The sequence below is a fragment of the Oryzias latipes genome, chromosome 21 (genome assembly GCF_053564925.1).
Source record: "Oryzias latipes strain Hd-rR chromosome 21, Olatipes_Hd-rR_3.1".
NCBI classification, from domain to species: Eukaryota; Metazoa; Chordata; class Actinopteri; order Beloniformes; family Adrianichthyidae; genus Oryzias; species Oryzias latipes.
In genome coordinates, this window is record NC_136257.1 from 14,667,296 (window position 1) to 14,955,653 (window position 288,358).

The 288,358-nt window shown below is 40.3% G+C and overlaps 4 protein-coding genes and 5 long non-coding RNA genes across 25 annotated transcripts in view; 5 read left to right on the plus strand and 4 right to left on the minus strand.

The window, feature by feature from the left end:
* The first annotated feature begins 13,042 nt into the window (after positions 1 to 13,042).
* On the plus strand, positions 13,043 to 70,214 carry LOC101160607 (SH3 domain-binding protein 4). Of its 7 annotated transcripts, none has more exons than XM_078939547.1 (8): positions 13,116 to 13,243; positions 14,368 to 14,396; positions 14,515 to 15,031; positions 15,233 to 15,432; positions 33,375 to 33,590; positions 36,721 to 39,080; positions 66,739 to 66,927; positions 68,311 to 70,214. In XM_078939547.1, the coding sequence occupies exons 5-8, from the start codon at positions 33,473 to 33,475 to the stop codon at positions 68,533 to 68,535; spliced, it is 2,892 nt and encodes a 963-aa protein (XP_078795673.1). In that variant the 5' UTR covers positions 13,116 to 13,243; positions 14,368 to 14,396; positions 14,515 to 15,031; positions 15,233 to 15,432; positions 33,375 to 33,472; the 3' UTR covers positions 68,536 to 70,214. The 7 variants fall into 7 exon arrangements, with proteins under 7 accessions (XP_004081657.1, XP_078795674.1, XP_011487806.1 ...); XM_078939549.1 differs by having other exon boundaries at positions 14,548 to 15,031; XM_078939548.1 differs by lacking the exons at positions 14,368 to 14,396; positions 14,515 to 15,031; positions 15,233 to 15,432 and adding exons at positions 27,130 to 27,270; positions 33,028 to 33,186 and having other exon boundaries at positions 13,107 to 13,243.
* LOC144988711 (uncharacterized) lies at positions 52,571 to 53,320 on the minus strand. Its single transcript, XR_013652686.1, has 2 exons — positions 53,018 to 53,320; positions 52,571 to 52,918 (listed from the first exon to the last, which is right to left on the minus strand). It is a non-coding gene; the product is annotated as an uncharacterized LOC144988711 (long non-coding RNA).
* Positions 70,215 to 81,179: 10,965 nt separating the features above from the next.
* On the plus strand, positions 81,180 to 235,854 carry LOC110017416 (uncharacterized). 10 transcript variants are annotated; one of them, XM_078939552.1, is made up of 9 exons: positions 81,180 to 81,400; positions 84,654 to 84,927; positions 85,035 to 85,099; positions 85,539 to 86,072; positions 190,257 to 190,358; positions 195,355 to 195,442; positions 218,393 to 218,688; positions 221,258 to 221,407; positions 233,756 to 235,854. In XM_078939552.1, the coding sequence occupies exons 8-9, from the start codon at positions 221,275 to 221,277 to the stop codon at positions 235,087 to 235,089; spliced, it is 1,467 nt and encodes a 488-aa protein (XP_078795678.1). In that variant the 5' UTR covers positions 81,180 to 81,400; positions 84,654 to 84,927; positions 85,035 to 85,099; positions 85,539 to 86,072; positions 190,257 to 190,358; positions 195,355 to 195,442; positions 218,393 to 218,688; positions 221,258 to 221,274; the 3' UTR covers positions 235,090 to 235,854. The 10 variants fall into 10 exon arrangements, with proteins under 10 accessions (XP_078795678.1, XP_023806254.1, XP_078795681.1 ...); XM_023950486.2 differs by having other exon boundaries at positions 195,355 to 195,400; XM_078939555.1 differs by lacking the exon at positions 190,257 to 190,358.
* LOC105356783 (uncharacterized) lies at positions 84,602 to 85,545 on the minus strand. Its single transcript, XR_910864.4, has 2 exons — positions 85,030 to 85,545; positions 84,602 to 84,951 (listed from the first exon to the last, which is right to left on the minus strand). It is a non-coding gene; the product is annotated as an uncharacterized LOC105356783 (long non-coding RNA).
* LOC101160857 (ADP-ribosylation factor-like protein 4C) lies at positions 96,932 to 98,497 on the plus strand. Its single transcript, XM_004081610.5, has one exon. The coding sequence runs from the start codon at positions 97,345 to 97,347 to the stop codon at positions 97,921 to 97,923; it is 579 nt and encodes a 192-aa protein (XP_004081658.1). The 5' UTR covers positions 96,932 to 97,344; the 3' UTR covers positions 97,924 to 98,497.
* Positions 156,796 to 158,624, minus strand: LOC144988884 (uncharacterized). The gene is made up of 3 exons (XR_013652943.1): positions 158,162 to 158,624; positions 157,941 to 158,065; positions 156,796 to 157,866 (listed from the first exon to the last, which is right to left on the minus strand). It is a non-coding gene; the product is annotated as an uncharacterized LOC144988884 (long non-coding RNA).
* LOC110017415 (uncharacterized) lies at positions 182,388 to 183,691 on the minus strand. 2 transcript variants are annotated; one of them, XR_002292817.3, is made up of 2 exons: positions 183,614 to 183,691; positions 182,388 to 183,513 (listed from the first exon to the last, which is right to left on the minus strand). It is a non-coding gene; the product is annotated as an uncharacterized LOC110017415 (long non-coding RNA). The 2 variants fall into 2 exon arrangements; XR_002292816.3 differs by having other exon boundaries at positions 183,588 to 183,691.
* An 18,605-nt stretch (positions 235,855 to 254,459) lies between the features above and the next one.
* On the plus strand, positions 254,460 to 259,769 carry LOC144988713 (uncharacterized). The gene is made up of 4 exons (XR_013652689.1): positions 254,460 to 256,410; positions 258,104 to 258,214; positions 258,323 to 258,586; positions 259,527 to 259,769. It is a non-coding gene; the product is annotated as an uncharacterized LOC144988713 (long non-coding RNA).
* A 20,404-nt stretch (positions 259,770 to 280,173) lies between these two features.
* Positions 280,174 to 288,358, plus strand: part of LOC111946709 (uncharacterized) — a 19,112-nt gene continuing 10,927 nt past the window's right edge. Inside the window, exon 1 of the mRNA XM_023950488.2 lies at positions 280,174 to 285,868. Coding sequence (XP_023806256.1) covers positions 285,736 to 285,868 — 133 coding nt within the window. The 5' untranslated portion in view covers positions 280,174 to 285,735. The remainder of the gene's footprint in view (positions 285,869 to 288,358) is intronic.

Sequence of the window (288,358 nt, forward strand, 5' to 3'; positions counted from 1 at the left end):
TAGTTTTTGTAGATTTTGTCTTAAGACAAATACATTTAGTTAGAAACTGTATGTTATGGTATTTTGTTTAAGGATTATTTGAAATATGATGGATGGGATGTAACATTTCCTTTAATCCTGGAATGACACTGTTAATGCCTGATACAAAATAAACATCATATTTGGACCAAATCATAAAACTGAATGTATTCAGCAAAGAGTAAGGAAGGGTTCGGTAGTTGATTGACTTTAATTTTGAATCATGAGACAGATATGCTTCCATACACAAACCACATGGCAACAAATGCCGAAACACACTTCAACAGTAGTATACACGTATGACCACTAGAGGTCAGTGCAGGGCAAATATAAATAAAGAAACAACTCGGAGGTAAAAGATATTGCTGCAGGAGTTAATTGTATTCCTTCAAAAAGTCCAAAGAGGAGTAAAGTTTATGAACTGTAGCATAAAATGAATGCTGCAAAAAGTTATTTCCATTATTAGAATGGTCCATGTCAAAGAGTCAGCGAAGGCTGCAGGGCTGACTGCTGCAGTTCTTCTGGGATGGCACCTCCTTCTATGAACAAGGTGTGGCATTTAGAGTCATGCTCCAGAGACTGTGATCAAAATGATAGCATAACACTATCACACCAAAAGGAAAATTTCCTCCATTAAAAATATGCTAGATCTGCTGGAAAGACAATTGTTACATCCAAGATTGAAATTCTTAAACCTCACTCAAATCCATCAGAGGGTATTAAAAAAACAAAAAAACAATAATAAACTAATTTGGCAGTGTGTGTTTTGATGCTACTCCAGACACATAAGTGACCACCAATCAGTTGCGCGGGTTACGCCCAATGCCGGAAAAATATAACTAAACTTTTAATGTGTGTGCAGACTGTTACCCTCATGGTTAAAATGGCGAAATTCTGGTATAAAGATAAACACAGGACGTTCCTGGAAGAATGGGAAGAGTCTTACTTTTTTACTGAACAGAATGGCATCACTATGTTTATTATTATGAGCTTTTGGAAGCAGTAAAAGTTTTCATGGCAGAAAAGAACAAAACGTGTTCCGGGAAAAATGAAAAACTTCCTGATCTGACACAAATTGTCTCCTTTATTAACAAGTTGAAGCTTTTCAAAGTGCAAATGAATAAAGCGCAGAATGTGACACTGGACCAACACTCACGTAAAGGAACTGCTCAGGGAGGCTACAACTGAATATAAACCTGACTAGCAGAGGATTACTAGAAACAAGAGAAATCCCACAGACCAGCCAGGACCAGGCCCATGCATCACCACCCCACCCCTACTAGGTGATGTGACTAATCAGCTGGAACCAGGGAGAGTCTGAAGCAGACAGATTATGTTTGGAGAAAGCTGACACAATCTCTAAAGTAATATGACATGAAATTTCTGTATTGAGACTGTTTTAGTGTCTGGGCTCAGTCCTCGTCTTTTGGGCACATCAAATAACTGGTTTCAGATTCCAGCTTCTCTAGTTTCTTGTGAATGAGTCTCTTAAGAGGTGGAAAAGTAGTAGCATAAACCTAACCCTAAATTTAGCTCAAAATAAATAATACAACCTAACACAGTAACTACTATCAAAGAAAGCTGTGAGAAGGGTCAAGAAGGTGACAGTTTGGACTGGGGTTGATGTAATTCTCAAAGATAGCCAGCAGATGTCCTCCCTCTGCAGTTTTTCTCTCAGTACCAATGAAGCTTGTCAAGGTTCTGGCAGAAAGACTTTCTTTTCATCTCAATCCCTTCTTCACTTGTTCTTTAGCCAATTATCTAGACGCTTTCACAATTTAAATATAATCCTTCTTTTTACAGTTGTTCATTTCTAATTGCAGACGTGTGAAGCAACCTTCCTCCTCTAATCCATCTGCACTCAGAGTTTCAACTCTCATTTCTTCACAATGACTCATCATTAGAGTTGCAGGAATCAAAGGATTTTCTGGCTCATTCAAATCATTCTTCAGCTCTGAATGAGATAGCCACAAAAAAGCAAGACAAGTTTTGTTAATGCAGCAGAGAACAGATGGTTTTAATGTGAATTTAAAAAAAAATGTGTTTCAGGTGATCTAAGGCTTTCTGGGAGACTGTTCAGGATCTGTGGAGCATAAAAGCTGAATGCTGCTTCTCCGTGTTTGGTTCTGGCTTAAGGAACTGACAAAAGACCAGATCCAGATGACGAGATAGGTCTGGTCATGTACTGGGTCAGGTGGTCAGTCATGTATTTTAGTGCTTCACCATTCAAAGCTTTATAACCCTTTTGCTATCCTAGGCACTTTAACACAATGGGAGTTGAGTCATCTAGACCCCACAAGAACCTGTGCTGAACCTTTTTTCTTCAATGATTTGTGATCTTCACTGGTGTCCATGGATTACATGAAATCCGCTTCACCGTTATCCACCTTTGTCATGGTAGGGAGAACACGTCAATGTAGGGGTGGGGTCATAGGATAGCACAAGGGTTAAACCAGCAACAGAACTTTAAAGTCTGTCCTCTGGCAGACCGGCAGCCAGTGTAAAGACCCCAGAACTGGAATGACGTGGTCTACTTTTTTCAGTCCTTGTGAGAACCCCAGCAGCAGAGTTCTGAAGTAACTGCAGTTACCTGACTGATTTTTTGGTAGTCCTGTAAATAAGTTGTCAAGACGACTAAAGATAAACATATGAACTAGTTTCTCCAGGTCCACGTTAGAACTTAGACATAGTGGACGTTAGACATCAAATTTTTAATCCTTTTAATAGTAGGCTGGTTCAACATCTCACTAGTATTATCAGCTACTGTTTTTTAATCTCTTCCTTCAAAACATTTGTGTGTACTGAAATCCTACTCTCAAAGAAAACATGGAGAGAGAAAAAGCAACCTTACATCTATTTTCCAATTTTTTTGCTTGTTTAGTCTCTTCTGATTGAAGTGAACTTTGGGGTGTTTGCTCATGTGAGTTCAAGCGGGACAAAAATGTAGGAATATGAAAGGTATGGAAGAGGAAAAGTACTTCTCTGGTCAAAAACAGCAACAATAAAACTGCTGCTTCTTCTTTTTTTCCATCAGATGTCAGGAATTTCTATAGCATTCAGAGTCATTCAGATACTTTTGTTTTACATTAACGTACAAAAATAGGGAAAAGGAAAAATCAGGAGCGCATAAGAAACTTGTGAGCTCTGGCCAAGTGCATTTTAATTAAGACTGGAAGTTAATTGGTTTGTTTTGCCAACGCACATGCTTGTGTCAGCAACTGAACAGGCTTTGGTTTTGCCAACTTCATTCATTTAAGTGAAGAAAAAAAGACAGTTAGGAATAAAAAATCTTTGATAATTTGGCACTCTTACCTTTAACACATAATTGTTCACTGTGTGGCAATGCATCATGGTAAAAACAATTAGGGATTACAAAACTTTGGGTATGTCAGTCTTAGATGATATCTCAGGTAAACATGTTTGATCAGGACAACCCAAACCTTTGCAAAAAGTAGTATATTTAAGTGTGAATTATGTGTGAATGAGTCTCTCAAGAGGTGGAAAAGTAGTAGCATAACCCTAACCCTCCAGATGCCTCAATACTTAAAAAAACACAAACAGTGCTAAACAAACAAAAAGTGAAGCAGTATACTTAAAGTTTACTTTTAATATACTGTCTATACATTGTAAACTTAAAATGTTCCAATTTAGTCTGAAGAAGTATTTAATATTTTGTATTTACTTCCTATTTCGTATTTACTAATTCTACATGGCCGACAGTATACTTGTGATATTTCTACTCAAGTATACATAATAAAATAAACATCAAGTGTACTACATTTTTCTAAGTTAAAGGAAATTGACATTAGACCAGAGGAACAGAAGGGTTGTTCCTCGTGTGATGTGAGTGGACTTTTCACATGCCAACAATCTCAAAGTAAACTGGTTTCCATCTCACCTTGTCAAACTAAACAAGTGGGCCATCTGGAATGATGAGAAGCAGGTTTTTACACGGACCACCTCCATCTTTCCCACAAGTTTACCATTTTTGGTCATTTTTAATCATTTGCTTTAATGCAAGATCTATATTCAGTGGTTTGAATAAGCAGAATATTAAAAAGGTGGGGAATGGATTAGAAAGTTCTAAGTAAACAACTGTACACGACTCCAAAAAAATTCCAGGATGACAGTCATCGTGACGAGAGACAATGTCTGCATTTGGGCTATCAGTTTATGAGAGTCAACAAGAACACACAAGGGTGGATCAGTGTGGTTAAGACCCTATTTACTCCGACATGAGAGAGACTTTAGGGGCTGAGACACAGTTAAGAGCAAAATGGTTAATGTGTAACATAAGACAATGGAAATATTTTCATCAGAAGAAGAGGAAGGTTAAACCTCCAAATATAAACACTGCAGTTATGTCAGCATTAACAATATTCCAATCTGCCAGATCAACATCACCTTACTGAATAACATGACAATAATTTTTGTTTTATTCTGAAAAACCAACAAACAACCAAATTATTTGTACTTAACTCTTGTCTCTGTTAAAATTGTTCTCATTTTCTAACAAGAGGAAATAGACCATTGCAATTTTTTCCCCCATTTTAAATCAATTTACAAATATAGCAGGAGATTTCTAAATTACTGAGTATTTGTCCATTATTTGAAAGATCAGTGTTTAGTGATGTGATTGAAAGCAACAAACACAGAGTTGAAAAACTGGCTTAAATAAGTCCTACACAAACCATTTGGTCTTGTCCCTCATCCATATCTATTCACGGTCAAGTCCTTTGAGTTTATTGCTGCTCTGTTTATCTGTTTGTGCAGTTGCCTCAAATGTAGAACCTCCACCTGAACCTAAATGTTTCAAAGACCCAATTCCAAACCAAAATGGTGGGGGAAAAATGTACGAATGGGCTACACAACATATACCACAGCGAAAAGATGCTATACTCCAATAACAAAATACTATTAAACCAATGAAGTTCACTCAAATCTGAGGCACCAAGCAGAAAACCAACTTCAGCTTTATTGGTAAAACTTCTAATTTTTTTCATGTTTATATTTTTAATAGAGCATGTATCCCTCAATGTTTTTTTGCAAAACACAATCATAACTTTACAAGTCCATACTGTTTTTCATACACTCTTTATATCTATTATACAAACACCCAATATGTGGCTTTCTAAAAGGAATGCATTAAGGTGTTAATTATCCACAAACACCAAAGATTTTCCTCACTGCTAAATAAAGTAACTTTTGTCTTACATGTGTGCAAATATTATTATTATTTCTCTTTTTTTGAAGAAAATATAAGTTCTCACACTTACTTAAATATTATTAACGATTAAATATGCAATTATTTTTATTTACTCAATATAGTCTACATTTGTGAAGTGAAGATAAAGCTTTGTTGCAATTTCAATTCAGAAGATACTTATCTTCCAGGTACGCTAGGTTGTTGTGCTACACGCTATCATCAATTACACCTTCTCTATAAACCAAAAGCTAAAGCAACAGTATTTTCTTCTCAGCCAATCACACTCCTATTTTGGCCATTCAATTCATGGATGTTGACCTCTCCACTCTTGAGTTTGACCAACCCTGTCCTCCACCCTGTTCTCCACCAGGAATTATGCTTTGGGGTGGTCTACCTCTTAACCAGCATCAGCTTCTAGAGTCTGGGACATTTTTCATCTTTGGTCCAAGTTTATCCCAGTATGCAAGATGTCATCATCCCAGAGCCTAACTTCCAAAGATTATCGACTTAGTTAATGCACATTTTCTGTAACACAAATAAATCTTTGCCCGCACCACCAATATCTCTCTGTATTATTTATCAAATGAATTTGCTTTGACCACTTGACACCTATTGATAGAAAAATAGATTAAACCACATCTGCTGCAAACTTACTTAAATTTTGCATCTACATGAAAGCAAAAAACGTGATTTTTTTAAGTATTGCTGGAAATAAACTCGGGAGAAAAGGGGTTAATCAATCTGTAACATATGTATATTTATTACCTTAATTTAGGTCATATTCCTGCTCACACTTTGATTTTTAAGCAAATGTGAATGTAATGCTTCAGGTAACAGCAGTCATGGAAGATGTTTGTTTCTTAATTTAACTCTTTGACCCTGAAATGAAGCAGCAGCAGTCAGTTCTGTTTTTAAACCTTTTATTACATTCAAGTTTCTCAAAGACAGGAATCTGGATAAAGTTTATGAGAACCCAGTGTGGGATTGCAGCCCAAAGATGAGGTTACAAAATGACACAAAGAAAAAGAAACAAAACCAAACCATCAGGCTCTTAAAGAAGCAGCCACCCGCCGGTCATTTATCATACTGTTCAAATGTGAATAAAGCGTCAGCTTTATTATTGACATTCATTGTTCCTGTTCTTTATTAGAGCTGATGGCATGACTAATGCTGTCAAACTAAGAAGTATAGCGAGGGAAGCTCCCTCTGTGGATCAGGAGTTTGTGAAAAGATAAATGACTTAGAGGAGGCAGAGGGTGAGCAGGCTCCACAGGCCTGAAGCCATTTTCAGTCAGAAGACAAGCTGTAAGGAAGGAAGAGGGGACTTATAAACTTTTACTAAGTACTGATACTTATATTTATGTAAAATGACCAAACTTTTTATTAGACCAGAGTTTCTGTGGGAAAATCAGTCCAAAAGAATTATTAGTCTCCTGAGATTTAATGGGAAAAAAACCTTTCTACTTGTGCACACAAAGAACCCCAAAAAATGTGAATACTCAGAGTAGTATGTAAAATAAAAATGGCCAAGTTTAAAGAAACAAAAAATACATGAATGATATATAATGTATTGAAAGAAGCTGCATGTTTTTATCTAAACGACATACTTATAAATGTCTGAAAGATAAAAACGCATGAAATTATTAGTTCAAGTCATTAAGCTTTAAAAGTGAGTGAATTGTGTGTTTGTTTGTTTTTTTACAATGACTTGACAGTTTTCATTTCTATCACATTGTAAGAACAATGCATTTGTATTTAAACAACAGAGCAGAGTGTGGAGGTTGTGTGCACTTAAAAAGTGAACTTGCCTACTATTCTGCTTCTGACTGTTGGTTGCTGCATTTGGTAAATTAGATGGTAAATGGTGTATACTTAGAAATCAATTTACTCAATGTGGGGTTCAGTGTCTTGCCCAAGAACACTTTGACACAAGGTGGAGGGGGAACCCACTTTGCAATCCTCCGACCAGAGACTGACCCATAGACTGTAAAAACAATGGATTAATCAAGGTGTGATGTCACCCATAAAAAAAGCCTTACCTCCGGCTCTCGCAAAATCAGGCCAAATCCCTCATCGTTGCTTCCTGATAAAGGCGCCGCCATGTTGAAACCACTCAACAGTGATTGGTCCAAGTCACTCTGAGTCTTCGTATCTATGGCAATGGCAATGGCAACAGTAGTTGCCATAGATATGATGACTCAGAGCGACTCGGACCACTCACTGTCGACTGGTTTCAACATGGCGGCGCCCTTATCAGGAAGCAATGTTACCTCCTGTTTGGGAACACGAGAAGGAAGGGGTTGAGCTGTCCATTGTTCTTACAGTCAATGGGCTGACCGCTCTACTTCTGCACCACGACCACGGTGCATGGGCGTGGTGAAGAGGTAGAGGTTAACGATATGGCTAAAGTCTGGAGGAAATAATAATGATAGTTTAACTTTGTATTTGTGCCCAAATCTGCTTGGCTGAACCATTAATGAGCCAGACATCTTTGCAGTCCCCCCCCCTATGTTTACCAGATCAGTCACAACATGAAGAATGCAATGACATTGTGTCGCTGAACCCACATTTGTCACTAGTTCACTCATGTAGCTTTTAAACCGGCACAAACAGAGATGCAAAGCTGATTTTAAATGTGCTCAGAGGGCTTCAAGTCCCGACTGCTTGGTGGCCATTCAACCCTCTCTGATAGACCTTGGCCTGTGGGGGACTGTTGTCAACTCAGAGGATAGAGTTCACCCTCAGAATGTATGAGACTTCTACAGAATGTCATATGTGTGTCTGCAGTGAAATTACCTCCAATTATGAAAAGCCCAGTTTTTTTTTTGTTTTGCCCCAGGTGTCCAACACCCTGATCCTCACGAGCTACTGCCCTGCTTGCTTTGCAGCTAACCCTGCTTCAGTAATTACTGCTCACCTCGATCAGGTGTGACTGGTCAATCAGAAACTCGACTGACTCAATCCAGCTAATCGGCAGTTACTGAAGCGGGGTTAGCGGCAAAACGAGCAGGGCAGTAGCTCACAAGGAACAGAGTTGGAGACGCCTGCCCCAGACCATCACACTGCCCCCACCTGGAAGCAGTGTGGTCCATCCTTCTAGTCCCTTAGGGGACAATCTTGATCTATGCAGCTGGTGCCCACATTTGCTGACAACCAGCTCCCTGGCTGGCATCTGATTTATGTACGAAGCTGCAGCAAAATCAATCCAAGTATCACAACAAAGAAACATAAATTTTGTATCTATTTGCAGATAGTAAATTTTTGTGGCATTTAGAACTTCAAAAATTCATATGATCCTTTTTAATAAATAATCACTCATTTTTTGCCCAAGCATTTAAACATCAACGTTAGAATTGGTCTATCTAAAGTCAAGAGTTGTGGTTGTTCAAAAAAGTGTTAGATGTTTTTTTTCTGTCCCATGACTCATGGACACAGTGTGTTTAAACATTCATTTCGTTTGACTGATCTTTTGTTTAATTTTAAAGCTGTTTTCAACTTATTTCCTTTGATGCAGCAGCTCCTCTTTCACTCACATGAGATTTTCACCAGAGGCTGGGTCACATCCCAGTTTTTACAGTCTTGTTGCCATGTTTCAGTCTGAACTTTATTCTCACTTTGATACAGAATATTTACTTAAACTTCTTTTCTGATTTTTATTTGTAGAAGTGTATTTCACTCCTTGGAAATAAATAATAATCAAACCCATTGTGAATCTCAAACTAGGCAGCAATGAATTACATTCAAATTATTCACAAACCGAGCTTTAGCTCCTTATCTTAGCAATGCTCCATTGGAAATTAAAGAAGAGATGGCCTCACAGGTATATGACAGGCCAACTTCTCAGAAAACATTCTTTTTAGCTTTGTGGGAAATTGAGAGAAACTGAGGGTTTTTCAGATGTCAAAAGCAGTTCAGGAAACGTTGTTCCCTTTCTTTGTTCCACTACTTCCAGCATTTCATCCAAAGGAACAAGTGGAAGTGACATCACCTGCACACTTAGAGCTGGGTCTGACTTTATCAAGCGTTTCTCTGACTGACTGTTTGTTCTGTCACAGAATGTTCACACATTTACCAGTCAGCAGGTTTTTGTTTTTAACAGATAAAGACAGAGTTTCCTTATCTTGTTGTATTTTTAGCTGCAGCGCTCAAGAACAGTCCAGCAGCTGGGCTGCAATGCAGAGTTGAAAAAAGAAAAAAGATTGAAAAGAGGTTTTGCACTAGTGCTTAAACAGCCAGAATTGTTGAAGTTCTTAAATGTATTTTAAAACAAGTTATTTAAAGTTCCACTCTGATCATCTTTTGATCTATTGTAAAATCGTTCACAGTGGTCTTTTAATTATGATTTAGTCATTTTTAGTCAAAATCAAAAATCTGTGTTGTTTTCAATGACATTGTTTCTGTGGAGCAGCAAGAGTTCATCAGAAATTGAAGTGAGTAGTGGGCAGGATCACTGCTGCAAAGCAACCCCGCCTCTTCCTCCCTTCCCCAGTGCTGAGAGCTTTCTGTTTAGTGTATAAGAGGGAGAAAGAAAAAAGAGCAGGAGTGAGTGGCCGCTTATGTTCCAAACAGGAAGTACCTGCTGGTTCCAAGAAGCCAAAATCAAAAAAACTTTTTTTGAGAAACAAAACGCTATTAATTATTCATTCTATTTGTCAGAAAAACCATTCTGAAGATTCCTTTTTTTTTTTTTTACCATGTTCTTGCTAATCCTCTTTGTTTTATGATGTTATTTCTTTATTGTTTATTAAGTTATAAACTGACCAATCAGATGTCTCAATAAAAGCATGTGGTGCCTGCTGGTCCGCACCGTCAATATTCAAAATGTTTGATTGACAATTCTCTTAATCCCACTTTCAATAGAAGCGGTGTGGACTTCCAACAAACTCAACTCCTGATTGGCTCAGACTGATGGGGACTAATCACTGACTGGAACATGTTAAAAACACCAAAAAGTTGGGCTTTAACTGATAGGGTAAAAACACACACATACCGTATTTTCCGGACTATAAGTCGCCCTTTTTTTCATAGTTTGGCAAGGGGTGCGACTTATACTCCGCAGCGACTTATATTAGAAATAAATTGAAATGAATACATTGTTAACCCTCCTGTTATGTTCATTTGTGAGGAACAGAGATGATGTTCCTGGGTCAATTTGATGTATGAGGTATGTTAAGTGTTAAGAGTACGTTAAGTGACTCAGAGAATCAGCAGACTTTTGTTTACAGTAAGATCTTGAAGGCTAACAACATATTATTTTATTTTCCAATGATTTCACAGATTCAGAAATGCAATCAAAATGACAACTGTTTCTACAAAAAACAGGATGAAAACAGAGTATTAGTTGGCCAATGATGCTTCATGAAAGGAATAAATAAATAAGTATAAGAAAGAATTACTGTGAAATTATGAGATAAACAGTCTGCTACAATTGTGTCATATGAGGTTATGAAAGTTATTAGTTCTTGGTCTCAGATTTTGTCAAATAAATTTCCTGTCAAAATGCGACTTATAGTCCAGTGCGACTTATCTGTGTTTTTTGTCTACTTTATAATGCATTTTTGGGCTGGTGCGTCTTATACTCTGGTGCGACTTATACTCCGGAAAATACGGTAATTTCTTTCATTTTAAGTGTTTCTATTTAAGCATGGGCCCCCTATTGAACTTATGACTAGGGAAGAGGCTCCATAAAAAAAGAGGGGGGGGGGGTTGTTTTATTACAGGAGATATTCCAAAAACATTAAAAGCATGATTCAATTTCCTGTCATATGTGTTTAAAGTATTTACTATTTTCATTATGATGAATATATGAAATGTCTGTTCTATTAAGGTTGTTCTTCTATTAAGTGCAGAGAATAAAGGGCATGAATCAGAACTATCCTTTAGTGGATAATTTATGACTGTGATAAACCAAAAGTAAAACCAAAATAAAAGTTGGGTTTTTTAAAAGTGTTTGTATGCTTTGTTCTTTTTGGCTGCTATCAGTGATCTTTCATCACTCAGTGGTCATTCTATCTGTTGAAAAGGGTCAGATTTCAGCTGTCATTCCACAGTGGCCTTTTTGTGTGGCTTGTAGCTGATTATTGCTGATGGGACGGAGGCCTGTGGTGTGTTGCATTCATCCCCCCCTGTTGTCACTAAACCTTTGTGCTTGTAGAAGTGGACTTTGTTTCTTTTATTTATTTATTATATCATATTTATATTAAACTACTTCTTCTTCCACTTTCGGCTTCTCCCATCAGGGGTCGCCACAGCGAACAAGTCGCATGGTAAATTTGGCAATGTTTTACGCCGGATGCCCTTCCTGACGCAACCTTCTCTAACCGGGCTTGGAACCGGCAGAGGTAGAGAAGGGAAATTTATATTAAACTACTAAAGGAATAAATTAAAGGACAGGCAAAAAATAAAGTATTCTGGTACATTGTTGCATGTAGGTACTTAACACATACAAGTTCATAACGTTTCTCCACAAATGAAGAAATACTAGGGGTGGAGCGATTCATTTTAACAATAATTTGATTCAACTCTATGTTTGTGGTTGGCGATTCGATTGAATATCAATTTGGGTTCATTTTGAACGATCTGATTCACTGACCTACAATGGATCCAGGAAATCTTTAGCCAAAACTTCAACTAGTGTGACTCAGAGATAAATAACTGGGTACCGGACAGTGTAGGTGAAGTTTCCCAGATTCCTTGTATTTCTTGCAAGAAAATCAAGTGTAAATGAAACAAACAGTTTAGTAAACAAGAATGAATGTCAAATCCATTCAAATTTTAGTTTCCTAAAGTTCAGCCCACTGTTGTTTTTCCACATCCAAATATTCCCAAGGGAACATTCTTAGAACATTTCACACACTGTAAGGTCACATGTCTTTGCTAAATTCAAAGTGTTTCCACATGTTGGTCTGGAGTGCTGGACTGATCAGTTTTTGCTGACATCACGTGTGTTTTCTGCTGTGATGCACTTGGTCATTTTAATGTTATAATAAAATAAACCTACCGTGTCTCAATCTAAATGGTATTTTGCAATTTTGATTCGATTATCAATTTGTTTTGAAATGATTTTTTTAACGGTTTAGGTCGATTCAATTCTGCGTCAGACAAATCAGTCTGTTTTGATCCTAGGAATAGAAATCGATTTGTTGATTTATCGATTGATGGTTACACCCCTGAAAATTGATTCTATGTTTTCCAAATGACTATTGATCGTTTAGTTAATTGTATAAAAATTGGTCAATTCTAGAAACAGAAATAGGACGACTCAATCTAAAGTTGGAGAAAATAAGTGTGAAGTTAGTCGTTACCGTTGAATTAATGATATGCTGAAAGAAAGACAAGATCTGAAAGTCTGTAAAATGTTATTATATTAAACAAGAAAGAAAATAATCCTGAATATTCACATAATAATTTGAATGGAACCGGTTTAGCTCGTGCTGGTTTACGGCGCCTTCCGTCTGTGCTCCCTAGTTCCCTTCTCTACTTCTGTGCCGGTCCCAAGTCCGGCTAAATTGAGAGGGTTGCGTCGGGAAGGGCATCCGGCGTAAAACATTGCCAAGATCACCATGCGACTCATCCGCATATGTAAGGATGATTCTCTGTGGCGGAACCTGATGGGAAAAAGCCGAAAGAGAAAGAAGATTCACATAATAATTTGAATACCGCCAAACTTCAAGACAAGCATGATGACAAAAGGGGAATATTTGGAAACGAAACCATTTCCAAACAATTATCCGAAAGAGAAAAACTAATCATATCATTTTGGTCAAACGTCTAATTTCACGCCACACTCTACGTGAAATGCTCCCCTCACGCTGTCGTGGAAATGTGTCCCGCTGAGGCCCCTCCCTGTCCCGGTGACATCAGCCGGAGCTCAGCTTCTTTCCTCCGGGAGCCCACGGCGGATCACACGCGCAGCCAGCACCGGGAGAGCTCGACGGAAACGGGGCGGGCTCGTCCGTGCTAGCTCCCTTTCCTTTCATGGGACAAAAACCGAAAAACAGAGACTATCTCCACTGCCAGGTAAGCCGCCGCCTTCCCTTTCCTTCTTAAATGTTTTATGTGGAGGAAAGGCTTCTCCACCTGGGAGCGACGGGAACTTTTCCCAGTGGGGAAATGCAGCGAAAGTCCCGCTGAGGAAAGCAGACGGAACCGAGGTTCGCTGGAGGGAAAAATCCCCGTCCAGCCCGTCAGAAACGGGCCACACATTTGCGACGCTTTTGTGATTAGTTGTGGCTTCTGTCACAAAGGCTTTATAACTACAGCAACGGGTGTTTGCTCTAAAACAAAACTCGAAATTCTTTACCCAACTTCAGCCTCGCGAAGCTGGAATAAAAGCCGCGAACGGAGCCGCTGCCTGCAGCCCGACGGGCTCTGTATGCTAACGGTCGCTCCTCGACCCCACTGGGGAGGGGGGCAGCGGTTGCCATGACACCCAATAAAACACAAGACTTATTTGAAGTGAGGGTTTGACATCATCAGCACCTCCACCTCGCCGTTATCCCCCCGTCTCCGTTCTGCTCTGTGGTTCTTTGGCTTCAGTGATGGGCGTGACTGCTACTGAACATCTGGACCATGTCTGCTGCTGAACATCTGGACCATGTCTGCAGTCAGAACTCTGTTTCTGAAGTTCAGAAACAGCACCTCTCCACTACACCTTAATACGTGTTTCGTTATTAGAATCATTGTGAATCAGGAGCAGATGATAAAATGTAGTTTGAAAGGGTTTGTAGGAGTGACGTAGGAACTATAACGGCCCCCCGCTCCATTCTGATGCATCCGCTTGTAGACGACCATCTTTGTTTTCCTCGTCTGACCTGGCATCTGGCTCTAAACTGTACGGCTGGATAGCTCCATTATTGCTGTTGTTTTTGTTAGGTTGGGGGTGCGAGGAGGTGTAAGCCAGAGGAGGGAGTGTAAACAGAGAGCTCTCAGCAATGCGGAGGGGCTGTTGCTTCTGCTTCAACAGTTCCGCCCACAAGTCAGAGGCAACCTTCTAATGACCTCCTGCTGCTTTGCAAAAAAATGTTCTGGAAAACAACATTTTTCAGCATAACTGTGATTAAAAGACTACTGGGAAGGCTTTTATGATCAAAAGATGAGCAGAGTGGGACTTCCAAACCTTATCTTTTGGTTTGGTTTTGCAGGTGTGTTGTTTAGGAAGCATGCAGCAGAGGTGTGTGTTTACCTTTCTATCAAAATCCTACTTGTTGATTTTGATTTTTCTTCTTTGCTCACTTTACTGATACTTAAATATTAAAAGTTCTTTTTTGTTTGTTTTGCATGTTACATAGACCACTTCAACTGTCGATACCTCACACAATCAGAAAGGAATGCAGACGTCTACATGGAAGCATCAACCTTTTTTGGGAAAAGAAAACAGCTGGACATTCTTTCCAAATATGTGGCTGCTCTTTAAGAGGCTGGTTTTCAGTTTTTTTATGTCTGTTTTTTCCTGTTCTGACTTGTTAAATAACATATTTTGAATACGAATATAGATTTCTTAAAATTATATATATAAAAAAACCTCTTCAGGTAATGATGCTTGGATAAATCCCACTGTAATCAGATTACTTTTTAGCCTTTATGTCTCAAGTACAGAGCTGGATTGATTCAAAATAATGTCTTTTGGTTGAATTTCACCAATTAAAATGACAGGAGCTACATGTCTCTCTGTCAGCATTGGATGATATGGATTGTATGTGAACTTGGTGAGTTGTGCATTGTTTGCTTTGAAGCAGAGCGTTTTGATTGTTCTGGTGGAGCGGCATCTGTCCAAGCAGACTCTTCCTTCTTTCTCTTCGGTTTCAGGTGACTATTCAGCGAGGAGCTTCAGTCCCACGCTCCACTGCAATGTAAATTGGATAACTGCGGCTGACGTGGCTGAAGTGTCGCTGCTGCCTTTAAAGAATATCTGTTTGTTGAAAAGCCTGACCTCATGGAAGGGCCAATATTGTCTTTCGGCTGGACCTGAATGGGGTTCTTTGTGTGTCTGTGGGCATGTGATCCCAGATAAGCAGCCCCCTCCCTCAGCACCTCCTGCCCTCTGGATTGAACGTGCACGTGGTGGAGTCGCTGCTGCTCGGATCCAGCTGATTACAGCACGAGTTACAGCGGCGAGGTCACGGCTGCTGTTGGCAGCTGGTGCCTGCCCCTCCCCACCACCACATGCATGCCCACCCCAAGGAGAGAAATCAGCCACTCTAACCAGAGTGAGTCATCCTTCTTCCAGCAGCTTTCCTTCCCCCCTCTGTTGCTCATCGGTGCCTGAGAGTTACCTGTGAGGACTCCATTCCTCAGTTGATTTGCATACCTGTTTTGAATAGTGCTCCGTGCTTGAGTGGACATTACTTCCCTAAGGTGGTTTCCTTTTTGGATTTTCATTCAAATCCGCCCTTTTGGTTAGGCTGTTCCTCTCAGCCTCCTAGCAATAATATTAAACATGTATACTCCTAAATTTGTGACGCACTAATAAGCCTCAAGTGTTTAGGTTCAGTTCGCAACATTTTTAGGGTCTTTTATTTTTTTGTCTTAAGCTACATTCACACCGAACACGATTTGCACGTTTTTATGGTTATGTCGATGTAAAGATGTGAACAGAGTTCCCACGGCATGATTTGAGTGGCAGACGCTAGTGGTCTACCAGCAGCACATCCAAAGTTAAAATTTGGGAACTTTTGTGTCAAATTCGCTTCAGTTATTCAGCTCTGCCCTGTGATGTGTTGATGACATACATGATCAACAGGTAAAACCACCACAGAAGCTGATCGTTCTCCTGAACTTTATGATTTTTTTCTTATTTGCTTCAAGACAATGGACTAATGTGGGACAGCGAGTCATCAATCTGGGACGCTGTTTGTATCATTCAGACGCAGCTCCTGCAGTAGATGATGAACCTCGCCGTACTGGGAGAATCCCTGAACGATCTCATGAATCCAGACCTAGAGACGTGATTACTGATTCTTTTGTAGAGCTCTTCAAAACAAATAAACCTGATCTCTCAACATCATCCGTGTCTTCCATGCATTGACTGTAAATGAGATTTACAGAAGTATTCTCAATGCTTTCAAGTTGCGATGAGGCTAAAAACTTTGGACAGTAGCTTCTCCCACAAGCGGTGAGGGCGTCAGGTCTATCAACCTATTTCTATACCGGTGTTGAGCAGTGAATTTGATACTTGTCCAAACAGAGGCGGCGGATGGGAATTTGACACGCCAATCGCTTTTGATGTGAACGCAGCAGAAGTTTAAACCTTCATCGAAAAATCAGATCACAATCAAAGATGAATGTAGATTTGACGAAAGGCATTCTACTGCCAATCAGGACAATCGCATTGAAACAGATCAGTGAAACAGGGAAACTACAAAAGGTCACCTGCGACATACCAAGGGAACACTGGATTTCTATTTATTACACTGCTTAGTATTTATGTGACTGTTGGTGTAACCCTTGTGCTATCTTAGATGACCCCACCCTTACATTGACGTTTTCTCCCTACCATGACAAAGGTGGTTAAAGGTTGAAAGATTTCATGTAATCCATGGACACCAGTGAAGATCACAAATCATTAAAGAAAAAAGGTTCAGAGCACTGTCTAGTGGGTCTAAATGACCCAACTCCCAATGTTAAAGTGCCTAGGATAGCACAAGGTTGATCAAAGACTTGATCAAGCTGTTGATTTTTTTTTTTTAAAGCTGTGGTGACTGTTCTGAAGTTTCTAAAGGTTTCTTTAGACTGGACACATTTGGTTCTCTTAAAGTGAACCAAAGTATGTTTCCCTCGATAATCTGGAACAAATTGTCAGTCTGAGACACCGAAGCATACCCTGGTCCAGGACCAGGGACAGCACTCGGACCTATCTTTCGAGGTGGACTCGGTTTGTTTCCAATCGGACTGATTTTCGGTTTGCTCTGAGAACTTCAGTCTGAATACAATCCATCCTCAGAGCAGAAAAACTGAACCAAAACCACCACTGTAGCTGGTGGCCACTTCATGTAAACAGAGTAGGAATAACACAAAGGATCAGATGCGGACAAATGTAAAGCAAAAAAGGATTTTTCCTGTCTGAATACATCCTTACTTTAACTATCATAACTTTAGTTACACCGGTGGAACAAAACAACATTCTGCACCAAATCCAAACTTTCCTCTGTCTTCCCTTTTGCCACCATTGACACAAATCTCTCATGAAATAAATGTATGAAGGACTCACATTTTATTTTTTATTAGAATACTGCAATAAAATGCAAACATTAATTTGACAAAAGTACTAGATATGTCTTTTTCCACAGTAGCTTCTGCTCTGGTCACCTCCTCCTGTGGATCTCCTTTTCTTCATGATGTCTTTGTTTTTCTGTTCCCCAACAGTTTAGCATGTGATGCAAAACAGTGTTTCATGATTTGTGTGATCACCTCAAATTCGTCAGTTCCATAAAAGAGAGGTTTTTTGTGAAGGTAAATTGCACAAATTGATGGTGAGAGACTCTATAAAATATGTTTAAATATTTACCACAAACAGCTGCATCCCCGTGAAACGGCTAAACAATGATTCTGAACCGGATAACTCACTCGTCCACGTTCTCATCATTACTATTGGTCAAATCAGCATCTGCTTAGAGTCCAGAGGTGGGCACTGAGGGCCGCATTCCTGCATGTTTTCCAGCATACCCTGCTCTGGCATGTTCTAATTGGCTGGACACACCTGAACCAGGTAATCAGCCATGAGTAGGGCAAGATTATCTGGAAATCATGCAGACACACCGGCCCTCGAGGCCTGGAATTGCCCACCCCTGGCTTAGACTGAACCCTTTCGTCATATTCCGTCCTTGTGCGTCTGTACCAGTGCTGACCACTTGAAAGTATTTCCTGTGTTTAGCTACTTTTCAGATCCTTTTAGAGATTCTGTTCCCAGAGCGCCATTAGTGACACATCTCTGACTTCCATGCTAGTCTATTCTGAGACTTCTGGTGTGAAGCGTACATTTTTGCTTCTCTTGTCAATACTCTAAGTGAGTTACAGCATGATTTATAGGGAAGTTTAAATATTAGCACAGCACGGTACTCCAGAAAAGTTCAGGTTTTTCTACACTGTCGCTATGAGGAGAAGTTTAAGTCTGAAAAGACATTTTCATTAACCTGCTGAGACCAATCGAGCTGATATACTCTGAAAGTCTCAGTTTAGAATTAAGCTGGCATTACTGCTGTGTGTGGAGAATCTACTGATTGCAGATATTTGTGTCAATCAATCTGGAGTCTGAAGCCAGATCTCAGGGCACAGAAAGCACTAACACAATACATGTTAAAGAACTCCATCAGGACTTGCTGACAGTTGAGAAATTACGTCGTTTTTGAAATGACAGTCAGAAAACTGGGTTTCAGCATCAAGATGCAGGAAGAAAAAAGAACAGAGTTCAGGGAGACACGGAAACTTAAAAGGGTCTATACCATGCTTTTCTTAGGTCTTTCAGAGTAAATTATATCCATATGTAATCATATATCACCTTTGGCACAGTATGAATTATTTTTGCTGTTCGTTTTCTTACACAGAAGTATAACAAAATCTCAATCTCTTTCTCTCCTTGTGTTTGCCACCCGTTTCATGACGTCATCCTGGATTCGGCCTTGTCCGTATTTCGCCCACGAAAACAAACGACATCCAAACATTTGCAAAGATGGAGGTGCATTTTACGCTCAGTGTTTTTGCCCATCCTCGCTAGCTCCACAGAGAAAGTGGGTGTTTGATAGTCTGGGGGCGGTGCTGGGAGCACAGACTCTTCCTGGAAGGGGCTGTTTTCCACTTATCTACGTATGAATGAGAGAAGCCACTCATTTTCAGGGTGTCAGTGGAATACTCAGAAATGTGTGAATGGATAAAAATACCACTTTGGAGTAGTTTTTTTGTGAGGAATGAGCATTATAATACACTTAAAAGCTCAAAATGTTTATGTTACATGATATATGCTCTTTAAAAACCCACTCCGATGAAAATTGTTTTTTTGGTGTTTTTTTTACATGTTCTTACAGCATTTTTCAAATGATGGAGGACATATTGATGGAGGGGAGAATAATAGGCAGTTGTAAAGTACAAACCACAAAAAGCAGACAATCAGCACCCTGCTCTGCTGCGTTCTTATGCATCCACTTGCAGACAAATAGATCCCTGATTGTCTTTGTTGTCTTCCTCTAAGCTGGAATCTGGATCAACACTGTATGGCTTGATAGCTCCAATATAACTCACCATCTTTGTTGCACCGGTAATGTTAGGTTGGGGGGGGGGGGGGGGCTGTAAGCTAGTGGAAGAGCATGTAAACTGAGAGCTCTCAGTTATGGGTGATGGGAAGGGGGGTGGAGATGCTTTGTGTCTGCAAATTTGCCCTCAACTCAGAAGTAAACTTCTGATGAACCACTGCTGCTCCGCAGAAACTATGTCTTAGAACACTTTTAAAATAGATCAAAATTTGATCGGAGGGGGGCTTTACGAGTTGAGAACGAAGTCTTTTGACATTTTCAGGAGATAACATGTTTTTCAGTTCTAGTAAGGATGAACACTCAACAGGTTCCACAGAGGTCCAAAATATGCCATGATCTCAGCCTTATTGCTGTGGTTTGTGGAGACAGTAGCTGTAGACAAACATGGCTGACACACTGAAAAGTCTTCTCCATTGGACTCCTGTCATTTGTCTTAGCTGGGAAATCTGCTATCAAGCCTGATGCTGCTGTCACACTTCTCTCAGATGCCCGTGGGGGTGATTTGAGAGGACTGGAGGCTGCCAGCGGGGCTTCATATAGCAGGTGAGGCAGCAGAAAAGACAGGAGCGTTTGTGGGTGTTTGTAGCAGTTGTGTTCATGTTCGTGACAAGACTAGCAACACTGAGAACAAGCAAATGAATTTCCCGATAGAGAGTGGCAGTTGAATGTGATCCCTCATCTTGTCTTTGTCGCCTAGGGATTGATTAAGTCCTCTTTTTTTTGTCCACCTCCGCCACTTGAGTGATGCAGGACTCCAGTTGAGGCGCTGCATTCCTCACATTCTTTCCCTCTTTATCCCTGCAGCCTTACTTAACCTCGCTGTGTTTACACTGGGAGGTAAACGGATGAGCGATGTCTGCAGCAGAACCGACAGAACCTCTGGTTGCAGATAGAGGAAATATTTGATGTGTGAAAAAAGTTTGGCTGTAAAAAAAAATCAACCAAACTTTGTGTGAAATCTCCTGCAGCAAAGATCTGAACAGAAAAGATACAAATCCCTAAAAAGGTGGCATATAAGAAAACAATATAACCTTCTTCTAACAGAGTCTCCCTGTGTTTGTTCACATCTAGATGAGAAAATCGATAAATGGAAAACCTTTTTACTTTCTACAGATTTTTTGAGACATACAGCTCCAAAGACAAACAGCACCCGTTCCCTCCTCCTACCTTCCTGTCAACATCAATCACCTCTTCTTTGCTCCTGCTCGCCAGATCTTGTTTGTCTTCAGGAATACACAGTACTTCAGATAAACACGGACTTTGGAATTAGTCCAATGCTATTTACCATCTGGAACTTCTGCAGTGCAGGAAACATCTCTTTGTTTCTCACAATACATTTCTAGAGTTTTTCTCCCTCTCAATGGATCACAATAACAACAGAAATGTGAAATAAAATACCAAACACATTTGTAAAAATAAATATGTCCCCCCTTCAAGTAGTTTTAAAAATATAATACAGTGTTCCTTCGTTTATCACGGGCGCTATGTTCTAAAAATAACCTTCGATTGCTGAAATTCATGAAGTAGGGTTAAAGATATTTTAGGACCGTAAAACCCCTCGGTACATAAAGCACACTTTTCTCAGACACTTTTCTTTCTTGTTTAAACTCTCAAAGTTCAAACCATCCTAGAAAAATAAGTCCAGTATTATAGAGTGGAAACCTAGATCTGATCGCAACAAAGATTCATGTAAATTAGTAAATCAGACAAATTCTGACAGATGAATTAAAAGGTCGACAGCCAATCAGGACGTGGTCAAGATGATCTGCTGCAGTAAAACCAAGCATCAGAATGGGGAAGAAGAGTGATTGAAGTGACTTTGAACGTAACATGGTTGTTGGTGCCAGACAGAAAATGCTGATCTACTGGGATTTTCACCCACAACCATCTTTAGGGTTTACAGAAAAAATGGTCCAAAAAAATAGAAAATATCCAGTGAGTGGCGGTTCTGTGGGCAGAAATGCCTTGTTGATGCCAGAGGTCAGAGGAGAATGGCCAGACTGGTTCCAGCTGATAGAAAGACAACAGGAACTCAAAGAGTCACTGGTTACAACCGAGATCTGCAGAAGAGCATCTCTAAATGCTCTTCTTCTAAATGCACAACACGTCCAACATTGAGGCTGATTGACTACGGCAGCAGAAGTCCATACTGGGTACCCCTTCCTGTCAGCTAAGAACAGGAAACTGAGGCTACAATTCACTCAGATTCACCAAAACTGGACAATAGTAGATTGGAAAAACATTGTCTGGTCTGACGAGTCTCCATTTCTGCTTCCACATTCAGATGGTAGGGTCAGATTTTGGTGCCAACAACATAAAAGCATGGATCCATCCTGCCTCATATCAAGGGCTCAGGCTGGTAGTGGTGGTATAATGGTGTGGGGGATCATTTTTTGGTACACTTGGGGCCTCTTAGTACCAATTGAGCATGGATACAACAGCACAGCATACCTGAGAATTGTTGCTGACCATGTCCATCCCTTGATGACTACAGTGTGCCATCTTCTGATGGCTACAGTACTTCCAGCAGGATAAGACACCATGTCACGAAGCTGGAATCATCTCAGACTGGTTTTTTGAAAAATGACAATGAGTTCACTGGACTCAAATGACTTCCACAGCCACCAGATTTCCACCCAAAAGAGAACCTTTGGGATGTGGTGGAGATTGCCGTGGATGTGCATCGGACAAATCTGCAGCAACTGTGTGATGCTATAATGTCAATATGGAGCAAAGTCTCTAAGGAATGTTTCTAGTACCTTGTTGAATCGATGCCACTTAAGATTAAGGCAGTTCTGAAGGAAAAAGGGGGTCCAACCTGGTACTAGCAAGGCATTTTTAAATATATTAATAATTGTTTCTTGATAAAATAATTTTTGTTTTTATAATAGACAAAAAAGATTGAAAGTCGATTGTCTGTCCTGCTGTGAAGGTGCTAAAAAGACCCTGACGTTGAGGTGTGCTCAGTTGCAGGTTGGTCTGATGTTTTTAATGGTCAAGTCTTCAGCCGTGTTGACTCAGTGTCAGTCTTTGTTCTGACGTTTCTGCTGCCAAACATCAAGCCAGAGATTCTTTTTTTGAAGTTTCATTCAAACCTCAGCAGTTGATGGGAAGAGTTTTGCAGTGAAACTAAAAATAACTGATCCAAACACCGAACACAAACCTGTTTATATTGAAGAATCAGACCACAAAATGAAACTGCTTATTTGTTGTTGTTGAGTTGGAGGCATCTTCCTTGAGGAAGCAGATCAGAACAATGCAGGTGGAGTTTTTAAGGAAACACAGCAGGCTGTGCAAAGAACCAGCAGCCTGTCATCACAAAGGCATTTCCTGCTCAGACTCTTCCTGTAGGGAAGCAACCATCCTTAAACTTGCAGCAGAGGCCTGGTCTGCCCTCATGGCTGATATGAGGGCAGTTTGGCTATCAGGAGGCTTTTATTGCTGTTGCCATGGTAGTAACCTTCTACAGAAAGTTAACATTGGCACTGAAATAAATCTGTACAGTTTTTTTTCTGTCACAGATGTGCACACTACTAAACTCAAACTCAAACTCAAACTTTATTTATTTATATAGCGCCTTTCATTTTGGTTAAAAACACAAAGCGCTACACAGTTGATTCAAATGAAAACAGAATGTATAAAAATAAAATATTTACAACTTAACCTAAAGGGAAATACACTTTTTTTTTTTTTACTTTGAGATTTCCTTTTTTGCTAAATTTTGAATTTCGAAATCAACTTTAAAATAGTAAAAAAAAAAACATTTTGGAGGTTCAAAGATGGACAGGCAGTGGTTTGGTTGACCTTCATAGTTTAACGTTTTATATTGAACTGGCTGCATGGTGGAGTGATGGTTAGCATTCTTGCTTCCAGGAAGGACCCTGCTTCAAATCTCTGCAGGGTCCTTTCTGTGTGGAGTTTGGATGTTCTCTTCTGCGTTTTCTCTGGGCACTCCAGTTTCCTCCCACATTCCAAAATCATTTTGCAGAGGTTAATTGATGAATCTAAATTTGTGAGCGTGGTTCTGTGGTCTGTGACAGACTAGTGGTGACCTGTTCAGGGTGTACCCTGCCTTTTCCCTGCAGTACCAGGAAGAGGCTCCAGAAATCCCAAGACCCTGACAGAAAAAAAACAGCTCAGTGGCCTTGTGGGGGAGTGTCCACCCTGTGATTGGAAGGTCGTGAGTTCAAATCCAGGCCGAGTCATACCAAAGACTCTAGAAATGGGACCCAATGCCTCCCTGCTTGACGCTCAGCATTAAGGGGGTTGGATTGGGGGGTTAAACCACCAAATGGTACCACTGCCCCAGGGGATGAGTCAAATGGGGAAAGCAAATTTCACACTTAGATGTGTGACAGATAATGGGACTTGAACTTTTAAGGGATTTGGCAGTTTTAAAAGATGGATGGATGAAAGATATTGAATCTTCATTTAAGTTTTCCTATAGACGGATGTGGATCAATAAGAACTTTGAGGGAAACGCAAATAAAGGCCCGTACACACCGGGACGAATATTCGCCAGGCGTTATTCGCCAGCGTTTTTCGCCACGTTTTTTGTGTTCACACCCAGGCGATTTTCGCTGACGATGAGTGGAGTGAACATGCAATTTCATTCCCTGACATTAGATGGCGCTTAATGTAAAACAGAAATACTCCTGTACACAAGGTGGCGCTGCGCAACTTTACGCTTCTTAAAGTCGCTTTTCACTCAGAAGAAGAGAGCAAGTACTTACACGCTTGTCAGAATCAAACAAAGAAAACATGAATATTTCAAGCACCAGTAGCTCCATCTGGTGCTTGGTTCGGGGATATTTTAGAATGTCCGTCATTATTGCTTCGCGGCTGTGTAGACGCTACTTGGCGTCTATCTTCTTCGCTGGTATGTGTGCTCAGCAAGGCAGTTTTGTGTTTGAGCGCCCCCAAGTTGTGTTTTACTGTAACTTCAGAAGCTCCAGACACGTGAGCAAAAGCGCCATTCTCATTGGTTGAGTAGATTTCGACGCGACGCGTCGAAAAAAAAAAACGAACCCGAGGCGTTTTTTTTTTTTTTGACGCTTTAACGCGTGGCGTTTTTTCGCGTCGGTGTGCACACTCTCGTTGGTGCCCTTTGTTTAGTCACGAGGCGTTAAACGTCGGCGAAAATCGCCGGCGAAATTCGTCCCGGTGTGAACAGGCCTTAAGGTTCATTTTAACAAGTTTGAAGCTTGAACTTTCGGAGCTCCTAACCTTGTTTGATTCAAATGTCATTAAATCTGACAGCACGCCATCAGTTTGATCACTCCTTGTGGAGTGACGTAGTTCTTTTTGTTTTTTCAGCATGCAGCTAAATGATAGGTGGCCGACACCACAATTACATTTGCATTCTCATTCCAGTCTTTGCCCACCACCCGCTCTGAGAAAAGCTCACCTCTCTGTATTTGAAGCAGAGAGGAGAAACATGACTGACACACTCAGTGGAAACATGAGGACATGTTGTAATGTCATCTTTTCCGATCTACATCAGATGTTTCAGTGATTTTAAATCATCCTCATTAGCCTGTCTTGTCATTGCATTTAGATATCTCTTTGTTTGGAGGCAAAAAGTGTGACAACAGTCGTCATTTTAAAAGCTTCATTTCGTGTCTTCATGTCTTTAGTGCTTTGAGACTGCCTCGGTTGTGAATTATCTATATACTGAATTGAAAAACTAAATTGGATATTGGTTTGCTTTTTCAAGGCATCAATAAAGTGGTCCTCTAATTTGCAGTAGCCACAGGGCTACTGTAGAACTACAAAGCAACGATAAAGAAATTCTCATAGTGAAAGCTGGAATTTTTTAAAGAGACTAAATTAATTCCGCAGATTCGTTGAATGGGTAACAAAGAACTAAAACCTCAAGTTTTCTTTAGAATGTGGTGTCTTAGTCATTTAAGGCGAGGTTGAAATACTTGTTAATGTGGGTTTGTTGCATGAAGTCTAATGAGAGCTACCATCTGAATCTCATGTGACTGAAGTTGATCAAATGTTGCTCAACATTATCCTGTTTTTTTGTTTTTGTATTGTTTTTTTTGCTCCAGAGAGGCTTTTGGTTTTAAACCAGACAGTTTGCAGCTTCTTTTGTCTCAAGGATTCTAGACAGGGAAATGAATTATTTAACAGCAGTGCCCTGCTTTAGTAACTTTTCTTCTTTTTATTGTTCTTTAATGCTCAGTGGATTTTACTATTTGCCACATATCCAATACCCAATCCAATACTTTTTTTCTGTGCACTGATTTTTTGCTAGAGATTTCTGTTGAGGGCTGCATGGTGGTGCAGTGCTTCACAGCGAGAAGGCTCTGCTTAGGCCTGCACAATTTATCGCAAATTTATTGTTATCGCGCCATCAAGCTGCGCAATATCCATATCGCAAAATATGGCGAAAATTGCAATAAATAGTTTCCTTAAATGTGCTAAAACAATCTTCTGGCAGCTTGAAGTATTTAACGAATCAAATACATCTATTAATGCATTTGACCTATTGGATGGACGCCTTCACGTTGTTGACCAATCGGATGGAGCCCTTTTATCTTAGATGTTCGTCTCCTATGTCAACGAGGGGTCATTTAGAGTATAATTTAAACTGTTGGAATGAAATGGGAATACTCTTTTTGGTTGTTTTGCTATATATTCATATATCGTGCAGCCGTAGCTCTGCTTCTAATCCTAGCTGGGTTCTTTCTGTGGGGAATTTGCATGTTCTCCTACTGCATGGATGGTCTTTTCCTGGTCCCTCTGGCTCCTTCCACAGTCCAAAAAGATGCTTCATAGGTTCATTGATGTCTCTAAACAGCCCCTAGCTGTACATGTGAGTCTTTGGTCCATAGACAGACTGGTGACCTGTTCAGGGTGTACCCAACATTTGCCCAGCAGGGTTCCAGCAACCCCATGATCCTGAAAGGGATTCAACGGGTTCTGAAACTGGATGGATGGAGATTTCTGTTGAGATCGACAGCTTATTTATCTCAGACCATACTCACGGGTTGTGGCATTATTTGTGGTTGATTTGTGGCTGTGCTGTGTGGACTCTGTGGTCAGTCAGAAAACAGTTCTTGGATTTTCTCAGAGGAATAGACAGATACATTATTTCTGTCTTAAATGTAATCTTAAGCTTTTGCAAAATCAAAAGGTATAGAGATTTGGTTTTATTGATTTTGATCTTTAACTTCTCTAAAGCTTCTCCAATGTTTGTTGTGCAGCATAAGGTTTTGTTCAGAAAGCCTCCTTCTATTCTGGTAGGTTATAAATGTGTGCCTGCCTGGCTGTTATTTTGGTTGTGGAGGCACTAAAATAGTTTGTAGAACACACAGGAGTTTACAGAACACATATGAGCCTTCCAGAAAAGTAAAAGTTAGTAGACTGGAAATAAAAGCTAACTAGCTAGATTGTTGAGATTTGACTTGATTGCAGTCGTCCATGAATAATGGTGGAGGAACACCCATTTTAACTGAGAAACTCTCCCTCGAGTTCAGCTGAAAGATTCCTGTCTTTCAGACACTTTGTTTCTTCCTTGCTATCTAAAATTTCTTATTATTATTTGTCCCTGCATGTCAAATGTGCAACAAAAACCCAACAGTAAAGTTGAAAGATCTTGCTGTCCTGCTGTGCCACACCAGATGTTCAAAAGCACTCATTTCCCTGTTACAGATGCAACAAATCCCATTTAAAACAAGCCCCGTGCTTTAGGGACCCCCACCCCACAGGAAGTGAAGTGCTGAAGAAAAGGAGTGGCATGCATGACCGCCCGGCAGAGGACTTCCTCTGGAGGGACTGTGAAAGAAAGACTCAGTGAGATATACAGTGTTTTTTCTTCTTTTTCATTCTTATTCTTGGCAACGCTGGAATGTTCTGCTATGACTGTTGGAGTGAACTGAAGTGTAGAAATTGTTTAGCGGGGCTTTAACAGGGTTAACACACTTCATGCTGTCAGAAGACAGAGACCACATCAGACCTGGGCAGGAAATGGCATTTAGGTTGAAGGAACAGTAGATTGTGATTGTGTTGGGAGAGTTTTATCAGTCTGATGAGGCTGTTAACTAAAGAGCTTCTTTTTTCTATTCTTCCTTATATTTCTGGATTCAAAGATAAATTTAGATAGATTTCTGTTATTGAAGTAAGTGCCAGTCTACATTTGATTCACATTTCCATCATAAAATTAACCAGCTTGAAAATGTCATTCCTCCCAACACGAGCTGCCTTTCCATTGATTATGAAATTGCACAAATGAGATTTGCAGTAATGGAAACATGACAATTAAAAAACACTGGCATTTATCGAAAAAGGGTTTTGTGCTTGTAGGAGGTGGTTTTTGAGAGGCTATCATAATTGACAAAACTTCACAAACCTGCAATGGAAACAGTTTTTTCAAATGAAATGAGCCACATGTCCAACAACCGGAAACTCTGGCTGCCTTGGGCACTGCACAGCGGGCGCCACAAGAGGTCCCACAGCATCACACAGCTCATCAAAAGTTGAGCGTGTCATGCTGTTGGATCCTCCGTAAAGTCACCAACCACCATTTTCCAACATGGCTTCGTCTGTAGCCCCTCCCACGTGTAAGGAACTCATCGCTCCATGGCCTGAATAAGACGCTGACGTCTCCTTTAAGCGCTTTGAGCGCTAGTGCGGTGGCAGAAATTTGAATCTATCTGCTGTAAATCATTGTTCACATGCGTCACCATGTTTTTGAATGACTTATCACGTGATTTGGTTTGTGTTTATCTGTAGAATTATGATTTAATGGAAACAGTGTCATTGCAAAACTGTTTTTTTCGACATTTCTGGACTTGATAAACTTTTCACATATGTGTAATGTAAACGCAGCTAGTGTCATCGTTTTGTCTGTTTTTGATACGCCTCCAGTCATAACCGCTGAGGAAGATCAGGGAGGATCAGAGGTGGACCATGTTCCTTCATAAAAAGTTGCTTCTTTTAGATAAAACTGACGAATATTGACTCTAAAATTTGCTAGACCCTTTCAAAGCACTTAAAGCAGTTTTAATTCAACAAATGACTGATATTTTGTTCACTTATCGAGCACTAAAACTCTACAAAAATGCTGCTTAAGAAATCAGGAAGGAATGTTTATGACAGAGGAGATAGCACGAGCTGTATGCAGCCTCCAAGCACCACATTATTATGATTTGTACCACAGCCTGTTCTCCCAGTAACAGGCCAGAAGATCCCCTCCCACCATTGTTCTTCATGGCTCCTAAACAGTGCAGGGTGGTCAGGCTGATGTTTTTAGAAATCTCTTTCGAGAGACCACCCAAAGTTTACCATCGGCCTCCTCTCGCCCTGAAACCTCCCCTTCCTCCCCCTCAGCTTCAAAGAAACGGGATCTAGACGTCATGCTGCTGAGCACAGTGTGCCAGCATCAAACTGCGTAACAGAGCCGACCAAAAAAAAAAACTGCTGATAGGTGGACTCAAAAATGACTATTTGTCAGCAGCTTCTGAAGAGCTAAGAACAGTTAGATCAACTTAGTCTGGACCATAAAAGAATAAATTAAAAGCTCTAAAATGAAAAATAAAAATTAAAATGTGCATTCAAATGCCTAACATGCTCAAAGATCAGAGCTTATGGAAAACATGTGCTCCACTGGGAGCTTCCTGCTCTTTTTATGAAGGAAACCACAGACTTGTGCTCAGAACCCAAGGGGCCCTTGTTTTTACATCTTAAAAAAGCCTTAAGATTTGCTTCTTGGTAGAGTTTGTAACTCATTAAAGTCTTAAAGTCCTTTTAAATCAACACATATGCTAACACTTTACTTCTGCATTACAGGCAAAAGCCATAGACATCCCCCTCTGCTTGTCATTGATGCTGGAAATATGATACATGCTTTTTGTTCTGTATGGAAGGACACATCTGCAACGTATTGTCCTGGTTTCATCTCAAATGTTTCTTCGCTGCTCACATGCAGCATTTGAAGGTACCAGTACTTCAAAAAGGTTCTTCTGGAAGAACCAGAAAGCCTGACTTCAGTAACCCACGCAGATGAAAATTGTGTTTTTGGTGTGTTTTTACTATGTTCATGTGGCATTTTTCTCATGATAGAGGACATGTGAGGGGCAGTAAGCCAGCGGGAGAGGGTGTAAACAGAGCTCTCAGCAACTGGTAGGGGAAGAGGGGCGGAGTTGCTCTGTGCCAACAGTTCTGCCCACAAAGTCTAATAAACTTCTGCTGCTTTGCAGACACAGTCTTATGAAAAGACTCTGTTTTTTAAAGTTATCAGAATTGAAAGACTCTCTTATATAATAGATAAGAAGAGGATCAGAGTTTAAGGAAGACACTCCTTTTTGTCCTCTTGAAGTTGTATAATGATTTTAAAAATGTAATTAAAAAGCTTCAATTATTTGTGAACACTTGGCGGATGTTGTACATTTTTATTGTCTTGGCTTTCATAACAGCAGACTTAGCTGAATGGGGAGAATTATCGGAGCTACTAGCTGTCTGTGACTGTTTCAGAACCACTCTGCTTCTGGATCCACAAAGTGCAGATCGGTGTGCTGGAACAGGTTCTGGAATCTCTCCTTGTCTCTGTCTAATTTGAAATGTTTAAAAAATGAACACCACAGCAGTTCACTGGCACATAAACAGAAGAATCATGTGGAAGTCATGACTGTCGCTGCTTATCATTGATAATTTTATTAATCAGTTCAATTTCAACTGAAAACTGTTGTTGTTGCCTTTCAATTTCCTTCAGTGTTTCAATTGAAGCAAGTTTTGCTTGGTAATGAAAATGTTTAATCAATTTTATGTTGTAAATGTATTAAAGGTGAAACTCTGAGTTTTGTTTTAAATCCAAATACTTCTATTGAGAATCACCAACAGTTTTCATATTAGTTTTAGTACAATGGTCTCCAACCTTTTTCAGGCTACAAACCGGTTTAATGTCAGACAATATTTTCATGGATTGGTCTGAATGGTAAAGTGCGTTTACTATTCTTAAGCTTCCGGTTTATGAATAAACAATTGTATCAAATTAAAATGCTACTACAAGAAATTTGATTTGAAAAAAACATCTGAAAACAGTAGATTGTTTTTTTGCAGATGATGAGATTCATTGGAATAGAATAGAAGTTGTTTCTAAATTTGTAAATACTTCACTAAAACCAAACTTCTTTTTTTATATAGAACCCCATCATGACAGTGAGAAGTCAACCCAGTCTCAGATCATCTTTTAGGGCAAAAAAGATGTATCCTCTTTTGTTTTTTTTTTGTTTAATCCTGATTCATTGCATATTTTTTAACACGGAGGAATATTTTCTGTGCTAAAGTTTTTTAACAGATGCCTGTCCAATTCACCCTTGCAGAAGGAAAATTCATAAGTGTCCCTTTTACAAGTTTACACAATTTAGAAACAACTTGATTTGATTAATATTTAATTCTCTGTAAAACGTTTGTAACTGGTATGAACTTAAACTTTGTGTTGAATATTTTTTCTTTAACGTCAAAGTGGAGGCTAACAACCGGACGCTAACTTCAGCCGCGTCCAGCTTTTAAGATGTGACGGATGAATAAAACAAAATAAAACAACACAATCATCGTATAACAGGTATTTTCTAAATCCTGGTACTGTTCTGCAACCCGGGGTTTGGGTTGGGACCACTGTTTTAGAGCATGGATATTTCAGCTCAGCAGTTGCTGATGGCTGATCGTTTGAAATGTTTACATGTTTGACAGCTTTACAGATTGTTCTGTGTCTCTGGGTGATTTCTGTTTACATGTTGGTAGAGCTGTGCAGTATATAGATATTATAAGTATTCTAGTACCTTACCCACTTTTACCTGGCTCTCCTTGGTTTTTATGCTACAGAAGATTCCCTGTTGTTTCTTCTGTCATGTCATAGTTCAGCCTTCAGTCTGGACCGGACTGTGTTTAATCTGACTGCTGTTCAACAGTGTGTACTTGGATACCATATAAAATGCAGCTTGTTAGTTGTAATGTTGATCCTTTTCTGTCATAGAAGATGAAAGTCTAATAGGCTGGACCTCTTTAGTAAAGAAATCACAAAGAAATAGCAGGAGCTCGTTGTTACTTGAGTTATCACTATTTGTATGTAAGTCCTTTTATTTCTTCTCACTGCCCAGTGATCTACGTATATGTTTGATGAACTGCTTACTGGAAAATGACTTTAAGGTTCCACGGAAGTACTGTGTGTCTGGAACATTCTGGCAAATAACAACTCGAGTTCTTCCACACCGCTAAGCAGCAGAAACCATGTCTTAAAGACTAAAAAGCTTTGAAAAAACTTTTATAGGAATAGTGAAAGCTAAGTAAACATTTATTCCCTCCATATTTCTTTGCCAAACCTCAAGTGGATACAGATTTGTCAAGTAGCTGAAACTCTACAATAGTTTTTTTTTTTTTTTTTTGCTGTTGTTCTAATGAGACTGCGTCACTTTGGTAGTTTATGAAGATGCATGAGCAGCGAAGTGGCTGATGCTGCAAGTCTTTCATGCCAAACAAAAACTCTGCCTCGGCTAATGGGCTGTTAAAGTATTAAAAGCACAAGGGGGTGTTTCCCTTAAGGTGATAAGTGTCGCCTTTAGCCAGTGGGAAGTTGTCATTCTGTAGGTTCTTGTTTTCCAACTGAAAAAACACTTTTTAAAGAAGTCCATAAAGCAGGGGCAACCATTAGTTGATCTTTCCTGCTATGTGCATCTGCAAGGAAAAAGGAACAACAGCAATATATGACTGTATACGACTGCAGCATTACTCCATCAAATATTTACACAAACACAAACATGGTGTATACAAATCCTGCATTGCTTTTTCACCTTTTTGACCCACTCCAATGAAAATTTTGAATTTTGTTCTTAGTGTTTTAAGCATATTATTGTAGCATTTTTGATGATGGAGGACATTTACAAAAAAAATTCAGATTTAAATTGCGTTTAAGTCATGGTGAATAAGGAGCAGATAAAAAATGCCATTTGAAAAAGATTTTAGTTTCTACGTAAAAAAAAAAAAACAAGTGGCAGGAGACAAGCTTCATTGTCCGCTCCATTCTGATGCATCCACTTGCAGACAAATAGATCCATGTCGGTCTTTGTCTTCCTCGTCTGAGCTGGAATCTGGACCAAAACTGTGTGGCTGCATAGCTTCCTTTTTGTTGCACCACTGATGTTAACTTGGGGTTTTGAGGGGCTGTAAGCTAATGGCAGAGAGTGTGATCAAAGGGCTAATGGGAAATTCAATTCAGTTCAATTTAAATAGCCCAATATTACAACACAGTTTTCTCACTGCCCAGTGATCTATATGTTTGATGAACTGTTTACTGGAAAATGACTTTGTGGGATTTCACTGTCTTATGTAAAATCTTCTACTAAGTTTTTGCTGTCTATCCAATCCACAACTAGAAACTGTTTTTCATTGCTAATTTGTCTTACTTTGTTAAACGAAAAAGTCTTTTAGTTTCTTATGTGAGCAGTACAAAGAATTAGCCACTCTGGATTATTCTACTTGTATAAAATATAAAATTTGATTAAAAAAAGATACTTGAAAACCAATTAATTCAATTTTCCCCAAACGTTCCTACAGCTTGTCTGAGCTGTCTATTCTGCAGGGTCAAACAGATGCTCCTCAGGCCTCCAATGGTTTCTTCAAAGGCCTCAAAGCTCCAGCACCCGAACAATTTCAGAGCAGGGAGGATTTTCACACAGCTTGGCTTACTCACCGGAAGTTAGCCAAATGATCAGAGTGAGGCTTTAGTCTCAAAGTCTTTACACACCCTTCACCTTTCACACGCACAGTCATGCACTGACAAGATACCGTAGCTGCCATGTCTGGCACTCCACAAGCTTCCTAGAGAAATGTTGGGTGCTTCCCCAAAAAGAATTTGCAAGCAGAGCAGGAACCAGACTTATTTTCTGCTTTTTATTTTTCAGATCTCATGGACAGCTGCTGACATCTGTGTTTGATCCCAAATAAAAGAACCATTCCAGCAGCCCGACCTCAGTCTGCATCGGTCAGAGACTTGGCTAGCATGGCCGCCCATCGGATCAGAGCCACCAACAACACTTCTCTCCCACGCTGCAAATCAGAGGGCACACTAATCGACCTCAGTGAAGGAGTGTCTGAGGCCAGTCTGACTGATGTCAAAGGTCAGCACTCAAGAAACAAGACACTTTCACCCTTTTGTAGAAAAGCAGCGCTGGGATAAATTAAATATATTTTTACTCCTGAATACTACACTGTATATATATATCAAAACCAATAGTATTTTCATCATAGAGTGAAAGGATGAAACCTTCCGGGCTGTGGAAGGATTCTGACCATCAGGGAAAACAAACTATTTTGATATTCCTTCCCAAACCTCAAAAATACAGTATACTAAAGGTTTTTCTTTCTTTTTTTATTTATTTTGCATGTTTTTTAAATAACCCTTTCAAAAACTTTTTTATGATAGTTTATCTGGTTTGTAATTGTAGGTTTGAAGAATGCATAGCATGTATCCAAGAAAAATTTCAAAGTATGCTTGGCTGATAGACTCTTCTCTAATTCAGGGGAAGCAAGTGGTTGTGGAAGCTCATACCTTTTTGAGCAATACTCAAAAAAAACTTACAAAGAAATACAAAACACAAGTTCTTTGCCAGCCATGTGTTTACGGACAAATCAGAATTCTTCCCCTACCCCTACGGCTTCTTCCTACCACTCCAATTGTAGGGGCATTTGGAGGGGTAGGGGTGTCCAATATAGGTTTTTTTAAGGGCTAACCCTTGTGGCGGAGGGCTTGGCATCCCTCCGCCCCGAGAGTGTTCTGCCCCGCGCTGTGCCGCGGAGGAGAAGCGCCTTTCTTCACGTGGGTGTGCTCTGATGCACAGAAATTTACATTTAAATATAACTAATAACTTTTTGTTTTAGCGTGACATTTATACAGTTATCAGTGATGAAAGTCTTCCGGGAATTCCCGGAAATCCGGGTTTTTGAGCAAACCGAACGTACTTTCCGGGAAATAAAGACCTGATCTCTACGGACAAATCGCTTTCCGGATTAAAAAATGGTCTGAAATCAGCTAATTTTAGCTTTATTTTCTATATTTCTCCGCAGATCACTTCCTCTATGGTCGTGGCCATCTCTCGTCTTCCCGGCCTAATTGACCAATGACGGGACGTTTTAGTTGCTTTCGGATGCGTCGACGGGTCTGATTGGCTCTGTCTGCACCACGTGGTCAGCGTGACTCGCTTCCCTAGAGACCAAAACTAGCGGACCCACGCTAAATTTTCACAAACACATCTGAAGAGTTTGCGATCAAATTTGTGTTAAAATAATGGCAGGCATCGTCATTATTGAGCGTGGTCACGACCTCAGTTGTGAGAAGACGATAAAAAACAAATTGAAGTGGTCTTGGCTGGAAAAAAAAGATTTTTAAGGTAGTGTAGGTCAAATACTTTTTTGTGTAAAATAATCTCAAAACCACATTTTGAAATAATTTCAATTTTAGTTTTGAGTTTCAGTTTTTATTTTGAATACATTTCTTTATCTAATTTATTTGTATTTCCTAATTACCATGATTTAGTTCAGTATAGTTGACATTAATTATAAGTATTTGATGGTTTGGACCCGCACTCCCTTAAAAAATAATGTTTACAATGTTTAGTTTAGTTTGTATGTTTGTTTTGATATTTCCCAGATTACTTAGTATTGGTGTTAAAGAATTGATGTATTATGTTATAGAATTATAGTTTAAAGCAGATCCCATATTTTGATGTAATTATAGTTTGAGAAAACAGTGCAAGTGGATGTTGTACATCAGTCATTTCTAAAGCAGAAATAATGTATAAATAACTGAGGTATTTTCATAGAATATCATAGTTACTGGTGTTCTTTTTGCCATTTGGGGCTTTGATGTTACTATATTTTAGCAATTGTATGTTTTGCAGCTTTAAGGAAAAGCGTAGATTGTAGGATTGTGTTACTTTGAGCAATTTTCCAAATTCTTTTTTAGTACCAGCAAGTCCTTAATGGAGAGTCAAACTAGGGGTTTGAATGACAAATCATGATGCTCCAATTAGTCTTAGTTTCTTGATAAAGAAGTGAATAACTAGTTGCCAGAATGCACCAGAATGCATCTAAGACCACGTATTTTTCCAAAATTTCGCTCTGTGCCCGCCATATCGCTCAAAGAAAAGTTCAGGGATTTTTTCCTTGCCTGACTTTCATCACTGAGTTATAAAACTGATGTTGTTATGGATTTCTGAGCACTTGCAGCTAACGTAACTGACCGGCGACTATTGAAGACGTCCAGCACGAGCTATGTCCAAATTAGACACTTTTTTTCTATTACTCTCCGTTTGGAGGACTACATGTAGAGGTGTAGAGCAGCCATAGGGGCAGAGGAAGAATTTGGATTCTGTCTATATGTTGGTTGAGTGAAAACAGCTTTTTTATCCCACCATGCTGTTACATATTTATTTAAAGTTGTCTTCAAATAACTTTAAGATTCTTAGGAATTATACTGTGGGACAAAAAAATATTTGGCAGTCGCCAATTCACTACTTTATTATATCAATAAATTCATAAATCAAACAAGGGAATTTTCTGATTTTTTATTTTTTTACATTTGGGCTCTCAAAGCACAAGTGCATCTATGATAAACATGTTCGTTCTCTCATCTTTTCGAGAGAGAATCTTGTTATAGCCAGTCATTCGTGCACATATCCAACAGTAAAAATAATTCTAAGCCCCTAATAATACACAAATTTAAACTCTTAGAAACTCAAAATGGCCGTTTTAACAAATAAATTAAACAAGTAAATTACTGCATTATGATTAATCTGGAATTATCAAATATTATAAAAACACTGTGGGATAATGTCTGAGGGTCAAAACGTTTTTGATGTTTGTTAGTTTGTTTTCTATTTATGAAAACTGGGGAGTCAGTGCATTTTTCTTGTCAGGAGTTTAGACGTTTAATGCACCTGAAATTTCCGCATATTTTGGGGTGTGTTTTTTCTTCTTTATTTGCAAGTGGTTGTACCCATTGGGGAACCCAAATAGAGCTGTAAACTTTACTTTGTCCCTCCTAATTGTTGCTTTTAAGATGTTGACTTGGGAGAAGTGAAGTCCAGACAATGTACCTTTCCTGTTAAAGCTTTATTTTTGCAGTATAGAATGCAATGGGTGACTTCAGAGGTGATCCTTCTAAGTGGACATGTCTGTTTAAGTCTATATGTTTTTACACACACAAAAGATATGGTTAAAAATATACTTCTCTTTTCTCTTTTTTTGCAGTGCCTTCCCCCAGTGCCTTAAGACTTGATGCCACTGCTTCCTTTGGAACAGCCAGGGAAGTTGTTGCCATTAAAGACTACTGCCCATCCAGCTTTACTACACTGAAGTTTTCAAAAGGCGACCGCCTTTATGTTCTCGATGCATCAGGAGGAGAGTGGTGGTATGCCCATAACAACACAGAGATGGGGTACATTCCTGCTGCATACGTTCAACCCATTAACTATAGAGACTCGTCCTTCAGTGACAGTGGAATGATTGACACTGTGGGAGAGAGTAACGAGGAGGCAGCCAAAGAAATTGACCTCTTAGGAGAATGGTCAGGAGTGATTCTGAAACCAACAACCTTCCAAAATGGAAATCCATTTACAACAAACCATACCTCTACAAACCCTTTTCTAAATGGGAGTCCTCAAAACTCACTTGATCAGAACAGCAGAGAGAAATCTATTGACCTCCTCCTCTTTGATATGGTTTCTCCATCAGTGCCGAACTCCACCAGCAGCACTGCCGACCACAGTTTTGGCAGTGCTGGTTTCCATTTAAACCCTCTCAATCCCACTTTGGACGTGGGGCAGACGTTGCGCAGGGAAAACCCTTTTTTTAGAAGCAAACGTTCCTACAGCTTGTCTGAGCTGTCTATTCTGCAGGCTCAAACAGATGCTCCCCAGGCCTCCAATGGTTTCTTCAAAGGCCTCAAAGCTCCAGCACCAGAACAATTTCAGAGCAGGGAGGATTTTCGCACAGCTTGGCTTAATCACCGGAAGTTAGCCAGGTCTTGCCATGATCTGGATTCACTGGGCCAGAGCCCTGGCTGGGGACAGACACAACCAGTAGAGACCAACATTGTTTGTCGGTTGGATAGCTTAGGAGGTGCCGTCCAACTTCCAGACACTAACATTAGCATCCTCATACCCGAGGGCCACGTGGCACCAGGAGACACCCAACAGATTTCAATTAAAGCCCTTCTTGACCCTCCATTGGAGCTAAACAATGACCGCTGTACCACCGTCAGTCCTGTTGTGGAGATCAAGCTGAGCAACATGGAGTGCAAAACTACCATCACGCTTGAAATGAAAGTGTCAGTAGTTGTAAAAGTGGAGAGCAGAAAGACTACTGAAGTACTGTGTGTAAGAAGTGATTGTAAGGAAGGACCGTACAGCCCCATTCCTCAAGCATACGTATACGGTGACACAGTTCAAGTGTGCCTGGACAACCTTGAGCCATGCATGTATGTGTGTGTAGTGGCCCAGACTCAGTCTATCGCTCCGGACTGCACAGTTTGGGAGAATGTGGTGAAAAAGATCACATTAGGAGTATATGGTCCCAAACACATTCATCCATCCTTCAAGACAGTTGTGGGAATGTTTGGCCATGATTGTGCCCCAAAGACACTGCTGGTGAGTGATGCCAGTAAGCAGGCACAGTCCACACCCCCAGTTGCACTTCAGCTCTGGGGTAAACACCAGTTTGTTTTGTCCAGACCTCAGGATCTCCATGTTGGTGTTTACTCCAACATGGCCAATTATGAAGTAAAAGCTAGTGAACAGGCCAAGGTAGTCCGGGGATTCCAGGTCAAACTCGGAAAAGTAAGCAGGCTGGTCTTTGTAATTTCTTCCCGCGATGCTGAAGATGTTTCTGATTTCACTTTAAGAATACAGGTCAAAGATGATCAAGATTGTATACTGGCTCAATTTTGCGTCCAGACACCAACTCCTCCACCAAAAGCAGGTCCAAAGACATCTGTGCAAAGACGATTCCTCAAAAAGAAGGAAGTAGGAAAGATAGTTTTGTCTCCTCTTGCTGTCGCCACCAAATACCCTGTCTTCCAGGACCGCAAAATAAACAACCTAAAGTTTGGAAAATTAATCAAAACTGTCATTCGACAAACAAAAAATCAGTACTTGCTTGAGTACAAAAAGGGAGATTTTATTGCTCTGTTGAATGAGGAGAAGATTAAGCTGAAAGGTCAGCTGTGGACCAAAGAGTGGTACATTGGATATTATCAGGGTAAAATTGGTCTTGTTCATGTTAGAAATGTGCTAGTGGTTGGGAAAGTTAAACCGATTTACTTCAGCGGGCCTGACCTTACAACATCCCTGTTACTGGAGCAGATTCTCAAACCCTGCAAGTTCCTCACCTACATCTATGCCTCTGTAAGGACTATACTAATGGAGAACATCGGCAGCTGGCGGGCATTTGCAGACGCCCTTGGGTACATCAACTTGCCCTTGACTCATTTTTGTCGGGCAGAGCTGGACAGTGAGCCGGAGAGAGTGGCATCTGTATTGGAGAGGCTGAAAGAGGACTGCAACAACACAGAAAGTAAAGAGAGGAAGTCCTTCCAGAAAGAACTGCTAACGGTAGGATATTGCTTCTTAAACCTTCTGTCTTACAGGAGTTGCTTTCTCTAAGCATTGTTTTTGAAACAAAACCGTTTCTTGCTTATCAGTTGTCTAGTAAACTACCATATTTTACTCGTGTCTCTTCCCTGTAGCTGATTTTTTACTGCTTCAAAATGTTGGGATAACTGATACTCACATAAAAAATAAGTCCAATAGTTTGTATGGCCCTATCACAGTACATATTATGATTGTGCATTGAAATCTTTTTGTTGTCTTTTTGTCTGCATTAAATGTAAAAGCTTTTCATTTTTAGAAAAACCTCAGTCTTTTTTAAGTATTTTTTCATCCTACCCTGTCCTCAGTTGTGTTGTATTTGTCAATTTAAACACAGGGTATATGGGGTATACATAGGGTATACTTTATTTCCTTACGAGTCTGTGTCATTGGTCATAGACATTCCACAGCTGAAGCAACACAAAACTAAAACACTGTAATTCACACACAGCTGTAAACACTGGTTAGTACCTTTTATAGATGGAGAAACTGCAGTGACAAAAGGGATCACAGGAAAAGTTGGCACATGAACATTTTCCCCTTGTGGGAAGTTTTTGTTGGTATTTATATGTACATTGTTCTAAAACTCGGTAGGTCAGAACTTTTTAAAAAGATTCTTGACTCTCTTTTCTAAAACTAAATCTAGGTCCAGCTTGTGTATGCTTTGGCACAGGCTGACATCAATTTGCAAAGAAGAAGTAGCTACATTTAAAAAACTTTGGTCAAAGTAAAGATCCAATCTGTTTAAATGTCTGGTTTGCTTTGTTTTTTAGCTATACAAAGGAACTTCAATCCTACTTGTCCTCCTCTATGTGTAGCTCCATCAAAACAAGGAAATGTAAAAATGAAAATATTTTGGTCTGTCAATAAGGGATTTGTGAGGGATCAGTTAAATTATTTCAAGGTTTTATTTTTTAAATGTGATTGATAATTAAAGCAATACCTTACTCTGAAAAAAATGAAATGCTGGAAAATGATGTTGTCACATCCTAATCAGCTATTTGACTCACAACACATGCAAAAGGTTACTGAGCCTTTCAATGATCTTTCTGTCTGAGTCACTAATTTACATAATCATGGTTTACCATGACTGCTGACAGAACAGACATCCAAAAGAAAAAGTCATTGTCACCCTTGACTAGGACGGCAGAGTTAAAAAATAACAATAATGGATCTGTGAAGAAAAGATAAATATTTTTCTTACATTTGATAAAAATGTCTGATTTATCTCCAAATCTTGGACGAATATTGTGTTACATCATATTTGGTGTTAAACTAGCAAACTGTTGCAGAAAAGGGCCAACAGAGCAACAGTCAAGCTTGGTTGTGATGGCCTTGGATTGCTTGGAAGTGTTTGGAAAAGTTGCATGAAATACTTTTACCCAAACAGTAGCTCCAGTTACATGTGCAAAATGTCTTTGATTGGATCAAAGATCGGATTAAAATTGAACTGTGTACAGGGTTCCAGAAAAACCTCATCCGATTATAACAAATGTTTAAATGTGCCACACTTTCGATCGGAATAACTCATTTTGACATGGGAAGAAATATCTAAGATACTGGAAATGGCCATAGAAAAAGAAATACCGTTGTAAATAAACGAAGCTGCAGCATAGAGCAAGATAATCTTCTAAAAGGGATTTAATTATTGTTTTAATTATTATTAAGTGCCTGTTCACTCACAATTTCTTAAATCCGTGCAGCCAATGGTTTATTCTTGGCAGAACTGACCTGAAAGAAGGATTAGGATTAGGCTAATACGTGCCTAATACATTTAGCTTTGGATGTAGTTAAAATCCATGCGGGCAATGCCACAATGTACCATAATTTCCGGATTATAAGACGCTACTTTTGTCACACGCTTTCAACCCTGCAATTTATTCAATGATGCGGCTAATTTATGCATTTTTTTCTTTTTATGCATTTTTTCTAACTGCTGCTAGGGGCAGAAAGGGTAAGAGTGAGACAGGGGGAATACGGTATATGTGTAGAGGAAGACGCAGTTTTAATGTAAATTCACGCTTTGTGAATGAATAGCACGGACAGACCCTCATCATGGAAAATGCAAGAAGAAATGCATATGACGCAGCTTTCAAGTTAAAAGCAATCGTTAAAAGCAGTGTGAAAAAATCCACCATCACCAACGGGTTTGGAAAAGCCGGTCTGCTGCGTGACGGAGAGGACAGCGCAAGCTCAGGAGTGAATTTGCCTCAGGATGCAACTGACACTGACAGCTACAACAAAGGAGACACTGAGAGAGAGTGTGTGTCGAAGAATGTCTGACGCTATTCCAATCCGACACTGAGGAGGAAGACTTCCGTGGTTTCAGTGCACAGGAGGTGCACACCTATAAGTTACTGCTGCTCTCAGTGACTTTTACCGATATGTTTTTTTAACCAGCCCTGTTAGTGCTGTTACTACCATGTTGCTGCCGTGTTACTGCCACCTCACAGGCACTGTTTGGAATAGAGCTGTGACGGTGTGGGATTTTTGATCACCACTGTGATGAAGCAGCAGAAGTTGCGGTGTTGTGGTTTTCCCCCCAACACAAAATCCCCGGCGGCCGCATTACAAATGAATACCGGTACAAGTAATAATTACAACGCACTATTCTTTATTATCAAATAACAGTAACAACTAACTATTAACTACATGTTTCAATGTGGGCACATGCAACTTATAGACAGGTGCAGCTTATGTGTGTACAAAATGTTTTATCCTTTAAAAATGTAATGGGTGCGGCTTATAATAAGGTGCGCTCTATAGTCTGGAAATTCATTAAATTTTGTCTGGACACGATTAGAAACACAAACTGACATGATTGTTTGCACGATTTCTTAGGACTGTGCAGCACGACATTTCCGCATTCAAAAGCCGCCTATGCCAGCTCACACACCGTCCCAAAGCCGCTCCTCTGCTCGGAGCTAAGTTCTCCTGGAAGACATGGTTCCCTTGAGTCCAGCAGCTCGCTCACGCAGAGTAGCCGGATGGACTGCAGTCCGAAGCCTCCTCCATAGCGCACACTGTAACAAAGCACGCAGACACGAAGCTACGAGTCCGGCTGCTCTGCTCAGAGACATGTTTCATTCGCGCGTAGCAGCCAACCGGTCCAGTTTGCACTCCAAAGTCTCCTCTGGAGTGCCACACCGTCTATGCATGTCGTAATAGGCAGCAGAGTAGTGACCCACAATCAGAACTGTTTATATGAACTACGATTGGATCAACAATTGCCACAAACCACCTATCTTCATCAGAAGGAAATTTTGATCTGAATGAGTCTGATCAGGGCAGAGTAACCCTTGTGCTATCCTAGGGACCTTAACAATGTGAGTTGGGTCATCCAGACCCCACAAGACAGTGCGCTGAACCTTTCTTCTTCAATTATTTGTGATCTTCACTGGTGTCTATGGATTACATGAAATCCTCTTCACCTTTATCCACCCTTGTCATGGTAGGGAGAACACGTCAATGTAGGGGGTGGGGTCAAAGGATAGCAAATGACAAATGGCGTATACTTGTATAGAGCTTTTCTACCTACAAGGACAAAGCGCCTTTACATTCACCGACCCATTCACCCAGTCACACACACATTCACACACTGGTGGCCGCTCCGCTGCCAAACACAGGCGCCCGCCTACCACCAGAGGCAAGGTGGGGTTCAGTGTCTTGCCCAAGGACACTTCGAAGGGAATCGAACCTTCAAATCGAACCATCAACCTTACGATCATGGGTCGACCACCCTACCGCTGCACCACGGCCGCCCACAAGGGGTATTCCAAACGGTGTGTTTACATGACGCATTTTTATTCTGATCAGGCATTTATTCCGTTTACTTTTGTCCTTGTAACTTCATCTACTGAGGAATATAAAATAAAGAACCAGCAAAATTGAGTGGGCCAAATCACAAATTATTATTATGAGTGCTTGACTTCGGCTGTGTTTGTCAAGGCTGGAATGACAGGTATTAGGCAAAGGGACAGACTACTCACCATCTTTACTGAGGTTATTCTGATTAATAGGCAACTTGTTTTGGTTTTCTACACACGTAGATGTCCAAAATGTGAGAAAGGGGTAATAATGGCATTTATTTTCTCACAACAATCAAAAGACTTGAAAGTCAAGTCTTTTTTTAAGCAGCTTATCTCAGTAACACAAGAAGAGCAATAAGACAAACAATAAGATAAAGAATAAAAGTCACATCCTCTTAGAGCCAGACTCATGGAAGTACTATCGACAAAAATGTTAGACATTCCTCTGCAAGCTTCAAAGAGACCAGCTTTTAGGTCAATTTTGTTGGTCTTTTTGCATTTCGCAAAAACTTCATTCATTTTACTCTTAACTTACAGCACATCTCCACAGAAGAAGTCATAACATGTTTAATCAGTTTGCAGGGAATTATAGTCTCACATTCTGTTTCTAGAGTTTTCCAAATGCTGTAGTGTCTGAAGCTGCTGTCAGATTAGATACAGTTTGCAGAATTTGTCATGCGTGGATCTGGTTTATGAAGAGGTTTTGTCTTTGTTGTTGTTAACAGCGGAAGATGGCATGGATCCAGGCTCTGTTGTCTGTTGGATCTCAGGACTGCAGATGTTTCCTGCCTCTTTGTTAAGAGGACTAAATAGAAACTCCAATCTTGGACCTGTAGGCGCCTGTAGTCCTAACCATGTCTTTTGGTCTTCCCGTAGTCCTTGACCCTGACCACCTGCAGTGTGCAGTCAATGAAGCCGTGACAGGTGAACTCTTTTAAGAGCTTGTCGTTTATTTAGTTTAATGTGTCAGCTTATAAAAAAAGTCAATAATCAGACATTTGAACTTAGAAGATCACATTAACTCTTAATCCATGATACATTTTTTAAACCGTTTAGTAAAAATTATTACATTTGGGCACTCCTTAGCATCTGAATAGGTCAGTTGGCTAGGCACGCAGAAAACCAGGATTCTTTTCCCTGGGGGCGCAATGAGCTTCAGTGATCTTCATCTAGTCTTTAGGAAAAACCCTTCATGCTCCTGCATGCCACAAGGGGGGGTCAAATCTGGGTCTCCCAGTGAGACCGATCCCCAGCCCGGTTGTGTCAGCAAGGGCATCGGCAGAAAACTCTCTGCCAAACCATCTGTGGTGACCCCTGACATGATATGCCAAAAAAAGAACAACAAAAGTTCACTCCTTATTTTAAGAAACGTTTTGAGAAACGAGATCGAGAACACAATAGTTCGATCTTTGAAGTCACAGTAGGGATGGGTACCGATCCCCGGTATTGAACGAGCCCCAGGGCAACATTCTTCAAGATCTGACCTCAACGGTTCTGCTATTGGTACTGGAGAAGTCGCTTTTTTTTTTGTGTCCCAGAAGATTTAACGTTATCTGCCATAATTAACTCACCCAGTCAGTTAATTTTCCAGTAATTAATGATGATATTAATTTCGCTATTCTCGCTGAAGAGGAGAGGTCTGTCTGGCTATTTGTGTGCACAAGGGGCGGGGCTGTTTTTCAGACAGTTAAATTATTAAATCTGCGCTAGAGCGCCCCGACTATCGTGTCAACCTGCTGTTATGATGACCGTATTTTGCGCTATTTGTGTAGAATACAGTGGAGGGGCGCGGGAAAAAACAACTCGCTGCTGCAGAGGATATGAACAGGTGAACAGGTAGAGAGGCGGGGGAGGGGCTTTGGCTTCAAACTGTCAGAGAGATGGAAACGCGGGCGTCAGATATAGACGCAGCTTTCACTGCGGGAGTTGGAGCAGAGACTTTCTCTGGGATGATCTTTTGAACTCAAACATTTATTTAATTTGTTTTATATTTACATCATGATTAGTTACTGTATGAATGTATAACTGATGATTGTTTTGTTTTTGTGTATTATTCCTATTTGATTGCTTGAAATAAACCATTTCAAATAAAAAAAATAAAAAAATCATGACAGCAATATGTCAAAACATTGCTGTTTATTTTTCTTTTTCTCCTTCTTTCTTATTTTTTCATGTATTTTACTTTTCAAGTTTGAAAATTTATAAAGTAAAATGTTTTGTTAAAAAAACATTGTTGCATAATGAGGAAATAAAATACTTTAAGTTCTTAATTTGTAATGTATTTATTTATTTATTTTTCGGCCTCAAAAAGTATCGATAAGAGTATTGTTAAAATACCTGATCGATAAGCAGTATCGATAAGAGTAGTAGTACCGTTGAAATCTTAACGATACCCATCCCTAAGTCGCAGTAAGAAAAATTACTTGAAAATATGAATCCATTTGAGTTCAGTGTGTGAATATATGTGTGTTAATGGGTAAATGGGCCTGTGACTGTGAAGCGCTTTGGGCCTTCTAGGAAGGTAGAAAGGCGCTATACAAGTATACGCCATGTACCATTCTGTAACTGCTTTGACATGTGCTGGGTCAGAGGTTGGTTGCTGGGGCCTATCCTAGCCACTTCAGGGGGAAGGTAGAGGACACCCTGGACAGTTAGGAGGTCATCATTTAGAAACAATAAATAAACCTGATCTGTCAACATAATGGAGCCAGTTTAGCTCGTGCTGGTTTGCGGCGCCTTCCGTCCGTGAAACCCGGGTTCGACTCCGGGCTGCTCCCTGTTCCCTTCTCTACCTCTGCCGGTTCCAAGCCCGGTTTGAGAAGGTTGTGTCAGGAAGGGCATCCGGCGTAAAACATTGCCAAATTTACCATGCGACTCGTTCGCTGTGGCGACCCCTGATGGGAGAAGCCAAAAGTGGAAGAAGAAGAAGAATCTGTCAACATAATCCGTGTCTTCCATGCATTTTAAATAAGATATATAGTGAGAGGTGAAAAACTTCAGACAGTAGTTCCTCCTACACATGTCTGGAGAGTCATGGTTATGAGCACATTTTTGTGTTTATATTCTCTAGCAGCAAAAATTGCACATCAAAAGAGAGAGACCTCCAATCCAAATTTTGACACGTGAATTGGGTTTTAAACCTTTTAAGCCGTAAATATTATAAATTATTATTTTTTTGTTAAAGTAAAGTAAAAACAGCAGGTTTTTAAACAGGTAAAGTCTAAAAACTCTGACCAGTTTATCCTGAATTGATATGTCATTTTTGTTTGATTTTAAATAAGCGATTTAGGTGATTTTTTATTTAAGTTTGTGTTTCCATCAGAGATGAATTCCAGTCTTCTGCCAATTTATGAGGTGCCCAATTTAAGAAAGGAATACATTTTCAACAAAAGCGAATATTTCAGCTGGTTGGTAGTGATGTTGGGGATTTTTGGGCATGTCTTTTCATGTAATCTTCATAAGCTAGCTCACCCTGTACATGTCTGTGTGTCTGCTTTTGTCCTGCTGGTGCTCTGATACGTTTGATTTAATCAAGAATGAAACAAAGCGTGCAGCTTGCTGCTTACTCAAACATTTTCATCATCACAGCATCTAGAATTGTAAGAAAGAAAGCACAAAACCTTCATGGACAAGTTTAAACAAATCTTTTAGCAGACATAGTTGTACATGGAAACAATGTGAGTTAGTGAATGAACCCGACTGAAAAAATGAATTGAGCTAACTCTAAAAATGTCAAGCCTGAGTTTTGATGGTGAAAACAGACCAGAAACTCGGTTTCTGGTCTATTAATCCATCCATTCTGTTCTTCATCTTGCTGTACTTCAGACACTTTATTACAACCAGCCTAAATCGGAACCTTAGCCCCCAGACCAGGAAGTCTCTGTTGTGTCTTCACTGGAGGGGGATTTTCATTTTAAAGCCCTCTCTTGGGTTTGCAGCAGAGCCTCTGACCCTTGTGAATTATTGGCAGTGAGATCAGTGTGGCAGATACAGCTTATAACAACATCCTTTATTTCTGAAGGACTCTGGAAACTGCTGCAGCTTTAATCTGCGATCATCTCCCCACTTGGCCATTTTCTTCTCTGGGATTGTCAGCCTCCTCCACTTCCTGTTCACCTCCAGTGGTCTGGTGCCAGGGTTTCCTGCTGTTTGGCTGAAAAACTGATTGCTGATTGCTCGAGGATTCAGGATTGTTTGTTAATTTCAAAGTAGGCAGGTAAAAAGATCAACCTGTCCTGTATGCTCTAACTTAGATACTTCAAGAAAACTACTTTCTTCTGATGAACTGAAGGGAAAAACAACTACCAGGGTAAAATTTCAAATGATTTAGTTGAAAATTATTACGGAAAACTAACTTAACTTTATTACAATTTTTAGAAAAAAACAGCTGCAACTTCCAGCTTTTTCTGCCACAATTATCACAAAAATGCATGTGAGATTGTGGAGGGACTGTACATCAGTACAGACTGTAGAGTTTTCTGTTTTTTAATTTTTGGATGCTGGTGTGTCTCAGGGTTTTTTGTCAAAAATAAAGTGTGCCTTGGTTCAAAAATGGTTGAAAAACACTGGTATATACCCTTTATAGCAGGGCCTGCCTTAGAATCAAGGGTGGCAAATCCAGGCCTCTGGGCACAACACTTCTAGTTTAGCATATTTCTTGAGTTCTTTTTTTGTTGATTACCTACATCAGTTGTGTCCAGCCTGCAATAAGCTGAAAGAGCAGAGTGGTTAACCCTTTAACAATGGAGATGTCGTCGGCGACAGCTAAATTACACACGCTCTTTGAAATGCCTCAACTCTTCGACCATCTATGCCAGTGGCGAACAAGTTTGACATCAAGAGACGAAATGTTTTACTGTGAGAGTCAAAGAGCCACACCATACACTGACCTGCCAAGAAATACACACAAACACGCAATTAAAGCCATATAATTTTCCATAAAACACTCCTCTCCCTACAATAAAACAGCAAGTATTTTACTTGTGTTTATTTCAAGGAAAGTGTCCACCCTCAATACATACATCAAATGCAGCTTAGCCAGAGTTAACACAGCGACCACCCTGGAGGTCAGATACCCCCTCCACATACACAGGCACCTCTCTCTCATCTCATACACACACACACTACAGTCAGTACCATAAATATTTGGACAGAGACACATTCTTTCTAATTTTGTTTCTGTACATTACCACACTCCCCTGTGAACCACCACCTTAACGTGGTGGGGGGGTTTGAGAGCTCGAGTGATCCCAGGAGCTAAGCTGTCTGGGGTTTAAAGACCCTTCCTTTGAAGAAGCAGAGAATAAGGACTTTGGGGTGAGGCTGTCTATTACCCGGGCTGAAGTCACTGATGTAGTCAACGAGCTCCTCAGTGGCAAGGCCCCGGGAGTGGATGAAGTCCGCCCTGAGTACCTCAAGTCTCTGGATGCTGTGGGAGTGTCTTGGCTGACACATCTCTGCAGCATCGTGTGGCAGTCGGGAGCTGTATCACTGGACTGGCCAACAGGGGTGATGGTTCCCCTCTTTAAGAAGGGGGACCGGAGGGTGTGTTCCAACTACAGGGGACTTACACTCCTCAGCCTCCCTGGGAAAGTCTATGCCAGGGCACTGGAGAGGAGAGTCCATCCGATAGTCGAACCTCGGATTCAGGAACAACAGTGCGGTTTCCGTCCTGGTCGTTGAACAGTGGACCAGCTCTACACCCTATCTAGGGTGCTGTAAGGATTGTGGGAGTTCACTCATCCAGTCCATATGTGTTTTGTGGATTTGGAGAAGGCGTTCGACCACGTCTCCCGTGGTATCCAGTGGAGGGTGCTCTGGGAGTATGGGGTCCGGAGAGCCTTACTGAGGGCTGTCTGGTCTCTGTATGACCAGAGTAGGAGCTTGGTTCACATAGCCGGCAGTAAGTCAGACCTGTTCCCAGTCCACGTTTGACTCAAGCAGGGCTGCCCTTTATCACCGGTTCTGTTCATAGTTTTTATGGACAGAATTTCTAGGCGCAGCCAGGGGCCGGAAGGGGTCTGGTTTGGGAACCACAGGATTTCCTCTTGCGGCCGAGTTTGAAGCAGCTGGGACGAGGGTCAGCACCACTAAATCTGAGGCCATGGTTCTCGACCGGAGAAAGGTAGTTTGCCATCTCTCAGTGGGTGGAGTGTCCCTGCCCCAGGTGGAGGAGTTTAAATACCTTGGGGTCTTGTTCACGAGTGAAGGAAGAATGGAGCATGAGATTGACAGGCGGATCGGAGCGGCGTCTGTAGTTATGCGGTCTCTGTATCAGTCCGTTGTGGTGAATTTACCGGTCGATCTTCGTTCCAATACTCACCTATTGCCATGAGCTATGGGTCATGACCGAAAGAACGAGGTCCCGAATACAAGCGGCTGAAATGAGCTTCCTCCCCAGGGTGGCTGGGCACTCCCTTAGAGATAGGGTGAGAAGCTCGGTGACCCACGGAGAGCTCGTAGTAGAACCGCTTGTCCTCCACATCGAAAGGAGCCAGTTGAGGTGGCTCGGGCATCTAGTCCGGATGCCTCCTGGATGCCTCCCTGGAGGGGTGTTCTGGGCATGTCCCGCTGGGCGGAGGCCCCGGGGAAAACCCAGGACACGCTGGAGAGACTACGTCTCTCGGCTGGCCTGGGAACGCCTCGGGGTCCCCCCAGAGGAGCTGGAGAAAGTGGCTGGGGCGAGGGAAGTCTGGGCATCTCTGCTTAGACTGCTGCCCCAGCGACCCGGTCCCAGATAAGCGGAGGAAGATGGATGAATGGATGGATACATTAACACAGTGAATTTTAAATAAAACAACTCAGATGTCATTGAAGTGCAGACTTTCAGCTTTTATTCCATGAGTTGACAAAAAGATTGCATAAAAATGTGAAAAACTAAGGCATTTTTTAAACACAATCCTTTCATTTCATGGACTCGTAAGTAATTGGACAAATGAAATAACTGAAAAAAAAATGGTCATTACTAATATTTGGTTGAAAACCCTTTGTTGGCAATGACAGCCTGAAGTCTTGAACTCATGAACACCACCAGATGCTGGGTTTTCTCCTTCTTAATGCTCTGCCAGGCCTTTACAGCAGCTGCTTTCAGTTTCTGTTTGTCTGTGGGCCTTTCTGTCTCAAGTTTAGTCTTCAACAAGTGAAATGCATTGGGTTAAAATCAGGTGACTCACTTGGCCATTCAAGAATATTCCACTTCTTTGCTTTAATAAACTCCTGAGTTGCTTTGGCTGTATGTTTTGGGTCCTTGTCCATTTGTATTATTAAACGCCACCCAATCAGTTTGGCTGCATTCACCTGGATCTGCGCAGACAGTATGTCTCTGAACACCTCAGAATTCATTGGGCTGCTTCTGTCCTGTGTCACGTCATCAATAAACACTAGTGTCCCAGTGCCACTAGCAGCCATGCACGCCCAGGCCATCACACTGCCTCCACAGTGATTTACTGATGATGTAGTGTGCTTTGGATCATGAGCTTCTCCATACTTTTCTCTTGCCATCATTCTGGTAGAGGTTGATTTTGGTTTCATCTATCCAAAGAATGTTTTTCAAGAACTGTGCTGGCTTTTTTTAGATTCTTTTTAGCAAAGTCCAATCTAGCCTTCCTATTCTTGAGGCTTATGAGTGGCTTGCATCTTGCAGTGTACCCTCTGTATCTACTTTCATGCAGTCTTCTTTTTATGGTAGACTTGGATATTGATACGCCTACCTCCTGGAGAGTGTTGTTCACTTGGTTGGCTGAAAGTCTGCACTTCAATGGCATCTGAGTTGTTTTATTTAAAATTCACTGTGGTAATGTACAGAAATAAAATTAGAAAATGTGTCTGTGTCCAAATATTTATGGTCCTGACTGTATCTCTCTATCTCACTCTTTTCTCTGCCTCTCTCTGACAAACAGAACTACTCAGTGACGTGTGGTAAGCTTCATGGCTGGTGAGGCACTGACTCTTCTGAAGTCAGATTTACTATTATAAAACTGAATATTTCACCATTTATCCTACAGTATTTAACAGGTAATTCTTTATAACTCATCAATATTCCTCTTTAAATGACCCTTACACCAACAAATACCCAATTATCTGGACAGAGCATCCTTCTGGTGTCTGAGTAATTCATATTCACAATAAACACATTAAATGCATTACATTTCAGATGTGTGTAGCATAAATTAAATGTTGACCTTCAGTAAGAATGTTTTACTTTTATAACTTTTCTTTTTCTTTTTTATTTAAAAACTAATGATTGAATTTTTGCATGACAAACTGATAATTGATGGAATATTAAAATATTCACACAAGCATGTTCAATCAGGTGTGTTTTCCAAACTACATCGCAAAATTTCTTACCTTGCTGGAGTGATGGGATCGCTGTGGGATTTCTGGCATCTCTTGTTTCTAATCCTCTGCTAATCAGGTTTATTTTCAGTCGTGGCCCCTCTGAGCAGTTCCTTTACGTGAGCGTCAGTCAGAACGGACCGATGCCTTGATTTCACGTATTTTAAGGTAATAAACAGGGACTCACAGACACATATTGAGGAGAACATCGACAGCAGATTGAGAGCAGCTCTTTTACACACGGTTATTTTTCCGCTGGCACAGTTTTCCAAAACGTAACAGGGCCTTCTTTCAAAAGTGATTTCAGCTTATCTCCAGTTCGCTCGCTGCCTCATCAGTGACAAGCGGGGATGTCAGGCAGTCACTCTCTGCATTAGAAGGATCGATGAGAAAAGTGATCTGCGGTGGTTTCTGCTGCAGGTCCTCAAACCGCAAAGTAAAGTTTCCGTCCAGCAAGCAGCGTCACGTTCTTCGCTTTATTTATTTGGATTCCAGCCTTCTGCTGTGAGCTCCGCAAAGGAGGAACGTGGGATGATTGCCGTTTTGAATGTGCACTTTGAAAAGCTTTAACTTGTTAATAAAGGAGACAATTTGTGTCAGATCAGGAAGTGACTTGCCATTCCATTCAGTAAAAAAGTAAGAATCTTCCCATTCTTCCAGAAACGTCCTGTGTTTATCTTTATACTCTGAATTTCGCCATTTTGACCATGAGGGTAACAGTCTGCATACGACGGAGTTTTAGGGCCACGGGGAGGAAAAAAAATTCTGGCCAACATGACGAGATTAAAGTCGTCATGTCGACTTTAATCTCGTCATGACGAGAAAAAACTCGACACAAGTTTCGAGAAAAAACTCGTCCTGTCGAGATAAAAGTCGATATAAAGTTTCGAGATTAAAGTCGCAATGTTGCGCGCGAGCAGTGAAGCTGAGTCTTTCAGGAATATTCAGTGTTATGGCTAATGTTAGAGAGCTAGTGGCTTCGTATTTAAGAGTTTACGACAGAGTTTTATGGCCACCAAAAAAAAGAAATTTTATTAGGAGATAAAAACTCGTAAATTTACGGGAAAAAAAAGTCATAGATTAACAAGGAGAAAACCCCGAAGTTGTCTGTTTATCGGAGCATCGCTTGAAGATGAACTATGTGGAGCCTTTTGTGAAGCTTTATTTCCGGATTATAGGTTTAAAACAGAGATTCTGAGTCTTTTGGCGACTCAAAATCAGATTATTTTCCGTGTAGTAGTCTTTCCGGGGTTCGGTGTCGGTAAAGCGGAGTTTCATATGTAAAATAAGGAGCTCAGAGACACGTTTGGGTGTAGAGGATCGCTGCAGCCTTTATTCTCCCTTTCATTCACATAACCTGAAGTTCATCTGTCACCTTACGTCATGAACCTGTCATCCGATCACCAATGTGGAAGTAAACAGTGTTACATACGCCCCCTCCTGCAGATGAAGCGACCCGTTTGATCATTAAAAAACAAAGATGAATGAAAATAGTCTGTTATATTAGCATTACAACGTTGAAAAAGGCAAAAAGTGCTTCTCCTCCTCAGATGGAAGCATCACACAAACGTAGAGATCTTGTCTTTGGTGGAGGAAGAAAGGATTCAAGCAAACAGCTGCAGGGACACCCGATGACGGCTTCATCAGGCTGCAGAGATCCTGCAAACCAACCATCAATAAATACAACTTTAATAACTTGTAAATCAAACAAATGAGCTTCCAGACATCTGGGACGTTATCAATTAACATTCAGCTCACCTGTTAACAAAGTTTAGTCGGTCTGCTCTGCTGCTGCGCGGCGTTCACCTGCTGCTCTGCGTGCTGCTCACTTCCACAATAATCTCGTAAATTTATGAGTTTTTTTGCTCGCGCGCAACATTGCGACTTTAATCTCGAAACTTTATTTCGACTTTAATCTCGACAAGACGAGTTTTTTCTCGAAACTTTGTGTCGAGTTTTTTCTCGTCATGACGAGATTAAAGTCGACATGACGACTTTAATCTCGCCACGTTGGCCAGAATTTTTTTTCCTTACCGTGGCCCTAAAACTCCGTCGTACTGCACGCATATGAAATGTTTAGTTATTTTTTCCGGCATTGGGTGTAACCCGTTCAAATGTCTGGCGGTCACCTGTGTATCGGGAGCAGCATCAGAACACACACACTGCCAAATTACTTTTATTATTGTTTATTTTTAATACCCTCTGATGGATTTGAGTGTGGTTTAAGAGGGAAATCACTATGAAATGAGGCGCTTTAAAACTGTGGCAACAAACTGTGGCTACTTGACCTTCAGAACCTTAAGAGACAAACGTGAGGAACAGATTCATTTGTTTCTGTGATCGAAACCAAAATGACTAATAAGTCTTAACTATTTGTCTTATTTTCCTCTTCACATGATTTAAATGTAGAAATTTCATATAAACCTAGATTTAATATTGACATACGTTTTTTTTTCCATTACATATTTATATCTGGTCTAATATGAAATTTACAATTATTTAGGTAAAAATGTATGTAGATATATGTCTGTTTTTTCTGTAGTAATAAAAATTCTCCTTGCAATGAAATTTTCATTAAATAGTTTTCTAAATAGTTTATTTGCATTTGATGTCATTTTAAGGGTTCAAAGAATGCAGGCCGAATGGTTGGCCTTCACAACCCCTGTTGTAAACTGACAAAGTGTTGCTCTAAAATGTAAATGATAATCATATTAGTCTAATGCTAAAATTAATGATTACTTACCTTATTTCCTATTTAAATAATAGAATGTTAATTATGCTTTGTATAGTTTTGTTCTATTTTTGTTAAAGAAATCTGTGGAGGCTCTGTCACCTCTTTTCTTCCACACTGTCAAACTCCCCTTCAATCACATCTATCATCCGTTCCCTGCTTCCTTTGAATCTCATTCCCCGTTCAATCAGCTTTCTTTTCCTGTCCTTTAGATTTGGTCCTGACCTTCTACCCATCAAACCTCTGGATAAACATAATGACTTCTCATGTGCTTTCTCCTTCTACCCCCCCCCCCCCCCCCCCCCATCTCGTTCACGCTGAGGTTGTTATTTTCACACCATGTCATCAGACTGAACACCACCCTCGTTCAGACTTCTTCATCCCTGTCCGTGATCCGTCCTATCATTGCAGTGTCATCAGTAAACTCCAGGATGGTGTTTGTTTTTGTGGTAGGTGACAGTCATGTGTGAGCTGTTTAAAGGAATGAGCTGAGAACACCCCCCTGTTGGGGGCCTGTGTGATCCATGGTGATGGCTAAGGTTTTTTTTAATCCTGTCAGACTAAACCCCACAACCAGGAAGGCACAGGCCTCATTCATGCTGTGCTTTAGAACGTACTAGTGGAACTTCAGAGGTCTCTTTTGGACCCCCCCCCCCCCCCTTTGAAGGTCATTGCATTTTTAATCTCTGTTTTACACATGAATATTTTTTATAATTTAATAACTGAACAAGTGTATTATCCAAAAATAAAAAATAAACAAAGTACAAAACCTTTATCAAAGTGACCTGATTTGGTGGTTGGATGTCCAGATGAAACAGTGATTATAACCCTCTTGTCTTCAATGCTTCTTAAAACTTAAAAATCTGTTGTTGTCTATAGTTTGCTGTGGCCTGTGCAACAGTAGCTTCATTTCAAGCTGGTGTTTTAGACTTTGTTTTACTAACTGCACCTGACTAACTACATAGTTTTTAGGGATCTTTTGGAACGCTGCATCATCTCTTGTTTGACAGAGGTTTAATTGTTGCTTTCACCAGACCAGAAGAAAGAGATGCATATTTGAGATGTTACTCTCAGGCCAGGCAAGCAATCTAGCCACAGGGGTTGAATCTAGCCACAGGGGTTGCAATCTAGCCACAGGGGTTGAATCTAGCCACAGGGGTTGCAAGCCAGTAACTTCTGTGCCGGTCCCAAGCCCGGATAAATAGAGAGGGTTGCGTCAGGAAGGGCATCCGGCGTAAAAATTGCCAAAATAACCATGCGAATCATCCACAACACTTTAGACATACCGGATCGGTCGAGGCCCGGGTTAACAACGACCGCCACCGATGCTGTTAACCTACAGGGTGTCGGTGGAAATTTGACTACTGTTGGTGGAAGAAAGAGGGGAGGCAGAAGGGTCCGTGGCCAGAGAGAGAAGGGGAAAGGCAGGAACATAGGTTTGAGAATAGGGACTCTTAACGTTGGCACAATGACAGGGAAAGGCAGAGAGCTGGCAGACATGATGGAGAGAAGGAAGGTAGATGTACTGTGTGTGCAGGAGACAAGGTGGAAGGGCAGCAAGGCACGTAGTATTGGAGGAGGATACAAACTGTTCTATCATGGTGTTGATAGGAAGAGAAACGGGGTAGGAGTGATTCTGAAGGGGGAGTTTGTGAACAGTGTTCTAGAGGTGAAAAGAGTCTCAGACAGGATGATGAGCCTAAAGTTAGAAATTGAAGGGGTGATGGTGAATGTAGTCAGTGGGTATGCGCCACAGGTTGGCTGTGAGTTAGAAGTGAAGGAGAGATTCTGGAGTGAGTTGGATGAGGTCATAGAGAGTTTTCCCAGAGGAGAGAGAGTTGTTATTGGAGCAGACTTTAATGGGCATGTTGGTGAGGGCAACAGAGGTGATGAGGAGGTGATGGGCAGGTTTGGTGTGAAGGAAAGGAATCTGGAGGGACAGATGGTGGTGGACTTTGCAAAGAGGATGGAAATGGCGGTAGTCAACACTTACTTCCAGAAGAGAGAGGAACAGAGAGTGACATACAGAAGTGGAGGTAGGAGTACTCAGGTGGACTACATCCTATGTAGACGAGGTCATTTGAGAGAGGTTAATGACTGCAAAGTGGTGGTAGGAGAGAGTGTAGCCAGACAGCACCGCATGGTGGTGTGTAAGATGACTCTGGAGGTCAGGAAGAAGAAGATAGGGAAAACAGAAAAGAAGACCAAGTGGTGGAAGCTACAGAATGAAGAAACTTGTGAGGAATTTAGGCAGAAGTTGAGGCAGGTCCTGGGTGGTCAGGATGAGCTTCCAGAGGACTGGAAAACTACAGCAGAGATTATCAGGGAAACAGGTAGGAAGGTGCTAGGTGTGTCATCTGGAAAGAGGAAAGACGGTAAAGAGACTTGGTGGTGGAATGAGGAAGTACAGGAATGCGTCCAGAGGAAGAGGTTGGCTAAAAGGAAGTGGGATGTAGAAAGGACTGAGGAAGGTAGACAGGAGTACAAGGAAGCGCAGCGTAGAGTGAAGAGAGAGGTGGCAAAGGCCAAACAGAAAGCTTACGATGAGCTATATGACAGGTTAGACACAAAGGAAGGAGAGAAGGACTTGTACAGGCTAGCCAGACAGAGAGACAGAGATGGGAAGGACGTGCAACAGATAAGGGTGATTAAGGACAGAGATGGAAAGGTGCTAACAACCCAGGAGAGTGTACAGAAAAGATGGAAGGAGTATTTTGAGGAGCTGATGAACGAGGAAAATGACAGGGAAAGAAGGGAGGAAGATGTGGTTGTTGTGGAGCAGGAAGTAGCAGAGATTGGAAAGGATGAGGTTAGGAAGGCTCTGAAAAGGATGAAGAGCGGAAAGGCCGTTGGTCCTGATGACGTACCTGTGGAGGTATGGAAGTGCTTAGGAGAGACAGCAGTGGAATTTCTAACAAGGTTGTTCAATAGGATTTTAGAGAGTGAGAAGATGCCTGAGGAATGGAGGAGAAGCGTTCTGGTCCCGATCTTTAAGAACAAGGGTGACATGCAGAACTGCAGCAACTATAGAGGAATAAAGTTGATGAGCCACACAATGAAGCTGTGGGAAAGAGTAGTGGAAGCCAGGCTTAGGAAGAAGGTGGAGATCTGTGAGCAGCAGTATGGTTTCATGCCCCGTAAGAGCACCACTGATGCCATTTTTGCTTTGAGAATGTTGATGGAAAAGTACAGAGAAGGTCAGAAGGAGCTGCATTGTGTGTTCGTAGATTTAGAGAAGGCGTATGACAGGGTGCCGAGGGAGGAGCTGTGGTACTGTATGAGGTCGTCTGGAGTGGCAGAGAAGTATGTCAGAGTAGTTCAGGACATGTATGAGAGAAGTATGACGGTGGTGAGATGTGCTGTAGGTCAGACAGAGGAGTTCAAGGTGGAGGTGGGACTACACCAAGGATCAGCTTTGAGTCCTTTTTTGTTTGCTATGCTGATGGACAGGCTGACAGACGAGGTCAGACAGGAATCTCCCTGGACAATGATGTTTGCGGATGACATTGTAATTTGCAGTGAGAGTAGAGAGCAGGTGGAGGAACAGCTAGAGAGGTGGAGGTTTGCTCTGGAAAGAAGAGGTATGAAGGTCAGTCGTAGTAAGACAGAATACATGTGTCTGAACGAGAGGGATCAAGGTAGAAGCGTTAGGTTACAGGGGGCTGAGGTGAAGAAGGTGCAGGAGTTTAAGTACTTGGGGTCAACAGTTCAGTGTGATGGGGATTGTGGAAAAGAGGTGAAGAGGCGAGTGCAGGCAGGTTGGAGCGGTTGGAGGAAAGTGTCAGGAGTGTTGTGTGACAGAAAAGTGCCAGCAAGACTCAAAGGAAAGGTGTACAAGACAGTGGTGAGACCAGCTCTGCTCTATGGGTTAGAGACGGTAGCAGTGAGACAGAGACAAGAGGCTGAGATGGAGGTAGCAGAGATGAAGATGCTGAGGTTCTCCTTAGGAGTGACCAGGTTAGACAGGATAAGGAACGAGTACATCAGAGGGACGGCTCATGTTGCCTGTGTTAGCGACAAAGTCAGAGAAGCCAGACTGAGATGGTTTGGACATGTTCAGAGGAGGGATAGTGGATACATTGGTAGAAGGATGTTGGAGATGGAGCTGCCTGGCCGGAGGGCAAGAGGACGGCCAAAGAGGAGATATATGGATGTCTTAACAGAGGACATGAAGTTGGCTAACGTTAGGGTAGAAGATGTCCATGATAGAGTGAGGTGGAAAAGGATGATTCGCTGTGGCGACCCCTGATGGGAAAAGCCGAAAGAGAAAGAAGACTCTCAGGCCAGGCAAGCGCTTGGAGTCAGGACATGTTTTGAAAAAGCCCCTCGGACTAAAACCTTGGTCACAACTGCTCTTACGTGTGGATCCGGGCTGCACATGAGGAAAAAATATGCACACCTTAATGGGGCATGGCCAGCATGAAGCTGTGGACCGCTCGGTGAGCCGTAAAGAAAAAATGTTCATGTACATTCATTTTCTACAGTAATGCTGAGAGCGGCAGGTCATAGTGAACATAAACACAACACCTAGGGTAAGCAAGGGTGAAATAGCTGAGACTCAGGCCCGTCGTACAGATTTTTTTTTTTTAAGCCCCTCAAATCCTGCGTACTTCACAAGAAGCCAGATAAAGCTGTTCACTTGATAAGTGTGCACTCCTTGTGTGCCGCGTGACTGTTAGAAATGAAGAAACTAGGCGATCATCCTTAGATTATCCTACGGGCACATCCTGTAACAACTACAGTGAGGTGTAAAGACCCTGTACGACAGCAAAAGTACATATAACTTACATTAGCGTTACAAATATGAATGAAAAATCCTACTTTCTATTTTCATGACGTATCTGAAGGTGGCCGCACAAGCCACAGGAGAACTGCGAGACACACCCGCGCTCCCACCCTCCAGGGAGCCGGACAATCCAAAAACCCATAGCAACCGTACAGGTCAACCAACCCCTTGTACAGGTGCATGTGACTTAGGCTTAAGGTTTAAACCAAAGCTTTGACTGGAGAGTTTTCAGACTAGCTACCTTTTGAAAAAGACAATTTGAGGGAGATGGGTCCACTAATCTATTAATAAAACAAAAACGTGGCCCTACTTATGCACACATTTTTAGGCTCCCTCAAATGATATTAAAGGATTTTTTTTTATTCATTGTCATAAACAAAGAAAGTAGAAATTTAAGAAACCAGTTTGAAAGTGTTTAATTCCAAAGTTTTTGTCTGAAGTTGGACTTTTAGCATGGTAGGTGAGAAACATAATCAGGAGCAAGACTTCATAGCAACCATCCCTAAAAAGAATTAGTTCTTTCATTTGTTAGCTAAAAATGTTTTTTTTTTCTAATCCTGCAAATACATGCAAAGCTGTCAGTATTTTGCAACAGTTTGCACTCTGTCTAATTCCTGTCAGCAACAAATTTCATCAATTAGAAAAACAAGTGGACAGATTTTAGATCGCCCTAGTTACTAAAAGTTTAAAAAATCCCTTATCTAAGGCTAAATATTGTAATGCAATCTATGAGATGTAAGTATCTGTCCATCCTGAATATTTTTACTGGTGCATGCTTTTACAATAGAGGACATTTTGGATCATTTTGCAGACCTGAATACATCGAGGGCGGCATTATTGACAATAGGAAGGATACAGGTAGAGCTGAACAATTTTGAAAAGGACCACTGTCTAACAGCCATTGGTGCTCTTGTGAGTGAATTAAGACAAAACGTTTCTAAAAAAGTGTTTTGATATAATTATCATCTGATTTGAATGATTGTTGATCTTGATCTCCTGATCTGAATTTCAGGTGACTCTTGGGAATTCAGATTAAAACCTTGTGATTTTTTAGATTGGCTCTGAAGTTGGAGAACTCAACTCTTCAGGATGAAGTTTAATTGAAATGTGTTAGGGTATAAAAAAATGTAAAACCAATCGGATCCCAACCATCAAAAGATATGTTTTTGACTGCCCCGGACAGGGGTCAAACTGTGAATACACGTGTGTGGAGCAAACAACTGGCTGCAGAGTTTTACATTCTCTAAATGTTTGAAGTATACGAAGTAAGACGATTTCTCAGTGTAGTTCTTTTCATAGTTTCTATATCTATATGTAGTGTAGCTCAAAATAATAGTATACTTAAAGTTTTTGTGTCATTTTCATGTCAAACCATAAGATTAATTGTTTTAGATTGTGGTGTGAGAAGACCTCTGTGCATTTCAGAAGAGGGATATTTGTTTTGCTGCAGCTAACTGTCCACTATCCCATTGCATTTAAATGGGGATCCCTCTTGAAGAAGGATACCTTGAGTTCAGTTGGTCGTCATGTTGTTTTAAAGCCTTGAATGGTGAAAATCTTCTTTTAAGGTTTTGAATTTGAAGCTGCCCCCAACATAAGAGTAAGCCGACCTGGAGGGACATTTAGTGGGAAATGAAATTGCAAAGGGACACAGCAGCTGAGATGCATTACAGAAGCTGCAAATAGAAGAGGTGGAAGGAGTTAGACAGAAAATGAAGATGGCAAAGAGATGAAATAGGAAGGAGATTGAAGTGGGAGATTCTCATTTATGTTGTTCAGAGGAAACTAAAACAAGATGGCCTAAAGAACAAGTCATTTATTTGAATTGTCACCTTAGGTCACAGCAGGGGCTTCAATGAGTCTTTTTCTTTCAACATAAACACACAGAATGATGTGTGAACCGGTGTGTGTGTTTACTTTGTAATGGAAGGTATGATTGAGTGTCTTACTTTCATCCTTGTCCACAGCAAAGCTGGCTCTGAAAATGAGTCTGCAGGAGTTCTCATTTTGACACACAGTAGATTTATGCAGCAGCAGGAGCTGCAGTCAGATGCTGTTTGCCAAAGTAACAAACTCTGTGGCTTTAAACACACACACACCCCCACACACACAGGAATTACATGGTAATATACACCGGCTGACACCGGCTGGTATTTAATTCTCCCAGTTGCAGAGAAAATTGTGAACAGCAGTGGAAGCAGCATGGTCAGCTCCGGATGCCTAAGATTAAGGATGCATGGGAATATCAGAAGGAATGTGCATATTGACAATGTTTATACTATTATTCTGCTGATAAGACACCTCAATAGAATATTTCTCTGCCTACACGGCTTCATTGGTCATGAAAACGTCAATGCGCTTGCACCAGCTTTAAATTTGTTCACCATGTTGTACCATAAGGATACAGCCTTTTTCTGTCCCTGTCTGTTTCACTTCTTTGACATGCCCGGGGCTTAACAGCAGTGCCAGCAATCACTAAATGGCTTTAAAAAAGAGACCATCATAGCTTTTGTTCATAACATCATGATACCCATATTACTCCAGCAATCCATCAAGTCTTTCAGCTTCGTAGTTTATTGCAGTCGCTCAAAAAGATTATGACAGATTTTGAGTGCCATGTACCACAGAAAAGTGGTTCCAGGTCAGTAAACACAACCAGAATTCACACAGAAGGCCCACTGGATCAAAACTGTTTTCGAGAAAATGAAGGGATTTTAAGTTGCATCATCTGAAAAACAGAGACGTGACTAGACGAACCCTGAGCTTTTATTTTGACACGCATGACATTGTACATCGCACACGTGTCACCATCCTCTCCCCTTCCCACACTCATGGTGCAAAAAAGAAGTACTGTCTATTAAATGGAGCTTTCTTTTATTGGAAGTGGAAGGTTCCTCTTCTGTCTCCTGGCTGGTCGTTTTCCCTTTGGCAAAGAAACTTTCCAAAGATGTTTGTTTTTTACTCATTTTGCTAGCTCCTGGGTTTTATTTTAGCGGTAACCTATCACGTGACCGAGAAGAGCACCTTGTCCTGTGTCAAGAGTGATATAGACGGATGTAACAGAGAATCTGGCAGTTTTTCTAAATAAAACATCTTTCAGTTTCTGTAATAAATTACCGGTCCGCGGCTCTGGGGTTGTGGACCGCTGGTGTAAAGCACCACTTTTTAATTATAACTCACTGCATCTCCCAGGGTCAAGGACCACAACCAGTCTGTTACGTCAGTTTATTCTTCTTGAACGTGGAGATAAACTGCTTAGAGAAACAAAAATGTCGAATGACTGAAGTTATGTTCAAAGTGTGCAGGATGTATGTGAATTTACCAAGTGTGTGAATTTACCCTGTGTCAGGTTTTAAAAAGCTAGTCATCGGTTTCTTTAGGTGAAAAATGAGCTCATTTAATGTGATCAGGTAGAAAGGAGAATTTTTTTTCAATGCCACTCAGAGTCATCTTAATAGAACGAACTATCTGTTCATAAAGACATTAAACAAAAACACAAAATATACAATTGAGACAATTATAAAATGTTAATTGATTTTAGGGTTGGGCGACGTCCCTTAAATTGGCCGTTGACGATGTTTGCTGTCAACCATCGGGATGGACGATGACATTGTCGGGGGGGGGGGGGTATTTTTACATTTTTCGTTCTTATATAACTGCTATTCGTTTTTTTGCTTTTTTCATTTTATTTCCCAACTAATGACTAATCCGCGAAGATCCAGTATAAACTGAGGGAAGTGACTTTAACAAAAAAAGTAACAAACAAAATAGAAAAGAAGTAGTCCGCTCCCGCACTTCACTAGTGAAGTGGACCGGCGGAGTGCGGACTTACAGCTTTGTGTTTGAGGGGAAGGGGGGGGGGGGGGGGGTGCTTTGTTACATGAGCGCTATGTGTGGGAGATTTAAGACTGCGATCCGTCCCGCAGCTCTAGGGGTACAAGCAACCGAACTCAGAACCGGGTCTAAAAGTGTGTGTCTGAGCACAGCTCGGATCGTCAGCACACACAGTGGTTTGAGCTTCAAAGCAGAAATGTCGCTCAGTCCTTAGAAAACATTCAAACAATCACGTGGATTTGTGTTTCCAGTCGTGTCCCGACTAAATAAAGGCCGATTTTATTCTTACATGTTTACGTGCAGCCAGGATGCAGCGCCACCCAAAGCTAATGTTGTTAGCCCGAGCTGACATGTCAATGTATATAGCCGCTCGGTGCTGTTTGACATTGTTTTGTATTGAATTCTTACATTCAATAAAGTTTGAAAAAAAAAGCCGCTCGGCGGAATTTATATCCTTCCGGTTTTCAAACCCTACTGCGCATGTGCGAATGATTTATTCTGACGGAAAGTGTGACCTTAGTGAACGTTTTTATATTCTGAAAACATTTTTCTGGGCCCATGTACATGGTTGGATTTTAATCCGACCATTGATCCCATCAAGATATTTTGTACGTGTAACCGCGGCTTATGGTGTCGACTCGCAACGTGGCGGGGGCGTGGCATCACGATGGTGGTCTCTCCATCGGGATGTCAGTCACCCATCACGATGGACGATGATATCGTCCATCGGCACAACCCTAATTGATTTTATTATCAGTCAGAGATACAAGCGTTAGGTCACGGTGAGCTTTCTAACCGGAAACAGCTGTTTACTAATAAAGTCAGTGTTGAACAAGGAATAAATTGTAGACTTTGGAGAAAAATGGAACTAAAGACTAAGTAACTAATGACTAAAAATAGAGACTAAGGCCTATGTGACCCATAGCAAATAAAAAAGAAGCTAAACTGAAACAATATAAACATAAGAAAGAACAAGTGAGACCTCATCGTGCCAACTTTTATTCTCAGGTTAAAACCTAACTTAAGCATGAATATACATATAATGTTTGTCATTTTTATGTAAAATCTTCCATACATGTTGCTATCATTGAACATGAACAAAAAGTTTGCTTTATTAAAACAATCACTATTTAATAGCGAGTTTTATTAACTCTGAGCTTTTCTGAGTTTTTACATAAAATTACACTTTAATAAATGGGAAAAAAAAAATTTTAAAATGTGTCCTTTGTTTTCCTAGAACCTTTGGTTGACAATCATTATTAAAACAAATATCCCAACTTCCAGACAAATCCAAAGCCTCAGTTAGGAAATGTTCACTACAGATGACATTGTGATGCTGTACAGCCAAAACCAGTTTGAAGTTAAATCAGGAGAAAGACTGCACAGCTTCTGGTAACTGTTGCCAAATCAGAATCCTGTGTGGGAACTATCTTAAGACAGATTTTTCTGAGGACACTGCAGGTTCCTTTTTTTATGTGTGTTTAACATCATCCATCCAACTGAGCATAGTAAACATTTTGCACTCTCATAACTTTGTGGCATTTGCATCTATTGATGGAGGTCAGCACAGGAAGTCATGCCCTTAATTTAGGTTGAGAGTTTCTGTTGGGTTATCCAGGGAGGCAGTAGGACTTGGAGAGGGTTTTGCCTTTCCATCCATAAGGACAAACAAACAAATCGTTTACGTCTCTTAAAAAGGAGAACTTGATCTTACTTGTGTCTCTTTTAGCTCTTTGATTTTTGCGTTGATCTGGTGGAAACTCAACTTTCCTGAAAAGGGAAAAGTGGCGTCTGATTGGCCCATAGGTGCTGCTATCGCATCCTCCAAGCTCAACAATGCCTCAATGCCTGCTGGAGCATAGGCTGTGCATTACACCCCCTCCCCCCCCCCCCCCCCCCCACACACACACATCCTGCTGTTCCACACATTCCTTCAACTGAGACACTGAGACTTACATTCTCTTTCCCTCTGTTTAGTTTTTCTTTAGAACATTTACAAAAAAAGTCCCATTTCAGGAAGTGTCTCAGCAGCTTTCCATCCTTCTTTTGAATGTTTTTTATAAAGTTTCTTCACTGGGGCTACATTAGAAATTTTAGCCTTGCTTTAAATTTGAATCATGTTCGTCAGGAATGAACATAAATGTTCAGAATCAGGATCCCCTGTTTTTTTTTTTTTACATGTGAATGACATTTCAAATCCTGTGTGATGCAGCACAGGTCCTCTTTGCAAAAGATGCAGATGGAATCGGAGTGCACGTTTTTTCCCACCATCAGCAGTTGTTTGTGAGAAATTGACAGAGACAGAAAGGTTACAGAGACCGGTGGGGGGCCGGACCTCCGTCCAAAATACTTAAACCACTTTAAAACACTTGCCTTTGGGCAAGTCTGAGGTCAGGTAACCGACCAAGTGTTCACTGTTGACAAACTTGCTCGATTAACCTTTGTGCTATCTTAGATGACCCCACCCTTACATTGACGTGTTCTCCCTACCATGACAAAGGTGGATAAAGGTGGAAAGATTTCATGTAATCCATGGACACCAGTGAAGATCACAAATCATTGCAGAAAAAAGGTTCAGAGCACTGTCTAGTGGGTCTAGATGACCCAACTCCCAATGTTAAAGTGCCTAGGATAGCACTAACTCATTAAACTCATTTTTTCACAGTCTCAGAATATGCTGAATGTTGTGAATATCTTTTTTGCCCCCTGGAATTCATAGGAAAATGTTCTCTTCTTAGTAAGGTGTTCATTTATTTTGTTCCTTTTAAGGCCTTCGTCACAACTGCCTTTAGGGGTAGATATAGGCTGTCTGTGGGAGATAAATGAACAAACAGGGCGCATAGGAAATACCAGCTGTAGACCACTTGGTGAGCCCGTAGAGCAAAAATGTTCATGCACATTTGTTTCTGTTGCAGGCGACATATCATTACAAAACACATAACATGCAAATTTTCAAAATATCAACCCTACCATATTTTGCACACTGGACAAAGGGATCGTTCGTGCTGCTGAAGTGATAAGTTTGTGCCCCCCCTTGCGCCCCCCCTGGTTGACATTAGGGAAATACTTATACATTCACTACCCTGTGTATGTGGCATTTGTGTAGATTCAATAGGGGCCAGTGCGTGCACCTTACTAAAGACTAGAGTGTAAGGACACCCTACAAGCGCATCACCCGTACGTCATACATACGTGTAACTTTCATTAGCCTTACGAATACTTGATGATACACTTGCGGACGATGCATGACAATCATATGATCTATTTTCATGATGTCCCTTAAGGTGGCCGTACAAACCTCAAGGGACCTGCAAGGCACACCTGCGTTCCCCTTAACCCTTGTGCTATCTTAGATGACCCCACCCCTACATTGACGTGTTCTCCCTACCATGACAAAGGTGGATAAAGGTGGAAGGATTTCATGTAATCCATGGACACCAGTGAGGTTCACAAATCATTGAAGAAAAAAGGTTCAGAGCACTGTCTAGTGAGTCTACATGACCCAACTCCCACTGTTAAAGAGCCTAGGATAGCACAAGGGTTACGATGCAGCCACTCCTTTTTACAACTATCCACTGGCCCGTACAACCCAAAAACATGCAGCACCCTTACGGGTCAACCCCCTATAAAGGTGCATGTGACTAAAGCTTCAGGGAGCTCTCATATGGCTCATATCAGAAAAGTTTACCCACCTGTTGTTTTCTAAATCCTACTTTTTAAGGGACATTTCTTTGGTCGTTGCACCCCAGTGATATCCAACAAACAGCATGACAGATTGCCAACAGTGGCAGCGTTTTGGAGATGTGCCTGCATGAAGCAAAAGTGGACACAGATTTGTTGTTACTGTTAGTCACAGGTGTCAAACTGCCGTCCAGGTATTCAATAGCTAGTAGAACAGCAACATGTGACAAACCCGCAGGACAGTAAAGCTGGAGAGCTGGAGTTTGACACCTTGCAAGAAGTGATGGAGGAAATACAGTGAATGTAGACATCCAGTAGATCCTGTAGCTTTGTCCTTCTCTTGACTTCAGCAAGTAGTCGTTCAAAAATGTAGAACAAACGCCATCTTTGTCACTTCTGGATGGATTTTTTGTTTTGTTTTTGACACTTTTTGTCCTCTCCCTGCAGGCTCTGTTGAAAATGGACTGTCAGGGTTTGGTAGCCAGATTGGTCATGGACTTTGTGCTCCTAACCACTGCTGTGGAAATTGCTGGACGATGGAGGGAGCTGGCTGAGAAGCTTGTTAAGATTTCCCGCCAGCAGATGGACGCTTATGAGGCACCGCACCGTGACCGAAACGGAGTGGTAGACAGTGAGGTATACATGTTTCACACCAGATCGCTGCCTACAAAATGCACGTTATATGCAATGTTATAAAAACAAATCTTTATAATGTCGTTTATATTCAACATGCTTTTATTAGTCAACACTGAATCTGCAACTTAAAAGCAGCTTCTGACTCAAAAAAATGTCACTGCAGTGGTGCTGTTCTTTTGACGCGTTTGTGTTGCAATTGCATTCCTACGGTGGCCCTGAAAGTGCAAATCACATCAACAAATCACTTGATAATAATTTAAAAAGCAAAAAATAAATTAAAAAAATTACATTTTAGAAATCCAAACTAAATTCCACAAACCAAAACTCAATTGCAAAAAAAAAAGAAATGCAGTCGCTCCAAAATAAATATATAGCATTACCTGCGATAATGCAAGTGTGAATGCTGTAAGTTGAATGTGTGCTGTGAATCCATTTGTAATGGATTTACCGCATGGAAAGGGAGGGTGTTGCTCTAAACCAATGACCCAAAGATGAATTTCTCATGAATTGCTTCCGCTCTGCAGAAAACTACGTCCTAGAAAGCGACAGTTTTTTTTTTTTTATTTGGCTAAAAATTGCATAATTATAATTGAAAGACCACTGAAAAGGCTTTGAAAAATAGATCAAAAGATGATTGGGGTGGGAGTTTAAGGATGAAATCCACTCACAGGTTCCTGCTGAGTGCAAACTGATGACAGTAACTGCTTGCATCTCTAGCATTTTGTTGCCCATCTCAATACAGAGAACAATCAAAGCTTTTTGTAATCACCAACCTCTCTTTTGGTTTTAGTTATAAATTTATTTTTAGTAAATTCTCAGTTTGTTGTTTGTATATTTTTGGGTTTACTGGCAAACATGCCCAGAATTAAACTGAGATTGTTGCATCACCCAGCCTTTTGCTTCATTGATCAGGAAATAACGTATACTGAAGCTGTAGTTTCATTCCCTTTCATTAACTACAAATCCCAAACAGTGTGTCTTTGTTTTAACAAAGCTAGGCCAAATCCGGATGCTCTGAAGCACAGAGGTTTGCATTTACATGTAAGCTATGACTTATTCTTTCAGCATACATTTTTAAAGTTATAAAACTGATGATGTTATGCATTTCCAAGCACTGGCAGCTATGTGCTAATGTAGCTCACCAGCGATTATTGATGACGTCATTGATGCCGTCCGAATTTGATTAAACTATTTTTCCATATATCTCCGCTTGGAGGGCTTGATGTAGGGATAAGGAGAAGCCGTAGGGGTAGGGGAAGAATTCAGATCCAGCCTTTGCTTTGGTGCATCAGACATGCTGAAGACACAAGCAGTTGAACATATACAGTCGGTATTTTGAGGTAGATCCTGTTCAGTGGTGTAACATCTGATTTGTGTGTGCAGGCCATGTGGAAGCCCGCCTATGACTTCCTGGTCACATGGGCAGCTCAGATCGGCGACAGCTACAGGGACGTGATCCAGGAGCTGCACATGGGTCTGGACAAGATGAAAAGCCCCATCACAAAGCGCTGGAAGCACCTGACTGGCACGCTCATCCTGGTCAACTGTCTGGATGTGCTGCGAAGCTCCGCCTTCAGTCCAGCTGTTCAGGACGACTACGCCATCTGAGGCCCCTCCCATTCCCCACCACACGCTGCAGATTTGCTGTCCACTGTCGTACATGGTGGTTCTGTTACTGCAGCACTGCCTGCAGTTCTTCAAACACAGGGAACTCCAGCAGACTGCACAGCGCTGCGTGGAGCTCTGTGACTCCCAGCTGATCTTGCACTCTTCTATATTTTTTGTACTCTAGTTATGGCACAGCATATTTGTAGAGCGACTCTCTGGACTCTTTGGTTAACAACTGTGGATTTCATGCCAAGAGACACTATTTTTAAGTAAAATGATTTTGTCTTGTATGTATAAATAATACAATTTGTTACCTTATTGCTCCTGTGTCAGACCTGCTATATTTATTTGTTTTTCTCTATCACATAGTCTCTTTTGACATTTTTTACAACCAGCAACAGCAACAAAGCATTTAAAAACATACATTTTCCATAACTTTGGGTACACAACACATCTATGGCGTAACTCAACATAACGAGGAGCAGATTGGGACTGGAGTTTGACTTAATGCATCTTTTTTTGGTTGAAAGTGACTAACATGCAATGCTCACTAAGTGAGACGAAGTTGCTTTACAAAAACGAACTGCAAATGATTCATGCTGCAACTCTCAAATGTATTATTTCAACCAATAGGCTATGGGATAGGTTGACAAAGACATGCAGTTCTTGATAGTACCATACCACTTGATCTGTTTCAGGTAATTTGTGGTCTGAAACATTTCTACTATTTGTCCCTAACACAGAAGGAAATATGACATATTTCTCTGTTTCCCTCTAATTTTCATCCAAAACACTGACTGAAAAAGAACATTTTTCTGAAAAAACACTAAGCTTGCATTAGGGCCTAAAGAGCTGGACAGACAATTCAGGTCTATTAGCTTGATTAGATTTTGTCGGATAAGACAAAATCTCCATTTAAGGTCTGAATTACTGCATTGCTTCTCCCACTGATGCTTTGCCAGATAGTTGTACATGTTTGTGTGTCTGACATTTGAAGAAAAATGCCTTTAAATGCCATTTAGTGAGACTAAACTTCTGTTTACTGGGCTCTGTCTGCTAATGATATATTGTTGTTTGCAGGCCCTCTTTCTGAGGAACGCTGGAATTTTAAAATAACAAATATGATTTCACATAACCTCAAGAAATGTTATGAGTTAAGTTTATTTTAATCAGAAACTGTGTGCAAGGTCAGAATCCCATTAGCTGAAGGTGAGGAAGTGCACGAAAAGAAAAATTTGACTTTTTATGCTGTTAAAAAATAGATACATAATTGTGCCTTTTTGGATTTTAGATGACTTTTTTTTTCTAAATGTAAGCAGGAGTTTGGTGACATTTCTGTTGAGTTTCAGCTAAAACTCCAGCTGGACATTTTTTTAATTAGTTTTGGTATTCTTGTTTTACAATCTTTATTTTTCAAAAAACAGTAAGATGTCAAAGTGGTATATCAATTTAAATGAAGGAATATCAAAGTGCATAACCTGTAAAAGATTCCATGTTTTTTTCTATTTGCTCTAGCAGGAACTTAAAAACATGATTTGTACCCAATGTTTCACATTAATTTAGTATGTAGTAGAATTTAGTTTGTTAAAATACAGAATCTGGAAAATAAAAGATACCAAAACAAAAAATAAATAAATAAACTGCCTGAAGTTCTGTAAATAAAAGATATCAAAACCCTATTTTTTCTCAGCTTGGATAATGAAAGCAGACAGTGGCAGTGTTGCACACGTGTTCTCTTTTGAAACTGGGAATGTGGGCTCATGAATTCATGACCTCCAGCACTGAAAGTTTGTCATTTTTTGCCGTTGTTCCAACAGTTCCTCCTCAGCGGTAGCCTTTACCTTCAGGTTTTAAGTCAACCCATTTATATTTTACTTAAAACAATTATTTTGTGAGTTTCTTTTTTATCAGTTTCTATTTACAAAAGGAGTATCCACTCAAGTGCTTCAGAAAAGTTTGGGTGTCTTCAGACCGGATACATTTGGTCCACTTGAAGTGAACCAGAGTACGTTTGGCCCGATAATCTGGAACACATTTTCAGTCTGAATACACCCAAGCGGACCCTGGTCCGGGACCAGGAACCACTCTCTGACCCATCTTTTGAGGTGTTCTTGGTTCATTTTCAATCCGATTGAGCTTCAGTTCAGTCTGAATACAATCTGGAAGCGGAACAACTGGACCAAAACGGCCACCATAGCCGGTCGTCACATGATGTAATAAAATTAGGGAAGAAGGAACCAACTAACCATGGACAAATGTAAAGCAACAATTATCGTGTTACCAGACAGAAAGAAGGGTCCAACTCCTTACTTGTTGGAACATTTATTTTAACACAGCTGAAAACGCTTCTTACTGGCTTTTCTGGGTATCGTTACGCGGCACGGGCCTGGTGCTGCTGTGACGTCATCCTAAAAGCTACCTTGTAGTTTCTTAACAGAATTCTTTTAATACAATGCCATAACACCACAACGGTGAGACACTGAAACCATTGAAATTTGGACCTTCTTGGCCATCTTCTTGCTATTAACCGCCTTGCAGCAAGCCACTACCTTACCAAAGCAGCAGTAAAGTGTTGTACCCGATTTGGCTACAGACATTTAAAACTGGTCAGCAAAATACAAAGTTTAAAAAAGTGAACTATCCCAACAAGGACTGCAAAGCGTAGGACTTCCATTATTTCTTCCTCTAGTTTGCTCTCCAAATTCCTGGCTAATGACTGAAGAGATCTTTATTCACGTGTTTTTTTTTTGTTTCTTTGTTTTTTACAAGCTTTGGTTTGGAAAGGCCGCTTGATGGCAGCGTGAATACAGACCAAACGCAAGGTTCAGGATCCGATCCGGACCAAATTAGGCGGACTTGGTTCAGACCAACAAACATTTCCAGCCTGAATACATCCTTTGGTTGTTTCTTTTCAAGCACAATTTTTGTCAAGGTATGACAGCCCTTGGTGTTCAGATGAATGGCGATGGGTGACCAAGGGTGAAGGTGGAGCTGGTGGTAATCCCTGAAGAGATAGAATAAAGGCGGATTAGATTTCGGAAAATACGAGGCATTTAGCATGAAACTAGATTTAAGACTTGGCTTAAGGAGTCAGCACTCAACCGCATAAAGCAGACGGACTGACGTCAGCTGAAAGGTGATGGGTCCTTATAAAGGCTGCAGGCTGATTAGACGATGAGTGGCAGGTGGGAGGATGAGCACAGGATCCTAACAAACTGTTTAACCCTTGTGCTATCCTAGGAACTTTAACATTGGGAGTTGGGTCATCTAGACCCACTAGACTGTGCTCTGAACCTTTTTTCTTTTAAAGATTTGTGAACCTCACTGGTGTCCATGGATTACATGAAATCTTTCCACCTTTATCCACCTTTGTCATGGTAGGGAGAACACATCAATGTAAGGGTGGGGTCGTCTAAGACAGCACAAGGGTTACAACGTTTATTATTATGAAGAAATTAATAATTGTAAGTTGTGCCCAACTTGAAATATGACACCAAGTCTTTTATGTATCGGAGCAGAGCTGTAAAAGAAAAAGTCTGGAGGAAAATTAACAAGATTTTTGCCGCTTAAACATTTCACAACAAGCCTCTTACAACTAACTGTACATGCATTTGCTAGTTTCGGGGAGTGATGGTCCAGTGTGAACACCGTAAAGCGTATTAAATTCAGTCCAGCATGTTCTTGAACGCTGAACAAATGCCCTGTATGAACGTAGCGCAACACTTCTAGGAACCCAGAAAGGTCATTATCACCCTTGTGCTATCTTAGATGACCCCACCCTTACTTTGACGTGTTAGTCCTACCATGACAAAGGTGGATAAAGGTGAAAAGATTTTATGTAATCTATGGACACCAGTGAAGATCACAAATCATTGAAGAAAAAAAGTTCAGAGCACTCTCTAGTGTGTCTAGATGACCCAACTCCCAAGGATAAAGTGCTTAGGATAACACAAGGGTTAAGATGAAGAACTGATGGTCATGAGCTAATTAACCGCCCCCCCACCCTAAATAAAATTGGTGCACACTTTCATCCTAATTTAGCAAGCGGAAAAATCATGACAGTCTGTTGCTTTGCTGCATGGTTCTTAGAGACTTGTATACAACAGTCTTTGGGAAGGGGAGGAGAAAATGAGATTTACTGTCCCTCTGTCTTTGCCTCCAACAGTCTGCACTACAGAAACAATTAGAGCTTAATTAAATACACAATTTAATGGAGGAGAAAAAAGGAGCCAAAAGGAGTGGAATTAATTAAAGCAGAGAGCTGCCTGACAGGCTTCAAACCGCAGCCTGCAGTGTCTGTAATGAGCTTCCCCAGGGTGACAAGGCTTACCAAACACCACACGCTTCTGTACACGCTTCAAATTCCAAAATAATATATACATGGAGGGGATGAGGTGGAACCCATTTTACACACCGAGCTTTCAGTTCTAGCGTATCTCCCATATTTGCTGGTTTTAATTTTTAATCAGTGCTGTAAATGGGCTTCTGGCTCTAGTGTGCAAAAATGTCAACTGGTGAGAGACACTGTGTGAGTTAAAGGCCACAAAATGCCTGTAGCATTCACATCATTCACGAAAAGGAGTTAAAAGAAGTCTAAGAAGAGTACCTGGAGTTCTCTTTCTGCACACACATCCGGTCTATACTGCATTGCACTGAAGTATAGACCGCATGGAATAAAGGCTCAAGCCAAAGATGGTCGTGTATTTTTCTGGTCTGTGTTTTGGCTTCAGATCAGCTACAGTAGGTAGCAGATGTACACACACATGCAATCTCACATTTACACAATGATACCGGTTCTGCCATACCAGGCAAGGCCCTAAGATGTTGGCCCTTGAACCAGTGAGGGGTTCCCTGTTTTGCCTTGACTTTCACACATGGGCAGGCAAACCTACAAGTTTCCAATCAGAGGACAACCACTGTGCTTTTACACCACAGCCACCCCCGTGCTTCAACACTGGAGATGTCACAGTGACACCTAAATAGCACACCCTTTGACATACCGCAACTTTGTTTACGCGATCACCCTGAAACAGCTGATTTAGACACAGAGTCAGCAACTTTGCATATCGACTAATGTATAGTGTTGCATAACGGCACAAAGCCGATTTTTACCGTGATAGAATCTTGCTGTAGAGTAACCAACTAACCTATGATGCATGTATTTGGACTGTGGAAGGAAGCTGGAGTGCCCATAGAAAAAACACGCGTGCACAGGGAGAACATAAACTCCATACCGGAGGGTCGCAGTCGGGATTCAAACCAGGGCCTTCTTGCTGCAAGGCCACTGCTCCACTGGGCTAACACATCTCAAAAAATTTTGTGAAATTGGTAAAAAAAAAAAATAATGTCTAAAACAAATCTGAAACATCAAACATATTTATGGCACAGAGGTGTGAGCCAGAACCTGCAAAAACCTGAAAACTGCTTTTTGTTCTGCTTCCTTGCTGATAAAAATCCCTGCTCATTCATGAATAACCATAAGTATCAGAACTGATGAAGAGCAAATGTAGCACCTCAAATTCTGAGTTGGATCAGAATTACTCCAGCTTCAGAGGAGCAGTTGAATAGACTAAAGAATAAGTAACCACAGCAATGATTTTAAACATTTGGCTTATTTATAAGATTATGTTGATTAACTAAAAATACTTTCCAAATGATTTTATAACATGGACAATTAAAACTAAAAACTAAAACAAAATTTGTTCACCATGGCTTTGTCTTTTAGATATAGAAAGAAAATTGGTCAACCCTGGGGTTGGTCAAATTTTAGCTTGCAGGGTTTGATCTGTTAGGTACCGGGGCCAGGGCGGCTTGTTTTGTTTCAGTTCACTTCCGGTTTGATTTTTGACATTTCCGGTTACTGGTTCCTCATCACACTTGTTGTCTTTAAGTTCATTCATTGTTCGCACCTGGTTACGCACCTGTTTCCCATTCAATATTGTGTATATATTCTGTGTGTTGTCCGGCACTTGTCGCCAGATCGTTTTGATTACTACTTCGAATTTGATTATAATGAAATCTTTGGTAAACCTACCTTCTGGCTTCCTGCGCTTGTGTCCAAACACCCACCCTGACATTACGATCCGGCCAACATGGACGCAGCGGACGCAAATCCTCCCCGAGCGGATCTCGGCAACCCGGAGTGGGTCATCCGCCAGCAGGATGAGCAGCATGGTTTCCTGCGTAGTGGCATGCTGGAGATGGCCGATCGCCAGGAGCGACAGCTGACGGAACTCTGCAGCCGCATCGACCGCCTAGCCGAGCAGGTTCAGCAGCCTTCACCATCCCACTCGCTTTTTCCTTCCTCCTCCTGATCGGCTCCGATGTCGTCTGTCCAAACTACTCCAGCTCCTTCTGTGCAGCGTGCCCGACCAGAGAGGTTTTCCGGTGACTTCGGCGATTGCAGAGCTTTCATCACGCAATGCGAGCTGCATTTTGAACAACACGCCTCCGCCTTTCCGACGGATCAATCCAAAGTGACCTTTGTGATCTCGCACCTCACGGACAGAGCAGCAGCATGGGCCACAGCGGAATGGCAACGAGGAGCCCCCGCCTGCGTTTCTCTTCCTGCCTTCCTGGAGGCTTTTACCCAGGTATTCCAACACATGAAGCCAGGGAGAGGGGCGGCCCGAGCGCTTATGCGGCTGAGACAGGGGTCTCGGCGGGTGGTGGATTACACCATCGAATTCCGGACTCTCGGTTCTGAGAGCGAGTGGAACCCCGCTGCTCTTACGGACGCCTTCCTGGAGGGTCTTTCCGAGGAAATGAAGGACCATCTCGCGCCACTGGACATTCCATCGTCCTTGGAACCTCTGATAGCCCTCGCTATCAGAATCGACAACCGCCTGCAGGATCGAAGACGGGGACGGCGGACTGTCTGTCCCCGTTCCGAAGAACGTACCAAGGACTCCTCTTCAAGCTCCCCTCATACTCTTTTTGATACCTCCACAGAACCTCCTGCACCCCCTTCGGAGGAACCTATGATTTTGGGACGTGGGCGTCTATCCCCTTCAGAACACAAACGCCGGATGACGGCAGGTGAGTGCCTGTACTGTGGTCAGCGGGGTCATTTCTGCAAGAATTGCCCAAATGCCTCCGCTCGTCATTAAGAGAGGGCACACTGACGAGTGGAGACCAAGCACCCACTATTTCTAATCCTGCCTCGTGTTTATTGGAGGTCTATGTTGTGTTTAAGACTGGGGGGGTCCCTGTTCGGGCATTGTTAGAATCCGGGGGCAGAGCAGAATCTCATGGATGCCGAGTTAGCCAAACAGGCCGGTTTTTCTACTGAGTTACTTCCCCGTCCGTTACAGGTCAGTTCTCTTAATGGAGAGATTGTCTCCACTGTTAACCGTGCCACTGAGCCAGTCCACCTCATTGTTTCTGGTAATCATCATGAGTTCACCCGGTTTTATTTGTTTAAAACCTTTCTTAGTCCTTTTGTTTTGGGGTTCCCCTGGCTCTTGACACATAACCCCGTCATCGACTGGCCCACTAATCGCATCACTCGTTGGAGTGACTTTTGTCATGAAACCTGTTTGCGCTCAGCTCGGCATCCGGGAGTTGACCCCGCGGTCCCAGTCGGGCAGCCATCCTCACCTGACCTGTCTATGGTGCCCCCCCCCCCGAATATCATGACCTGGGGGAAGTTTTTTTCTAAGGATCAGGATCTCTCGCTCCCACCTCACAGGCCCTATGACTGTGCCATTGAGTTACAGCCCGGAGCTGCGCTCCCTAAGAGTCATCTCTATAGCCTGTCGAAGCCGGAGAGGGAGTCCATGGAGCGGTATGTGGCTGATTCCCTCAGGTCGGGCCTGATCAGACCATCCTCATCGCCTGTGGGGGCGGGTTTCTTTTTTCTGGGGAAGAAGGACGGTTCCTTACGGCCCTGCATTGACTATCGGGGTTTGAATGCCATTATGATCAAGAATCGTTATCCCCTCCCCCTAATGAACTCTGCTTTTGAGTCACTGCAGGAGGCCAGGGTATTCACCAGCTGGACTTACGGAACGCCTATCACTTGGTGCATATCAGGGAAGGTGACGAGTGGAAGACCGCCTTCAACACCCCACTCGAACACTATGAGTACTTGGTGATGCCCTTTGGTCTGTCCAACACCCCTGCAGTGTTCCAGGGACTCATTAACGATGTGCTCCGGGACTTCATTCATCGTTTTGTGTTTGTATACTTAGATGATATTATTATTTTTTATAAGGATCCCAGTGAACATAGGCGGCATGTTCGTCTGGTTCTCCAGCGGCTGCTGGAGAACAAACTGTTTGTTAAGGCTGAAAAATGGGAATTTCACTCCTCTTGTGTTTCTTTTTTGGGGTTTGTCATCGCAGGACGGGAGGTGCGACCCGATCCTGCCAAGGTAACGGCGGTTGTGGATTGGCCCACCCCTACTAACCGAAAATAATTACAACGGTTTTTAGGGTTTGCTAATTTCCTGCGTCGATTTATCCGCAATTTTAGTTCTGTTGCTGCACCTCTCACGAGTTTGACCTCAACTTCCTCTGTGTTTCAGTGGACAGAGGATGCGGAGGCGGCTTTTGTTAAGCTTAAACATTTGTTCACCACCGCGCCTGTCCTGGTCCAACCCGATCCCTCCAACCAGTTTATTGTAGAAGTTGACGCTTCTGATATTGGGGTAGGGGCCGTGTTGTCTCAGCGGTCTAGCACAGATGGAAAACTCCATCCTTGCGCCTTTTTCTCTCAGCGGCTTAACCCAGCTGAGACTAACTATGAAGTCAAAGTCAGGTTTATTTGTCAATTTCTTCACATGTGCTTGACATACAAAGGAATCGAAATTGCGTTTCTCACTGTCCCGTGCGTAGACATAAGCAACAGTAAAGTGCAGATGCACAACAAAGAAACAGGCCTAATCTCTAAGTAATGATAAATAATAAAATGTGAAAACAATAAATATGTAAAAATAAGGTGCAGGTTGTTTAAAGCAACATGAGCCAACAGTGTGCATTTACAGGTAGTGTACTGGGATGTACACTAGTTGTAGGTAAGGTAGTTGGTAGGAATAAATGTTATTTACATGTGCAGGTGCATTATGCAGAGGTAGAGGTTGCATTATGCAGAGGTATAGGTTGGTTTGTCTCAGTTCAGTTTTAAGTGTTTGTCCTTCAAACACTTAGTGGAGGAGGGGTGTTTGTCCTGTTCCGGTGGTCCTGCTGGCTGGCGCTGTGAGTGGGGAGGGGAGTGACTTCAGCAGTCTCACAGCCTGATGGAAAAAGCTGTTGGTGAGTCTGGTAGTGCGGGAGGCTCCTATACCTCTTTCCAGAGGGCAGGAGCCTGAACAGACTGTGTGCAGGGTGGCTTGCTTCATTTGTGATTGTGATGGCTTTGTGGGTGAGGCGGGTGGTGTATATGTCTTGCAGGGAGGGGAGTGGTACACCAATAAACTTCTCAGCTGTTCTCACTGTGCGTTGTAGAGCTTTCCTGTTTTTGTCCGTGCAGCTCCCACCCCACACAGTGATGCAGCCGGAAAGGATGCTCTCGATGGTTCCCCTGTAGAATGTTGTCAGGATGGGTGGTGGAGCACTTGCCCGCTTGAGTTTGCGCATGAAGTAGAGGCGCTGCTGTGCTTTCTTGGCCAGTGATGCTGTGTTGGTTGTCCAGGAGAGGTTCTCGCTGATGTGCACCCCCAGGAACTTCGTGCTGCTCACCCTCTCCACTGCAGCACCTTCGATTGTGAGTGGGGGGTGTTGGGTGTGGCCTCTCTGGAAGTTGACAACAATCTCTTTGGTTTTGCTAACGTTAAGCGAAAGGTTGTTGTCTTTGCACCACATGGTCAGGAGCTCCACCTCTTTTCTGTAGTGGGTCTCCTCGTTTTTGGTGATGAGCCCCACTAGTGTTGTGTCGTCCGCAAACTTCACAAGGTGGTTGGAGCTATAGGTTGGTGTGCAGTCGTGTGTCAGCAGGGTGAACAGCAGGGGACTGAGCACACAGCCTTGAGGGGGCCCCTGTGCTCAGGGTGATGCTGTTGGAGATGTTGTTACCAACACGAACTGCTTGAGGCCTCTGGCTGAGGAAATCCAACAGCCAGTTGCAGAGGGAGGTGCTGAGGCCCAGTCTGTCCAGTTTGCAGATGAGTTGTTGTGGTATTATGGTATTAAATGCTGAAATGAAGTCTATGAACAGCATTCTCACATATGAGTCTTTCTTGTCCGAGTGAGTGAGAACTGGGTGGAGGACAGAGCAGATTGCATCTTCTGTGGATCGTTTTGCTCTATATGCAAAGTGGTATGGGTCCAGGGTGGGGGGCAGGTTAGATTTGATGTGTGACATGACTAGTCGCTCGAAGCACTTCATGATAATTGGTGTCAGTGCCATAGGACGGTAGTCATTGAAGCAGGATGGGGATGATTTATTTGGCACAGGTATGATGGTGGCAGTTTTGAAGATGGATGAGACAATGGCTTGTCTCAGGGAGATGTTAAAGATGTCTGTGAAGACATCCTTCAGTTCCTCCGCACAGTCTTTTAGCACACAGCCAGGGATGTTGTCTGGACCCGCTGCTTTACGGATGTTGATGGTGGAGAGTGTCCTCTTCACGCTGGCAGCAGACAGGCACAGAGGCTGGTCGTGCGGAGGTGGTGTTTTTTTCTGTGGGCAAGTGTGGTTTTTGTGCTTCAAAGCGTGCAAAGAAGCTGTTCAGGTTGTTGAGCAGAGTAGTGTTGCTCTCACAGCTTCGCGGTGTAGGTTTGTAGTCTGTGATGGCCTGGATGCCCTGCCATAGTCTCTGAGCATCCTTGCTATCCCTGAAGTGAGCGGTTATTTTGTGTGTGTAATCTTGTTTGGCTTTCCTGATGCCACGGGACAGGTTGGTTCTCGATGTTCTCAATCTTGATTGATCCCCAGCTCTGAAGGCCTTGTCTCTCGCCCTCAGCAGCCTGTGGACGTCCCCTGTCAGCCATGGCTTTTGGTTAGCTCGAGTGATGACGTTCTTTTTATGGGTCACATCATCAATGCATTTGGTGATGTAGGACGTCACAGTGTCTGTGTACTCCTCGATGTCTGTGGTGTTGTTATGGGTGGCTGCTTCTTTGAACATTTCCCAATTTGTCGTCCCAAAACAGTCCTGGAGAGCAGAAGTGGCCTCCTGTGGGCACACCCTTACTTCTTTTAGAACAGGTTTGGTCACTTTCACTCTCTGTCTGTATCCTGGCGTTAGCATCACAGTGAGGTGATCAGAGGTGCCGATGTGGGGGAGGGGGGAAGTTTTGTATGCTCCTTTGTGCTGAGTGTAAACAAAGTCCAAGATGTTGTCACCCCTCGTTGGAAAATGGACATGCTGGTGAAATTTCGGGAGAACAGTTTTAAGATCAGCATGATTAAAATCTCCTGCGAGGATGATGAAACCGTCTGGGTGTGCTGTCTGTTGTTCACTGATGGCTTGATACAGTTCGTTCAGTGCCACATTTCTGTCGCTGATATTGTTAGTTGGGGGTATATAAGTAGCAACCAGCAGGATCGAACTGAATTCCCTCGGCAAGTAGAAGGGGCGACACTTCACGATCAAAAACTCCGCCAGTGGGGAGCAGTGTTTGCATACTACAGTGGCATCTCGGCACCAAGCGTCCTGGATGTAAACACAGACCCCGCCGCCCCGGGTCTTTCCTCCGTCTACGAGAGCCCTGTCGGCTCTGTAGCATGCTAACTGCTCCAGTTGTATAGCAGAGTCCAGAATGTTGTCATTAAGCCATGTTTCCGTGAATACTAGCACACAACAGTCACTCACTTTTCGAGTCATAAGTCATTCATAAAAACGGATTGATGCTTTGCCTATACCAGACTTCATAAACATGGATTTGAGCAATATTTGGATTCACAGCAGATACTTTCACATTTCTGTCTGTGTGTGTCTCATTACATTGCATGGAAGACACGGATGATGTTTCGAAATCAGATTTATTTATTTTAAAAAGCTCTACTCATCATACTTGTTAGCAGTCACTTTACATCCAAAGACTAGTAGGCTACATGCTGCGTATCCCATCATTCCCATCATTTTTAAATTGTTTTTTGTTCCTGAACAGTTGTTTGTTTTTGTTCTTGGTGTGAACTTCATTAGTTATTTCTGTATTTTGAAAAAATTTGTAATGTTTTTTTTTTTTTTTTTTTTTTTTTTTTACAGTTTACATGTTTTGCAGACCGCATGTTTTTTACACTTTTGCAGCTGTATTTATTTAATATTTATTTCTTTATTTAATAAGAATCTCATTTTTGAAAATAATTTTTCATAATAATTTTAGTAATATTTTTATTATCTCATATAAATGTAATTTGTGATGTCCTTTATTGATGTTATATTATATAGATTATTTCTGAATGTCGTGTTGCTGCCACAGATAAATGAAATTTCCCCATTGTGGGATTAATAAAGTCATCTATCTATCTATCTATCTATCTATCTATCTATCTATCTATCTATCTATCTATCTATCTATCTATCTATCTATCTATCTATCTATCTATCTATCTATCTATCTATCTATCTATCTATCTATCTATCTATCTATCTATCTATCTATCTATCTATCTATCTATCTATCTATCTATCTATCTATCTATCTATCTATCTATGCATCACACGTACCTCATGATGCATCTTGACCAATCACCGTGTCCCTCTAACTGTAGTGTAACAACAGGGCAAACGATTAGCTACGTAGCACATAGCCTACTAGCCTTCGGCTGTAAAGTGACTGAGTATGTTAATAAAAGATAAGTCCTGAATATTATTATTCCTATTTGACCCTAAACTACAACATCCCATACCGCAGCCAGCTGCCCGAAAGCCGGCATCACAAGCAAAAGAGCTCTGCGGCGGAGCTAGGAGCTGTGTCCGGTAGGTGAAGCAGGAAGCTTGGGCATCCAAAATCTTATGATATTTTTCTGATTTACATCGAAACAATAAGGATCGATTATTCTTGTTTTTATTTTTACCCCTATTGAACGAATGTGGGTCACAGGGACATGGAAGTAGCGGTAGAAAGCGGCTCTTGCAGTAGGATGGACGGAGAGCGTTCCAGGATGTGAATGAACCCAGACATGAAAACGTGATTACAGATGCTTTTGTGCTTTTTAAAATAAATAAATCTATTTAATAAATCTAAATAAATGAAATGAGACACACACAGACAGAAATGTGAAAGTATCAGCTGTAAATCCAAATATTGTTCACATCCGTGTTTATGAAGTTAGGAGCTAAGTCCAGTAGGTGAAGCAGCAATCCATATTTATGAATGACTTATGACGTAAATAATTATTTTGTTTGCACAAATTAATTAATTTGTGGGAACAACATATTAACTTGTGGGAACAAGATATATTTTATTTTATCCATGTCATGACACGTGCTCCTTGGGTAATATCTCGAGAGATAACCATTTTATCCAGGAAAAACAGAAAAGAACGGGAAAAACTCGCTCGCGTTCCTTTCCAGCCAACTCCGAGGTCCAGTTCACAATTCAACTATCTCATGTATCCCTCCGCGGACGTTCTTCTGCACTTCAGTACCTACAGCGCCCTCTACAGGAAACCTTCCTCTCTAACAAGTTCTAGTAACCTGAGTTATACAAACATTTGTTTTTGTCTAATCAGGAGAAAATGTTAATATCCAGATTTATTCTAAATCTGTTTTTAGGGAAATATAAACAGAATCGATTTCACTTGTAGGTTTTGCACATCAATCATTAACTTTAAACTGAATATATCTGAGAGAGAAACACGTGAGTTCCTGTGATCTCACTGCAGCCAGAGTTTGTGTCTCTGCTGACAAAAGCAGAACAAGAGTTCGTTTGTTCTCAGCTAAGTGAAGGGAAAGGTGAGTGAGATGGAAACCTGGCAGGGAAGCCTAAGCTCTCCTCCGTACAAGGCGCCTCTCAGCTCCTTCCACAAACACTCCCCTCTGCCCTGTCTCTTCATAAATAACTCCAAGCACTAAACACTCTGTTATTAAAGTCTGAAAGAAGTGAAGAAGTGATACGAATGACATGGCAACATGTAACACCCATTCTTAAAAAGATGATAAATGGAGGCATGTCATCATCCACATACGCTGAAAAAGCATCAGATGATTTGACGCTGCTGGAATGATCTCACATTTTAATTTGAAACCTACAATCCAATTCCTTTTATTCTTTTGAAATGTATTTTTTGCTTGGAAACATATTATTCCAGAAACGCGTTGAACATTTTTTAGATAGTTGTGATTGTCAATAGCAAGTAACCCAGGATCAGAAAACACAAACTTTAACCTCAAAAGTATGAAGTCTTCCTGTCGAAAAGAGTGATTGAATACTTGAAAATACCAGAATAATCTCTTCTATTTCAGGAAAATTTGTTAGCATTCCTTTAAGCAAAGCCCTTCCAAAATATTCCTTATTCAGCAAATGGTAGCTGTGATAATTAATAAAAATACACACAAGCAACATACTGACAGAAAGTAAACCAACATAAAACAGATGGATTTTAATGGAGATTTTTCTATTTTATTTAATCTTTTCTTTGCGTTAATTTGAATTCTGTTTACTATTTACAAAAAAAGATAAGTTTATATTAGTAGAGGGGGGTCCCTGAGGTTCTGTGACATTATAGGTTAAATTAATTCAGGTGATGTAAACAATAAGGCTAGACTACTGAGAACCCACTTTAGGGGAAAAAAGAGAAAATATATTATGGAACTGTGCCCAACTCAAAGGTTTGTGCAGAGTTAAATGACTCATAAATCTTGCTGGCTTAGATGACCAGTCTCATTATTTTCTAATTTATCCATTGCTGGTGGTCATACAACAAAAGCAAACTGTTTTCAGTCTAGGTTACAGACAATGAAGTAAGCTAATGACATACCAAGCTAGCAGCTACTTCAATTTTCTTTTGATTAACTTTTGCAATTAGATGTTTTCAGAGATTTTTAAAGATTAGGAAAGATTTGAACTTTTTTCGAGTTCAGTAAAGTGACTATAAAGAATGTCTAAATGTATAAAACTTCAATTTTCCCTTAATTCATGCTTAGCTTTCAAACTTGCACACTATAATCCAGAGAGAATTCTCAAAATATCTTGAAGTAACAAGTTTCTCCAAGTGCTGTACAGTATTGTAGTTAGCACTCTCGCCTCCTAGAAAGAAAGGTGCTCGTTCAAATCCAAGCTGGATTGTTCTGTGTGGAGTTTCTATGTTCTCCTCAAGCATATGTAGGTTTTTGTCCGACCACTCAGTCTTAAAATATGCTTCATCAATTGGTGTTTCAAAACTGTCCATCAGTCTAAGTGTCTGTCTGTTTCTGTCTCTGTGTCGCCATGCAATGGACTGGAAAAGCTGTCTGCATTTGCTGAACAGTAACTGGGATAGGCACCAGCAACCCTAATGGTATTAGGCAGACTTGGAAGAGGGTTGGATAGAATTTGCCCCTGTTATTACTGGACAGGTTTAGGAGCCAGCAAGTTACTGGTTCACCCAGCATGTTTTTTCACAAAAGCATCTGCTGTATGAACCTGAGAACCAGTTAAAATTTAGCTTAAAAAAAGATTCTGTTTCTCTTGTATGTAGAAAAATCATGTTTTACACAGAAAAACAAACTTATAAAGCATAGTTTTAGTGTTTTATTTAGCAAAGTTTCAAGTCTCCACTTTGGTTTTTAGTTATCACGGTTTTGAATTGCCAGCTTTTGCTCAGAGGACCAAATGAGGCTCCATCAAATTGCATTTCCCCAAAGAACAAAGTACCCACAGGGATAAAAAACAAAAAGACTTGGAGGTTTTGGTTTACTATTCAAGCTGGAAGCATCACTAACTCCACACAATGGTTTGCTACATCAGGGCTTCTCCTCAACCTTTTATAGGTCTTAGGTTACAGAAACAGTCAGGACGACTTCTGACCAATCAATTCAATTTCTTATTTCAAAACTTATTTTTTTTTCTATTTTCCTTACATCCTGTGAAAACAATAGCCACGTTTGAGATAAAATGAGAAGCAAACTGTCATGATTCGAACATGAGTTCAAAAATGACCCAGATGCTGGAACCCGGAAAGAAGCTTGACACAACGGTAAGATTTCAGTGGTTTAATCAGAACCAGAACTTGACAGGACTTCCTTCCAGGAAGAGAGAGCGTGGCCTGGCTGGAGGAACCTTGAACTGGGATCTCCTTGAGGGGGAACAGCGGCGGGAGCGAGGCTGAACCAAGACGAGGCTAGGCGGCTGGCTGGAGGCTACTAGAGACGGCGTAGGCGAAGCTTGAACCAAGACGAGGCTAGGCGGCTGGCTGGAGGCTACTAGAGACGGCGTAGGCGAAGCTTGAACCAAGGCGAGGAGAGACGGCTGGCTGGAGGTTTCTTGAAGCGGCGTGACTGCAGCGTTGGAGAACTGCGACCAGGTGAGGATCCAGAAGGTTTACGTCCTGAGGCAGAGCGAGAAATATCATGAGCTTAAGACAACGAGACTTGAGACAAAAACGTGAGCTGACCAGACTATGCACCATAGGAGGAACAACGAACTGGCACCGGCTGATGATCCTGGAGGAGTTTATGAAGGCAGGTGTAGATGAGGTAAGTGGATCCAGCTGGTCGCGTCAAACACAGGAAGGAGGGGGGGAGGAGGGAGTAGCTGACAGGTCATGACACAAACAAAGGTTTGGGACAAGCCACAAGGGATGTTCATCTGATTTAATGTTCTCTTAACCTAAATGTGTATTCTGCTGGCATGTCTCATTTGTGTGCTACTGCAGATTCACTTTTAATGTTCACAATTGTTTTCTTTGCATAAATGACTTCAAAGAAAAGGCAGATGTTTAATCTAAAAGGAATGCGTCCCTTTCCATCTCTATTCCTTTAATTTACAATGAGCTCTTTGCACTGCAGGGTTGTTTACAGTGGGCACATCATAGATCATTACAATTATACACCATCTTCTGTGTGTGTGTGTGTGTGTGTGTGTGTGTGGGTGTGGGTGTGCGTGTGCGTGTGCGTGTGTGAGCGTCGCCCACAGCCTCTTCCTCCTCAACATCGGTCATGACGATCCTTTTCAAGAGTCTGTTAACATCCAGCAGGAACAAACAAAACAGTTGTCCTCCCTGAGCTTCTGGAGGAGACAGAAGCTCTACGCCAACAAACACGCTCCACTCCAAGCAAACACTGGTGCCATGGTAACGCCCAGAGCACAGTACGCAGGTCTCCATGGCAGCATCTGTGCATTTGTGTCCATGTTTGGAGGATGAAGAAAGAGAGATAGTGCTTAAGACCACTGACAGGTCTCACTTAGGCGCTGGAATCTGAAAATGCAGACAACAAAAAAACAAAGACACTATCTCCTGATGGAAAACAGCTTCAGGGCTCGCACCACCATCTTTTTCTTTCTTATTCTGATTTTTTATTTTTGCTGCAGTCAGATGACAAAGCAAGACAGAAATTTTGTTCAGGATGCTGAGAAAACAAAATAAAGAACGTATCACTGACGGATAGGATGTTAAGTCTGAAGCTGGAAATTGTAATGCTGAATGTCATCAGTGGTTATGCTCCACAGGTAAGATGTGAGCTAGAGAAATTCTGGAGGGAGATGGATAAAAACATTCTGGGTATCTCCAAAGGGAAAGGGGGGTGAGTGGATCAGACTTTAAAAATTCACTCTGATGAAAATTCCGTTTTTTAACTTGTTTTAGTGGTATTTTTTCTGATGATGTAGGACATTTATTTAGAAAATTAAGTTTAAAATTACATTTCTGAGTACCGGTATTTCTTTTTTCAAATCATTGTAAATCTACAAATGAAAAAATACCAAGTAGAAAGACTTGTAGAGGTGACGGGAAACCTACAATCAGGGGGCCACAAGCTCCATGCTCGGATTAATTCTGATGCGTTCACGAAATAGATCCGTGTACGTCTTTGTTTTCCTCGTCTGAGCTGGAATCTGGATCCAAACTGTACGGATGAATAGTTCTAATACTGCTCGCCATTTTTTTAGGTGTTAGGTTGGGGGTGTGAGGGGCTTTATGCTAGCGGGATAAATAAAGGGATGATGGGATATCAGAGCAGGCGTCTGTGTCAACTCAGAAGCAAATTTCTGACGAACTACTGCTACTCTGCAGAAACTATATCCTAGAAAACGACACAGACACTGTAAGTCTCATACAGCTGCTGGTGGCCATGCCACTTTCCTAATTCCTAATCATACCAGTTTATCTCAAACCGTTCAGTTCATTCATGCTCTTTTCTTCTGCCCTTCAGAGCTTACGCGGCTCATGTGTCATGCCAGAACATGGGTTCCTGACTCTTCTTCTTGCAGAAATTGTGCGGCTCACATTTTCAAGCTTAACCCAGTTCTTTGTCTCTTATTTCTGCAGAAATGCATGGGGCACTTTTCATACGTTAACAAAGTGTTTATGCATCACTGTACCCAATTCTGATCTCTAGTACATATGTCTTTATACCGTGGTCCGGGTGAAAACTCAATTCTGATTGGCGGCAGAGTTTCCATTAAAAGTGAAAATGGACATCTTAAGAAAAGATGTTCCAGTCAAACAGCCTAAATGTCCTATATTATTACGCTGGCCTTTACGCCAGTTGGTAACTGCAACAACAGAAACTTGGAAAATAGTTTAATACCTGTCTTTCTGTCTTGCTTACCTGCTAGCAATATTTTCCTCCACTGGTGGTTAAACCTGTAGCAGTTACCATGACAACACATCACAGCGTATTATAAAAAAGTTTAAAACTTAAAAAATAACACAACTGACGAACTAGTAATTAATTTAATAGTTATTTATTTTATTTAATAGTCATTTTTAAATGACTATTTAATAGTCATTTTTTTGTAAATGACCATGGTATAAGCGGGACAGAAATTAATACTTAGTGGAAACAACTGTCCTCCACTTTGCATTAGAATGACGTAGTCGGTCAGTTCTGTTTTGTTTTTTCCTTATCCGTGTCTTTTTCTGTGCCGGTTGGCTGTGGCTTCTCCTGAAAGGATCCGCCCCCCCTCCAGTGAATCTCCATGGACTGACACATAGCTGCCTGCGCTTTAGGTTTATTTGTTTGAGCTGTGGTTTGCTTCTGCCTTCAGTGCCGGAGTGTTGCAGTTGTAGTAGTTTAGTTCTTGGTTCTAAATCTTTTTTGCGCTATTTAGTCATTCTGCTTTTGAGTTCAGTTTTGTTTGTGGATTTTTCCCACCTAAGGTGGGACTTTTTGTTAATTAAAGAATTTTAGTTCCACACTCTAGCTTGCGTCAGCATCTGGGTCATCCTGATATACCGTGACACGGACTGTTCACACGGACTGTTCACACCACCACTAATTTCTGATAACGAACACTTCGTCTGGCATTTTCCTTTAGTTATTTACCATTGCAAAGGGAGTCAAAAAAGTAAACAAATCAGGCATTATTTAATGACTTAATAAATGAACTAAATTGAAAGTGTGCAGCATGTAAGCCAGTACTTGCTCAAGTGGATTGGTTAAGAATCTTCTTGAGTAAAGCTAGCCTTTGACAACGATATATTTGGCTTTTACTTTCCTAAAGCGTGAGTGATTGGTTTCATTACTTCAGCCTCTCAGCTTTTAATCCAAAGCTTAATATTTGTTTTTCTGATTTAACCTTTCACCCTTCAGTTCTATAATCTGTATTTCAAACAAGCCAAAAAAAAAGGATTTTCCCTTTTTATTAATGTACCCACTTTCCTTTAATGCTTTACCTGCTTCCAACTCCCTTGGCTTAAGATATGTTTAGAATGCAGCCTCAAAGTAGTTTTCCCTCATTTAGTAAAGCAGTGCCAAACCCTGTGAAAATCTTCCAATGTTCTAAAGCCATGGTCACAACTCCCCTTTGAGTGGATACAGGCTGTCTGCGGGTGAAAAAGGGGCAAATCAGGCAAACAGGAGATGTCCTCACATTGCCCTTCCCGAGAATTGGTTTCCTGGAGCAGGAGGCACTTCTTCCGTGGGGGACCTGGGTTCAAGCCTGGGGTTGAGGTGGGGAGGTCCTCAGATTTCTTGAGTGGTGAAGGGCTGCTTGTCTGGTGCTGGGGGGGCCTGTGGTGGGCGAGTACAGCCTTGTGGTGGGCCCCCTTGTGCAGCAACAGGAGCTGCTCTCTGACTGGGTAAGGGCTTGTGCTTTCGTGTCCCCCTGCTCTTTGGTGCCAGGGGCCCCTGTGGCGCTCCTGCCGACTCAATAAGCTGTGGTTGTATTGTGTACATGTTGACATGTTTGCATGTGAAGATTTTTGGAGCCAGCAGAGCTTCCAGCAACTCATTTTGTTGTTCTACCCCTCCTATTTTTTAAATATCCAACTTTTTTTGTACCATATCTCTCATCTCTAACATCCACCTCTCTCCCTCTCTCCTCTCTTTTCTGTTCGGTCCAACAAGAAACGCATTAACTTTACAAATGCTTCACGGTACTCTTACCAGTATACGACAACGGGACATTCCATTTTAATGGCAACCCTTAAGGTGGCCACTCAAGCCTCAAAGAAACTGAAAGGAAAATCTGCATTCCCATTAAGATGCGGCAGCTCCTGAATACAGCTCCCTACGGACCCGAACAACTCAAAAAACCCCATCCCCTATAAAGGTCCAAGTGACTGAGGCTTTAAATGTACACAGACCCTGCCGCTGCATCTTTGGTTTATTTTAAAGCCATTAAGGGAGAAAGAGAGCCAAAGAAGACCCCAGCAGCATTATTTGTTTTCCGTTTGGAGGTAGGAGGAACCCACTTTGGCTTTTTTACAGACTTTGATTTCCAAACTCATGTGTGTTGTCACTCTCTGGCTAACATGACTGCAGTCCCGCTCAGATCAGCATATTTGGAACCATAGTCTCAGTGTTTACAAAAAAAAAAAAGTATGCCACTGCACAGAGCAGTACAAAATGTAAACACTATGAGTCAGCATGAATCAGCACTGAGAAAGACAGGGTAACACGTATGGGAGCAGATACATCTGTAGCTTTACAAGGCAACTGCTAGATAACTGCCTGATAAGGATTTTTATTTGAAAGATAAAGGTACATGAAAACAATTCATATTCTTAATGTAGAAATACTAGACATGCACATGGCATAAGAAGAGAAGTCAATTGTTCTATCACCTTATCTTTATTCCTAAGAAACTTCTAAAGTCCAAATTTCCAATCTTGTCAGATTGTCACATGACCTGCCGGAAAAAATGTGCAATATGAACTTTTGTGATTTTTATCTCCAGACCAGACAGAGGAAGTCAGAAGAAGCTCAGCTGTCTGAGCTCGCAGACAAGGCGCACTTCATGGTCAGAATTCTCCAGGCTGCTCAGAGATCCCCTGAAGAAGCAGAGACACATGATTCTGCCTGACATTTCTAGTCTCAGGCAAAAAACTGCCACAATAAGTAAAGGTACTGTGTCTTTGAGTTTCAGAATGCTAACAACAAATGGACTGATAACAACAGAAGCATGGAAACCAGATCTTGGCTGGCAATTAAGCAAACAGGTTAAAACCCTTGTGCTATCTTAGATGACCCCACCCTTGCATTGACGTGTTCTCCCTACCATGACAAAGGTGGATAAAGGTGGAAAAATTTCATGTAATCCATGGACACCAGTGAAGATCACAAATCATTGAAGAAAAAAGGTTCAGAGCACTGTCTAGTGGGTCTAGATGACCCAACTCCCAATGTTAAAGTGCCTAGGATAGCACAAAGGTTACAAGTGGTGAAGCAGAGTTTTGCAGTCAGGGACATGAGTACTTCAGGGTCATCAGGAGCAATTTTTTTGTAACATCATAACACTTTTCTTTATCGACTCTGACTCAACATCTGACATTTTCTCACAGACACAATAGCACTTTCACGGGACAGTATTTGTTTTTCCTTTTGTTTTTTTTTTGTAGCAACACTTTAATGTTTTGAATCAATTGTAAAGAAACAACATTCATATTCTTGGAGGCTCACATGCTAATCCTCAGTGAGATGTAACTTGTGAAAAAAACTGAAATTTACAGAATTCCTCTCACCAACTGAGTTTGCTTTGCAAGAAATGAGATCTAGACATTAGATAAACACAGATCAGAAAAGTAAAACAATATGACTTATGTCAATAACTTGCAACTTTATGGAAGCCATTTAAGTTTAAGGTGTATTCTCTGACTTTTTAAGAATCCTTAGAACTTGTCAATGTTACAGATCTGTCCCATTGATCAGTTTTAAAAAATCTAGTTTTCTAAAACAAAAAAAAAAACATTTTTTGCACAGACATAAAATTAAACACCCAAATAAAACAAATCTAAATAAAAACTAAGATAATCAAAGCACATTTCAACATAGCTCTAATAAACATCCGTCAGCATTAAAAAAATCTTTTGCTCAGTAAACCAAAATAATCTGCAAAGCAGTTAGAAAAAAGTCCATAAAATTGTATTACAAAAATACAAACCTACAGCCTCACATCTCATGAAAACCTCTGAAACAACAATAAAAGAGGAGATAATTGGCCCAGAATATGAGATATTCTACAGCACGTTTCAAACTCAAGGCCCAAAGGGCCAAATGTGGCCTGGCATGTCATTTCATGTGGCCCGCGAGAGCAACAAAGCTTTTGATTTCTTAAAATAAAAAATAAAAATTGGTGTGTATTTATTCATAGGGGGAATTCGACTTGCAATATCGTATCGGGCAACTATACATTAGGACTTAAACACTGTTCATACAATCTAACCTGACAGAATCAAATTTAAAATGATTTATGCTAGAGTAACAAGCAAACGTGTTTTTATGCAACTGTGATTGTTACTTTAAAAAGTCATTATAAATAAATGAGTTATTTAACATTAAGGAATAGTTAACGTTTATTTTTCATTACATTTAGTTACATGTATAAGTTATATCTGACCCTTTGAGGACAACCACTATACTGATGTGGCCCTTGGTAAAAATGATTTAGAGTTTGTATATCAAGCCCGTAAAGGTGTAGGGGTGCTTATTACATCGATCGCGATCGACCAGCCGATCGTCAACGACATGAGGGTAGTTTGCAATCCTCACCGAGAAGTACGTGACTTGATTGACGTGCAGAACGGCGAATCGAACATCTTCTGATACATACTGTATGTCAAATACACTGAGCACAAATTCTGTCTGTCATCAGACAGTCGCTACTTGCCCTGCAGCACGTCAAGTTCCTGGCAGAAGACCACTCCGGCCCACTGGAGTGTTTATTGAGGCCCGGATCGCCCCGCGTGCCTCCGCAGTTCTCGCCCAATGGATCTGACCCCACGGAGGCAGCAGTGTTTTTGACAGCAAAGTGTCATTTTGATCTGTAAATATATGTTTTTGTAAGTTTGATTTCTTGAGGGGCTGCACGGTGGTGCAGTGGTTAGCTCTCTCAGCATGAATGCTCTGGTTTAAATCCCACCCGGGTTCTTTCTGTGTGGAGTTTGCGTGTTCTCCTCATCCAGCTTCCTCCCACAGTCCAAAGACATGCTTCATAGGTCAACTGGTGTCTCTAAATTGACCCTAGGTGTGGATGTGAGTGTGTGTCCCTGCAACAGACTGGTAACCTGTCCAGGGTGTACTCTGCCTTTGCTCAGTCTGTAAAAGGGATTAAGTGGGTTTAGAAGATGGATGGATGGATATTTTGCTGTGACTTAGTTTCTATATTTAAGTTATTATCCCGTCTTTTATGTGGTTTCCTTCTGCTTTCACACCTGCTTGGATTCCTTCATGCCCTCTTCTGCTGCTTTTTTGGATTTTACTGTCTTCTGGTTTTATACTTACCTGGTAAGTAGGCCTGAACGTCTCATGAAGGTCTCTCTTCTAGTTTTGCATTCCGGTGTTCGTTTGTAATTAAACATTTGCCCCAAAAGAGTTTGTGGTTATTTCTTATGTACTTCTTGAAACCTTTTATTTGGAAACATTTTTTAAACCCATAGATCATCTAGTTACGACAAAGTCCTTCTTCAAGCTGTTCAATAGCAAACTTGCTCCTGTTAAATGTTGTGTTGAACCATGAATCCAAAGCTAAACTAGAATTCCTTCACTTCTGATGGCGTGTCTGTTTGATCATGTTCCGCTTTTGTGCCTTGTGAGACTCTTTCTTTCAAGAGGCCTGCAGTTCAGGCCTACAGCGCCCTCCACTGGATCAATTGTGTCATTGTAAGGTTATGGTGAGGGCATGTAAGGCGTAATCTGCATAGTAAAGATACACAGATATCTTCTGTTCTCCTGTGTGATGACTTTCAAGAGGATCTAAAGAAAATGCTAAAAAAAAACAATATAGGTGGTTGCTTTTGGTAACGGAGACACCTGAGAGGATCATGACGGTTCTGTCCTTTTACTGAATCCTACCAAATAAAAGAAAAATGTAAAACTAGAGGCAACTTAAACACAGGAAGCCACACTCCCTTCTCTGTATGATGAAGTTTGATTTGGTCTCTTCGTTCATCTGCTTAGTGATTGCTCTGTAAGGATTTCTTGCATCTTCCCCCAACATCCTCAGCAACTGGTTCCATTGAGCTATCTGTGAATGAAACTAAGACAGCAAAGCTTGAGCTGCTTTGCAGACTGAAACATTAAAATAACACACAAGCGGACACACAACAATAGTTCAGAAGGACAGAAAAACATGAAAACAAAGCCATCCAAAGCACATTTCCTCAATCAGCAGAACATAAATCCTGACTTCTAGTGTCTAATATGAGGGAGTGATAACTTTGGATGTTTCAACAACCCACTCATGACCACAGAGACTCCCATGTTTACCACTCTTGTCAGGGGACCCCCATTTCTCTTTGGCGCCCTCCTCTCAGGCAACGGGGAGTGGCCCCTGCCTCTGTCTAAGCTGGATTCTCCGTTGGGCGGGCGGGTGGTTGTCTAAGGGGGCCCTGGTTCATACCTGGGGTCAGTGTGGGGGATGCTCAGGACTCCTGGGTGGCTGTGGTTTCTTGTCTGGGGCTGGGGGGCTCTCTGGCAGGTAGGGCCTTGAGCTAGACCCCTGGTGCGTCAGGAGGTTTGTTCTGTGGCTGGGCTGGAGCTTGCACTCTCTGCCCCCCTGCTCTCTGGTGCGGGGGCCCCCTGTGGCTCTGGTCTGGCTGGCTGACGTTGAGTTGCCCAGCAGGTGGATCATTTTGATCTGCTATCCTGCGCAGGTGTCTGGGGGGCCCTGGCCAACACTCCTGCTTCGGCGGGGGTCATAATGTGGAGGTGATCGGGCACTCTCCCTCTTTTTATATTCCATCATTCACCACAGTAGAACACAGACACTCACGTGAGCACAGGTCACCTTTTCACAAATTGAACATTTGTTTCAGCATATTATTATTTTGCATATGTACGTATGTGAGACCTGCTCTATGCCTGTATTATGTGCATTTTGATATGCATGTGTGTGATGGATTAATGATGAATAAGGATGAACGTCTAGCAACTTGTCACTTATTTTTGTGGTTCTACCCCCTCCTATTTTTTTAATCATCCTCCAACTTCTTCAACCCCTTTTTTTCCTTTTGTGTACCCTTGCTCCCTGGCTCTAATGTCCCACAAGATCGCTTTTTTTCAGTCCAAAAAGAAATGTATACAAATATAATATAAATAAAGTTTAGCCTAAAATACAAAAGGGGTTTATACAAATATATACCTCGTGTCTGAGAAGATTCATATCCACCTATTGTAACAGTAAAATCTGTCCAACACAAGAGGTCTTCAGCTCTTAACTGTTTTGCCCAGCTGTTAGACAGGACAAGTTGAAAATAACATGTCCGAGCACACACTTCAAGAGGGAAAAAAACTCTGGCAAACTCTACTTTTAGTCAGGTGGCACACTCCATCTTGGAAATATTTTCTGCAAGAAATACAATAATTTACTGTTGACTGAAAAGTTTTCACAAAACTTATGACTGTTGAACATTTAGGATTTCTTGAATAGAAAAATAAAAAATAAACAGTTTGCATAGAATCTGAACTAACTGTATGAGTTGAGAATAAAAAGGACTGCGCTTGGAAGAATCACAGTGGAAGACTGAGGGACTAGGGAATCAAAGTCTGTTTCATTCCTGGCACAGTACTGCGTCATTTAATTAAAAAAAACAACCAGTTGCTAAAAGCTCATTCAAGAACCTGCATTAAGCGCATTCTACATAACAGTAGGTTCTTCTGCAGGGGATCAGGGTCAGTTGACTCTGCCATGACACCAATGCATATTTATTCATTCATCTTCTTAACCGTTTCTTCCCTTTCGGGGTCACGGGGGAGCCTATCCCGGCCACTTGGGCGTAGGCAAGGGATGCCCTGGACTGGTCGCCAGTCTGTCGCAGGGTGGAATATCCTCAATCACACATCCATTCACTCTCACACTCACACCTATGGACAATTTTAGAGATGCCAATCAACCTATGTAGCATGTTTTTGGACGGTCGGAGGAAGCCGGAGATCCCGGAGAAAACCCACGCATGCACGGGGAGAACATGCAAACGCCACACAGAAAGGTCCCCCGTTGATGTTGTGTTTTTTAATGCATATTTAATAAATCTGTATATTGTCTTGGTCAAAAAGAGTTTTGTTGTTTTACCTGTTTGGAAAAAAGCAGCACACTGTATAGTTTTTCTATATGTTGGTACACTTGTCAACACACCAACATGCCTCCGATAGCTCTGCTGCTGCTTCGGCTATCTCTTTGAGTTCATGTCCTGCGGTCTTCTCCTCCTTGAACCTGGGATCCATTACCCGCTCATCTCCAAGTGGGAAGACGAAGAGGTCAAAGGAGGAGAAGACAGCAGAATACGTCCCCCTCTCGGCTGACCTTGCCGACCCACTTCTCCTCTCTGTCTCCTTTTTCCTCTTAAAACAAATGTCCCTCAGGCCACCTTTTTATACACGTATTCTTTGAATAAACGCCAGCGGCAAGTTAGCTTTTGCAGGCTTCCTTATGTTTGGATAGAACTGTACAAACAGCTAAAATCAGGTGAAAGGTTTTACCACTGACCAGACTGTTGGATATCCTCTATTATTAGTTTCCAAGCAAAGTCCTTTTTATTCTTGTTTCCAGACTAAAATGAACAAACATCATAAAGCTTGTGGTGAGCAAACACAGCAACAATGAGCTTCTCTCCCATGTTGGACTCCACCCACTGATCACAACAACTCATCACTACTGAAGCTGAGCATTTGATAGGTTGACACAATGTCAATATTTGCCAAAGTTCAAATTTGCATAACTTTGGAAGATTTTAGCCACGCTGGCCACTTAAATTACACCGCAGGTCATTCAACTGTGTGTTTACCTTAGAGGTAACCCTTGTGCTATCCTAGGCACTTTAACATCGGGAGTTGGGTCATCTAGACCCACTAGACAGTGCGCTGAACATTTTTTCTTCAATGATTTGTGATCTTCACTGGTGTCCATGGATTACATGAAATCTTTCCACCTTTATCCACCTTTGTCATGATAGGTATAACACGTCAAAGTAAGGGTGGGGTCATCTAAGATAGCACAAGCTATTAATGATTAAGAGTAACAATTGATATTTTTTACAAGTGTAAATGTATGGGTATGTATATGTATTTTTCAATCAAAGTTAAGACTAATTTTCTTAAGTTTGATATATGGACGTATATTTCTGCTGTTTGTTTACTTTACTTTTATTTTTGGTTTTATTGTTTGAAATAAACAATTTCCAAATCCAAATCCAACACTATGTCCTAACAATGGAACCGGTTCCTTGTCCATCCATGCAAAATGTGTTCGCTGTAAGGGCAGTATTATTGTGAATATTCCTTTTCATTTATTATTTTTTTCTCATTAATCTTCTGATCCATTTAATCCCTTTTGGGGTCACGAGGCTGCTGGAGCCTATCAAGGCCACTTGCGGGCAGGGGACACCCTGCCATCTTGCTGTGAGGCAAGAGCGCTAACCACTGTGCCACCGTGCATATACCTTATTTAGCCCTTTTGCTATCCTAGGCACTTTGACATTGGGAGTTGGGTCATCTAGACCCACTAGACAGTGTGCTGAACCTTTTTTCTTCAATGATTTGTGATCTTCACTGGTGTCCATGGATTACATGAAATCTTTCCACCTTTATCCACCTTTGTCATGGTAGGGAGAACAAGTCAATGTAAAATAGTAGATTTAAACAAAAAAAGTTTCCAGCTCCTCCTCAGTCTTCAGAACTATTTTACACCACAGGGTGTCGCTGTTGTCCAGGTTAATGTCCCTGAATCTTCCTTGTTTGAACAAAGTACCAAATTTAACTATTGAGCCTTTTTATCAGTAAGTTACGAAAATAAAACCAAATATTAACTGTACTTTTAACTATCATAGATTTTGACGTTTCTATTTCCGCGTTACTATGGGAACCGGATCGGTGCGGCCTCATTGGCTCAGTTGAGAAAGGGGCGGGGCTCAGCAGCGGTTCCTGGTCTGCAGACGTGTTTGTCATCGGCAGAGCACAGCGGCTGCAGACACAGACAGCAGCAGGTGAGACGGAGGCTGCAGGACGGAGCCGCAGAAGGACGGGATGGATGTCCGCCTGCGGGAAGGTGACGCAGCACAGCGGCGTTAGTGCAGGGATTCTGCGCTGCTTCCACAGACAGACAACCATTCTGTGTTCCGGGAGCTGCGGAGCTCCCCTGTCGCCAAATGGACGCGAGTGCGTGAGGGGAATACTAATGAACGGCACGCTGCGTCCTGGCGAGGCGCGCCGCTGACGGTCACAGCAGAGCCGATCAATCATCCGGAGCGCGCCGGGGTCCGCGCGCGGCTCCTGGGGGATTTTTACGCATCCGAGCCTGGAATTAATGAAACAATCGTGAGGCTGTTTTTTTTCTCCCTGCCAAAATGGGCAACAGTTTCTCCAACATCTCTGCCTTCCAGTCGCTTCACATCGTCATGCTGGGTTTGGACTCCGCCGGGAAAACCACGGTTCTCTACAGACTCAAATTCAACGAGTTTGTCAACACGGTACCCACGATCGGCTTCAACACCGAGAAGATCAAGCTGAGCAACGGCACCGCCAAAGGCATCAGCTGTCACTTCTGGGATGTTGGCGGCCAGGAGAAGCTGAGGCCGCTGTGGAAGTCCTACAGCCGCTGCACGGACGGGATAATCTACGTGGTGGACTCGGTGGACGTGGACAGGCTGGAGGAGGCCAAGACGGAGCTGCATAAGGTCACCAAGTTCGCGGAGAACCAGGGCACGCCGCTGCTGGTCATCGCCAACAAGCAGGACCTGCCCAAGTCTCTGCCGGTGGCGGACATCGAGAAGCAGCTGGCCCTGCACGAGCTGACGCCCTCCACCACCTACCACGTCCAGCCCGCCTGCGCCATCATCGGAGAGGGGCTCCACGAGGGCATGGACAAGCTGTACGAGATGATCGTGAAGAGGAGGAAGTCCCTGAAGCAGAAGAAGAAGCGGTAGCAGGCGCTGAGCTGGACTGAAGCGGCCTTTCTCAAACGGGTTTACTTTGCAGTGATCTTCCTCTTCCATCCTCTGGATTGAAGCTCCTGAAGCTGTGAAGCCCTGCTGCAGGAGGGGCTGCAGGACTGAAGAAAACACCAAAAAAAATATTAACACATTGGAGAAGCCTTCAGAGCCACTGAGGCTGATAAACGGGCTGGCCCGCTTTATCTGGATCCTGAAGAAGCTGCGGCTCACTTTGCTCTTCTTTTCAAGACTGTTAGTTTTGGTTTGCATCCACAGGAGGTCTTTGTGGAATCACAAGTTTGATTTTGCACGTAGCTTGGGCCCCCAGCCCCCTGCTCTCCAAACAGACACGTGTAGTATGAGCTGGGTGTCATTCAGACTTTTTGGAGCAATGAAGTAGCCTTCCCTCTGCATGGTGGACAGGGGACCACGTCCACTACTTTGCACTTTTCAGTTGCTTACAGACAGCAGAAACAACATTGTATTAATTAAAGGAGCAGATCCAGGTTGTTTGTGTACCAAGCCAAAACTGAAGTATTTTTTGAATATTAAAAGATTCTAAACCCACTATTCAAGTGACTGGCTCTTATTGAGACGTGAAGTGATGATGATGATGCATCAGGAACGGAAGATAACACATTAAAACTGTTGACTAAATGGTTAATTTAGTGATTTGCCTATGTGGAAGCAGTCAGGGTGATGGTCGAAGGTCACGGGTTCTCATGTGGGAAAGGCCTAGGCACACATCTGTTTCATCGTTTCCACAGGAGCGGAAAGTTCAAAGCGGAGCTGGAACCCATTTGTCAAATTTATGGATCTGCATTGCGGCTGCTGAGTTAACAGCAGCAGTTGGGGCTCTAACAGTTTCCCTCCTGAGTCCTTAAAAACTCTCATCTGCCACTTTAACCGGTGCTGGCCAGGTGCTGAAGCTTCAATGTTTGGATAGATGAGCTGATTTCAGAGAGCTGTCAGATATTCTAAAGTCGCTGTTCTGCATTCCTTTACAACACCTGTTCCTGAAAAAAATCAGCGGAAACAGGGATGTAGGTTTAAAGTGTTGAGAAAAAGAAATAAAGAAACTGCTGCAGGTTTGTTTTTTAAACTAAGATTCACCAGTTGATGGAAGAGTTTATCATTTCTTCAAACTTCTTTCCCTTTTGGATGATCTGACCGGTGGAGCATCCATGGAGCTTTAAATAGAGCTTTTTTTGTTTTTTTAAATCTCACCTGAGTCAAAATGCAGGTTTTTTTTAAATTTCGTTGTGATTCTTCTAAAGTTCATCAGCTTCTCCAGATCGTGCTCTGGTGTTTATACCTCACAAGAGCAGAGAGACCCCACACGGTTCATGAAAACTTAACACCAGAGATGTTTTCAAGGTTTTAAAGGCTTGTATGTACTTTTAACAAAAAATAACCTTTCTTTTTTGTAGTTAGCTTTGGTTAAAAAATCAAGCAATCCAAAGGGCTTTAATTTAAACATGACAAAGAGGCCCAATCAGCTTTAAAATACTGCTTTTCTTTCAGTTCTATTATGTTTCTTTTTAAAATGACATGTATTCATTTTTTAAATGTGAATTAAAAAGAATTGCAATCATAACAAATCACAACCACCAAAAAAAGAACTAAAGAAATGAGAGTAAGCAGTTTTAACCCTGTCATGCCCTTTGTCACTCGCTTGTTATGTATCACTAAATACCCATTCCTATGAAAATTGTGATTTTTTTTTTGGTAACATTTGTGGCATTTTTCTGATGATGGAGGACGTAGAAGACAGAAAATCAAGATTGAAATTGCATTTCTGAGTATTCCTTTATTCAAATCATTGTGAATCCGCAGTAGAAGAAAATAATGCAGTATAAGAAATAAGCTTTTTTTGGTGTAGAAAAAATGCTGTTCAGGCCAAAAGCTTCCTGCTCCGCTCCATTCTGATGACAGGACAAGGACGAATGGATGTAGACAAATGGATCCATGTACGTCTTTATTTTCCTCTTCTAAGCTGAAATCTGGATCAAAACTGTACGGCTGGATAGCTCCAGTATTGCTTGTCGTTTTTGTTGCACCGTTAATGTTAAGTTGAGGGTGTGGGGAATTGGAGGATAGCAGGACAGGACGTAAACAGAGAGCTCGGTTATGGTTGACAGGACAGGGGGTTGTTCCTTTTTTTAATGAACTACTGACGCTCTAGAGAAACTATGTCCTAGAAAATGACAATTTTTTTATTTAGCATAAAAGACCACTAGGAACATTTTTACAGTATATCCAAAGATGATCGGAGTGGAACTTTATATATGTAATTTAGCATCACCTTGAACAGAAAAAAACCTTAAAGACATTTTTTTTGTTTAGTTGGAAATAAAGTCAGGTACGATGTAGTACTAGGGCCATTATAAAAATAAAAAAACAAATACATTTACAAGAAAAAAGTTGTAATTTTATGACAATATACCTGTAAATAAATGTATGAGAAAAAAGTGGTAATTTTGAAAGAGTAAAGTCCTAAAATTCTCAGAATAAAGTTGTAATTTTACAAGGAAAAGCCATGCTTTTTCAAAAACATACGCTAGTTGGTGGTGTAAGCCTTTATCCACATTACGTGCCAACTAAAGCCATTTAGTGCCAAAGTAACTGCTTATAATCCTCTGAAACATGATGTTGGTTTCTTTTTCACATATTGTTTATATTTTCTTAGTAAACAGCTTATTCTCTCAAAGTGTCTTTTTTTAATTGTTTTTTTTTTCCTAACTTGTCCTGTCCAACAGGAAGCAGATCAGAGCTGAAAGTTTCTTGTGTTGGACATATTTTACAGTTACAATAGGGGTTTATGGATCTTCAGGCAAACAGAGTGCATATTTGTGATAAACCCCTTTTGTGTTTGAGGCTAAGCTTTATTTCTAATGATTAGATTAATATGCATTCCTTGTTGACCGGATGGAAGAAAAAAAAGGAGAGAGAGAGTGTGGGGCGGCCATGGTGCAGCGGTAGGGCGGTCGACCCATGATCGTATGATTGCAGGTTCGATTCCCGCCTTGTATGCCCATGAGTCGAAATGTCCTTGGGCAAGACACTGAACCCCACAGAACAGAGAGCATGCAGAGTCAGAGCCCCCGCCAGTGCAGTCCCACCCCAAGGCGCTCCGGTCCCATATCCAATGCCCCTACCACTCGAGACTTACGCCATCACCCATACGAGAGGCACGCCCCCGCCCGGGAGTCCTGAGGCCCCAGTCAACCCCACCCCCAGAACCAGGCCGGGACAATGCATTGTCAGTCCGCAATGCACACCTGTGTAACCTGCCAGCCCCACCAAGGACAAACACCACCTGACTGGGAAGGCAGACACCGGCGACCAGCAGAGGCCCCAGACAGGGCCAGGGGATGGTGAGCCAGAGGACCAGGCTCTAGCTGCTGTGAACAATGATGCAAAAATTGGGGTGACCTGGTGTGCCCAGAAAAGGGGCCCGTACCGGCTTCTCTGGGAATACGGTCCACCCAGCTCAGGTGTTGTGGACTTCCTCACCGCATGGAAAAGAGGTGCATGGTCAGGGGCACAGAAACCCCTGGGATGCCACAAATTCAGAGATGCAATTAAAATTTGACAGACCAGGGCCATGTAGACCCTTCCATTCTTCAAGCCATTGGAGAATGGATGCAGGGCTCTACATCAGAGTGTTTGTATATGCTGGTGTTGAGTCTGTAGTGTGAGCAATTAAAATTGGTGGTTGCTTCCACCAATGATCCCCGTGTGTCTAAAGTGAAAACAGCCTGATGGGGGGGGGGGGTATGTTTATTTTTATTTATTTATTTCTTCTCATATTTGTGTTTATGAAATTATAACTTTATTATTGTAACATATTTAAATTTTTTTTACTCAGAATTCTTTGAGTTTCTGTAAATTTACAACTTTTCTTATAATTTTACAACTTTATTCTGATATATTTATTAACGTGTTTAATTGTACGGTGATCTTATACTCTTTTGTAGTCAGGCATAAAGGGATTAAAATTTTAACCCTATAGAACCCAATCGGTCAAATTTGGCCACAGCTTTTTTTCTTTCATTTTATTTGTATTTTTTCTTATTCTTTGGTCGCAGTTAACTGCCGACACCCCCAACCACTTAACAAACAAAATCAAGAAGAAAATTTATCTTGGGTTCTCCAGGGTTACATGTATAGCTTCTTTCAAAGTGATCCCAATGTCCAACTGTAGCTCTTTGTTATAAAACTGTTGCACAATCTGACCGCTGCACTCACGTCAGTTGACCTAAATTAAAATTACTCAAGTATTTTCTTAAAATAAATTATCATTAAAATCTCTGTCTCTATGGAACTGACTCTGGGTTCAGAAAAGAGAATCTAAAAATACCAAGTTGAACCGACTGGTTTTAGTTCTGAAAGGCCTGTGCAGAGCTTATGGTTCTGAAGCACCTCTGTGTTTTGGAATAAATGAGGAAAAAAAAATCTACAATCATTTAAACTCAAAACAACCAAGCAGACTTTTAAGCTTTTGCGTGTCAAAATGCATAATCTATAAACAAACACCACCTTTTTTCAGCTGGTTTTGATAAAGGTATTAAGAGGAATGTAAACATCTGATTTAATCAGTGCTGAGGTGTTTAGAACCCCCATGTCCTCTCACGTCAACAAAATAAGCTTTTTCTGCTTTTTCCTACAACAAACAGGACGTGAGACCTTTAACTTGTAGTGAATCGAATCGGATTGAATTGTATTTTAATTTAAAACATATAGCCATCAAAATGCTATTTACAGGACCGCTGACATTCATCAGCCTGAAAGGAACCAAGAAACCAAACCAAAACCAAAAAAAAAAAAAAAGAGTTGATGATAAATGGTAAATACTTGTATAGCACCTTTCTTCCTACAAGGACAAAGCGCTTTACAGTCACAGACCCATTCACCCAGTCACACACACATTCACTCACACATTCACACACTGATGGCAGCTCCGCTGCCAAACACAGGCGCCTGCCTACCACCAGAGGCAAGGTGGGGTTCAGTGTCTTGCCCAAGGACACTTCGACTCATGGGCGTGCAAGGCGGGAATCGAACCTGCAATCTTATGATCATGGGTCGACCGCCCTACCGCTGCACCACGGCCGCCCTACAAAACCCTCCTTATCAGGAATGAATCTCAGACTAAACCATTCAGTCATCCAGGAGGTCGGTGAAGAACATTACTCCACTGAGGTGGGATCACCTCAAGGTCATGAAGGGTAGCAGCTGGATGACCTTTAAAACAGGCAGAACCGTAAATTAATGAGTGTAAATCTAAAGCAACAGATACACTGCACATGTGACGCATGTTCAAGAACATGACCATGGTGTTCACACAGGACAAGCAGGGAGGGGCTTCTTCTTTTCCTACTGTTTACCAGCGCATGTCCGCCACCTCCATTTGTAAGAGACTTGGTGCAAAATGTTGAAGCCATGAAAATCTGGTGAATCTTGGTCCAGGCTTTTTCTTTCACAGCTCTATTCTGACATATGAAAGACTTGGTGTCATAGAATTTCAGCCAGACACAAACCACAATTTTTAATTTCTCCTAAGTGTTTAAAAGGTTTTCATTTCCATTAATTAAAAGGCACACCATTCATTCATCACTACCAAATCCAAGACTCTGATTGGTCAAAATTCGACCTGGTTTAACTTGCAACAACCGTTCAATGGCCATGGATTTTGTACGAAGAGCTCGAAAACAATAGTAAAAACTTGCGTAGTGATGCACGAACATGAAAGTTTTAAACGTGGAAGTCTGTAAAAACACTAACGTGCGTTTACATAGACTTTTATTAGAAGTGGCTGCTTGAATGCGTGTCGTAGAGGGCAGTGTGAACGTAGATGAAGAGTCCATTTCTGAATACCCAAAAAACACAAAGCTAGCGTTGGTGAGTTAATGTCTGGACTTCAATAAGATTGAAATCCTTTCTATTAGAGACATGTCTTCCTGTTAAACTTCCTATGTGGCCAAATGTACAAATTAATCATAGTGGGTCTGCCGGGAGCTGGTTTAGCTCGTGCTGGTTTGCGGCACCTTCCGTCCATGAAACCAGCGTTCAAATCCCGGCTGCTCCCTAGTCCCTTTCTCTGCTTCTGTGCCAGTCCCAAGCCCGGCTGAATTGAGAGGGATGCGTCAGGAAGGGGCATCCGGCGTAAAACATTGCCAAGTTACCCATGCGACTCTTCCTCAAAAAGAGAGGTTTTTTTTCGCTGTGGTGACCCCTGATGGGAAAAGCCAAAAGAGAAAGAAGAAGATTCATAGTGGATCTGCATTCTGTCACAGCCAGCAGTTATCACAATGCCTAATGCCAGAGTTAAAAGAACTAGTTATCAGGTTTGAGGGGGTAAATACTTCTCACAAAAAGCCAGAGAGGTTTGGGCATCTCCCCCCTTTTATGTTCATTCAGTTTGTTAGATTTAGGAAAAATGGTTGAATCCATTTCAGATCCTGGATGCCTTTCTATATTATGAATCTTTAACTTCCTGAAAATGCACAGACCTGCATAAATGTCACTGCATGCACTCCATAAAAATGAATTTTTCATTGGGACCGCAATTTATCATCTAAAAGAAATATCAATGTTTAAAATCAAAGCCCTTCAACACGAGAAGTTAAATGTGAAAGTTGATTTAAGTGACGGTCTAAAATAGAAGCAAAAGAGTGAAGACTGAAAAAAAAAATTACTTTGAGGAAATCAGTAAATGATGCGTCTCTGAGAAACACTGTGGTTTTTCAACAAAAACAGCTCTGTCACATTAGGACTTTTGCGTTACCATGGTAACAACACATTGAAACCATTTGTCCTTTTTTTCCGCTTCGCAGTGCAGAAAAAAAAAGATAGTTTCTCGCTCGTCTGTTTCATAGTTAACACCCACTTATGCTCACACAAAATCCCCAAATCCAAGGTAAGTTGATTTGCTTCAGAAATTCCTCCTAAACCCCCTCAGACTTCTGGATGGCTTCAAAAAGATCCCCTTCACTGTTCTGCTTTAAAGTTATACTTTTCTTTACACTGACTGAAATACTCAAATACCTTTCCTTTAGAATTTCTATTATTACACAAACCATTTTTATTCTTTATGCTTTTTAAACCAGCTTCACAGCCGAAAGTTTCATTTAAAATATCCAAGCATGAATTAAAATGATTCAAATCTTCTAATAGAAATGCAGGATCTCAGCCAAAAGACACAGATTTTAAAGAAATAAAAAACAAACAATGAATGTATCAGACATAACGATGTTGGTGCAGTTAAACAGGTATTAACTGTTCAGTTTAGTTAGCTTTTCAAGTTTTTTTATTTATTTTATTTACCAGTGTGTAAGTCGAACATACATGTTTAAGGACTGGGAATCTATTTTGTCCTTTTACAACCACGGTGGCTTGACTTTTTCGGTAAAATGACAGCTGTTCAGGTGAAAGAGCACAATGTACAAAGTGGTTTGCAATCTTTTTCAACATTCAGCGTCAGGTGGACGGGCTCTGTGTATGTTATGCATATACTGAGATCACTGGACTGGTGCTCTATATCAGATGATTTTTTTATGCTAAAAAATAAACACCTAGATAACAATAATGATTATGCAAAAAGTTATTAACCCCTTTAGAATCAAAGTTATTTCATGTTTGACAACGTTTTCAAAGTTTGGATTGTCAGTTTCTCCAGATCTTGTTGGATTGTCTCGGATGACACACCTCTATATTAAGAGGTGCAGAGCCTCTTTCTTAGTCCACCTTTGTAGCTTGTTGTACAACAGTTGGCAATTTATATGACTGATTTTTTTTATAGCTCCTATTATCATAGGTTTAAACTAAAAAAGTAACGCAAAACAGAAACCTTAAGTTTATCAAGTAAATGGCCAAAAATGCAGCAACCTTTAACCCTTTAACACTGTTGACATTCTTTCGACTACGATAACTCTTCAACCGTTTACGGAATTAACGTAATTCCAGCGGAATCTGAAGCAGAGATAGGCAGTCTTGCGCTAATATGTACGGAACCCTCCAGGTGCTAGTGGTTAAAAAGAAAAAAAACAGCAGGGGAGGGGGCTTTGTTACGGTGTGCAAGCAACGGTGGAAGCTTCAGGCCGCAGTCCGTCCGCCTGTTCTGCGCTAACGGGACTCAGAAGAACTGTGTCTCTCTGGAGATTTGTATCTCGGAGCCGACTTTTGAATGAACCGTCCTGAGCAACCATGCAAACAGTCATGTGAAGTTGTGTCACCAGTCGTGTCCAGACAAAATAAAGGCTGATGTTATTCCAGTGTAAGCTCATCCACGGCTAAATGTTGTTAGCACGAATAAACCTAATCCTAACCCTTCTTCCGGGTCAGTTCGGCAAAGTATGAAGCACAGGCGAACATGCACTTAATAACAATCATAACAATAATAAAAGCCTGTTAGAAGATCATTTCTCTCTTTGCTTTCTTTAAACGGGACTCCCAATTTCAATACAGCCAATCAAATAGTGTAACGTCATCATTAGTCGCAGGCCGTGTTCGTGGCTCGATGACGTGTAAGATAGTGATTGGTCTGGATAAATTACGGTACGTCCATAGAAGAAGAAATTGGAAATTCGTAAATTAAACAAACAAAGCTGATAATCTAAGGTGTTGACGCAATTAGTGTCAATCAGCAGATTGTGTCAAGGGGAAAAGCGTCTCTTAATATTGACTTAAATCCATTGTTCTCCAAGTCCGAATAAGCTGATTCATGTTGATCGCTTAAACAATCAAGGAGTTGCAGTTTGTCAAAGAGCGTGTTACTGGCAACATTTCCAGTGTTAAAGGGTTAAATTATCTTCACATTTTGACAGCTACCTTGAAGGATCACTGCAGAAATTCTCCTGCCACCAACTTTGTCCGCAGTATACATTATTAGCCAAATCTCCAAAAAAACATGGAGAGGTGGTATGCTTGTTTAAAATATTTCTTATTGTTTTGGAGACTTTGTTGTGGTGTCACCAGCTGCAGGTAAAAAAAAAAAAAAATCATACAGAGCAGATGACCATCTGGTCAGGCTGTTCTTTTACACCTGAATGGGGAGGAGTCTAAACAGGCAGACAACCTGTGGCAGACCCAGGATGACCTGATGGACTTCTAACTTTAGCTGGGCCTCAGCAGTATTTGTGTTTACCAAGACAACTTCCATGGGAGTTCTGGTCCTCTGTTATTAGGTTGCTTTGACCTGCAGGGAAGAAGGTCAAAGAATGATTAGCCGAAATTCCTAACACAGTATTTTGAAAAGTAAAGTAAAACTGTTGATTTACTTAAAGTAAATTTGGTCAAAGTTTAAAAACAAAAACTGTTGGAATGCCACAACTTACATTAAATCAGGAGTCTTTGCAGTTTTAGTAAATTACATTTCAAATATCTGGAACTGACACCTTAAGGAACTGAAAAATATTGTGAATATTGCATGTTGATGATGCACATGTGGTTTTACTAATATTTGAACAGAATTATTTATGCTGAAGTGGAAGTTTTCTGCCAAAAAAGGGTTGAATTTTCTTTATGGTGAAGCAGAGTCCATTAAACTGTGACATGTTTAAAGAGCGTTACATCAAAGATCCTCCATCTCTGTTGTAAACTGGCTCACTCAGAGCGCCAATCACAGCTGGCTTGAAAACTCAAGAACAAAAAAGTATTTGGAGGACTGATGGTTTGTGCCAGCAGTTATTTATCCAACCTTAAAGGCCCGTACACACCGGGACGAATATTCGCCAGGCGTTATTCGCCAGCGTTTTTCGCCACGTCTTTTGTGTTCACACCCAGGCGATTTTCGCTGACGATGAGTGGAGTGAACATGCAATTTCATTCCCTGACATTAGATGGCGCTTAATGTAAAAAAGAAATACTCCTGTACACAAGGTGGCGCTGCGCAACTTTACGCTTCTTAAAGTCGCTTTTCACTCAGAAGAAGAGAGCAAGTATTTACACGCTTGTCAGAATCATACAAAGAAAACATGAATATTTCAAGCACCAGTAGCTCCAACTGGGAGCCAGTTTAGCTCGTGCTGGTTTGCGGCGCCTTCCGTCCGTGAAACCCAGGTTCAACTCCAGGCTGCTCCCTATTCCCTTCTCTACCTCTGCCGGTTCCAAGCCCAGTTAGAGAAGGTTGCGTCAGGAAGGGCATCCGGCGTAAAACATTGCCAAATTTACCATGCGACTTGTTCGCTGTGGCGACCCCTTATGGGAGGAGCCAAAAGTGGAAGAAGAGTAGCTCCAACTGGTGCTTGGTTCGGGGATGTTTTAGAATGTCCGTCATTATTGCTTCGCGGCTGTGTAGACGCTACTTGGCGTCTATCTTCTTCGCTGGTATGTGTGCTCAGCAAGGCAGTTTTGTGTTTGAGCGCCCTCAAGTTGTGTTTTACTGTAACTTCAGAAGCTCCAGACACGTGAGCAAAAGCGCCGTTCTCATTGGTCGAGTAGATTTCGACGCGACGCGTCGAAAAAAAAAAACGAACCCGAGGCGGTTTTTTTTTTTGACGCTTTAACGCCTGGCGTTTTTTCGCGTTGGTGTGCACACTCTCATTGGGGCCCTTTGTTTAGTCACGAGGCGTTAAACGTCGGCGAAAATCGCCGGTGAAATTCGTCCCGGTGTGAACAGGCCTTAAGGCTGACTGTGAAACCACTCTCCTGCAAACCAACAGCAGTTTTGAAACTCAAACTACACAATAACTACAACATTGTGTGCAGCAAACTTAAAAACAAACCCTCTCCTGTTGTGTTGGTTCAGTATCTGCAGAGCTTCTCATTTGGCCCATTTGTCAGTCTAAATCACACCAAAGCCTTAATTTAAAGACCCTCCAACAGTCACATGAACACATTGATCTACACGGGTGACCTAAAAATGCCTCTGAACAAATGTGACTTTCATTGAATGCTGATATTGGGTCAAAGCTTTGCAGAAACAAGGTCTGACTTCTGTCAACCTTCTGTGAAGGAAAAGAAAAAGAAAACAACAAATTAAGGTGTGTCACTCTATTTTATAGGTGACCTAATAATTTCCTGACCTGATTCTCTCCTCTGCGAGGACAACTTCTTCTATGTATCTTTTAACAGCCAAAATAAACACACATCTTCAACAGTGAGATTGGTTCATAAATTCTTTTAACTAAAATATGAAACTGTGTTTTACTGTTTTAACAGAGCAATGCGAAGCAAAAGAAGGACTGGACAATATCAATAAACAGTATTTCATACTGGATTGTAGGGCACATTAAGTCAAACAAAACAGTCAGATAATGTGGAATGACTACAGTACTCACAATCCCTAGAGGGGTGAAGATGGAGGTGATTGGTCAGAGGAGTTGATGGAATTAGTATGAAACTGTGTTGTTATTCATGTTCACCTCTTTTATCTGTAATAAGCAGCCTTGCAGAGAGTATAGTCAAACTTTACTGACCATAAATCTCAACATTGTTCAGTTTTAAAAAATATATCTTCACTTTTGCACTTCAAGTATTATTGGTATTATTTAATACTGGTTTTAACTGGTCCACATGACCCCAAAGTCATTGCAAATCTCAACCAGAATTTAGGAATTTGCCACAAGTTGGCACAGATCTCATGTTGATGTTTTATTTTTTTATAACTGGGGATCAAGAGCCACCATCTCATATACAGTGTCTTAACTTGAAATATTCTGGATATCTAAACACTTTTTGGTGTTGTACGAACAAAAAACGTCCATCCATCATCATCATCAGCTTGGTTTAGGTCATGGAGGCCAATATTTCAAAAAAGAGTACGTCTTCCAGGGCGTTCCTTGGTCTTCCAGTTGGACCTGACTTTAATGGTAAATGGCTTGGACTTGTATAGTGCTTTTTTAAAACTTTCCTTGAAGGCCTGAAGCGCTTTGCAGTCACAGTCACATTCACAGATTGATGGCGGGTTTGCTGCCAAATGCTGGCGCCAACTTTCCACCAGAGGCAAGGTGGGGTTCAGTGTCTTGCCCACGGAGACTTCGACAAGTGTCCTTGGGCACAAGCGGGCAAGGCAGGAATTGAACATGCAATCATGCAACCACCCTATCCCTTCACCACAGCCTCCCCAGTACAAAACTAGCATTCTTGAGCATCCTCTTGTTGGAAGACAGAACCTCACTGACATCAAAGATTTTAGGAGCTTAGAACTCAATCCATGCCAAAGTCTATTTAATGCCAAAGTGCAGATTTTCTGTTTACTGTGATCCTTCCAGTACTATTCCCAAACAACAAAGGTCTGGCCTGCCAGCAGGGGAGCCCCACCCCACATTCCCTTGACCTGAGAATGATATTGTTGTCTTGTGTCTTCTGTGAGAGAGAACATCGTCTTTTCAATTGTTGGTTCTTATGTTCCTACAAAAAGATAATTTAGAGAATATGAGACTATCCAGATAAATATGTTCCCAACACGACAACAAAGGAGCCTGAAAGGTCCATAACCAAAGTTGAGCATCTGCTGGAAATGTTGGCTAATAAGAGGAGCTACTCGACAAAATAAAGAAAAACTCAGATCCTCCAAAATTTGCTGTGTTCTTAATTCTTACAAATTTAAAATACTGGAAAAAAATGTTGCGACAAAATGAACATCAAAACTGCGATGTTGATGAAGACAAAGTGTAATGTGATTCAAAGCGGGCAAAATAGGTCAATACAGATAAATACTGGAGTTCATGCTAACAGTCAAACTCTGATTGCGTTATTAGCATGGCATGGAGCAAAGTTGTGCTTTAGCCCCAACAATCGGCTCCTGAAAATTTCAAACATTCAGTGTCAGTAGAAGGGTTTTAACCAGAGTGATGTGGTGCTACATCAAAAATGCTTTTGGAGTCTGAAACATTTGTCAAAGATGCAGCTAATAATATGACTTTTAACTTTTAAGATGTAAACCGTGAACTTTAGCTTCTGTTTGATTTATTTTTGCACCTACATAAAGCCAGGGGAATTTCACAGTAAAAATCAAGAGTTAAGTTAAGAAGTTAAGCCTACTTGCTGATAACAGATGACCACAGTGACCCATACTGACCCCAAACAGTAGTATTTGAGCAAAACAGCTTTTCATACGGCTAATTCTAAAGACATTCGGTGTCTTTTGTCTTTTGTGTGTGCTTAGCTCCCTGCTATTGTGTCAGTGTCCACATTTCCGAACTCAGCTCCTTTCATTCCTTCTTCCCCCTCCTCATTCTCCGCCCTTTTTTTGTTTCTCCTTCGGCTCTCCAATTATCTCCTTAAAGCGGGAACAGAGTTGTCTGCTGTTGCAAAACAAACTGCTGATTACAAAGCAGAGAGTCTTAGTCCTGCTTCAGTCACCGCAGAAATTATAAGATAATAAGGCGACGCAGAGATGGATGTCAACCTCAAAAGCCAGCTCAGTTTCCACAGACTTTATTTGTCTCTGTGAATGCCAGAGGCGCCTATAAAAAACACTTTAATCCTGCACATTAAATATTTTAGTGTGCATTTTCTTGCATTGCTTTGTTTTTGTCGTTTGAGATGTACTGGGAAAACCTCACAGAAACAGATGGAGGGGTTGGGTGCTAGTGTACAGATGAACCGGTCCATAGCAAATTTTAAAATAGGTAAACAGACCTCTTTGGTTACGTGCAACATGCTGAGACTTAAGCTGTGTAGGAGGTTTATCTGAAAAAGCTTCTGTCCCTGGAGGATCATCTCCTTTTCGCCCCCCTCAGCTGTTTCTGTGTGTTCAGAGGGTTGATAAGCTCTTCATTGTTCAGATGTCCCTTCCATATATAGGTCATGGTCTTATTGTTCTGACTCCTGATCTCTCCGCGTGTACTGACTGTGTGGCTACATGTCATCATTTTCTAAACAATACACAACGGCATCACAAGACCCCGTTAATCTGAAGGGATGAGGCGGCTGTCACTCAGTAACCACTTCAACTGTTTCTGATAAACCAAGAACATGACACCATTGTTGAAATCCAAATCTTTGACGTCTTTGTAAAGTAAATTTGTAATGCTCTGACAACACAGTATTAAAAAAAAAAAAAAAAAAAACAGCAATTACTAATTCACGTATAATTGCTTACTTTGTCTGCATTTGTAGCAGCCACTTACCTGAGCTAGCGTTTACAAAATATTATCTAAAAAAAAAGTCTAGTGTGGTTTTCATTTTTTCATCAATTTAGGAGGAGCAGCAACAATAAGCTAATACATCTTTTAATTCTTGATAATAATATATAAAAATATATTTTCATAAACAGTATTTAGATCTGCATTCATACAAGTGAAACACCTTGACTTTGAACCTGGGAAACTGTGTTTTCTTACCATTAACTGAATGTGGGGACTGGACTGAGTGTCCCATCCCTCCTGGCATTCCAAACAGGAAGTAACTGCTGGGTCCAAGAAGTCAAAATCCCATAAAGAAACTAACAACTATTAGTCAGTTGTTCCTTTTGTCAAAATAACCATTCTTGCTCTGATACCCTTTTCAATATTTTCTTGATTATCCTCATTTTTGTTCATAATGTTTTTTATTTATACCAAGTTTTTCAAGTTACAAACGAACCCATCAGATGCCTCAATAAAAGCATGTGGTGCCCGCTGACCCCCCTGTTCAACTTTCGAAACATATGATATCACTTTTGGTGATGGGTGTGGACTTCCAACAAGCTCACTCGTGATTGGCAAGAGTGGTTTCTATAGGAACTTTGACTCACACCGACTCGAACCAATCACTGCTTACTACTGTCATTTGGCTTAGATGAAGTCATTTTCTACTGATGACGCCACACTCGCTCAGTCCAGTTCTCTTAGTCAGTGGGTCTTACCTGAGACCTCTTAGTAGCTTTGGACCAACTGTTCAGACACACAGACATTGAGTCGATTGGAAGCATTTTATTTTCTAAATTACCAGTGTGTATTCAAACATCATGGAGAAGGATTTACAAGATTTCCACCTCTACCTCTGGTCACATTCCTCCACTCATGTCACAGAGTGTCTTTCACCTGTTTAAGAGTCCCAAACCAACACATCCTTTAAAATCTCACTCTGATCATCTTTTGGTCTATTTAAAAAACTTTCCCAGTGGTCTTTTAATTATGATTACACTGTTTTAGGGTAAATTCCCAAAAACGTGTGTTCTAGGAAATAGTTTCTACAGGACAGCAAGAGTTTATTAGCAATTCATCTCCCCACTGCCCATCATCTATCTGTTCATGCGGTCTCCCTCTAGCTTACAGCCCCTCACACCCCCAAGCTAACATTAGCATTGCAACACTATTGATGAGCAGTATTGGAGCTACCCAGTCATGCGGTTTTGATCCAGATGTCAGTTCAGACAAGGAAAACAAAGATGTACATGGATCTATTTGTCTATAATTGTGCTATCCAAGGCATGTTTACATTGGGAGTGGGGTCATCTGGAACCCACAAGATAGCATAAGGGCTATGTGGATGCATCAGAATGGAGTGGAGCAGGGAGCTTGTGGCCTTCTGACTATAGTAGCTGCGTCCCTACAGGTTTTTTCCAACTGCATTTTTTCATCTGCTCCCAATCCATTATGATTTGCATAAAGAAATACTGAGAAACATGTTTAATTTTCTTTATAGGCTATGTCCTCCATCATGAGAAAAATGCCACAAGAAACACCAAAAACCAAATTTTCATTCGAGCATGTCTTTAACTTATCCACATCAGCTTAGGCTCCACATCAAAACAGTCATATTTTTGAGTCATGGTTCAGCCCCTTGTCATGTCTGATTTCAGTTGTCAGTCCTCCAACACAGTCAGTTAAAGGAATTGAGGGTGTTTAAAATAAACAAACTCCCTCTACTGTACCAACTTTCATTGTGCTGCAGTCTGAAGTGTACAGTGGTATTATAGAACATTCATCCAGATATTGTTAGAACACAGCAGTGGCTTTTGTTCTAAATCATACTGTATGTTTCATGTGAGACCTAAGACAAGTGGTGAGTGAGTAACTGGTAGTTTGCCCAAAGTCTACTGTATTGTGTATTGCTTTTATTCCCTCAGGGCTGTGATGGGCTCTGCTGCAGCCTGATGAATGTGTCGCCATGCTGCTGCAGTTTAGTCTGAGAGCAGAAACATGCCTCTATATGGAAACAAGGCCTTTAGGGACATACAGCCTCCGCCAGACACTATTGTTAGCAGTCCAGACCATTCATCTTGGCACCAGGATTTTTTCCTCTCTAGCATCCCTCATACACATAGGACAGAGGAATTATTTCCTTTCTACTTCATGTTTAGTAAAAGTAATGATGAATAATGTATGTTATCGGTTGATAAAAGAGGCTTGTCACAATGTGCATAATCTAGAAGCTGTTTGTGTGTGAAAAAAACCCAAAAGCATTTCTCTTTAGGATACAGATCAACAGCCTGCATTAATTAAAACCAATTTTTATGTGAATACAACTACAACTGGGGAATTTAACACAGCATGAAAAATTGACGTTATTTTTATTTTACCCATTTCCCTTTTTATCCTATTTAAAGGGGGTAGACCCTGTATGGTTGCTGCAAGTTTTTGGGTTGTCAAAGCCCGTAGAAGGTTGTAGACAGGTGCAGCCACATCTTGCAGTAAAGACACAAACCAATAAAAACAATATTTTTGGTGTTTTTAACATGTTCTTGTTGCACTTTTCTCATGTTGGAATACTATAAAAAGGAAATTCAAGCTTTAAATTAAATTTTAGTATTTCTTTATTCAAATCATTGTAAATCAGGAGCAGACGAAAAAATGTTTATTGGAAAAAGCTAGTAACAGTGACATAGGTGCTACAATAGGCAGGCCACAAGCTTCCTGCTCTTCTTTATTGCGATGCATCTACTTGAATAGCGAAATTGATATCATCATTCATTAGAATTGACTGACTGGGTGAGTTAGATATGGCATTACACAATCTGCTGAATTTGGGGTGGTTGAAAAATTGAAAAATCTGCACTTCCAGTGGGTCCAGAGACTACCCAGACTAAATTGAATGGATTCTTGTTTTGTATTGGATAATGAATTAGCCATCTCAGCTTTGAGGTGGTGTCTTTGATAAAGACTTCACAGAAGGGTCTGGGTTATCTGGAAGTCAGAGTGGGCAGATGAAAGGTTGATAAAATGGAGCAGAGGGGAAGGATTTCCCTTATTTGCTTGCTCTCCAGAGCCCTAAAGGCCTTCCTCTTTTCAGGGGGAATCTTCTTTCATATGGAGTTGCAGCAGACTTTTTGTTGCCTCAGTTTTTTTTTGGCACTCTCTCTCATCTTCCTTACCATCTCTCCTGTTATTTTTGCAACACTGCAGCTTCATAGACTCTCATACTGTCTGTTTCTGGTTGTTCTGTTGCTTATAATACTGACACCAACTCCTCACTGTTTTCTATCTGTGCTTAAAATCTGCCATGGTTATAAATAGAGCTGTTGGATTGTCTCATGGAGTGTTGTGTCAGAGCACCTTGATTTAATGAATAGTAAAGTAATTCTTGACCGACTAAAGACATTGAAGGTAGTGTACAGGAAAACCTTCCCTTTTATTTGCACCAAATGAGGTGCAACCTTTCCATTTTTCTTTCAGTAAAAAGTCACAGAAAATTTTTCATCAAAATAAGTTGTATTTTACCACAATGGGTTGACATGCATGCTTTTGCAATGTGAAACTGGAACCACAATTAAGACTGAAATGTAAAACACGTGACATTTTGAAAAATGAATACAAGGGGATATTCTCTTACTGACTTCTCTTCAATCTCCACTGTAATTTCCAAAACAAAGCTTTAGCAGGAATTGGAGTCTGTGTTAGAATCAGCACTTTTACTTCAAAGTTCGGCGGAATTTTCTCCTTTGATGTTTGGAGTTATGATAGATTCTGTCTAGTCTTGTTTTGTCAATTCACTTCTATTTCTACTTTAACAGTCCCAGGCTTATGCCAGAAGTCAGTCTCCAAATAACTCAGTTGTTTCTGTTTGCTTTTCAGCCTCAGTGTGCACAGGTCCATTGTTGAAGGCCAGATTTCCACTAGTGGGTTTGTTCAGCACTAGGGTTCTGGTATGTTTCACTTGAGTTTAAATGCAGACAGACTTTAATGTGGAGCAAAATATGTACTTAGTGTATCAACAGAACCAGTTAAAAAAACAGCACACCGCACTAGCCTGAATGAGACTCAGGAAGTTTTCAGACTGGACACATTTCATCCCCCTAAAGTGAACCAGAGTTTGTTTTCCCCGATAGTCCGGATCAAATTTGCAGTCTGAATGCACCCAAGCGGACTCTGGTCTGGGACCAAGAGCTGGGATCCATCTTTCGAGGTGGTCTCGGTTCTGAGCTCCAGTTCACTCTGAGATTCTGCCTGGCTCCATGTTTGGAGTGGAACAACTGCAACAAAAACGGCCACCATTACAGAATGTAAAGAGTAACAGGGCAACAATATGGAACAACAACTCATTAAAATGTGGTCAGATACGGTGAGGCTCTTGGATGCCTGGATCAGCCGGATTGCTGCGCTGTCTGCCCCTAGCTCTGGGGTGTAGGGTGCCGGGCCTCCTGCCTTTGCTGGAGCATTCAGTGTGATCAAGGTACACTCTAAGAGGTACACATTCATTCAACCCACCCGCTTATTCACCTTCGCACAGATACGGGCATGGGTATTATTATTATTATTATTTTTTTCTACACCCCTCTTCATGAATATCAGTAATGCGAATATTGTGGGTACCTGTGCAGTAATCTTGGGAGATAAATATTCAATCATTGATGCATGATTATACTTCTAACCTGTAAATAGTTGTGTGCAGACTATTTTTTTTTGTTTTGTTTGTTTTGTTGCTGTGTGAACTAAATTATGTAATTTCATGTACTTACGACACTTTTATGTTTTAACTTTGTGATATCGACTACCCCCTACTCCAGAGGTGGGCACTGAGGGCCGCAGTCCTGCATGTTTTCCAGCATACCCTGCTCTGGCATGTTCTGATTGGCTGGACACACCTGAACCAGGTAATCAGCCATCAGTAGGGCAAGAGTATCTGGAAATCATGCAGACACACCGGCCCTCGAGGCCTGGAATTGCCCACCCCTGCACTACTCTATCCCCTTATCCCCCATCTCTGACATCCCACTCTGTTTCTTTCTCTCCTCTTTAGTTTCTTTTTTCCGTCCGGTCCAACAAGGAATGCATACAAATATAATTTGAATAAATAAAGCTTAGCCTCAAATACATATGGGGTTTATGCAATGCAAAAAATACACTCAGTCTGCCCGAAGATCCATAAACCCCAATTATAACAATGAAATCCGTCCAATACAAGAGGCACTCAGCTCTGATCTGCTTGCTCAGCTGTTGGACAGGACAAGTTAAAAAAAATGTGGTCTGATTAATGCAGTCTCATTAACACAACTTTTAACATGATACACATTGCTTTCAATGCTGTTTTCCGACAATCTTAATGTAATAAACACTATTCAGCTGACAATCTTAGCTGTCTCCTTGCCAGTAATCGCCTTACAGCATGCCTCAGGCAGACCAAAGCAGCAAAAGTTAAAAGTGTAGTTCCTGACGTTGATACAGAAGTTCAAAATTGGTCAGTGAAATATAAAGTTTGAAACAGTGAACTACTCCAACAATGATTGCAAAATGCAGGACTTCCATTATTCTTTCTCTCGTTGCTTTGCTCCAACCTTGTAATTCCTGGGTAACAGCTGAAGAGATCTTATTCATATGCTTTTGTTTACAAACTTTGGTTCGAAACAGAAATGTCCGGTTGAAAGCAGTCTGAATATAGACCAAACAGAAGGCTCAGGGCTCGATCCAGATCACATTAAACAGACTCGGTACGGACCAATAGACGTTTCTAGTAAGAATACACCCTAATAAATCACAGAAAATTGGAAGACATCTGGTGGTTAAATGTGGCGAGGAAGAGCAAATTAGACCAAATGAAGATATGAAAAGAGTTTTCACTATCCACCCATTCAAACTGAGTCCTTAGTACTATCCTTGTGTACAACCTTAGGACCTACTAACAGGGCACCAGTCATGCCAAAGCACAGCTCTTTTGGTAGCAGTGTTTGCTCTAGTGCCATTATGGGCAGAGGTTTCTGACCAGCCCTCCAGAGGTGTGCCACAACACCATTTCCTGGACTTGAACTCAAGGTAGTGGTGCAGTTCGCTTGACCTGTGATGGAGGTAATAGAGAATGCTGTGACTTCAACTGTCATATTGTGGCCCCTCCATAACAGTTAATTTGTACGCTAATGTGGATGGAATGTTCTAGCTTTAATTGCGTAGCATAAAGGGCAAAAAAAAAAAAAAAAAAACAGAAGACTGAAGGTTTCCATTGTTAATTTATGACTGGGAACAAACAACTATCAGCTGCCAGACTAGGACTCCCACTCCTTGAGCTAAATGAGACTGAAGATGACTGAGTAAGATTCTTTTGATTGGAGTGAAGCTGGAATCAGTCAGTCATTCTAGTTTTAGCTACACCAATCTGCTGCTTCTTAAAGCCAAAGCTTCTAAAACACCACAATCCTGTACATCAGCTTTAATATTAGCAACATTCACTTGAATTGTTTTTTATTTATTTTCAGACATTAAATAAAAATCTTACTAAACCCTTAGAGGCAGCCTGTTTGGTGAGTTTATGGCCTGCTTTTTTGGCACACCTGGTTTCTCAAAAGGTTTTGCAGGTGTTGGCCTGACAACAGGAAGTTTGTTGCACTTATTGCCGCTCTTTAACTTTACAAAGCCTGAAAAAGCTTTGTTCTCCAGCCAAGATGAAGAAGCTCAGCCAAAGAAGGTTTCCGGGTCCATGACTGAAAGCTGAACTAAGCATCTAAATGTCAAGAAATATAAACTTTCCTGTTGAGCCCTTTAGAAGCCTTACAGAACTGGACCCAAATGTCCATCAGATACTGTGTAAGAACTTTAAAGAGAATGACCCAAATGACCCCAAGATGCAGTTCAAGTGTCACTAACAAACAACAAATTTATTTGTTTTCTTTTTTAATGAGTATCTGTTTTTGGCTCAATTCCGGCTTCAGCTCTTTCATTTTTACACTCAAGCTTATTAAACTGTGTAATCCCACATTGGAACACAGCCTTTTCTCGGGAGGACTTCTCCCTTGTCAACTCACTGAACTACTTCTTCATGCCTAAAATATCCCTCAAAAAGTGAAGTGGTTCTTTGTCAGAGTTTCCTATGTTTGCCGTGGTGACATGTGATTTTTGAATGCCTCTTAGAGCAATGATCTAAATCCTGACTCCTTTGAGGGGAGAAAGCCTTCACAGAGCCGTTCTTGTCTAAAATTTGCTACAACTGTGGATGAAAAACTGGAGAATTACCATAAACAAGTTTCTTTAGGTTATTTGTTCTCTCTTTAATAGAAAAAATTACAAATTTAAGAAAAATTAAAGCTGTGAACAGCATTGTATGGCCTCCTCGCCCAACTTCATGCACAAACCCCACCCCCCCCACCCCACCTGCCCACCTCTATGCACCGCCGCCCTTGCCACCCGGGTCTAGGCACCACCCCCGTCTCACCACCCACCTTTGACCCAAACCCACTTGCTAAGCAGCCACTATGCACATACCACTCCCCCTTCTCTTTCTGTAATTTGTTCTCTAATTGAGCTCCATGTGGCTAAAAGTGCTAGCATTGCGATCAGCATCGTCAATTGACTCAGAAAAACACATTGCTTAAGATGCTATGCTAATTATGTTTACTATGCTAGTTTATGCTAATGTGGCTAAAGGTGCTGGCCTTGCAATCAGCAATATCAACTCATTTAGAAAAACACATTGCTTGAAATTATCATGCTGGTAAGAGCTGCATGTGATAGAAAAGTCAAAATGGCGGCTTTTCTGTTGATTTTATCTCCACAGCAACAATTTTGTGTTTTGGTCGTCTGCGGAACAAATTGACGTCAGTTTCAGATGAATTGGAAAAGGTAAACTTTTGGATGTCTGAAGCAACAGAAGTTTTTTGATAACCACGACCAAAATTCCTTAAATGTATTTGAATATGTTTAGTTCCAGCCATGGATGCATGCATTCAAATTTCGAAGTATTCCATTGAGAAACATGCAAGTTCTAAGAGTGCGCCATTTTGCGAGCTTGCCACGCGCATGCCGTTCAAAATCCACAACTACTAACTGCAACATTTTTTCCACAGTAGCTTGCCACTGATAACCGAGAAGTTGCAAGACGATCAATAAAAATGCCAATGACGAGTTTTCGTTAGTATCTGGCACTAAAGGGGCTTTTTAAATGAAAATTCAAAATGGCAGCTAGTGGCATGTGCATGAAATTCAGTGAAAATCGCTCGGAAAATAATGTCTTTTTCCCATAATGTGGAAAAACGTGAAAATCGCATCCTGGGGGGATGTCGTTCACTTTGCCGAAAATTCATTTTTGCCGGGTCCTATGTGTGTATAAATTTGGGGGACTTTTCGCGCATGTGGCGAGGTTTAGATTTTCGCTCAAAGACGCAGAAATCTTTCCAACTGCGAAAACAATATGGTCCTTGCAGTCAGTGACTGCTGCTGCAGGCCATGATAAAATGCCCGAAAAACATTCTAAATATAAAATAAATCTGTAGTGAGAACTTTATTTCACTCAGATGAATTATATTCATCGTCTTGTCTTTGAGTGTTATTCATGGAAAATCTGGTATTTACTTGTAAAGTGTGAGAATGTGAATACATTTTCTTGTATAGAGGCTGCAGAAAGCAGAAAAACAAACTTCTTGGAGGAAGTTGAGAATGTTGTGAGTTTTCTGATGGTGAGAGATTTTTGTGGAAGACTCGGGCCTGTTAACCATGGGGGAAGGGTGGGGTTGGAGGTCAAAGTACAGGGAGGCTCAGCTTGGCAAAGTAAACATACTTTTACTGCAAACTGAAGGCAAGTAGTGGTTCTGTTTCAGTCTTTAGAGGAGCATTGAACATTAACTGTTAAGAGTTTTAGCAGATTGTGAGCTCATTAAAAAACACTCAGATGAAAGTTGTTATTTTGGTGAATTTAATATGTTTTATATTAAAATGAAAAATATCCGGTATTTAAATCGCCGTGAATCAGGAGCAGACGAAAAAATGTTTTTGAAAAAGAGCTTATTTGTGACGTAGAAAATACGACGAGGGGCCATAAGCCCCCTGCTCCAAGCTCTAAGCATCAGGGAGGAAGCGGGGGTGGGGTTAGTCTGCTCCAACAGTCCTGCCCACAACTTAGAGGACTATTTCCAATGACCTACCACTCTGCACAAACTATGACCTATAAATGGACACAGGTTTTTTGATTTTCCTGAAAATGGCATAATCATAATTAAAAGACCATTGGGAACGGTTTGAAATTAGATCAAAAGATGACTGGAGTGATTCTTTAAGGGATAAAGACACTGTTGAAACTCTTTTAGTGATGAGACTGATTGGTGAGTTGGTCTAACACAGTTGTTCTCAAACTTTTCTCCTGTTCCCTCCTTTGGAGGAGGAAAAATGTTCAATTAGTGCGTTCTCTTCAAAAAGGCTGTCCTCTTGTGAAAGTGGCATCATGTCAGCAGTGGTTAACCTAATAAACCCAGCCTACGCTGTCACATTAATTGCACCTTATTGTACTCAAAACTCATCTTGTGTTATTATGTAACAAACAGAGTTTAATTTTATAAAAAGTGACATAAATTAAGCTCTTTTGCTCCCAATGTTATTGAACCACATGAAAGCTAAAACCAACAGAAAGGCTTAGTAACAGAGAAGCTGCTTCTCATGTGGGGATGAACAAAATTGCTAGTTAGCTTTTAAAACGTTTACACAAAGTTTTGCAAATTAGATCTGGCACCGAATAAGCTTCATTAAAATGAGGTAAATTGAAAACAAACAAAAAGACCTTTCACAGAAATGTCATGTGACAGCCTTTCACAGAACATTTAAAGTCCTGGTCCAAAAGTGGCTGGAGCCAATCCAGCTATTGTAGGGTAAAGGTGGGGTTCAGCCTAGACAGGTCGCTAGTCCATCAGAGGGCAAAACAGTCACATGCACAACAGCGTAGATTCACCATTTGACTTGCAATGCATATTTTTAGACAGTAGGAAGAAGCCACAGTTTCCAGACAAAATCTACTCATTCATGGGGTGACCATGCAAACCCCTCACAGAACAGATCAGGGCCTTCTTGCTGTGAGGCAAGAGTGCTAACCACTATACCACCATTCCAATCACTTGAAAACTCACAGAAAGCAAAACAACAAAAGCTTAAACTCCACTTTGGCTATTACAATCAGGTCAGTATCAAGTCAGTTCAATTCAGGTGAATTTTTTATAGACACAAAAGTGGTTCTTCTTTAAATGAAAGTGTACTTAAGTGAAAAAAACTTTAAATTATTAGAATAATTCTAACCTAGCTAACAGTTGAACAGATCAGTGGATCTCAACTGTATTTCTGCTGGAGTGATAAATTATATGGATAAAGTATATGGATGTTCAAAGAAAATGTGGTTAAAAGAAAATTGTTTATTTGATCGAAATATTTTTTCAAACAAAAACACTTTACACTTTAACCCTTTGCTTTTTAGCATCTCTAAATTCCATCAAGCCTCAAAGCCAACTGTAGTTGCTTGGAGCTCTTTATTTTTTTGTAGGCAATCAAAAGTAGTTACACAGTAGTGGGAAAGAAAGGAAAACCCTGCCTTTGTACAAGTGTGACAAATTGATTTGCTTGAGGCCGAAGCAAAGACATGTTTATGATGTCTGCAGGAGACACGCTGGTCAGCTGCTGACATGTGGAGACAACTTTGTTTGCTCTCACCGTGAGTCATCTGTTTAAACCTGTGGCTAAAGTTTGAATAAGCAGCAGACTGGGCTGCTTTCCAAATGTGGCAAAATCCCGTCACCAGTTACAGTCAAGGTCTGCATCATTTTAAGAATGAAGACCCACCCCAATGAAAGTTGTGTTTTTGGTCTTTTTTAACATGTTCTTTTGACATTGCTCTAATGATGGAGGACATATATTGAAGATATTAAGCTTAAAATTGCATTTCTGAGTATTAATTTATTCAAATCATGGTGAATCGGAAGCAGAAAGGCTGGTTGAAAAAGAGTTTATTTGAGATGTAAGAAATACACTAGGCAGGGCCTCAAGCTATCTGCTCGGCTGCATTCGCATCCATCGACTTGAATAAAAATAGATTCAAGCACGACTTTATTTTTCCTTGTCTGAGCTTGCATCTGGTTCTTAACTGAAGGACTGGGTAGCTCCAATATTGTTTGCCATTTTTGTTGCACCGGTAATGTTAGATTGGGGTTGTAAGCTAGCGGGTTAGAGTGAATATAGATGGATGACAGGAAGTAGCTGCAGGCTTACTACGTGCCACAACTCAGAGGTGAATTTCTAAGGAACTCCTGCCACTCTGCAGAAACTTTGCCTAGAAAACTATACTGGTTTTTGATTTTGACTAAAACGCCATAATTATCATTTAAAGACCACAGGAAAAACTTCTACAATATATTAAAAAAATATGACCAGAGTGGGTCTTTAATGTTGGTTTTTGAACTTATGAACAGTTTTATTCTAAACATCATTTATTGACCTTTGCCTCATCTCACTTCGCAGTTCAGTTGTTAAAGTTTATTACCATGATGGAGACACTCTTAGATCCTTTCAGTGTCACTCTAACTATGAAGCTCTGAAATCCAGTTTGTTTATTGTCACTGTTAGACTAACAGAAATCAGACAATTAAACGTACTGTAAGCATAGCAGGCTTTCACAAAGACTCTGGTTTAGAGTCTCAATTTTGGATTTTCAGCTGTATGTTCAGTAAAATCACTGAACACTGAACCATGGGCATTTGCCAAGGGCGTTTCCTGGCTTAGGCATATTGGGGGCTGAGCGCACACACTGAAAAAAGACTAGGGACATTTACAAAGTGAAAAAAAACTTTTTATTAAGGTTTCTTGAGCATTATGGCCCCTTGTTTAAAGACAAATCCTACAGTGTGTGCTTCAAAATGTATTTGTTTTCAAACTTAAACATGACAATGTTTAACATCTCAAACATCTGTATTAATTTTAAGGAAGACAAAATGATCAAATTTGATATTACAGACAATTACTACATTTTTCACTTTTTTTCCCTTACAACCTCAAACTTTACAATGTGCAGACAAACAAACAAACAAACACAGTGTAAACCATACCTGCACAGGATAGCAGATGGTGAAAATCCGCCCAACAGGCGGCCCAATGTCAGTCACCCAGACCAGGGCTGGCAGGACAACCACAGGGGCCCTCAGCATCAAAGAGCAGGAGGGAACAGGAGCACAGAGAATGCAAGCTCCAGCCCAGCCAAAAGAACAGCCCTCCTGCCACACAATGGTGCCCAGCCCAGGACCTGATCCACCAGAGGGCCTCCCCAGCCCTAGACTAGAAGCCCACCACCACCCAGGAGTTCTGAGCATCCCCCCACCCCAACCCCAGGTACAAACCAGGGACCCCAAGGGAGACACGCATCACGCCCCAGGCAGCCACCCACCTGACTTGTGGAAAGTCCAATAGAGAATAGGCTGAGGCCACTCCCCCCCAACCAAGAGAAGAGTACATCGTACCTAGATTATTATAGCAAAAGACCAAAATGCTTGTGTTAGACATTTGAATGAGAACAGCTTACATGACACAAACAATGATGAGGAGAATTTCCAGGTGCAGCTAGGGGCCGGAGGGTTTGGGCATCTGTTATGGGGTTGCTGTAACGGTCTGTTGTGGTGAAGAGAGAGCTGAGACAGAAAGCAAAGCTCTCAATTTATGGTCCATCTTCATTCCAAGACTCATCTATGGTATTGAGCTCTGGGTCATGACCAAAAGAATGAAGTCCCACATACAAGTGGCCAAAACGAGCTTCCTTCGTGAGAGATTAGGTGAGAAGCTTGGTCACCTGCAGAGAGGTTGGAGTAGAGCCCTACGACCCGGTCCTGGATGAGCGGAGGAACATGGATGGATGTTAAGTGGCCAAGACAGTCAGGAGGAGAATGGGGAGGAAATTGCCTTTTTGACACTGTCAAACAGAATACGTCTGGAATGAAAATAATCAAAAAGCTATGAATTTTAACATACTTGATTGGTATTGGCTCTGAAGAAAGTGGGGACTTTCACACATTGTTCTTCAGATTGAAGACTTTAAATGATAAGTGATGTGCAAAGGGAAGTAATCAGCAACCCAGCACACTTGTAAAGGTGGTAGATATTCTTAACTGAAGTTGCAAAAAAAGCTTAATTAGGAGATCGCAATGACATAATTTCACTAAAGTTAAAACAGTAAACACCTACATTTTAGTTGGGCAATTATGTTTTTCAGATGTATCAATAGGAAATCTGAAATTGCAGACAAAAATCTACATGTTTATGTGATCAGTTTTGGCTTCGGTCTGGATCTGCATTTCATTCATTTTGTCTACGTCTTTGTCTTCATGCTGATAGTATTGGCTGTTGCCATGGAAATGTCTTGCATGTAAAAAGAGACAAGCTACATCAAGCTGTTCAGACAAGTGACACTGAGCTTCACACTTAGCCGGTGGGATCAAGAAGCCATTATCACCTCTCAGTGGGAAGGTGGATGTTCTGTAGGAGGAAAGGATTATTCCATGCTGTGTTTCCCCTGAAGGCTCATTTTTTCCTCTGTTATGGCCTTTGTCATAAACTGAAGTGAAGAGTATGCAGAGCCTTCAGCTGTCAAGCTGCAAGCAGTGGGGGAATGTATGTAGTCAGATATAAAAGTCTTTACCCATCAACAGGACTCCTGTTCTCACCCTTCCTGTATTTTTAAATGAAGGTTTCTTCCATGTGTTTCCTTGCTTTTCCAACATAATCCCTGATTTAAGACTTTCCCACAATACTTTAGGCTAATGTCCCTCTTTTATTCTCACCATGGTGGATTAGAGCATTTTAACATTTATCCCTTAAGTGAGTGTGTTTCCTTAGTCTATTTGATGTTTTAATACAAGAATACAGTATTGTTCCAAATGATTTTGGACCAAATAGCATACCCTTCACCCCTTTCACCATATGCCGCAAATTTGCAACGTATTTAAGGACCATTTAAAGACACGTGTTTTTTTCCTTCCCATTTAAACTAAATCTTTTTTATATATACAGGGGATTGAAAATACATTTAGACATGAAGGGGTTACATATAAACCAGTCTCTTTAAAATGTTGTCAAGTTAAAACACTTAACTTGTTCTTTTTTGATATGCTTAAAGCTTAGCATGAGAAGAGTCACAGTTTTGCATCAGCATACAAAATGCAAACTCCTACTTTGTTCCCCTCATTTGAATATGTAGTTTTGTTTTGCTAACTCAAGTAGGAGTAAAGCAATGCAACCTGAAGTTTTTTTTTAATATCAGATAAACATGGTTGTGATGAAACAAACTCAATAAATAAGATAAACTTTAGCTGAACGCTTTGTCTCAAACTGTCTTGACAAAGACTTAACTGTGGCTCTTCTGTTTTGTCAGAGAAACATTGGATTACAGGGAAACTGCCTCGGTTTCCATCAGTTGTTTTAAGAAGAAAGCAAACACTTTCTCATAGCAACCAATCAACTGATTCATGTCCAGCTGTCTTTAGGGCCACAGGAACGTCAAGCCCACTCCCACCAGATTTTCAGGGACCTTTTGTTTTGGCAGCAGGCCACCCCTTTCCATCTGCATTTATGCGACAGTGATGGACACTAAGGAAGAAACTTAAGGTGAAATGTAGGAAGGCGGCATGTACTATTAATAACTCCTTTAAAAATAACTCTAAATGACTCACGGATGTGTCTTTTCCAACTTTTTCGGTTTTATCAGGGTGTTTATACTCTGTATAGTTATAGCAGGTGCCCAGGCAGCTGAAATGTTGTCCACTCAAAAACTGAGGGTTAGGATTTAGAGAGCTCCAGACCCTGATTGGCTTTAACAGTCTGAGATTTTTCAATACTTCAGTTGTTTAAAAAAAAGCCATCTGGCCTTGATAATGTCCAGTTAACAAATGTACCTCCATTGTTTTGCTGCATACCTTGAGGAAATTCCCTAGTCAGCACTGTCTCAAATGACATATTGCATGAATGAAAACTGTTTATAGGTGGAAAAAGTGAGAAATGTGGTCTTTATGTGAAATTTTCACAAATGCTCACAAATGAACCATGTTAAAACCACGCAAGAAGTGTGAATAAACCATGAAAAGAACACAAAGATTAACGTTAAAGATGAACCGTTTATTATGGCACTGTTTATATGCAATTCATAAATGATTCGTGTGTCAATTACAAGCTTATTCATCGTGTACGCAATATAAGAGTTATACAATAAAAAATCATGCACAATTGCATAGGATTTACGTAATAATTGCATATACAGTACGTTAAATATGCATTAACTGCGTAATTGTCAACCGACCAAAAATTTTGAAAGGTTCAAAACCCAATTCACGAAACCCCCGACAAACATCTGCTCACATCGATGAATGAGAAACACATTAAAAACACTTATAAATGTGTATTTCACATTAGTATCACGAAAGACCGAAATTTCCCATGTGCACAATTTGCAAAATGTACATAGTGGCTGTGTGACAGGGTCTTCAGGACAAGAGTACTTTGAAAACAGATAAAAACGCATAGCCAAGTAATGGAAGCATAGAACAGCAGTCTGTGGAGAGAGGATAAATCCACAGCTCTCTGTAACCAGTACCTAACAGACTAAATTGGGTTAATGGTTGAAACATAAACATCCTCTTCCTTTACATAGTGAAATATCACTGTCCTACAGCACTTAAGGCATTGAAGTAAATTGTTACTCTGGTTAATTCTCAGTTCTTTTACTGATTAGCGTTGTTTGTGTCATGGCTACAGAACACCTTTTCGATCCAGACGCTGAAACCCGGAGGAAACACAGGAGAGAGCGAGAGTTGCAGATAAGAGGATTTAATGGGGAGGACAAACAAAGGCAGGAGGTCTGGATACGTGGCTTCCACAGAGCGAAACAAAGACTTCGGTGAAGTCACTGGTGGATCCCTTTGCCGTTCTTGGTTGGATGGTTGGAGTTAGTCAATCAAAGGGCAGAGTGGTGGTAGGTTCTACCTCAGTGACTTCAGCTTGGGTGATAGACAGCCTCACCCCAAAGTCCTCATTCTCTGCTTCCTCCGCCGGACAGTTTGCAAGAATCTCTTCGAGGCCAACCGATAGTCCTTCTCCATGGCCTCACCAAACTCCTCCCAGGAGCGAGTTAGGGAGAACAGTAATTAAATAAAAGTTTCCTCTTAAAAAACGGAGACTGATTCTTTTTATGAACCCGCTGTGGAGGCTCTGAGGGTCTGAAGGGGGTGTTAACGTGCCCACACCTTAACACCTGGTGCGCCTTTTATATGTGTCAAAGACTGAAAAATCACCCATAACCCAGTGCGCCCTATGGTTGTGAAAATACGGTATTTATTGGAAAAACCGTTAACTTGTATTGCTTCTTATTAATTATTTCCCACGTGTATTTTCAATATTTGCATTTTCCACACAATATCACGTTGCGAAATTCATAAGCAATACTTTTAGGAACATTCATGAGATGAGATAGAATGAACAACCTCGTTTTTAGAAAATCTAGCAATTGCTAAATTTTAACTTTCCAATGTTTTATGTCATTTGACTTTTTTCAAATGAGACTTACAAATGTTTTCTGTGATACTTGTGGGATTACTTTTTCACATTAAGTTGCTCATCTCATAAAAGTTTTATATTACAAATTTCTTCTACAAATAATGTATTAGGAACTACTATCATATAATTTTCTTATATATTACCAAACCATACAAGTTTCATATTGTCCAATTTCATTAAGGATCTTATAAGAGGTTTGACTGTCTTATGCCTAACTTACAAGTTTCAGATAAAAGAGACAAAAATCTTAGAAGATTCATATATATCATTTCCGTATGGGTATACTGTATTTCTAGCCTATGTTGGGAAACAAAAAGCATCCCTTTGCAAAAAACTTTTTATCAAATTGTTCATTTGTAATTTATGTTATTATAAGGATTCCAGGCCCAATTTTCACCTCACCAAATCTGGACTTCTGCAAAAGGTATAACACCCCTGTGTTTAAGAGTTAAAGTTGAGTGGGTACATTAGTCTAAAAGAAGAGATAGGTTTTTGTGAAATAGCAATGTATTGGAGCTGGGGGTAAAAAAATAAAAATGTTCTTAAAATGAACAAACAGTTCCTTGTTTTTGGGACATTCTATAGTGTGACATTCTATATTCAAGTCAGGGATCATGTAACATTAGGCGGTGTATACTGTTGCAGCAGCTGGAAACAACACCTAAACTGGAACAGCGCTACAGGTTGAGCAGAATGCGTCAACATTTAGCTTCATTATAGTCTTTGAAATAAAACCTCAGACTTTTGGCAGCAGAACATAAGGACTCATCTAAAGCAGTGATTCAATATGCTCACTGAGTGCATATTGGGTTAAAACCGGGGAATGCCGGCTGTTGCTTTCACTGTGAATCAACTGCTTGTAATTCTATTCCAATCAAAGAATCCCTTCACTTGGTGGTATATTCTGCATCTGCATTGTATTGTTAAAGCCCCTTTATAAAATTTTAAGCTAATCTTGGAAAAATTAACTTCAAGACTAAAAGAAAGTAGATTTTGTGCTTTTCTATCCCCCTTTTTCACTTAATCAAAAGTTGACTGATCAGTAGAACCAAATACTGAACCCGACCTTGTTTTTCATGACATTTGAGATGTTATTCAGACATTAAAAAGCCTGAACAGCTTGAAGCTGGTGCAGAAAATAGATGGAAGGATGGCTGGTTTTTATGCTGACATACTGGCATTAGCTACAAGAGGAAATTCAAAACCGTACACATTCTCCCGAGAGATTCAGTAAAGAAAGGGTGGCGAAGAACAGCAGTTTTAAAACATTTGGTTAAACCAAGAAAAAACACTGAAGACAAAGTCATAGTCTGTCGCTGCAGAATTCAAAACATGTTTTCAGTAGGAATGACTAAACAAGGAAACAAAGACAAGAAAAAAGTTGTCTCAACTGCCCTGCAATATTAATGTGAAAGAAAATGTAAATAATACCCCCACATTTTAACCTATAGTAACTTTTTAATATTTTTTTCCACAATTACTTTATTTCTTTTTATGCCTAAAAACACAAAAGTACTAATTTATAGTTTGGATTGTTCTCCAGGAGTGCTGCAATTTGAAAACGTTCAATTCATAGATGACACGTCCACTGTGATTGCTCCCTTTCCGATAATTGCATGAGCGCTTTTCCCTGCAAAGTTACGTTTTTTCTGAGCAAAAAAGTATTTCAAATAAATACAGCTGTAACAGATCCAACCATTATTGTTCGAAATGTCAGGTAAACAGAGCAGTGCATGTTTTCAGTGGCTGTGAGAGAGACATTCAGTTCTCCAGCACCATTTAAGCTTTGGAGATGTACACGTATGTCAGAAGCCAGATTAGAGTGGGAATAAAAGGACTTGAACTGCTACATCATATCATTATCCTCCTATCCACAAGAAACATAGTTATGTGAGCTGTTGATACACAAACAGAAGGGGGATCCCGTTTCTTTGTTTAGCACAAAACATTCCCACCCATGAAAAGTAGGTCCTACTGTCACTGATACTTCACTGAAATTTATGCAGCTAAAATGAGCAATTTAACCGTACAATTCTCTTTCGGAAAGATATTGCATTTTAAATGACAATGAATTAAAGGTTTTACACCAATTCTTTCCTTTCTGATGATTTGTGGTTTTAATGATACATATGTTTTGCAGTACATTGAAAATGTCAAATACATGTTTTGTGCTGAATTTAAGAGGTATTTATTAAATATTGTTTTATTACATGACGTCAGGCTTAATTTAAACCAAAGTAAATGTTTTTTCTGCATTGTTCCTTGTAGCTAGCAAATTAGTTTTGTGTTGTTGATTTAAAATACGAAAAACATGTATCAAACCCAAACCAATCAAATGTGGGGAAAACGAATTGATTCATCCTTGATAAATGTGTATAGATAGATAGATAGATAGATAGATAGATAGATAGATAGATAGATAGATAGATAGATAGATAGATAGATAGATAGATAGATAGATAGATAGATAGATAGATAGATAGATAGATAGATAGATAGATAGATAGATAGATAGATAGATACAGTTGGGCAAAAAAGTATTTAGTCCTGCACCAACTGTGCAAGTTCTCCCATTTAAAAGGATTAGAGAGCCCTGTAATTTTCCTCATAGGTATACCTCAACTATGAGAACACAATGAGAAAAGCAAATCCAGAAAATAACATTGTCCAATTTTAAAGAATTTATTTGTCAATTATGGGTTTATCCGCCTTTGTCATGGTAGGGATAACGTGTCAATGGTAATCTTGACCCCATAGGATAGCACAAGGGTTAAGGACACCAGAAACAAAATTGTTGATCTGCACCATCCAAGGTAAGCAGCTTGGTGTGAAGAAGTCAACTGTGGGAGCAATTATTAGGAAATGGAAGACATACAAGACCACTGATAATCTCTCTCCATCTTGGAGGTCAAAATGATTGCAGGAACGGTGAGCAAAAATCCCATAACCACACAGGGGACCTAGTAAATGACCTGCAGAGAGCTGGGACCAAAGTGATAAAGGTAACACACTACACCACCACAGACTCAAATCTTGCAGTGCCAGACGTATCCCCCTGCTAAAGCCAGTACATGAGCAGGCTGGTCTAAAGTTTCCCAGAGAGCATTTGGATGATCCAGAAGAGGATTGGGAGAATGTTCAATGGACAGATGAAACCAAAATAAAACTTTTTGGTAAGGAACTCTACTCGTTGTGTTTGGAGAAGACAAATACCTGAGTTGCATCCAAAGAACATCATACCTACTGTAAAGCATGTATGCTTTCCCTGCCAGTATCTTACACCTTGCAGTTACCTGTATGTGCTGGATAGTTTTAGGCATCACTTTGCACAGCCTACACCTTGAATCTTGGCTGGTGTGGTAGATCTGAGCCTCTGTTGCTCTGGTGCTCAGGGCTTGTTTCTGAGCTGCCAGGATGAGTGCTTCAGTGCTGTCCCGTAGGCCAGCTCTTTGTTGTCATTGGTAGGACTTCTTGATACCAATCACTTCATTTATGGTTCAGTGGAATGTCCCATTCAGGGACTTGCACCACATCCTCTGATCTCCATTGCCTGAGACATTCACTGAGCACACTGTCAGTTGGGGGCTTGAGCGTGATGTTTTCATGCATCTTGGAAGTTTCATCCTGAATAGTCGCTTCCACGCTCACTAGTCCTCGTCCTCCTTCGTTGCGGCTAGCGCACGGTCTCAGGGTGATGGATTTCAGATGAAACCCTCCATGTATGGTGAGGAGCTTTCGGATCTTAACATCTGTGGTCTGTATCTCTTCCTTTGGCCATGTTATTATTTCCTGCTGAGTATCCAATAACTGGCAGTGCGCAACTGTTTATTGCCCAGGTCTATACGCAGGCAATAAACGTTCTTCTTAGCCCATAGCTTTCTGTCATCCAGAAAGAGGAGGCGACTGACGGTGTCCCAATGTCTGAGTCAGTATCCATAGCCAGTCTTGTTGATTATTTGGCTGATGGGGTTCAGACCTATGCACCTACCTATGATAGAGCGTCACCTTGGTACATGCCACATTTGATGGACACTTGTGCAAGTGACTTGCCATTGGCTTCAAGTGTGGTTTTCCACAGCTTCATCTAATTTTCTATGTATGCTCTTAGAGTCCTGTTGAAGTTGTATAGCTCCAAGCATTCAGTAACCCAGTTGTGTGGGATTGAGACATAGGCTTTCTTGTAATCAATCGAGGATGAGCACAAGTTGGTGTGTTGTGACCTGCAGTCTTGAGCAACAGTTCTGTCTACCAGTAGTTCAATTCAATTTTATTTGTATAGCCCAAAATCACAACAACAGTCGTCTCGATGGGCTTCGAAGTAAAACATGAAATCAAAAGGATCACGAATACAAAGAGTTCAATAGAAAAATACTAAAATGAACTAACAAACTGACTAAGCTATACTGGCATCCCTGCCCTTAGACCCCCCTTCGCGGTAAGGAAAAACTCCCAAAAAAAACGGATTCCGGAAAAAACGAAGAAACCTCAGGGGTGCCCACATGAAGGAGGGATCCTCCCCCAGGACGGACAGGCGATTTACCAGAAATCTTAGAGAAGAATTAACTTATCTAAATCTACAACTACATATATAAAAGTCCAGCAGACGAGCTTCATCCAGCCGTGGTTGTGGGGACAGTCAAAGGCGCGAGTCGAGCCGGAGACAGGAACCACAGCCAGGTGTAGGAGCAGGAGCAGAGACGAGGTACTCGGTCAGGTACAGAGCAGAGACGAGCCAGAGATGAGCCAGAGGCAGGATCCACAGCCATGTGAAGGAGCGGGAGCAAAGGCGAGGTAAACGGTCAGGAACAGGAGCACGGATGAGCCAACTGGAGTCTGGAAGCACTCCCACTCCCCAGGAGGGGAGAGGAAAAGAGGGACAATACATGAATCGCACTGCACCAAACAGAGGCATGGAGAACTAAATGATAAATTATGATCAAGAATAGAGGAGAGGAAGGGTAGAAGTAAAAAAGGAAAGAGGACAGAACCCCAGTGCACCATAGTTACCCCAGCTTCAATTTCTAGCAGCCTTTTAAAAGAAATAGTTATTATTAAGTTTAATTTAAACAAATTAACATTAAGTTAAATAATCTCTGAATACTAACTAGTCTGACAATAAGCCTGTCCAAAGAGGAATGTTTTCAGTCTAGCTTTGAATGTAGAAACTGAGTCGGCCTCTCTTACATGAGCTGGGGGTTTATTACATAAGACAGGGGCTTGGTGACTAAACGCTCTACCTCCAACCGTACTTTGACTAATTCTAGGAACCACAAGCAGTCCTGCATTTTGCGAGCGAAGTGTTCTCATTGGATGGTAAGGGACTATGAGGTCCTTAATATAGGACGGGGCCATTCCATGTAAGGCCTTATAGGTTAACAGGAGGATCTTGAACTTGATTCTGGAATCAACTGGGAGCCAATGGAGCGAAACTAACACAGGAGTGATGTGATCTCTTCTGCTAGTTCCAGCTAACAATCTAGCTGCTGCGTTCTGAACAAGCTGGAGACTTCTTAAGGAACTCTTAGGACACGCTGCTAACAAGGAGTTACAGTAATCCAGCCTCGACGTAACAAATGCATGGATGAGTTTTTCAGCATCACTCTTAGAAAGTATATTTCTGATCTTAGCAATATTCCGCAGGTGAAAAAAATATCAAGATGCTGATTAGACAGCATGATTATTGCACAGGTGTGGGTGAGCGGTTTTCTGATGTCAATGTTGTGGATCGAGTAGCCCATGCTGGTGGTGGGGTTATGGTATGGGCAGGCATATGTTATGGGCGACGAACACAGGTGCATTTCATTGATGGCATTTTGAATGCACAGAGATACCGTGACAAGATCCTGGGGCCCATTGTTGTGCCCTACTTCCAACAACATCACCTCATGTTGCAGCATGATAATGCACGGCCCCATGCGACATAGAACAGTGTGTTCCAGTTCCTGCCAATATCCAGCAACTTCGCACAGCCATGGAAGAAGAGTGGACCAACATTCCGCACTCCACAATAGACAACCTGATCATTCTCACCATGGTGGATTAGAGCATTTTAACATTTATCCCTTAAGTGAGTGTGTTTCCTTAGTCTATTTGATGTTTTAATACAAGAATACAGTATTGTTCCAAATGATTTTGGACCAAATAGCATACCCTTCACCCCTTTCACCATATGCCGCAAATTTGCAACGTATTTAAGGACCATTTAAAGACACGTGTTTTTTTCCTTCCCATTTAAACTAAATCTTTTTTATATATACAGGGGATTGAAAATACATTTAGACATGAAGGGGTTACATATAAACCAGTCTCTTTAAAATGTTGTCAAGTTAAAACACTTAACTTGTTCTTTTTTGATATGCTTAAAGCTTAGCATGAGAAGAGTCACAGTTTTGCATCAGCATACAAAATGCAAACTCCTACTTTGTTCCCCTCATTTGAATATGTAGTTTTGTTTTGCTAACTCAAGTAGGAGTAAAGCAATGCAACCTGAAGTTTTTTTTTAATATCAGATAAACATGGTTGTGATGAAACAAACTCAATAAATAAGATAAACTTTAGCTGAACGCTTTGTCTCAAACTGTCTTGACAAAGACTTAACTGTGGCTCTTCTGTTTTGTCAGAGAAACATTGGATTACAGGGAAACTGCCTCGGTTTCCATCAGTTGTTTTAAGAAGAAAGCAAACACTTTCTCATAGCAACCAATCAACTGATTCATGTCCAGCTGTCTTTAGGGCCACAGGAACGTCAAGCCCACTCCCACCAGATTTTCAGGGACCTTTTGTTTTGGCAGCAGGCCACCCCTTTCCATCTGCATTTATGCGACAGTGATGGACACTAAGGAAGAAACTTAAGGTGAAATGTAGGAAGGCGGCATGTACTATTAATAACTCCTTTAAAAATAACTCTAAATGACTCACGGATGTGTCTTTTCCAACTTTTTCGGTTTTATCAGGGTGTTTATACTCTGTATAGTTATAGCAGGTGCCCAGGCAGCTGAAATGTTGTCCACTCAAAAACTGAGGGTTAGGATTTAGAGAGCTCCAGACCCTGATTGGCTTTAACAGTCTGAGATTTTTCAATACTTCAGTTGTTTAAAAAAAAGCCATCTGGCCTTGATAATGTCCAGTTAACAAATGTACCTCCATTGTTTTGCTGCATACCTTGAGGAAATTCCCTAGTCAGCACTGTCTCAAATGACATATTGCATGAATGAAAACTGTTTATAGGTGGAAAAAGTGAGAAATGTGGTCTTTATGTGAAATTTTCACAAATGCTCACAAATGAACCATGTTAAAACCACGCAAGAAGTGTGAATAAACCATGAAAAGAACACAAAGATTAACGTTAAAGATGAACCGTTTATTATGGCACTGTTTATATGCAATTCATAAATGATTCGTGTGTCAATTACAAGCTTATTCATCGTGTACGCAATATAAGAGTTATACAATAAAAAATCATGCACAATTGCATAGGATTTACGTAATAATTGCATATACAGTACGTTAAATATGCATTAACTGCGTAATTGTCAACCGACCAAAAATTTTGAAAGGTTCAAAACCCAATTCACGAAACCCCCGACAAACATCTGCTCACATCGATGAATGAGAAACACATTAAAAACACTTATAAATGTGTATTTCACATTAGTATCACGAAAGACCGAAATTTCCCATGTGCACAATTTGCAAAATGTACATAGTGGCTGTGTGACAGGGTCTTCAGGACAAGAGTACTTTGAAAACAGATAAAAACGCATAGCCAAGTAATGGAAGCATAGAACAGCAGTCTGTGGAGAGAGGATAAATCCACAGCTCTCTGTAACCAGTACCTAACAGACTAAATTGGGTTAATGGTTGAAACATAAACATCCTCTTCCTTTACATAGTGAAATATCACTGTCCTACAGCACTTAAGGCATTGAAGTAAATTGTTACTCTGGTTAATTCTCAGTTCTTTTACTGATTAGCGTTGTTTGTGTCATGGCTACAGAACACCTTTTCGATCCAGACGCTGAAACCCGGAGGAAACACAGGAGAGAGCGAGAGTTGCAGATAAGAGGATTTAATGGGGAGGACAAACAAAGGCAGGAGGTCTGGATACGTGGCTTCCACAGAGCGAAACAAAGACTTCGGTGAAGTCACTGGTGGATCCCTTTGCCGTTCTTGGTTGGATGGTTGGAGTTAGTCAATCAAAGGGCAGAGTGGTGGTAGGTTCTACCTCAGTGACTTCAGCTTGGGTGATAGACAGCCTCACCCCAAAGTCCTCATTCTCTGCTTCCTCCGCCGGACAGTTTGCAAGAATCTCTTCGAGGCCAACCGATAGTCCTTCTCCATGGCCTCACCAAACTCCTCCCAGGAGCGAGTTAGGGAGAACAGTAATTAAATAAAAGTTTCCTCTTAAAAAACGGAGACTGATTCTTTTTATGAACCCGCTGTGGAGGCTCTGAGGGTCTGAAGGGGGTGTTAACGTGCCCACACCTTAACACCTGGTGCGCCTTTTATATGTGTCAAAGACTGAAAAATCACCCATAACCCAGTGCGCCCTATGGTTGTGAAAATACGGTATTTATTGGAAAAACCGTTAACTTGTATTGCTTCTTATTAATTATTTCCCACGTGTATTTTCAATATTTGCATTTTCCACACAATATCACGTTGCGAAATTCATAAGCAATACTTTTAGGAACATTCATGAGATGAGATAGAATGAACAACCTCGTTTTTAGAAAATCTAGCAATTGCTAAATTTTAACTTTCCAATGTTTTATGTCATTTGACTTTTTTCAAATGAGACTTACAAATGTTTTCTGTGATACTTGTGGGATTACTTTTTCACATTAAGTTGCTCATCTCATAAAAGTTTTATATTACAAATTTCTTCTACAAATAATGTATTAGGAACTACTATCATATAATTTTCTTATATATTACCAAACCATACAAGTTTCATATTGTCCAATTTCATTAAGGATCTTATAAGAGGTTTGACTGTCTTATGCCTAACTTACAAGTTTCAGATAAAAGAGACAAAAATCTTAGAAGATTCATATATATCATTTCCGTATGGGTATACTGTATTTCTAGCCTATGTTGGGAAACAAAAAGCATCCCTTTGCAAAAAACTTTTTATCAAATTGTTCATTTGTAATTTATGTTATTATAAGGATTCCAGGCCCAATTTTCACCTCACCAAATCTGGACTTCTGCAAAAGGTATAACACCCCTGTGTTTAAGAGTTAAAGTTGAGTGGGTACATTAGTCTAAAAGAAGAGATAGGTTTTTGTGAAATAGCAATGTATTGGAGCTGGGGGTAAAAAAATAAAAATGTTCTTAAAATGAACAAACAGTTCCTTGTTTTTGGGACATTCTATAGTGTGACATTCTATATTCAAGTCAGGGATCATGTAACATTAGGCGGTGTATACTGTTGCAGCAGCTGGAAACAACACCTAAACTGGAACAGCGCTACAGGTTGAGCAGAATGCGTCAACATTTAGCTTCATTATAGTCTTTGAAATAAAACCTCAGACTTTTGGCAGCAGAACATAAGGACTCATCTAAAGCAGTGATTCAATATGCTCACTGAGTGCATATTGGGTTAAAACCGGGGAATGCCGGCTGTTGCTTTCACTGTGAATCAACTGCTTGTAATTCTATTCCAATCAAAGAATCCCTTCACTTGGTGGTATATTCTGCATCTGCATTGTATTGTTAAAGCCCCTTTATAAAATTTTAAGCTAATCTTGGAAAAATTAACTTCAAGACTAAAAGAAAGTAGATTTTGTGCTTTTCTATCCCCCTTTTTCACTTAATCAAAAGTTGACTGATCAGTAGAACCAAATACTGAACCCGACCTTGTTTTTCATGACATTTGAGATGTTATTCAGACATTAAAAAGCCTGAACAGCTTGAAGCTGGTGCAGAAAATAGATGGAAGGATGGCTGGTTTTTATGCTGACATACTGGCATTAGCTACAAGAGGAAATTCAAAACCGTACACATTCTCCCGAGAGATTCAGTAAAGAAAGGGTGGCGAAGAACAGCAGTTTTAAAACATTTGGTTAAACCAAGAAAAAACACTGAAGACAAAGTCATAGTCTGTCGCTGCAGAATTCAAAACATGTTTTCAGTAGGAATGACTAAACAAGGAAACAAAGACAAGAAAAAAGTTGTCTCAACTGCCCTGCAATATTAATGTGAAAGAAAATGTAAATAATACCCCCACATTTTAACCTATAGTAACTTTTTAATATTTTTTTCCACAATTACTTTATTTCTTTTTATGCCTAAAAACACAAAAGTACTAATTTATAGTTTGGATTGTTCTCCAGGAGTGCTGCAATTTGAAAACGTTCAATTCATAGATGACACGTCCACTGTGATTGCTCCCTTTCCGATAATTGCATGAGCGCTTTTCCCTGCAAAGTTACGTTTTTTCTGAGCAAAAAAGTATTTCAAATAAATACAGCTGTAACAGATCCAACCATTATTGTTCGAAATGTCAGGTAAACAGAGCAGTGCATGTTTTCAGTGGCTGTGAGAGAGACATTCAGTTCTCCAGCACCATTTAAGCTTTGGAGATGTACACGTATGTCAGAAGCCAGATTAGAGTGGGAATAAAAGGACTTGAACTGCTACATCATATCATTATCCTCCTATCCACAAGAAACATAGTTATGTGAGCTGTTGATACACAAACAGAAGGGGGATCCCGTTTCTTTGTTTAGCACAAAACATTCCCACCCATGAAAAGTAGGTCCTACTGTCACTGATACTTCACTGAAATTTATGCAGCTAAAATGAGCAATTTAACCGTACAATTCTCTTTCGGAAAGATATTGCATTTTAAATGACAATGAATTAAAGGTTTTACACCAATTCTTTCCTTTCTGATGATTTGTGGTTTTAATGATACATATGTTTTGCAGTACATTGAAAATGTCAAATACATGTTTTGTGCTGAATTTAAGAGGTATTTATTAAATATTGTTTTATTACATGACGTCAGGCTTAATTTAAACCAAAGTAAATGTTTTTTCTGCATTGTTCCTTGTAGCTAGCAAATTAGTTTTGTGTTGTTGATTTAAAATACGAAAAACATGTATCAAACCCAAACCAATCAAATGTGGGGAAAACGAATTGATTCATCCTTGATAAATGTGTATAGATAGATAGATAGATAGATAGATAGATAGATAGATAGATAGATAGATAGATAGATAGATAGATAGATAGATAGATAGATAGATAGATAGATAGATAGATAGATAGATAGATAGATAGATAGATAGATAGATAGATAGATAGATAGATAGATAGATACAGTTGGGCAAAAAAGTATTTAGTCCTGCACCAACTGTGCAAGTTCTCCCATTTAAAAGGATTAGAGAGCCCTGTAATTTTCCTCATAGGTATACCTCAACTATGAGAACACAATGAGAAAAGCAAATCCAGAAAATAACATTGTCCAATTTTAAAGAATTTATTTGTCAATTATGGGTTTATCCGCCTTTGTCATGGTAGGGATAACGTGTCAATGGTAATCTTGACCCCATAGGATAGCACAAGGGTTAAGGACACCAGAAACAAAATTGTTGATCTGCACCATCCAAGGTAAGCAGCTTGGTGTGAAGAAGTCAACTGTGGGAGCAATTATTAGGAAATGGAAGACATACAAGACCACTGATAATCTCTCTCCATCTTGGAGGTCAAAATGATTGCAGGAACGGTGAGCAAAAATCCCATAACCACACAGGGGACCTAGTAAATGACCTGCAGAGAGCTGGGACCAAAGTGATAAAGGTAACACACTACACCACCACAGACTCAAATCTTGCAGTGCCAGACGTATCCCCCTGCTAAAGCCAGTACATGAGCAGGCTGGTCTAAAGTTTCCCAGAGAGCATTTGGATGATCCAGAAGAGGATTGGGAGAATGTTCAATGGACAGATGAAACCAAAATAAAACTTTTTGGTAAGGAACTCTACTCGTTGTGTTTGGAGAAGACAAATACCTGAGTTGCATCCAAAGAACATCATACCTACTGTAAAGCATGTATGCTTTCCCTGCCAGTATCTTACACCTTGCAGTTACCTGTATGTGCTGGATAGTTTTAGGCATCACTTTGCACAGCCTACACCTTGAATCTTGGCTGGTGTGGTAGATCTGAGCCTCTGTTGCTCTGGTGCTCAGGGCTTGTTTCTGAGCTGCCAGGATGAGTGCTTCAGTGCTGTCCCGTAGGCCAGCTCTTTGTTGTCATTGGTAGGACTTCTTGATACCAATCACTTCATTTATGGTTCAGTGGAATGTCCCATTCAGGGACTTGCACCACATCCTCTGATCTCCATTGCCTGAGACATTCACTGAGCACACTGTCAGTTGGGGGCTTGAGCGTGATGTTTTCATGCATCTTGGAAGTTTCATCCTGAATAGTCGCTTCCACGCTCACTAGTCCTCGTCCTCCTTCGTTGCGGCTAGCGCACGGTCTCAGGGTGATGGATTTCAGATGAAACCCTCCATGTATGGTGAGGAGCTTTCGGATCTTAACATCTGTGGTCTGTATCTCTTCCTTTGGCCATGTTATTATTTCCTGCTGAGTATCCAATAACTGGCAGTGCGCAACTGTTTATTGCCCAGGTCTATACGCAGGCAATAAACGTTCTTCTTAGCCCATAGCTTTCTGTCATCCAGAAAGAGGAGGCGACTGACGGTGTCCCAATGTCTGAGTCAGTATCCATAGCCAGTCTTGTTGATTATTTGGCTGATGGGGTTCAGACCTATGCACCTACCTATGATAGAGCGTCACCTTGGTACATGCCACATTTGATGGACACTTGTGCAAGTGACTTGCCATTGGCTTCAAGTGTGGTTTTCCACAGCTTCATCTAATTTTCTATGTATGCTCTTAGAGTCCTGTTGAAGTTGTATAGCTCCAAGCATTCAGTAACCCAGTTGTGTGGGATTGAGACATAGGCTTTCTTGTAATCAATCGAGGATGAGCACAAGTTGGTGTGTTGTGACCTGCAGTCTTGAGCAACAGTTCTGTCTACCAGTAGTTCAATTCAATTTTATTTGTATAGCCCAAAATCACAACAACAGTCGTCTCGATGGGCTTCGAAGTAAAACATGAAATCAAAAGGATCACGAATACAAAGAGTTCAATAGAAAAATACTAAAATGAACTAACAAACTGACTAAGCTATACTGGCATCCCTGCCCTTAGACCCCCCTTCGCGGTAAGGAAAAACTCCCAAAAAAAACGGATTCCGGAAAAAACGAAGAAACCTCAGGGGTGCCCACATGAAGGAGGGATCCTCCCCCAGGACGGACAGGCGATTTACCAGAAATCTTAGAGAAGAATTAACTTATCTAAATCTACAACTACATATATAAAAGTCCAGCAGACGAGCTTCATCCAGCCGTGGTTGTGGGGACAGTCAAAGGCGCGAGTCGAGCCGGAGACAGGAACCACAGCCAGGTGTAGGAGCAGGAGCAGAGACGAGGTACTCGGTCAGGTACAGAGCAGAGACGAGCCAGAGATGAGCCAGAGGCAGGATCCACAGCCATGTGAAGGAGCGGGAGCAAAGGCGAGGTAAACGGTCAGGAACAGGAGCACGGATGAGCCAACTGGAGTCTGGAAGCACTCCCACTCCCCAGGAGGGGAGAGGAAAAGAGGGACAATACATGAATCGCACTGCACCAAACAGAGGCATGGAGAACTAAATGATAAATTATGATCAAGAATAGAGGAGAGGAAGGGTAGAAGTAAAAAAGGAAAGAGGACAGAACCCCAGTGCACCATAGTTACCCCAGCTTCAATTTCTAGCAGCCTTTTAAAAGAAATAGTTATTATTAAGTTTAATTTAAACAAATTAACATTAAGTTAAATAATCTCTGAATACTAACTAGTCTGACAATAAGCCTGTCCAAAGAGGAATGTTTTCAGTCTAGCTTTGAATGTAGAAACTGAGTCGGCCTCTCTTACATGAGCTGGGGGTTTATTACATAAGACAGGGGCTTGGTGACTAAACGCTCTACCTCCAACCGTACTTTGACTAATTCTAGGAACCACAAGCAGTCCTGCATTTTGCGAGCGAAGTGTTCTCATTGGATGGTAAGGGACTATGAGGTCCTTAATATAGGACGGGGCCATTCCATGTAAGGCCTTATAGGTTAACAGGAGGATCTTGAACTTGATTCTGGAATCAACTGGGAGCCAATGGAGCGAAACTAACACAGGAGTGATGTGATCTCTTCTGCTAGTTCCAGCTAACAATCTAGCTGCTGCGTTCTGAACAAGCTGGAGACTTCTTAAGGAACTCTTAGGACACGCTGCTAACAAGGAGTTACAGTAATCCAGCCTCGACGTAACAAATGCATGGATGAGTTTTTCAGCATCACTCTTAGAAAGTATATTTCTGATCTTAGCAATATTCCGCAGGTGAAAAAAATATCAAGATGCTGATTAGACAGCATGATTATTGCACAGGTGTGGGTGAGCGGTTTTCTGATGTCAATGTTGTGGATCGAGTAGCCCATGCTGGTGGTGGGGTTATGGTATGGGCAGGCATATGTTATGGGCGACGAACACAGGTGCATTTCATTGATGGCATTTTGAATGCACAGAGATACCGTGACAAGATCCTGGGGCCCATTGTTGTGCCCTACTTCCAACAACATCACCTCATGTTGCAGCATGATAATGCACGGCCCCATGCGACATAGAACAGTGTGTTCCAGTTCCTGCCAATATCCAGCAACTTCGCACAGCCATGGAAGAAGAGTGGACCAACATTCCGCACTCCACAATAGACAACCTGATCAGCTCTATGCGAAAGAGATGTGCCGCACTTCATGAGGCAAATGGTGGTCACACCAGATACTGACTGGTTGTCTGAGTCCCCTGACACCCTCAATAAAACAAAACTGAAGATTTCAGATTGGCCTTTTCTTGTGGCCAGTCTAAGGCACACCTGTGCAATAATCATGCTGTCTAATCAGCATCTTGATATGGCACACCTGCGAGGTGGGATGGATTGTCTTGGCAACAAAGAAATTAAAATGAAGACATGTCATTTTAAGAAGCTCAAATCCTAAAATTGCTCTCATTTCCTTTCAGACGTTTTAATCTGTGCCTAATCTGATTATTGTAACTGATCTTTTCTACTCTACCATTGACATTAAAGAAGAATCAAGTTCCTTTTCAGCAGAGGCAATGATTCCATTAACACTTTTTTTTAATTGAGTTTATAACAGCTGCTCTTTTTGTTGAAGCTGGAAGTTTGATGGCTTTAAGAGGAAGTTTGTAATTTTTAATCATAGTAGTTAGTTGTGTTGGTTACCAATGCTCATTATATTGTTTTGTGTCAGACAAACCCCTAATATTGTCTTGTCAGGATAGAGGATGCATCACTTGAAGTCTACAAGTAATGTTAAGTGACAAAATCAACCTAACCCAAGAACTATAAAGGGCTGGCAGTAGCTCAGGTGGTGAGTAGGTCAGCCAATGATTGACAGATCAGCAGTTATTATTATTATTAAAGATTGACTAAGGTCGAATCCAAATTGGTTCCCTACACCTCTGGCTTTTTGAAGCCAAAAATACTTCATGAGATGTCCCTGCTTTGCACTTGCATTGAAAAATAAGTGCATTTGCTTCACACTCTGGTGGTCCATTCCTTTAATGGAAGAGCCATTTTGAAGACCCACTAACCTTCATGCGATGCCTGCAGCCTGTACGCAAAAAGCCAAAAAGCTTTCAGAGACCCAGAAAGGACATCCGTGACTCAAATGGGGAAATTCTGTTTGATCTAAATATAACCTGAATTGATGGAGGACAGGCACAAACAACACAACATGCCATAACGTCTACACAACCTCTTAAGACACAAGCTGCTGCATGACATCGTGCACACTCACAGCAGGATCTGTTATGGGCCAAAGAAAGGGATCTTGAAAACTTAAAAGTTTTGGATTTGTCTAAATTTTAGACATTGTCCTAGAAAATTTTTAGACATTAAAAATATTGGCCTTAACCAAAGCATTTAATCATGAAATATCCTTAAGAGTTTAGACCCTGACTTTCACATGAAAGCAATTTTTAAATCAATTTAAATCACTAAAACCCTTATTTAACATGTAAATTAATTCAAGCTAATTAAGCTTGTCGTAATTTGACATATAACTAATCTTTCCAACTAAAGTAGAGGATACCTTAGTTAAAAGTGAAGCTCCTTTTTTTTTGTAGCTAAACTCATACCCCTGTCTATCATTAAACAATGGTTCTGAACTCTAACTGTTCACAAGTTCTGTTCAGATTACCTCTGGGTTTTTCTTTGGAAGAACTGCAGCTGAAAAGTAAACTGGCATGCAGATGTTTAAGTGTGCCATCCTTTAATTTTTCTGTGTAAAAATGATAATAACGTGTTCAAATGACACTAAAACCACCAGAAATGGACATGTAATACTGCACAAGGTTAAAACTATAGGGACAGCAATTTTAAGCCTTAGTCACAGGTACCAAAAAAGGGGTTGAGCCGTACTGATGCTGAAGGTTTTTGGGTTGTTTGGGGCTGTAGAGGGTTGTAGAGTGGTGTGTCCAAATCTTAGCGCAGATGTGTCTCTGGAGGCTTGTGTAGCCACTTTAAGAGGCAACATGAAAATGGAAGGTACCATCATCATATGTGTGGTGAGTGTATTGTAAAGTACTTGTGAGGATAATGTAAGTTGCATGCACTTATGACATTAGAGTATTGCTGGAGTATTGTGCCCTTACTTCTAGTCGATAGTAAAGCCATAGACACAACTCCCCTTATGTATGGATACAGGCTGTTTGTGGGCAAAAAATGGGCAAACCTGTAAGGGGCCTACGGGCATGTTTCGGACAACAGGCAAGTAACGAACCCCTAAACGACAGGCAAGGGGTAGCAAGGGTAAGTAAGGGTGAAATAGTTGAGACCCAGGTACATCTTACAGGTTTTCAATTTTTTAAACTCCCCTAAACCTTGTGCACTGTGCAAGTAGCCTGTTAGTGCTGTTCACATGATAGGTGCACCTTAATAGCAATTGGAGTGTGGCGCAAGGCACCGTACTACAGCATCACTTGTATGTCAAAAGTGTTTAAATTACAGTATGCCTACAAATATTTCATTGCACACTTTATTATAACTTCTAATTAGAAATTGTACATTCCATTTTTATGACACACCTTGATATTTCCTGTGGTCCACCTTCATGCCTTGACAGTTTTGCCTATTTTTTGCTCTCAGACAGCCTGTAGCCACCCACAAGGGCAGTTGTGGGTAAGGCACAAGGCAAAACCAACCCTAGTTCAAGTTTAAGTTCTATTCAATTAAACTGCCTGTAATTTATGGCTACTTTAGTTTCAAGTAGTAGTTTTAATAAAGAAGATGAAGAGAAGTGAGGCAAATAAGTATTTAAAAACCCTAAAAACACAATACGCTGGACGCAGGAAAATAAAAAATATAAAAAGGTTGCTTTTATTTGGAAAGAACTGTTAAGATTGCTCGTAGCTCTCATGACAGCACAAGACAATCTGGCAACAAATACAGGGGAGATGGAAATTATAAAGGGGGGGGTTGATTAGACAATTACACCCAGGTGCACACATCAGGGAAAGCAGGTGATCACAATGAGGGAGAATTTACACTAGGAAAGGGGAAGTCAAGACATCTTAAACGTGATGTTAAGTGAACAGGAAGTAACCAAATTAACCAAAATAAAAGCAGAACTAAAACCACCCAGGCCCCAATACCTCACTGATTTAGCAAGTTCTCCCTCTTAGAAATCATGGAGGGGTCTGACATTTTCATCTTAGTTGTCTCTCACAGTGGAGTGAGAGACATAGAAAAAAGAAAAAACTGGAAATGACATTGCAGGATTTTTAAATAATTTGAATGCTACTGCTGCCAACAAATATTTGAACCTCTGTCCATCAGCTAGAATTCTAACTCTCAAAGACTTGTTAGTCTGCCTTTACATAGTCCACCTCCACTCTCCTGATTATCCTAAGGTATAGGCACCTGTTTGAGGTGGTAAGCTGCATGAATACACCTATCCACCTCGTACAATCAGTAAGACTCCAATTACTAGCACGGCCAAGACCAAAGAGCTGTCACTCACTAGAGAAACATGTGTAGACCTCCCAAGCAGCTTGGTGGAGAAAGATCCACTGTTGGAGCAATTATAGGAAAATGGAAGAAGCTAAACATGAAGCTAAACATGATGGCAATCTTCTTAGGACTTGGGCTCTATGCATGACCTCACCTCATGGGGTCTCAATGATTCTAAGAAAGGTGAGGACTTAGCCCATAACTACACGTGAGGAGCTGGTCAATGACCTGAGAAGACCTGGGACCATCATTTCCAAGGTTACAGTTGGTAATACACTAAGACATCAGGGTCTGAAATCATGCATGGAACAGAAGGTTCCCCTGCTTAAACCAGCCCATCTAGAGTTTGCCAATTTGGATAATCCAGAGGAGTCATGTGGTCAGATGAGACCAAAACAGAACTTTTTGGTCTGCTATGGAGGTACTTTTCTGCACATGGGCCAGAACAACTGCCCTGTATTAAGGAGAGGATAATCGTGGCTGTTTATTGCCAGATTTTGGGGAACAACCTTCTTCCCTCAGTTAGAGCATTGCACATGGGTCGTGGCTGGGTCTTCTAACACAACATTGACCTGGAGCACACAGCCAGGAGAACCAAGGAGTGGCTTGGTAAGAAGCACATCCAGGTTCTAGAGCGGCCTAGCCAGTCTCCAGACCTCATGCCAACAGAAAATCTTTGAAGGGAGCTCAAACTTTGTGTTTCTTAGTGGCAGCCCAGAAATCTGACCGATCTAGAGAGTTCTGTGTGGAGGAGTGGGCCAAAATCCTCCCTATCCTCCCTGCAGTGTGTGCAGGAAGGATAAAAAAAAACTACAGGAAAAGTTAGACCTGGGAAATCACAAGCGAAAGCTACTGCACCAAATGGCAACGTTGATTTTCTCAGTTGTCCAAATACTTATTTGCAGCAGTAGCATACCAAGAAATTATTTTTAAAAATCATGCAATGTGATTTCCAGATTTTTTTTTAATTATGTCTCTCACAGTGGACATGCACCTAAGATGAAAATCAGACCCCTGAGAGAACTTACAAAATCACAGGGTGTTAAAATACTTATTTGCTGCACTAGATTTTTTCAACATAACAATTTAAGCTGTTCAATCACATCCTAATTTTTTCAAAAATGAACATCTTATTGTAGATCAATAGGACACACAGAAAGGCGTCAGTTAAGGAATCTTTTTGAGTTTTTTTCTATTTTTCAAAGGTCAGAAAGTGAAAAACTGCTTTGAAACGAAGATCCTGAATAATCAGGCCGAGTTTACACCTGGGAGTAGATTTGACTACATTTACATTACAACACATTCTAAAAGAAGGACATGCAGAAAATACCACACACACATGTTTAATAAACCGTCACTATGTTATGACTGCTCTGTCTGGCAGTAATCCATGGACGAGGTCACTATCTGTTGTTGTTTTAGGCTCTATGATGGCTGCACCATGGAGAGATGGAGAATCCAACACTAAAGTGGGAGAAAAACTCATGTCTTCATTTGGAATTTTTTTTCAGGTGTTTTAAGTAGGCCTGACTATTAGAATGCTATGATTAAAGGTCTGCAAAACGTCAACCTATGCAGCTTTTTCAGTCAAACCTCTCGGATGTAGAACATTTCTTTTTCCAAGTGGAAAAGAACTGAGGACAAGCAGGAATTCATCTGTCTGCTCCAAATAACAAACACCAATGAACCTGGAGGTTTTTCAAGAGCTTTGATGTTTTTGCCAAAACAGACCCAGTGATCCTGATGTGGTTAAAAACTACACAACTAAAATGTCCTAAGTGTTAATATTGTTGTTGTTTGGATGACACAGACACACACTGGGTCAATGTAAGGCATAAAATAAAGCAAAAGTTGTCAAATAAATAAATAAATAAATAAAAAGTATGTCATTCTGTGTAAGAACCTCTGCTGTCAAAATGCAGTAAATCACAGCTTATCTCTTCAAGCAGAACGGCTAAAAGCTAAACCAGGTTAGTGGATTCAGTTGTGCTTTTCCATCTGCATGCACTGAGTGATTTAATGTTTAGCTAAATCTGGGGTAGCCCGCACTACAGCAGACCTGCTGAACAAACATCCACAGCGGAGAGGTCACCCTGTTCCACTGCTGTAAGAAACAGGACAGGTGGGGCTGCTCCTCGTTCTCAAACACGAGGAGGGAGGAAGAATTATTCATCGGGAGTAGTCCTGAGTCATCTGCTTGTAGAATCGCAGCCCATTAAAGGTGAAGGAATGAGAGATTATACAACCAGAGAGAATGAGAGGGGACAGAGGGGAGGATGGTCAGTTAATGGTGGTAGTCACAGGCAGGCACTGGTAATGGTCCCTGCAGACCTGACATGACAGGGAGGTGAGCTGAAGGGCAGCACCAGAAAGAAGCAAAAACACAAAGGATCTGTTGTCCATTCCAGCTGGAGTGGAGGTTTCCCAGGAAAACCTCACAATTCTTGGCTAAGAAACACCCCCCCATCCCAACCCCTGTCTTTGTGTTGTGGCCATAAAAGGGTCATGAAAGCTTGGGGGAGGAGAGGAGCGGAGTCTCCAGCTGGAGAGCTTAAATTCACTGTTAGTTCAAGCCTGATGTGAGTGGCTGCTCTGTACTACAAAACCAGGACTGGGAGTGAAAGCATTAAGGAAGCACCATGTCATCATTATGAATCTTATATAAGTGAAGGGACCCTGATAGACGATTTCATGGCACTTCCCCAAACATATTACTGCTGGATTAAAAAAGAGTGAATTCCTCAGTTAGTCCAGCTCTTAATCTGATATTCAACATGGATTTAGCCTAAAAGCTCTTTTGCTAGTATGTCTTTTCTTGACCATAACATTGGGTCTGCTGTTGGAATTACAGCTGCACCTCAAAGTTTGACCAAAAGAGGTACATTTTCAGAGGTCATGTGTATAAAAAAAACTAAAATTAACTTAAGAAAACGACTTGACATAGAAAAATATAGGGTTCAGTATTTACCCATTCTTCTTACACTTACAGCCTAAAAGCATTTTGAAAGCAAAACAAATTGAATGTTGCAGCACATCTAAAACCAGACTCAAATAAAAACTTGGAGCAGATGTAAAAGTAGTTTTGGGACATTAATGCTTCCCTTTGTCTTTAAAAATGTAAATATAACTGATTATTTTACAGCATTACCTGCTAGGGGTGTAACAATTAATGAATTAATCATTTTATATTCTTACAATCAAACCAGCTTTGATCTGTCTGTGGCAAGTTGTGAAAGACCCATTTGTGTTTTGGTGTTTTTCTCATGTGTTTTCTCCATGTATTTTTTTGTATACATGGAGGACATGTATACAAAAACTTAGGGTTAAAACTTCATTGCTTAGTATTTCTTTATCTTATCATGGTGAATCAAAACCAGACAAAAAATGGAAAAAGCTAGTGGTTGTGACGTAGATGCCACAATCGGCGGCCTTCCCCTGATTCCGATGCATCCACTTGTAGACAGCTAGATCCATGTACTTCTTTGTTTTCCTCACTTGAACTGGAATCAGGATCTAAACTGTACGGCTGGATAACTCGGATATTGCTCACAATTTTTGTTCCGACACCATTGTTAATGTGGGGTTTTGAGGGGCTGTAAGCCAGCAGGAGAGAGTGTAAACAGATAGATGATGGGAAATGAGGTAGGGTTACGTTGTGCCGACAGTCTCCCCCACAAATCAGAGGTTTTATTTCTAAGAAACTACTGCCGCACTCCAGAAAGTACTGTATGTCCTAGAAAACATCACAAATTTTTGATTTTGGCTAAACATGGCCTAATCATAATTAAAAGACTACTGGAAAAAAAATCAAAAGATGATTGGAGTGTGACTTTTATAAAATTGAATCAAAATGAAATAAATATTCATTTTATCTAAGTTGGCAAATACCATTTGGATTGAGACAGGGCAGGTTTATTTTACTGTTTACTGTTCAGGACCCAGCTATTTATTTCTGAGTCACACTGGTTGAAGTTTTGGCTAAAGAAGTCCTGGATCCATTATAGGTCAGAGAATCGGATCGTTTAAAATGAACCAATATTCACTATGAATTCTATCATCAACCACAAACTGTGATATGAATTGAATCGTAGTTAAAATGAATCGTTATACCCTTTTTAGTTCTCAATCCAAGAGTTTTAAACTTCAGAATGATTTAGCATAGTGTTTATTTTGTTAACTGTTAATTACTGTAACAGCTATTTTGTTTGCAAATATTTATTGAGTCATTTATGATGTTATTATCATTCTCGTAAAGATTATAAAAAATTAGGAGCCTATTAAACAAAAATGTTTGGATCCGTGTGTAGAAATGCCTTCAAACAGTATTTCCTTTAAATAACATTATTGACCTATTAAGTTATTTTCCTTTATTTGTATGGAAGTTTCAGCTTCTTCTTAAAACTTACTTTTTTAAAGTTTTTTTAAAGCATAAATACTTTTTTGTGTGTATTTACTCATTTTGTTTGTATTGATGCATTGTTTCATGCATTGATAACATGAAAGAGATGTAAAACAAAAATCTGAAAACTGTAAAGGTTTGACAGACTCACTTCTATTTTTGTTTACTCAAAACATTTCTTTTTACTTAGTGAACATTCAAATAAAGTTCTAGCAGCTGAAAAATGAAGGATTTGTGTCAATGTGTTCTTGTTTTGACTGATTTGTTGGTTTTAAAAGGGGGCTGTCTAGTTTTGCATTGTTCTTCTGGGTGAACAGCAAACACATCGGTTGCTGTTTTTTGGCAGCGCTGCTCTGGGGTTACTGATGACACTGTGGAAAATGAATGGTTGCGACACGGGCGTGTGCTGCAGGAAGCTGGGAACGGCTGACGCAGGAGGGAGCAATGTGAGGCTGCAGCCACGTCACGGGAGGGGCGTGTGCACATCTGTGCTCAATCACACTCCAACCATGACTTGTCAGCCAACACAAGTCCTGATGTTTGCGGTTTGAACCGGCACAGATTCGACCCTTCTGAGAACTGCTGAGTTTTTTTTTATCACCAGAATGTTTGGGAGAAATAGATTGTATTTTGAGATTTAGTAGAAAAGCCAAGCCGAGTGGCAGAGATAAGCAATCTGAAAAGGGAAACTAGGTCTGTTCTTGAGAAATCACTCTTGCGGCCCACGCATAACAGCTCATCTCCTGCTTTACACATGTGCTGGGTTTACTGGAAGGAGAAACCACAGGCTGACATTGTGCTTGCAAACACTTCAAAACAGCTGCAAAAAATTAGGAAGGTTGGTTTTATCTTGTCCCAATTCCTGTAGTCATAGCTGAAATTTTAGAGATGAAGAAGTAGAAAGATTAGTTTGAGGAAGCAAACACTTATAAAATGTTTTTTTGTGTGTCAACATGTTGGTCCATCAGCTTTTTTCAGGTATTTATTTCATCAACCGTCCGCACTCTGAAACCCATTTGTCTTTGCAGTAGTGTCCTCAGACTGCAAGGTGACAGTGAAAGTCTTCTGATGGCCAAAGCTGAGTGCTTCTGAAATACAGCTGCTGTTATTCTGTTTTAGAAGCATGTAGAGATACAGAGCAGGACAATCTTAAAACCAATAACTCAACACCTTTGTTAACCTACCTTCCTCAAAAAATCCCAAACAATTCATTTATTTCTTAATCTCATTCTGGGCATGATCAAGCTTCTGTTTTGTTTAAACAATCCTTTAACAGATGTGTCATTTTCATTAACATTGCCAAGTTCAATACAGGTCTAGAAGAGGCTGCAGCACAAATTATCTACTATGTTTCTATATTCCCTGCAAGCTCCGGCACAGAAATATCTACTTACAGACATTGGAAAAAAGTGAAGTAGGAGCTGTTTTTGCCTTTGCACATGGTTTCTGGTAAATTTAGCAAATTGACCTTTAAAACAACTTTTGGGCTTTTTTGTATTGTAAACAACTTCAAAAATGAAAGAGAACCTGAACAACGAGCAGTTCATTTAAAAGAAACGTAAGAATCCATTTTACATGACACCAAAATTCCATGTTGATAATAAACTGACATACAGAAGTTATAATTTAATCATGACATATATAGCGTGTCCACCCACGCTCATAAAACAGACTGACTCAAACACTGTGGGCGGCAGAAGTGTTATTGAACAAATGTCACATAGATGACTGAACCTCCTGTAAAAGATGTAGCTAGTAAATTGCAGCGATCATCATGGAAAATGTCTTGTTGTGAGGATTGTGCAGTTTAGTTGGTTATTTTTTGGGATGTTTTTGATCATGTATCAAGTTGTCTCCTTTCAGTCACTTCAGGTTCATGTCAATAGTTATCTACAGCTTTTTTCATTTGTATTAATCATCCTCAGGCTATAGAAGCGTCTTGCTCTCAGTTTGTCATGGTCAGATTTTCTGCTCGGCTTTGTCACCTTTTCGCACCTATTGGTCAGTTCCTGACTGTTGTTTAGCTCCTCAAAGCAAAGTGTAACTTGACAAACTAAAACTAAATACAAAAGCAAAATGTGGTGAATCCAAAATCATGGAGGAACAAAAAGTTGGCAACACGGTCTAATAATGAAATTTTAGAAATGATGGCCCTGAAAAAACAGGTATCATAATAACAAAGACAGCTGCTGGATAACCACATCTGCTATGACAATGACATGCATGACACTGTTGGTGTTGAAGCTGTTGCTGTGGATGCCATTAAAATTTACTGTGAAGTCTTATGCAAATGTTCAGTTTGGATGTAAACATCATGTTTACCAGCTGTGTGTGGCCACACAAACATGCTCAGCCACTCTGAAATTCTCACGATTGCTGGGATCAAAAATATCCACTGGTCTAATTCCTAATCCAGGACTAGCCTGTTTCTGTGTCCTGCGAATCACCCCTCAAATGAGAGTCCATCTCAGTTTCAAAGGGAAATGATGAAACATTGACTGGTAGGTGGCAACACGAGCTTCTGCTTTGGTCTGAACCGATGCAAGCCCATCTCAGCTGCCTTACGCTCTGAAATCAGCTCAAGGCTGCAGACTTGTCAGCAATGGCTGCTTGTTGCCAGCTGCCGTCTGAGCACATGCTTAGGAGGCCAAAGCTGCTCACAAGCCTTCACATGCCCGAGATATTCCTTTCCTCCTATAGATAGTCTTATGTTAGGGTCTCCAGCTGAGCCATGACAGTGTTTGATTACAAACCTAAATTTGGAGGCTGGTAATTGCAAAAATACTTAAGATGGTTGAAATTTGCTAGATAAATTAACTTCCAGCTCAGCCAATTAGAACAAGTGCTATTTCTGCTGTCAGATATATATTTCAGAGATCATTTATATTGTTATTTCACAGTCACTATTAGAAAAAAAGATTGAATTATTTATCTACGATGTCCTTTTTGGTTTTTTTATTGAGCACCAGAAATACAGAACATATACAAAAACAGACAAATGTCAGAAGTTATTCAATCAATGTTGTTTTCTCTTTTAAACAAAACAAAAATATAACAGAATCCCACTCCCCCCAAGAACATGAGAGATTTGTCATGCTATTATACTCTCATAAAAGGAGATTGGTTTTCGGGGTACTCTACTTTGAGTAATCAAGTTTTTAGATTAATATGGCATTTGAGTGACCAGGCAAATCAATGCATAGATGCTGTGTGGATGAGGCATGCGTGAGGTACTCCTGCTCATAACAAATGGCTTATTCCAGGACTTTTGGTTGTAATGAGGAATCTCTCTGCACACTAAGTATTGAATGAAGGGTTGGCAGAGTTGTTCTACCCATGCTCTTTTTAACAACATCACAGATCCAGAAACAAAGACATGTTGGATGATTTACACTTAACAAAATGATCTTCACCTTTGAATATCAATATGAATCATTTAAAAAGTGGACAAAATCTTAATTATTGCACGGCTTGTGTTGATAGTATAAGAAACATATTGTTGATGCAGCAAAGTGGAATAAAACAGTTCCATGCAGCTCTTCCCAGTACACTGCCACTATTTGCAATATTGACAACAGCTATTTTGCATTAGGATTAGGTAAAGTTTAGATGAACAACCTTGATTTTTTTAAAGTATTCATATTTTGCTCGAAGCCTCCATACCACCCAATGCAGGAAAACAATTCTCTCTGCTCACTTACCCTACTTGTGTAGAGTTTGTGTAACAGAGTATGTAGCATGTCTCATACAGGCTCACATGGACAGCTTCTCTGTGTACACTGCATTTATGTGTGTGTGGGTTTGTGAGTGTGTGTGTGTATCAGTGAATTAGATTTTTTTTCTGGTGTTCAAACGCTTTTACAATTCATGGGTCAAAAAGGACCCACAATCTTTACCCTTGTGGTATATAGCCTAAATGGGAAAAAAAATTATTACTAAGCCAAAAATCTATTTCTAAATATGGAGTCTTTTTAAGAAAAGTCATCAAATTTCAAGTTGGAAAAGGAGAGATTAAGAAATTTATTCTACAAATAAACAGTTTTTACCTGCAAGACAAAACAAGGGTTAAAGAATTACATTTGATGATGTCCACCCAACAACCATCCATCGGGCTGTGTAATGAAATAAAAACAGTCAAAAAAGATAGCGTGAGGTCAGCAGATGCAACTGTTGTCTTTTTATTTGACTTTTCTTCATCAATGCAGTAAAGAGGAAATTGAAGTTGAAACATTAGATTACTCGGGAAGGACATTTTTCCTTTAACTCTCATATTTAACTGGCAACTGAGATAATTATGTTAAGCAGGACTTTTTTTTTACGCGGATCCTTCATGTCTGTCTTTATTCACGGTGTGTTAAGGAGGCTTTCTGACACCTTTCTTAAAAGTTTTACTCATGTGCCCCAAAAACATCAGTTTCATTATTGCTGTGACTGGCTGCTGAGATCATCTCTTTAATAAGGGTTCTGCAGAGCAAAGAACAGAGCGGCAGAGCTGTTATTAGAGCTGCCATTCCTCATTTTCTTAAAAACAAACAGCCCTATTGCCAGCAAGCCCAAATCTCATTCTATGGGATGTTCTCTGCTGTCCCAGAGTATACCTTGGCAAGTCCACAGGTAATAGTTGTACAGTTCATGTGAAGACCTCTGTGATTTCGTGCAAATATTTTTAAATGTTATCGTATGTGACATGAATGCTGACAAAGTCTTTTTTTAGAAATGCAATAAATTCAAGGAATGATACTGGGGGGACAGGAGACAATGAAACAACTTCCAAAAGGCTGTACAGGGATTAGACCTTATGGTGACAACAAGTTCCCAACATGTCCAAACCTGAAGTAAAAGACCTTTTAAGGTGTCCTGAGACACATCCTTTAAACTCTGTAAACTGTGAGGTAGAGCATCAAGAATGCCACTTGTTTTCCCAGCACGCCCTCGCAGACACCACTGGATTATGATCTTTGAAACTGGAAGCCAAATCAACACCTTGAACTCACTGTCCTGTTCCTAAATTTGTTCCTTGGAATTGTTTAATTAGCACAGGAGAGGAGTCCTTTGTTCTGCTGACCAAGGATGTGCTGTTTGACAAAAAGCTATGGGAATGTTATTGTCATACTGACAGCAACATGTTAAGGAAAGTAAAGTAAAAATCATCATTTGGGGGAACACGTGAGCATCAAATAAAGGATTTGACCATAATTTTTCTTATTACAGTCACAATGTCACAGCCTCCTTAATCGTATGGATAAGGTAAAGACGTTTGATAAGATTGTGTATTTAATCTTGTAATGGAAATGTCCACTCTTGCTGAATAGAAGACCAACCTTCATCTTTACCATAGGTGAACTGTCTTTACTCAAAATACAAACAATAGCCTACAAATATTTTACGAAAATTGTATTTTTAAGCCTTTTTTTTTAAACAACATTTGTGGGGAATGTGGTTATACTCCTTATGAGTTGATTGCAACGTTGCAAACATTAACAGAGGACTTACTCACAGCACACCACTCTTCATATGCCACTCTTCATTGTTCTTGTTTAGTGCAGAAGGGTGCCCATTCCATGCCTTTCCCTCAAAAAGTGTATGCTGGTGCCACGAGAGTGAAAACTGAGTAAACACCTGATGATGTCGATCGTGCAACAAGAAATTCCAACTTATCCGCATTTATTTAGAACCAAAACACAGTTTTTTGGGTGTGCAAACAGGATAACAAAGGAGTATTTCGTCTGGAAGTGAAGGGAAATGTCTGCTGGAACCGACATCAAAAGACCTCAAACATAGATGGTCACATGTTGGTGGCATATCAAATGAAATGATGAAATACCACCATAACCTTGTACATAATTCTTGTGCCCAGGCATGAATTGTAAAAGAGTATTTTGAGTAAAACCAATCAATCCCTGTTGAATTATTTGCCACAGTTTAGCAAACAGTAGGCCTGTTTTTTTGACTTCTATATGGTCTGAACCACTGTTTCCCATACCCCAGCCATCGGGCATTATACACTTTTTTTAGCAGTTTACTCTAAAAAAGAAAGAAAGGCTCCTTAGTGCGAGCGGAGTTATCACACGTGGCCAAACGAATGGTAGTTTGGGGTTAAAGGGCACTGCCATTAGTCATGAAAGATTTTATCTGAAAATCAAATGACCATTCTCATTATACTCAATAAGTACTTTTTTACTAAAACAAAATCTAGTGGATTTAAAATTAATTTAAATTGTAGCAGATTTTTCATTCTTCAGATGGATTTTTGTAACAGCCAAACAATAAGGTAAATACAGTGAATTATTAAAAAAAGAAAAAATCACTACAGCATTTGCATAAAGGACCCATTACATCTCCTTAATTCCCTTTTTTATTTTAGTTTTGTATGTCTAAGATGATGTAAAACCGGGATTTAGAATCTGAGCCAGAGAATAAGTGACATTAATGCAGCCGAACTCCATGGTAACCTAAAATATTCCCACTGTGGATTACAGTAGGAGCAGAAAGAGAAGGTGGCGTGGAGGCAGAGGTCAAAAGGTTGATGGCAGAGAAAGAAAGCACATGAAGGATTTGGGGGAGGGCTGGTGCTAAACGAATCATTGGCAGTAGTGTTTGATTTTCTTCCAAACTCTCTGCAGCCTCCTGGGGATACAGAGCAGCTGCATGGCTGGAAATCCCTCTACTTGGCTGCTTGAACTGTGTCAAACATGAAGAGTTTAGCTGGCTGCTGCTTTTCATCAGATCTGTCTCTTGTTGTTTGGTCCTTCTCTCATAAGGAGACCTTGGAAAAAACACATTTTCATGTGAAGGCTTGTAAAAATCAAGAATTAAACCTGTATTCCTTTTGTTTAATACTTCAAACGATGGAAAAGATTATGCCCAGATGAAGGTCCCTTGTAAATGTACGTCACAGAGGGGATGGGGGTTGTAAAAAGCACAGCGATAAAGCTCTGGTGTTGGTGTTTATACTGCTGAAAAACCTTCACACAGACAAGGAAATAGAGGCTTGAGTCAGCGTTACCCACTTCAGTAGGGAAAAAAAAACAGTCTTCTGAGAAATGAAAGGATGTACTCACTGCAAAGTCACAAATATCTTGCAGTAATCATTTATGTTGCAGCAGGGACTGTTTTTGCTTCATCGGAGTTCACCAAACCAAGACATGCACATATCATTGCAAGAAAAGCTGTAATCTTAACTCACCAACTCAACTGTTTATGTTGGAAAATCTTGACTTCTTGTACGCATTACGTCTGTGGACAGTATTTCGGCTTTTATCACAGGAGTTACGTTCCAAATCAAACTTAAAATACAATTTACAATTATGTTTTTATTTATGTTATGAGGAACTCTTCACTACACGCTTTATCCACTTTTCTCTGACAGAAATGTCAATTTTCACACTTTTCTCTCTTGTTTAAATCCTTAAAGTTCCAACTTTCATAAAAAATAAGTGTAGTATTATGGAATGAAACCAAAGATCTGATCAAAGACTTTTGTTATTTTAGCAAACTGAAGGCATTCTATACAGAAGACCCAAGATTGATTGGCAAGTATTACAGCCAATCAGTATGCAGAACACACTACACTATAAAAAACAAAAATTTTTAAAAAAATCTGTTTTACAAAAACTCCAGCATACTTTTGCCAGGCCACATGTTCATATGTCCATATTCTTCACAGGGGGTGATATCTGCATTGTTTGTTTTCTATTGTTTTGTTGTTGTTGTTGTTGTTATTGTTTTTTGTATGCAATTAGACCAAGAGCAAAATTCATACTTACTTAGCCACATAAATCTGATTCAGATTTTATTTTCTATATTTTTGGGAGGAAATAAACTCAAATTATCTGCATTCCAGTTATACTCCAGCAATCAAAGGCATAACCAAATAGTTCTTCATGATGGTGTTAGTCTGAAGGAAAACCAAAAGCTTGTTTGTGTTTAACACGTCTCAACACATCCTTGCAGGGTTTTGGTCACAAGTGTGAAGCAGCTCAGGCAAGAGTGCAAGCGCTGAGCTTTCAGCAGCATCCCAGCGTGTTTCCGCATGCTTTAGCGCTGAACCTGCAGGCTCTCCAGGTGTGCAAACACTGGGCTTATGTGTACCTGCCTGGAGGAACCAGCTGGATCCTGCTGTGCTTAATAGTCTCTGAGGAATAAGTAGGCAGGTTTGTTTCATGTTGTTGGTTTACTGGGAATTTTATAAATATCCACGTCTGAAAGGAAAGAATGTTTGCCACTTGTACAGGATTTTAAGAAATATTATTACAACTCATAAAACTTAAATGAATTAATTCAACTGGTAACAAGTATTTGAGTTAAATTTATTTAACCTAATTTCTTATGTCTATCCAACCCAAGAGATGTTTATGCAACTCAAATTTACATATTTATCTATCTAAATGTCATATTACTCCAATTCAATTAAATGTTTTATCGTATAAATTTATTGTACTTCTTGAACTCTAATATGTTTAAGTTACATGCTGCAGATTTTCTCATTTGTCTAAAATTGAAATAAATATTGCAATGTGGATTTAAATTATATCCCATACTACTAACTTTCATGACTGACTCTAAATTCAATTCTTATACCACATCATTGCACTAGGGGTGCTAAATAAATTCATCATACTCTCCCTCCCTCTCACTCATGGTGCAGAAACAATTAAACATAACAGGATAAAATAACTCGGCAAAACACAGCAGGATAAAATAACTCGGCAAAACACAGTAAAAAGGCTACAACTAAGCACATTTAGACAAAAACCTCCTCTTGTGCCATAATACGTCCAGACAGGCAAAGGGAATGGTATCCCACAATTCCTCGTGGTGCCAATCTAACAGGTGCACCAAAGTTACACCTACTTAATTGAATTGATTGGAATGAAATTAAAATAACTTTTTGATAACTGCATGTTATTTTAAAGTTGACTTAACTAAAAAAATGATTTATCTTAACTGAAGCAAATAATTAAGTTAGATCAAAGTAAAAAAGTTTATTTTTCCAAAATCCATATGTGGTCTTATCACCCTCTCACGGTGGAAAAAGTATTATCTGAGCTTCTTCATTCACTAAATCATCTTCAAATGGACACGCTATGCTGCTTCACCTCTCTGAAATCAACTAACCTTAAACTAAACCTGCTCCAGACCAGGTTATGTTCAGAGAATGAGTTGCTTTAGGAACTAAGCATACCAAAAGCTGAGGTTATCCGCTTCCTTAGCCTCAAACTTACCGTGGTAACTCACATAACCTGCTTTTTGGAATACCCCCCAGTTTAAGAAGGAAATCTGTGTTTACACACATCAGTTTGCACACGTGGATGGTAGCCCTGAAATTTTCGTCATGTGAATTTTTTTTTTAATATTTTGCCCAAGACATCCTTGAAATGTATGATTCTCATCATTTTAAGATGGAATGACTCCATAAACCTCTTCTGAGAAACCAGACAAGGGTCAGCAGCTAGTCTCAAATGGAAAGGAAGACCTTGACTTGAGCAGCAATTTAAGGCCCACATGTGGAGACCTGAGACCTCGCTTGGACAAAAGAATCGACATTTTCAAAAGGATAGAAACCTAATTTCCCGGTATCTGTACCATGGTGAATGTCTTTGGGTGTATTTGACTGGAAAATACAGTACAGACTGAGTCAGCTTAGATTGGTCCAGATTGGATCCTGGACCTTGTATTTGGTTTTTATTCAGATGTCAAACGGACTTCTCTGTTTTGAACTAAAGCTCGTAAACAAAACCATGTGACTAAAGATCCCTTCGGTCATTGGCCAGTAATTACGAGGGAGGGGCACAGCAACTAGAGGCAGAAATTATAGAAGTCCTTTTGCTTTGCAATCCTTCTCAGGATAGTTCTTTTATTCCAACTTTATATTTCGCGGACCAATTTTTAATGCCTGTATCAACGGCAGGTACCACACTTTTTCCACTGGAGGCATACTGCAGCGCAGTTAGTGACAAGAAGCCAGCAAATAAAGGTACTCTGCTAAGTGTTTATAACATATAGACTGTCGGGAAAACAATGAGAAGCAATGTGTATCACATTTGAAGTTGTTTTTATGAGCCTGCGTTCATCCAACCACATTTCAACGAGTTGCTGTGTCTCATTGTTTAAAGAGAATTCTGTTAAGGAACTACGAGGTAGCTTTTAGGATGACATCCACCTCCATAGATGGGTCAGAGAATGGTTCCTGGTCCAGGACCAGGACCAGGAACGATCTGCTTGGTTGAATTCCGACTGAAAATTTGTTCGGGATAATTGGGAGAAAAAAAACCCTGGTTAACTTTTAGTGGACCAAATGTGTCCAGTCTGAATACACCCTTAGTAACCTCCAGTTGACAAGAAAGTATTGAGGGCATGTGTCCTGCACAGTCTTTGATCATACATTTTTATTTTATTTACACTGAAAATAACAAAGCTGTAAAGATAAGAACCCAAGAAAAAAAACATTAATTCTGAAGGCTTAACTTGCACACTTGCAAACTGAATAAGATGTTTTCTTCTTTTCAAAATGTTCATTTAGTTGAAAACCAGCATGCAAGGGGCAGCTGGAGAAAGGATTCAAACTCCCAAAAGTGTACTTACCACCCAACTAACATTAATACCATCTGTCTGGGTTTAATCCTCAGGTACATTCTTGGGTTATCTAGACTTTGTTTGCTCAGCAAAGGAAAACCTGTGAAAGGTTGGATCTGAATGTGATAACATGCAGAGTTACAAGGCCAGGGCTGCTGTTTGCATGTGCTGAGTCCAGGGCTCTTATTGTTAGAATTTGTTGGGTGTTGGCGGCGCTCAGATTTCCCACATACCTTGATGTATTCAGCTCCACTTTTACCCCCAGACTCCCAGCACCAGGGGAGATAGTGCAGCTGGGGGAGGGATGTGTTTGTTGGGCTTTAGGGTGATGAACGCAGTGGGAGTTCCACTTTTTCTCACTAATAAAAGGCCATGTAATTCTGTCCTCTTTCCTCTGTTAGCACAACAATGCCTGCACCCTACTGTAGGCTGCTTCTGTTGTTCTGCTGCCCTCCATTACCTTTATGCTGTTTTAATTGGAACAGGAAGTTTAGTGCCAATAAAGATTCCACTCTCACAGGAGCAACTAACAGAGAAGACGTGGATGAGGAGAAGGAAGATTTTCCAAGAAGAGATTGGACTTTAATGTTATTATTGTAGTTGTTTCATTAAGCATAAGAATGCTCAAAAGGCGTATCATCGTTAACAAAAAAAAAAACATAAAACTAAATGAATTTGCGCCAAGTTACATAGGCCATGTTTGATTTTCACTAATTATAACTTTGAAATGGCTCATAAAATCTGATTTAGAGATGGAGAAACAATGAAACTGAATTGATTTCATGCATGACTCCTGAGTCTGGACTCCTGAGAACACTAAACACTTTATGATCAACTGATCCACTTGCATTTTGATATTTAAAAGGCATTAAAAGATCTTTGCTTCTTTCACAGACGGCAATTTCATCTTCCAAAATCCGGACAAAAATAATTGAGGGAGCAAGGAAACGTCCACATCTTTTATTTGTATGCCACCATTTTCACTTTTTTTTACTTTAGTCAACTCAGAAGTGAGGAAGGGTTCAGGTTTGGGAGAGCAGGGTGACTCAGTCCCAATAATAAAAGGATAAATTCCCATGCCAAAAATCTTTTATATTGTAATCTATTGTAAGTGTTCCCAGTGGTCTGTTAATTATGATGCTGTTCTTTTTTTTAATTTGATTTCCATTTATTGATTTATTTCAGGCATTGTAGTCAAAGGAATAAAGAAATTACACATATTTATCAAACTCATTACAGAAATGTTGAAATGCATAGTTTAAAAAGACAGAAAATAAAACAAAACAAAAAAGTCTCTTAAATACAGTAATCATTAACTAAAGTCAAGTAGAGCTTGATTGATTGCTTGAAAAGCCGTGGGAAGAAGCAAATTTATACCTTTTCTTGAATATTTTAATATTTGAACTTATTTTGAGTTCATTACTTAACCCGTTCCAAAGTTTAGTGCCACACACCGACACACAGAAATTTTTCTTTGTGGTTCTAATCAGTTTGATCTTGAACTTCCCACATCCCCTAAGTTTAGGGCAGGGGTCGGCAACCCATGGCTCCGGAGCCACATGTGGCTCTTTCATCCATCTGTTGTGGCTCCCTGTGACTTTGGAAAATAATGAGTATTTTATAATAATTAAATTTTATTTTAGTTTTTTCATTTTTCATGGCATTTCAAAGGCGCTGATGGCTCCGTACGGAGCGAGTGCCACGTAAAAAACAGCTTCGTAATGAGCTCGTATTTTTCGGGCGATACCTGCAGAGCTGATAGCAGGAGGAGACACGCGGGGCGGCTTCAATAAACACTCCGATCTTCTGCCGGGAACTTGACGTACCGCGGGGCAGAGACCAACTCGCTGATGACAGACTGAGAGTTCGCGCCAGCGTTGCCAGATAGAGTCACAGTTTTCCAGCCCAAAAGTCATCTGAAAACCGCCAGACCCAGCCAAAAACCGCCCAGCACAGCTTTTGTTGATGGTTTTTTTCCGTACTGGACTGATAAAATAAAAGATTTTTCTAAAAAAAAGAAAGTTCAGACTAATAATAAAATGTGTACAATATTGAATATTTCTTCAGCGGAGCGCCTTCTTTCATTAATTTGCTTAACCCGCTCTATCCCCGCTATTACCTGCGTCTGGCTCTTTCATCCGTGTGCTGCGCTGGAGCGCCCCGACTACCGTATTTTGCGCTCTCTGTGTAGGACACACTGTGGAGCGCGGGGGAAACAAATCTCAGCTGCAGAGGATGTGAACAGGTGAACAGGTAGAGAGGAAAAGCAGGTAGAGAGGCGGAGGAGGGGCTTTGGCTTCAAACTCTGTCAGAGAGATGAAAACACGGGCGTCAGATTGAGACGCAGCTTTCCCTGCGGGAGTTGAAGCAGAGATTTTCTCTGGGATGATTTTATGAACTCAAACATGGAAACATGATTACCAAGTAGAACTCTTCAAAACAATAAACCTGATCTCTCCACATTCTCAGTGTCTACCATGCATTGATAAACACATCGCTCCATGCAGCGATCAGACCAGAACCAGTAGCTCCTGCCACACGCGGCCGCGGTATCAACCTTTAAAGAACATAATGTGCATTTGCAGCGACGTATGCTTCAGACGATGTCCGATTGGCCAATCTACATGTCAATCAAGTCCCTTACTTCTCAGTGAGGATTTTGATTGGCTGGTGGATTTTAAAGAAGTACTTTTTTTTTTTTCTAATCTTTTCTGGCCCGCGACAAAACGGGTTGTGGCTCGGAGTGCTTTCTTTTTTATTAGGGGCGGTCCCAAATGGCTCTTTGAGTAAAAAAGGTTGCCGACCCCTGGTTTAGGGCCTACTTCATTTTCTAAGAGCTGTTTTTGGATGTTGAATGATGACGATTTGCCGCTAAAAGTTGCACAGTGTAAAAATCAACAAGTTCATACAGTTTTAAAAGTCTAGATTGATAAAATAAATTGTTTGTATGATCAAGATATCTGGCTTTATGTACAATTCTGATGGCTCGTTTTTAAAGTAAAAAGAGAGGATGTAGTGAGCTCTTATAATTATTCCCCCAAATTTCTGTTCTTAGGCAAAATCAAAAAACGTGCATAGTTTTCTAAGGCATACGTTTTTTGCAGTGCAGCTAAGTTCCCCTCTGAGTTGTGGGCGGGACAGGTGTCTTGACCACCCCACCTCCCCTTCAGTTCCCTGTTGCTGAGAGATCAGAGCAAGCTTGTTGCCAGCCCAGCAAAGTTGTTACGTCACAGAAAAGCCTTTTTTTCAAACAGCATTTTTTTCGTCTGCATCTAATTCACAATTTGAATAAGGAAATACTCAGAAATGTAACTTTATTTTTGTCGTCAATCCTCAGAAAAATGCCACAAGAACATGTCAAAAACATTACACCTAAAATGAATTTGATGTCAAGGAATTTTCCTTCTAAACAAGAAAAGACACATTAGGGAAGACTAAACTCATTTAAGCTTTTCTTCATGTCTGATTCTAGGGTGATTGTTTAAAGGCATAAAGACATTCAAAATGAAAATGATAATTTCGTAATTTCAGTTGAATCTTTTTCTTCGGTTGCTGTCCGTCACACGGCTGGATCAGTCATGACTTGTTCAGGTCTCTATTCTCTCAAAAGACTCTTGTTTTCTGTACTTTCGTGGCTCATTGTGAGGATCTTGGGGTTTGTTTATGTTTTTATATATTCTGTTTTGTAACTTTCTTTAGCTCAAGTTATGTTTCAGTTTCCCCTCAAACCATGTTTTACTGGATTTACCACTTCTGCTTTCATTCATTCTCAGTTCGTTGAAACATGTGCTTTCAACCATTTTCACAGATGCTTTGTCTCATCAGCCTTTTGGTTTCTTCTGCTTTTGCTTCTGCTTGCTCATGCTTTGGTGTTCCCCATGTTTAACTTAAACATTTAGAGTTTTTTGTTTGTTTTTTTATTCATATTAAAGTGTATTTCAAAAATAATCCTCTATTCATCATTTCTCACAGTAGCTCCTTTCCCACTGGTTCTCTCTGTAAGTCCTGTGAAGCCGTCATTCCTCCTGTGTGTTGTCTGACTGGAAGGGTTGTGGTGTGTCTGTTCATCACCTGTGGTGTCCCTGCACTACTTTGGTAGATAGTGACAGTGGTGACAGGAAGATAATAGAAAGACAGAGCCTCATATTCTGGTGAAGAACTGTTTGGACAAAAGGGATGAAAATAACTTTAAAATGAAAGGCTGCCTATGAAATATTGAAGCTGCTAAGTAGATGACTCTCAGCTGTTTTCTACAATTACTGGAGAAACAGATCAATCTGTAAGAAAGAAAGATAAAACAGTCTCATCTTTCTCATTTGAAATCATTACAATTGTGTTTTTTCTTGCATCTTTTTGACTTTCCCACCTGGTAATCCACTTCATGGTACCTCTGACATACAAGCAAACACTAACCACTGCACATATAACTTGGTTAAAAGTACTCACAAATGTCTGCACTGTTGTTTTACGTCAGGTCAGATAAATATTGCCTCAGCCACATGTACAATTTCAGGGGTTTTTGGGTTGTCCGGGTCTGCGGAGAGTCGTAGAGGGGAGTGGCTGCATTTTAAAGAAAGTGCAGCTGTGTCTTGCAGTTTTGCTTGTACATATGGTAAGTTTACTGTGAAATATATGCTCGCACTTGCGGGCTTCTTGCGGAGTGCACAGGTTTAGGGGTGGTTAAAAAAAAAGGGAAAATCTGCACAACGTGGCTGCCTCTCACCTACTTCCCTCTTACTTACTTATGTGTTGTTTAAGTGTTCATTACGACCTGTTGCCTTCAGCAGGTCCGTAAACCATTTTCGTTCGGGCTACGGGAGTGGTCTAAAATCTCAAAATTTAGCAAGCCACCTGCTCACCCCATACAGGTTTGTTCATTTTTCACCCACAGACAGTCCATATCCGCAGGCAGCTTTGTGTCTAAGGCAAAACACAGTCATATTGTTGGTAACAAATGAAAATCTGTCTCCATACATAATCCTTTTTGATGAATTTTAATTAGATGATAGACAAATCTGACTATATTTACAATGCTGCATCAAAGCTCTGCAGCAAACAAGAACAGCCTGCAGTTGTCGTATTTATCATGTTTAAAATTCAGTCACATTTGTTGGCCAACACGGACAGAAAAAGACTTAGATGCAAAAAGAGTGCGAGAACGCAGTGCTTTCATTTGAAAGTCTCTAGGGAGCAACTTTGGAACTCTGTTCATTTAAAGAACAACAAAGAGAAGTCAAGACAAGTCTCGAGGCATTTCACAGAAAAAAACAAACATAATTAACATTAAAGACTGTCATTTTTAATCACTTTTACATTTTTTGTTATGATCCAGTTCCCTACACTTAAATTAACTTTTTTGTCATCATGATGAAGGCACATTTTTTAACAGGTGTTAATAAAAATAGAAACAGTAAAAAGTTCAATTATTTGCCTTTTATGATTTATTTTTAAATGTGGGTGGAGTGAAATGTAATCTAAAATAAATGGATTTCTTACCGGACAACACATATTATGCTTTTTGCATTAATATAATTCATGAAGTAATCATTCATGAAGTATTCTGAAAGGCAGGTTTTACATCTTTGAAAAATCTCAATGAGATTTTTTGAAGCTTTTGATTTTACCCTATAAGTGCAGTACACAACTCAGCTGCTCCACCCTCTGACAGAAATCCAACACTGCAGTCTTGTCAAATATTGTTCTGTGTTTTAAGGCAAAATCTGGACTTTTGTTTTTTATGTATCATCCCCCTGACTACCATTGATGCGAATGTCCTATGTATGCATTTTTAAACTTGACTGTCTCCCAATAAATGCATGCGACTGAATGAACTCCTTTTGATTTAGAGAGAACTTTTTATTTTTTTTTATGAGATCAAAGGTGAAGGGCTGGGGCTCTGGGAATTGTAGTTTTTAGTGGCTTTAAACAATTTTTGACTGGACAAGATTTTATTTGGGAATCAGGAGGCTATTTCATAAAGTATTTTATGTTTTTCTTCTCCACAACCTTGGGATAATTTTAAAAATGTGTATGCAAAATTTCCCTTAGAGATGTTAGAGAAGAAAACATGGATGATCCTTTTTGATTTTTTTTCAAAATGTATTCATCTTTCTTCCGACCTTTGTGGTTTAATATTGAGATGTTAGGAACTGCCTTGTGCTTTATGCACATCTGCGCATGACTTCAGCTGATGTCTCTGAGCCACATCCAGCTTGGGTTGAGGATTCCCCCTCTTCGTCTCCCGCTCTGTCTTAATCTACACAAAAAGCCGATCTCTTGTGTGCGAATGCTCTGTGAACCCGATCACTCGCGCCTCACATGGAGACACTGTTGCCAGGCAACCATCTTTTGTGACCTAACATCCCCAGTAATCCAACAAAAGATGCAAATTTTATGTGCAGGTCTTCCTGCGTGCACATGTGCAAACAGAGCACATGCACGTGGTGATGCTTAAAGCCCTGCTGCACATTTGCATGTCAGCTGCGTTTTCTAATATGAATTATCTCTTGGCACATTTCAGCAGGTCTGAGTGTTTGTGTTTACTGTATATGTTGTGTTTACCTGCATCTCTGCTGCAGAGCCTCATTTGAAATTCCATACAGAAGTCAAAGCTGAGAGCTCAGAGTGTGGATCCACATGTCAGAGGAGAGGAGCAGTGCAAAATAGGACTGGATTTTTGAAATCCAAAGTCTATACATTCTTAGTTTGTTCATTAATTGGGAACTTTAACTTTACACTGTGAATACATAATATGGTTTACTTTGTGTCACTTTGCCTAGATTAAAACAACCATTCCTGACCTTGAACATGGTATAGCATAGTAATTTTGTTGACATTCTGCTCTCTGAGCTTTACGCCTTATAATCCAGAGTGCCATGTACATGGATTCATTCTGGTTTTATTTACTGATTTTTGAAGCAATATAGGGGAGCACGACGCTCTGTCAAAATGAGTTGCAAACGAGGTTGGGTTTTGATTGAGAATACACTACCGTGGCTAACATGTAGCAGTGTTGGACTGTTTTTTCACATGTTACTAATACGTTTGGGAGTTAGCGTGGTCGCTAGAATGTTTGTAATGTTACACCCTAACTAGGGGTGTAACAATTCATTTTGACAACAATTCGATTCATGTCATAATTTGCAGTTGCTGGTATAATTCATGGTTGATATTTGTTCATTTTGATTTGATCTTATTCACTGAACTAAGATCCATCCAGGACATGTTTAGCCAAAAATTCAAACTGTGTGACTCAGAGATAAATGCGTTTTATAACTAAAAGCATTGGCTCAGCATTGCTGCCATCAGATGTGCGTTGTCCACTATGATGACACTTGGTCGTTATTGTAAAATAAACTTACCGTACCGCAGTCCAAATGGTATTTTTTAATATGAATGCATATTTATTTCATTTTGAAACTATTTTATAATGGTTTAGGTTGATTTTATTCAATGAAATTAAAAACTTGCCTCAGACAAATTGAGCTGGTTGGATAAATCAATTATTCAACCCCTAGTTTTAGAAGTATCAGTCAGTTTTTTTTATGTGTTTGTAAACAATGTTGGGAGTTACAGGTATTGTGAATAAGCTAACATGGCAAATGCTAACGTGTAGCATGTTTTTAAACAAGTTAATGTTTCTAGTTAGTGTTTCATGTTCATTTTTCCTGTCATCTTAAAGATTTCATCAAATCTCTTTTTGCAGTCAGGACTGTTCCAATATTTTTTCACAAAGTTGTAGTTTTACAAATATAACCCTGCATTTGATCTTCATTGACATGAAAACATCATGAAATGCTGCATATTGTGGATGACTAGCTGAGGAATCTACAGCATCTGTAGACAATGTAACTGTACTCTTTCTTTGCATATCAAAGATGCTTTACCATTTACATGACCAACATAACTTGGCGGATTATGGCAAAGAGAATAGAGGCTTTTCATATTGACTTTGAATTACTTGATTCAGAAATTTACAGAAGATACATACCTGTTTATACATATGTATATATATATATATATATATATATATATATATATATATATATATATATATATATATATACATATATATATATATATACATATATATACATACACACACACACACACACACATACACACATATATATATATATATATATATATATATATATATATATATATATATATATATATATATATATATATATATATATATATATATATATATATATATATATATATATACATATATATCTTTTATATATATTAAGGTCTGCTTTTCTGCCTAAATCTATCATTATAATTAGGGCTCATATAAAAATGGAAATGGTCAACTAGAATAGGTTTTGTCCTTAAAGCCAACTTAAGCTTGTTAGATTCACAGAAGAAAATGGTTAGGAGCTTTATAAAATGCAATGTTTTTCTCTCCAGGTGGTTGTTGTGCCAGGAAACTGCAAAGATTAATGAGGAGTCCCTTTGAGGTTCTGTGTGCTGTAAAGCAGAGAGGAAACATCCCAGACGAGGTGGCTCTGTCTTATGCGCGCCTGCTGGTCCTCACATTTATTAACTGCAGCTGCTAGATCTTCATTTAACCAGCTTCAACTAATGGTCCCTGGACCCTTTTTACATTTTGTTAAATTCCAAGCAAAAAACAAAACATGTGCTCTACGACAAGCAAACTAGCCCTCTTAGGGTTTGAGATGGTGAAATGCAGCTAGAGCTCCTGAGTTAACCCTGCTTTATCACTTTCACCTTATTGAGCTTCTTTGAACTTAATGTGATTTGCAGGGTGAATTTATGTCCGCCACCACTGTTTAGACATGCGTTAGCTGGACGCTTGTTCACAAAAGGTGTTCATTTCTTGTGGCGTTGGGGGGTTCTGGCTGCAGGGATGACTGGGCACTCTCCCTCCTTCTTTTTACATTCCATCATCCATTTTAGAGGAACCACACTCACTTGAGCACAGGTGTTAGCTCACCTTTCCACAAATAGTTTGTGTGATTGAATGAAATGTTTTACACTAGTTGGTTTGAAGGCATAGGTATGCGTGTGTGAACAATATTTGTATTGTGGACATGTTGACATGTGGACATTTTTGGAACCAACAGGTATGTTTATAACATTTGATTGTGTGTCGACAGGCCCCGCCCCTTCTAGATTTGTATTAGTGATCCCTACCTATAACGCGGTTTACTTTTCACGGTTTTGCTACTTAATGGATTTGCATCGTGCATTGTGTTCTGCATTCTGATTGGCTAAAAAGTCACTCCGCTTCTTCTCTACCTGTGCGTCAATAACGTTGCAGTTTAATATGTACACGTACGTAAAACAGCTTGCCAAATTTACATTACGTACCTGCAAATTCTCTTGCAATTTAAAGTTTCTGTAAAACCTATAGAAAAAAGAGCGACAACAACTGCCTATCACTATGTTCTTCTCCCGAACAAACACACCTGCACCGCGGGCTTCAAGAAGAAAACACTGCAGAGCAGAGTCAGGATGCAGCGGCTCAGTCTGAAGAGCAGTGAAATACTATGAGGGGCCGTATAAGACATTATTTATTCTGAACCATTCACATTCATACATTCTTGCTCTCACAGTCATATATACTCTCTTTCGCATACATATATTCTCTTACGCATACATATATTCTCTCTTGCACATACATATGTACTCTCTTGCACATACATATATACTCTCTTTCGCATACATATATTCTCTTACGCATACATATATTCTCACTTGCACATCCATATATTCTCTCTCTCGCATGCATATATATTACTTTACACATACATACATTCTCACTCTCATTGTCACTCTTAAAAAAGAATATATGTATGTGAAAGACAAGCATATATGTGCGTGTGAGGAAAATTATATATGTGCGTGTGAGAGAGGAGTATGCATGAAACGGAAGTGACTTTGCATGAAAAGGAAGGCACTTTGCATGAAAAGGAAGGCACTGTGCATGAACCGGAAGGCAGATGATTTCTCGTGCTCTGAGAGGCCGTCACCTCCCATTTTGAACAGACGCTAACATGAACCAGCAAGAAGGAGCCACGGGGGTCCTGCAGCAGGCCATCGGAACTTTAAGAAATATTTTATCTTCACCTCAATTTAATAAGGTTTATTAAATTACTTAGTTAACACATTTACAAGCATTATTATTAGGATGTTTTCAAGATGCTAATGATGCATTTACTGATATTATAGGTGCCTAACAAATGTGTCAGTGTTAATAAGCTTAATAAGATTTATTAACAACCTTTGTTAACAAAATAAGAAGTATTATTGTTGTTTGGGGTTCTAGTAAGATATTTATTAGCATTATAGATGTCTCACACAAGCCTAAGTGTTCATAAGCTTAATACGATTTATTAACTAACTTATGAAATTAATAGGCTTTTTTAATGTGTCAGATGCTAGTAAGATATTTATTAGCATTATAAATGTCTTGCAAATACCAGAAAGTGTTAATAACATTTAATAACATCTAAAGTCAGACCATTGTCTTCTAAATCCATATTACTGAACTGCTTATAAGCTTTACAAATGTATTAATTAACTTTGTTAATAGTTTATTAATTGTTTTGCAGCACCTCATCTAAAGTGTGGACGTTTTTTACCACAAACAACCACAAAGCATAATTGTAAAAATAACTTTATGACATTAAAACAGACTAAACATACACAAATCGTTCTGTAAAAGATATTTAATAATTTAATTCAGACAAATAATTTTTTTTAAACATATATACTGGTGTTGGATGACTAGCATCATAGCTAATAAGGATAAAGTATTAGCATCTATCCTGAGTGAAACATTCATTGCAAATCCCATCACCAGGAGACAGTTGTCTGCATTCAAAGTCAACTGCATTCAACCACTGTTGCCTTGCTTCAAAGTCCAGTAGAAAGTTGCACAAGCCAGTAATTTTTGCAGAACGAAGACAATAAACCTACAGGAGCCATGCTAACGCTAACACGCTAACGACCGACCGGTACAGAATCAAAGATGGGCGGGGCTTTTTCCGTCACCTGTGTGAAAGCAAAGTCTAAGAGGCCATTCAATTGGCTGAAAGTGAGCACGCCTGTTTTGCTGATGAGTTTGATTGACAGATTCATTAGCCAATGGTGACATTAGTTAACCTCGCCATCTTTGATCAAAGATGGGCAGGTTAGCGGGTTAGCGTTAGCATGGCTCCTGTAGGTTTATTGTCTTTGCTCTTTAAAAATGACTGGCTTGTGCAACTTTCTAGTGGACTTTGAAGCAAGGCAACAGTGGTTGAATGCAGTTGGCTTTGAATGCAGACAACTGTCTCCTGGTGATGCGATTTGCAATGAATGTTTCACTCAGGATAGATGCTAATACTTTATCCTTATTAGCTATGATGCTAGTCATCCAACACCAGTATATATGTTTAAAAAAAATTATTTGTCTGAATTAAATTATTAAATATCTTTTACAGAACGATTTGTGTATGTTTAGTCTGTTTTAATGTCATAAAGTTATTTTTACAATTATGCTTTGTGGTTGTTTGTGGTAAAAAAAACGTCCACACTTTAGATGAGGTGCTGCAAAACAATTAATAAACTATTAACAAAGTTAATTAATACATTTGTAAAGCTTATAAGCAGTTTAGTGATATGGATTTTGAAGACAATGGTCTGACTTTAGATGTTATTAAATGTTATTAACACTTTCAGGTATTTGCAAGACATCTATAATGCTAATAAATATCTTACTAGCATCTGACACATTAATAAAGCCTATTAATTTGTTAAGTTAGTTAATAAATCGTATTAAGCTTATGAACACTTAGGCTTGTGTGAGACATCTATAATGCTAATAAATATCTCACTAGAACCCCAAACAATAATAATACTTCTTAATTTGTTGACAAAGGTTAATAAATCTTATTAAGCTTATTAACACTGACACATTTGTTAGGCACCTATAATATCAGTAAATGCATCATTAGCATCTTGAAAACATCCTAATAATAATGCTTGTAAATGTGTTAACTAAGTAATTTAATAAACCTTATTAGACTCATTGTACTAATAAATGTCTTACTAACACCCTATAAATTCATTTAAAATGCTTGTTAATGTGTTAACAAAGCTTGTTAAGGAATCTTAATATAAAGTGTTACCAAAACATTTATTGCACTACACAACCTATTGAATTTTTTGTTTTTTTAAATAGCTCTAGACAAATAACTGATCAGGAGACAAGTTACCTGGCTGGCCTTGGCGTCTACCTGGAGGTGAAACACTGAACACTGTAGTTCGGTACCTGAACACAACACGAGCACGTTGATTAATTTATTTTTACAAAAACCTTTTTTATAATGGAGATCAGTGATTTATAAAAGCTTAAAGCTGCATTCAAAACCCAATGCTTCCATGTAGCAACCAGGCTTAAAACTGTTGGCGGTAGCTCCTCCCATACAACCGTTAGAGGCTGTCAGCTCCCCATTCAGTGCTTCTTTTTCTACAATTTCTTTATACCTTTTCTATACCTTTTCCCTTCTATTTTTATTCTTGGGTGCTGCTAACACCCACTACAGTCTCCAGATGCTCTTGGACATTGGAAACCGTCATCAAACCACAGTTTAGAGCAACTTCCACCACAAGCACAACATTCCAAGCTACATATCGAGACCCCCGGGCTCACCTTGGATTGTTGTTGGTACTGGCAGGCGACCCAGGGGAGGAGGGAGAGGAAGCAGAAGCGAGGCTGCAGGTCTGGTGTCGTGCTAAGGCTACGGAAACAACCATACAAGCCACCTCTACCGAACCTATTCCTCTCAAATGCCAGATCGCTGGTTCACAAGATGGACAATTTGAGATTACAGCTGGTTGGGAATAACCATGTCAATAACTGTTGTGCACTCATCATCCCAGAAACTTGGCTCCACCCGACACGTGCCACTCGAGGGATGAAGCTAACTTGACTAAATAAACTGTCAGGACGTTCTCTTTAGCTGGTTTCAATTGTTTGTCTTCAGGAAATAAAGTATGCAGATGACACATTTGTGATGACCTAGACTAGGGGTGTAACCAATAATCAACTTAATTGATTAATCCATTTCTCTTCCCACAATCCAACCAGATCGATCTGTCTGGGCAAGTTGTTTATTGAATTGACCTATACCATTTGAAAATTATTTTAAAATGAAATAAAATTGAGTATAAGCAATATTGGAAAATACTATTTGAATTGAGACATGTGTGGAACCACTTTAGTTTAGCAAAGGCATGTGACCATACAGTGAGGTACAATGTTCTACTTCCCTTTGAATTATTTTAATGTGGAAAAGCAACAGTGGGCTGAACTTTAAAGAACTGAAACGTGAATGGATTTGTCATTAATTCTTGTTTACTTGTTTGTTTGTACACATTTTTAATTTACACTTAACTACCTCAAAGAAATAAAGGAATTTGGAAAACTTCACCTGGACTGTTTAGTATCCAGGTATTTCTCTCTGAGTTACACTGGTTGAAGTTTTCCCTAAAGATGTCCTGGATCCATGGTAGGTCAGAAAATCGGATCGAATTGGATCATTCAAATTCAACAATTATCAACTGTAAATCAGATTGGCAACTACAAATTTGGGTATGAATTGCACCATTGTTAAAATTAATTGTTACACCCCTAACTACAACACTAATGCAGTTGGAGAAAACCAGCATAATTTCTGGATAATTTTGATTGCTACAACTTAACCAGCTGATCAGTTGTGTTCTATCATTTTTGAGTATAATTGTGGTTCTATATCTATCCAGATTTTTAATAGATGTTTTTTCTCATTTTATTTTTGTTATTTTGTTTGTTTTATGTTGCTGTTCGTTGAAATATTGTGTATGGAGCTTCATGCTGAAAGACAGCAGAACTGCAGACTGTTGATGATGGTGAAATCCTATTCGTAAAACTTCCAGTTTTAGTCTTCAATTATTTATCTCAGTGCAGTGGTTCTAGTGTTTGAATGTAAAGACACAGATCACAGGCTTCTCGCTGAACATTAATTTATCACATTAGAGAAACCCTTGGGCAGACTCATTTAAGAATTAATTAAGCGTCTAGAGTTTTTTTACCCAAGGCAAAAAAGATCAAGTGCAGAGCTCATAGTGTATTAATGACACACTCCTCCCTCTGACCTCTGGCAGTAAGGATCACACACTGCTGTGGTGCTTGGTCCCACAGAGGCCTGTTTCAGTCGTTCAGCTCCGCCAATCACAATTAACTGTGTCAGCAGCTGCATGCTGGTTGCTATGCAAAAGACCTACATCTGCAGGTCACAGTCACCTAAAAGCAATGACAACAAGAACTGCTCTGTGAGCCTCTTTTTCCACGTATGACCTCCTGCTAATGGACCTGATATATCTGTAATGTTAAAAGATAAGGAACGACTTTGTTTCAAATTCAGAATGAATGAATAGCGGATCATAAGCCCGCAGCTGCTACAATAAAATTTAACTGAATTGAATTGAAGTTAGAAGTGACCGGAAGTATGACTACTTGTTTGACTTGTATGACTTGTATGAATACGTTGGTTGCATCAAACACACGTTTGAGGTCATTAAAAAAAGGCTCTTTTTAAATATACAAGGGAGGAACAACATTCACCAGGACGGAATGAAACCTCGGTTCTCGCTTTTACCCCCTACACTGAAAAAAATCAAACATAACTTAATTACACGCAACCGGTGTACATATTTTTTACGTAAATCCAACATAACTTTATTATGTTTACAAAGCATATTTTTTTCACAAAGAGATTTTATAAATTTTTTAGGTTACACCAACATATATTTATCAAGTACTTTTTGTTAATATATTTAATGTCTAAAATTTATATTTACCTTTCAGATTACTTGAATAATTAGGTCTTGCAATAATTAAATACTTTTATTGTATTTACTTGACTATTATGTTATGAAAACATTAATAAAATGTGTAGGTTTTATATTATTCCACACTAGATCTGTTGGATTTACATAAAATATTATGGACATCAGTAGCGCGTAAAAAAAACATGTTATGCCAACATAATGAATCTGCATAAAAACATACCGTTCTGCCATAATGAATGCTTCTTTTTTACTACACCTAAAAATTTTGCATAGACAAAAAAATATTTCATCATGCAATTTACCATCATTTTTTTCAAACATTTAACGAACAATAAAATGTTAAATGGAATAATAAAATTCCAATTGCAGAATAAAAGCAGATTGTGTAGCAATTGTAGATTGTTATTTAAAAGCCAAAATTTTCTTTTAAAACCTTCTGCATTATGACAATCTAATATGACACTGAACATAAATTTAAGGTTTAACTTTTTTTATTATTTAAACTTGAAAAATGTGTCTACAGCAATGCATAAGGTACAAATTAAAATAAATGGAGCTTGCTATATTTTATCAAACAGAAGATAACAGAACGAGCCAGAGCACGCAGCTGGCTTCCACTCTTAGGAAAAACTTACACTGTTTTAAGGTACTAATTTCATTCAAAGAGTCAGATCTTAATGAACCCTTTTAGACATAATTTTGCCCTTCAACTCTATTACAGTTTTCGAGGTTACCTCAAAGGTGTTTGTTAGTTGAGGAAGGTAATCCAGATTTGTGTTGTAAATAAGCCCAAACAGCATGGTGACTTCCACACCAACACTTGATGGGTCGACCACCACAGCCTGGGAGCTGTGGACCACAAGAATGTCCTCTTCCTCACCACTGCTGCTTTCCATTAGGAGGAAAATTCCCACCGAAGTGTCCTTGATTGCCTCCTCGATTGCCGCAAATCTTCATTCTACAGAACACAGAAAATATTTTCAATAAAGATTTATAGGTACAAAATATGACTGATGCAGCCACGAGGGGGCTGAAACCAGGGTCTCGTTGTGCCTGTCCCAAACCCGGATAAATAAAGAGGGTTGTATCGGGAATAGAATTGGATTACTGTTGGTCGAAGATGGAGAGGGGGGTTAGGCACGTTTTTAGAAAGAGACATAAAAGGAAAGTCTGGGTGTTGGATTGAGAGTATGGAATTTGAAAACTGGAACTAGGACAGGAAAAGGTAGAGCGTTACTTGATATGATGCAGAGGAGGAAGGTAGACATGCTGTGTTCAGGAGACCAGGTGGAAAGGTAGCAATGCTAGACGCTTAGGAGCAGGATTCATGTTGTTCTATCATGATGGAGACGGTAAGAGAAATGGAGGAGGATTTATCTTAAAAGAGTTTGTAAGGGTTGTTGTGGAGGTAAAACCAGTGTCAGATGGAGTGATGAGTCTGAAGATAGAAATTGAAGGTGTGGTGGTTAATTTTGTTAGTGGGTGTGCCCCACAGGTAGGATGCAAGCTGGAGGAGAAGGAGAAAATCTGGTTGGACCTTGATGAAGTGATGATGAACATCCCTAAAGGTGAGAGAGTTGTCATTAGTGTAGATTTCAATGGAGATGTTGGTGCAGGAAACAGAGATGATAAGATAATAGGCAGGTTTGGTATACAGGGAAGGAATGTAGAAGGACAGATGGTGGTTGATTGTAGTACATGTTCAAGTTTGTAGTGAGAAAAATTGTCAAGTTATGAATGTTAAGTGAATTAGGTACAGCTCACACTGTGAGGTTTAGTTAAAATGTCTATATTACACTACTCACCTGTACTACCGAGTCTGAATAAACCCCGGCACTTGCTGATACTGGCAAGAAAGTCAGCAGTCTGAAATACAAAGAGGCAGCAAATTTTAAATTCACATGTAAACTTCAGAAAAATACATTTTTTATCTTTTGCTCATCAATAAATGTTAAAAAACTGGGTTACCAAAATCACAATATTATTAGTGTTATGTCAACAGAGATAGAGGGATAACTGATTGCCCTTTGTCCCACATGAGGACAACTTGCCCTTCAAATTCATTTTTTCTAATGTTTGCATCTCTCTGCATAAAAGTTGTGTGTAAAGAGCAGGGCTGGGAATCTTGATTACCTCACAATTCGATTAGATTACAATTCAGGAAGCAATGATTCCAATGCATGCCTGGCATAATACATGGGATCTCAAAATGTGGGGCGCGCCTCCCTCGGGTCATCCCGGCGGGAGAAGGTTGGGAAGGGAGGAGGGGGAATAATGTTTGGACGTCAGAATTTTTTCGCGGCGGAACATAAAACACAAACGTGCAGCGGGACCGCATATCTGCGAGTCTTACATCACTTACATTAACCAAATCCTAACTGTGACATTTGAAGATGTCATTATTGTTGTTAACGGCGGTTTAAACATCTTAAAAGAACGGCAAAGCTGCCCTTAACAACAACAATCATGTCTTCAGATGGTGAAAAGTGCGGATTGGATACCCACACCTGCCTTTCTCTGCAACTGTGATCAGATTTGTCGAAGAATGGAGAAAAGCATGTGTTGTGAGATGTGTGTGTGTGCTGAAACAAGGGTGTGAGTGTGTGAGTGTGTGGAGCGCATACACGCGCAGTCAGTCGCTGTTTTTTGAGTTAAGGAAAAAAGTAATAAAGAAAGTTCATCTTAAAGAACTGATACCTTTTTTTTGTTTAACCTCCTCTGGAGGCTCTGAGGGTTCTGGTGAAGTGAACCCCAAAGGAAGATCAGCCTTCTGCCCTGGAGAAGATCTCCCCTGCATCTTCCGACAGTCTGAGAACCCCCCACCCCACCTCCCAGAGAGGAATGCCCCACAGTTTTAGAACATACAAAGTGAATGATGCTTTATTTCATTTATTTCTATTTCAAAAAGGATCATTCACTTTATACGTGCCTTCCCTGCCAGGATTCTTTCTCAAATACTTCCCAGACAACAGTTCTCAATACGACTGGCTTAGAGATCCATTTAACGCAGCAGCAGCTGCTGGTTTAAGATCTGCTGAAGAGGATCAGTTGATTGAAATCACGTCAGACTCCATCCTGAGGAGGTTTACAGCACAGACACTGAACTCTGTGTGAAGAGGGAGCATCCACTCATGGGGCAGAAGGCTGGAGGCATTTTGGTTCCAATTTTATGTCCTACCTTTGGGGGATTTTCTGCTGTTGCCACTTTGAAAACGAAGAACAGAGCTAGGCTCAATAATGAGCAGGACTTGAGAGTTGCAGTAACAAACCTGCAACCTCGTCTTGATAAAAAATTATCAAGCCATCATTAGAGTCCAATGTGTGGAAATTGAATTTAGCAAAAAAAAGTAATGTGACTACACGTGTGATACAATGCTCTAATAATGTTCCCTTTGGATTATTTGGATTTGTAAAAACAACAGTGGGCTGAACTTTAGGAAACTAAGATGTGAATGGATTTGACATTTATTCTTGTTTGTCTGAGCTATTTGCAAAGGTAAACTGTAATGGCTTCACAATAGAGGATGAAGAACTCTCACTTGATATTGATATTTAATTTACACTTCGATTATCTCGAAGAAATACAAGGAATCTGGAAACTTCACCTGTTCAGTATTTATCTCTGAGTCACAGCAGTTGAAGTTTTGGTGAAAGATGTCCTGGATCCATTTAGGTCAGTAAGTAGAATTGTTTAAAATGAAACAATGTTGACAATAAATTGTATTATCAACCACAAATTATGATATAAATCACATAATTCTTAAAACGAACCAACACACTCCTGACAGTAAGTTAAATTGTTTATCATGAAGGTCAGACTTGTGAGATTTGTCTTTTTTTTCCCCCTTTCTCTTGAATTTTGTAATCGCTTTTTTTCTGCAGTTTAAAATCACCTAGAGATTCTGATACCATAACACATTAAGCCAGTTCCTGTCAAAGTGATCCATGCTGGTTAAATGGCATTAATATGTTCCCAGCTGCAGATATGTTGTAGTCATCAAAGATTTTTTATTTCTATGCTCTCTTTCTTCTGTTTAAGAGAGTCAGCCGAAGCTTACGGGATTGAAAGCTGCTGGTGATTAAGCTGTGTTGACGCGAAGACTTTCTGCTCAGCTGCTGACCCACAATTCTGCAGGAGCCTTTGATGTAGGTCACCTGATCTAAGAGGTGCAGGGTTTGTAGATTAATTCAATCACATAACACAGAGTCAACGTGATCTAAGCTCACAACAGCTTGTCAAGGTCAGACTAATCCAACCCTGAAGCTGAAGGTTTTATTAAGCATAATTCTTACTGCATGGTCAACATCTGATTCATCATGTTCATGGGTCTGAAGTACTAAGAAAGTGTTTAGATTTCTTTACTCAGATGTTTTGGCTTCAAAATAAAAAATAGACTATTGCACCAAAAAGATAACTGCTTTTTTTTCCCATTTTTAATATCCTAAGTACGGAAAATATGTTTTTACACATCACAAGGATTATCTTTTCATTCCCTTGAATGATTCAAACTGAATCATACCCCCTGCTGGGGCCAGGGTAAATTCTTAATCCTGGAGTTTGTAAAGGTTTTTCAAACACTTAAGAACTTCAGTCTTTTATTTGAATGTTATCAGAGCAGAAAGACTTCCATCCCACAAACTGATATTGAATTTACAAGAAAACAAATGTTTAAAGTGAAACATTTCATATTTTATCCACTAAATTAGCTTTTTCCATGTCTGTTACTTCTGTTGGGACAGAAATTTAAAAAAGCTTCAGCTGTGAGAACATCCAGATACTAATTAGGATAATTGGCATCAGCTCTGTAACAAGATTATCTATAAAAGAGATGAACAGAGGATCTTTTGCCATCTATTTAAAATTCATGAATTGGCTGTAAGATGAAACTACAGTTGTTTTGCTTAAAAGCCCAATAACTTTTGCCTTATTCATTTTTGTTTTGGAATTATTACATTTTATAAGATATTTGGCCATGTCCAGAACAATGGAATGTTTTTATGGTGAACACAAATTTGTTTGACCTCTGACTCATTGTTTCTTCAGCACAAATTGCTGTAGTCCCCCCTCCTTTTTTTTTTGCATGATATAGTGGTGATCTTTATAGAGTCATGCCCCCTTGTAAGAATAACCCAAATTAACAAAAGAATCACTCTTGCTGCGAAGTGAACCAGCATTTTGTTGCATGTTGTTCATTATGATCTGGCATACATTAGATGACACTGCTTTTAGGTGTTCAACTTCTTGCTTTTGTTGGACTGTTTCCATTGATCTTTTTTTTTTTTTTTTTTAACAAAGCAGTGCAAAATGAACATGGCAAATAATCATGAACAGAAGGTCGCTAGCAGAAAGGCTGCTCCCAGGATATTGACTATCTAAAGCTTATATAAAGGACTTCTGCGTTAAAGTTCCCCCATTCAACAGCTCCTGAGAACTTCCCTTGCCTTTGAGCCTTTCGCGAAGCATCGTCCATAATCCACATGTTTATTGGCACCATTATCTCTCCAAGTGTTTTAAAAACTTTAAGTGTAAACAGTAAAGATAATGGTTTTTGTTTCACCCTCTCAGTTTTTTTGTACTTGTTATTTTTTGTTTCCTGCCTAATTTTTCTCTTCTGCAGATTGATATTTCACATCACCTTTGACATTTTTTTCTTTTCTTTTTTCTTTATTTTTTTACTCCAAAACATGCTGCTCCTGAATCTATATCAGACTTTAAATGTGCTTCAAGTTGTTCTTCAATAAAATCAAATGAAACAGCAGATGTTGACTGTATTTCCAATTTTTGGCTAGGACTAATATAACTGCCACCAGTCCTTGGCCAGCCAGATTATCTGCTACAACACAGTTGACAGTACATCTGAAGTCTTTATCAAATCAAATTAAACTTTATTTATATAGCACTTCTCATATAGAACATAATACAAAGTGTTTAATTCCAGAACAAAAACATAAAACAAGCATCACAATATAAAAATTAAAATAAAGCCTCTATTCCCATCCCCACCCACATCCTACACAGAACCCCTAATCCCATTCATGTCTCCCACCCCTTAAACGATGAAGATTAACATTTGGGCAAGAGGATGAGCACGTAAAAAGTTTGTTACTGTAAAATTGATATTTGTAACCTCCCTCTCTATGAAAAGCTGCATGGACAGCCAGATGCAGCATCACAGGCGGGGACCCAGCAACACCACAGCAAGGTGGCGATGCAGGTCCCCATATGGAGCAGCTGACCCAGAGGGAGAGGATCCAACTGAGGAAGCTCTGGAAATAAAAATAAAAGTAAGAAAAGGTAACCATAGTTGGTAAAAGACATAAATAATTAACAATAAAATGTGAAATGAGGAATACTAAAATAAATTATTAATAGTCCCCTGGAAGTGGACAACATTGTCCACATTGTCCACTGCAGACATTCAATGGGTCCCCAACCTCCCTCAGCACCTGTTTGAAGTTCTCCCGGATGTGGGAGTTAAAGACTTCCCTAACGGAGGGATCAGCCAGACGTTCCCAGCACACCCTCACGATGTGTTTGGGTCTCCCAAGTCTTTCCGACCTCCTTCCTCGCCAGCATCTCCAACTCACCACCAGGTAGTGAGTGGTGGACAGCTCTGCCCCTCTCTTTATCAGAGTGTCCAAGAAACAAGGCCAAAGGTTGCCTGAAACAACTACAAAGTCGATTATTGACCTCCTGCCTAGCTTGTCCTCATGCCACGTGTATTGATAGATCCTCTTATGCTGGAACATGGTGTTTGTTATGGACAAACTATGACGAGCACAGAAGTTTTTTGGGTGGTGGGCCCATGGGAGAGTGGTCCCATACCACTCAACCCAATCACCTGGTCACCAGTCGCTCACCTGCGAGCCCAAACCAACCTGACTTTGTACCAGAAACTGCAGCTTCTCCAAAACTCTGCAGCCCGCATCATCACCAGGACTCCGTTATCCCACCATATCACACCAATTCTCCTAAACTTACACTGGCTTCCTATAAAACAAAGGATTAGTTTAAAGATTATCCTCATGACCTTCAAAGCACTCCATAACCTGCATCCATCCTACATTTGTGATCTTCACATTTCCATTACCTCCCGATCTCTCCGCTCCTCTCCGTCTTGCCACCATGGGGGGCAGAGCTTTCAGTCGCTCCGCCCCCCAGCTATGGAATTCTCTTCTCCCGATCTACACAATACTGACTCTCTGCCACTGTTGAAAACCAAACTCAAGACTCATCTCTTCAAACAATTATACAGTTAATACATTCAGTTAACACAACTTCATTTGTCTGTTTTTCTATCCTTTTTTTATCCTGTTTTTATGTCTTATTGATTTTTATCTTTACGTTCATTCATGTTTTACTCTGGTAATTTCTTATTGATGTTTTATTCTGTTTTTCTTATTTTTAACCGTGTACAGCAACCTTTTGTGACCTGAAAGGCGCTTGAAAGAAAATGTATTATTATTATTATTATTATCATTTTTTTTTATTTTTTTTTTAATTGTCACCAGAGGCTTCTGAACCACTCTTTGTCTGACTCGTCACTCTGGACCTGTCTGCCAAGGGAGACCCTACCAGGGGCTTAAGCCCCAGACAGCTTAGCTCCTGGGATCACTCGAGCTCTCAAACTCCCCCACCACATTCAGGTGGCAGTTCACGGGGGGAGGGGAGACCGTCAAGCTGAAGAAAGAGTCCTACCAGGCCTGGCTGGCTTGTGGGACTCCAGAGGCAGTTGACAGGTATCGGCAGTCTAAGCGAGCTGTGGCCCGGACTGTTGCGGAGGCAAAAACTCAGTCCTGGGAGAACTTCGGAGAGGCAATGGAGAAGGACTATGGGTTGGCCTCAAAGAGATTCTGGCAAACCATCCAGCGCCTCAGAAGAGGAAAGCAGTTCTCTACAGCCACCATTTTCAGTGCAGGTGAGGAGCTGTTGACTTCGACCGGGGACATTGTCTGGCGGTGGAAGGAATACTTCGAGGATCTCCTCAATCCAAATGACATGCCTTCTTTTGAGGAAGCAGAGAATGAGGACTGTGGGGTGAGGATGTCTGACTGAGGTAGTCAATGAGCTCCTCAGTGGCAAGGCTCCAGGAGTGCAAGAAGTCCGCCTTGAGTACCTCAAGTCTCTGGATGCTGTGGGAGTGTCTTGGTTGACACGTCTTTGCAGCATCATGTGGCAGTCAGGAACTGTAGCACTGGACTAGTAGATTGGGGTGGTGGTTCCCTTTTTTAAGAAGGAGTACCGGAGAGGAATAACACTCCTTAGCCTCCCTGAGAAAGTCTATGCTAGGGTACTGGAGAGAAGAGTCCGTCCGATAGTCGCACCTCGGATTCAGGAACAGCAGTGCGGTTTCTGTCCTGGACGTGGAACAGTGGACCAGCTCTACATCCTCTTTAGAGTGCTGGATGGTTTGTGGGAGTTCGCTCATCCAGTCCAAATGTGTTGTGTGGATTTGTAGAAGGTGGTTGACAGCGTCTCCCGTGGTATCCTGTGGAGGGTGCTTTGGGAGTATGGGGTACGGGAAACCCTACTGAGGGCTGTCCGGCCTCTGTATGACTGGAGCAAGAACTTGGTTTGCATAGCTGGCAGTAAGTCAGACCTGTCCGTCTTTATCACTGGTTCTGTTTATAGTTTTTATGAACAGTATTTTTAGGCACAGCCAGGGGCCGAAGGGGGTCTGGAGTGGGGACCACAGGATTTCCTCTCTGCTCTTTGCAGATGATGTTGTCCTGTTGGCTTCATTGAGACAGGACGTCCACCGTGCATTCGGGCATTTGTGGCCTAGTGTGAAGCGGCTGGGATGAGGGTCAGCACCGCTAAATCTGAGGCCATGGTTCTAGACCAGAGAAAGATAGTTTGCCATCTCTCGGTGGGTGGAGTGTCATTACCCCAGGTGGAGGAGGTTATATATCTTGGGCATGTCCCACGGGGCGGAGGCCTCGGCTAAGACCCAGGACACGATAGAGAGACTACGTGTCTCGGCTGGCCTGGGAATGCCTCGGGGTCCAGTAAACACCACAAAGCTTGTGTTTGAGTGAAGTTCCATGAGAATTACAAATCTCAAAATAATCAAGATAGAGTGTAATGAAATCCAGGATTCGCCACTGTTCAAGAAGTCATTAGAGAGAAAAAAGTGTACCATCCTGAAAAGAACAGAAAATCCTGTGAGTGGCAAAACTCTTGCTCCTTTCGTTACACCTTGACCATGGATCCCTTGCTCCATAATATGGTTTTGGGACATAAGTTCTTGTAATGGCAACAACAATGGTACATATTCAAAGGATTTTTTTCCCCCACACTTGGATATTGTTAAATTATTTTCTTCAACTCTGAAGTTTCTCTTGTTGTTTCCTCTTAAATGAAGTGCCTAGTGCTCCACATTTTTCTAAGCATTTAACCAGTGGGTTATAGTTGGACACTGATGTGACATGCCGTTCTAGAATAGCCTAGTGAATCTGGATTTTATGACTAAGAAGAATGTCTACAAAATTTTTCATGGGAAGAACTCAACAGAAAGTGCCACTCTTCAATCAACTCATCCACTGGTGTACTAGGAATATGAAATATTTTGTAATTTTAACAATACAGCAGTTTTTCAAATATTAAAATTATTGGATTGCATTAATATTTTATTTTTGACATAAACATTTTTTTAATAGAAATTGTACCTAAAAATTGTAAAAGTAGTTCCCCCAACCCCAACCTACCTATCTTCAAATCCAAAATCAAATCAATGAGTACAGAGTCTGCCTTAGACTCATGTCAGATAGGTCACTTTTAGACATATCTAAACAAGACTGAGGAATAATCAATTAGGTTTTTCAAACACTGTGGTTATCAGTTATGTTTGTCATACTGCATAAACGGTAAGCACTTTTTCATTTGGCAAAACATTTACTTTTATAAGAACTTATCTCAATAACAAAACATGAATGATTCAATAGGTGTAGATCTAACAAACAGAGAAAACATACTCTAAAAACTTAAATATTACTGATTTTGCAAAAAAAAAAATTTTTGTTTTATTGTTTGAAAAACAATACCACTGACAGACTGCAAGGACAGAAAACACGTGCAGCTAAATTTCAGCACATGTGAACTCAGTTGACTCAATGAATCCAGGGAAAAACATTTTGCTCTGTATGGATCTGTCTCTGTCTGCCGATACACTGATACTTGATTCTGGGGGGGGCTCCACGGCTCAATCTGGCATTGCACAGTATGTCAATATGCCCTTGAGTCCTCAGCAAACCATCAGGGAATCATTAATTTGCACTCTGTACTCTGCAGTAAATGAGCTTGTACTTTATTGAATTCCATCACAATAGATTTTGAAGGAGCATGTAGTGCCACCATGTGGTTGATGTCTTGTAACTATGTTGGGGTTCTGAATCAAACAATTGCAACATTAACAGATACCGTGCTATTTCTTTCTACACTCCAACGCCTGTACACATGCTTCCATTGGATGAACACAGTGACGGATGCTATCCACTTTTCCACAGCACTTGCTCCATGAAGAGATTAATACTGTCGTCTAGTTCTCCAAAAATATCCACAATTAATTTCAATTTTGGTTTTGTCTTTATGAACTCATAATTTATTTTATTTTTTTTAACTTGTCCTGTCCAACAGCTGGGCGGGCAGATGAGGACTGAGGGCCTCTTGTGTTGGACATATTTTATTTTAACAAGAGGGGTTATTAATCTTCACACAAACCAGAGGTAAATTACTTCTGGCTCCAGAGAAATTAATTAAATTCAGTTGCATTTTTTCACAAAAAGGACGTCGGCATGTTGAAGCCATATGTGAGTAAGCATTGATTGGTCCAAGTCGGTCTGTGTCATCCTTTCTATGGCAACTACTCTCTCAAGTCAGGGGTGAGCTTGTTGAAAGTCCACACCTTGCCACTTAAAAGAGGCTCTGTGAAGCGAAGCCTGCTGTCATTGGCTGAATGAAATCTATCAAATGTTTCAAAAGTTGGATGTGGGGGGCCGGTAGGCACTACACACTTTTACTTAGGCATCTGATTGGCAGTTTGTTAGGTGAATAACTTGTAGTACAGAAAAAAATATATAGTTTAAAAAATTAAGATTAGCGAGCAAATGTTCAAAAAAAGCATCAGATCAAGAACAGTTATTCTGACAAATGACTGAGAAATAGCTGTTTGTTTCTATGGGATTTTGGCTTCTGGGAATCGGCGGGTACATCCTGTTTGGAATGCCAACGGGGCAGATTTACTCAGTCCAGTTCTCATACACATTTTGATTGGCCTTTTAAAGGACTCTACTTTTTCCTAGAAAAAAATACCCTAGATGTCATGACTAAAAGTTTAGCCTAAATTACAAAAGGGGTTCATTCAAATATACACCTAATGTGTCAAAATATTCAGATCCCCTCTTGTTACAGTAAAATATGTCCAACACCAGAGGCTTTCAGCTCTCACCTGTTTGCTCAGCTGTTGGACAGGAAAAGTTAAAGAAAAAAAAAAAGTTAACATGTTTGGAAAGTTTTCTTTTGACAGAAAAAAGCCAGTGAGGAAACAAAAGAAGAATCTTCAACTTCAAAGAAAAATAAATCTGTACTTAACAGACAAAAACCAGGAGTCTTTACTCCAAATATGGATTTGTGACAATTGTTCCCCCAAACCATAATTATAATGCATAATGTTCAGCAACCAGCTGTCTAATATTATGAGGATGCTGCTAAAGTTGTTCAAACGATGGATTCCAGTTTATTTAGAAAATACCTGTTTATTTATGAGCGTTTATTTATTAATTTTTTGTTTTTATCCATTTAACCTCAAAAGTTGGATGAAATACCTGTTTTTTTTAGCTTCCACTTTTACAACTATGGGATAAGTAAAATCTACATGACATTTTAATGGTTCTTATATAAAATCTAGTGAACAAATAAAGTTTAAACCAACAGCAGATGTTTTTTTTACAGCAGATGAAGCTAAACTGGATGCTAAAAAAAAAAAATTCTGACACCCGGATCAGCCATAAGCCAGTTTCAGTCTGGGAAACTTTTGTCTGACATTAAACCGGTCAGTGACCTGAAAAAGATTGGGGACCACTACTGCCTTAGATGATCCACACTAAAGTGAAGATCTCCAGAAAGCCAACTTTCATAGACCTCCACTTGTTTATTTCTGAGAGTCCAGATGAACTTTCACACCAAGAGGACATGAAAGTGTTCCTTCCCTAAGTAAAAGTCTGACAACTGTGTTAAAGGGCCTATACTATGCAAAATCAACTTTTTTGGTTTTTAAGTGTATAATACTGTCCAGTCCCTGCTATAAACAACTCCAAAGTGGTATTTTGATCCATTCGTTCCTATAAATACCTGTGCTTTGAACACCAGCCCCTCCCAATCAACAAAAATTAGTGCCTCCTCACATTGTGACGTCACAAAGACAGGAACAGCTCCTTCCAGGAAGAGTCTGTGCTCCACGCACTGCCTCCAGGCTAACACACACAAACCCATTTTCTCTGTGGAGCTAGTGGTGATTGGCAAAACGCTTTCCTTTGATATGCACGATATGCACATTTGCTAAAGTTTGGATGAGGTTTGTTTTTGTGGGAAAAACGCAGACACGCTGTCGAGGCCAACTCCAGGATGATGTCATGAAATGGGCTGTGCCGACACGGAGAGAAAGCGTGCTTCAGAGATTGAGTTTTCTTCCTTCCGGGTAGAAAAAATGAGCTGTGAAAAAACGAATATTTTATTTTAAAATCCTTCTTTAGTGTGCCAAAGGTAATATATGACCATATATATGGAAATAGTTTACTCTGAAAGGCTTAAGGAAAGCATGATATTGGCCCTTTAAAAAATCCCTAAGAGATTTTTTTCTTTAGAGCATGAGGCCAACATATTCAACAGGAACTTTCAGTAATAGAAACCGGATCAGTGGTCCTCTCTTTGTCCCTGATTTTAAAGTCACATATCAAACATTTGGACAGATTTCATATGGTGGGTCATGACACTCAGACTAGTTCTTAGGCTAAAGAACCAGTGAGAAATGTGTTTCATTAAAGCACACAGTCTGTTTACCTGAGTGGGTGTGGAAGTAGATGTTTTAAATTTAATTCAATTCAATTCAATTTACCTTAATTCAATTTAATTTAATTTAATTAATAAAGATTTATTATCTTTTATTTGTGTAGCTGCACTCACAATCACACATGTGCCATCTGCAACTTTGTTGCCTCACTTTACTTAGTGTATTTTAATGAAATTTCAAAAAGTTTTACATATATTTCATACAGAAAATAAAAAATCTGCTTTAGAGGTTTGTAGCCCCGAGACATGAAAACACAAAGATGTGGATCATTCAGTTAGCAGAGAACTCTGAAACATCAACAAAAAATACCAGAAAGCGAAAGTGCAGACACGATTAGCCTCTTTTTTTTTTCATAGATGGATGAACCCCATGACCTCTGTCACATTCTGCCAGTAAAAAGTTCAAAATGTTGCATAATTTATTGACGGGCTTCATGAGGCCTGAGGTAGCTCTTGCTCTTCCTCAAGACATACAAATGGTTTTGTGTATTTTATTTCTATTTGATTGCATGGAGAAAAGATGACTTAGTTTTACATCCTCTTTGAACACGATTCAAACAAACGATGAACAATCAGTTCTGCTGTGTTTGGCTGACGTTCAGACACCGCTCCGCTAAGTTTACCACTTTACAAAATCCTCCCATCTGTAAGCATGTTTGTCGTTGCAGTCACAGACGAGGATACCGTTAAGAGATACTACGCCAAGTTTGAAGAAAAGTTCTTCCAGGCTTGTGAAAAAGAGCTGGCCAAGATCAACACCTTCTACTCCGGTAATTTCTAGAACTCCCTCTGCTGCACACACTGGTGGACCTCACAGTCTCATGGCTGCCAAAGTTTTCCATAGAAAACTTTGCTTTCTATGAAATTATTTTGCACTTAACTTGTGTAATTTTCAACTCCTTGAGTGCACAGACAGTTGAGAGAGTATTGAAAAGACATTTAAAGCTTTGCATTTAAAGTTATTTTCACACAAGGCATGTGATCACATTCTTGAACGCACGTTTAGCATATAGTGTTTACAGTGGTCTGTCACTACCCAATACTAGCACATATACCTACAGTTGGAAGAGGCTTTTTCTTTTACAGCTCTGTTCCAATATGAATGGTGTCATATAATTTGGGCTGGACACAAACCACACTCAATAATTTCTCCTTCATGATCATTTTTTAATCAGCTGACACTTCTGTGAATTCAAAAGACAGCTACTCCGATTTGTCACTACCAAATCGGAGTCCCTTATTGGTCAAAGTTGGTCTGTTTTAACCTTCAATGAGCGTTTTGTAAATGAGTCAAAAAATGAACTTAAAAAGTTGTATAGTGGTGCGTGAGCATGAGAGTTTTTAACGTGAAAGTTTAAAAGGCACATATAAGTGCGTTTACCATGTGCAGCTTGACTGGAGAGGGAGAACAGGGCATGAATGCCTAAACAAGCGTTTCCCAACCCTGGTCCTCTGGGAACACAGTACTGCATGGTTTAATGTTAATCAGGTTTAACACACCTGATTCAGCTCATCATCAGAGTCTAAAGAACTCATTTATTTTTAACAGTGACAAATAAAAACATGTGTGTGTTTTGATAGGGTTTATGTAAACTACTGGTTTCAACTGCATGAAAGATCATTTTCAGTTCATGAAAATTTGAGAGAATCATGAAACTAATAATCTGAGCTTGTGCTACAGCATAATGTGTCTTTTGCTCTCAATTAGAAATCACTTTTTATTACAAACCATTCAAGATCTATCAAATACATCAGATTAACTAGTTAGAACCAGTTAACACAACTAAAATACTGATGTTTGAGGCAACATGTAATACACCTTTACAAATATTAGTCTATCTATATTCTATCTATATACCCAGGCTGTGTCCCACCAAGGTGGGGTAGCCTAGACGGGGCACACATTCTTACCTTCCTCCTTCTCTTCCCCAAATCCTCCTCCTTCAGTGTGTGCGTGCGTGTGTGTGTGATTGTGTGTGTTTGTGTGTGTTTGTGTGTGTGTGACTGGTCTAAGGCCTGGTCTAAGCCACACCACACTGCACCAGAGTCAGCTGCACAGCCCAGTGTGGGCACCTCCAGAGCAGGGCCTCAGCCAAGGCTGGTTTCCCCTTGCCGCTTCATCCCAAGACCAGACTTCTACCACACCCATCCATTCATTCATACACAAACTCTCTCCATCCATCCCTATACTGAGCAGCCTCTCTCCCCTGCACCACAGTCATCCCTCTTGCATTTAGCGCTCTTTTTACACCCTCTGTCCATCCCATTCGTGGTTTTCCTCTCATTCTCACTCCACTCACATCAGATTCGTATACCCTTTTCACCAAACGCCCCCTTTCCATTCTTTCAACATGTCCAAACCATCCCAGTGCCTTTTGCTCTGCTCTATAAGCCAACTCTCGCATCACACCAGTTCTCTCTCGGACAACTTCATTTCTCACATGATCCATACGCGTCACACCACACATACTCCTTCATTCCCCCCCATATCTTTCATACTTCGTTCATTCTAAACTCTACCTCTCCCCCTATTCCACCATCCACACAGACACACAACACATATTAGTAATCTCATTAAAAATTTACCTAGGTTAAGGTCAAATCCAAACTGGATTTTTTCTATTACCGTCAAAAGAAAACGGCGTTTCACCCCATCCCCAACAGCAGCATCACCTAAAATACAGATTTACTCTTTAGACTTAGGGTGGATGCGTACATGTAAGGGCAATGTATATTTCAATCATTTTTATTGCCCGCTCATCTGGCTGACTATGGTTGTTGTAACTGCTACAGTAAGGCACACCTGGACTAATCACTTTGGCATATAATGCAAGACTGAAAAAGGAGTTGCTGTAATTAAAAGAAGTAGTGGAGCCTGACATAAATATATTTGAAAGCTCTAATGTGGCAGAATACAGGCTAGTATTTAGAAAATATTTTACTTTTCAGTTGAAATCACTGTTCTTATTCAATAGCTTACAGTACAACGCATTAAACAACAAATACCTACCACCCAGTATAACAGAAAATGGGCTTGCCCAGTCAATTCCTTGCTTTTTGTAGAAAGTTAGAATCTTCCTTTCACGATCTTCCTCAGTAGATCTAAGATCAAACCTTCCAACTTAAATTCAGCATTGTCAAGCAAGTGTCATCAAAACAAGTTGGGTTGCCTTGTAAACATCAGGATCTGTTGTCCAGTCTCTTAAAAAAGTCATTATCAGTAAAGTCTGGATAAAAATTAAAGACAGCCAATTATTCAAATTTATACGCGATGACAAAGTGGCACCTTCAAAGCTACTATTATTTCCTTCACTTGGACTTTGGCTGCTTAATAAGGTAGCAGAATCAGAGGTTCTGCTTGGCTCATTCCAGAGCTTCCTGATGGGGTACTCTCTGAGGTTTTGGCATGTTAACAGGAGAAATGTTAATAACATGGGTATAAAGCTAGATATATAATCCAGTGTGTGTAAAACTTCAATAATTCACAATATGTAAATGAATACAGACAAAGAAGAAATTTTTCTCACTTCTCACAACAGTCGATGTGGCCTTCGATCTCAGGGTACGTAAATGTATCTGTGCAGTAGACAAAATCCACCATAGGTCCAGTACTCTGACCAGAGGTGGTCGTACTGGGAGTATTCTAGCATTAATTAGAAACAATAACATAAATAAATTGGAAAAAAATTATAAGAAAGCCAAGCTAATTTTGTTAATACACATTTCCAGTTAGAGGGTTTTTGCCTGGGAATGTCCTCGTCTGTACTCCAATACCCTCTGTGCAGTATCACTTTAATTACGTCACAGAATACGAGGTGTTGAAGTAGAAATGAAAAAAAAAAATTGGAGGTTTGTTTTTGAGTCAATTAACATTGTAAAAATGAAAAAGCATTTCTGTGAATTTATTTTAATTGTCAAATTGGATATTTCTAATTGCATTTTGGTACACATTTACTAAAGGACCTTTTGAAAATTAAATTTCAAATGCCATTTTCTTCATCATTTTAATTGAGTGACAGAATGAGCAGTGTTGGAGAAGAAAAAGAAGCCGTTTTTGCAAATTAATTTTTCATTTCATTTTTGAGTCAACGGACGCCGCTGCATTGTGAAAATGAAAAGGCATTTCCGGTATAGAATTTTATTTTGAAATATGAGACACAAATGCTTCCATAGCCCAGTGACAAAGCATTCCTCAGCTTTGGTGAACAGACTGAAAACGCTTGTTACCCCCAGAGCATCCTCTTGGACCTCTGTACCTCCAGGAGACGCTGATCAGCAGACCTGAGGCACCTGATTGGGGTGTAAGGGCAGAGAAGCTTTAGAGATGGTGGTGCACAATTGTTTAAAGATTTAAAAACAAATAAAAGAATCGTAAAATGAACTCTAAAGTTCACAGCCAGTGAAGGGTAGTCAGGATGGGGTTGATGTGGTCCCTCTTACACGCTCCAACCAGAACCTGAGCGAGCAGCGTTCTGGACCAGCTGGAGACCTGAGAGGGATGACTAGCTAACTCCAAAATAGAGAGAGTTACAGTAATCCAGCCAATATGTAATGAAAGCATTGATTACTGTCTTAAAATGCATTTGGGTAAAAAAAGTTTTATCTTCACCAACTCCCAGAAATAAAAGAAGCTGGATTTTACACCTGAGCTAATTTGACACTCAGGGCCAAAGTCACTGTCCATTTTAAAACCCAGGTTTGACACAGATTGTTTTAAATGTGGAGCGGAAGATTGGAGTTGGGTCAACTCCACTGAGGAGGGGTCACAGGAGTTTCTGTCATTAAAACAGGGCCATCCCGTCTTTGATGTCAAGACAGTAGTGGTGTAGTGCAGCAATAATAGAACTGACTATTGTCAGCATAACAAAGAAAGGAAACTCCGTCTATACAGTGTAATGCTAAATTGGAGTCCTGGATTTAATCATTACATTTTAATGATATATTGCAAATTAGTGACATGCAGAGTAAAGGGTTCAGTCAAAAGTCAAATACAACAGACAATGTAAGACTTTATTCAAATGTGTTGAAAAATAAGCTCACACTTTCACTTTGGTGTGACTTTAATTACTATCAGCATCTTAAGATCTGTAAATCTAGTTATTAGAAGGAATTTAAAATTTGGTTTAAATGCATAAAATTCATACCTTTTACTCCTGATTTGTCTTGTGTTTTTACTGTTGTGCAAAAAATTGCAATTAGATGCACCTTGTTACTGCAAAGAAACTGAAAGGGCAGTACATGCAGGTATTTATGAATTAACACAAGTGGTATGTGGAGGGGGCGAGGTCTGCAGCAGATCAAAGCTCTCAAATCAGGATTTCGTACAGCTGTGTTATGTGTAGGAACCATCGATTATATTGAACTGTACAAAGTGAATGTGACGTCACCCATAGAAAATAGTTCACTTCTGGTTCCAATAAAATGCAATATCGATGTTGAAACCAGAAATGGTCAGTGATTATTCCGAGTCTGTCTGAGTCAATGTTTGGGAACCCCTCTAGTCAATCAGCTGTGAGCTTGTTGGAAGATCACACGCCCACCGCTTGAAAGTGGACTCTGAAGAATGTTTTAAACATTTTTCGTGAAACCACATGCTTTTATCGTCGCATCTGATTGGTCAGTCTATAACATGAATAATTTGTAATAAAGAAAAAATATCATGAAAAAGATAGGATTAGCCAGAACATGTAAAAAAAAGTTATCAGAATAAGAATGTTTATTCCGAAAAATAGAATGACTGAGTAACATCTGTGTATTTCTCTACAGAAGTCTGCAGGATTTTGGTTTGGCTACTTCCTGTTTGGAACGGCAGGTGGGAGCAGTCACTCAGTCCAGTTCTCATATACAGTCAATGGTAGGAACTTTTTTTTTCTTAATTTAAGAAAAAAAGGTTTAAAAAAAACAACAAAAAGGATTCAGAAACTCCACAGGGACAATGCTTTGTTTTTCACATTCAGATGTCACCTCTTTGAAAGTGAGCTTCTGTGATCAGAGTGGATCCATGGACTCCCTCTGAATGTGTGATCAAAAGGTGATCAAAGATTCCACTTTTTCCAAGTAGAGTGGGGATTTTATTAGGGCCCCACAAATCCTGATGCTTTAACAGGATTATTCAGAAGACAGAGAACATCAAAAAGGAAAGTTTGTGGTTGAAAACATGAGCATAAAAGGTGTAAAAAGAAAAGAACGGCATATATCAAAACTGGTGGAAGTTTGCTCCTATGTATGCTGGAAAAGCAGAGGTGAGCTGATCAAAGTGTGAATTAACAGATTTAAGAAGAAGAGCAGACTCTTTGTTCATCCCATTTATCCTGTTAACTCAACAGCACAAGCTCAGCAGGAGTGTCCACATCCCAGCTGAGGAGGCTTAGTGGAACATGAACACTTTTTGTTTGGGAGCAAGCCTCTCTCTGGATTATTTATCAGTTGTCCAATCAAAAGAGTGGCTGAGGGTGGAGTCACACAGGCAACATCCAGTCCTCTTTCAACTGCGCTGCTTGTTGCCAGGGTTGTTTGTGTCCTGTGGGGGTAGAGGTGGAAATAGAGCAGAAAATGACAACACAGAATAGACAGACTGTAGATCTCAGACCTGATAGCAAGATTCCTATTCAAGAGGCCAAACAAGTACAAGAACCAACAGGTAAAGGAGGTCTGTTTTTTTAGGGTGGTCTCCTGTGCAAACTTCTGAAAATATACTTGGCTTTGTGTGGGTCATGAAGTTTTTTGATTTAAAAAAATAACATCATAACCAGAGCAATTTCACTAAGGTCTGACTTGGATTCAAACAAAGTCGGAAAAAAAGAATACTGAGAGTCAATATATGTGTTAGAACAAATTCAAATTTCAAATTCATTTTATTTACAAAGCACCTTTCATGTAAAAAAAAAACAGCTCAAGGTGCTATACATAAAAACAAACAAGAATGCAGAAAACACCAATCCCTATTCATGCAATAAAATAATTAAATAAGCCCCACACAATAAAATACAAAAAAACAAACACTAATAAAAGAGAAATGACTAAAGACAAAAGCTAAAGAAGAGAGAACCCAGAAGGCGCCATCTGCCCTGTCCTCCTGAACAGAAAAATAAATATGAAACTGAGTTTAATGAAGTTTTAATTTCCCCCAAAAAAGCTTCAGCCAGTATACTGGCTAGGTAGGAATTGCCTACAGAACATGTTTAAATCCATTTCATAAGGTGATGTTTGAACCGTGCATGAGTGGAACGTTACAGTGTCTGAAGTCTGCAACCAGACTGAGAATGAAAGTCTTAGTTGCATTGCAAATTGACTCCAATGCTTTCTACTTTAGTGGGACTGCAGACCACCTAAACAGGAGAATCAAAACAAAGAAACTAAATGATGTGTTGACCTCTTTCACAGATTGAGTTGGGCAAAAAAAAGCTGACAGCACATTTCTAAAAAGAGGTGAATCGCAAAGAAGTTGTGTAGTGAGGAGCTGAAGGTGCTTATTGTCTAATAGTTGGCTTAAAAGTATGATTGGTGGGTCTTCTTTTCCTTTTGTTATGTGGTCAGTCTTGTTATGAGCAAACAAGCAGCAGTTGGTGCAGCATGTCGTTTATTGGCAGATTGGTACACTTCCTTGTTTGTGTTTACTTCAGAGAATGCAATGTGTGAAAATCCTTATGAAAGGAAGATGTAAATGTGTTAGCATTCATTTGAACTGAGCCTGGAGGACAGTACCAGTGAACTGTTGCTTAGAACCAATCTAAGTGAACCTGCACCTAAATGACCCAACAATAATCTGAGAAGTGTCTCAAATTTAAAGTCCCATTTTTTTTATCTATTGTCACACCATTCCCAGTTGTCTTTTGGTGAGTCTTTTCCATTTTTAGCTTAAATAAAAACAAACCTGTGTCATTTTCTAGAACATAGAATCTGCAGAGTAGTTGTGGGCGGGACAGTTGGTGCAGAGCAACCCGCCACCCCCATCGCTGAGAGCTCTCTGTTTACACACTCTCCCGCTATCTTAAAGCTCCTTAAATCCCCAACCTAACATTAATGGTGCAAATAAAATGGTGAGCAATATTGAAGCTATCCAGTTGTTGTTGTTTTTTTTGTGTTATTTTACAGTTTATAGCCAGACAGGTCAGACGAGGAAAACAAAGACATACATGGATCTATTTGTCTGCAATTGAATGAATCAGACTGGAATCGCCCTGTTTATTTTCATCTTCACAAATACGACCTTTTTTGACTGCATTTTTTTGTCTGCTTCTGATTCACAACAATTTGAATGAAAAATGCAATTTTAATCGTAATTTTCTTATTAGACGTCCTCCAGAAAAATGCCACAAAAAACATGTGAAAAACATCAAAAACACAATTATAATTGGAGATGGAATTGTAACCCCTTTAAAGTTTCAACTGGAAACAGATGTTTTTCTATTTTGTTTTGTTTTTGTCTATATTTGGTTTACACAAAGCATCTATGAGGTTGCCATTTTAAGCCTTCAATACTTATTTTTCCTAATTTTGAAACATTGGTTTGTTATGAATATGAATGTGTGTGATTATGTAGCCCAGCTACAGACTGACCAACTGTTTAGCGTCAGGGTGTACCCTAAACAGGTTAGAGCTTGGTTGGCTCCTGCTCTTATGATTTCCAAGCGGGAGGACCCAGGTGCTGGAACCCAGAGAGAGCGAGACTGGTAGTGACAGGTAAGAAGAAGTTTATTTTGATTCCTGGGAGAACTGAGGCGTAGACGTTGGTCCAGAGGCAGCTGTGGCTAGTGGCGAGGCTGGAGGTACAAACGCGGTCGGCGTGGATGACGAGGTCCGGTGGGTTGCTGTGAATGGATCCGAGGTTCCAACTGACGTCACTCGTGACAAGGGTTTCCTGGAGCAGGAGATCAGGGTTAGTGTCAAAGCGAGGGTTAAGACAGTAGCGAGACTTAACATGACATGAGACCTGGCTTGATCGGCAATAGACCTCCTTAGTACGAAGGAGGGAGGCCTTGGTGTGCTGCCTTGGTGTGCTGCCAAACATCCTGGCACCTCCGGAGATGGTCCTGCATGGAGGGCACAGCCAGATCCAGTTCGTGGGATGGAAACAAGGGTGGTGGGTACCCGAGGGCAGCCTCGAACGGAGATAGACCTGTGGCAGAGGAGGGATGGGTGTTATGAGCATATTCGACCCACACAAGGTATTTTGACCAGTCCATGGAGTTCCGATCGGCCAGACAACGGAGGGATGTCTCAAGCTCCTGATTGGCCCTTTCAGCCTGTCCATTCGATTGAGGGTGGTACCCTGAGGTGAGGCTGACAGTGGCCCCCAAGGCGGAACAGAAGGCCTTCCACACTTGGGACACGAATTGGGGCCCTCGGTCTGACACGATATCCGAGGGGATCCCATGGTGGCGGAAGACAAACTGGACCAGAACCTCCGCAGTTTCTGCGGCGGAGGGGAGCTGAGACAGGGGAATGAAATGCACAAATTTAGAGAAACGGTCGATAACGGTAAGGATGACGGAATTACCCTGAGGGGGGGGTAGTCCGGTGACGAAATCGACCGCGATATGAGTCCACGGGCGACTAGGAGTGAACAGTGTATGGAGCAGACCAGATGGCGGAGAAGAGGTGGATTTGGAGCGAGCACAGGTGGAGCAGGCTGCGACGTACTCCTTGACGTCTTTACCCATGGAGGGCCAGAAAAAACGACGAAGGAGTAGGCTGAGAGTTCTCGCTATGCCTCCATGGCATGCTACTCGAGATGCATGAGCCCAAGTTATAGCCTCAGACCTGAGGGAAGAAGGTACATACAGGGTCCCAGCGGGAGGGGCAGGATGGTTGGGTTCCTCACCTTGAGCCTGTAGTACCTTGGTTTCAATGTCCCAAGTTAAGTTTCCTATGATGCAGGTGTCAGGGATGATGCTGGTGTAGGTGGTGTCCTGACTGTCAGTGGAAGAGTACATTCTGGAGAGGGCGTCTGGCTTTACGTTGCGGCTTCCTGGTCTGTAGGTTATGACAAAGTTGAACCGATCGAAAAACAGACACCACCGAGCCTGGCGAGAATTTAGTCTCTTGGCAGATCGTAAGTACGCAAGGTTCCTGTGGTCCGTCCAGACGATAAAGGGATGGACCGCTCCCTCCAGCCAATGACGCCACTCCTCAATAGCCAACTTGATTGCTCGGAGTTCCCGGTTGCCAACGTCATAGTTGCGCTCTGCCGGCGTGAGTTTTTTTGAGAAGAAGGCGCATGGTTTAAGTTTGCCAGTCTTTTCCTCACCCTGCGAGAGTACGGCCCCAACGCCAGAGTCTGAAGCATCCACCTCAACCACAAACTGTCTGGTAGAGTCCGGTTGGAGGAGAATGGGGGCTGACACGAACAGTCTTTTGAGGGTATCGAAAGCGCTCTGAGCCGCGTCATTCCAAACATAAGCCCTAGTAGTGGACGTGAGTTGGGTGAGGGGGGCCGCGATGGCACTATAATTCCTGATAAACCTTCGATAGAAATTGGCAAAACCAAGGAACTGCTGGAGCTTTTTACGAGAGGAGGGTGGCTCCCACGAGGAAACGGCGTCAATTTTAGCGGGATCGTGACGAATAGAACCTGCCCCGAAAATATAACCAAGCAAGGGGATGACAGAGGAGTGGAATTGACATTTCTCGGCTTTGACGAATAACTGATTTTCAGAAAGTCTCTGAAGCACCAGACGGACATGTTCCTGATTTTGAACCGGGTCTGTGGAATAAATGAGGATATCATCGAGATAAACGAATACGAAGCGGTTGATGAAGTCGCGTAGTACGTCATTCACAAGGCACTGAAAAACAGCGGGGGCGTTGGTAAGCCCAAATGGCATGACAAGGTACTCATAATGCCCCAAGGGAGTATTGAAAGCGGTTTTCCACTCGTCTCCTTCTTTGACCCGGACGAGGTGGTAAGCATTCCGCAAGTCTAATTTGGAGAAAATACGAGCTTCTTGAATGGAATCAAATACGGAGGAGATTAGAGGAAGGGAGTATTTGTCCTTGATGGTGATCTGGTTGAGTCCACGGTAATCGATACACGGGCGCAGGGTCTTATCTTTCTTTTGAACAAAGAAAAAAACGGCGCCAACGGGAGAGGAAGAAGGTTGAATGTGTCCCTAAGAAAGTGCCTCATGGATGTAACTCTCCAAAGCTGCTTTCTCGGGACCAGAGAGGTTAAACAGATTGCCTTTGGGAAGCGAGGCACCCTCCAATAAATTGATGGAGCAGTTGTACGGCCGGTGAGGAGGCAGAGAGTTAGCTTTAGCTTTGCTAAAAACAGAATGTAAATTGTGGTAGCATTCAGGTACGTGAGATAAGTCTACCTTCTCAGGCTCAATAACGGAGGGATTGCTAATAGTAGGAACGGCCGATTTAAGGCAAGTAGCAAGGCAATAATCACTCCATTTTGATAGAGTGTGCCGGCTCCAATCGAATTGGGGGTTGTGTTGTTGAAGCCAAGAAGACCCCAACACGACCGAATTTTGAGGAGAGTGAGTAACAAAAAAAACGAATGTTTTCTCTATGGTTGCCGGAAGTGATAAGCTGAACAGGTTCGGTGCAGTGAGTGATAATGGGCAGAAGTTGACCACCCAAACCGGTAGCTTTAACGGGGGCCTGAAGTTTCTCCGTGGATAGACCTAGACGAGAAACAAGGCTGTGATCTATTAAACTTTGTTCGGCCCCAGAGTCGATTGAGGCCCGTAACTCTATGATTGCGGTAACATGAACAAGCTTGACAGGTAAGTGGAGGAAGGCTTTGGAAGCAGAGTCAACATCAGCCACCCGCGGCCTGTCTTCTAGAGGGGGGCTCCGGAGTTTAACCGGGCCCTACATTGATTAACCTGGTGTCCGATCTTGCCGCAATAGAAACACGCACCTTCTTCCCGACGTCTCTGTCGTTCTTCAGGAGTGAGCCTGGAGTGTCCCACCTGCATAGGTTCATCCATCTGGTTATGACGGATCTCGGGAGGGGAACCAGAAGTGAATTGCTGTGCAGCATTCTGCGTAGGCAGGGCCGGACTCGTGCGAGATGCAGGGGGTCTTTCGCGGTGTCGTTCCCGCAGGCGGGCGTCGGATCAAAGGGCAGCTGTGACGAGCTCCTCAAAAGTATTGGTCTCGGGCTGCGTACACAGATGATCCTTTATGTTCTCGTTGAGGGACTGGTAGAACACTCCCTTTAGCGCTGGATCTGACCACCCGGCTTCCACCGCCAGAATTCTGAAATCAATGATATGGTCAGAAACAGGACGGTTGCGTTGTTTTAAGGCTAGTAGCTTACGTGCAGCTTCCTCCTGTTTCTTGGGTTGGTCAAAAACCAGCTGGAATTCATTAATGAAACGTTCGAAAGTGAGGTGATAGATGGGGTTGACCACTAGGAAAGCCTGAGCCCACTGTAAGGCTTTGTTACGAAGTGAGTTAATGATAAGTGTTATCTTGCTGTGATCGGATTGATAGTACCTTGGCGCTTGTTGGAAGAGAAGGCGGCACTGGAGGAGGAATCCGCCACAGGCCTCCACATTGCCGAAAAACGGCTCTGGCTGTATGCGGAAGTTTTCCCGTGATGAGCCGGAGGCGGAAGTGACGATGTTACCCGGGGCCGGAAGTGATGCCGAGGTAGCCGGCAGAGCTAACTGCCCTGAAACGTCCATCAAAGTTTGCGTGAGTCCATCTAGCCGTCGAAAGAGTTCCTGCTGGGCGGCAGCGATTTGGGACAAGGCGTCGGCTTGGCGGCCCAGGGCGATGCCCTGTTGACTGACGGCGAAACGCAGTTCTTCCGGGTCAGCTGGGTCCGGGGTTGGGCCATTTCGTTCTGTCATGATTTCCAAGCGGGAGGACCCAGATGCTGGAACCCAGAGAGAGCGAGACTGGTAGTGACAGGTAAGAAGAAGTTTATTTTGATTCCTGGGAGAACTGAGGCGTAGACGTTGGTCCAGAGGCAGCTGTGGCTAGTGGCGAGGCTGGAGGTACAAACGCGGTCGGCGTGGATGACGAGGTCCGGTGGGTTGCTGTGAATGGATCCGAGGTTCCAACTGACGTCACTCGTGACAAGGGTTTCCTGGAGCAGGAGATCAGGGTTAGTGTCAAAGCGAGGGTTAAGACAGTAGCGAGACTTAACATGACATGAGACCAGACTAGTCACCATAGAGGTTAACGAACTGGTGTTGAACTGAGGCGTTGGGTCTCTTTTTAAGCAGTAGATGAGATGAGTGGTGTCGGCTGGAGGTGATTAGAAGGAGCATGGCTGGCAGTGTTGGAGGGGGGAGGAGTCCAACAGGCATCATGACACCAGCATCCCTGTGACCCCGACATAGATTCAGGGATGGATTGATGGATGGATGGATGGATGGATGGATGGATGGATGGATGGATGGATGGATGGATGGATGGATGGATGGATGGATGGATGGATGGATGGACGGATGAAATATGGGTGTACCTTAATTGCCATTTTTTACCACCTCTTTGTTCAAACCAATCGGATTCTGGTTTTTATATTTATCATTTTAAAGCTATCACGCTTTTTCCCAATTCTATGAAGCAGCTAGAGTTGCCTCTTTGTAAAAAATCTCAGACGCCAAGGAATTAGCTTTCTTTAAGCTCAAAAGTAAACAGTTTATCAAGCTTCTCAAAAGAGTCTGTCAGTAATTATGCGACACATGGAGAGTGAAGATCTGCTGCAGCTTAATAATTCAAAAGAAGTTCGGGAGAACTCTCTCCTCTATACTTCTGACTGTCACTGTTCTCCTGAGCTTTTGTTTGAAAGTGCCAAGAAGCCTTCAGAGATGAAGATCGCTGGACTCGTCCCGGATGTACAGAGAAAACTTTGCAGTTAAGTCAGAATAAATGAAGAAAGCTGGAGGTTTCAACCCTTCAACCCAGCAGGGGGGGTTCATAATTGGTGTGTCCTGCTGGTTTTAATGCGCTGGTACTGAAATACTTCAAAGGCTGGAATTTCAAAATAAAGCAGCTAAGCCGGAAAAAAGGGTCCTTGTTTTCATTAATGACAGATATGATTTATTGTGGAAAAGAGAAAAGGTTCATAGAAAGTACCATGTAGGAAAAACTTCAAAGCCACTGCAGCATGATCTCTGGAAACATCTTTATAGATGCTCCTCTGTAGGCTAATTCAGTCTAATGCTGCTGCTGAACACTTCTTTTGCAGGTTCATAATCTACTTTCTTCATTTAACTATCAAAGAGTAGAAGATCAAAGAGTAAATGATGATGTCATGGTTATTTGAATGATGAACTCTGTATATAATTCTTTTGTTATAATTTATCATCTGCTATGCAAAGATCTGCAGATATTTAATACAAATGTCCTTCATTACATGCTTAAAATATAGTGGGTTGATCTATATGTGTGAGGAATCTGCTTCATTTTTACCACATCAGGCAAACACTTTCAAACTTTAATGTTCTTTTCTAAACAAATAGTTTTAAATATTCTTGTTCTTTTATGACATCATTGTTTATTTCTCTAATGTAACCTTTTCTGATTTTTCCAAATCACTCTCTGATTTTTTACCACTGATAAGTGGTACCTGATACCTGATAAGATAAGATAAGATGAGATGAGATGAGATGAGATGAGATGAGATGAGATGAGATGAGATGAGATATTCTTTATTGATCCCGCGTTAGGGAAATTCAATTGTTACAGCAGATCAGTGCAAAAAAAGAACAACAGCAATGTGCAAAAAGAATGACAGGGTATTTAAAATGTGCAAAAATAAAAAAAAGTAAGAACATTAAACAAAAAGAAGAATCTACACCTATATACACTGTTACGACTTAACATATGTTATACGTAATAATAAAATAAAATAAGGTAAAAGACAATATGTTCGGATGGGCTATGGATGCATGATAGACATGCATATTTAAACTGTGGCATTGTACAATCTAACAGCTGTTGGAATGAATGACCTGCCGAACCGTTTCTTCCTACATGGAGGGTGTAACAGTCTGCAACTGAAGGAGCTGTTTAGTGCTTCCACTGTCGTAGTGGGTGAGAGGTGTTGATCATAATGGATGTTAGCTTGGCCAACATCCTCCCTTCACCCACCCAAGTTAGCTGATTTAATAATGGTGTCAGTAAAAACGTTGACCTAACTGGATAATTAATGTTATTTTTTTCAGTCCTAACACAACCTCTTCAGTTATGCGTGTTGTCAGGTCATTAGTTACCTGACGAATCGGTTTGGCAACAACTTCCTTGCTGCATCATTGATGCTTCACTGTGTGACAGCGTGTCTGTTAGTGCCCAATACTCGTCTAGACATGTTTAATGAAACACCAGGAACCAGGACCTTCTACAGCCTTCTGCTCTGTGTTCCTGCAGTTAGGGTACCTGAGATTTCCACCTTTTCAATGAAAACTTTTACACAATCCTTGTTTCGTCTGAAAAGAATTGTATGAATATCATGAATGTTAAGGGGAATGACATGGATGTCTCTTTCTGGTCAGAAACATTTGCCTTTTTTTTAAAAGAATCTTTCATTACTATTTATTTATTTACTTTTTTTTAAATTATATGAACTTTTTTAAAATTCCCAACGTGCTGCCAAAGCAACCAGAAGTTATTGACAAGTGGATGTGCTCTGGATTGCAGGTTGAGCAGTTGTCTCCCTGCCTAAGGGGTTGGTAGTTTGATTTCAGGGTAGTCCAGTCACAAGTCAAAATGTCTTTGGGCAAGAAACTGACCCCAAGTTGCCTCTGGTGGGTAAGCTGTGGAATGGTTGTGTTGAACTGGGAGTTTCTTTCTGATAAAGGTACGGTGTGAATGGATGGATGTCTTGTAATGTAACAGAGCCTGAGGCGGTGATAGAGACTACAAAAGTGCTTGAAACAGACTCATTGTTAGGGCTGTGATTTACGCACCAACAGGAAAAATACTGAGAAAGCAGCATAAATAAGATAGTAATTTGAAAAAATCAGTTTTTAAGCAATTATTCTGATGCAAAGAATGTCACGGGCGGGCATGGTGCTGTGGTAGAGTGACCGACCTCTGATCGGAAGGTTGCAAATTTGATTCCCGCCTGGCATGTCCATGTGCGCAAGCGTCCTTTGGCAAGACACTGAATCCCACATTGCCAGTGAATGGGTTTCTGACTGTAAAGCGCTCTGGGCCTTTTAGGAAGGTAGAGAAGCCCTATACAAATACACAATTTACCATTTTTCAGAAATATTATCTGTTAACCCTTGTGCCATCTTAGATGACCCCACCCTTACATTGACGTGTTCTCCCTACCATGACAAAGGTGGATAAAGGTGGAAAGATTTCATGTAATCCATGGACACCAGTGAAGATCACAAATCATTGAAGAAAAAAGGTTTAGAGCACTGTCTAGTGGATCTAGATGACCCAACTCCCAATGTTAAAATGCCTAGGATAGCACAAGGGTTAAAAAATAAAATTCCTGGAAACTGCAGCCTTTACCTTCTCAGTTACAAATTCCTTCACCTTTAATCCAAGTAGGATTTTTTACAGAATCCATTTTGTTGTGTTCATTATATTGTGTTCCGCAGAACTTTCATTTCTAAATGGATTCTGTCTTTGCCAAGGAGACAAGGTCAGACAGTCACAGCTTCCCTCACTGGAATGTCAGTTTTCATTAGGAGTGAAGCATGTGTGTGGGTGTCTGTGTGTCTGTTTGAGAAAGAGTGTGTTTTTGGTAAGGTTGAGTCTTCTTTTGCTGTGGCGGCAGCTTGAATTGCATCTAAAAATGAAAAAGTCTCTTCCTTTACTGCACCTCAGATTTGGATCAAACATTCAGTTATTTCCTTTCAGACTTCCAAGAAATCTGTTCTGCTGTCTGTAGTGTCTTCTGCAGTTCTATGTGCTTCTCAAATGCCCCTGGTCATAAATAAAACACAGATTTTCAGGGGAAGTATCAGTCTGACACTGTCGTTCCTTCCTAGTATTTCTTCATCCTTGTCTCTCTTCCTGAAAGGAAAGCAAAGTCCTGAGGTTGCAAACATGTTTGTTCTTGTTGGAGAAACCTAGGAGTGGAGAGGAAAGAGAGGTTAGAAAGTGACTAAGGTTATCTGTGAATGAGTCAGAACTGGACATTTTCATCATTTCCTGTGTGTAGAGGATGTTTTCCCATCATATTTTGTGGTGTTATAAAAAATGTGAGGATGTATGGTGAGAACTTAAGTATTTACAATTTTTTTTGGCATTTTTCCCCCTTCTTTGTTTTAAATAAGATCGTGTACATGTCTCTGTTTCCTCCTCAGTCATGGCTCTCACAGCCACAAAACAATTGCTTTTACAGTACAACAGCACCACTTACTGGTTTCAGAATGCAACAACTATATCCTATAGAAAATAAAATTCTATACTTGGCTTTCCTACTGCTAATGATTTTTTTTGTAACTTGTAAAATATTATAGAGCCCACAAAAACAGAAAAAGTTTAGGCTCATCTGTAAATCCTCATAAGAAAAATGAGACAATATCAATAACTGTACCCTGTGACAGACTGGCGACCTGTCCACGGTGTACCCCATCTTCACCCAACAGTAGCTGGGCTGGGCTCTGGCAGCGCTGTGACCGCGACAGGCATAAAGCGGGTTAAGAAAATGGATAGATGGATGGAGGAATGGAATAATAACTGTATAGTAGTATTCTTGTCGCTACAGCTAATTTTCCTAAGAGGTTGGACCTAAATTGAAACTACAAGAGCTTGTACCTGCATTGGTTAGTGTGTCACTTTACAGTTAATGCTAATCCTTGACCAAATAAGCCACCACTACATTAAAGTCCCTTTAAACAGGGACACCTGTGTCTGCACTCACTAGCTGCGTTTACACTGACAAAAGCAATCGGAATGAACGCCTGATCGGAAGAAAAATGCACGCTCCAGAGAAGGCTTTGGAGTGCAAACAGGACCGGTTGGCTACTCCGCGAGAGTGAACTGTGTCTCTGAGCACAACAACCGGACACGTAGCTTTGTGTTTGCGGGCAGGGGAGGGTGCTTTGTTACAACTTAACAAAGTCACGGTGTAACAAAGCACCGTAACAAAGCGTAACTTCCGCAGCTCTGCGTGAGCACGCTACCAAATCAGGAGAACTGCGTCTCCCGGTAGAACTGTGTCTCAGAGCAGAGGAATGGCTTTTGAGTGGTGTGTGAGCGCGCGGAGGCGGCTTTCAAAGCTGAAATGCCGTGCAGTCCTTAGAAACCGTTCAAACAATCACGTGGATTTGTGTTACCAGTCGCATCCAGACAAAATAAAGGCTGATGTTATTCCCACATATTTATGTGCAACTAGATGCAGATTGTAGCATTGACCACATGGATTTTGTGTTCATCCAAGGCTAAATGTTGTTAGCACGTGTTAGCCTACTTCTAAGCCTTCTTCCGGGTCCGTTTTGCCACAAAAAAAGCACTGACCACACACAGATTAAAAATAATATTACAAATCATAAGATAAAACTTCCATATTCATTTTTGTTGTTTTTAACCATTTCTGACATGTGCAGGAACCTACAAAAAGCAATTTACACATTTGAAGGTTCTGAGCATGCAAGACAATAGAGAAGCAACATAATCCTAAGATTTTGCTGGCCAACAAGCCAATGTGACAAAAGCCAAAAATTGAAGCATACTTATAAGCATTGGCATAGGTAAAGGTACAGTCGACAAAATAAAATATTTGTACATTTTTTAAATTAAGGAAGTCACTGAAAACATTTCAGTGAAAACAGTGAAAACAAAAACAGTTTCAGTTTGTTAAGAAGACAATGGTACGACGGAGTATTAGGGCCACCAAAAAAAAAAAAAAATTAGAGCCACCAAAAAAAAAAAAAGTAAAATTACGAGATTTTATCTCGTAAATTTAGGAGATAAAAACTCGTAAATTTAGGAGATAAAAACTCGTAAATTTAGGAGAAAAAAAGTCGTAATTTTAGGAGATTACAGTGGAAGTTAGCATGCAGAGCAGCAGGTGAACGCCGTGCAGCAGCAGAGCAGACCGACTAAACTTTGTTGAACAGGTGAGCTGAATGTTTATTGATAACGTTCCAAATGTCTGGAAGGTCATTTGTTTGATTTACGATTCATTAAAGTTTTATTTATTGATGGTTGGTTTGCAGGATCTCTGCAGCCCGATGAAGCCGTCGTCGGTGTCCCTGCAGCTGTTCGCTTGAATCCTTTCTCCACCAAAGACAAGACTCTACGTCTGTGTGACGCTTCCGTCACACAAAAGGAGGAGCACTTTTTTTTGGCATTTTCAACGTTCCAAAGCTAATATAAAACACTATTTTCATTCCTCTTTATTGTTTTATGCTGAAACGGGACATTTCATCTGCAGGAGGGGGCGTTTGTAACACTGTTTACTTCCGCATTGGTGTTGGGATGACAGGTTCATGACGTAATGAGACAAATGAACTTCAGAAAATGTGAATGAAAAGGAGAATAAAGGCTGCAGCGATCCTCTACACCCAAATGTGTCTCTGAGCTCCTTATTTTACATATTAAACTCCGCTTTACTGACACTGAACCCTGGAAAGACTGCTACACGGAAAATAATCTGATTTTGAGTCGCCAAAAGGTTCAGAATCTCTTTGTTTTAAACCTATAATAATCCGGAAATGAAGCTTCACAAAAGGCTCCACATACTTCATCTTCAAGCTAGGTTCCGATAAACGGACAACTTCAGTGTTTTTTCCTTAATCTACGACTTTTTTCTCGTAAATTTATGAGATTTTAAGTCGTAAATTTATGAGATAAAAAGTCGTAAATTTACGAGTTTTTATCTCCTAAATTTACGAGATAAAATCTCGTAATTTTACTTTTTTTTTTTTTTTTGGTGGCTCTAATTTTTTTTTTTTGGTGGCCCTAATACTCCGTCGTACAATGGCTCTTCTGATTGCACACTGAATTATTGAGTTTTTTTGTAAAGCTCTTCTTGAGCTCTTACCCCCTGTTTTCCTCCTCTGTCTTGAGTTCCTGTGAACCATTTTGAAAGCGCTTTTCCTGTTTCCTTTTTGTCTAAAAGAATTTGTCTTCAATGGATCTAAGAAAGATAAAAAAAACATAATTAGCATTTTCTATCCCCTTCATATTTTTCTGTATCATATACATACAGGAGACAGAAAATCAGAAAAAGTGTCATTGATAAGCTCTTTATAGTTTAAATATTCTTTATTTCAGTATTTTAAAGAATCAATGTAGATATCTTAAACAAAAAAATGCATAAAATGTATATTAGCTTCAGTGGAAGATAAGTTCCAAGGCTTGTGCAAAATCTCTTATGATAATGTAGCATCTACCACAGCACAGTTGATGAAATTTCACACAATATCAAGGAACACCTTATATTTATTTTAAAACCATAAGCTGTTAAAATAAAAAGTTACTTAAAATGTGTTACTATACAGCAAGCAAAAAAAAGTGGTCAACCACCTAAATATAGATTAGATTGAAGATGATAGAGGTCTGTATTTCATCACGGGGACACTTTAAATATGAGAGACTGAACGAGAAAAAAGAAAAATCCAGAAAATTACATGATCTGATTTTTAATAAAAGTTTATTTGCATACATGACACGTGTGGCTAAAATCAGTTTCCTAGCATTGACTGTATAAGAGAACTAGACGGAGCGAGTATGACGTCACCCATAGAAAACGCCTCCAATGAAACAAAGTCAATTCAGTCACCATTTCTCCGTGGTTCAGACCCCCTTATTTGGAGCTAGACAACGTCAGTGAGCAATAATTAAGGTAGCTTGGTTACCTTTATGCCCACTGGATGTCTCACTGGAGAAGCATTAAGAGCATGTCACACAAGCAGGACACTGGGGAAGACCCAGGACTGTGGAGGGACTATTGTCCTCGGCTGACCTGGGTGCATTCAGGGGTTTCCCTGGCAGAACTACAGGAAGACTCAGTGGAGGTCTGAGGATCTCTGGTTAGACAGCAGCTCAAAGAAAACAGTTTTGGATAAGGATCAGCTCCTGCCACAGACTTGTTTTGTCAGTGTTCTTTTGACTCTGGTACCTGGCTTCAGACTAAATGTGGAACTTGGTGTGCCCTCTAAAAAATGTTTCTGTCTTCCCGCTTTTGTATGTGAATGTCTCTGCTGGTTTCTTTACTCTGTTTCTAAAGGAAAGGGTAACCTTCTCATCTGCTAAGCCTAGTTTTTACCATCATTAACTTAGTCTCTGACACAAGTAATCTGGTACTCTATGCTGTCCACAAGCTAGACCACCTTGGTTTTTCTGGTCGTCCTACCGTAGCCTGAAGTTAAAAAATACATATATATATTTGATCAGAACCTGTCTTTTGGGATCTGCCTCTCACTGCATAACAACTCTGAGATGAGACAGCAGTCCTCCTGTCAGAAATAGATAATTGGCCCCTGTTACATTTTCTGGAAAAATGTTAATTTGGTGTTTTCACTCGGAACCTAATTAAGTTTCACAAAATCTCCTGGGTTTCTATCAATTTTTAATGTATTAGATTCTTTAATGGTAAAAAAAAATCTAAATATAAAACCGGAAAAGCAAATATGGTGCAATAAGAGAAGGAAGGTGAGGAAACAGTAAAAAGAATAAAAATGGATTGCAAATCAATTAAGGGTCAATAGTGAAAATTGATGCATTTGTGGCTGCAACACTACTGCCATCTTCTGGTGAAATATAAAATCGCTCTTTGGATTCATGCATTTCATGCTCCTGTCAGTTACAGCTAGCAGACCACAATTTTTCCTTCCCCTTTTTATGAAGTGTGAGGTAGTGCTTTGTGGCTCCTACCGGATAATGATCAGGGAGAACTGAACCTAAAACTTGTTTTTTTTGAAGAGTTGATGGTTTAAAAGAAAATCTTAACTAATATTGAGAGGCAGCTGACAGCATTTGTACTGATTTAGCATTTGTTAGACAGATTGATGCAGAGAAGTACAACCTGGCCAAGTGTGTGAACTGCTTTACATACAAAAGCCACAGACTTTTGGACAAAAGTCTTTTTGATTTTATGATTGTGTCAAATTTTCTTTCCCGGTATGTGATGAAATCAGAGCCATTGCTTGGCAGCCAATAGTCACCTTGCGTGACCTGAAAATCATAGAAATGCCCTTCTGTGACAATAAACATGATAACATAATGCTGGTGGTCTAAGATACTCAGCTTTTTGGATCAAGTTAATTTACTTTGGATTGGCAATGAAAACAACAGACATAAGTCATGGGGCTTTCATAAATGGATATTTCAACAATACAAAGTTAGAAGAAATCGCACACTTAGTTTGCCTTCTCAAGTGGATCCAAGCAAACGCATCTCTCCAAGTGAAGCATTACAACATCCTTTCTTCATGATGGCAAGGATACAGCCCATCGTTGTGACTAACACCACCAAACCTAAAGGGCCAACAGAGCAGCAGCTGCAGTGGAGACCCAGCAAAAGCAAAAGGCATAGGAAGTTTCGCCAACAGCCTGCAGTCACATAAGTCAAAAAATCTGCTAGAGTTTAAGATCCCATCATTTCAGAGGATAAAGAAAACAGTTCTGTCTGTAACAAACCTGCCAGGATCAAGAAGCAATTAGACAAAAAAAAATTATCAGTCAAATTTATTAGATTGACTTAAGCAAATCCTGGCAATCCTGTGGGTTTTCTCAGAGTACTTCAGTTTCCCCACAGTAATTGAATAGTGACTGATTATAATCCCCTCCCTGAATTGCCACCTTATTACGGTGGAGGGGTTTGCATGCCCAAATGATCCTGGGAACTATAACTTTTACAAGTTTCCATGTGCAATATTGCCCCCTATACCAGATAAGGGAGTTAGTTAAATAAAGGCCCAAAATGTACTTTTAGTTTTAGTTGGAAGGTTAGTTAGACTGAAATTGACTATTCACCCTTAATATTCTAAAAACATGTCACCAATGTTGTACTTTTAGCTTGGCCACATGGACCCGGAGGAATTATCTGTGGCAGACAACATTTAGTCTTGGACGCTCTTAAAATACGTGCAGGCAATGGAGCGATGTGCATCTTGGCTGCATGCATTATGTGCGGCCAACATGAATTTCCATTGGTTTTTGTGTTTGATCGCACGTAAATAAATGTAATTAATTTAGCTCAGTTCACTAATACAAAATTAAACTTGTAAACATTTGTGAACATAAGAGTTTGGAGTTAACCTCCTTTCTCATGAAACTTCACAAAACCGTCAATATCAGGATTCAAATCAGAAACACATTTGCAGAAACACATTTACTGTCATTCAAGTGTGCAAAACACAATGAAATGTCCATTATTATTATCATTCATCATTATAAGAATCTTTTCCTGGTTTCTGCCTGAATTCAACACCTCAACACCTGCCTTCTTCCTGACCTTTGATGGAGCGCCATCAGTGACCAAAATTACTTCATGTGACCAATTCACTTCAACATCGTCCAGCACAGTAACTAGAGAGCTGACTCTAGTTATCAGTCATCAGTTGTTGTTGTGTCCATCAACTCCAGAAACTCCAATGTGACGTCTCTTCATCACCTCTAATAAATATGCACAGATCTGATCTGATCTGGATTACATGAAATCCTTTTCATCTTTATCCACCTTTGTCATGGAAGGGAGAACACATCAATGTATGGGTGGGGTAATAAGGGCTAAGGACATCTTTCTCCATTGAGATGGAGAAACTCATATCAAATAAAGGAAAATAAGGAAGACCTTCCAACAGATCATAGAGCTTTTTGTGGAGAAGGATTGGTGCAAGGATTCAAAAATTAAGGCCAAACGTGTTTTTCAGTGTTTTTTTTAAATAACACAGGAGTAAGTGGAAAAAAATGTAAGTAAAATCATTTATTTATTTATTTGTATGATTTTCACAAACAACATTTGATAACACTGATTAAAGCAACAGAATGTGAAGTTGGAAAATACCAGAAACAGTTACTGAGGGTCAAATGTGTGCTGAACACATCTGTATACTTTAATTTGTTTACAGCACATATGAATGATTTATACACAATAAGAGTGTTCTGTCCATTTCTATAAAAGAAAAATTCTCTGTAGGACAAATATTTTCTTGTGTGTATTTTATAAGCTGTTACCTGCTGTTGGATGAATGGTGAAATATTTAGTTCTTTCATTGTAAATCTGACTCCAGAGGAGTCGGTGCCTCACCAGCCATCAACCTCACCGCACGTCACTGGTTTGTCTGCACAATTCTTGTACTCACCCGGCCCCTTCTCCAGAGTAGCATAGCTGTATATCAGTTTATTCATGTTAAAACCCTTCAGTTCATATAGCATGAGGAGAAACATTTTATCTAAAACCATTTGTGACTTTAATAGCTTTTCAATGAAAAAAAAATTTAGAGATAGTAAAAAAGAGGAAAATCCAAGGTAGAACTAATTCAGATGAGTTGGTGTCTCTTTGGGGTGTTGGTAAGAACACGCTGAAGCCCGAATGTAGTTTCCACCGTTGAGTGCAGAATTTTTTGAATCTGTTGACATCCATTCACATAAGGTCCAAAACTGAGACGCACAGGTGTACATAATTATTTGTTGCTTGTGTAAGTGTGTGGTCTAAAAGGAATGAAATAACCAACAGAGAACCATCAGAAAAGGAGTTTCACAACAAACATAAACTTACAGTTTGTCAGTGACGCACACTGCAATATCCCGCTGTACATGCACTTATTATTCCCTCGTTAGCAAAAAATAAACTACTTATGTAAACTTATGAATACCTTGTTACAGCTTTCACATTAGCTTCAGATCAACGCTCCCTCTCCTCCTTCATTTGCTGTGCATGCAGCTGAGGGCAGCGTATTCTTCCACGCAGATATGTAGTCCTGTTTATGTAGATTATTTATTTTTTAAACAAATAGAAAAGAAAATCCCGTCGGAATTAAAGGCTGTACGGTAATTTGAATGAATTTACTTCCCCACACACACTTTCCCTTACTTCACTCCCTGTCTTTCTTCCTATAACTCCAATAAACTGTAATGTGTCTCTTTGTACAAAGACAGAAATCATACAAGTGAAAAAAATAAAGTTTTACAGACATTGGAAGACAAAAATAGCTAAACATTACGAAAGTCCCTAGGATAGCCGTAACTCGCTCCTTGTAAAACCTGAGCTACGTAAATAGGAAGACAGAAAAAAAGCACAACAAATTTTAAAATACAAATAACACCCTCATCTGGAGTGTAAGAACAAATTGCGGTGGAAAAGCGAGCAATAATGACAATAAAATGGTTCTTAATATACATGATCTTTATTTGATGCATGTTCAGTTCAGATTGTTGCAAGTAGTTAACAAACATTTGTACTTGCTGAAAGTCTCTGTCCCATGTTTTATTATACACTTAATGTACAAAAAATTCTGTATTTTCCAAATATTTTCTATAATCAAAGATTTCAAGAAAAAGTATCAGTATCTGTGACAATGGCCCTGTAATTAGTTGCTATCAGATCAATACCAACATTCTCTCATTTAAGGACGTTGTTCTCTATAACTGTTACCAAATTTCAAAAAAAACTTTTTTCACCTTTTTTTTTCTCGTTTATCCCTCTTTGGGTTTTTTCCGGAAAGAAACACATTCTTCTTTAAAACCACTGAAGAAATCATTCTTATTAAAAACTTGATAACACCAACAATGAAACAGGGCCTTATCTCTCCGATTCCTAAACGTGGCAAGGACAAAAGGCTCATTGATAATCTATCACAGATTACATTGTTAAATACAGATTATAAAATCCTCACTCATGTGATTGCAAACTGATTAAATTTACTGGATTATGATCACTTAGTTGAAGATTATGATGTGAATTTTTCCTTGGATTTTCATAAGGCATTTGATACAGTTGAGCATGCTTTTATTTTGAAAGCCTGGAATCATTTTGGTTTTGTTGAAAAATTCATACATTTGATTTCTATATTCTTACATCAATAGCTCTATCTCTCTACCATTTGGAACAACGAAACGTTTTAAAATTAGAAGAGGAATTTGTCAGGGATGCCCAGTATCCCCATTTTTTTTCATTATTGTTAGCTATTCATATGAAAAATAGCCCGAATTATGCGTCGCATAGATTATGGAGTCCCAAACTGTTCATAGTTAAATAAATAAATATGACCTTGTGAAACCACACAATCAACCAATAAATCTCTCATAAATATATAAAAAGAACATGAAATTGTGAAAAATCTGCACAGATATTAAATATATTTCATTTAGCTTTAAAACCTGTTCATTCTTTTAAAACAGCATTTTAAAATATTGATTTTAATCATGTTAAATATTAATATAATTGTATGGATTTTTTCCGAACTTCGGATTTCAAAATCAATATTTTCCAAAGTTGCTTTGTTTTTATTTCACATTCCTGTTTTTCAGAATGACTTATTTATTTCATAATGATCTTTACGTTGTTTTTATCTTCATTCAGTAGATTATTAAAGTACACTTTTTTACTGTGCCGTGTTCGTTTATTTTTATATGACTTATATGCTTTTTCAATTTCTCTTGTCCTCTGTTTTAAGAATTTTTTATAGAGGTTATTTTTCTTTTTACAAGCATTTTGTAGACCAGTTGTTAACCAAGGGCATTTGGCAAATTTCTTCTTATTTTTATAAATTGGACAGTTCTTATTGTAAAGTGAGCTAAATATTTCTACAAAAATATTTATAAGCGATATCCACATTTATCTGTACACAGAGTTCCAGTTTTGTCTGGATCAGTCTTTATTAAGAGATTTCATGTTTTTTTCGTTTCTCAATCTTTGGTTCTTTTATCATTTTCTTTTGTCTTCACCTTGATGTCAAATATTCCAAAAATGTTAAATGATCAGTTATGTCACATGTCATTAGTCTACTCATATGAGTGTATTCTATATTATTTTAAAAAATATTATCAAGAAGAGTAGCACTTTCAGTAGTGATTCTGCTGGGTCTTTTTATGGTTGGATAGAAACCCATACCGTACATTCTGCTGATAAAGTCACTGTTTGCTTTATGTTTGCTGGGGTTTATCAGATCCATATTGAAGTCTCCACAGATTTATAATATTTTGTTACTTTGAGAGGTAAACATCTGGTGACCTATAAACACAGCTTATACTGACATTTTTCCCTGAGTCGTTACATATTTCAATTGTAAGACATTCCAGTGTAATTTATCAATTACTGTAAACTTCGTATTTTTTTCACATGTATTGGGACTCCTCCACCTTTTTTGTTTACTTTTTTTAGGTTAACAGAGTTTGTGCTGTAATATTTGCAGTCCACATTAACAGTGGAAAAGAACTGATCAGGGTTATAATAATAATAATAATGGATTAGATTTATCTGCGCTTTTCCAGACGCTCAAAGCGCTTATAGTGTGTCCATTATTCATTCACTCCTCATTAATGCTTGGTGATGGTAAGCTATGGTTGTAGCCACAGCTGCCCTGGGGCAGACTGACAAAGGCGTGGTTGCCAGTTCGCGCCTATGGCCCCTCTGACCATCACCGGGATCATTTATGCACATTCACACACCAGTGGAGCCACACTGGAGGCAGGGAGGGTGAAGTGTCTTGCCCAAGGACAAAACGACAGTTGGCTGGGGGAGCGGGGATTGAACCGCCAACCCTTCGATCATTGGACAACCTGCTCCACCGCCTGAGCCACTGCTGCTGGGTTGATGTCTTGAAGATTGTTGTCATTATCACTGAATATTTTAAGGTCGCTTTGCTCACCATTCAGATCTCTCTGAGAGTTGTGGTTGCAGGTGATTGTTGAAGAAAAAGTGTTGTTTTTTTTAGAAGCCATGGATAGTAGAGTTCATCTCCTCATCTCGTAAGACCAGCATCTTCACGTATCTCTTGTTTAGACTGTAGTGAGTAAATGTTTTTCCAAGTCTTCCAAGCTCCTGATGAGAACAACCTTGGACTGCTCAGGGGAGCCGCAGAGTTTAGCATAAATTTTACAGTCTTTTACCCAGGTTCCTTGAATTTTCCCCAGCTTTTTCAAGTAACGTGCTCTTCTGGCGATATCGGCATTCCTTTTCGTGAGGTTGTCATTCATGAAAACGTTGGTTCCCTTCAGATTTCTTCCTTGCTTCAATAAAGCGGCTTTGTGTTTCCGATTGACAAACTTTAAGAGGATTGCTCACCGTTACTGGCGGTCACTGCGTGCACTTATGACCGGGGTTTGATTTTCAATCCGGTGATTATCACGTCGTTAGATCTGGAGATCTGCTCTTGGTCATCCATTCGTTTTTCAATTATATCTGTCCTTTTAAAGCACTGCTCTTATGGATACAATGATTTATAAGCTGTTGAGCACCTTTTTTATTCCTGTGAGAGATCTGAATGCAAAGAGGGGATTGCATTTTCGTTTTCACATCAACCACGCAAAAAGTGTAGCATAATTCAATTCCAGGAGGGAGGCGGGGCGAGGACGTCAGTGCTCACATGTGGACGGCTACTAAGAGACACCGACATGTCTAGAACCAGTGCGGCAAGGCTCGCAGCTTTGTGTTAGCGACAGGGGAGGGTACTGCTGTGCGCTCCTGATTGTTTGTAATTTTTCAGGACTGAGTAGCAGCATTTCCGCATTCGGCGGTTTGAAGCTGCGGGCCGTGGTGCGTCTGTTCGAAGCTTCCTCCAGACTAGCTTCATCTTTGGACGGAGTGAACACCATATCAAAGTACCCTCCCCGGCTCGCTAGTCCGAAGCCGCAGCCGGTCAGAAGGCGGAAATGCTATTCAATCAAATTTTCTATTTGATTTTGAGTCAAAAATCCAGCTTCATTTTGAAAATGAAAAAGTATTTTTGGTATTTAGTTTGATTTTTTATCTGCTACAGAAATGCTTCCATAATGAAGGACACCAGTGTGAGAGGTGTGAGAGAGTGAAAAGTGCTTCACCCCTTCCAAAGTTAAGTGTGCCAGCTATACTCCAAGATTTTATCAGTTTCCTGTAGATCAGTCGCCAGTGGATTTTATTTGGGTTTTATAGAAATTTACTTTTATCTTTTTTGCATGACTGCGTGTACTTTCAATCTATTTGTGAGTTTGTCTTTTTTTTCATTGCATGCATACTGGTGCTTTGGAGTGCAGGCCAGGACGTCACATGGACAACCATCATCCATTCACCTTTCTTGTAAGTATATATGTTCTTTATCATTCTAACTGCTGTTTTTAAGACAGTTTTCTATGTTCTGTTAGTCTTAATTAAAGTTGTTTGTGTTGGGATTTGTGTGCCATTTCATAGAACTGATCACTTCACCAGAAAGGAAAAGAGTGTCTGGAATGTGAGTTGATTTATTCATGAAAGACAGAACTTCCTGTGACTACAGAAGACATTTAAAGAGTATATTGACAACTACCTTAGGACCTACAGTTATTTTACTCACCATGTAACAAGGGCAACCTGATTCTATATAAAAGTGCAAGGAAGGGGCAGAAACCCTTGGGAGAGCAGTTTGGAGCAGAAGGGCTGTCTGTATAGCTCTCCTAGCAATAAATCGTATCTGGCTCTTGTTTTCTTTTTTAATACTGTCTTGTGTTTTTAGAATTAAACTTGACAATATTCCTGATGCGTTGTCTTCAAATGTGTTGTCTTACGTCATCATTGTTTATTTTCTTGGTTTTAGATCATTTTATTTAAACATTTCAATAACAAAGGCTTCTGCTGATGGAGCAACTGGTATACTCCCCAGCGGATCCTTAAAGTTTTGTAGTTCTGGGCCTTAACCTCACCACTCTGGCACTGATGACACAGCTTTATTTAAGATAAAAACATGGTACCTATTATTTTTATTATTATTATTATTATCATCATCACTATTAATAAAAGCATTTCTTTTTCAAGAGCATCTAGCCTTACTCGAAATCTCAAGTGTGAAGTCTTGCCTATACATACCTGCACTCAAAGTAATATTGAAAACATACCCGTGAAAAGTGACATGAAATATCTGTCTGATAACAAAACATGGTAACGAAAGAGAGTGTAAATATTACTCCCAGACTAAAAACACTCCAGAAAACATTTAATGAGTGGTTGGGACGTGACTTATCAATATTTTTGGCGCATTTTATTATCTAAAACAGAAGGTTTTTTAAGATTTGCGTATCCCTGCCACTTATACATCCCCAAAAACTATCAAGTTGTCTAATTCTATTATCTTTAAGTTTATTTTCAAAAATAAAACACACTTTTTAGGAAAAATCAAAAGTGGTCAGAGATGATGAAGATGGCTATAAAGGCTTTAGACATGGAATCAAATATTGTAGTATCTAAAAATAACTGGTTAAAAGTGTATGTATCTCTCAGCCTCAATCTATGTGGTATCATATCCCAAACAAACATTTTGAGAGGGTCCGGGGACTAGAGTTTTTGTTGAAATGTGATTACAATCTGTCAAAAATACCATTGAAACTGTCAAACTTTTACAAGCAAGCATTCAAATTTGGGAAGATGCTTTTTACCCAAAACTTCTCCCCCAAATACTGTTTTATGGAACAACAGATTCATAATAAAATAGTCTGTAAAGCAATTCCCAAACCTTTAGTTAATCTTTTTAAAAATATCTTACATTACAATGCAATCAAACCACACTTCCCAGAGTTGACCATTGACAACATCCCCATAAAAGATGAAAAATTGCAACAATAAATTAGTAACTCTAACCTGTAACCCTTGTGCTATCCTCGGCACTTTAACGTTGGGAGTTGGGTCATCTAGACCCACTAGACAGTGCGCTGAACCTTTTTTCTTCAATGATTTGTGATCTTCACTGGTGTCCATGGATTACATGAAATATTTCCACCTTTATCCACCTTTGTCATGGTAGGAATAACACTGTCAATGTCAGGGTGGGGTCATCTAAGATAGCACAAGGGTTAAACAAAACATTTTCTGCATCTTTAGTACAAATAATAGATCCTTTCTTTATACACTAAATACCCACTTGCACCCAAACGGGAAATGCATTTTAAAATACCCTCTTGGAGATTTTTTACATACAAGATTTAAATTTCATTCCGAACCATGCATTATATGTTCATCTGAAACTGAACATCTCTTTTATAGTTGCAACCAGATAAAAATATATGGTTGTTTGTCACTCAAAGTTTTTAATATTCCCTCTTTTTCTTTACCTGACATTCTCTTCTTTATGGAAATTCTGGAACCGGAAGTTTCTGATGTAATCAATCTCGTCATTATTTTGTGCAAACACTTCATTCATTTATGTAAACACATTCCCTTTGTTTATTTATTTTAGATTTATTTTTCTGATTAAGTGTCTTAAACGCATTTCAAATAAATACAAGAAAACTTGAGTAATTTTTCAAAATATATTAAAACGTTGTTATTTTGAATTGTTGCCTTGTCTTCTTGCCTTGTCTTTACCTATTTTGTTTGTAAATGAATACAGGATTTTTTTCCCCAGCTTTATTGAACATAATAATAAAGTACAAAACACAACACCAAGGAATCAAATAGAACATCAGCCGCAATAACTAATGTCATCATTCCAAACTTATTCAATTACAGAAAGTAATAAACGGACGTGACGTAATATTCGCGCATGCGTCGATAGATGGAGTGGCCATTTCAAATCGGGTAGCGACTTGAGTGTTCAGAAGAGGTTGGCGGTGTTTTTTCGTCTTCGTTTTGGTGAATGTCGGAGCCGTTGTGTCAAGAATGTCTTCCGTTCCGCCTCCAGAAGACGTTATCAACAACATGGTCACTGATGCTGCTGAAAAAATCATCCAAAACCTCGAAGAAAGCTGCGTTCAGTGTGAGGAGGAGCTCCATCGTCAGAGCAGACTGCTGGAAATCATCGCGGATCCACAGACGAGACTTCAAACTCTCCGTAAGTTCATTTCTACCGCAGGAACGCAGAATAAATAACCGTCAGGTTTGCAGATGATTCAAAACCATGTTCGCGTGAGTTTTCAGTGAGCTAAGCTATTTTTAAATCATGCCAACAGCAAAGTTATAAACATCAAATAAAACAGTTATTTCTTTAATAATTAAAGCGTTTATCATCCAGTAGTTACAGGCTGTGGTTTGATCTCGTCTTCTTTAACTGCTTTAGTTGCTGTTTTCTTTTCCTTTAATGCAGAAACAAACCTATTGTTTGTTGTTGGTTCATCATCATGCTGTTCTTTTTTTTCTTCAAAACTTTATTGAAGATGTATAGGATACAAAATCAAGTCAGTTTTTAAGTACACAGATTAAAAAAGAGTAACAAAATGTGCCAGGGGAACATAAAGAGCAAAGGAGAAAAAAAGTTATAAACAAGAGCAGTAAAAGCAGTATGTTGCTATTCTGTACATTTAAAAAATTCCAGGGTGTCAAAGGTTCTTAAAGCTTTGGGGTTGGAAGAATATTTTATTGTTCTGATATATTGGCTTAACTCAATCATAAAAAGTTTGAATGAGGGTTCTTTTTTTTCAGAAAATTTGCATTTATGAATATGGAATTTGGCTAGTATTAATAAAAGGTTAATTAAATAGTGTTCCCCTATTAGTGAATTATTAACATTATAAAAACCAAATAATATATCCTTGTATACCAAATCAATTTTTTTTTATAAAAAAAAAGAGGTAAAGTCTTTCCAAAAAGTTGCTGTTAGGGGGCATTTCCAGAATAGATGCATAATTGTTTCAGTGTCTATTTACAGAAGGAGCAGTTTTTATCAATGTCTATGTGTAGTGAGGATTTGGCTGGGTAGCATCTGTGAAGAAGTTTAAAGTAAACATCCCGGGGTTTATTTGAAATAAAATATTTGGAGGACAAAGTCCCAAATTTCTTCCATTCAATATCTGGGGCAAATTTTCTCCAATTGTTACCTCATGCTGTTCTTAGATTCATATTATAGCTTCCTGTGAGTCCCTTAGTGGGCGGAGACTTCTGATCTATTTTTATTCACAAAAAAGACAGTTTTGTAAATTTAAAACTGTCATTTTTGTCTGAATAGTAGATGGAGAAATAAAAGAAAAAGCTTTTTAAAGGGCCGATACCGTGGAAAATGGTTTTTTTGAGCTTTTAAGTGTATCATAATGTTTAATTTTGATCCATTCATGCTTTTCTGAGTATTCCTCTAAATCCAATCCAATCCACTTTATTTATATAGCACATTTCTCAAACAGGCAGATTCCAAAGTGCTGTACAGTGACAAAAACCAGACAAAAGATTGCCAAACAAATTAAAAACAAATTACACCAGTAAAATGGATAAAAATAAAAACAAGGTAAAAACAAGATAAAAACAGATAAATATAGATAAAAAAAATAATACAGATAAAAACACAGATAAATATGGATAAAAATACAGTAAAAACACAGAGGACCACACAACTCATGCGGTGTTAAAAGCTAGAGAGCGTTTTAAGACGTGATTTAAAACACTCCACAGAGGGCGCTGTTCTGACATGCAGAGCGTTCTACAGCTTAGGGCAGACAACATAGAACGCTCTGTCTCCCCTAGTTTTGAGCCTCATCATGGGCTCCACAAGCTGGAGCTGGCCCTCTGACCTCAGAGCATGAGCTGGTTTATAAATCTGAATGAGGTCAGAGATGTATTTTGGAGCCAGTCCATGTAGAGCTTTAAAAACAAACAATACAATTTTAAAATTAATCCTAAAATTAACAGGGAGCCAGTGCAAAGACGCAAGAATAGGTGTGATGTGTTCATATTTTTTGGTTCCTGTTAAAAGTCGTGCAGCAGAGTTCTGGACTAACTGCAGTCGGGAAAGTGCCTTATGAGAAACCCCAATGTAAAGTGCATTGCAGTAGTCCAGTCGTGAAGAGATAAAAGCGTGCATGACCTGCTCAAAAATATTAAAAGATAAAAAGGGTTAACTTTAGATAAAAGCCGCAAATGATAAAAACTTGATTTTAAAACGCCATTTATCTGTTAATCAAATTTAAAATCACTGTCCGTGATGACGCCAAGGTTGGTGACTGTGGGCCTCACATGATGATGAATGGGCTCCAAGTCAAGATTGGCTTCGGGTCCAAATATTATGACCTGTGTTTTCTCCTCATTAAGTTTTAAAAAGTTCTGGGCCAACCAATCTTTGACGTCCCCCAGACAGTTAAGTAAGGGCGTCAGGGGGCTGCTCCATTATTTTTAACAATGAGCATGTACAGTTGGCAGTCATCTGCATAAAAATGATATGACAAGCCATGTTTCTTAAAAATTTCAGCTAAAGGAAGCAGGTATAAAGAAAAGAGTACAGGTCCTAAAATTAAACCCTGGAGAAAGTAATGGAGTAGAGGAAGAAGTGGAGTCCCCCAGCCTTACCTTAAAGGACCGCCCTGACAGGTAAGATTTAAACCAGTTCAGGGCAGTTCCTCTATCACCCACACAATATTCAAGGTGGTTTAAAAGAGTTGTGTGATCCACTGTGTCAAAAGCAGCAGTCAAGTCTAAAAGTACTAAAATAGCAGAACTACCAGAGTCGGTGATTAAATAAAGATCATTAAAAACTTTCAAAAGAGCAGACTCTGTGCTATGAAATGCCTTGTAGCCTGACTAAAAGTGTCTAAAATCCCACTATCATCCAAAAAAGGTTGTAGCTGTGCCATTACACACTTTTCCAAGATTTTAGACACCAATGGCAGCTTTGAAATTGGTCGATAGTTGGCCAAGCATGTTGGATCCAGACCCGGCTTTTTAAGTAAAGGTTCAACAACAGCTTTTTTGCAGAAGGTTGGGACAAGACCTGATGACATGCTATTGATGATCTCTGTGACTTAAGTGCTAAGAGTGGCCCAAACCTGTTTAAAAAAGCGAAGTGGCACTGGATCACTTCTCTCCCACTCTCCCACTGGATCCAAGGGAGAAGATGTTGCTTATAACTTATTAACAATCCCAGTCAATTCAGACACCGACACCGACTTAAATCGGGTAATACCAACAGAGTCCTGCACCAGAGCAGATTTTAAGAAGGAAATGCATGGGGACACATTTGCCCTAATAGCAGCTACCTTGTTGTTAAAAAAAAATAAAAAACATTCACACGTTTCATTTGTCATCTGTAGAGTGGAAGATGGATTGGGGTTAAAAACAGAACCAATAGTTTTAAAAAGAATGTGGGGTTTATTTACATTTTCTAAAACCAAGCCAGATAAATACTTTGTTTTTTCGGCCTTAACGGTATCTTGGTATTTCCTCAAACTGTCTTTAAGAATATCATGCGAGACCTGCAGGTGATCCTGTTTCCATTTACGCTCTGCTCTTCGGCACAGACCCCGAGCGCCCCGCGTAATTTCATTGAGCCATGGCTCCTGCTTCAGTTTCTGGCAAGTGGCTTTTAATGGAGCAACGGAGTCTAAGACTTTGCTGCAGGTTGAAATAAAAGAATTCATCAACTCTTCTGTGCCTCTGACTGCATGAGGACAATCGTGAGACAGCATTGATGCATTGAAGAGAGGAGGGAAAGTAGAAGCGGTCTCAGTCCTAATGGAGCGACTCAGACGAACGGGACCCGAGACTTTCACATTATGGTTCTTATTAAAAGCAAACATAACAGGGCTGTGGTCTGATAATACATTGGCACCCATCGAGACATTATCCACCGGACAACCATATGATAGCACAAGGTCCAAAGTATGTACACGTATGTGAGTGGGAGCAGTGACATGCTGTGTTAAATTAAAAGCCTCGACTAAGTTTTGAAAGTCTTTCACCATTGGCTTCAAAGGGCAACAAACATGTACATTCAGGTCCCCAACAACCAACAGTTTGTTATATTGAGTCAGCAATGGGCCAAGAAGTTTGAAAATTCTTCAATAAAGTTCATGTTGGGCTTAGGTGGCCTGTACACGACAGCGCATAATATTGGGTCTGCCTGCCGTAGCTCAAAGCAGCTCAGTTCAAATGAGGAGAAAGATGCAGGGGATAAAATCTTGAAATCAAAAACCTATGGAAGCATGTGTCTCATATTATAAAATAAAAGTTAATACTGGAAATGCTTTTTTCTTTTTACAATAAAGCTGGGTGCGTTGACTCAAAAATAAAATGAAAAAATCAATCCGGCAAATGGGTTTTTCTTTTTCTTCCTCAACACCGCTCATTCTGTCACTTAATAAAAATGACATAGAAAATGGTTTTTGACATTTCATTTTCATAAAGTTCTCTGGTAAATGTGTAGCAAAATTCAATTAGAAATATCTAATGTGACAGTTAAAATGGATTAACAGAAATGCTTAATTTTTATTTTCACAATGTAACTTTTTAATTTTCTTATTTAATTCCACTTTTTCTGTGACAAAATGCAAAGAGGGGATAGCATTTTCGTTTTCTCACTCACTGCACAAAAGCTTTTGGATAAATATCAAACGCAAGACAAATGTAACCACCATTTCTCGGATGAATAATAAATCATATATCTCTAAGGTCTAGGTCTCCATCTTCTTCAAGGTATATGTGGGTATATAAGCAGCAGGAGTTGCGGTCAAGAGAGGCTCAAAGCGCTTACAATGTGTCCATTCACTCTTCATTCATACTCGGTGATGGTAGAGGCGTTGCTGCCAATTCGCGCCTACGGCTCCTCTGACCATCACCAGGATCAATCATTCATGCACATTCATGCGGTAGGTAGTGGCGTCTTGCCCAAACCCTCGCCATTGCTGGGCATTCCCCTCCGGGAATCGAACCCCGGTTTCCTCTTACCTTACCAACCGAGCTACCCAGCAGCTCGGGTACCCGTTGGGGGCGATGTTCATGGGGTGTGTTTATCTCTTGGGGGCGGTAACCCTTCTGGTGGATCTAATTGGCCAAAATTTGCATGTCAAATGCAGCGAGGCAGCAGGGCGGGACTTTTTTTAGATGCTTTAATAGAAAAGAGGCGGCGGCTGTAATGTGGATTCAAACGGTAACAAGTGCAGTTTAAATCCATATTATTTCCCGTAACACACTCCTCTACTTACAATACAGCAGCACTGGATTTTTTTCTGTTTTTAACATTAAAACATACCGGTAAAACATGCATGCTAGTGAGTTTTTTTTAAAAGGCAGCGGGAGCAAAACTGAGTTTATATATATTTTTTTCAGTCATCAATCAGCATCCAAAAATCCATCAAAGTCCTCGTCTTCTGTATTTGAAATGAACAGGCCAGGTTCCCTTTCATCTTTGTGTCTCTTTGCATTTCCAGGGTTTCCAAAACGAAGTTGTTCCGCATTATGCACATATCTGCACCGTTGTACTGGGGGGGGGGGGGGGTCTTATTTCACGTCCTCACCTCTCTCCCACTGTTCTCATGCTGTTCTCTCCTAGGTCCTCTTTACCAAAGTCACACAACAACACATTAGGGCCGCTCTATACATTTTGGAGAAAATTTAATACTTTTGAGTGCCCCTTATGGTCGTGAAAGTGTGGTGTATATAGAAAATATGATCAAAGGCAGAGATCATCATGCAGCTCAAGAGCCGCCTGTCAGCCCCCCCCTGCTCTAAAAAATGAAAGTTCCGCCCTGCTGCCTTGCCGGATTTGACATGCAAATTTCGACCAATCGGATCAACCAGAAATGCGGGTCGGGGACTAAAATGACCATCATTACGTTCGGGTCGGGTTGGGCCGGGCTTCTCTCTCACTGACTTTTCTAATAAATATACGTTTTGTTAGCAGCTTAGCTTGTCCCCCCTTTGTTGCTGTGTTTCTTTGGTGTGACTGCGGTCATCAGGGAGGTGACGCAGCGACGGAAAGAGCCGTTGCCTTGGGGCGCTCAGGGATGACGCAGGCGCACGAGAGGAGAAATGAGCGGGAGAGGGAAAAAGGAGGGGCTGTTCTGCTGCATGTGTCCGTTTGATTGAGAAGGTGATTGGAGACATTGTGCTGTAACAGAAAAGAAAATAAACGGCTACAGGCCTGTTCCGGAGCAACGGTGTCCCGCTGAATTTGTTACCGTTTAAGTCCCGACCGGACTGGAGATCATAAGAGCGGTTTCCGACTACGGTCCGAAGCCTGACGCTGAAGGCAACAGTTTATAAAAATGTAGACTAAAACAATGTGTGGATACTAGACTAAGGAATACTTTTTATAAAAAAATAATTTGGTTAAAAAAGAGATGGAGCTGTAAGGTTATTGCTATATAACTACTACTAAACAGGAAGCGCAGCTGCAGTATTTCTCCGCGTAATTAAGCGAGTGCACATCAAGATCTCTCTTTCACTCTCTTTGTCTGGCCTCTTATTCTGGGTTCCAGCGTTATTTTGTTGTGCAAATGCATTTATCATGATCATAAAAATATGTAGATTATTTTAACCTTAACAAATCTTGCGTTTTTTCTGCCAAAAATACCATGGGATGAATTGAAATTTCGGGTTTGCTTCGAGCTCGGGCCTGCAAATCAAGATAATTGGTCGGGTTCGGGCTGGGTTGGGCTTTAATGCCCGCGGGCCTGGGTCGGGTCGGGCTGGATTTTTTTAGGCCCAATCTTACTTCGAACTCAGTTCCTGTATACACTCGCTCAGTTGTCTTTGCGCTCGTTCAATTTATGGCAGCGATGAAACGCCATAGTGCTAGGGGATTGTGTCAGACAGAGTCGCGGTTGGGATCATTGTCAGTAAAACGTAAAAAGGGACAAAAAAACAAGAAAAGTTTACAAACCATAAGAAAACTAACATACACTACTGCTCAAAAGTTTTGTACCACTTAGAAATGGTTATATATTTGAATGAAATGCAAAACCATTTTTCAATAAAGATACCATGTTATGTATTTTCCGAGCGTTCGCATCTTCGCGATAATATAGGTGACTGGCAAATACTGATGTCATTGAGTGGTAGTTATGTATGAATTTCAACACACAATTTTAGAAATGTTCATATTTTTAAAAGAAAAGCAAAAAGCATTTATTTGAAGATAACTTTAGAGGGTTTCAAACTCAATTTACCTGGGGGCCACTGAAGGCAGGGTCTAGCTGAGAGAGGGCTGCAAATTCAACGCACACACACACGCAACTTGTGAGTGTCTGAGAGCCAATAAATTTGTATGGAACATGTACTGTACTATTAACTATACACTATTATTAACTGTTTCTGTACAACATATTCTTATAAAACTCTCCTTCAAATAAAATACGTCAATAAAAAATCAATAGGTAAATAAATCAGTAATACATTTCTGTTTATTCAGTCTTCTATATCTGTTTTCCTATTTAAATTTCCTCATTAACACAGTTCAGTTAACACTGTTGAATTATAGCTGTTAAACCCAAAAGAAGTCTCCAATTCTACAATTATGTAACCTCCATCAATGGGTTCTTCTGAACACGGCTTCTCTTGCCTTCTTCTTACTACTGGACACTTGGCAGCACTTCCTCCCAAATAGCTGAGACCCTCAGTGTGGCTTAAAGATGATTGTCAGTAAATCTGGACTGTACTTGGACTTATTGAAATTTAAGGAGGAGAAGTCAGAGTATGTGCTCCCAATTTTGAGTCTGTGTTGAATGAATTTTTTTTTTTAAGTTTACTCTTTAAACCATAAATCAGAATCTTTTATTATCATTCTGCAGTGCACAATAGGCCTGAAACAATTCCTAGAGTTACTCGAGTTACTCGATTACAAAAACTCCTCGAGGCAAAAACTCTGCCTCGAAGTCTCGTTAAGTTCCTATGACGCGCACTATACACGCGGCGCAGGGATTTGATTGTGTCACACGGACCGTTTATTCACACGGACCTTTTGAATTTAGTTGGCGCGATGGCGGAGAATAGATCTATAAATAAACGGTAGAAATTGTCTAAAGTGTGGGATCATTACACACTTAATAAAGAAGAGAACAAGGTGCAGTCTCACTACTGCAAAATAGAGCTGGCATACACGAAAGTCTTTGATCCAGAGGCACAGGGGGGCAGGCAGACCCAGGTTGTGGAGCTTCAGTGTCAGCTTGTCCGGCATCACCGTGTTGAAGGCTGAACTGAAGTCCACAAATAACATCCTGACATAGGTGTCAGGATGCTCCAGGTGGGACAGGGTGGCATGCAGGGCTAATGAGACTGCGTCCTCTGTCGATCGGTTCTCCCTGTAAGCGAACTGGTGACTGTCCAGAGTAGCAGGGATGATGTCCTTGATGTGGTTCAGGATGATCCTCTCAAAGCACTTCATGATCACTGGTGTCAGAGCGACCGTCCAGTAATCATTGAGGCATGAGACAGATGATTTTTTTGGCACCGGCACGATGATGGAGGACTTGAGGCACACAGGAACTGAGGTGAGCTCCAGGGACGAATTGAAGATGTCCAGATCAGTAAAGGAGAAACAAAATTCAGTAACCATTTTTGGATTTTCTTTCTTATGCCTTTTTGCACATGTAAACGCTGGTCACAACTTATTGTAGTGCAGCCGCTCATCCATATTCCTATATTTTATATTTTTAAACGGAATTCAAACCGTGGTTCCTAAAAGAACGGGTGCTGTTCATTGGAGATCAGAACAATCGTTACCGATACCGGAGATCAGAGAGAGGCTCAGAAACAGATGGGAATTTATGCTGGCGACACCAAATTTGTGCAGTCAAGATGCACTATTAGTGTGTTTGAGATCACCCAGGTGGACGAAACGCTGCGCAGATCACCTGGTGTGTGACGTATGTTTTTGTTTTTGCTCCAACATTACCTGTCAATCATCACAAAATTATCACCAGAAAGGGGCGGGACCATATTAGAGAGGCATATTACAACTAAATTGAATGTTAAGGACAACTCCAGCTTCCTGTTCTCCTTTAGTCTCGCTGCAGCTTCGACTTCATCATCATCCCCCCAGCCTAGTCTCGCTAACGATACAGGCGAGGCGCTGGTTCATGTCAATAGTTGCATTTTCCACACGTATTTTTAGTGTGTCTAAGACTACATGTTGTCGCTCGCACATGTTTAATGTTAAAGCCCCGTTAACTGTCACGCATGCAAGTGATGGACATTTATTCTCCTCAGCTGGCCAATCTCCCGCGCACCTAACCCTAACCATAACGTTAACTCTCCTCCGGGTCTGTGCGGCCCAGAGAAAAGTTCAGCACTGACTGCATGTATTTAGAAAATTAAGAGTGAAAAAATATGTTCTAAAAAGGAAAGTAAGAAACTCCTTTATGTGGTCCGGGGAGGGGGCTGTCAGGTGTCCTGCCTTAAATGTTCCCCTGCTTTCAAGCCCGGTCAATGTCACGCCCCAAAGAGTCATATACTCCACTGTGATTGGTTGGTTTGTCAGCTCCGCGCACAGCACTGAAAAAGTGTCATTCATACAAACTGGCGGGACGCATTAACATTAAACTTTCATATTAAGGCGGGGGCTGCAAAATATCATCTTGGGGGCCGCAAGTTTGAGACCCCTGCTCTATACATTATGAATGTGTTAAATGATTACAAAAAAGACTTCTATTAGCAAATGTAATGTTTTTGGTGCATTATCTACATAGGTGACTAGAGGCCCATTTTCAGCAACTATCACTCTAGTGTTCTATTGGTAAAGAAGGCAAACTGATGATATTTAACAGATCTTTATCCATGATTAGAAAACCTTTACGCAATCATTATAGCACAGCTGAAAACAGTTTGGATGGTTCAGGAAACAGTAAAACCAACCTTGCCTTTAGTAAATTAAGGATCTGTTGCATCAAATTTGTAGAATCAATTAATTGATCAGTGTGGCCAGGAAGAGAGAACTTTCGTGTGAAACTTGACATTCTAATTTTTTTCTTAGAAATGAAAGTTATTCCATCTGAAAAATTTCATGATTCGATCAGAACTTCAAGCACAACAACTGTATTTCACGTACAAGTCGCTTTTGATGTCCCAACCCAACTATATATTTTTTTATTTGGATTATGGAGTTTTTAGCCAAAATGAAAAAGCCTATTAGGGCCGTGTATTGTTACTTGAGTAGTGATTTGATTCACAAATGAAGCTCAACAATTAACAGGTAAAACCACAATTCTTAGTTTTTAATACAATATGTTTTTACAGTTGCACCTGTAGGTCTTTTTACTGGATGTATTAAATTAAACATATATGTATTAAGTCACCATCATTTATACCTTTTATCTAGAACAGAATATCAGAATCAACAAAACTGGATTAAAAAAAAGACTTACAATGAAACGTTGCTTTGAATATCATTGCAAAGCCGGTATGAAAAGCCGCCTTTCTCTTTTGAGCATTATGATGCGCATGGCTGCTTTTCTCTGCTTCAGAATCCGCTGGTATTACTTTACTTGCATCAGTGGTTTAGAAATTATCAGAATCAAAAAGAATGTAAAGCTGCAGTGTTAAAACAAATGATGTTTTTCTGAATTTCTGTCAGTAAACAGAACTTAAGTCTTTTTTTTTTAACTCTGGAAAAAAAAACTTAATATTAACAAGACAATGATCCAAAACAAAGCAAAACTTACAATGGAATGGTTCACAAATAAACATATCCAGGTGTTAGAATGGCATTTTATTTTAAAGATTTGTTTTCTTGCAGTGACAGTAGCGCTACGCATTCAGCTTAACATATGTATAGTTTACACCGGTAAACTTAAAATCTAACAGTATTCTCCTTTTCAGAGCAAACAACGAATAGTTAGAAAGGCGGGCCTTAGACTCACCGCTTATGGTTTCAAACCCGCAACAAACTAACAGCTGCTTCTTAAAACTTAATAATTAATAACTAATGATATTCTTCATCCATAAAATTAATATAATTTATTGGGTTTACTGGATTTAAAGATAAATAAACAGAAAGGAGTCTGTATCAAAGTGAATTTGTTTGCATCATCTCCATCACTTAACTTAACTGAACTCTGGGTGTTTGACAGACAGAAAAGTCTATTCAAGGTTGTGGAAAATGTACAAAAGATCAAAGGAAACATCACGCTCATAAAGAATACAAATAATTAAATAAATATCCTGTCTGGAACATTCTCATGTATAAAGTAAAATGTTTTGTTAAAAAAACAATATTGTTGCAAAATGAGGAAATAAAACACTTTATGTTCTTAATTTGTTATTTATTTATTTATTTATTTATTTTTCGTCCTCATAAAGTATCGATAAGAGGATCGTTAAAATACTGAATCGATAAGCAGTATCGATAAGAATACTAGTACAGTTAAAACCTTAACGATACCCATCCCCAGTGGTCATTCTTTCTGCCATTGGAGAGCACCTATCTGCCCGGTCCCTGATGGAGGGCTACTCTGGCCCACAGGAGCATTTATTGGAAGCTTTATTCGATTGGAAGCTTGAGTGATGCACCCTGTCTGACCCAACCATTCTGTCACTGCACCCACTGCCAGGTCTGCAGTTTACACCGGAGGGGTCCGAGCCCACTCATGCAGCAGTGTCCTCCAGGAGCACGCGCTTCGAGATCGCTTCCCATGTGCAAGTAGTCACCATTCACTCAAGGATGGTTAAGCCAGTCGCGCTTTAGAAATGTCATGCTTCCCCCCCATGATACGGTTTACAGCAGAGTTCAAAACACATTTGTCGCTGCTTTCTGTTTTCATAATAAAACCCTTTATCTGTTCTAAGTATGTATTAATACAACAATAATTTGTTTAAAGAAAAACAAGAGAAAACTATCTTCTCACAAAGGTTTGTATACTTGCTGTGTAGTTTGAAGTTATTAGTACATAGACATAGTATTTATGAGTAAAGATACAGTAGAAGTTGTCAACTTTGAAGTTGAATAAAGTGACTTTGGTGCATAATCTAGGCCTTGACTAGTATATCCTTGTTCTCAATGTCCTCTACTGTCACCTCAAAAAGATTTGATGTACTCTTACTGTTTAGTTTTTAATTATTATTGCATAAACATTACATTTTACCGTGTTATGTTTAACATGTGCAGGCTAACATAAAATATAAAACTTTTGTCTTTTTTGTCAATGTTCTTTTTATTTCACAGGACGCTATAGAAGACTTTTGAAGGGAAAAAAATGCTGTTTGAATAAAAACTTTCAAATTCATAAAATGTTTTGTTTTGTAGCTTTGGACACATCACATCTTCTTTTAACCACTTTGTATAATCTAACATTTCACTTGTTCTTAGTGAAAAAAACAAGGATCACTCTGAACTTTCAGTCTCTGGGTTATTTGGGCAGATAAAGGTTTTGGTCTGTTGTTTCCATTTGATGCTGATGAGCATGCATTAATGAACAAAATCATATCATGCTACCTTTGTATTGTCCTAAAACGTACCTGAACAAGTGATTGTGAATCTTTGTCCCTGCAGTTCTCCCCCTTCTAAGGAAGCAAGAGAGGAACTCCAGTGTGAAGCTGGAGAACTCAGAACCTCCACAGATTAAAGGGCAACAGGAGGAGCTCTGCAGCAGCCAGGACGTCGAGCAGCTGGATCTGAATCAGGAGACAGATATCTTGATCCTAACTCCTACTTATGAGAAAAATGAAGATCTGAACTGTCAGCATCGCCTAACTCAGAGCTTAAATGTAACTGATGATCAGAATGGAGAAGGAAACCAGCATGGTAAAGAAAAGAAAAAGACTCAAATGAAAAAACTTTGCAGAACAAAAAAGGTAAAAGAGCATTGTTGTGTAGAATGTGAAAAAAGTTATACTACAGCTTACCAATTAAGACGTCACATGAGAATCCACACAGGAGAAAATCTTTTTTCGTGTAAAGAATGTGGTAGATGTTTTACACGTTCAGACAGTTTATCTGTTCACATGAAAATCCACACAGGAGAAAAGTATTTTTCCTGTAAAGAATGTGGTAGAAATTTCTCTCGAGTAGACAGCCTAATTAGTCACATGAGAATCCATACAGGAGAAAGGTCTTTTTTCTGTCAAGAGTGTGGTAAAAGTTTCACACGGATTGGGAAACTTGCTCTTCACATGAGAATCCACACAGGAGAAAAGCCTTTTTCCTGTAAAGAATGTAGTAGAAGTTTCTCTCGATCTGACAGCCTAACGGATCACATGAGAATCCATACAGGAGAAAGGTCTTTTTTCTGTAAAGAATGTGGTAAAAGTTTCACACGGATAGGGAAACTTTCTCTTCACATGAGAATCCATACAGGAGAAAAGCCTTTTTCCTGTAAAGAATGTGGTAGAAGTTTCTCTCGAGTAGACAGCCTAATTGGTCACATGAGAATACACACAGGAGAAAAGCCCTTTTCCTGTAAAGAATGTGGTAAATGTTTCACTCTTTCATGCAGCCTAACGGATCACATGAGAATCCACACAGGAGAAAAGCCCTTTCCCTGTAAAAAATGTGGTAGAAGTTTTAGACGTTCAAGCAAACTATCAGTTCACATGAGAATTCACACAGGAGAAAAGCCTTTTACCTGTGAAGTTTGTGGTAGAAGTTTTTCTCATGCAAAAAGTCTTACTAATCACATGAGAATCCACACAGGAGAAAAGCCTTTTTCCTGTGAAGAATGTGGTAGAAGTTTCTCTCAAGCAACCAGCCTAACTAATCACATGAGAATCCACACAGGAGAAAAGCCTTTTTCCTGTGAAGAATGTGGTAGAAGTTTTTCTCATGCAAACAGCCTAACTTATCACATGAGAATCCACACAGAAGTAAACCTTTCCCTGTTAGATTGATGTTGAAATTTCAGTAGATCATAATGTCCAATATGACATTAAAATTCAAAGGACATGATCAGTTTTTTCCCCAGAACTTGATTGTCCATAAAGAAAAGACGTGCAATAATAGCAGCAGGTTTTCATAGACAGTGTTCTGTTTCTGTTAATAACCAGTCTAGTTGAAATCATTTTGTAGTTCTTTCAAATTTTTATTGTTTTGAAATGCCCTAAATTTCAATTTTATCCTATTTACTGTATTGAAGAACTGGACGGCCCGAGTATGACGTCACCCTTAAAAAATGGTTTGTTTCTTGCTCCATCCAAAGTTAAGTTAGTCGCCATTTTTTCCAGTTATAGATGCTGCCATTTGGAGCAACAGGATGTTAGTAACCGCTGATTAGTCAGAGTAACACAGTTTTCGTTTCTGTGGAGGAGATTGATTTACAATGGTCTACAACCTACTAGGAAATATAAGTCACGGAGTACAAAAAAAAGCATGAAAAATTATAATACAAAAAAATCAGCAAATCAGAGAGAAACAGAAAGGTGAACTGCTTTACAGCGAGGAACCATTGTTCATTATATTCACTGTTTGAAAGGAAATTGACTTCATGAACCATGTTTATATAACAAAGCTTTTATTTGAATACTGCCAAAAGAGCAGATGTGTTTTATTTTGGAAGCTAGTTTTTTTGTACAAACATGCTCCTACCATGAAAAGTACAAAGATAAATGTATTTTACAAGATGTAATTTTATTATTAAAGACTTGAACACCAACAAACCCTACTTTATTTTAAATAATGTTTGTTAACAAGACTTTGGGGTTCTTCAAATAATTTTTACAAAATCAGATAACAATCCAAAACAGAAGAATCACAGTAGATCTTTTTTTAAACATTATTTTAATTTTCGTACATCCCAAGTTTCTTTTCCCTTCTTTTTTTCCCCAGGCACACGCTCATAGTGTGAGATCAGCCTTGGTCCATTAATCCAAACAAATCCCCCCCAAAGTACACTGGTATACCAGTAAAAAAAATATATTTCAGTCAGACAACTCTTGCAGTAAGGAATATTTATTTGACATTTTCCACATTCTTTAAGTTGGCATTCACATATTTTCGTTTGGCATAAGGCTCCGTTCAATTCCATGAGAAATTTCCATAACACTTTCGGGTAACAAAACCCCCCCTTTACGGAGCCCACAGGTGGAAGCCGGGGAGGAGGGTGGGGCGAAGAATGAGCGCTGAAGGTAAGAAAGAGAATGAACGACTGCGCACCTGGGCTTAAAAGGACGCTGAGCAGGTGAGTTAATTGACTGAACCGCCCTAGGGTATTTACCTGTAAAACACTGCAGCGAGTATCTGCCCGAAATACGATAAATCGTCATTTCAGTCAGACAACTCTTGCAGTAAGAAATATTTATTTGACATTTTCCACATTCTTTAAGTTGGCATTCACATATTTTCGTTTGGCATAAGGCTCCGTTCAATTCCATGACAAATTTCCATAACACTTTCGGGTAACAAAACCCCCAACACTAAAATCATCCAGAAGAAGAAAAATGTGAATGTATAATCAGCGTGTAATAAAATGGGGTGTGATTTCGGCAGCATTCCATTTTCATTTCATTTCCCAGTATGACTGCTATGTGTGACCCGGCACCATTGACCGTTTGGGCCGCCCCCGTTCGAGTACAGCGCCACGAAGGGAACATGCTATCTAGTGGATCTGCTATGTGTGACCCGGCACCATTGACCGTTTGGGCCGCCCCCGTTCGAGTACAGCGCCACGAAGGGAACATGCTAACTAGTGGATCTGCTATGTGTGACCCGGCACCATTGACCGTTGGGCCGCCCCCGTTCGAGTACAGCGCCACGAAGGGAACATGCCATCTAGTGGATTTGCTATGTGTGACCCGGCACCATTGACTGTTGGGCCGCCCCCGTTCGAGTACAGCGCCACGAAGGGAACATGCTATCTAGTGGATCTGCTATGTGTGACCCGGCACCATTGACCGTAGGGTCGTTCCTGTTCGTGGAACCACTAGAGGAACATACTATCTGAAAGAGAGAGGGAAAGAAATAAAAGGGGAGCCAACATAAATTAATCATACCTGATCTTAGAACGTAAGCTCACTTCCGCAAAACGCTGTGCAGAACTGTAATTTAAACCGCCAAACAACCCGTATGAGACACTAACTTAACATCCAATCCAAAGCTTCCGATGGCGTATTATGACATGCTTAACAGCCATTATTCAAACTTCTATTAAACTAAGAACAAGCTTGATGGCCATAAACTTCTTCCATTTTGGCAACTATATATACACACGCGCTTAAGTAACATCCATTATTTCGAAGCTCCCAACAACAGTACCACGAACGAGCTTAATAGCCATAATTTTCTCCATTTGGCATACCAATTATAAGCGCTCAAGGAACATCCATTTAATTGAGGTTCCATCCAAATATTAAGAACGAGTTCAACGCCCATAATTACTATGCTTCATTGGCATACTATAAACAAATGAACTTAAGAATCAGATTCGAGCTCTGCGCATACTATGATACAACTTAGAACATCCTAAATTTTGAGGCTTCCACCTCACTATAATTTTCTTTTAACATCTGTAATTGAATAATTTACATTCATTCTGCGGTTGACATTGATTAATTAATTCAGTCAGAGTGTCATTGGAATGCAGAGGAGGTCCACCGCTCCGTCACTTTCAGTGCAGCAATAGGTACGTCGAGCAGTCATCGTTGCAGCACCAGATCAAGGAATGCATGGGTGACATCATTTCCTGGAAACGGAGAAGCTGATCGGGGCGTAGGGGTTTGCAGGCTCAAGATGCGATGCATAGATAAAAACAAAGCAGTATTAGTCTTGACAAGAATATATAAATAACCCAGAAACTGATCAGTTTCAAAATGATTGAGATAAATTAAATAACAGTGCTTTTAAAGAACAAATCTGAGAAAGTGAAATTTAGTAGATAGTTAAGGTAAAGACCCATTGTGGATTTATCGCACCCTAGAAACCACCATAATTACAAATTCCAACAGTGAAATGATAGTGAAATATATAACCTGCATGAAATCTTAACACCAATTTTTATATAATCAAATGATAAGAAAAGTACACTTTGACAGTTTCAGAGGGACGCACCTTCAGGAGGCCATCGAGGAGTAGGTGATGGGAAGAGTAGCCAAGGAGATTTGTGGATGAGGAAGGTCAACATCCCACGTAGCAAAGGATTACAGCTCAGCTGGATTTTATATTAGTGGTTCTCAAATTGGTGGACAACAAAGTACAGACTACTAAAATTTTAATTAGCCAAGGGCGTCTGAATACTGCAAAAGAGAACTTGAGAGCCATGAGGGATCATAGGTTTTGATGGTATTTTTGCTAGACTGAACCTTAAGCATTTAGAGGCGGAGTAAAACAAGCCTCTAAATGGGGATGCATCTAGCAGAGTGTCATCTGCTTAAGCAAGGCAGACAGAAGACTGACTTGTGGACACAAGATCTAACTCTTGAACTAAGCCTGAGAGCGCATGTGATATATTTCCTACGTTCAGGGTAGAAGTTGCTCAAGGTGTTATTTAAACATTAACCAAGTCAACCGATGACACAATACTATCATTCAATATTGAAACAGCCTTAATATAATCTCTAAGGATTAAATAACCGGACGACCCCTTAAAACCATCAGAGCTGTGGATTCTGGCAGCCGGACAAACACAAACCACTCTTCTTAAATCCTTTTCCCCCAAACCAGTAGGCACAGACCCAGAAGAACAAGTGGAGGGAGCCTGAAGACACGTCAGTCATCATAACAAAACCACTCCAAGCATAGAGAGGGAAAGACCAAACGCAAAACACAAAAATCCAGAACAGGAACACGGGGCCCAGGATCGAACTACCCAGAACAAGAACACAAGATGAACGGATGACCATAGGACCAAAGCTACAGCAAATGTCAGGTGGCCCAATCATTGACAAATCATATTCAACCAAAATTTGAATAAACGACATGCTGCACAAAAGCTAGAGATGACATAATGGGGAGAGACAAGCATCAATGAACCACCCAAATCCATAGAAGAAAAAAAAAATCCGGATGGGTTGAGAACCATACATTATAGACAACGTGGAAACCCAGATTTGAAAATAAAGTTTTTTCCACAGAGGTTCAAAGACCAGGGATACAGAGGAAAGTTGGCCACCAAGAAATCATCAATAACATGCAAAATGAAGGGCATCCATCGCCTACAAATATGCAGGACAGGGCTTCAGATAATAAAGTCGATTTTATGAGGACTGCCACGACAGCGGAAGGTAAACCGACAAATACTTCGAGCGCCAACTGAAGGCCAAGAGACGCCACTGAGAGGCATAGAGGCAGAACAGTGAGACCATCAGTGATAACAGTCATCCTCAGCCTTATATCGCTTTCGGAGGAAAATCGTGGAGACAGCATGGGGAGCTGAAGAAAATATATACCAATCCTGAAGGCGCATGGAGAACCAGGCCGCTGATGCCCAGAAGATGAACTGTGAGGCGCTAACAGGTCCAGATCAAGTCACGTCAACCTGAAAACTTCCCAGGGGCCACCCTCAGCGGCGGCTTTGAAAACGATGCCCTGGAAGAATCCATCACATAGCCCCCACAAACCTCCAAACCAGAGAGAGAATAACAAATGAACTGTCCAGCCGAGAAAACAAGGCCGCGACGAGACCAACACACACACCAATGCGGCCGACGCAAGTCCCTGAGCTGGGGCAGGACCCACTGGGGTACACAGAGCAGGGAAAAACAGGCGGAGCAGAACCAGATGCAGAAGGTGCGGGGGCAACAAACGAGGATCGCTGAGTGAATAAAATGAGCCATAGACGCTGCATAAGAGAGACCAATCATAGGGAAAATGTCCACAGAGCAGAGACGGGTCCAAGAGACACTGATACACGTTCTGACTAACCAGCAGCTACAACAACGAAGACAATAAACAGAAGAACTGCCATAATAATAAAACCAGCATCGAATTAAAAAACAGTCAAGATTCACACTCAGCTCCCAAAGAGCAAAACGGCAACAAAAAAACAAAAAAAAGTGTAAAATCCACAAAAATTCAGCCAGCATGAGAAACCTGTCCAAACGAGGACCGCCAGCCTTCACAACCACAGAAGAGATCCCACAACCCCTGAAACAATAACCGGACGACGCCGAACTACGCAGCAGAAAATGAATCAGAAGTGCATCATGAAGGACCATGAGTCAAAACTACAATTCCCAGGGTCCTTAGGGGCGTGACGTCACCGAAGTAAACAGGAAGCAAAACGCAGCCTTAGAAAACTACACGGGAAAGAACCGCATGATGCTCACCGTAGATAAGTGGGGTGACCACGGCATACGAGAAGACCCGGACTGCTCCTGATCGGGGGGCACGGACATCCTGAACATCGCGGAAAGCACACCCCCTGCAGATGCACGCGACCGCGGCGAAACGAACGCGCTGTGCGCCGTCAGTCGCCCGCTGATCGCCGCAAAAGGAGAGCAGACGCGGCGAAACGAAAACCCCACATCAGAAAAATGGGGACCATCCATCCGAAGGACGGGGGGGAACACAGCAAGAAGCCGAAAGAGAAGGAGACCCGCGGGCTCGGAGACCGGCGAAGAATGAGCGCTGAAGGTAAGAAAGAGAATGAACGACTGCGCACCTGGGCTTAAAAGAACGCTGAGCAGGTGAGTTAATTGACTGAACCGCCCTAGGGTTTTACCTGTAAAACACTGCAGCGAGTATCTGCCCGAAATACGATAAATCGTCATAAATTTGGGTACCCCCCAAGAAAAGTTTCAATGTCACCAGCTGATCAATTGGTTCAGTTTATTTGGGATGTGCCCATGCCTGGGAGCGCGCACGTCACTCCTCTTGGCCACTTGAAAAAACTCCGGCTTTCGGCCCCCCCATCACTCAACTGGATGCCACAACGAGTTTGGTGGGATAATCCCAGCTGGCAAGGAATGATGAATATTTGAGGAGTCTTTGTCATGGGAGAAGAGCACGGCGGCGGTCTTTCACTTTCCTCCTTCTTCCTTTGCTCCTGTTCCAACCCTATTTAACAACCTTGGGGCATGTCTACCATGCATCAGGTAAACAGTCCACAACATAAATAAACATGTGGAAAAAAAACATTTATATATATGTATATGTGTATATATATGTATATATACATATACAAAATACACGTTACTAGGTAGGACTGTTCTTTTGTTTTCCATAGTCTCAATGTCTATGAAGACTTTCATTCATCCAGGTTGATTCCATCATAGTAGTAGGTTTAAGGGCTCTCATCGGGTCCTAGTTTTTAAAGTTGGAACCTCTTATCCAAGAGGGTTTTTTAAAATTCTGTGTTCTGTATCAATTCAGAACAGTAATGAAACTCTTTGTTGTTGCTGGGTTTTTTAATACACCGGATGTTACTGTAGTGGCCAGAGTGTTTCCTTCAAATCCAAACTTAGGTAGTGACTTGGGTCTTGTAAAGGATTTTGCATGAGTAATGTTTGATAAAGAATTTTGTGTGTTGCCAAATAGAGGATCAGAAAGAATTTTTACGTTGTTCGACGAAAGTAACAAGATCAATGAAATGAGCTCTGTTGTTGGTTCTTTCCATAATTTCATGTGCCGTCACTCTCCATTGTTCTCTCATTTTATATGGCAACTTTGAGATCATAGCTCTCATGTTTGCAGAGGTTTCCTTCCACAATAGTGACACACCGTAAACCAGCACTAACAGTGCTTGTTTAAAAAAAAAAACAACCTAAAAGTCACTGAGAACTTTCTTCATCTTCCTCCTGTGCACTGAAACCATGGAAGTCTTCCTCCTCAGTGTCTGATTGGAATAGCATCAGATATTCTCTCTGTGTCTCCTTCGTTGTAGCTGTCAGTGTCACTCTGAGGCAAATTCACTCCTGAGCTTGCGCTGTCCTCTCTGTCACGCAGCAGACTGGCTTTTCCAAACTCGTAGGTGATGGTGGATTTTTTCACACTGCTTGTAACGGTTGCGTTTTACTTGAAAGCTGCGTCATATGCATTTCTTTTTGCATTTTCCATGATGAGGGTCTGTTCATGCCATTTATTCACATAGCGGGAATTTACATTAAACTTTCGTCTTCCTTGACGCATTTACCGTATTCAGCCTGTCTCCCTCTTACCCTTTCTGCCCGAGCGCCCCTAGCGGCCGTTAGAAAAAAATGCATAAAAAAAAACCAAATACATAAATTAGCCGCATCATTGAATAAGCCACAGGTTTGAAAGTGTGTGACAAAGTAGCGGCTTATGATCCAGAAATTACAGTAGTTGGTTGTTGCCCCTTTGAAGTATTTTGATAGGCTAATTTCCGTGTTTCTGGTTACATTCCTGTGCTCAAGGATCTAAGAGTGTTTTGGTTTCCATTTTATGCCTTTGCTTCTCAAAATAAGAATTCACTCCATCTGCTTCCTTTCCAATTACATATTCTTCATCTGCAGCTCGCGGTACCGCAAGCTTAGCTGTTTAAGCTGGTAGTTCAGCTTCCAAGTCCAGTTCTTCCTTTTTCCTCTTGATTTGCTCTTCTTGTTCTTCCAGAGCATGTCTTTGTTTCAGTGCAGCCATACGAGCAATTAATGCAGCTTTGTCTGCTTGAGCGTTAATTCTTGAAGATGGTGTTCCACTGGATTTACTTCTTAGACTAGGCTTACTTTCAATATTAGAAATGCTATCATTTGGACAGATGTCATCTTCAACATTCTCATTTTTAAGCACATTTCCTCTTTAACAGAAATCCATGTTTAACCCTCAGAAATACATTCATTATTGAACAACATTTTGGCTTCATATTCATCAGATGGCAATAAACCCAACAAAGATTCATTCATACATGTGGCATCATTAGAAACCTCAACAAATATATCAAGAGCTATTTGGACCTTTGTGTTATCACCTTTAACCATTAAGCTTTGCAGTGATTTCCTAATGTTGCTTGCTTTATTTAATTTCAGTTTTCTGTTATTTTGTCTCGTTTTTCAGCTTGTATTTCACTACAAGTCAAACTATTAGTTATGCTCGTGGTGCACGCTGAGTGACACATTTTCCAGTCAAGTTTGCTTTTTATAAATCTCAATTATTGCGTAGAGAGCGGCGTACGCCTTCTTTTGTGCGTACGCAACGTTTATAAATGAGGCCCCAGGTCTTGGTTTTTAAAGTTGAAGACGTTTCACCTCTTATCCAAAAGGCTTTGTCAATTCAAATAAACCTGGATGAATGAGAGTCTTCATAGAGATATTTCTTCTGTTTATTTTGTTTAGTTTAGAATTTACCTAATGAATTTTATGACTTCATGTTCCTTATGATTTCATGTTTACTATACAATTATTGGTATGAAGCCCATTGAGACAACCATTGTTATAATGTTGGGCTATATAAATAAAATTGAATTGAATTCAATCCAATGGGTAGATTTCCAAAAATACACAACTACAACAAACGGGAAAGGGCGTTTAAAACTCTCAGTATGAATAATGCAAAAATTTGTATTGCCAAACATTGGAAAACACTTACAGTCTAATCATAACCCAATGGTCCCAGCAGATGTTGTCAGGTGTCACTTTAGAAGGAATCGGATAATATTTTAAAAAGAAGAAGAATTTGAAAATATATGGCAACTTTTAATCCATGTTAAGAATATGGACCCTTTAGAATAAAACGTTGATCATTTTTTGGATGGTATAACAGACTTCTGTTTTTACTTTGAAGTTTGTTCAGTTTATAATCATACTTTGGTCAATGTCTAAGGAGAGTCGCTCTTGTTTTTGGGGTGGGGTGTTTAGATAAGAATGTGAATAAGAGAAGGCATTACTTAAATACTGTTAAAGAAAGTTGCAATTATTGTAATGGCTCAATCGAGTGAAAAGTAAAATCTATTTTTCTTTCCCATTGAAAATTCAATAAAAAGAATTTAACAAAAAACAACACTTTTTTTCATTGGAAAAAATTATGTTTTCATGTAATTTGTAAAATTGTAGAATTTTGTTGACAGGGATCAAAAAAGAAAGTGACCATGGAAAAGCATAGATGTGGACCATGGAGTTAAATGCAAGGTGGTTAAGAAAGTGGGTGCACCAAACTTTCATGCTGGGTCACCTAAGTAAGACGTTACATTACAGTACGTTAGTAGGGAAAATTTCGTATTCAAAACAGAGAAAATTAATATTCAAAACAGACATGTCAAACACAAAACTAAATGTCTTTTTATTTTCAAAGTTGTGCAAAAGTATTAATTTGTGCTTAATTTTGTCTTTGTGAATACATTTCTTTTTGACAGAGAACCCTATACTTTTGCTGTTGATAACATGTCTGTATTAATAAAGTGTCAGTAAGTGGTGTTGTATCCTTTTAACCCTTGTGCTATCCTAGATGACCTCACCCTTACATTGACGTGTTCTCCTTACCATGACAAAGGTGGATAAAGGTGGAAAGATTTCATGTAATCCATGGACACCAGTGAAGATCACAAATCATTGAAGAAAAAAGGTTCAGCGCACTGTCTAGTCAGAAAATAAAATTCCATACTTGGCTTTCCTACTGCTAATGATTTTTTTTTGTAACTTGTAAAACATTTTAAAATGTTATAGAGCCCACAAAAACAGAAATAATTTCGGCACCATCTTCGCCCAACAGTAGCCGGGCTGGGCTCTGGCAGTGCAGTGACCGCGACAGGCATAAAACGGGTTAAGAAAATGGATGGAGGAATGGAATAATAACTGTAGAGTAGTAGTCTTGACGCTACAGCTAATTTTCTTAAGAGGTTGGACCTGAATTGAAACCACAAGAGCTTGTACCTGCATTGGTCAGTGTGTCACTTTACAGTTAATGCTAATCCTTGACCAAATAAGCCACCACTACATTAAAGTCCCTAACAGGGACACCTGTGTCTGCACTCACTAGCTGCATTTACACTGACAAAAGCAATCGTAATGAACGCCTGATCGGAAGAAAAACGCCTCATGTAAACACCAGTGACGTGCGGTGAGGTTAATGGCTGGTGAGACACTGACGTCATCAGTCAGATTTACAAACATATGAACCATACTGAGTAACTTATTCACCATTTGATTGACAACAGTTAACATGTTTTGTTGAAAATATCATTTCAACATGTTTTTTTTCATATACAAACTGCAGCATAGAAAAAATCACAAACGTTATTATCGTCTTACCTTTACTTTTAAATAAAGTCCATACGCCGCTCCTTCTGAAGAAAATGACTTGCCGCTTGCTATCACTTCTTCTAGTATTTTTTAGCCTCATAATCTCAGGGCTCACCGGCGCCCCCTAACATGAGGCACGAGAACTGCTGGCCTCACCCAGCGGCTTTTTCGCCGGCGTTTAGCGCTCAGCACAAGAAACACGTCCCTCACATACAGTTATTTATAAAAACAAACACTGTACATCATATACATCTGCTAAATTATGTAAACTCAGCTCATATAGTAGGAGTGATTGAACCGACATACAGAGAGAGCAGTACCGTCTGACTGCATAGGTATTGCGCAATCCAAGGTGAGGCTCAGTGGGCTGGTGCCTCATCGCACGTCACTTCTTAGTATCTGAACGGCAAATGCGGAAATACAGCGATTTTGAAAAGAAAAAAACACCCAAAAATGGTACATTTAAATGGAAAATGACTGCAAAGGACAAATTAATGATTAAATCTAATAATTGAATTTATTTTTTCTCTTTTCTTCCCATAATGACAGGTGAGGCACAGCCTTTCCTGACTGCACGTCACTGGTAAACACGCCGTTTGGTAGACTCTGCCCCGATCAGACTCATTCTAATCAAAATTTCTTTCCTATCAAGAGAAGGTTATGCCGATAGTTGATCTAAACAGTTTATTCTGATTGTGGATCACTACTGCTCTAGTTTTACGTCATGCATAGATGGTGCGGCGCTCCAGAGAAGGCTTTGGAGTGCAAGCGGGACCGGTTGGCCGCTCCGCGAGAGTGAACTGTGTCTCTGAGCACAACAGCCGGACACGTAGCTTTGTGTTTGCGGGCAGGGGAGGGTGCTTTGTTACAACTTAACAAAGTCACGGTGTAACAAGGCACCGTAACAAAGCGGTTACTTCCGCCGCTCTGCGTGAGCACGCTGCCAAATCAGGAGAACCGTGTCTCCCGGTAGAACTGTGTCTCAGAGCAGAGGAATGGCTTTCGAGTGGTGTGTGAGCTGGCGGAGGCGGCTTTTCAAAGCTGAAATGCCGTGCAGTCCTTAGAAACCGTTCAAACAATCACGTGGATTTGTGTTACCAGTCGCGTCCAGACAAAATAAAGGCTGATGTTATTCCCACATATTTATGTGCAGCCAAGATGCAGATTATAGCATTGACCACATGGATTTTGTGTTCATCCAAGGCTAAATGTTGTTAGCACGTGTTAGCCTACTTCTAAGCCTTCTTCCGGGTCTGTTTTGCCACAAAAAAAGCACTGACCACACACAGATTAAAAATAAAATTACAAGTTATAAAATAAAACTTCCATATTCATTATTGTTGTTTTTAACCATTTCTGACATGTGCAGGAACCTACAAAAAGCTATTTTACACATTTGAGGGTTCTGAGCATCAACAGTTAAAAAGCTGCAAGACAATAGAGAAGCAACACAATCAATCAACACAAAGATTTTGCTGGCAAACAAGCCAATGTGACAAAAGCCAAAAAATGAAGCATACTTATATGCATTGACATAGGTAAAGGTACAGTAGACAAAATTAAATATTTGTACATTTTTTAAATTAAGGAAGTCACTGAAAACATTTTCTTTCTTGATAGTTTTACAACAAACCCTAAACAGTGAAAACAAAAACAGGGGGGTATTTCAGAAAGCAGGTTATGCTAGCTCCCACGGTTTGAGGCCAAGGAAATTGATAACCTCAGTTTTCGGTTCCAGAAATGGAGGTATGTTTCAGGGTAGGTCAAGTTGCCATGGCAACTCATGCTCTGAACATAACCTGGTCGGGAGCAGGTTTAGTTGAAGGTTAGTTTGTTTACAGAGAGGTGAAGCAGCATGGCGTGTCCATTTGAAGATGATTTAGTGGATGAAGAAGCTCAGATAATACTTTTTTTCACCGTGAGAGGATGATAAGATCACATATGGATGTTGGAAAATTAAACTTTTTTACTTTTATCTAACATAGTTATTTGCTTCAGTTAAGATAAATCATTTGTTTGTTAAGTCAGTTTAAAAATAACATATAGTTATCAGATATGGAGTCCTATACTGTTCATAATTAAATAAATAAATATTTAAATAAATAAATAAATATGGCCTCATGCAAATACACAATAAACCAATAAATCTCTCATAAATATATAAAAAGATCATGAAATTGTGAAAAACCTGCACACTGATTTTATATAAGCCATTATATTATTCAATATATTTAATTTTTGCTTTAAAAACCTATTCATTATTTTAAAACAGCATTTTAAAATATTCATTTTTAATCATGTGGATTATTATTATAATTCTGTCTTTTTCAGAAGCTCGTATATCAAAATCAATATTTTCCAAAGTAGCTTTGTTTTTATTTCATGTTGGTGTTTTTCACAATGGCTTATTTATTTCATGAAGAGCTTTTTCAGGAGAATGAGTCTGTCAATCAGTTAAAGTAGGCGGGATCTAAACGCTCATTGGCTCATCCATGGAAATCGACTCATATTCCTCGATACCCGCTTAGCGGTGTGCCAGTCAGAGAGATGACATGTTTTAGTGATATCCGCACGGCTTTGCTGACATTAGAGGATCAAATAGAGACAAACAATCTGTCTGCTGCAGAAGATGCAAACATGGACCACTCTGTTTTTGTAGTTTGAGGGTTTGTGTGGACCAAACCAAAGAGGAGCTTCCGTCGTCCACATCTTGACTGCAGGACCTGAAGCAAGACTCTCTGGGATGATCTCATGAACTCAAACATGAAAACATTGTTATCATGTGAAACTATTCACACTATTCATTTTTAACACTCCATGTGCATTGTGCATCCATGCATTTTTACTTAGATAAGCACAGGCAACCGCTCCATGTGGCTATCAGGCTAAAAACATTAGCTGGTAGCCCATCCCACACGTGGCATGTTGCGTTCATGGAACTCCAGTTCATAGAAGTTTTGTGGAACTCCAACAACCACACAGCCTAACTTAGACCATTCTTCCACTTTTCCCATCAGGGGTTGCCACAGCGAACAAGTCGCATGGTAAATTTGGCAATGTTTTACGCCGGATGCCCTTCCTGACGCAACCTTCTCAAACCGGGCTTGGAACCGGCACAGAGGTAGAGAAGGGAACAGGGAGCAGCCCGGAGTCGAACCCTGGTTTCACGGACGGAAGGCGCCGCAAACCAGCACGAGCTAAACCGGCTCAGCCTAACTTAGACCACTACTAGATGTTAATGAGAATATGAAAATTGCCGAACCGACCACAAAACCACCTGAATTATGGACACTCGCCCAAAGCCACTTTTATCCGCAAATTTAGAACAAAAACTGCCCAATTTCATGTAACACTGTGGATGTGTTGAGGTGCATATACCCCCTAGTGTTGAGGAGAGTGCATTGCGCCGTCACGTTTGGTGAAGCATCTTCGATCGATGTAGTCAGGGTGCTGCTGCTCATGTCTGAGTAAAGGAGTAGCCAATCACAAAAGTGTCTCCGCCTTGTCTAGCTTGATTGACAGATAGACCCATTCTCCTGAAAAAGCTCTTCATGAAATGAATACGCCATTGTGAAAAACAGCAACAAGAAATAAAAACAAAGCTACTTTGGAAAATATTGCTTTTGAAATCCAAGGTTCTGAAAAAAGACATAGAATTATAATAATAATCCACATTAATAAAATGAATATTTTAAAATGCTGTTTTAAAATAATGAACAGGTTTTTAAAGCAAAGTGAAATATATTGAATAATATAATGGCTAATTTAAAATCGGGGTGCAGGTTTTTCACAATTTCATGATCTTTTTATATATTTATAAGAGATTTATTGGTTGATTGTGTATTTGCATGAGTTCATATTTATTTATTTAACTAAATGTTTATTTATTTAATTATGAACAGTATAGGACTCCATAATCAGACAGTTATTTTACTTCCATTCAAATTAATTCAATTAAATAGGTGTAACGTTGGTCCTGCTGTTAGATCGGCACCGCAAAGGATTGTGGGATACCATGTTTTGTCAAGTTATTTTGTCCTAGTGTGCTTATGTCTCTGCACCAGGAATAAGAGTGAAGGAAAGAATGATGAGTTTATATAGTACCCCTACCCCTCTGAAATGTAATGAAAATGATGCAACGTGCATTTTTTCCCCCGTCCTTTTTATTGTTATAAAAATGAGCATATCTGCCGGCTCATACTTAGACATATGAGAGATCAAGAAATATAATTAATTAAGATGGAAAAAATATTAATTGAATTGGAGTAATATGACATTTAGTTAGATACATACATAAATTTGAGTTGTATAAACAATTATTGAGTTTTATTAGACGTAAGGAATTAGGTTGATTAAATTTAACTCAATTGTTTGTTACCAATAGAAGTAATTCATTTAAGGTGGCAAAATTGGATAAGTTATATATATACATGCGTCACAAGGAAAATGGAAATAAGGTCAGAAACTTGTGCGGTAACTTGGTTCTTACTACAAGCAGAAACTCTTTCTTCTGATGATGCAGCCGTGTTACTTTTTTGATGGACGTATAATCTTCATACGCCATCATTAAAACCTCAGACTCCGTCTCACCGAAGTATAGCGCTTTCTTTTTTTCCACGCGTTTCCATGGTGACTCCGTAAACCGGCGATCTATTGAGAATGTCTTTATGTACCGTGCGTTAACCCAGGTTTACCAAGTCGAGCGTAATTACGCCAACTCATATCCGGTCCTTTGGAACCGACATACCCCGGGTAAGCAAGTTCAGGCGGATTTCAGCCAGAGTTCAGGCTCAAAGTCAGGCTAGTTTAAACATGCTTCCTGGAATACCCCCCAGTTTCACCAGGTTTGAGTGACTGTTAAGAAGACAATGGCTCTTCTGATTGCACACTGGATTCTTGAGCTTTTTTGTAAAGCTCTTCTTGAGCTCTTACCCCCTGTTTTCCTCCTCTGTCTTGAGTTCCTGTGAACCATTTTGAAAGCGCTTTTCCTGTTTCCTTTTTGTCTAAAAGAATTTGTCTTCAATGCATCCCTAAGAAAGAAGAAAAAACATAATTAGCATTTTCTATCCCCTTCATATTTTTCTGTATCACATACGTACATACAGAAGATAGAAATATCAAAAATAGTTTCATTGATAAGCTCTTTATAGTTTAAATATTATTCATTTCAGTATTTTAAAGAAACAATGTAGATCTCTTAAACAAAAATATGCAAAAAGTGTATATTAGCTTGAGTGGAAGATAAGTTCCAAGGCTTGTGCAAAATCTCTTATGATAATGTAGCATCTACCACAGCACAGTTGATGAAATTTCACACAATATCAAGGAACACCTTTCATTTTCTAGAACCATAAGCTGTTAAAATAAAAAGTTACTTAAAATGTGTTGCTATACAGCAAGCAAAAAAAAGTATTTGGTCAACCACCTAAATATAGATTAGATTGAATATTATAGAGGTCTGTATTTCATCACAGGGACACTTTAAATATGAGAGACTGAACGAGAAAAAGCCTTAGCCTGAAATAAACGAAAATAATTATATATGTATATAGATAGATAGATAGATAGATAGATAGATAGATAGATAGATAGATAGATAGATAGATAGATAGATAGATAGATAGATAGATAGATAGATAGATAGATAGATAGATAGATAGATAGATAGATAGATAGATAGATAGATAGATAGATAGATAGATAGATAGATAGATAGATAGATAGATAGATAGATATGTATATAGATACACACACATACACACACACACACAGAACCTGTCTTTTGGAATCTGCCTCTCACTGGATAACAACTCTGAGATGAAACAGCAGTCCTCCTGTCAAAAAATAGATAATTGGCCCCTGTTACATTTACTGGAAAAATGTTAATTTGGTGTTTTCACTAGGAACCTAATTAAATCTCACAAAATCTTCTGGGTTTATATCAATTTTTAATGTATTAGATTCTTTAATGGTAAAAAAATCTAAATATAAAACAGGAGAAGCAAATATGGTGCAATAAGAGAAGGAAGGTGAGGAAACAGTAAAAAGAATAAAAAAGAACTGCAAATCATTAAGGGTCAATAGTGAAAATTGAGTTTAGTGAAATGTTTTCAAACCCTCATAGTGCAGCATTTGTGGCTGCAACACTGCTACCATCTTCTGGTGAAATATAAAATCGCTCTTTGGATTCATGCATTTACTGCTCCTGTCAGTGACAACTAGTCATTCCCTTATTATGAAGTGTGAGGTAGTGCTTTGTGGCTCCTGCTGGGTAATGATCATGGAGAAATGAACCTAAAACGCTTTTTTTTTTTAAGAGTTGATGGTTTAAAAGAAAGTCTTAACTGAAATTGAGAGGCAGCTGACAGCATTTATACTGATTTAGCATTTGTTAGATTGATGCAGAGAAGTACAACCTGGCCAAGTGTGTTTACTGCTTTACATACAAAAGCCACAGACTTTTGGACAAAAATCTTTTTGATTTTATGATTGTGTGTAATTTTCTTTCCCAGTATGTGATGAAATCAGAGCCATTGCTTGGCAGCCAATAGTCACCTTGCGAGACCTGAAAAGCATAGAAATGCCCTTCTGTGACAATAAACATGATAACATAATGCTGGTGGTCTAAGATACTCAGCTTTTTGGATCAAGTTAATTTCTGTTTAATTGGATTGGCAATGAAAACAACAGACATAAATCATGGGGCTTTCATAAATGGATATTTCAACGAAACAAAGTTAGAAGAAATCGCACACTTAGTCTGCCTTCTCAAGTGGATGCTGATGCTGGATCCAAGCAAACGCATCTCTCCAAGTGAAGCATTACAACATCCTTTCTTCACGATGGCAAGGATACAGCCCATCGTTGCGACTAACACCACCAAACCTAAAGGGCCAACAGAGCAGCAGCAGTGGAGACCCAGCAACAGCATAAGTCCCACATAAATCAAAAAAATCTGCTAGAGTTTAAGATCCCATCATTTCAGAGGATAAAGAAAACAATTCTGTCTGTAACAAACCTGCCAGTATCAAGAAGCAATTAGACAAAAAAATTATCAGTCAAATTTATTAGATTGACTTAAGCAAATCCTGGCAATCCTGTGGGTTTTCTCAGAGTACTTCAGTTTCCCCACAGTAATTGAATAGTGACTGATAATAATCCCCTCCCTGAATTGCCACCATATTGTGGTGGAGGGGTTTGCATGCCCAAATGATCCTGGGAACTATAACTTTTACATGTTTCCATGTGCAATATTGCCCCCTATACCAGATAACGAAGTTAGTTACATAAAGGCCCAACATGGACTTTTATTTTTATTTGGAAGGTTAGTTAGATTGAAGTTGACTATTCACCCTTAATATTCTAAAAACATGTCACCAATGTTGTACTTTTAGCTTGGCCCATGGACCCGGAGGAATTATCTGTGGCAGACAACATTTAGTCTTGGACGCTGTTAAAATATGTGCAGGCAATGGAGCGATGTGCATCTTGGCTGCATGCATTATGTGCGGCCAACATGAATTTCCATTGGTTTTTGTGTTTGATCACACGTAAATAAATGTAATTAATTTAGCTTAGTTCACACATAACTTAAGGGAGTGCATATTCTCAGGTCGGTTAAATATGGAAAGTAAAACCCCTTCCCCATGCCAGACAAGAAACAAACGGCAAACACTATGATTTATATCTCCTTAAAACATACACCTTTCGTGCTTGTTTTTATATTATTTATTTTGTTTTGTTTTAATGTAAAGCACTTTGGGTTATGCTTTCATAGGAAAAGTGCTTTATAAATAAAGTTTGATTGGATTTCATTTGATTGAATCTCTGAACATCCATAATTTCTGACCAAAATACTTCATAGTCACTTCTTAACTGAAAGGGTCCCTCAGTTCCATGACTCTCTTCATCTTGACTCATGGGTTCACAGTTTTAGAGTCCTTTCAGTGTTTCCTTGTGTTCTCTTTACAAATACAGGCACAGAATATCTTCCTTGAAATTACTGAGTTCTGCACCATTTGGCTGCCTGAATGGTGTAACACAGTGAAGCATCTTCTTCCTGCACAGAAAAAAACGGTAATTATTAAAGTAGATATTGGAGATGGCACAAACGGTGAGTTAACAAGGCTACATACATTTCTTCCTGTCCCACTGCTAGTCGTCATGTCATCTTCCCCTACACAGGGAATAGTATCAAAAAGGAAAATATAGAAATGACACTAAAAAAATGATCCTGGACATTACACCTCTTAAATTTTTATTATAAATCCAATAGTATATTATATTTGAGGGACTATCTCAGGTCACCCAAAGTAATCTAACAGAGAATGAAAGGATGCAGGGAAAAACCATTTACAGTATGTGTACAACAGCTCTACCTTCAATAATACCTGATGAGATGGATTTGGAATGCATCTTTTTTCAGTGAAGAATCTTTTTCATCCTGAAAGTTGCACAGGAATTAACAACAGCCTTCAATGAAGTGCTTAAATCCATAATTATGACTGATTAAGTAAATTACCTCCACTCCCCTGTAGTTTCCGCTCCTCCCAACGCCTTTTTCTGGCCTGCATTCTGTCTTCTTTAGACCTTGGTGTAGTAAAAAATGATTTTAAAGCTGTGATCATAGAAAGAGCACTCATGACATTGGACAGCTGGTTAACAGAAGAAAACACCATCTTCTTATTTGTTGCATGTTTTCCTATGAAGAAATAAATACACAGTAGGTCAGTTTGTGCCAGCACCCAAAAGTGCCTTGAATTCACTCGGCACAAATTGATCATAATTTACACATACCTCACTGAAATCGCATTTGGCCTCCATGACAACGTACAGTGCGTACTGAAAGTCAAAAAGTACATGTTAATATATAGAATACATTTCACATTTCTGAATATTACCTATGTATAATACCATGTATTTTCTTGCTCGTCTCTGTTGCTGTATCACTGTTTGTCTCAGTGACGTGCGGTCAGGTGAGGCAAATGAGGCACAGCCTCGCCTGTCATAATCGTGATAAAATTGAAAAAGGTAAATTAGGTAAATATTATTTCCCACTGATCTGTGTTAAATAACCGTTTTTCCAAAGTTGCTGAGGTTAAAATTGCCGAATTTGAGTGTTGTGTGATCAATGACTGAGCGGAAAATCCGGGTGAGGCTCGGGAGCGTTGTGCTTCATGTCTGACTACAGGGCTTAATGTCAACAGAGACGTGCGCTGAAAACAATACTGGAGGCATGCAGAAAAGGCTTTAGGTGAGGTGAGCCTCACCAGCAGGGGGCAGATGTATGGAGTTAATTCAGTCTCAATAATCAGAAATGCACACAACCGGTTTTACAAATACACACGCTCCGATTCACAAATGTCATTTTATGCAAACGTGAAAAATAAATTCGGAAATACACACCCTGTGTTTCACAAACACACACATTATGTTTCACAAATGCACACTAAATGTTTTACAAATGCACAATAAGTGTTTCTCACAAATGTGCACACTGTGTTTCACAAAAACATTTTAGAAATTCACAATAAATGTATCAGAAATGCACAGTAGGTGCTTCACAAACATGATTTCTAGGTACACATGTGATGTGAACTCACAGATCATTCGAATTGCAGACTGTGCATTCAAAATCCCGCTCTCGTTTGTGAATCTCCCCGTGTGTGTGAGATTTTTCTACGGTGAATATTGAGACTCATCTGACGGAGCAGGTCGACTAATGTCACCATTGGCTAGTGAATCTGTCAATCAAACCCATCGGCAAAGCAGGCGGGTTCGCTTTTAGCCAATCGAATGGCCCCTTACACTCCTCACTTTCAAACTGACGAGGGAGGGAGCTGTTCAGCACAGCAGTTGAGAGGACGCGGGCGGCAAACATGGCGGAGAGGTCTTCTGAACGGGATCAGTCTCAGCCCGTAAGTAATGCATTTATTTGATTATTCCCTCGTTGTACATCTTGTAATGTTATTGAATACTAAGTTGAAGCGTTCTCCTTTGCCAAGTGGCATGTGTGAATGCTTTATGAACACTTCAGCCGAGTCGTTTGCAGAGAACCCCCACCGCAAATTAGCTTAGCTTAGCTTAGCCTGTGCGGTCATATTTTTTATGAAAGCGGGGGAGGACTTATGATGGTTTTGTCAAGATTTATACTTGGCATACCAGCTCTTAACACAACACGAGTAACTACAAACAACCAGGGGCCTCGAAACTAGCCAGCTTTCGACTCAAATTGTGCTGCCTGCCCTGTGTGAGTGTGAGGGAAGTTTAATCTAGCATGTCGGTTCAAACTAGCGTATAGCCAATCTGTAGGTTCTTAACATGATTCAGATAGAACTAAGGGGAAAAGCAAGCCGGATTTACAGCAGAAAAGAAAGTTTTATAAAAAGTATTGATTTGGAGACGGGGATTTGTTTAAACACTGATGCTATGCTAACTAGCTAGTTAGCTGTTCCGGTGCTGCCTTTATGTAAACGCGATCCGGGTTAAAGTTGGACACAGTCTTTTCACAACTCAGACTTTAAGACGGGGTGGATATGTGCATCAAAGTTAATTCATATGACATTCATCATGAAAACGGCATTTTTTCAATATAACAGACGTGAATCCACTGTTGAATGAAAGAAGCCTCATTAAGTTTCTAACATTAGAACCCGTATTGTGCTGAAAAGCCCTGTGAGATTGTGTCAGAGTGACAGCCACTAAATTCCCTGTATCTTTAATTCCAATGACGTAATGACAAGAATCCCAAACATTATGTTTTTAGGCTGTTTTGTAGTCGATAAGTAGTCACAGAAAGGGTGGATGGGAGAAATCTGCTGTCAACAGTGATTTGAGTAGAAGTTACTGTAAGTATTACACACAGGCTTCCTGTGATCAGTGTCTTGTCTCTGATTTTTTTTAAAGCTGTTCTTTACTACAAGCTCAAGTAATCATAGCAAGAGTGTTTTAAAAAATTCTCCTTTCAAATATTTGAAAGTTACGTAATTTAATGGCAGCCAGCTAAATGATCTAATCCATGTTTGTCGTGTTTTTATTTATTCTCTAGGAATTAGTGAAGCGTGACATCCTTCAAAGGCTGCATCATCGACTGTAAGTCAACCTATTGATGTGGAAGGCCTGGGGCCTCATTTATAAAGCTTTGCGTAGGATTTGCGTCAGAAGTCGCGTACGGATCAAACATAGGACGTGCGTACGCAAAGAAATATTCGAATTTATAAAACCGTGCGCACGCACATCCTACGCATCTTTCCCTTAATAAATCACAACCGATTCTAAATGCAGCGCAGCTTTTTGCGGCTTCATGACACGCCCATATTTTTCCATAAATAGTCCGTGAAACGCCCACAAATTAATATTCATGGCTTGCTAAATCATGGCAAACACAGAGAGGAAATCAAAAAAACGTATCTTCACTCAATGTGAAGTAGAAGTTATTGTTGGCGAGTTGGAAAAGAGGAGAAAAGTGTTGTTTGGAGGGCACAGTGTGGGCATTACAGTGCCGAAAAGGCACGTGAGTGGCAAACGGCTACAGCGCTCCATCGGGGGGGGGGGGGGCAGATGCATGCGCCAGGAGGACCGGAGCGCCAGATGCACCGGGTGACACGCGTGGTTCCTCCGAGTGCTTCTCTGCCCAAAAGCCCGCAGAGGTCCAACAGGACGGCTCGATGAAGTCGGAACCGGCTGATAAGCCACTCGTCCTCTTTTGCCAGCAAGTCTTCTTGCTGTCTAAAGATGCGTTCACTCCGAATTCTTCCATTTGCCACATCTTCTAAGAGTGCAAGATCAGCCATTGTGCGTCATTACGCACTGTGATGGGGCATTTTATGTCCATCTATTTAATTACATCTGACAAGCTACAGATGTCGGTAATGATCGACGTGGAAATGGGAAATTGATCAGCGCAAATGTAATTTCTTGTTGCTTTCTGAATGGTGAGACATACGCCATACATTGTTTTATCAAAAATAAAACAAACTAAAGGCATATGCATGAGTACCATAATTCCATAGCTTATGAAGAAATGTTTTATTATGAAAACAACTTTCCCCAGTGGACAATTAACACGTCTGTCCATCCGTCCGCACGCCGCACCTATATCTGCTCCGCCAGACGGACACATTGACGAGAATATCAGTTTTCTAAATTATTTCGTTCTGTTAACTATATTATTTATGAGGATGAATTGCACTACATGCCAATATTGTAGAACATATTTCACTCTTCTTTTTCAAATAAGTGTTCATTTGAATTTCTGTTGTAATTTTCGTTTGATTTTTTTATTTGTTTCACTGCTGATCGGTCCAACGGGTGTTCGTGTAGGCTGTTAATTGTAAGACTTGCTTTGTGAGGTCTTCATGTTATTTTTGAGAGGCAGTATTGTCATTTTCACTTTCACGTGTTTCTTCCATCTGCCGACGGCGTCGCCGTTTCTCATTTCACCCGTTTTTGTGCGTACGCCTGGGTCAGAGCTTGCGTGAAGGACCGCACATTTTCCAAATTTATTTTTCAAAAATAAAATAACTTTTTTTAGACTCCTCTGAAAACAAAGGCAACTCTAAAACTCTTTCCTGTCATTAATAACATTTTACCCCCCCTTAACAGTCTCTCTCGCCTCAATTTTTCCCCAGTGATACATGTAACCCACTCCTGCAATTTATCTAACCTAGAAATTCTACTTATTGGCAACATACATAAGAACATTACATTTTAAATTGATGTGTACCGTATTTGCGATGCATTTGTAATTATGTGTTTGAGACATGATTTTCATGTTATTGTCAAGGTGAGAGGAGATCAGGGAGGAGAAAATGTGGGCATAGCCGAGTAAATGCTCACAGTACGTAGAACTGACACAAACAGCTTCATTGCAGGAAAAGTGTACACACAATCAACGGTGAGTTGAACTTAGTTTTAGAAGCTTTAATATATACATAAAAGTGAATGATGTATTAAAAATAAATCTACCAATATAATATTTCTTTTTGCTTTTTTCCAAATACAGGATTGAGCCCCTCTGGTGTGATGTCTTCATGAGTGTTACTGGTTTATATTACAACATCCTGCACTCTCCTGAGGACCAAGACTTGCTCAATATCAGTAACATCACGTTTTCTGCTGCCACTATATTTTCCTACCACACATTCAGGCCAGTTTGGATGTCTTTAGTGACGCATGGGACAGCCATCCAATCAAGACGGAGCAAAGCATGACACCAAATCAGCTGTGGCAGTTGGGCTTGACCCAGAACCCTCTTTCTGATCCCCGGGTAAGTGCTTTATTTCAGTGTTTTTCAACCTTTGTTCACTTGTTCCACGGTCTGACACTGGACTCTGTGGAAAGCTACACCGCTAAAGACGAGCTTTAGCTGGTATTTTTGTTAGAACTGAGCGACTTTATCAGCAGAATTAAGAACAAGGAAGTGAAGACTTTAAGCACTTCTGATTGGTCAGACTGATGACATGTGATTAAGCCTTCAAGAATGATTGGCGGAGACAGTTAAAGGGGCGGGACTTTTCCTTACACAGTTGTAGCTGCAGCTAAATCGCGGTACCGTCATTCTTATCAAAATGTCTTTAATAGAATCATATAAACACAAAGAAAAAAGTAATTTTAAGATCTTATATATTCCTAACTACTCAGTGTTTTATCAGTGCCTGTTTGGATGAACAAAGAGCTGATTTCCTGGAGATGGAAAATGTTTTTAGATCAGTGAATTAGGGCAATTTCCCACGGCGCTCTTGACCATCTCCCACGGCACACTGGTTGAAAAACCCTGCTTTATTTAATCTCACTGTACTGGACAACTGATGTGTGTGCAGTTCGACTAAAGTGGAAAGTATCGAGAACAGTATAATGAAATCACAATGACTACAAGGAATTTTCATCAAAAATGAATGAAAAGTATTATTGTTGTGTGGTGCAAACTATTTCCCTAAATTGTTTGGTTTTTTAAATCAAGTAGGAAGAATAGCACATCTGCAAGTTCAAAATGCATCACAATGCATGGCATTATGAGCAATCAGCTGTACTAATCTCACTACTTTGTTAAGAGTCACTTATTTGCAAATTAAAAACAGCTATGGAGATATGAGGTCTGCCTGCCAGAAACAATATAAGTCATTATTAGTGGGTCTCTGTTCCTACATAATCTAAAACATTAAAAAAAAACAGTGCTGTTCATAAACAGTATCTTTTTTTTTTGTCAGGGTATGCTGGTTCCAGAGATTGAATGGGAGGAGAGTGGATCCATGGCTGAACCTCATCCTGGGATCAATGTCCTGGTATGGGACAGTCCCGTTTTGGGTCCATAAATGTTGGAACTGCAAGACGACATCAACCCATTGTTTAATTCAGACCGTTTGGGAGTGGACCTACATCTTTACTGTCCCGTTTGTCCCGCTGTAACATCCCGCTGTACATGCACTTATTATTCCCTTGTTAGCAAAAAATAAACTACTTATGTAAACTTATGAATACCTTGTAACAGCTTTCACATTAGCTTCAGATCAACACTCCCTCTCCTCCTTCATTTGCTGTGCATGCAGCTGAGGGCAGGTATGTCGTCCTGTTTATGTAGATTATTGGTTTTTAAAACAAATAGAAAAGAAAATCCCGTCGGAATTAAAGGCTGCAATTTGAATGAATTTACTTCCCTGTTAGGTTTGGAGTAAGCAGGACCCAAAGAGCAGTCAGGGATTTAGGTTGGAGGTGTGAGATTTACTGAATGAGGAAGAGAGGTTTGGCTTAAGTTCTTTGGTGCGGGTTTTGGTTCTTTGGCGTTGACTTGGGTTCTTTGACGTTGGCTCTGGTTCTGTCGTGGCTTCATCTCTGGTTCTGTGGCTTCAACTTTGGTTCTGTGGCTTCTGCTTTGGTTTTGTGGCTTCGGCTTTGGTTCTGTGGCTTTGGTTCTGTGGCTTCGGCTTTGGTTCTGTGGCTTTGGCTTTGGTTCTGTGGCTTCGGCTTTGGTTCTGTGGCTTTGGCTTTGGTTCTGTGGCTTTGTCTTTGATTCTGTGGCCTTGGCTTTGGCAGGAGCTTTGGCGTAGGCCTTGGCTTTGGTCGGAGAATCCTTAATGAAAGCAGACGAACCGACAAAGGCTGGATAACCATTTTGAGTTGGTCAGGTTTCATATTCTTCGTAACACTGAGATTCCGATCATCCTAGGTCTGTCTTGGTTACAACACAATCCACAACTCAATTGGCGGTCTGGTCGGATCCTGGCTTGGGATGTGGACTGTCATAGTAATTGTCTTGGTGCCATGAAAACGCCACTATCGTCAGACAAAGTCAAGACCATTGTTGATAAATACCCTGATCTCACTAGATTACCTACTGTTTACCATGACTTAAAGGAGGTGTTCAACAAATTAAAAGCCTCCGCCTTACCTCCACACCGCCCCTATGACTGTTCTATTGAACTCTTGCCAGGTACGTCACCACCCCGAGGACACTTGTACTCCCTTTCGGCTCCTGAGAGAGAGGCTATGGAGACCTACATCAAGGAGTCGTTGGCTGCCGGACTCATAAGACCCTCTTCCTCTCCAGCTGGGGCCGGGTTCTTCTTCGTAAAGAAGAAAGATGGGGGCTTGAGACCCTGTATTGATTACAGAGGGCTCAATGAGATCACTGTACGTAACCGCTATCCTCTGCCACTCATGTCTTCTGCTTATGAACTCCTTCAGGGGGCCAGGATTTTCACAAAGTTGGATCTTAGCAATGCCTACCATCTGGTCAGGATCAGAGCGGGTGATGAGTGGAAGACGGCATTCAACACACCTTCGGGCCATTTTGAATATCAGGTCATGCCTTTTGGTTTAACTAACGCCCCTGCCATTTTCCAGAATCTTGTCAATGATGTTTTGGGTGACATGATCAATCACTTCATTTTCATTTATCTAGACGACATCCTTATTTTCTCACGCTCTATGGAGTAACACGTCCAACATGTGCGTAAAGTTCTGCTGAGGTTACTCCAAAACCAATTGTACGTCAAAGCAGAGAAGTGTGAATTTCATACCACCACTACGTCATTTTTGGGCCTAGTCATTTCTGAAGGAATTATCAAGATGGACCCGAGGAAGGTAAAGGCTGTGTTGGAGTGGCCGAGACCTGAGAGCCGTAAACAGCTACAACGGTTCCTCGGGTTTGCTAATTTCTATCGGCGGTTCATAAAGAATTACAGCAAAATAGCATTTCCTCTTCATGCCTTGACCTCATCCAAAAGGAGTTTCTCTTGGAACCAAGAAGCAGAGTCCGCCTTCCAGGATCTGAAGCAGCGCTTCACCTCAGCCCCTGTATTGTGTACACCTGATCCCAGCAAACAATTCATCATGGAAGTGGATGCTTCTGACTCAGGGATCGGTGCTGTGCTTTCTCGACGGGGCCAGGACAACAGAGTTCATCCATGTGCTTTCTTTTCTCGACGCCTGTCCAGTTCTGAAAGGAACTATGACGTCGGAGATAGAGAGCTGCTTGCAATCAAGGACGCTCTGGAGGAGTGGCATCACTGGGTAGAAGGGTCCGAGAAACCTTTTGTAGTCTTCACTGACCACAAAAATCTGTACCTTAGAACTGCCAAAAGGGTTAATTCTCGCCAGGCCCGTTGGTCTTTGTTTTTTAACCGGTTCAACTTTTCTCTGTCTTATAGACCAGGGTCACTGAACACCAAGGCTGATGCGCTGTCCCGACAGGAGAATTGTCCCTCTGAGGAGGCGCCTCCGGAATTCATCCTGCCTGCCTCAGCCCGACTAGCAGTCACAAATACTGATATAGAAGAGGCGGTACGGTCTGCTACTTTAGACTCCCAATCCCCATTAGCCTGCCCCACAGGCTGATGCAATGGTTCCACTCCTCCCGTATGTTTTGTCATCCCGGTCAAAGAAGAACCTATTCTGTTATCAGACAACGCTTTTGGTGGCCAAGCATGAGAGAGGACATTAATGAGTATGTCTCTGCTTGCCCGGAATGTGCTCAGGTCAAAACCACGTCTTCTCCTCCTGCTGGGTTGCTACAGCCACTGCCAGTTCCCAGAAGGCCCTGGTCTCACATCTCGCTAGATTTTGTAACGGGGCTTCCACCATCTGATGGGATGACGGTAATTCTGACGGTCGTCGACCGATTCTCTAAGATGGTTCATTTCATTGCCCTACCCAAACTCCCCACTGCTAAGGAGACTGCAGAGACCCTTCTCAATCATGTCATTCACATTCACGGCATTCCCAGGGATATAGTTTCTGACCGGGGTCCCCAATTTACGGCTAAGTTTTGGGTAGAGTTCTGTCGCCTACTTGGGGTCTCTGTGAGCCTTTCTTCTGGTTTCCATCCGCAGTCTAATGGTCAATCAGAACGGCTCAACCAGCAGTTGGAGACCAGCCTCCGTCTCCTCTGTGCTCGGGAGCCAGCTTCATGGTCCCGTAACCTGGTCTGGGCAGAATACGCTCATAATACGCTGCCTTCGTCTGCCACAGGTTTATCCCCCTTCCAAGTGGTGTATGGTTTCCAGCCTCCCCTGTTTGCCTCCCAGGAAGGGGAGGTCTCTGTCCCTTCTGCCCACGCTTCTGTCAGGAGATGTCAGCAGGCCTGGCGCAGGGCCCGGCGGGCTCTCCTACGGACTGTAGAGGCTTATCGCACCAGTGCTAACAGACGAAGGGTTGCTGCTCCTTCCTACCAGGTGGGCCAAAGGGTTTGGCTGTCTACCGCTAATCTACCTCTCCGTGTGGAGAACAAGAAGTTGGCACCACGGTTTGTTGGACCATTTCCCATCTCTAAGGTGATCAACCCGGTGGCTGTTCGTCTGCGGCTGCCCAGAACGCTCCGCATTCATCCTACCTTCCACGTCTCCAAGGTGAAGCCGGTTAAGACCAGTCCTCTTGTTCCTCCTGCCACTGTCCCGCCTCCGGCCCAGTTCATCGACGGGGGTCCCGTCTACACGGTCAGGCGTCTGCTCCGTTCACGCCGCCGTGGACGAGGGTTACAGTACCTGGTGGATTGGGAGGGCTATGGCCCTGAAGAACGTTCATGGGTTCCTGCTCGTTTTGTTCTTGATCCTGCTCTAATTACCCAGTTTCATGTGGACCATCTGGACCAGCCCGCACGACCGTCGGGAGCCGGTCGTTAAAGAGGGGGTACTGTCATGGCAACCGCCGCCACGCCCCGCAGCGGCTGCTCATCAGGGTGAACTCTCCTCACCTGCTTACGTCAGTATATATTGCAGTCGCAACGCTCCGTTCCTTGCCGGAACGTCTAAGTGTTTTACTAGACCACCAGCCTGCTGTCACGCTCTGTATTCCAGTCTGCCGCTCGTCTGCAAATCCGGATCTCCGCTCCTCGCTCTTAAGTCTGAGTTCCCTGGCTGCCTATCGTTACTTCTGACGCTCATGCTGAACCAAGCTTTCTCCTGAGTTGCTGTTACTGACTCACCTGTTGCTGGGACCACCTGTTCCTCATCGCCAAGCTCTGCCTCAAAACTCAGCCGTAAGACATCTCCTCTGCTCCACTCTGTTACGGACTTCCTCATTCAGGAATTGGCGTCCCGCCCCCTTCCATGAACACTGGACTCTGCTCTGTCTGTTTCTCTCCCCTCACTCCTGGCCTCCCACAAGTCTGTTTCCACGCCCCCTGGTGTCAAGATTCTGCATAACATCCTGCCTGCTCTGGCCCCCTTTAAATAAACTAAAGATCTCGTACTCCTTGGGTCTGTCATCTTTTGTTGGTCCTCAAGTCCTGGTTGTGACACTGACACCTGACATTTCCCCACACACACTTTTCCTTACTTCACTTCCTGTCTTTCTTCCTATAACTCCAATAAACTGTAATGTGTCTCTTTGTACAAAGACAGAAATAATACAAGTGAAAAAAAAAATAAAGTTTTACTGACACTAAACATTACGAAAGTCCCTAGGATAGCCGTCAGCTAAGCTAACTCGCTCCTTGAAAAACCTGAATTACTTAAATAGGAAGACAGAAAAAAAGCACTATAAATTTTAAAATACAAATAACACCCTCATCCGGAGTGTAAGACAAAATTGTGCTGGAAAAGCGAGCAATAATGACAGTAAAAGTTTTCTTAATATACATGATCTATATTTGATGCATGTTGAAGGAATTTATATTTTTTGGTAATTTCATTAGGGTTGTCAGTCTTAAATTTTTATTAGAGTGAAGATAAGTCATTTGGTGTAGTGTGTGCTTTAACATCCTTTCAACTTTGAAGTTGCTTTCTATAGTTGCATATGTGAGAGGTTTCAGGAATGCAGCTCCAACCTCCAACCCCCTTCAGGAGAAAACAGTCTTTGATCTTCTAAGACCATCTGGAAGCCTTAACTGTAGATCTGACATGGACCAGAATTAAATTGTCTCCAGGATTCAATTCAATTCATGGGAACCCCTGAAGGTGTCAACTCACATGAGAAGGACAAAGAGTTGGGACTGATTGCCTGCGGAGAAGGATCCGGGCGACGGTGCTGGACCCCCATGGGGACACAGTTGGTGGTCGGACAGATGTCCGTCTTTGAAATAACCCCCCTGGACGTTTGAAGCCGGAAGCTAGGACCAAATGCTGTAATTCCAAATATGGACTGACGGAGGTGGGCAGGCTCCCTGCCAGCCAATCTCTAGCGACCAGAGGCGGAGATTCGGCAGCCATCTTGCTCCCGGGGGAGGATGTTCTGACCACATGCTTAAAAGTCTGAACTCAAGGAACTTTCCTGTGTCTCCAGACAAGCTGCATGTGAATTCGGAATGTAACCTCTTGCGTATTGCAGGCCTTGATTTTGGACACCCAGATCGATCTGTTTTTACTCTGTTTTTAGAAATATTGTTAGGGAATAAATTTGTTAAACTTAATCCGGCCGAATCCCGTGGTTTTCTCCTTCTCGACTTTATTGAACATGCAACAAGGAAAGTAATCTCAAAGCGACAGATTATATTTTCCAACAATGTTCAGTTCAGATTGTTGCAAGTAGTTAACAAACATTAGTATTTGCTGAAAATCTCTGTCCCGTGTTTTACTACACACTAAATGACCAAAAATTGGTTTCTTTTCCAAATATTTTCTATAATCAAACAATCAAGAAAAAGTATCAGTATCTGTGACACTCGCCCTGTAATTAGTTGGTATCAGATCAATACCCACATTCTCTCATTTAAGGACGTTGTTCTTGAAGGAAAACCTTGCTTCCGCTTTGGCAGGTTCCTCAAACGTGTTCAGCATTCAGGCGATAAAAATTAACAAAGTTTATTCCCTGATACAATAGTTCTAAGACAGTAACAAGAGAAAACACAGAAGTACAGCTGAGAATAGGGCCCCCGCAGAGAAGAGGAAAAAGCGCGCGGACTTCCTACACGGAGAAGTCTTTATAGTGGCGTGCGCTGCTGAGTTGTCTTCCTGTGATGCTGCTGCCAATCCCCTGGCTACAATTTGACAATGTCCTTTTTTGGTGCGTCAGCCGTTCAAATGTGGCTTCCTTTTTTCAGAGAAAGAGGCTTGACCTTTTGCTGGCCCCAACTGCTTCGAGTCTGCAGCTTTTCACACTTGTTGAGTATGTGGGTGTCAGAAACCCATGGCCTTTCGTTGACTTTTGCTCTGTTTCTCGGAATTTACCCACACCTGTACATCTGAGTTCTGTTTGCAGACGAGGGGTCCCACTTCGCTTGTCGCTCTCGACAGGAAGTGCTGTGGCTTTCTGTTTTTGTGCTGCATACAATTTCTGCTGTAACACTTCTGAGTCTTGGGGTGAAAAGGTCAGGCAGCAATATTAGACTGCATAAAATTAAACATTAATACGTCAAATGTAATAAAAGTTTAAAACAGTAAGCATACATTTCTTCATTCTCTATAACTGTTACCAAATTTTAAAAAAATAAGTATTTTCAACTTTTTTTTCTCATTTATCCCTCTTTGGTTTCATTTTTTTCTGGAAAGAAATACATTCTTCTTTAAAACCACTGAAGTACGGAGCCCGTGTCCTGACATTAAGATATAAAAATATATCTTGTTCCCACAGATTAATATCTTGTTCCCACAGGTTATTATGTCGTTCGCACGAAATACTATTCCGTTCCCACAAGATACTATTCCGTTCCCACAAGATACTATTGCGTTCCCTCAAAATACTATTCCGTTCCCTCGAAATGATTAACTCGTGCGAACGCAATAATTATGTCGTTCGAACGCAATAATTAATCCGTTCGAACGCAATAATTATTCACGTCATAAGTCATACACGCGGATACGCTCTCTGTACGCCGGCAAAACTAAGCCGCTTTCAGCGGTAACTTCCGTGTCCTTATGACCCATATTCGTTCAAAAAGGGAACATGAAAAACAAAAATGATCACTTTGTTACTGTCTCAATGAATATAAGAAAAATATCAAAAGATTTATGATAACTAGGCTGCTTTGTCATACGTTAGCTCCTGCTAGGCTACTACTAGCTCCGCCGCAGAGCTCTTTGATGTATGCCGGCATTTGGGCAACTGGCTGGTCGGTTGACAGACAGCTGATATTGTAGTTTAGGGTCGAATAGGAATAATAATATTCAGGACTTGTCTTTTATTAACTTTAGCAGTCAGTTGCTTTACATTCGAAGGCTATAAGGATACATGCTAACTGACTAGCCGATCATTGATCCTGTTATTAATTTACGTCATAGATTTACAGCAGATACCTTCACATTTCTGTCTGTGTGTGTCTCATTACATTGCATTGAAGACACGCAGGATGTTTAGAGAACAGATTTATTTATTTTAAAAAGCACAAAGTTAATAAAAGACAAGTCCTGAGTATTATTATTCCTGTTCGACCCTAAACTACAATATCAGCTGTCTGTCAACCGACCAGCCAGTTGCCCAAATGCCGGCATACATCAAAGAGCTCTGCGGCGGCGCTAGTAGTAGCCTAGCAGGAGCTATCGTATGACAAAGCAGCCTAGTTATCATAAATCTTTTGATATTTTTCTTATATTCATTGAGACGGTATTAAAGTGATCATTTTTGTTTTTCATGTTCCTTTTTTGAACGAATATGGATCACAGAGACACGGAAGTTACCGCTGAAAGCGGCTTTTGCCGGCGTACAGAGAGCATATCCGCGTGTATGACTTATGACGTGAATAATTACTGCGTTCGAACGGATTAATTATTGCGTTTGAACGACATAATTATTGCGTTTGCACGAGTTAATCATTTCGAGGGAACGGAATAGTATTTTGAGGGAACGCAATAGTATCTTGTGGGAACGGAATAGTATCTTGTGGGAACGGAATAGTATTTCGTGCGAATGAGATAATAACCTGTGGGAACAAGATATTAATCTGTGGGAACAAGATATATTTTTATATCTTAATGTCAGGACACGGGCTCAGTACTGAAGAAATCATTCTTATTAAAAACTTAACACCAAAAATGAAACAGGGCCTTATCTCTCAAATTCCTAAACGTGGCAAGGACAAAAGGCTCATTGATAATCTATCACAGATTACATTGTTAAATACAGATTATAAAATCCTCACTCATGTGATTGCAAACTGATTAAATTTACTGGATTATACTCACTTAGTTGAAGATTATGATGTGAATTTTTCTTTGGATTTTCATAACGCATTTGATACAGTTGAGCATGCTTTTATTTTGAAAGCTTGGAATCATTTTGGTTTTGGTGAAAAATTCATACATTTGATTTCTGTGTTCTAACATCAATAGCTCTATCTCTCTACCATTTGGAACAACGAAACGTTTTAAAATTAGAAGAGGAATTTGTCAGGGATGCCCAGTATCCCCATTTCTTTTCATTATTGTAGCTAATCATATGAAAAATAGCCCGAATTATGCGTCACGTGGAGTATGGAGTCCCAGACTGTTCATAATTAAATAAATAAATATGACCTTGTGATTTTAATCATGTTGAATATTAATATAATTGTATGGCTTTTTTCAGAACTTCGGATTTCAAAATCAATATTTTCCAAAGTTGCTTTGTTTTTATTTCACATAGCTGTTTTTCATAATTACTTATTCATTTCATAATGATCTTTACGTTGTTTTTATTTTCATTCAGTAGATTATTAAAATACACTTTTTACTGTGCCGTGTTATTTCAGTTAGTTTATTTGGATATGACCTTGTCCTTGTTCAGTTTCTCTTGTCCTCTGTTTTAAGAATTTTTTATAGAGGTTATTTTTCTTTTTACAAGCATTTTGTAGACCAGTAGTTAACCAAGGGCATTTGGCAAATTTCTTCTTAAATTTAGAAATTGGACAGTTCTTATTGTAAAGTGAGCTAAATATTTCTAAAAAATATTTATAAGCGATATCAACATCTATCTGTCTGTAAACAGAGTTCCAGTTTTGTCTGGATAAGTCTTTATTAAGAGATTTCGTTTTTTCGTTTCTTAATCTTTTGTAGACTGGTTCTTTTATAATTTTCTTTGTCTTCACTTTGATGTCAAATAGTGCAAAAACTGGTAAATGATCAGTTGTGTCACATGTCATTAGTCTACTCATATGAGTGTATTCTATATTATATGTAAAAATATTATCAAGAAGAGTAGTACTTTCAGTCGTGATTCTGCTGGGTCTTTTTATGGTTGGATAGAAACCCATACCATACATTCTGCTGATAAAGTCACTGTTTGCTTTATGTTTGCTGGGGTTTATCAGATCCATATTGAAGTCTCCACAGATGTATAATATTTTGTTATTTTGAGAGGTAAACATCTGGCGACCTATAAACACAGCTTAAACTGACATTTTTCCCTGAGTCGTTACATATTTCAATTGTAAGACATTCCAGTATAATTTATCAATTACTGTAAACTTCGTAATTTTTTTCACATATATTGCCACTCCTCCACCTTTTTTGTTTACTCTGTTCACTTACGTTCGTAGTTTTCCAATTCAAAGTCAGCGTCCTTGTCGCAGCTGAACCAAGTTTCAGATATGGTTATGATATCAAAGGAATGCCCGATGTTCTGTAAATAGTCCTTGATGTCTTCATAGTTGGTATACATGCTTCTGCTGTTAAAGTGAATAATTGACAGCTTTTCTTCTAGGTTAACAGAGTTTTTAAAGTCATCTGTGCTGTAATATTTGCAGTCCATATTAACAGTGGAAAAGAATTGATCAGGGTTGATGTCTTGAATGTTGTCGTTATCACTGAATATTTGAAGGTCGGTTTGCTCTCCATTCAGATCTCTCTGAGAGTTGTGGTTGCAGGTGATTGTTGAAGAAAAAGTGTTGTTTTTTTTAGAAGCCATGGATAGTAGAGTTCATCTCCTCATCTCGTAAGACCAGCATCTTCACGTATCTCTTGTTTAGACTGTAGTGAGTAAATGTTTTTCCAAGTCTTCCAAGCTCCTGATGAGAACAACCTTGGACTGCTCAGGGGAGCTGCAGATTTTGGCATAAATTTTACAGTCTTTTATATTTCTCATATATTATATTTCTTTTTCAAGTAACGTGCTCTTCTGGCGATGTCGGCATTCCTTTTCGTGAGGTTGTCATTCATGAAAACGTTGGTTCCCTTCAGATTTCTTCCTTGCTTCAATAAAGCGGCTTTGTGTTTCCGATTGACAAACTTTAAGAGGATTGCTCACTGTTACTGGCGGTCACTGCTGCGCTTATGACCGGATCTGGAGATCTGCTCTTGGTCATCCATTCGTTTTTCAATTATATCTGTCCTTTTAAAGCACTGCTCTTATGGACACAATGATTTATAAGCTGTTCTTCTTCCACTTTCGGCTTCTCCCATCAGGGGTCGCCACAGCGAACAAGTCGCATGGTAAATTTGGCAATGTTTTACGCCGGATGCCCTTCCTGACGCAACCTTCTCAAACCGGGCTTGGAACCGGCAGAGGTGGAGAAGGGAACAGGGAGCAGCCCGGAGTCGAACCTGGGTTTCACGGACGGAAGGCGCCGCAAACCAGCACGAGCTAAACTGGCTCCCTGATTTATAAGCTGTTGAGTACCTTTTTTATTCATGTGAAAGATCCGAAAGCAAAGAGGGGATTGCATTTTCGTTTTCACATCAACCACGCAAAAAGTGTAGCATAATTCAATTCCAGGAGGGAGGCGGGGCGAGGACGTCAGTGCTCACATGTGGACGGCTGCTAAGAGACACCGACATGTCTAGAACCAGTGCAGCAAGGCTCGTAGCTTTGTGTTAGCGACAGGGGAGGGTACTGCTGTGCGCTCCTGATTGTTTACAGTTTCTCAGGACTGAGTAGCAGCATTTCCGCATTCTGCGGTTTGAAGCTGCGGGCGGCGGTGCGTCTGTTTGAAGCTTCCCCCAGACTAGCTTCATCTTTGGACGGAATGAACACCATATCAAAGCACCCTCCCCGGCTCGCTAGTCCGAAGCCGCAGCCGGTCAGAAGGCGGAAATGCTGCTAAGCGGACCTAACAATCATATGAATTTGTGTTCCCTGTTGTGTCCAGACAAAATAAAGGCTGATGTTATTCCCACATATTTATATCCAAGATGCTCATTGTGGCATTGCCTGCACGGTGTTTAAGTTAATCCACGGCTAATGTTGTAAGCACGTATTAGCCTAATGCAAAACCGTCTTACGGGTCCTTGCAGCCAAGACAAAAAAAAACACGGCCCGCTCGGATTTAAAAAGAATATGAGAAAACAGGCCATTCATAATATATAACAGTAAGAAAAACACATTTGGAAGATCGTCTCCTGCTGCCTTCTGCTGATTTTGCTGTTTGAGGACAGCTGCAGCCTCATCAACAGCTCGAGCTCAGATTTCGCCATGCTAAACATTTCCCGTTTGCTGATAGGAAAAATAATTTTTGGTATTGATTTTGATTTTTTTATCTGCTACAGAAATGCTTCCATAATGAAGGACACCAGTGTGAGAGGTGTGAGAGAGTGAAAAGTGCTTCACCCCTTCCAAAGTTAAGTGTGCTAGCTATACTCCAAGATTTTATTAGTATCCTGTAGATCAGTCGCCAGTGGATTTTATTTGGGTTTTATAGAAATTTACTTTTATCCTTTTTGCATGACTGCGTGTACTTTAAATCTATTTGTGAGTTTGTCTTTGTTTTTATTGCATGCATACTGGTGTCTTGGAGTGCAGGCCTGCTCAGGTGAGGGACTTTTGGCTTGGACAAATGGCAAAGTGGACCTGGACTATAAGCTGCACATGGACAACCATCATCCATTCACCTTTCTCGGATGTATATATGTTCTTTATCATTCTAACTGCTGTTTTAAGACAGTTTTCTATGTTCTGTTAGTCTTACACAATTAAAGTTGTTTGTGTTGGGATTTTTCCGTATGCCGTTTCAGAGAACTGATTACTTCACCAGAAAGGAAAAGAGTGTCTGGAATGTGAGTTGATTTAATCATGAAAGACAGAACTTCCTGTGACTACAGAAGACATTTAAAGAGTATATTGACAACTACCTTAGGACCTACAGTTATTTCACTCACCATGTAACAAGGGCAACCTGATTCTATATAAAAGTGCAAGGAAGGGTCAGAAATCCTTGGGAGAGCAGTTTGGAGCAGAAGGGCTGTCTGTTTCCAGCTCTCCTAGCAATAAATCGTACCTGGCTCTTGGTGTCTGTTTTCTTTTTTAATACTGTCTTGTGTTTTTAGAATGCCAGTCAGAGAGATGACAAATTTCATCGATATCTGCACGGCTTTGCTGACATTAGAGGATCAAATAGAGACAAACTATCTGTCCGCGGCAGAAGATGCAAACATGGACGACTCTTTTTTTTTATGTTTGAGGGTTTGTGTGGACCAAACCAAAGAGGAGCTTCCGTCGTCCACGCCCACGTTGAAACACTCCTCATTCTCACGCCATTCTCTCAGAGCTCGTCTCTGCTCTGCAGCTAACAGCTCTGCTGTCTGTGCTCACAGACCCAGTCTGACGTCACATCGTGCCTTACACTGTGTCGGCTCACGGGAGGCGAGCTGGCGGACAGACCGGCTGGGGAAAGCGGAACAAGCCTGCTCGGGCCTCCTGAACCTTATGATATTTTTCTATTTTCATTGAGACAATGATTATAAATCAGGTCCTCTGGCTTTATTTTTCCCTCTCGGGGAAAATGTTGAAACTTCCCTACGATGACGTTTCTGACTGTGGTCGGAAAACGCAGCGGAGATCCAGGGTTTGATTTGGGGTTCACGTCCCCGTTCTGACCCTCCACAGCGGGTTAATAAAAGAATCAGGCTCTGTACTTTGGAGGAAACCTTTTTTTTTACTATTACTTGTCCGGCGAACTGAGCAATAGACCCTTAACTTGCGCTCACACACACACTTGCTGCGCGCTCTGATTTACATGTAATTTAAGACTTAGTTTGACTGCAGGAGTTGAAGCAGAGCCTCTCTCTGGGATGATCTCATGAACTCAAAGATGGAAACATTGTTATTATGTAGAACTATTCAAAATAAATAAACCTGATCTCTTAACATTCTCCGTGTACATTGTGCATCCATGCATTGTAAGTGAAATAATCACAGACACCACTCCACATGTGGCCATCAGGCTAAATACATTAGCTGGTAGCTCCTCACACATGCGGCATGGTGCGTTCATGGAACTCCAGTTCATAGAAGTTTTGTGGAACTCCAACAGCCACCCAGCCTACGATGTAGTCAGGGTGCTGCTGCTCATGTCTGAGTAAAGGAGTAGCCAATCACAAAAATGTCTCCGCCTTGTCTAGTTTGATTGACAGACAGACTCAGTCTGCTGAAAAAGCTCATCAAAAAATAAATAAGCCATTGTGGAAAACAGCAACATGAAATGGAAATTTGGAAAATATTGATTTTGAAATCCGAGGTTCTGATAAAAGACGTAGAATTATAATAATATTCAAAATGATTAAAAATGAATGTTGTTTGAAAATAATGAACAGGTTTTTAAAGCAAAATTAAATATATTGAATAATATAATTGCTAATTTAAAATCTGTGTGCAGGGGTGTATTCCAGGAAGCATGTTTAAACTATCCTGACTTTAAGCCTGAACTCTGGCTGAAATCCGGCTGAACTTGCTTACTCTGGGTATGTCGGTTCCAAAAGACCGGATATGAGTTGGCGTAATTACGCTCGACTTGGTAACCCTGGGTTAATGCACGTGCATGTCAAGTACATAAAGACATTCTCAATGGATCGCCGATTTCTGGAGTCACCATGGAAACGCGTGGAAAAAAAGAAAGCGCTATACTTTGGTGAGATGGAGTCTGAGGTTTCAATGATGGCGTATGAAGATTATACGTCCATCAAAACAGTAATATGGCTGCATCATCAAAAGAAAGAGTTTCTGCTTGTAGTAGAAGAACAGACAAAGTAAACGCACGAGTTTCTGATCTTATTTCCATTTTCCTTGTGACGCATATATATGTAACTTATCCAATTTTGCCACCTTAAATGAATTACTTCTATTGGTAACACATAATTGAGTTAAATTTAATCAACCTAATTTCTTAAGTCTATAAAACTCAATAATTGTTTATACAACTCAAATTTATGTATTTATCTAACTAAATGTCATATTACTCCAATTCAATTAATATTTTTTCCATCTTAATTAATTATATTTCTTGATCTCTCATATGTCTAAGTATGAGCCAGCAGATATGCTCATTTTTATAACAATAAAAAGGACGGGGGAAAAAATGCTCATTGCGCACAGATTCATTTAAGAATTTTCCGTCATTGTCATTACAGCAGCACTTGGAAGGGGTGCTATATAATCTCATCATTCTCTCCTTCACTCTTACTCATGGTGCAGAGACATAAGCACAGTATGACAAAATAACTCAGCAAAACATGGCAAAACACAGTAAAACAGATAAACAACTAAACACATTTGGTCTAAAAGCCCCAATTAAACCAAAATCTGTCCAGACAGACAAGGGAAATGGTATCTCACAATCCTTTGCGGTGCCGATCAAACAGCAGGACCAACGTTACACCTACTTAATTGAATTAATTTGAATGAAAGTATAACTGTCTGAAAACTGCGTGTTATTTTTAAAATGACTTAACAAACAAATGATGTATCTTAACTGAAGCAAATAACTAAGTTAGATCAAAGTAAAAAAGTTTAAGGGAGCCGGTTTAGCTCGTGCTGGTTTGCGGCGTCTTCCGTCCGTGAAACCAAGGTTCGACTCCGGGCTGCTCCCTGTTCCCTTCTCTACCCCTGTGCCAGTTCCAAGCCCGGTTTGAGAAGGTTGCGTCAGGAAGGGCATCCGGCGTAAAACATTGCCAAGTTTACCATGCGACTTGTTCGCTGTGGCGACCCCTGATGGGAGAAGCCAGAAGAAGAAGATCAAAGTAAAAAAGTTTAATTTTCCAACATCCATATGTGATCTTATCACCCTCTCATGGTGGAAAAAGTATTATCTGAGCTTCTTCATACACTAAATCATCTTCAAATGGACACGCCATGCTGCTTCACCTCTCTGTAAACAAACTAACCTTCAACTAAACCTGCTCCCGACCAGGTTATCTTCAGAGCATGAGTTGCCATGGCAACTTGACCTACCCTGGAACATACCTCCATTTTTGGAACCGAAAACTGAGGTTATCAACTTCCTTAGCCTCAAACTTACCGTGGGAGCTAGCATAACCTGCTTTCTGGAATACCCCCCAGGTTTTTCAAAATTTCATGATCTTTTTATATATTTATGAGAGATTTATTGGTTGATTGTGTATTTGAATGAGGTTATATTTATTTATTGAATTAAATATTTATTTATTTAATTATGAACAGTATAGGACTCCATAAATTTTTACATACAAGATTTAAATTTCATTCCGAACCATGCATTATATGTTAATCTGAAACTGAACATCTCTTTTATAGTTGCAACCAGATAAAAATATATGGTTGTTTGTCACTCAAAGTTTTTAATATTCCCTCTTTTTCTTTACCTGACATTCTCTTCTTTATGGAAATTCTGGAAGTTTCTGATGTAATCAATGGAACCGGAGGTTTTTGATGTAATTAATCTTGTCATTATTTTGTGCAAACACTTCATTCATTTATGTAAACACATTCCCTTTATTTATTTATTTATTTAAGGTTTATTTTTCTGATTAAGTGTCTTAAATGCATTTCAAACAAATACAAGAAAACTTGAGTAATTTTTCAAAATATATTAAAACGTTGTTATTTTGAATTGTTGCCTTGTCTTCTTGCCTTGTCCTTACCTATTTTGTTTGGAAATGAATACAGGATTTTTTTTCCAGCTTTATTGAACATAATATTAAAGTACAAAACACAACATCAAGGAATCAAATAGAACATCAGCCGCAATAACTATTGTTATCATTCCAAACTTATTCAATTACAGAAAGTAATCAACGTAGCAGAAACAAATAAAAAGTAGAGCTTGCATTAATAAAGAAAAAAAATTAGCTTTAGCGGACGTGATGTCATATTCGCGCATGCGTCGATAGATGGACTAGCCGACAGGCCTGGAAAAACACGGCTAAATCGAGGATGGACGCTAAGGCGGTGGCGGGTAGGCACAGCTGTGTTGTGACTGGGAAGGAGTGGGGAGATGACGGGGGATGTGAAAGTGAGGATAGTATGGAGATGAGCTTTGGGATTGAAACAGGAAGGGAGAAGAGAGGAAATAGTTTTGATGGAGCTGATCCTAGAAAACAAAGACGGGTGATGTCAACTGACAGTGATGAAGAAGGAGGGGATGGCTATAAAGTCATTTTGAGATTTTCTGAAGGACAAGGGGTTAAGTACTTTGACCCCGATAAAATTGACGACTATCTTGAAGAATCAATTGGGGGACATTAAAGTTGCTAAAGTCCTGAGAGATGGGAACCTGTTGATTGTTTGTAGAAGTGAGGAGCAGAGGGACAGGGCCTGTAAAATGAGAGAAGTGGGGAAACATAAAGTTGTTAGTATGAGCAAGGTAGGATTGGGAGGTCAGGGGCGGAGGGGAGTGATTTGGGGCATACCTGTGGAGATGTCTATTACAGAATTTAAAGCTAACCTACGAGGGGCAGAAATAAGAGAAGCAAGGAGATTAAGTGTTTTTCGGGATGGTGTGAGGAGGGAGTCTGAGGGAATATTGTTGGAATTTATGGGAAGGAGCCTGCCGGACAGAGTGTCCCTGGGATACATGTCTTATACTGTGAGGGAATATGTCCCTAAACCCATTAGATGTTTTCACTGCCAGAGATTTGGACACACTGCTGCTGTATGTAAAGGCAAGCAGAGGTGTCCCAGGTGTGGAGAAGATCATAGCTATGAGTCCTGTGGAAACAAGATGAAACCAAAGTGTTGTAACTGTGGGGGGGACCATAGTGCTGCATATGCAGGCTGTGAGGTTATGAGGAGAGAAGTCCATATTAAAAAAAAACAGAGTAATACATAGAATCTCATATGCAGATGCAGTTAAAATGGTTGGTAAAAGTTCTGATAGACAGGCAGGAGTCATACATGAGGTGCCAAACAGTATACAGGGCAGGAATGTTGAGGGGAGAGTTTTGATAGATTTGAAGAAACTGGTCACGTTTGTAGCTGGAGTTATAAATGCAACGATGGAAACTAAATCAAAAACGGAAAGAATACAAATCATTGTAAAAGCAGCAGCGAACCATATGGACATCAATGAGTTGACATGGGAAGAGGTTCGGAACAACCTTAGTGCCCAGTCTAGTCAGGAGGTGGGAAGTGTGGGATAGTAAATGGTGCTTATACTTCAATGGAATGCAAGGAGCTTATTGGCAAATGGACAGGAATTGAAAAAGTGTATAGATGACTTGGATCAAAAACCGGATATTATCTGTATTCAAGAGACGTGGTTAAGGCCAAATTTAGATTTTAGAATTATCCAATATACGGGAATCCGGTGTGATAGAGCAGAGGGAGGTGGGGGTGGTTGTGCCACCTTTATAAAAAATAATTTCAATTACAGGGTGATTAAAATAGGAACACGAGAAGAATTTATTGGCATTGAAATTTATATTGGTCTGGGGAGAATATACGTTGTTAATTACTATAATCCATGCAAAAAGTTAGATCTCAGTCTTCTTAAATCAATTATTCATCAAGACAATGGGCATGTCATTGTTTGTGGGGATTTTAATGCACATAGCACATTATGGGGGGGAAGGTGACAGATGTTAATGGTGAGGTATTGGAGGATTTGATGGATGAATTACACTTGGTGTGTCTCAATGATGGGAGAGGAACAAGAATTGATGTTCGAACAGGGAATATGTCAGCACTAGATCTAACTTTTGTTTCAAATGTTTTGGCAGGGGGTAGTGAGTGGAATGTACACAACAGCACAGTGGGGAGTGACCATTATCCTGTGTTCTCTAGGGTTGGTGGTGATAGAGAACCACCAAGTAATGGAAAGGAAGGAAGATGGCTTTTTCATAAAGCAAAATGGGATGAATTTACTTTTATGTGTGAGGAGGAATGTTCAAACATTAGTATGGAGAGTACAGCTGAAGAAATGGAAAAGAAAATTCGAAATTTAAAAACAATTCCTAGAAGTAAAGCAACTATGACGAGGAGAAATGTTCCATGGTGGACTGAAGACTGCAAAATAGCAGTTAAGAATAGGAATAAGGGTTTGAAACTCTTAAAACGGACTCACACATATGAAAATCTGTTGAATTATAAGAGACTTTGTGCACAGGCAAGAAGGATTATTAAAAAGGAGAAAAGGGAGTACTGGAGGGCTTTTTGTGATAAAATTGATCGAACAACTCCAGTTAGCACGGTTTGGGGAATGATTAGAAAAATGAAGGGTATAAGGAGGGAGTTACAATATCCAGTATTGGAAATGGGTGATGACCTGGCGATATCGGACACGGATAAAGCAGAAATGTTGGCTAAAACTTTTGTGAGAAGTCAAAGTAATGAGAATTTGTCAGGGTATAGGAAAGGGAGGAGAGATTAAATTAGGGAACGGCACTACAAGGAATTTGATGATAACACTTATTTGACAACTATGGATGCTCCGTTTACCTGCTTTGAATTGGATTTAGCACTACATAAATCTAAAATTACATCACCCGGTAGGGATGGTATAAGTTATGTTAAAACATTTAGGTAGGAAAATGAAGTTGAAATTATTGGACATGGATAATAGGGTCTGGTGTGAAGGTAAATTGCCGTGGTTATTCCTATATTAAAACATGGGAAAGATCCGAGCAGCCCAGAAAATTACAGGCCCATAGCACTCACATCACATGTTGGGAAAGTGATGGAAAGAATGATAAATGAGAGATTGCAGTATTAACTGGAAAGTAAAGATTTGCTGTCCCCATATCAGAATGGTTTTAGGAAAGGTCGAGGGACAATGGATCCTGTAATCTGTCTAGAAGCAGACGTTCGGAAAGCCCAAGTAAATAAAGAATATTTTGTGGCAGTATTCTTTGATATTAAAAAGGCTTATGATATGGTCTGGAAAGAGGGTTAAATGATAAAATTAGGTATGTTAGGACTTAATGGAAGAATCTATAATTGGATTTAGGGGTTTTTGTTTGATAGATATGTTCAAGTTAGGATAGGAAAGTCCTTTTCTAATAGGTACGTAGTGGATAATGTAACCCCACAAGGTAGTGTGATAAGCCCTGTGCTGTTTTCAATTATGATTAATGATATATTTAATTCAATTAGATGTGAATTTGGGAAAGCATTATTTGCAGATGATGGAGCCTTGTGGAAGAGGGGAAGCAATATTCATTATGTGGAGAGAAAGATACAAGACGCGATTACGGAGGCGGAAAACTGGTCTTATGACTGGGGATTCAAATTTTCAGTAACTAAAACAAAATGCATGGTATTTACTAGGAAACGTGGAACTGTTTTGAACTTAAGGTTATATGGAGAAGCAATTGAGCAAGTACATAGTTTTAGGTACCTGGGTGTTATATTGGATACAAAATTGAAATGGAAAGAGAAAATTGAAAGTATAGTAGGGAGATGTTAGAAAGTCATAAATATAATGAGATGCTTGAAAGGTACTGGGTGGGGAGCTAGTGCACAGGCTTTAAAACAAATATATATTACAATGATTAGGTCAGTCACAGATTATGGACTTATTGTTTACAATACAGCGTGCAAAACGTTATTACATAAAATAGAAGTCATCCAAAATCAGGCTTTGAGAATATGCACTGGGGCTATGAGGTCAACTCCTGCTGTGTCATTACAAGTTGAACTGGGGGAACTACCATTGAAACTAAGAATTAAACAGCTGATGCTTAACTATTGGGTGAAAATACAGGGTTGTGTAGGTGTAGAGAACATGGTTAGGAGGGCTATTGATCCTTGTTGGGAAAGTGATAATGAGACAAATGAAAGTGCTGCTTGGAAATTAGCTAGGTTAGCGAGAAAAGCAAATATTCATGGAAAAACCCTAGTTAAGACGTTTTTGTACCCGACCACTCCTTTCTGGATTTTTCCAACTGCACAAGTGGATTTGTATCTCCATAGAACAATAGAAGATAGAAAAGGGAAGGGAAACTGGGATGAGATAACAGCAGACAGATTAGACACAGTCCATGCTTCATTTATACCCATATATACAGATGGATCTAAAGACCCAAAAAAACAATGAGAACTGGTTATTCTTTCTGTATCCCTACATTGGACGAATATGTTGGGGTTAAGACGTCAAAGGATCTTTCAGTTTTTGCAGTTGAAATGTTGCCAATATCATATAGTTTACACTGGCTAGAACAGAACAGAATTGGGGATGGTATAATTTGTTCAGATTCATTGTCAGCTTTGATATCTCTGAAGTCATACTATTCTGAGAGCAGATCAGATATATTATATGAAATTTATGAGAGTTTGATCAGGTTGGCAAACTTGAAAATAAACATTAGATTTATGTGGGTCCCAGCACATAGGGGGGTGGAGGGAAATGAAATGGCTGACTTCCTGGCAAAAAGGGCATTGAAACAGGGAATAGAGATAGAAATTCCATTAGGTTGGACAGAATTTAGGGCAATTATTAGGAGGCGTATTATGGAAGAATGGCAGACACAATGGGAAAGGGAGAGGAAAGGTCGACATCTATTTAGTATTCAGGACAAAGTAGGGAGAGGTATGAATGTCAGAGTAATCACCAGAGATAGCTGCATAATATCACAGTTGAGGATGGGACACACTGGTTTTAATAATACATTGCATCTGATAGGGAAACATCCAACTGGTTTGTGTGAGTGCGGGAAAGGGGAAGAGTCGGTGGAGCATGTTCTATGTCAGTGTGAACTGTATAGGGAGGAAAGACGACAACTGGAAAGTAGGGTACGGATGATAGAGGGTGAGCAAATGACTTTAAAGAAGATTTTGGGAGGGGAGGAGAATTTAAATGGTGCAATTATAGGTTTTTTGAAAAGAACTAGGTTATTGAGGAGAATTTAGTTTTTTTTTTTTGTTTTTTTAAGTTAAATTTGGTTAGGTAATCCCCACTCTGACCCACACTCCAACACAGTAGGTGGCGGTAATGCACCTTCACGTTAGTGCCTCCCACCAATAAAATCACAAGAAGAAGAAGAAGATGGAGTAGCGATTTCAGATCGGGTAGCGACTTGAGTGTTCAGAAGAGGTTGGCGGTGTTTTTTCGTCTTCGTTTTGGTGAATGTCGGAGCCGCTGTGTCAAGAATGTCTTCCGTTCCGCCTCCTAAATGTTGTGTATTGAAGTTAGTAATGTTGAACTCCATTACCCAGCATGCATGTGTTACCCAGAATGCTTAGAGAACGGTCACGTGAGAGTGCGCTGAGCAGAGAGCTAGGAAGCGGTTGATAGCCATGCACTGTGTAGTACGTTGAAAGAGACTGTTAAATAAAAGGTCATAGAAACCCAGCGACTGACTTGGCTTACTTTAAGATAAGCAAGACAACACATGGTGTCAGAAGTGAGCAGCAAGATTAAAGAGAAAAATTCTTGTGAGTGAAAACATGCCGAGGAGCAACAGGCTGACAGCGAGTGCTACATCGAGTGATGGCTACGAGCAGCAGTGACAGTGAAGCGGGAGCCGAGGGAGAAATTGAACAAACAGAAGAAGATTTTGTTCCTGATTTGGTGAATAACGCACAGCAGCAGAGGACTGTGGATGCCCAAATACCCCGACTCGCCATGGATAAGCTAAGTCCGCCCACTTCCATGCAATTGACAGGCAATCTGGCTGATAACTGGAAACGTTTCAAGCAAAGATTTAACATTTATTTGGCAGCAAGTGGAGCAGGGAACGGTGATGAAAAACTTAAAGCTAATATCCTATTGCATGTTATTGGAGAAGATGCTTTGGATATATTTAACAGCTTTCAGCTGGATGAAGCTAACCTGACTCTGGCAGAATTAATGACAAAATTTGAAGAGTATTTTGTACCCACTCAGAATGTGACCTTTGAAAGGTACAAGTTTTTCACCCATGATCAAAAGCAAGGAATACCTTTTGATCAATACTTAGCAGAGCTTCACACATTAAGCAAAACATGTGAATTCGGGACTCTGAGAGACTCACTGGTGAGAGACAGGATTGTCTGCGGTACAGCGGATAATGGACTAAGAGAAAGACTGCTTAGAGAAACTGGACTTACATTAGATAAGTGTGTTTCTATGTGTCGAGCAGCAGAGACCACAAGAGCACAAGCAAAAGAGCTTCGGAGAGATGATACAACAGTACATGCAATACAGAAAGAAAGAAAGAAAAATAAAACATATCCTAAACAAGAGGAGAAACATGCAGGTTTTAAATGTGGCAAATGTGGAAACAGCCACAAGCCAAGATCATGCCCTGCATATGGAAAATCTTGCAACAACTGTGGGAAAAGCAACCATTATGCTAAATGTTGTAAAGCTCCCACAAGACAAAAAGGCCACACAGTTGATGAGGAAGAACAGGAAGACGAGTTCATTGTGGACATGGTGCATGTAGGCACAGCAGAAAAAGAAGAATGGATAGTACCACTTGAAGTGAACGAGACAATAATTCCATTCAAGATTGACACGGGTGCACAAATAAATCTGTTATCTATAGAGGATTACAAAACACTGACAGTGAAGAGCAAAATGAATCCAATAAAAACGAAGGTGACTGGCTACACAGGCGAACGCGTTCCTGTAAAAGGAGGCTGCATTGCAACATTTAAACATAAAAACCAGAAGATACGAGCACAACTACTCGTCGTGGATAAGAAGGTGCAACCAATTCTAGGGCTAAGCACGTCTGTAAAGCTGAACCTAGTTAAAAGAGTGTTTGTCGTGACATCACCAGAAGTGACAAATGATAATGACTCGCTCATGAAAGAGTACAAAGATTGCTTTGAAGGACTAGGATGTTTACCTGGAGAGCATAGAATATGCGTGGATAAAAGTGTCCCTCCTGTCGTGCATCCATGTAGGAAAGTTCCATTTGCGCTGCGAGAAAAACTGAAGGACGAGCTAGCACGCATGGAAAAACTTGAGGTCATCAAAAAGATAGATGAACCAACTGAATGGGTCAGCTCACTGGTAGTCATTCAAAAGAAAACAGGAGCTCTCAGAACGTGCCTAGACCCAAGAGACTTAAACAAAGCAATCAGAAGAGAACATTTCAAGTTGCCAACCAGGGAAGAAATCATGGCACGGTTTGCTGGAGCTAAGTGGTTCAGTAAATTAGATGCATCGTCAGGCTTTTGGCAGCTGAGGTTAGACGAAGAGAGCTCAAAACTCTGTACATTCAACACGCCCGAAGGCAGGTACAGGTTTCTTCGCCTACCATATGGAATTAGATCTGCGCCTGAAGTCTATCACAAGACTATACACATGATCTATGAACACATACCAGGAGTAGAGACCATGATGGATGACATCATTGTCTGGGGAACTACTCGAGAGGAACATGACAAAAGACTGAGACAAGTGTTGGACAAGACAAGAGAAGTAAATCTGAAACTAAATAAAGACAAATGTGAGTTTGGAGTGAAGACACTTACCTTTGTGGGAGATGTTGTTAGTGAACAGGGAGTGAAGCCAGACCCAAAAAAGACTTCAGCTATAAACAGTATGGAAAGACCAACCAACAAAGATGAAGTTAGGCGGTTCTTAGGGATGGTAACCTATCTCGCCAAGTTTGTCCCACAACTGGCAACCCTGACAACACCCCTTAGGAGTCTTCTTGAATAGAAAAATGAATGGATTTGGTCTCATGAACAAGAGCAAAGTTTTCGGAAACTGAAAGAGGTTTTGACACAAGAACCGGTGCTAAAGTTCTATGATCCAGAGAAGAGGACCAGAATTTCAGCGGATGCGTCACAGCATGGCTTGGGAGCAGTGCTGCTGCAGCAACATGATGAGCAGTGGCTACCTGTAGCCTACGCATCCAGAGCATTGACAGGTGCAGAGTCCAGGTATGCTCAAATAGAAAAAGAACTGTTAGCCAGCATGTACGCATGTGAGCGGTTTCATCAATATGTTTATGGCCAAACGTTTGAAGTGGAAACCGACCATAAACCATTGGTGTCAATCATGTCTAAAGCACTGAGTGATTGTCCAGTAAGGATACAGCGGATGTTAATCAGGCTGCAGAAATATGACGTGCACATGATGTACACAAAAGGAAAGTACATGTACACAGCAGACACTTTGTCTAGAGCAGTGGACAAAGATGAAAAAGAAGACAGCGGAAAAGGAGCAGAAATACAAGCATATGTGGACATGATTCTGACATCTCTGCCGGTAACTGCTGACCGAACAGAACAAATACGAACAGAGACAAATGCAGATGAAATCATGAAAGAACTGAAAAGAACAATACTCAAAGGATGGCCTGAAAACAAAAAAGAATGCCCTGGAAAAATACAAGATTTCTGGAACTGCAGAGCAGAGCTCACAGTGGTGGACGACATAGTTTTAAAAGGAAGCAAGTTTGTCATTCCAACCTCACTGCGCAAGCAGATGCTTCAAAAGATACATGAAGGTCACCTTGGGGAGGTCAAGTGTAAACGCAGAGCAAGGGATGTAATGTACTGGCCAAGAATCAACCAAGACATCAGCCAGACGACAGCTTCATGTGAACTTTGCTGCACTTACAGGCCGAAACAACAAGCAGAACCACTGATGTCTCACCCAGTTCCACACAGACCTTACTATAAGGTTGGGACTGATTTGTTTGACTGTAATGGTAAAAGTAACATGGTGGTAACAGACTACTTTTCGAACTATCCTGAAGTCGGAGCGCTGCAGTCAACATCAAGTAAAGCAGTGATTAGTTTCCTGAAGTGTGTGTTTGCCAGACACGGTGTTCCGTGTGAACTGTTTTCAGACAATGGACCGCAGTTTTCCAGCAGTGAGTTTGCTGACTTTGCTAAGGATTGGGGTTTTAGACACGTAACATCAAGTCCAAACTATCCAAAGTCCAATGGCTTAGCGGAAAGCTCAGTAAAGACAGTTAAGACTCTCCTGAAAAAAGCACAGGACAGAAATGACTTTCAAAAAAGTCTTCTGATTTACCGGAGTACACCTCTACAAAATGGATTGTCACCAGCTCAGATGCTGATGGGAAGGCGCATTCGCTCCAACCTACCAGTGCATGAAGACTTGTTGACCCCAAAGGCTGCACACAAAGTCAGGAAGGCCAAAGAAGAAATGAAGGTGAAGCAAAAGCGGCTGTATGATCGTAAGGCTAAACATCTGCCTTTCCTAAAGCCATGAGACAAGGTACGTCTTAGAGATGCTTCCACAGGAAACTGGAGACAACAAGGACGCGTGCAAGAGGAAGTGTGTCCACGGTCTTATAAGGTCCAGTTGGAGAGTGGACTGTCTCTGAGAAGAAACCGTGCGGATCTGCAGCTTCAGCCCATGGTAGAAAATACTGCAGTAACAGATACAAGCCTGCCGGACTCTGATGCATCTTTAAACCTAACAACAACAGAAGATCAAGAACACCCAAAAGAGAGTCTGACAGCAGGGTCTGCATCACCTAATAGATCGAAACTTTCAGATTCAACCAACTTTCTGGACGTGACAAGTTCGCTAAGACCTAAGAGACATGTTCAGCCACCAAAGAGGCTTATTGAGACTTGCTGAAAGTTTAAAAAAAAAAAAAAAAAAAAAAAAAAAGAGAGAATAAGAATGTTTGTATTTGAAAATGTTTTGTAGGAAACTGTTTACACATACTGTTGAGATGTTTACTATCTAGACTTGGTCTAAAGAGAAAAATGTCTTTCTTTAAAAGGAGGAAGATGTTGTGTATTGAAGTTAGTAATGTTGAACTCCATTACCCAGCATGCATGTGTTACCCAGAATGCTTAGAGAACGGTCACGTGAGAGTGCGCTGAGCAGAGAGCTAGGAAGCGGTTGATAGCCATGCACTGTGTAGTACGTTGAAAGAGACTGTTAAATAAAAGGTCATAGAAACCCAGCGACTGACTTGGCTTACTTTAAGATAAGCAAGACAACACATTAAAGACGTTATCAACAACATGGTCACTGATGCTGCTGAAAAAATCATCCGACACTTCGAAGAAAGCTGCGTTCAGTTTGAGGAGGAGCTCCATCGTCAGAGCAGACTGCTGGAAATCATCGCGGATCCACAGACGAGACATCAAACTCTACGTAAGTTCATTTCTACCGCAGGAACGCACAACTGTCAGGTTTGCTGGTGATTCATACATAACCATGTTCCCGTGAGTTTTCAGTGAGCTAAGCTAAATTTAATGCCAACAGCGAAGTTATAAAAAACATCAAAGAAAACAGTTGTTTCTTTAATAATTAAAGCGTTTATCATCCAGTAGTTACAGGCTGTGGTTTGATATCGTCTTCAACTGCTTTAGTTCTTTTTTTTCTTCAAAACTTTATTGAAGATGTATAGGATACAAAATCAAGTCAGTTTTTAAGTACACAGATAAAAAAAAGAGTAACAAAATGTGCCAGGGGAACATAAAGAGCAAAGGAGAAAAAAAAATTATAAACAAGAGCAGTAAAAGCAGTAAGTTGCTATTCTGTACATTTAAAAAATTCCAGGGTGTCAAAGGTTCTTAAATCTTTGGGGTTGGAAGAATATTTTATTGTTCTGATATATTGGCTTAACTCAATCATAAAAAGTTTGAATGAGGGTTTTTTTTTTCAGAAAATTTGCATTTATGAATATGGAATTTGGCTAGTATTAATAAAAGGTTAATTAAATAGTGTTCCCTTATTAGTGAATTATTAACATTATAAAAACCAAATAATATATCCTTGTATACCAAATCAAATTTTTTATAAATTTTACATCCAACAAAAGAGGTAAAGTCTTTCCAAAAAGTTGCTGTTAGGGGGCATTTCCAGAATAGAATAGATGTATAGTTGTTTCAGTGTCTATTTACAGAAGGAGCAGTTTTTATTAATGTCTATGTGTAGTGAGGATTTGGCTGGGTAGCATCTGTGAACAAGTTTAAAGCAAACATCCCGGGGTTTATTTGAAATAAAATATTTGGAGGACAAAGTCCAAACTTTCTTCCATTCAATATCTGGGGCAAATTTTCTCCAATAGTTGGTTACCTCATGCTGTTCTTAGATTCATATTTTAGCTTCCTGTGGGTCCCTTAGTGGGCGGAGACTTCTGATCTATTTTTCTTCAAAAAAAAAAGACAGTTTTGTAAATTTAAAACTGTCATTTTTGTCTGAATAGTAGATGGAGAAATAAAAGAAAAAGCCGATACCATGGAAAATGTTTTTTTGCGCTTTTAAGTGTATCATAATGTTTAATTTTGATCCATTCATGCTTTTCTGAGTATTCCTCTAAAAACCTATGGAAGCATGTGTCTCATATTATAAAATAAAAGTTAATACTGGAAATGCTTTTTCCTTTTTACAATAAAGCTGGGTGCGTTGACTCAAAAATAAAATGAAAACAATCAATCCGCCAAATGGGTTTTTCTTTTTCTTCCTCAACACCGCTCATTCTGTCACTTCATAAAAATGATATAGAAAATTGTTTTTGACATTTCATATTCATAAAGTTCTCTGGTAAATGTGTAGCAAAATTCAATTAGAAATATCTAATTATGTGACAGTTAAAATGGATTAATAGAAATGCTTTATTTTTATTTTCACAATGTAACTGCATCTATTGACAAAAACTAAAATTAAAAATCAATCCTGCTAAATGCTTTTTAATTTTCTTATTTAAAGGCGCTTTTTCTGTGACAAAAATGCAAAGAGGGGATTGCATTTTCGTTTTCTCACCCACTGCACAAAAGCTTTTGGATAAATATCAAACGCAAGAGAAATGTAACCCCCATTTCTCGGATGAATAATAAATCATATATCCCTAAGGTCTAGGTCCCCATCTTCTTCAAGGTATATGTGGGTATATAAGCAGCAGGAGTCGCGGTCGAGAAAGGCTCAAAGCGCTTACAATGTGTCCATTCACTCTTCATTCATACTCGGTGATGGTAGAGGCGTTGCTGCCAATTCGCACCTACGGCTCCTCTGACCATCACCGGGATCAATCATTCATGCACATTCATGCTGTAGGTCACATGTGTCAAACTCAAGGCCCGCGGGCCAAATGTGGCCCGCCATGTCTTTTTATGTGGCCCACGAGTAGGGCTGTGATGATGACCTCATCCCCGCATCACCACACTTTTTTTTGTTTTTTGTTTTTTGTTGAAAGTTCAGAATATGGTGCGTGATTGGAACTATAATAAACACATTAAACACGTTCATTTTTGCTGATAATTTACTTTTTCTGCTAGTCCTGTGTTCAGACTTTCCTTATTTCTTTCAGACTGTTCCCTTCTTCTCTCCCACCGCGCCTGTCACTCTCTCTTGTCGGCGCGTGCTCTCACTGCCTCTGCTGCACGTGGCACACGGCTCCCTTACACACACAGGCGCGCTTTCAGAAGTACACATCCTCATTCTACAGCAGAAGTTTCCGTCTCGTGAGGAAATACAACAAATTTACTGCGTTCTAATGATTAATTTTCATTGTATTCATTTCCATTACAAGCTGCGTGCGTTCTTAAGTGCGCGACACGGCTCCCCGCCGGAGGATTTTGTGTTGGGGGGTTTATTACTGTTCTCAGTCACTCTGAAACACCAAACATGAGCACGTTAGAT

Coding starts and splice junctions, on each gene's coding strand:
- LOC101160607 (XM_004081609.5), top strand. CDS start 33,473: ATGGCCGCCCATCGGATCAGAGCCACCAACAACACTTCTCTCCCACGC. Junction 33,591..36,720: donor CAGTCTGACTGATGTCAAAG/GTCAGCACTCAA, acceptor CTTTTTTTGCAG/TGCCTTCCCCCAGTGCCTTA. Junction 66,928..68,310: donor ACGGAGTGGTAGACAGTGAG/GTATACATGTTT, acceptor TTGTGTGTGCAG/GCCATGTGGAAGCCCGCCTA.
- LOC101160857 (XM_004081610.5), top strand. CDS start 97,345: ATGGGCAACAGTTTCTCCAACATCTCTGCCTTCCAGTCGCTTCACATC.
- LOC110017416 (XM_023950485.2), top strand. CDS start 221,236: ATGTCTTCCGTTCCGCCTCCAGAAGACGTTATCAACAACATGGTCACT. Junction 221,408..233,755: donor GACGAGACTTCAAACTCTCC/GTAAGTTCATTT, acceptor TTGTCCCTGCAG/TTCTCCCCCTTCTAAGGAAG.